Here is a 283,591-nt window from a genome sequence, read left to right as displayed (position 1 = left end):
AACAATATGGCTTGTGTTGAACACCAGCTTTCCTTCTGGGACTCTGGAAGTTTGGTGTGTGCTAGGTGGAGGGTGACTCCAATCAAAAGTCTGCGTACTAAGTCTCTGATGAGCTGCCATGGTTGACATGCTTCACATGCGCTGTCACAATTTGATGCTGGAGGAATTAAGGTAGCCTCTGTGACTCCACTTGGAGAGGACTCCTGGCTCATGCCTGGTTTCCTCTGGACTATGCCCTTTCCTTTTTTCTTTTGCTGATTCTGCTTTGTATCCTTTTGCTGTAATAAATCACAGCCTCGAGTACAACACTATGCTGAGCCCTGTGAGTCCTCCTAGTGAAACCCCAAACATGGGGGTGGTCTTGGGGAACCTGACACAGTAGGGTTATGAAAGTATGCTGGGAAACCCAAGTGTCACTGAGGTTGGAGCATTAGACTGGACTATAGGGTGGGTCAGTTTCAGGATGTCTCTCGTGACCGATGTCAAGAGGAATGGGATTTGCCGTATTTTTCTGCTTCTTAGTTCGTCTTGGCCGACCTCCAACTCTCAGGAGTAGTTCAGAGAAGAGTATTTCTACGGAGCGAAATGAATGCTCTCAGTTCATTCAGGTGGCAGGGGATGGGAGGGAGGGCGAGAACTTCATCAGTGCATGGTCCAGGCAGCTAAGTACAGATAAGAGTCTGGGTCAAGATAACCAGAGCACTTTGTTCTCAGGCAAAATGGTACTACAATGTTGGTGGGCATCTCGGAGGCTGCTCCCATCTGAACTGGTTGTCCTTTACATCAGATGCAGAGCTATTCATCCTGGGATCTCTTTTCACGTCTTCCTAGGGGCTTCTCATGTCTCTCCCCCAGCGTTAGGTCTCCTATTTCCCGTACTGTTTGCCTTTCTACGGTTACTCTCTTCTTTTGGTGGACATATCCTCTCGTTGCTTCCTGAGAGAGGGCACAGGGAGGGTAAATCCCATGTCCAAAAATGTCTTTATTCTGCTCTCATACTTGATTGATATTTGGCGTGGGTTTAGTTACAGGCTGGAAGAAGTATTTCCTCAGAATTTTGAAAGTATTTCTCCACTGTTCTCCTTCATTCAACACATTTATTTTCCCAAATATTTATTTATTTATCTAGGCTGCACTGGGTCTCAGTTGCAGCATGCAGGATCTTTTAGTTGTGGCATGTGGACTCTTAGTTGTGGCATGCATGCGCGATCTAGTTCCCCGACCAGGGATGAACCCAGGCCCCCTGCCTTGGGAGCGTAGAGTCTTAAGCACTGGACCACCAGGAAAGTCCCAAAACATTTTTTTTTTAATAAATTTATTTCTTTTATTTTTGGCTGCGTTGGGTCTTCATTTCAGGCTTCACTGCAGGCTTTCTCTAGTTGCAGCGAGCAGGGGCTACTCTTCGCTGTGGTGCGTGGGCTTCTCATCACGGTGGCTTCTCTTGTTGCGGAGCATGGGCTCTAGGCGCATGGGCTTCAGTAGTTGTGGCACGAGGATTCAGTAGTTGTGGCTCGCGGGCTCTAGAGCGCAGGCTCAGTCGTTGTGGTGCAAGGGCTTAGTTGCCCCGCGACATGTGGGATCTTAGTTCCCTGACCAAGCGTCTAACCCCCATGCCCTGCATTGCAAGGCAGATCCTTTACCATTGGACCACCAGGGAAGTCCCTTATTTTCTGAAGTTTCTTACAAAAAAAGGTCATCCTGGTTTTGATTCATGGATACAGTATCTATTTACCTAAGAATACTAGCATTTGTTTTCAAATTTCATCTCTTTGCATGACCTGTTTTCTCCAACAATGCTTCTTTTAGTTCATTTGTTTCTCGGATGTACGGATAATCCTTGGTGGTCTGTTTACGATTAAGAGACGGAGATTAAAAAGCTGGTAGGTCTGAGCACATGGTCTTTAGGACTTTCAGAGTTTGGGGTTCACTGCAGGATAATCGGCATGGGCCATTTCTTGGGGGAAGCTTTTATGCCTGTATCTCGGGAACTGCCAGGTTCTCCAGAAAAGAATCCTCTAAAATTTCTGTATTGAGAGTAAAGCCTTGGTGGCCCATATCCTGGGAGCCTAGTGGGGAGAAGGAGGGTTCAGCATCCTCAGTGGTCACACGCTCACTTAATCGTCATATTCAAGACACTACTTGGGACCTTAATTTGGCTTAGAATCCCCTGTACAGAAACTCTTTGTTTTGCCTTTTCCAGAGAATAAACTTTCAGATTTCTGCTAGGAGGGGGAATCTAGATTTGCAAGGGTATACGTAGGATAAACTCCAAGAAGTGGGATTGCTGGATTGAAGAGTACATAAGTTTTAGATTTGTATTAGTCATTGCCAAATTATTCTCTATTGAGCTTGTACCAATTTACACCACGACCAGCAAGATATGAGAGCATCTGTTTCTTCAGACCTTGTAAACAGCAAACTTTTTCACTTTGAAAACAGATGGAAAATATTTTATCTATTTATTTATTTTATTATTTTTTTGTGGTACGTGGGCCTCTCACTGCTGTGGCCTCTCCCGTTGTGGAGCACAGGCTCCGGATGCGCAGGCTCAGCGGCCATGGCCCACGGGCCCAGCCGCTCTGCGGCATGTGGGATCTTCCCGGACCGGGGCACGAACCCGTGTCCCCTGCATCGGCAGGCGGACTCTCAAACACTGCGCCACCAGGGAAGCCCTATCTATGCTATTTTAATTTACATTTTTCTTAAGTCTGAGATTATCTTTTCATGCTTGAGACGTACTTCCATTTTGTTTCCTCTTAAATGTTTGCTCACATCCTTTTGCCCACTGGATTGTTAGCCTTTCTTTGATTTCTAGGAGCTCTTTACTTTTTCCAGTTTCTTGTTTGTTGATTTTGCTTACAGTGGTTTATCAAAAGGAAAACTTTTTTTTTTAAATAAAGCAAACACTTTTCTCTGCAAAGGTGATTCAGAGAATTCATATAAAGGCAGGAGAGGGGCAGCTGACCAGGAAGTTTCTGGTGCAGCTTGCGTGATACAGCCGTGGGATCAGGCGCACCTGCTGGGCCTTCTGTTTTCCCTAGTGGGAGTGGCCGACTGGATGGGAACCTCAGTCTCCACCGTGCCTGCCCTTCCCTAGGTGCCCAGTTAGCAGGGCTTTGGGCCTAGCCTGAGCTCTATCTATCACATCTGAGTTTGGGGGTATTAGAGACAGGGGGAGCAGAAGAAAACTGCCTGTGCTGAATCATGTCTTTCCTTGTTTTTTTTTCCGTTTATTTTGTTTTGGAGGGAAAGGTCCCTGCAAGTCCCCTTCCTGGGCTGGTAAGGGACCAAAATGCCATAATAGCAGTAGGGATGACAGCGTCCACCACAGATGAACTTTAAAGAACGCAGGTCTGAATTGGGCCGGTCCACTTATGAGATTTTTTTTCAATAAATACCTACTATAGTACTACACAATCTGTGGTTGGTTGAATCCAAGGATGCAGATCTGGCAATACAGAGGGCCGACTGTAAAGTTATACTGAATTTTTGACTGTGCAGAGGGTCAGCAAACCCCTGAATTGTTTAAGCGTCAACTGTATTGAGGGGGAAAAGCATTTTTTAATGTGGTCAAATTTCTTCTATGGCTTCCAAGTCTTGTGTCATATTGAGAAAGATCTTCTACTTCTGAGATTAAAATTGCCTCCCCTCATTGCTTCTATTATTTTTTCTTTCTTTTGGCCACACCCTACGGCATGTGGGATCTTAGTCTCCCAACCAGGGATCGAACCTGCGCCCCCCGCATTGGAAGCATGGAGTCTTAACCCCTGGACCTCCAGGGAAGTCCCTATTTTTTCTTTTTTATATTTTAATTTTTCATCTATTTGGACTTTTTTCTCCCAGATGGCTACCCAGTTGTCCTAATTCTCTTTATCAAACATTCATCTTTTACTTACAGATTTTAAATATTTTTTAAAAAAACATACAAAATTTTTACGTGTATTTGTGTTTATTTCTGGAATTCTTGTTCTGCTCCATTGATCATGTGCCTTGCTACATTATTTTATTATAGTTTTATCAAACTTTTAATATTTGATAAGGCTGATTCCCCATTTATTCTTTCTTTTAGAACTCTCATGGGTCTCCTTGTTTGGTTTTTTACTTTTTCCACTTGAACGGTGAAATCATCTTGTCTAGTTTCCAAATACAGTTTGGAATTTTGGAATCACATTAAATTTATAGATTAATTTAGGAAGAACGAATACCCTTATCACGTCGAGCCTTTCTGTTCAAGAACATTGTGTGCCTTTCCACTTGTTCAATTGTTCTTTGGAGTCCTTCTGTAGCATTTTAAAGTTTCTACCATAAAGATCTTGCAGTTCTTATTAAGTATATTTCTAGGTGTTTTATCTTATTCATAACTATTGAAAATAAAGCCGTTTATATCTCTGCTAACTGGTGTGGCTTGCGTACATAATGACTTCTGCACAGTAATTTTGTACCTAGCTACCTTACTGAAATTGCTTACTGTTTGTAATGGTTTCTCCATTCATTTTCTTGCATTTTCCAAACAAATATCATTTGTAAATAATGATAACTTTACCTTTTTCCCTAATTTGTGAGTTTCTCATATCTGAAATTCACTTGTTTTTCGATACCCTGATTACCTCTAGCATCTGTATTCGTCTCTTACGGCTGCTGCAACAAAGTACCACCAACTGGGTGACTTAAACCATTTACTGCCTCACAGTTGTGGAAGCTAGAAGTTTCAAATCAAGGTACAGGCAGGGCCATGCTCTCTCTGAAACTTGCAGGGGAGAATCCTTCCTGCCTCTTCCAACCTTTTGGGGTTTGCTGGCAATCCTGGGGTTCCTTGAATTGCAGCTGCAGCACTTTGCTCACTGCCTGTCTCACGCGGTGTTCTCCCTCCCCTGACTCTGTCTCTTCTTCTCATGAGGACAGCAGTCATTTTGGATCTGGGCCCACCCTAACAGTGTCATCTTAATTTAAGTACATTTGCAAAGGCTGTATTTCCAAGAAAGATCATATCCACAAGCACCGAGGGCTAGAACTTTAACATCTCTTTAGGGAGGACACGAGTCAACCCATAACAGCATTGAAATGTTTTCCTCCTTTTTTTTTTTTTTTTATAAATGCATTTATCTTATTTATTTTGGGCTGCGTTGGGCTTCCTCTAGTTGCAGCGAGTGGGGCTACTCTTTGTTGCAGTGCACCAGCTTCTCATTGTGGTGGCTTCTCTTGTTGCGGAGCATGGGCTCCAGGCACGCAGGCTCAGTAATTGTGGTGCAAGGGCTTAGTTGCTCTGCAGCACGGGGGATCTTCCCGGACCAGGGCTCGAACCCGTGTCCCCTGAATCGGCAGGCGGATTCTTAACCACTGCGCCACAAGGGAAGTCCTATGTATTTGTTTTTTAACAGCTGCTATGTATGGCATTTCCATATTTTATTTATCTAATTCCTTACTGATGGCTATTTAGGGAATTTCCAATTTTTCACTATTAAGAACAATGCTTCAGTGAAAATCCTAATATAAACTTTGCACATTTGTGCAGGTAAATTCCTAAAATTGGAGTTGTTGAGTCAAATCACATAACTACAACAGATATTTTGATAGTGATTAACAATCTGTCCCCCAGATAATAGCAATCTACATTCCTACCAACGGGGACTGTAAGTGCCTTTTTCTTAATACTTTTGCCAACACAAAAATCTGTGGCAACACTATTATCAAGTTTTTATTGATAATTTATGTTTTCCAACGTGACAGTAAAGAAATTTTTGTTTTAATTTGCATTTCTTTCATTATTAGAAAAGTTGAGCATCTTGGAGCAGGGAAGTTCTTTCTAGGCATGACAGGAAACTCAGAAGTCATAAACAAAAAGTCTGATAAATGCAACTTTTGTGAATTGCTTACTTATGTCCCTTGCCTATTTTTTAAACTGTGTTATTTTTCCTTTCTCATTGACTTAAAGAAGCATTTTTATTTTTAGGGACATTGTCCCCTTGCCATATGTGTCACAAATATTTTTTCCCAAGTTTGTTATCTTTTTAAGCGGTGTTTTGCGCCATGCAAAATATAGAATAAAAATAGACTAAGACTTGTGAGTTTGGGGTGATGTTCAGACAAGACTCCCCTATTTCACGGTTACCAATATATTTATTGAAGTAGTTTCTTTTTGGACTCATGGTTAATTTTTATATTTAAATCTTTGATCCATCTGGAGCTTATTTTGGATTGAGGAAGGAATTAGGAATCCATATTTATTTCATTATAAATGGCTAGTTGGTTGTTCCAGTACCTTTTATTAAATTAACCCTGCCAACTCTATTATATGTCTTTTTTGTTGTTGTTGTTGTTGTGTTGGGTCTGCGTTGCTTCATGCGGGCTTTCTCTAGTTGCAGGAGCGGGGGCTACTCTTTGTTGTGGTGCGCGGGCTTCTTGTTGCAGTGGCTTCTCTTGTTGCGGAGCACAGGCTCTAGGCGTGTGGGCTTCAGTAGATGTGGCACATGGGCTCAGTAGTTGTAGCACGCAGGCTCAGTAGCTGTGGCTTGCGGGCTCTAGAGCACAGGCTCAGTATTTGTGGCGCACGGGCTTAGTTGCTCCGCAGCATGTGGGATCTTCCTGCACCAGGGCTCGAACTGGTGTCCCCTGCATTGGCAGGTGGATTCTTAACCACCGCACCACCAGGGTAAGCCCCAAAACAGATTTTTAACTTAACAAATGCATCTTACTTCCTATCACAGGCCCCCAACCACTATTCTACAGAAGCCTATGGCTAGAAATCACTCAACTTTACTGGCTGCTTCTCAACAGCCCAGTAATATTACCCCAGACAGTAGCTGAGAAGTTCTACTAATCACGTATAAGCAGCTTGTTAATTTTTTCTTTACATACAGCATACCAACTCTTTTGTTTTCAATCTCCTTCTCTCTCTTTCCTGTTTAAGGTTCTCAGACAACAAGTTAGAAATTGTTACTGAGGCTATTAAGCTTGAAGGTCCTCACTCTAATCTCTAAAGAGATAAAACCCACAAAGTTCATTGGGCTGCCTGGACAGGTTGTCATTGAATCTGTAACTGGAGGAGGTTCACAATGAAAAACAAAGCTAGCTCAAGTTCTAGCCATGAAAAGCGATGTCTTAATTTGGGTGCAGTTCTAAGAATACTCTAAGAAATAATTCAACTGGTTCTGTGTCTGTGAGTGACAGAATGTCACAGCCTTGTGATGACTGATTCTCTCATTCTCTTCCTATATTTTTTCCTTCATTACTATGGTTTGGAGCCCACATTTCTGTCTTCTCTCTAGAGTCTAAGATAATTAAAACAGCACACATGGAATTGTATTTATATGAGGTGGGGGAGACAGCTGTGAGTCTTTTAAGGCTGGGAGTAGAGAGACTGGGCAATAGATAGAGGTGTTTCGTTTTTAAGTGGAGAAAAAGAGCACTTCTGTTGACTAGCATTCCTTGCTTAGCACATTTGCACTGCATGGAAGGAAGCAGTGGAGCAGCAGTGTGGGAACTTGTCTAGGAGACAGGGAACATCACTGCTGAAGCATGCTGTCCTGGAATGCACAAGAGGGACTCACTACCAGAGCATGGTGGAGAAATTTGTTTTGAAAAGAAGAGATGCCTCTTCCCTTGATTCTTGAAGAAAAGAGTAAGAATGCGTTCAGAGAGAGATAAAAATGCAGGTACAACTTGGAAATTGAGGGAGGTTCATGCCTCATGGCAGATTCCCAAACTTTCTTGTTTCTCAGAGCCCTTAGCGTCTCAGTAATTTCTTCACCTCACCCCTAGACCAAAAGAACACCTAACAGTTCTGTTTATTGTTTATTAGGTGTGTCCAAACAACCCAATACGTATTTATTCCTAATAATTTAGTGGCTGTTCGAAAAATAAACAGGGCCCTGTGTAGTTTGCTCTAGTTTTGATTTAATAGCACATACAACCTACTCATTTAAAGTGTATAGGGACTTCCCTGGTGGCGCAGTGGTTAAGAATCCGCCTGCCAATGCAGGGGGCACAGGTTCGAGCCCTGGTCCGGGAAGATCCCACATGCTGTGGAGCAACTAAGCCTGTGCGCTACAACTACTGAGCCTGCGCTCTAGAGCCCGCAAGCCACAACTACCAAGCCTGCATGCCACAACTACTGAAGCCCGCGCACCTAGAGCCCATGCTCCGCAACAAGAGAAGCCACCGCAATGAGAAGCCTACACACCACAGCGAAGAGTAGCCCCCACTTGCTGCAACTATTGAAAGCCCGCGCACAGCAATGAAGATCCAATGCAGCCAAAAATAAAATAATTAAAGTGTATAAAATTCAGTGGTTTTTAGTATATTCAGAATTGTATGGGACTTCCCTGGTGGTCCATTGGTTAAGAATCCACCTTCCGATGCAGGGGACACAGGTTCGATCTCTGGTCAGGGAACTAAGATCCCACATGCCCTGGGGCAACTAAGCCCATGTGCCATAACTAATGAGCCCATGTGGCATAACTAGAGAGCCCACGCACTGCAACTAAGATCCCACGTGCAGCAACCAAGACCCGATGCAGCCAAATAAATAATTAAAAAAAAAAAGAATCGTGCAACGATTGCAATCAATGTTAGAACATTTCTGTCACTTTAAAAAGAAAGCCTGTACCCATTAACAGTCAGTCCTCCTTCCCCCTCACCCTTCCAGCTCTAGGCAACGACTAACCTATTTTCTGTCTCTATAGATTTGCCTGTTCCTGACATTTCATATAAATGGAATCACATGATATGCAGCCTTTTGTGTCAGCCTTCTTTCACTCGGCATGTTTTCAAGGTTTATCCATGTCGTAGCATGCATTGGTACTTCATTCCTTTTTATGGCTGAATAATATTCGACTGTGTGGATAGACCACATTTTGTTTATTAATTTATCAGTCAGTGGACATCTGGACTGTTTCTACTTTTTGGCTATTATGACTAATGCTGCTATGAACATTCGTGTACAAGTTTTTGTGTGGACATGTTTTTACCTCTCTTGGGTATAATATACCTAAGAGTGTAATTGCTAGGTCATTGGTAACTGTTTAAACTTTTGAGGAATACCAGACTATTTTCCAAAGTGGCTGCACTGTTTCACATTCCCACCAGCAGATATGAGGGTTTGAATTTCTCCACATATTCATCACTTGGTATTATCTTTTTTTTTTTTGCGGTATGTGGGCCTCTCACTGCTGTGGCCTCTCCCGTTGCGGAGCACAGGCTCCGGACGCGCAGGCCCAGTGGCTATGGCTCATGGGCCCAGCCGCTCTGCGGTATGTGGGATCCTCCCGGACTGGGACACGAACCCGTGTCCCCCGCATCGGCAGGCGGACCCTCAACCACTGCGCCACCAGGGAAGCCCTATCTGTCTTTTTGATTATAGCCATCCTAGTGGGTGTGAAGTGGGATCTCATTGTGGTTTTGATTTGCATTTCTCTGATGACAATGATGCTGAGCGTCTTTTCATGTGCTTACTGGCCATTTGTATATCTTCTTGGAGAAATGTCTATTCAAGTCCTTTGCCCGTTTAAAAGCTAGGTTGTTTTTCGAGTTGTAGGAGCTGTCTATACATTCTACATACAAGTATCTTATCAGATATATGATTCGCAAACATTTTCTCCCATTCTCTGGGTTGTGTTTTCTAGTTTTGAATTTTTTAAAAAGAAAACCTTTGAATTTAAAAAAATACGTTTGCTAGAGAACAGACTTGTGGTTGCCAAGGGGGAGAGGGGTGGGGGAGAGATGGAGTGGGAGGTTAGGGTTAGCAGATGTAAGCTACTATATATAGAATGGATAAACAACAACGTCCTACTGTATAGCACAGGGAACTATATTCACTATCCTGTGATAAACCATAATGGAAAAGAATATAAAAAAGAATGCATATAGATGTATAACTGAATCACTTTGCTGTACAGCAGAAATTAACACATTGTAAATAAACTATACTTCAAAAAAATTTTTTTAATTTAAAAATACATGTTTGAGGGGCTTCCCTGGTGGCGCAGTGGTTGAGAGTCCGCCTGCTGATGCAGGGGACACGGGTTCGTGCCCTGGTCTGGGAAGATCCTACATGCCGCGGAGTGGCTAGGCCCATGAGCCATGGCCACTGAGTCTGTGTGTCCGGAGCCTGTGCTCTGCAACGGGAGAGGCCACAACAGTGAGAGGCCCGCGTACTGCAAAAAAAAAACAAAAAAACGTGTTTGCTTCATCTGAATTGCTATTCTTCCCCTTTTAATAATGTATAGTTTAAAAATCAGCATATTGGAAAAAAGAAAAAGAGCATATTGGGACTTCCCTGGTGGCGCAGTGGTTAAGAATCCACCTGACAATGCACGGGACATGGGTTTGAGCCCTGGTCCGGGAAGATCCCACATGCCGCGGAGCAACTAAACCTGTGTGCCACAACTACTGAGCCTGCGCTCCAGAGCCCACGAGCCACAACTACTGAGACCTCATGCCACAACTACTGAAGCCCTCACGCCAACAGCCCGCGCACCACAACAGAGTGGCCCCCGCTCGCTGCAACTAGAGAATGCCCGGGCACAGCAACGAAGACCCAATGCAGCCAAATTAATTAATTAATTAATTTTAAAAAACAGTATATTTTGTTACTTTACTCCAACAAGTTTCTCTTTTGAGACCTGAATTCGAATTTTGTTTCTGCTAATAGCTAACTCTAGGGTAGTAACTTGGACAAGTCACTTCATCACTCTCTTTTCTCAAGTGTGGACAGGAGATAAGGGTACCTCCTTCACCAGCTTGTGCATGAAGACCAGAGGCTGCGTGAGCACTCGGCATAATGCCCATATAGTAGGCGCTCCCCAAACGAGCTGTATTGGAAAACCCTAAACGAGCTCTTTAAAAAGCACTTTTATTGCAAGACGTGTGAAATATTAAGTATTGCATCCACTTAATAATGATTAAGAAAGAATAAGATGCTTTATGCAAGATCATTTTGTACATACCATAACTGAACAATCCCAGTGGTGTGTCAGTTTAACCATTCTGCAAATCTGAAGCAGAAAGCTGGAGCGCTCTATTAAGGACACTATATTATGCGATGTTTTCCAAATTTGTTTTCAAGTCTCACAACGCTGTTATAAGGAAGTACCAAGTCATAATGACGTACTAATAGAATAAACTCATCCACCAAGATAAATCTGGGAGATTGGTTACTGTACATAATGAGTCAGTAAAGAAGTCGAATGTGGTTCCTAAAGACACCCGTCTATGCCCGTTTCTCTTTATAAGGTCACTGTGGCAAACACTATTTCTCTTCAAGGTTACAAAAAAAAAAGCTTTTCAGCATCTTAATGAATTAATCTCTGAATCAGAAAAACAGTAAGTTTGGTCTAAAGTGAATACTCCGTATGTACTAAGCTGCAAAAAAATCGTATTTTTTCATCAACAAATATTCCTCCTCTTCTCCTCCACCTCCTGGATTGTCCCACTGTTCCCACTTGCTCCCTTGGTGACCAGATCCAGGCTTTAGAGACCATCAGCTAAGGTCTGCCAAATACATGCCGGCGGGCCAGACTTCTCTCCAGACCCGAATATTCAACTGCCTCCCGGACATCTCCTGTAAATGCCTAATAGACACTCCACACCCAACACGCTCAACACTGAACTCCTGGTCCTCCTTTCAAGACCTACTCTTCTCCAGCCTTTTCATCTCAGTTCACGGCACTTCTATCCTCCAGCTGCTCATGCGTATTGTGGAGTCATTCTTGACTCCCCCATTTCTCCCACGAGGTCTGCTGGGAAATTCCATTGGCTTTGGCTTTACCTTCAGAAAACAATTCTCTAGCTCTTTTTCTGGGGGCGCGGGGGGCGCCCTGCACTGTGTGGCTTGTGAGATTTTAGTTCCCCGACCAGGGATCGAACCTGGCAGTGAAGCTCGGAGTCCTAACCACTGGACAGCCAGGGAATTCCTTCTTTAGACTTTCTTATCCTCAACTGCTACCACTCCCTGAGCAAGCCTCCATCCTCCTTGGCCTGGGTGAACACCGCTAACCTCTGAAGTGGATTCCCCATCCACTCTTGCCTCCTTTAGTCTACACTCAAGCCAGCAAACAAATGGATTCTTTTTTATTTATTTTATTTTTGGCTTCGTTGGGTCTCCGTTGCTGCGCGCGGGCCTTCTCTAGTTGCGGCGAGGGGGGGCTACTCTTCGTTGCGGTGCGCGGGCTTCTCATTGCTGTGGCTTCTCTTGTTGTGGAGCACGGGCTCTAGGTGTGTGGGCCTCAGTAGTTGTGGCACACGGGCTCAGTAGTTGTGGTGCACGGGCTTAGTTGCTCCGCGGCTTGTGGGATCTTCCCGGACCAGGGCTCGAACCCGTATTCCCTGGATTGGCAGGAGGATTCTTAACCACTGCGCCACCAGGGAAGTCCACAAATGGATTCTTAAACCCTGCAGTGGCTTCCCTGCTCACTCTGCTCTAGCCACACTGGCTGTCTCGCGATTCCTTAACATGCTATGCACACTCCTGCCTTGGGGGCCCTGGAGGGCTTTTTCCTCTGCTTGGTCAGCTCTTTCCCCAGATCTTCCCATGGCCCACTCCGTCACCTCTTTCAAGTCTTTGCTGAAATGTCACCTCTCAAGGAGACTTATCTTGGCCACCACATTTTAAACTGCGAGCTAGTCAGCACACTCCCAACCCCCTTATCTCGCTCTACTTCTTTTTCCTAGCACAATCATGGCATGATTTACTTATTCATGTTGATTGTTTATCTTCTGTCTTCTCCTTACAAGAATATAAACTCCATGAGTGAGGGATTTATGTTTTCTGATGTATCCCGAAGGCTACAACAGAGTGGCATGTGTAGGCGCTCAAATACATATTCGAGGAGACAAAGAATTTTAACAAGGTCCCTCATATATTTGAGTGTGCATAACAATCTTGCTGAAAGGCAGCAGTGCATCCTAAAAGATAAACATCAATACAAGACAATTAGCATATGTTGATAAGTACCAAAAGAAAATAACATTTCAGTATAGTACACAGGACAAATGAAAGCTCAGAGAAATGCCAAAGAAGTTTAGAGTGGTAATTTTTAAATTTGGGAGGAAGGTGGTCACACCTCTTTGAAAATCTGATGAAAGCTATAGACTCCGATGATATAATGAATATGTACACAAAATTTTGAATACTATTACAAGAGGTTCAAACACTCCCTGATGCTATGAATCCTGAATGGAGAACCCTTGGTTTCAAGGATTGTTTTATCACCCAGGGCTTGGGAAAGGCTTGGTGAAGATGGGACTCAAACTAGTTCTTAAAGAATAGGCTATGAAGAGGAAACAAGAGGAGGGTCTTTTCAAGCAAGAGAAAGGGCTAAGGGTGATGGCAGAACAGTCTGACTGGAATGGAGGATTCATGCAAAACGTAAGGACAGGCTGAGAATTGCTTGGTGTATGACTTAAATAACATGGATATTCAAAGTCTTTGAGAGTGTTTGGGCAAAAGAATGTAATGTCTAAAGCATTGTTTTAAGAAAATTAATTTGGTAGTTGTTTATAGGATGAAAGTTGAGAGAAAAAAGTGAAATTAAGGAAATACTCATGAAGCTATAATGATTCAACTTTGAAGATGTGGAAAGGGAACTGATAAGGTTTAGAGGCGGATGAATCTGAGGCACGAATCCACGTAGAAATGCCTGGTTTGAAACTGAAAATCAGGAATAAACTTTAGGTCAGGCCCGGTTATACAAATTTGGTGTTATTTATTGAATCTATGGGTGTGGGGGGGAAATGACAAGAGAAAAGTATTAAGAACAGAGATTATTCAAAGGCTTTGGATAGGACGAAGTGAACAGCCTATCATTACTGTGATCTCAGTAAAATGTTAAATTTATGTAGAATAAAACCTTAAGAGAAGACTAAGGTATACAGGTATTATGGGTAATTGAAAGTTGGTAGTTAATTTGAGGGCTGCTAATATAATTTTTATATTTTTGCGGTACGCGGGCCTCTCACTGTTGAGGCCTCTCCCGTTGCGGAGCCCAGGCTCCGGACGCGCAGGCTCAGCGGTCATGGCTCACAGGCCCAGCCGCTCCGCGGCATGTGGGATCTTCCCGGACCGGGGCACGAACCCGTGTACCCTGCGTCGGCAGGCGGACTCTCAACCACTGTGCCACCAGGGAAGCCCTAATTTTTATGTTTTAATTTTTGCTTGCTGAGTTTTTTTTTTCCCTCCAAAATGTATTATTACGCTTTTTTCTCCTTGATAACTAGGGAACACAGCTGACTTACTTTTAGATGATTCAGGATGTCACTATCCCTCAAGGAGAGTATACACATTTCCAAAGTAAAATAACATGGTTATAGGAAATTTGAATAAATCCATGGGACCGCAGAATACATCCTGGTCATTTTAAAAGGCTTCTGATATCTTTTTGACCTTTAGCAGAAGACAGATAACATCAAAACAACTGTAACACAAAATTTTAGGTGTTTTAGGTATCTATTCTTTTTTAAAAGTTTACTTATGTATTAATTTTGGCTGCGTTGGGTCTTCGTTGATGCGCACAGGCTTTCTGTAGTTGCGGGCGGGGCTCCTCTTCGTTGCGGTGAGCGGTCTGATTATTGCGGTGGTTTCCTTGTTGCGGAGCACAGGCTCTAGGCGCGCGGGCTCAGTAGTTGTGGGGCACAGGCTTAGCTGATCGCGGTGGTTTCCTTGTTGCAGAGCACAGGCTCTAGGCGCGCGGGCTCAGTAGTTGTGGTGCACAAGCTTAACTGCTCTGTGGCACGTGGGATCTTCCCAGACCAGGGCTTGAACCCGTATCCCCTGCACTGGCAGGCGGATTCTTAACAACTGCGCCACCAGGGAAGCCCATAGGTACCTATTCTTTAAGTAGGATTTACTCCACTGCTTTTTTGCCAGCATGTACAAAGGATACAGAATTTTACTGTCAAATGCATTATTACATCATTGGCACAGTTTCCACTGTCATTACCTGCTTATGTATATAAGATGTTTAGGATTCGGACTCCTCTTTAGAACCTACCGCCCTCTACTTCTTTTGTGACCCTCCAGCTATGATTTGTACTTAGAGGGATAAATCATTCTTGGTGTAACAGATGTTGGCTCCCCACCACCCCCACCTGAAATTCTATCAGGATGTTTCTGTCACTTTAGAAACTTTCGTATTCTACTGCAACATGCCAAGAAACCCAGCTACAAAACGGTGATTGTTTAATCTGCAACACGTGTGCCGGCCTTAAATTTGTTTTTCTGCCTTACAATCTAGACCTAGTACAGTATATCCACACAACTATGCCTAGTGAACAATTCTGCAGATTCCACTTGAGCCTTAAAAAAAAAAAATCAACAGCCTCAAACTTCACTAAGAACTCTTCATAAACTGTTGAGCAAGAGAAGTGAATCATGCTTAGATTCAGCCTCTGGTTCCCAAAGCCATTTCCCGACCTGACCCGACCCTCCCTTCTCTAAACACCTGGTGGAGACAAACTTAAGAAACAGAAGCGCCAACACAACCTGCTTTCCTTAAAATTAGCCAATGCTCACTACAGATAGGTATTCAGATATTTGACTTGCAAACACAGATGCTGTGTAATCTATACGCTCCTCTCCCCCTGCACCCTACCTTAAAAACAAAACAAAACAAAACATGGTGAAGCGGAAAACTGAGGTCCTTCAGTACCTTCTCGGAAAATGACTCGGGGAGGTGCACAGGGGTTTCCTGACCCGGGCATCCAGACGACTGTGCGGGGTGGCCGAGGGGAGACCCCAGAACAGGGGGACCGGCCCTCTCCCGGACTCGGGGCTCCCCCGCACCCTCCTGCGGGTGTAACACTGGGGCTTGAGCGCTCGGTTCACGGCACCCCACGTGCTGACCCAGAATCTGCGTTGTTAGAGGCGGCTCTCTCCTCCGCTCCTCGGGGTCCCGGGACCTTTCAGGACAGGGCACGAGGCAGCCGAAGAGGCCGCCGCGAGCTCCCTTCAGCGGCGCGGACCGCAGCCCGCTGCGGCTTCCCCTTGCCGGCTCAGCCCGCCGGGCGGCGGAGTAGGCGGCACCACTAAGCAGCCCTCGGACCCGGGACAGCAACACCTGCGCCGCAGCGGGGTGGCCCGGAGGCCCCGCCCGCGGGAGGAGCCTGCGGACACCCTGCAGCGTGGAGCGCGCCAGGTGAGCACGCCTGCGCAGTCGGGCCGTAAACAAGCCCGCCCCTTCTCCTCGCCGGCCTCCGCGGGGCCGGCTCACGGGTGGGAGGGGCCAGGAGGAAGGGGCGGGGGGAGGGCGAGAGCCCGGGACGGCGCCTGCGCGGTGGGCGTGATCCGGGCACTTAGGGCAGGATGAACGCTGCTTTCCAAGATGGCGACGGAGGGAGGAGGGAAGGAGATGAACGAGATTAAGACCCAATTCACCACCCGGGAAGGTCTGTACAAGCTGCTGCCGCACTCGGAGTACAGCCGGCCCAACCGGGTGCCCTTCAACTCGCAGGGATCCAACCCTGTCCGCGTCTCCTTCGTAAACCTCAACGACCAGTCTGGCAACGGCGACCGCCTCTGCTTCAATGTGGGCCGGGAGCTCTACTTCTATATCTACAAGGGGGTCCGCAAGGTACCGACCCGGGCGTCACCGGGGCTCGCCAGCGGCGTGAGCAGAGGCCAGGAGCAGGGCGGTGACAGCGGGGGCCAGGGTGACCGATGGGCTGGCCGTCGCTCTTACTTTTGAGTGGGCCGGTAACTCCACTGGAGTGCTCCTGAGGAAGGGGGATTCGGGAGTGAGGAGGGTGGTGGCGGTGGTGTTTCGGGGGGAGGCGGTGGAACGGGACCGCGGGGCGCGGGGCTCCGGCTGGGAGGCCCCAGAAAGGGCCGGCTGCCGCCCCTGCGGGTCCGTCAGGCTCTGACACGGCCCGGGAGCGGGCCTGCGAGTCCCCGGAAGAGGTGGGGTGGCCGTCTGGTCTGCTGAGACCGCCTCGCCTCCCAGGAGGGTGGAGAGTCTCGCTCTGGGTTAGAGACCAGGGGCGCGGGGCGGCTTGGGAAAATCTGTAAGGCGGAACCGGGTCTGGGAAGCGGAGGACTTGAGACTAGGTCAGAAAGGACCTGCTCGGCACGAAGGGCTACTCCACCTGCTGCCACACTGACACTTCCTAGGAGCCTCTCCTTCTGGTGTTAACACTTTGTTTCCGAAAACATCCGAGGGAGGACGGCTGTCACTGCCTCCTCGAAGGGAACCTTCTCCTGAGAGAATGTTAAAGAGGGTCCTTCTGTCCCTTATAGGTATGGGAAGGGCTGAGTACTACTACAGTTAAGAGGTCCAAACGATGTTTCCAGTGGACTGGGCTGGTTCATAGGGGTTGTGTGTGAGCGTGCCCAGATCAGTCTTGTCCAACAAGTCAGACTGTGTCACAAACAGGGAGGGATATGCCTTAAAAGCTACTTCACAAGAACCATTATTCTTGGCGGGCGATTTAACAGGAATGCTGTCAAGCATGTAATCATCCTTTAAAAATATCTCTTTAAAAGAAGCAGCTTATTAGAGCTGTTCTTTCATTGGCTACGTAACTTTGTTCTCATTGAGAACTGCTTACTTCTGAGATATGTGGTCTTTGAGTTGACTCTTGAAAGAGTGAGGAGATTAATGCCCTCCACAGTACTTGGACGTGGGAGAAGGTGATAACAGATTAATTTATAAATCGTTAGTTAGTGTGAAAATAAATTGTGTATATTGAAGAGTGGACATTTTCCAGGATTTACTGTATCCAGAAGCAGTAGGTTTTTGCTTGGTTACAAGAACTAGGGACGTGACGGTGGTATCTGAATGTAACAAGTTGTCTCATTTGTTCGAGGTGAGTCTTTTTGTTAGTGTTTATAAGTGTACTACTGTGTGTGAGGTATCTTGATATAAATTACTGAAAGTAAATCTCTTGACTTTACTTTTTCGGAATTGGAAAAGTGTGAAGTAATTAGTAGTCTAGGAGCTGAAGTTTTAGTCCTATCCCCAACTTTGTCACTGACTTGTTCTGTGACCTTGGAGGAGTTGCTTAACTTCTATCTGCAGCTCTTTAGAAAGAGAATATTGCGATGCACCCGTTGTGATTAATAGCATAATGACTGTAATGAACTTTAAAGCCCCGAAACACTCAGTAGATGTAAAATATAGTTAAAATAGTCATTAAGAGCATCTGTCAAACAGGAGCTGCTATCTTGACATTGATACAAGGACTGAAAGGATCAGCTTTTTCTCTGGTGACAAGTTTAAAATTTTAAGTTATTAAATGGATTTACATAAAAATTTAAAAGTGCATAAAAACTAAATATATTAATGATTACTAGTGTAGGTGTTACCTTTTTAAACAAGTTTTCTTTTAAAGTATATTATTTCTGAAGCATTCTAGTGGCAAACCTTATCTGGATCTGGTAGCTCTGGTTTGCATCATAAAAACACGTCTCTTGCCTGGAAGTATCATAATAGTGTCCTCTTTTAGTGGGATACTATTGAATGAAGAATAAACTAGGAGAGCTTTTCAAAGCTACAGCAAAAAATTATTTTAAACAAGACAAATCTTAAACATGTAGATTTGCCTTCAGCTGCATAATTTACTTGAGCACATTAACTTTTTTGTAAAGTTTCATGGTAGTATCTTGTAGATATATTTGCATTATATGGTGGACATTTCAACTGTCTCCTAGCCACTGTAATTTTTTAAAAAATTCGTTTTCCATGAATGAGTTTGCATTTATTTTTTGTTATTTCTGAATACAAGTGATTGTTTTTGTGACTTTTTTTCTGATTTTAAAACAGAGCAGATACTTTTCCTTAATCAAAAAACCAAATTTTACTTTTTGGGGTTAGGAGTTATAAATCCGTTTTTGACATTTGGTCGTTTTGACTCTTTAAAATTTTTTTTTCTTTGGGGCATATAAAGTTTTACAACAATTAATCAGATTATTTAGAACATTCAGAAGGTTTAAATTGGATGAATACATTCAACTTAAATCTGCATGTGAAATGAGTGGAAACTAGGTCTTTTTATTCTTTTATTAAAGTATAGTTGATTTACAATATGATATTAGTTTCAGGTGTACAGCATGATGATTCAGTATTTTTACAGATTATACTCCATTAAATGTATAAGATAATGGCTATAATTCCCCATTTTATGCAATATATCCTTGTTGCTTGTCTATCTTATACATAATAGTTTGTATCTCTTAATCCCAGATTTAGGAGATAGTCTAAAATCTAAGCTAAGGAGTGTAATCTTCGTCCCTTTAAAATACTTACAGGTCAGTTTCTAGAGCTAGAAGGCACCTTCAGTTTATGGAGTCTCACCCTTCAGAGAAAGCCAAGGCTAGAGAGCGTGTGCAAACCTGTGATGCAGTTTCTTTCTCATGGTAAAGAATTCATTGTAAAGAAGCACAACTGAATCTAAAGAACTGTCTTAGAAGAGACTGATCTAGCTTTTTGGTTACACAGATAACCGTATACTCCAAGCACTTCAGAATTTACCCCAGCGTTTTACCCTATGTTATCTCATTGAATCTTGCAATCCTGTGAGGTAGATGAAAGCATCTTCTTTTCTTTTTCTTTTCTTTTTTTAATTTAATTTTATTTATTTTTTTATACAGCAGGTTCTTATTAGTTATCCATTTTATACATATTAGTGTATATATGTCAATCCCAGTCTCCCAATTCATCACGCATCTTCTTTTCAAAACTGAAGTTCGGAGTAGGGTTTCTTGTGTGAGGACATCTAGTTTTGTGAATTTGTTTTGCTGAGCTAAAAATAATATGAACATTGATTTAATATGGAGGTGAACTCAGCATTTCAGCAAAGATTTGAGTGACTACCAAGGGGATGTGGGGTAACCAAAGATGAGTGAGACACTGCCCCTCCTCCCAAAGAACTTTCAGCTACTAGCTTTCAGATCTCTTTATAGCATACTTTGCTTTCCTCTTTTTAAAAAAGAGGTGGTTTTAGGATAAAGATGCCAAAGGTGCTGGGCTTATTGTACCAACCCTTTCATTTTATGGAGATCTGTTTTTACGTAAATGCAAATGGCTACCATTCAGATCGAAGTTTAAACATCACTTCCTCAGTATGTCCTTCTTTGAATTCGCAGGCTGGATCAGTTTTCCCTGTTACACGTTTTTATAGCATCCTGTACTTTGCCTTTCTAGCACTTTTCTCAATTTGTAATTCTCTGTCTCTTCTGTAAACAAAGCTCCCTTAGAATAGGATGTCTTTTCTGCTTTCTCTGTCTTCCTGGTGCCCAGCACAGCATCCAGCATAGAGTAGACCCCTACTGTTAATTTGTTGAGTGAATGACTGGATAAAGCATCTCTGTCCATCTATGTCTTACTTTAAAAAGATCTTTAGGAGCTAAAAATCTGTTCAATTTTGGGCCCAAAAGTAACAGGTATTTTTAGTAGCTCACATCTTTTAAAAGACATTTTTATTTAATTAAAAAAAATTTTTTTTTGGCTGCGCTGCATGGCTTGTGGGATCGTAGTTCCCCAACCAGGGATTGAACCTGGGCCCCTGGCAGTGGAAGCACCAAGTCCTAAGCACTGGACCGCCAGGGAATTCACAAAAGACATTTAAAATTATTGGTAACAAATTTAGCTTCTTATAACTGGGAAATTATGTAGCAAGAGACAGTGAAGTAGTGGAAAGTAGGCAAATGGTGCGGATTACTTTTGATCTACTTCTGTCAAACCATGTTACCTACCAGATCTATGTACTGTCAAACAACTTTTCAAATTAAAAGAAATTGTTTTATTGAAGTATAGTTGATTTATAATGCATTCGTTTCTGGTGTACAGCAAAGTAATTCAGTTATACATATATATATATATATACATATCCTTTTCATATTCTTTCCCATTATGGTTTATTACAGGATACTGAATACAGTTCTTGTGCTATACAGTAGGACCTTGTTGTTTATCTATTGTATATATAGTAGTTTGTATCTGCTAATCCCAAACTCCTAATTTAACCCTCCATGACCCCACCTTTTTTTTAATTGAATCAAGAAACTTTTTAAAGCTATACTCAGAATTACTTAACATTCAAATCAAAGAGCCTTTACTTTTTTCCCCCCCATCTTAACATTCTAGGCCACAAATACACTGTCCAGAGATTGAAGCAATTCCTACAATAGATGAAAGGTAGAATTGGATGGTGTCCAGGGCCTTTTCAACCCTTAAGGTTGTATAATTCTGTGCTCAGTAATTTTTAAATGAAAATGCATCTTTGTACTGGGGAGATGTCTTCATGTCTTGGATTCTTTGCCTACTTCTCTGAATGGGAATTGGGAAGAGTGAGGTGTGTTGTGAAAGCAAGTTGAACACATAGTGACTCTAGGTCTTTGTGCTGGAAAAAGCTTGGGTACTCACCAGGCTGAGATGAAGCTGGGGCCAGAAGTCCAGTTAAGAATAACAGCTAAAGGGCCTTCCCTGGCGGTCCAGTGGAAGCAGACTCCGTGCTTCCACTGCAGGGGGTGCGGGTTCAATCCCTGGTCCGGAAACTAAGATCCCACATGCCGCAAGATGCGGCCAAGAAGTAAATAAATAAAAATTAAAAAAAAAATAGCAGCTAGAATATTTTTAGAGCTGGAGTTATCCAGGAGGGTAATGGGTTGACTTGAGAGAGAATGAGCATTCCATATAGGAAATATTCTGTCTCTTTATCAAAGACTGCAGGACTACCTGTTGGTGACTGAGGGATTCATGCTTTGTGTGGGAGGGTGAACTTAAATGCCTTTTAAAGGTTTTTACCCACAGACTAGTTTTAGATACTGCATTGCTCCAGAGAGGATCGTGTTCGCACCCTTCTGCCCATTTGTTATTTTCACATCTCTCTGCTCTCCATTTATTATTTAGAAAAAGGCTTAGAAGTCTAGAATTTTTTATATCAAATTCACTTTAAGAAATTTTGTACCTAATTTAGTAGGGCATATGTGGAATTGGATGGGAATCTGTTTTGTTTTGGTTTTGTTTTCCCCATTAAGGGCCACTTAATGACTTCTGAAGTATTGATATAAAGATTTAGTTATTTGACTATAGCATCTTCTATACTGAGGGAAAAGCATGTTAATTTATCCCTTAAAGCAGGCTTGAGAAACTTTCATATGATACCTTGGTTCTCTTGACCTTGAAGAGGAGGATGGTGATGAGATTTTGAGACTCCATGGATGGATGTAAGCAATGGTAAACTCCCAGAGTGTGTCAGTGAGATCCATGAGCTAGTCATGAATGTCATTTTTTCAGCAAATATTTGTGGGGCACACCTACCAGATATGAGGTACTAGATATGTTTTAGATGCTTGGTATAGACAAAGTCTTGCCCTCAAGAGACTTGTCACCTATATTTATTAACATTCAGTTAATCATCTCGTGCCTTTATTTGTTTATTGTGCTCTGGTAGGAAACTTGAGCAAGAATCAAAACATAGTTAGTGGATTTTGTCACTGAGTACTTTGGCTATATGCCTAAAGAGCCTTATTTTAAAATTAATGTAGGGCTTCCCTGGTGGTGCAGTGATTAAGAATCCGCCTCCCAATGCAGGGGACACGGGTTCAAGCCCTGGTCCGGGAAGATCCCACATGCTGCAGGGCAACTAAGCCCTTGCACCACAGCTACTGAGCCTGCGCTCTGGAGTCCGCGTGCCACAACTACTGAAGCCCGCGTGCCTAGAGCCGGTGCTCCGCAACGAGAGAAGCCCGTGCACCGCAATGAAGAGTAGCCCCCAGTCGCTGCAACTACAGAAAGCCCGTGCGCAGCAACGAAGACCCAGTGTGGCCAAAAATATATAAATAAATTGAAAAACAAATTTTTTAATAAAAGTAAATGTAAAGATTTTTGTAGTTTGATATTTGATGTCTTAGAGAACAGTTTTATTTGTATTTCAGCTAGGTTAGTTTGTGCAGAAATATCAAGTGTCTTATTTGTTTATTCAGGAATAGATATCAAAAACAGAAATAAATTGGCAGACATTCTCAGTTTTAATTTTCAGGACATTTAAAATTCAGAATATCAATGACAAGTTATCCTCTGAACATTTGGCATCTACTTTTCATAATAGAGTGCAAGATGCGTCTTGCTTTGAAAAAAGTAATCCTCATTCATCAAGTGTTTATTGCTGAATTGTTACATGCAAGTTACTACTGTCTGCTGTGGGTGATGTGAGGGTAAATTAAGACACTCCTTGTCTGTAAGGAGCTTGTATTTTTGTCTTGATAATTGTAAGGTAAAGTAGGTGTGTGCTCAGCACATGGCATAAGCAGTATAGGCATCAGGTGGAATTAAGGAGTAAAGGTGAAATGAAGAGGTATTTCTCTGCCTAGTGGAAGAATTTTGGGTTGGATTTCAACTAGATGATTTGTCCCAAAATGTTGTGTACAGATCACATTTTTGTAAATTTCCAAATGGGTAGCCTTGTATTTTTCTTTTTTTTTAAAATAGATTTATTTATTTATTCAGTTAGTTAGTTAGTTTTGGCAGCGTTGGGTCTTCGTTGCTGCCCGTGGGCTTTCTCTAGTTGCAGCGAGTGGGGGTTGCTCTTTGTTGCGGTGCGCGGGCTTCTCATTGCGGTGGCCTCTCTTGTTGCCGAGTACGAGCTTTAGGCACACGGGCTTCAACAGTTGCAGCGCGTGGGCTCAGTAGTTGTGGCTCGTGGGCTCTAGAGCACAGGCTAAGTAGTTGTGGCACGTGGGCTTAGTTGCTCCACAGCACATGGGATCTTCCTGGACCAGGGCTCGAACCCGTGTCCCCTGCATTGGCAGGCGTATTCTTAACCACTGCACCACCAGGGAAGCCCAGCCTTGTATTTCTAATTTCAGAAATGTTTTATCTTCATTTCTGATTAAGCCTTACTTGGCAGTTACTCTTACCTTTCCCCACTTTCCATTTATTTATGTATTTATATTGGACTGTAGTTGATTTACAATGTTATGTTAGTTTCAGGTATGTAGCTAAGTGAGTCTGTTATACACATATCCACCTTTTTTAGATTCTTTTCCCATCTAGGCCATTACAGAGTATTGAGTAGAGTTCCCTGTGCTATACAGTACGTCCTTATTAGTTATCTTTTTTTAAAATTAATTAATTTATTTTTGGCTGTGTTGGGTCTTCATTGCTGCGCGCAGGCTTTCTCTAATTGCGGTGAGCCGGGGTTACCCTTCGTTGCAGTGCGCAGGCTGCTCATTGTGGTGGCTTCTCTTGTTGCGCAGCACGGGCTCTAGGTGCGCAGGCTTCGATAGTTGTGACTCGTGGGCTCGGTAGTTGTGGGTCATGGGCTCTAGAGCGCAGGCTCAGTAGTTGTGGCGCTTGGGCTTTGTTGCTCCGCAGCATGTGGGATCTTCCCGGACCAGGGCTCGAACCCATGTCCCCTGCATTGGCAGGCAGATTCTTAACCACTGTGCCAACAGGGAAGTCCTATTCTACGTATAGTAGTGTGGTATATGTCAGTCCCAATCTTCCAATTTATCCCTCCCCCCCACTCTTATAGCATTTTTCTCAACTTCACAGCTTCTCTTCCAATTGGTAATTTGTGAACTGAGTAATGTTTTGCATTGTCAATTCTATTTGGTAGTATGGAATTTTTAAAAGTAGGGTATATTGTACTAAAAACAGGCCAAATAAGTCTGTGCTACATTTTATCTTGTTTTGTAGCAGTAGGAAAATGTACTTGAAACTATAGAATTTATGAGAAAGAAGCAAGAACCATTCACGAGGAAGGAATTTTTAAGGTTTTTGTATTTTAAAGTAAGAATAGGAATATTTTAATATATTTTCAAGTAACTAAATTGTAGGTTATCCCTGTGACCTTAAGCTGTTTTTCCTTTGGTTGGTTCACAGCCAGCTCACTGTTGGGCTGTGTGTGTTTTTTGTTTTCCTGCTGCAGCAAAACTGGTACAGGTGCTCATTCTCTACTTACTTTGATCTTCGTTTCAGAGGCTCTGTCATGTCTTAATGCTTCATTTAATAGATATTTGAGTGATTTTATGTGAAAAGCAGTATACTAGACTATGGGAAATCAAAGAAGTATAAGACATCCCTGACCTTAAGAGGATATCTGCTAACCAAGGAGGCAAGATATCCACACACTCATTTATTCTACAAGATTCAAGATATCTGCTAACCAAGGAGGCAAGATATCCACACACTCATTTATTCTACAAGATTCAAGTGCCTGCTCTATATTGTTGTTGAGACAGAATCTCAGCCATCAGGGAGTTCACAGTCCAGTAGAATAATAAATGGCTCGTCCATCCACCTAACATTTATTGGACCTATAGGCCTAAAGACAAATAAGACAGTCCCTGGCCTAAGGTGACTACAATCTAGTGGGAAGATGGATGAGTAAATAGTGGTGAGATGTACGGTGTCTGCTATTTTAGACAGTATTCACTTCTTAGGGCTTTTTTTTTTTTTTTTTTTGCCACACCATGCGGCTTGTGGGATCTTAGTTCCTTGACCAGGGATTGAACCCGGGCCCTCCACAGTGAGAGCACCGAGTCCTAACCACTGGACTGCCGGGAATTCCCTAGGGCTTCTTAATCTGATTAGAGTTTAGGAGGTATGTCAACCTAGATGGAAAGAAATATTTTACATCCTTATTTTTAACTGAACTTCTAACTGAATTTTAACATGTTCTTCAATTATGAATATAGGCAACAAATCACAGTAGTAACAGACCTGTGACTTTATCACCAGTGAAAATCACAGATGTTTGCATATCACATTATGGTTGTTGCAGACATATCAAATATCATTTGTACTCATCACTGCTTTGAAATTACAGTAGTTAGTGGATCTGCTGCTAGAGCCTTTCAGTGTGAAATAAACTTTAAAAAATCCTAAATTTGTTTAATGTAGTACAACTGTATTTTAATATAATTGATCTCCTTTGTAATCTTTTGTATTTAAAAACATCATTTTGAGAAGGAGTCCACGCACAGAAAGTTTCAGCACCCTGGTTAGATGTCTTGGCTTACCTTCTTTAGTGTCATGTGTGTGATTGAATGCGAGGAGGGTAACTGGTTTCTTCTGTCAGGTGAAACTTTTAGCTCTGTGGAGAGGTCTTTGTGGTGCTTGTGGTGGTGTAATATTTTACAAAGCAGTTGAATATGTAGAATTCTGAGTTGGTTGTGCCATGTGCTTCCTTGCGTTTTCCTCCTCCTCATTCTTTGCCCATGCCGTGCTAAATAGAGGGAGAAACACAAGAACTGCTCTACCAGATTGACTCTGTGTTCCTTTTGGTTTAGATGATTGATTACATTGTAATGTTTGTTTGTCTCAAACGCAGTGGGAACTTAAGTTTTAACAAGGTGACCTTTGAACTGAATTCTTATGGGTGGGTGCACTGAAGGGGGAGAGGATTCTGAACTAGGGAACTAGAAGCCCAAGGCCTAAGGTTGTGGCATTTGATGGCTCCTCCTGAAAGTCGTGAGCCGCTCTGTGAGGGTTGAAGCTTGTGCAGGTCTTGGGAGGATAAGATTGTCTTCCTTGGGGCTTCCCTGGTGGCGCAGTGGTTGGGAGTCCGCCTGCCGATGCAGGGGACACGGGTTCGTGCCCTGGTCCGGGAGGATCCTACATGCCGCAGAGCGGCTGGGCCCGTGAGCCGTGGCCGCTGAGCCTGCGTGTCCGGAGCCTGTGCTCCGCAACGGGAGAGGCCACAACAGTGAGAGGCCTGCGTACCGCAAAAAAAAAAAAAAAGATTATCTTCGTTAGTGGTGATCGTTTAAGTATTGGCTATATCCTAGCTTCTAAAACTTTCAGTATGATTTTTTTAAAGATATTTTTAAATGTATTTTCTTTCTTTTGGTACTACTTCTGAGGTGATGTACTATGTTAGTGTATTATCCTCCTTCAGGATTCCTAGTGCATTATCCTCTTTCAGGACTCAGCCTATTAGACTGTGTCACCACCACCTGTCATTGGACCCTCATCACTTTCCTTCAGTTCTCCTGCCACCCACTGCTGTCTCCAGCACACTCCTGTCTTAAATGCTGTGGCTAATCACTTTAACTTCCTTTGCACACACTCTCTGTTCTAGCCCTGACTGAATCAGATTTTACAGCAATCATGTTGTTATTCCCTCCATCTTAAGAAAGGAAGGGAGAACCCTTTTCTGGCCCCCACCCACTCCCTACAGGTCCTTTGTCTGGGGCAGCTACTGCCCCATTTCTCAGCAGCTGCTTAGAGCAAAGCTCCTCTAGTTGTCTGGACCCTTCGAAGTGTGGTCCACAGACAAGCACCATCAGCGTCGTCACCTGGGAGCTTGTTGGAAGTTCAGAACTGGGCCCCACTCCAGACTTACTGAATCCAAATCCACCTTCTAGGAGGGTCCCCAGCTGACTCATGTGCTCACTAAAGTTGGAGAGGCGGTGGTCTTTACAGCTTTTTCTCTTTTACTGCCTCTTCAGACTTAATCCAGTCAAATTATTGTACCTTCCTGCCCTCTATTGTAAGTGTCCAATTCTTTTTTTTTTTTTTAGTAAATTTACCAAGTCGTGCAACTGTTACTGTAATCCAGTTTTAGTATGTGAGAGATCTTTTTAGAGTTTAATTTTGTGTAAGTTCAGTTATGCTAGATGCATGAATTCTAGAGATCTGCTGTATAGCATAGTGCCTGTAGTTAGCAGTACAGTATGTGTACATCACAATTTGTTAAGAGGGTAGATCTCATTAAGTGTTCTTACTACAAAAAACAAAAATGAAGGGACACAAGGGAACTTTGAGAGGTGTTAGGTATGTCTGTCACCTTGATTGTGGTTATGGTGTCATGGGTGCTTGCATATGTCCAGGCTCATCACATCGTACACATTCAACATGTGCAGTTCTTTGTATATCATTATACCTTTATAAAGCTGTCAAAAATACATTTTTTGTGTGTTTTAATTATGTAAAACATTTATGTGGCTCTAACATCGGAAATATAAAACAAGGTGATATTCAGAGACCTCAAGTTTCCATTTCTGTCCGACCCCTCACTCAGTTCCCTTCCTCTCCCTGTAGTCATTTTGTTTGTTTCTGACTCATCCTTCTCTTATTATAAGAATAAGATGATATTTGAGCACAGATTTGAAGGAATTGAAGGAGCATACTGTGTATGGTATTTTGCATCTTCTTTTCTTCTGCTTAATGGTATATACTGAAGATCTTTCCATATTAGTAAATAGAGAGCTTCTTCACTCTTCCTTATAATTGCTTTATACTCCATGCTGTGCATGTACCATAATTTATTTAACCAGATGACTCTCGACTTAGTATTTTTTAAATTACAAATAATGCTGCAGTGAATAGCTTTGCGTGTATATTATTTTGCACAGCAGCAGGTATGTCTGTAGTACGTATTTCCAGAGGAGATACTGCTGAGTCAAAGGGTAAATGTGTATATGTTTTCAATAGATATCACCAAACTGCCCTCCACAGGGAGGGGTTATACTAATTTGTGTTGCATCACAGCCACAGCCTCACCAACAGTGTGTCACCAGACTTTTGCATTTGATCTGGTAGGTGAGAAATTAGTGTAAGTTTGGTTTTTTCCTTGTACCAAATGAGGTTGCGCATCTTTCTATATATTAAGAGTGAAACGTACTTCTTTTTCTATGAACTCTTTCGTATCCCTTATCCATTTTTCTGTTGGGTTTTTGGACATCTTGGGTGGGTTTTTTTGTTTTTAAGGAGCTCTTTATACATTAGGGAGATGAGTCCTTTGTGACAATGAATGAACAGATTTTTTCCTTCTCAGTTTGTCCCCTGTCTTGTAACTGTGCTCAGGGCTGTGCACGTGTAGGTATGTTTGTGCTTGCTTGTTTTTGCTATGAAGAAGTTTCATATTTTTATAGTTAAGTTTATAAATTTGTAAATTTCCTTTTATAATTTTTTTATAATTTTGAGCCACAGTTTTATTATTTAGGTGTTAACCAGTTGCCCTTCTCCAAGGTTTAAATAAGAGGGAAAAGATTTACATTTTAAAATTTAGCCTTAACAGACTTTTCTGGAAGCAAGAGATGAACATTAGAATGTGCTATACAGCAGCTGGTGGGCAGTGATTCACTAGTGGTTTGGGGGTTTAGCACACCTTGAATATATTATAATGTTAGGTATGTTTTGGTTTGCAAGTAACAGGAAACCCAACTCAAACAAGTTTAAACTTTATAGGGGATGCGTTGACTTATGATATTGAAAATTCAGGTGAGCTTCAGATGTGGATTGATTGTGACACCAGCTCTGTTTTGCTGAGAGTCTCCGCGTTTTGCTTTCTACTGTGTATCAACCTGTCTTCGGTGGCAGAATAGTGGTGGGGTGCTAGGCTTCACATTTCTGTGCCACTGGACCACATTGAGAGCCAGTACCCAGGATGAGGATGAACAGTTCTTCTAATCAGTTTCTCAGAAGAATAAAGAAGATTGTTTCATAGAAGCCCCCAGCAAACCTCCTTTGACTCATTGCCCCAAACTGGATTACCAGCCCATTCTTGTGGCCAAGGAAATTTGCAGTGTTTGACCGGGAGTCTTGGCTAACCCACACCTTTAGCATGGGGATTGGATTATCTGATATCCTGATTGCTCTGGAGGTCATGCTGGAGCTGCAGTGTGGGTAGATACCAGCCAGGAGAATAGATCTGTAGATCAATACTGGGTGGGCAACCAAGAGATGCAAACTACACCGAAGGTCTTACACTGTGTTAGGTACTGGGGATCCAGACATAGTAGCCGCAGCTCTTTCCTCAAGAGAAGAGCTCATGGTGAGATGAATCAGTAAAGCAAGGAAGGAATACAACCCACTGCAGCTGCACACGGAGCACAGCTTGGGCTGTGTGGTGCTTCTGCGTGGTTTAGAAACCTCTCTTTCCCTTGCTCTTGCTGTTGGACTATTATGAATGTCCTCCCACCTTTTCACAGTGTTGGAATTTTTTGTTTGAATCTTTGTCTCCTCCACAAAACGGTGAATCTTGAGGGCAGAAATCATCTTATTCATGTTATATCCATTGCAGTGCCTGTGCATGGTAGGCATATTGTGTTTGATTTTAAATGAATGAGTTGGTTGCACTTAGAGTCCCCTAAGGATTTACTGGAGTAAATTCAGTAATCTCTCAAAATCCCTGTCACAAGACAAACATGGTTAGTGTTTGTTACTAAAGCTCATAGAGCTAGGCTTGCCAGCCCCTTTTCACTGGTTGAGAGGCTCTTAGAAGTTAGTCACAGCCTCGAATCTTGTGCTGTTAGAGTTCTTCTGGGCAACCCAGGAGGCAGCTTCATCTGGTGTCTTGATTGCCTGGTGCTAGCCTTGTTCAGAAGCGACATCTTCCTTTTCCTGGTGTCCTGGAAAAAAGTGCTCAAACTCTCCCTCCCAGTCCCTTCTTACTTCCCACTTAATTCTAGGAATTGTACAACTCCTTACATCTTTCCCCCCTCTGGATTTTGGAATAGGTGTACATGTAGCTAGCAAGACTGAGGGCGATATTAGCTCAGCTAATTAAAAATTGGTAGGTGTTACGCTCAGGACTTTACTTGTTTGCAGTCCCACAGTTTGCAGTCCCAGAGAGCTCAGAGGGCGGGGTGCGTGCAGGCTGCGCTGGAAAGGCTCCGCCAAGTCCTGACTACTACGCTGCACCGTGCACAACAGTAGACGAGGAGTAGGTCCGCTTGCCACTGCTCCTGGCGTCTCTCTGGAGCCTCTGCCCTTAGACTCGTGCCACCTTTCTCTTCCTTCCTCACGGCCATGAGCCGACTTCCTAGCCGCCTCTGCTCATTGAACACCTTGGTCCCTGCCTCACAGCCTTCCTTTCCACTCCAGTTCCTGCCACCGTCCTGGGTGGTTTCCTATCCACTGCATAACCCATCAGACACCTTGGCATCTCGATTTCTTGTCCTCCACGTCCACCCCAAGTGACCTCCTGTAGTCCACCTCTGGCGCTCTCTTCTCTGGTGACACTCTGGGTCTTGTCATCAGCTGACATGGCTTCAGCTCCACAATTACTAATTCAGATGGAAACAGTTGTCCCCCCGCTTCAGTGTGCCCTTGGCTCCCACTGCTCTAATTTCTTCAGGATACAGGTCACTCAGCGTCACCCTGCCGGATCCATTGGACACCATGCAGCCCACAGCTTCCTTGACCTCTCAGCAGCATTTGACACAGGTGATCATCTTCTCTTTATTGAAACCCTCCTTGTCGTGACACTTTAACCTTGACTTCCTTTCTCCCTCTCTGGTCCACGTGCCTCTGGCCACTCTCTACTTCATCTCTGTCCGTTCCTTCTGCTCTACCTAGTCTGTAACTGGATTTCCCTATGGCTCAGTCCTATTCCCTTTTCTTTTCTTACTCCCATTATATGGAGTACAGATACTCCTCTGTATCTGTATCTTTTGTACCTAAAATTGTTTGCTTGTGCCTTTTCTCACCGCCCCAAAGGAAAAAGTATTTATTGCAGCAAATTAATCCAGTGGGTATTCCCCTGAAAGCACACATCCGTTTGCTAGGGCAATTAAAACTCACACTACATGCGCTCCAGCAAAGCTCTGTCTCTGTCACTGTCAGCTCTAGAGCTTCCTTCTTGATAGTGCCTTTTGCCAGTTCCTTCTTCTGCTCCTGTTGTCTTTTGCTTTCTGGAGCATCTGTCAGCCATCATGTATGTGGCCATCTCTGGGTTGGAACTGTGGCCCCCTCTGCAGAGGGACCTGCTGTGGAGTCACTGGGACACTCATGTTTCTGCCATTCTTAGGCAGCTACTGGCCTCAGTCACCAGCTTGAGCTTCACCCCTCATTCATATTTTAATTTTTTCTTGAACAGACTTGTAAGAATTTGTCAATTAAAATTTTGTTTCACAGAATCAGCTGTTTCTTTGTTTTCTGTTTTGTAATATCTGTTATCTTTACTTCCTTTGTTTTCTTTAGATTTACTCTATTCTTTTAATAGCTTTCTGAATTGAAAACATAGGTTATTAGACTTTCTTGCTTTTTTTTTTTTTTTTTTTTTTTTTCTGTATGCGGGCCTCTCACTGTTGTGGCCTCTCCCGTTGCGGAGACGCGCAGGCTCAGCGGCCATGGCTCACGGGCCCAGCCGCTCAGCGGCATGTGGGATCTTCCCGGACCGGGGCACAAACCCATGTCCCCTGCATCGGCAGGCGGACTCTCAACCACTGCGCCACCAGGGAAGCCCGACTTTCTTGCTTTTTAATGCTGTGCTCAAGGCTGTAGAAATCCCTCTTATGTATTGCCTTAACAGTCACCCATATGTTACACATGTGGTAATATCATTGTCATGAAGATCTAAATATTTTGTAATTTCCATTTTTTCCCCTCTTTAACCCTGAATTTCTAAACAAGCATTTTTTTTGTTTGTTTCTATTCATGGTGTTTAGTTTTGTTATTAACTTATTCACATGGTATGGTCGTAGAGTATGTTTTTTTGATACCAGTTACTTGAAACATAATGATCTTTTTCCTTGTAACCTAGTTAAAATGTTCCATGTGTTTTTTTAAAAAAAATTTATTATTTATTTATTGAGCCACACTTTCATTTATTTATTTATTTTAATTAATTAATTAATTTTTGGCCACATTGGGTCTTTGTTGCTGAGTGCAGGCTTTCTCTAGGTGTTGTGATCAGGGGCTACTCTTCACTAAGTGTGCAGGCTTCTCATTGCGGTGGCTTCTCTTGTTGCGGAGAACGGGCTCTAGGTGCCAGGGCTTCAGTAGTTGAGGCACGCAGGTTCAGTAGTTGTGGCACGCAGGTTCAGTAGTTGTGGCACGCAGGCTTAGTAGTTGTGGTGCATGGGCTTAGTTGCTCCGTGGCATGTGGGATCTTCCTGGGCCGGGGCTTGAACTGGTGTTCCCTGCGTTGGCAGGTGGATTCTTAACCAGTGCGCCACCAGGGAAGTCCTATTTATTTAATTTTTGGCCACGTGGCATGTGGAATCTTAGTTCCCCGACCAGGGATCAAATCTGTGCTCCCTGCATTGGAAGAGCGCAGTCTTAACCACTGGACAGCCAGGGAACGCAACGGCGAGAGGCCCGCGTACCGCAAAAAAAAAAAAAGGTTTTCTTAGAAGGAGAGTCTGCCGATCATTCAAATTACTAAGCTTGCCCTGTAGGAATTTTTCCTCATTGGCAGCAGTAAAAAGGAGAGATTTTTTTCCTCCTTAAAGTTAAAAGTAAGTTATGTTTATGGTAGAAAATTTGGAAAATTCAAGGAAGAAAAAAAACCTGTATGCCACAGCTATTAATATTTTGGTGTTTTTCCTCCCAATCCTTTTATGGTGCTCAGTTATATAATTTAGGTCTCTAGTACCTAATACTGTGCCTGGCACAGTATAAATGCTCATTAAGTATTTAGAGAATGGACCCAGGTGTATGTTCTATTTAGTATGTAGATAAGCATTGCTTTTTGTTGATGGTATTTATAACCCATTTTAGAGTAGCTGAGCTTTGTATGAAGGTGTGACTTTTTTTTTTAAATGAACCTATTAGATCATTGTAAAAAGTTGCTTGGGTAAATACTTTGGAGTCACCTTTGACTTCTTTCTTTTTCTTAGTCTACTTGCAACCGTTCAGTAAAGCCTGTTGGCCCTGCCTTAAATTATATCCAGAACCTGATCACTTCCCACCTCCACCCACTACCTTGCTAGTTTGAGGAAGCACCATCCCTCACTTGGATTGTTACAGTGAGCTCCATGGGCTCCCTTCGTCTACCCTTGCCTCTTACGGTCTCTTCTCCTGATGGCAGCCAGAGGGATCTTTTAAATAATACAGGTCACAACACATTTCTCCACTGTTTAAAAACTTCTAGGGACTTCCCTGGTGGCACAGTGGTTAAGACTCCACACTCCCAATGCAGGGGACACGGGTTCAATCCCTGGCCAGGGAACTAGATCCCACATGCATGCCACAACTAAGAGTTTGCATGCCACAACTAAGGAGCCCACATGCCGCAACTAAAGGAGTCCGCCTGCTGCAACTAAGACCCGGTGCAACCAAATAAATAAATATTTTTTAAAAAATTTCTAATGCTTTTCCATATCACTTAGAATAAGACCTAAATTCCTTATTATGATCTGGTACCTCCCGCCCGCCCCCAATGAGATTTTCTGCCACGCTCTCTCTCACTCCCTCCATTCTCCTCCTTGAAGGGGAGTACATCCCACCCTCAGTGCCATTATGTGTGCTGTTGCGTGCATTATGCATTCCTTCTGACAAGAATCCTTTCCCTGGGCAGCCAACAGGTCTGGCTCCCTCACTGCTTCATATTTCTGCTGAAGTGTGTCCCTGTCAAAGAAGCTTTCCGACACCTCTACCCAGAAAGGCTCTATAATCACCCTTCCACCTCAGTCCCACAACTCCCTTTTCCTGACTGAATTTTCTTCATAGCCCTTTCCACTCTGATGCTCAGTTGATTATTTGTTTACTGGCTGCATCCCTCCTAAGTCCACGAGAGGAGGGTATATCTGTCTTCCCTGCTGGGATGCAGTGCCTACAACAGTGCTTGGCACACGTAGAACTCAATAAGTATTGAGTGAGTAGTGAAAGGAACTTATTATCTCAGGTAACCTAGTGAGAAAATCTTCATTTAGAACATAGGTATTATCACCCCAAAGTTCATAGCAGCACTATTCACAATAACCAAGACCTGGAAGCAACCTAAATGTCTGTCGACAGATGAATGGGTAAAGAAGATGTGGTACATATATACAATGGAATAGTACTCAGCCATAAAAAAGAATGAAATAATGCCATTTACAGCAACATGGATGGACCTAGAGATTATCATACTAAGTGAAGTAAGTCGGAAAGAGAAAGGCAAGTATCATATTATGATATCACTTATATGTGGAATCTAAAAAAATGATACAAATGAACTTATTTAAAAACCAGAAACAGACTCACAGACTTAGAAAACAAAGTTATGCTTACCAAAGGGGAAGGGGGGAGTGGGGGTGGATAAATTAGGGCTTTGGGGTTAACATATATACACTACTATATATAAAATAGATAATCAACAAGGACCTACTGTATGGCACAGGGAACTCTATTCAGTACTCTGTAATAACCTAAATGGGCAGAGAATCTGAAAAAGAGTAGATATATGTATATACATATAAACTGAATCTCTTTGCTGTACACGTGAAACTAACACAACATTGGAAATCAACTATACTCCACTATAAAGTAAAAATTTAAAAAAGAGCATAGGTATTCTGACTTCTCATAGGCATATTGTATTTTTTAAGTAGGTAATACATGCATGTGGTTCAAAGTTCAAATGGCATGCAGTGAAACGTCTCTCATACCCTGTCCCCTAGCCACCCTGTAACCAGGGTTATGTTCATGTGTATATTTCCAGAGACAGGCTATGGTTCTACACATAAAATCACAGATATATTCCTCCCTCCTTTAAAAAAAAATGTAAGTTTTAGCATCTGTACTGTTTTGTACCTTATTTCTGTTTTGTTTTATAAAATATATTTTGGAGATTATTCTTTGTCAGTGTGTAAAGAGCTCTTTATTTTGTGAATAGCTGCACAATATCCCATTGTATGACTGTACGATAGTTCCTTCTTTGATGAACATTGAAGTTGTTTCCAGTCTTTAGCTGTTACGGACTATGCTGCAGTAAATAACATTGTACATATATCACTTTGCCCTGTTGCTAGTATATCTGAGGAATAAATTCCTATGAGTGGAATTGCTGTGTCAAAGGAATGTGCATTTGTACTTTTGATAGACACAGTCAGATTATCTTACACGGGTTGTACCGATTTATACTTCTGGCACAGTGTGCTATTAGTTGATCTTTGCCAGTTTGATAAATGATAAGTGATATAAGCATCATTTCATATATTTAAGAGCCATTTATATTTTCTGTGAGTTGTCAATATCCTGTGCACATTTTTCTACTAGGATTTTGGTCTTTCTTTCTTTCTTTCTTTCTTTCTTTTTTTTACTTGTAGGAGCTCTCCTTTATGTAAATTAGCCCTTAATTTGTGATCTGAGTTGCAGACATTCGGTTCCATTTGTCATTTGTTTTCTGATTTTGCTCGTGGTGGTTTTTCCTAGGTAGAAATTTTATTTTTTAGAGGAAAACGTATTAGTCTTTTCCCTTTTGGCTGTGGGTTTGGGGTCATACTTATTAGCCCTTCTAATTTTTTTTTTAAAATCCTCATGGTTTCTTCTTGTACTTCTGAAGTTTCATTAGTTACATTTGACATCTCTTTGATACTGCTGAGATTTATTCGGGAATAAGATGTGAGATGGAGTTTCAACCCCCCCTTATTATTATTATTTTTTACAACAGTCTTAGCATTTTGTTATTTCTTATGTCTTACGTGGAAAATAATCTGTCAGCAGTTTTCTGCTGAACTCTGAGTAGATCATGATGTCCTGTGTATTTTTTCATTATAAGTTATAGTTATCTTTTTTTTCTTTTTTTTTTTTTTTGTGGCACTGCGTGGCTTACAGGATCTTAGTTCCCCAACCAGGGATTAAAGCTGGGCCATGGCAGTGAAAGCACCAAGTCCTAAGCACTGGACCACCAGGGAATTCCCAAGTTGTAGTTATCTTTATCTTACCAATGTTGACTTAAAAATAATGATTGAAGTATAGTCTATTGGTGAGCATTGTTTTGAGATAAATTTTGTAGGATTTTCAGTTGGTAAATTAAGATTAGTTGGACATATATACACTACCAAATGTAAAATAGCTAGCTAGTGGGAAGCAGCCGCATAGCACAGGGAGATCAGCTCGGTGCCTTGTGTTCCCCTAGAGGGTGGGATGGAGATGCAAGAGGGAGGAGATATGGGAATATATGTATATGTATAGCTGATTCACTTTGTTATGCAGCAGAAACTAACACACGATTGTAAAGCAGTTATACTCCAATAAAGATGTTTAAAAAAAAAGATTAGTAATAATAGGTATAATGATAGCTAATTAATATCATGTGCTACACTAAAGGAACACGTTTAGTAAATGATATAAAACTAAAGAAGTAAGAGTTTTACCCTCTCATTTGAGTGAGTCGTGGTTGAGGTCTCTTGGCTTCCTTGATTAATGCATGGCTGTGCTACGTTAATAAATAGGGTTTCCTGGGGCTTGATTCTCATGTCTAGTAGGCTCCCTTTATGGGTGATCATCTCGCAGACTGAAGGCTCTGAAGGTCCTGGCTGTAAGTGAAGGAGGATGCTTTGGGATCACCTGCATAGACTCAATGGTGGTCCTTCACTACTGTTGCTCTTTTCTTCCTATTTCTATGCCACCTTGCCTGGCCTTATCTATTGTTGCATCTCTGCTTGAAGTTGCCATTTTCACCATGTGGTTAACTTTTTCAAGGTTTGTAAATGGCTCACTTTACTAAACTATCAAAAATCCAAGCTGAGCCTAGTAAGAAATTTAGCCTACCAATGGCCTCTTCAAAATCTTTCTGACAGTTCTCGTAATGAGATACTTAACTGGCCAAGCTGACACCTTGTTGTCCCTGTACATTTGTTTTGTCTGTCTGTCTGTCTTGGTCTTTTCTCAAGTGCCATCCCACACCTTTTTGCTCAGCTATACCATTGCCTAAATATTTGACCTGTCACATTTTCAAAAACAGAAGGGTTCCTCTTCTCTCTTCCCTTACATCAGAGGTTCTCTTACATGTGGTCCTCAACTAGCATCAGCATCTCCTCAGAACTTGTGGAAATGCAGATCTCTGCCCTCCCCCTTGACCAACTGAATCAGATACTCTAGGGGTGGGGCCCAGCACTCTGTTTAACTAGCAGGTGATTCTGATGTGCTAGTTTTGTTTTTTAAAAAAATAATTAATTAACTTGGCTGCATCGGGTCTTAGTTACAGCATGCGGAAACTTCGTTGTGGCGCGCAGCTTCTCTCTAGTTGAGGTGCGCAGGCTCAGTAGTTGTGGTGCGTGGGCTTAGTTGCCCCAGGGCATGTGGGATCTTAGTTCCCCGACCTGGGATTGAACCCGCGTCCCCTGCATTGGAAGGTAGATAGATTCTTAACCACTGGACCACCAGGGAAGTCCCTGATGCACTAAAGTTTGAGAACCACTGCCTTATGGGATCTAATTCAGGGCTCTCCTCATAGCTTTAACACTCAGTTAAAGCTTATTGGCCATTTAATTTGTGGAGTATATTAATAGCCATTGATTAATTTGTTTATCATCACAGTTATCATTTATTGAACACCTACTCAGTGCTGGGCACTAAACTAGGTGCTTTCACATACATTGTCTCATCCTCACAAACACTTTGCAAAATAGGGAGTGGTGTTTCCCACTTTATATATAGATGAGAAAGGGGAGGCTCTGAGGAATGCAGTAACTTGCCAAGGCGGCTGGCTACACAGCTGGTAAGTGACAGTGTGAGATTTCAGTGGGTCTGTCAGACTCCTAAGCCTATGTCCTTTCTGGCACATCACACTGCCTTTCATATAAAACCTTGTTCCCAGAGAGTACATGTGAGTCTGTGGCTGTCATGTCATATAAAAAATGGTTGTAATGCACATGATTCTGGACTTCTCCCCTCACATTCTTTTTTTTTTTATATAACTTTATTTTATTTATTTATTTTTGGCTGCGTTGGGTCTTCGTTGCTGCATGCGGGCTTTCTCTAGTTGTGGAGAGCTTTCTCTAGTTGTGTTCGTTGCAGTGCGCAGGCTCCTCATTGCAGTGGCTTCTCTTGTTGCGGAGCACGGGCTCTAGGTGCGCAGGCTTCAGTAGTTGTGACACGGGTTCTACAGCGCAGGCTCAATAGTTGTGGCGCGTGGGCTTAGTTGCTCTGCAGCATGTGGGATCCTCCCGGACCAGGGCCCAAACCTGTGTCCCCTGCATTGGCAGGCGGACTCCCAACCACTGCGCCGCCAGGGAAGCCCTCCCCTCACATTCTTAACCTGATCTACTAAGCAACAACCTTCTAGCTTTTTTTTTTTTTTTTTTTTGCGGTATGCGGGCCTCTCACTGTTGTGGCCTCTCCCGTTGCGGAGCACAGGCTCCGGACGCGCAGGCTCAGCGGCCATGGCTCACGGGCCCAGCCGTTCCTTAGCATGTGGGATCTTCCCGGACCGGGGCACGAACCTGTGTCCCCTGAAGCGGCAGGCAGACTCTCAACCACTGCACCACCAGGGAAGCCCTAGCTTTTTTTTTTTTTTTTAATAGAAACACAGACTTCTATTTCCTTTTCTTAATATTCATTTACTTAACAGTATATCAGAGAATTGGGAGGTAAAAGAGACTTTGAGATCATAGTCCAGCCTCTATGTTTTCACACATCTAGTCATTACATTATATGTGCTACTCAGTATTTTTGTCTCAGAAATCAACTTGTATTTTTGTTGAGGTATAAATTGGTATACGACACAACTCTGGCCTGTGCACTTGTATTATTTTTGCAACTTAAATATGTTACATTGAACTTAGAAAAATTTTAATTGGTTGGGAAAAGTAATTTTGCTGGCTTTGCTTTAGTCCAGCTGTGTTATGAAAGTGAAGTGAACACGTGTTAGCAGATTGAGCACCTCTTTGACCCAGGAGACAGCTGCCGTCTCTGGTGAGGGGAGAGGCCTTGTTATTTAGGCTGTTTGCTCCTCTCACCTCTTTGACCTTCGCTCCCTCACTTCCAAACCCCCACCCCTCCAAACACATTTTTGGACAGGCAGTTGAATAGAAAAATACATTTATTTTTAAAATTCCTACAAGGAGTTAAGTGCTTATTTCCAAGCTTACTCACTGTACTTTTTGGTTTGAATGCATTTATCAAATGTGAATTGATATTATTTACTTAATAATGATAATAGCTAATACTTGGGTAGCTTTTTGAGTGAGCACTATTCCAGTCGTTTTACATATTTTAACTCCCTAATCCTCAAACATTGTATATAGTAGGAACTATTGTATTATCCCCATTTCCCCATTTTGTGGAAACAGTAGTGTGGAAAACTAAATAACTTGTCCAAGCTCACAGCGCTAGGAATGGCAGAACCCAAATCAAACCCAGGCATCCTAGCTCCACAGTCTGCGCTCCTAATCACTCCTCAAAGTGTAGTGTAGGTTTTCAGCCAGAGCTTTCTCAGTAACATGTCACTTTACATTTTTGAAATGGTACCCTATTCAGTGTTTTTGTTTTCCTGCATTAGGACCTGTGTGGAGGATGGGATTGATGTGTGAGCTTCCATAGAGAAATAATTTAGGCCCTTCAAAAATGTCAAATAATTGAGGTGTTTGCTAGGGACACAGGCTGTGCTGAAGACAGGTGGCCTTCTGGAGTGGGACACACCAGGCTTGAAAACAGTCTCCCAGTGCCTTTCTCAGCCTCGTCCTGCACCAGGACGGGCCCTGGCTGGCTCTCTGTGCTTTGCCATGCTCTCCCTCCTTTGGGGTCTTGAGTGTGCCATGGTTTTTCACCGCCCGACGAGCATGTATGTGCTTGAGGTCTGAGAATTTTGTGAGAACAGCACAAGTACTCAGACTTGCTGTGGACAACAAGAAAATTTGGGGATGTCATGTTACTGTGTGTCTCTTCTAATTTAAAGACAAATCTAGCGGCAGTACTCTACATGGAGGAGCGATGAGGTCTTTCCATACCACCCTGAAGACTGCCTTTTAGTTTATGGTCACTTATAAACTTATAAATGCTGCTTATTGGGCCTGCTGGTATTTGGAGCCTCAGCCTTTGTCATAACCATGGGTACCACCAAGCTGAGCTCCTGGCCTGCATTTCTTAGCTTTCAGTGTCTATGCAGCCTAGCTTAAAATTGCTGCCTATTTCTGCCATCCTTCTTGTATTTGCATACAAAATTTGGGTACATCCCTGCTGGCCAGAATTTTATTAGTGGGCATCTGACCTGGCTGCAGAGGGGAGATTTTCTGGAAGACAGTCAGGGGCTTTGGAAAGAGCTGTGGGAGTGGGTATTGGCCTTAGTTGCTCAGGACACAGCAGCTCCAGAGCTTTGACTTATCAAGAGGCAAGCAGCTCCCTTTCTCCCTCCTCCCTTCTCAGCCTGGAGAAGGCTCGCAGCAGTTGGAACTTGGTGCCAACTAAATGAGCGTCATTTGGTTATGCTAAGCTTAATGAGTTTTGAGAAGTCTTGTGTATTTCTTCACTCTATGTTATAAATAATGTAATTTCAAGTTCTGACAGCTAGTTATTACGTCTGATGTAGAAGCAAGAAGACCACAGGTGAAAGGAAAGGAGACGGAAATGAGGGCGTTGGGTTAGGCTTCTCTAGTGCTTTTCCTGAGTTATAGAGCTCCACGTTCAGCTGCGGTATGAATTGATTTTGTGATTTTAGACAATTTACTTCCTCGGTCTTAAGTTGTAACATCTTGAGAGCAAATGTGACTTTTTTAAAGCTCCGCTCCAGCTGTTTGTCTGTTTTCTGATTCCGTGAATGGGAGACTTAGGTTACCTATGTTCGCATAAGACCACTGTCTATAGAGATATGTTACAGAATTATGCATGCTGGGAAATAAATGAGTTGCTTCTTCAGTCCACTTCTTTGTGAATAGCTTCATATTTAACTTTTTAAGCTAGTAGTTGCAAGTTTTAAATTATGTATGTTTTATTATGTGAGATGATGAATGATAAGTGCTTAGAGTGAAGCAGATGTGCGATTGTCGCCAAGTGCTACCTTTTGGATTATGGTTGATTTCAGGCTTCAGTTTGAAACTGCTTATTCAGCTGGTTGGCCTGCTAACCTACATTTAAAATGCAGTACTGTCCCCATGGAGAGTACAAATACAATACTGTCCCTCTTGAGCCTAATATTTTTATTTCAGGCCTCCAGATTTTAAATGTTAAAATATTGCCGAATACCAAAGGAGAAATTCTACTGTGTAACCCTTTTAGCTATTTCTTCTGGATTGAGGATAATTTAGGGCCTAGAATCTCTAGAAAATCATGGGATTGATGATAAATTTGCAGCTCAATTCTTGTGAGAAAGATGGGGATTCAATTTTAGACCTACATTGGTGGCAAAATTGGGAAGTAAACTTGGAACAGATTGAATTTCCCAAACAGGACTCTGGGAAAAGTTATCTGTATTTGCCACTGTAGCAAATTAGGAGCACACAGTGAATGCTTCTCACACTGTAGTACTATTTGAAGAGTGAAACAATAGAACCAGCCACCGCCTCCTTATCTGTCCCCTGAATGGTTGGCTTCTTTAAAGAATTTTCCTGTCCTGTCTCATCTCATTGAGTGACATCACTGGTGCCACAGAAATATTATTAACAGACACCAGCAGTCGTAATTGGTGTGAAACTTATGATTTGGCCAGTTCAAAATATATCATCACCTCTTGGCGATATATCATCCCTGCTCATACATTTACTTCGTGTAACCGTAGGCTTCATTTTATGGTGAATTTTACTGTTTGTTCACAAGGCATGTATTTTCCTGTGACTCTCTGCTAGGCCATGACATGCTTTTAAACTACCAGAATAATTTTCAAATAGTTTCAGTTGGTTTTTTGGCCTGTGTTTTCTTCTTTTTCTATTTAAAAAATTACACAAGTAATATATAATTATTGAGGAAAAGTTAGAAATTAAGATAGGCAAAAAATGGTCATCTAAGTACTACCCTCCCCTTTAGTAACCACTTTTAATACTTTACTGAATATCTTTTCAAATTATTCTCTTTGCAAACATATACATCTCAAACGGAATGAAACTTTTTTAATTACGGAAAATTTACTTACACAGAAGTAGAGAGAATGTCTCCCGGCTTCACCAGTTGTCGACATATGGCTAGTCTCATTTCATCTATTATCTCACCCTTACTGCATTATTTTAAAGCAAACCCCAAACATCATCTGTTTTCTTCTGTACTTTTTCTACAATTCATAGACTGGAGAAATAAAACCATATTTTCACATGTAAAAAATTTACATTCGATCAAAGTCTGTTCTTTGACAGATTCATAAATATTTTTTACAGTTGGTTTCTTGATACATAAGGATCTTTTAATTATTTTATTTATTTTTTAATTTGAAATAAAGATTCATGGGAACTGGCAAAAAATGTGCAAGGAGGTCCCATGTACCCGTCACCTAGTTTCCCCCAGAAGGTAATAGTTTGCGTAACTGTAGTATAATAGCAAAACCAGGAAATTGACATTGGTGAAGTCTGCAGAGCGCATTTGGATTTCACTAGGATCGTGTGTGTGTGTGTGTGTGTGTGTGTGTGTGTCTGTATATTCCATGCGGTGTTATCCCACGTGTAGATTCATGTAACCACTGCCACAAATAAGTGTTGTTTCATAATCAGTTTATTCAAATTAATTTTGTAATTGGTTTGTTTAAATTTGTTTCCAAGCAAGGACCACACATTGCAGTTAGTGTCCATGCCTCTTAAATCTCTTTTTAATAAAAAATTAGTTGGTTGTAATTTCACTTACAGAAAATGACAATCATAGTACAAAGAACCCTCAGATGGACTAATTATTTAAAATTTGTCTATTTGTTTTATCATTTGTGTTTTCCCTCCCCCTCTTCTCCTCCATTCCTCCTCCCTTCCCTCCATGTGTATGTATGTACATATATAATACAAATCATTTGAGAGTAATTTGTAGACATCATGTCCATTTATTCATATAAACCTCAGTTTCTATTTCCCAAGAACAAGATTTTCTCTTACATAACCCCAGTCCTGTACATTTATCAGAATCTAAATATAACTGATCTGATCTGCAGTTCACATTAAAATTTCACTAGTTACCTCCATGCTGTCCTTTAAGAACCATTTTCCCCTGGTTTGGGAGCCAGTCCAGGTTCACAGACTACAGGTAGTTGCAGGCTCTTTAGTCTCATTCAGTGTTCAGTAGTTTCTTCTTTGTTTTCACGACCTTGATGTCTTGAAGAGTTCAGACCAGTTATTTTGTAGAATCTCTCAGTTTAGATTTGTCTGATATTTTTGTGATTAGATTCATAGTCTACAGTTGGGGGGGCACCACAGAACCACTGTTGTGTCTTTCTTGGAGCAGCAGGTCAGGAGACACAGGACGCTGCTTTGTTCTGGTCACAGTGGTGATGTGAACATTGACTAAGGTTGTGTTTGCTAAATTAATCCATGGTCAAGTTCCACTTTTCTCTTTGTAATTGGTATGTAATTTGTGAAGGGATACTTTGGGACTACATAAATACCGTTTTTCTCCTCAGACCTTTATCCACTAGTTTTAGCATCCATTGATGATTTTTGGCTGAATTGGTTATTACTGTATTACTGTGATGGTTATAAAATGGTGATTTTCAAACTCCATTATTTTTTCCTTCTACATTTATTAGGTGTTAGTCTACTGTAGGGGAAAGCTTTTTTTTCTCCCCATTTATTGATATTAGTGTGAACTCAGATTCTTATTTTATTCCATGATAATTCTGTAGTATTGTTTTTATGTGTAAATTGTCCCATCATTGACCAATGATAGTCCCTCTGCTTTGCCCCCTGAGTCTTTTTTTTTGGCCACACTGTGCGGCATGTGGGATCTTCCCCGACCAGGGATCGAACTAACGCCCCCTGCAGTAGAAGCGCAGAGTCTTAACCACTGCACCACCAGGGAAGTCCAGCCCCTGAATCTTTTGGACACAACTTCAGTAGTCTTTGATAGCTTTCTTGCTCAGCGGTACAGAAAGATGTTCCAGATTCATCTTGTGCACTTCCTGCCCCATACCTGGTATCAAGTATATAGGAGCCTTGATGGCTTTGGAAAATAGCACTCGTGACACAGTCTGGGCACTAGGATCTCCTCTTGTCATTTGCTCATTGCTTCTATACATTTAATACATCTTATGTGGAAAATCTGAATTCCTAATGACATTCACATAATTGATTTTTTGTTTTATTCTACAAGACATTGAGAATGACAATATACTGGGACTTCCCTGATGGTGCAGTGGTTAAGACTATGCTCCCAGCGTAGCGGGCACGGGTTCGATCCCTGGGCAGGGAACTGAGATCCTGCATGCTGCACGGCACAGCCAAAATAAAAGAGTAACAATGTACTCTTATTGCTAACAATATGATTACAGTATGAATACAGTTTTAAGATTTCTGTATAACTCTTTTAATCTTTTGAATCCTATTTTTTTATTGTGGCATTTTTCACTTAATGCTATACCATATAACATCCTTCTTTGCTGGTAAGTAAATGTCTTCATTTTAAATGGCTGCATGATATATTTACCCATTTCATTTTTCAAACACATAAGATGTTAATAATGTTTTGTTAGAAACAAAGCTGAGTTGACTGTCTTTGTATGTGTGTTTGATCATTAAAATTATTTATTTATTTATTTATTTTTTGCGGTACGCGGGCCTCTCACTGTTGTGGCCTCTCCCGTTGCGGAGCACAGGCTCCGGACGCGCAGGCTCAGCGGCCATGGCTCACGGGCCCAGCCGCTCCGCAGCCTGTGGGATTTTCCCGGACCGGGGCACGAACCCGTGTCCCCTACATCGGCAGGCGGACTCTCAACCACTGCGCCACCAGGGAAGCCCAAAATTATTTTTTAACTTAAGGATAGCATCCAAACAGAAATGTGTATAAATGTAAAGTTCCATTAGTTTTTCACAAAGTAGAACCAACCCCAGGTTAAGAAACAGCATTCCTAGCCACCTGGAGCCTCCCTGTGACCCCTTCCCACACTCCTGAAGGGGTAGCCACCGTCCTCACTTCCAGCATCACATGAGTTTTCCTTATTTTTGAACTTTATATAAGTACAATTATTTAGTATATGCTATGCTTCTTTTATATCTGGCTTCTTTCACTCAAGATTATTTTTTGAGGTTTGTCCATGTTTTTTCTCAGTGCATGTCTTCCATGGGTAGTATTCCATGTATAGCCTGCTATTCACCTAGCCTACTGTGGATGGGCGTTTGTGTTGGGCCAGCTCTGGGCTATTACAGATAGATTACACACTTGGAAAATATTTTCTAAGGACAGATTCCTAGGAGTTGAATTTGTGTTTAAAGGAAAGGAGGCTTTTGCTCCGTGCTGGCGAATTGCTCTGCATGAAGGCTGGCCAGTTCACACTCCCGTCACAGTTAGGTGAGGCCTGCCCCTCCACATCCGTGTGTGTGCTAGTCTTAACTGGCTGCTATTGCATTACTAGTGCTGTACCAGTGCATGGTACATTTCAGGTGCCTCAAAAGGCATTTTTAATCTGGTAGGGGAAGAAACATCAGAAATGTCTGAGTGGCTGTCATTGAGGTAGCCTATAAGACAGTTATGTCCCCCCAAAATTTAGCTGGGGAGATAAGACATGACAAACAGCAGAAGTGCCAAGTGAACAGTAGTTCCAGTGATACTATAAAACTTTAGATGAAGGAAAGAGCAAAGCTTTTCTGCATAGTAGTATTTAGAAATCGGTCAGCTCTCCGTAACTGTCATTGAATTGAGTCTGCTTTCTTCACCTGAGGCCTGGCTGGATCAGAAAATAACTATTTGAATTACAGAGGCCAAATCCAGTGTTTTGGCCGTCGATTTTAGTGGCTGGTCTCCTTTCATTGTAAGATAAGTTTGATGTGCTCTCTGGCTCTCTTGCTTCCTATTTGAAAACCCAGCAATGTACTGGTTCCAGAGTACTGTCATTTGGTGTAAAATTACTGGTACCCATCAGTGCCATGTTTTGAAATTTCATATGTTACAGATTCAGTAGTTCATTGTTCCACTTGAAGTTGGGTGATTGAAAAGGTAGCAACTTGATGTGACTGAAAGCACAGTTCTAAGGTCTGTGCAACCTTGGGCAGATCACCACCCCTCCCTGGGCCTCAGTTTCAATGTAGGGTAAGGAAATGAGTGTCAGAAAATTGCAGGGCCTCTACACAATTGGAGATTCAGGGCATTTCCCCCTTCGAACGGGATCTCCTCTGCAGAGCGCTGCTTGTGTTGCTCAGCACCTTGATTGAGAAAATTGAAAAATCATCTGTGTGCCGTGCCAAACATACGAAGCTCATGGGCATATAAATGCCAGGAAGGCAGTGGGATAGCAGCTAAGCAGCATACAGGAACTACTCACTGTCTTGGAGTGGTCTTTACTTTACCAGTGTTGTCACAGCACTTTTAGAAGGTCACAGAATTTCTCCCCACCCCCACCCCTTTTAGGGGAAACTTTAAAAATACCTATTTTCTAAGAATTTGAAATGAGTATCTTTTGCAGAAACGAAAGCCTCTTGCCTTTTCTTCCACTTGAGATGTTGGTATTCCCTTGGGAATAGGAATGCATATGTCTATGCATATTTAACAGAAGGGTTTAATAAAAATAGGTCATTTGAATATGTCAGCATTTTAATGGGGTGAGATCTGGTGTTAGAATGTGTGCAAATTGATTTTATCTAATTTTTATTCATAGTTTTTCTTTAATGAAGAAATCAGTATTTCATTAGCCTAAATGAAGCACCAGGACAACCATTTGTAGCGTTTCGCATTGTGATAAGAGCCTTAACCTGAATGTGGAGTGCAACATAAGAAAACGAAGAGATGACGAAGATGTTGCAGTTTAGTAGCTTATCAAGTTCATTTTTGAAAAATCACTCTGGGGGAAGAGGAGTAGAGTTTACATAGCTAACAGTTTTTAAGTGACAGACTGCCTTGGGAAAAAATGGCATGTGATAACAACAGAAGTTTATTATTTCAGCAGACACTTGACTGACAGTGCTGGGCCAGGGGAGAAGAAGACGCTTCACATAATCTCAGCCCTGCTTCCTCTGGGTGGCTGCTCCCACCCCGCCCCAAACAGAGTTCCAAAGGAGGAGCCTTCTCTGGCTCCTGTGAGAAGTATTTCTTTGGTGAACAGTACGCAATTCCACAGATCGTAGCTGTGAATGAACACATTTTATGCATTTTGTGACTATGCATCTCTTCCCATTTTGGAATGACCTAAAGGTGGCGCCCCTCGCATTTTACGTCTTGTTATTTGCCTGTATTCTGATGGTGGATGGCATTGTTCGTCCCTTCTCTCTCCTGGCATGGAGTTCCCTGCCCCACTTCTCCTGGCCTCGCTGCTGCTGTCGTGCACAGGAGAGGAGCTCTGGAATGTGAGCGCTGGGTGCTCATTCGGGGGTCAGGACTGGCAGAAGACTGCTGGCAGACGACTGACAGTTGTTTTCAGTAAAGGGAGTGGGTCTGGTGTGCCAGTGCAAGTGTGGGCGTGTGCTAGTATGTCTGACAATGAAGGAGGAATAGAGACTAAGGAAGGAAAGGTACTGTCTTGTTTTGGAAAATTATATTGGAAGGAAAACATGCTCTCAACTTGGCTTCTGCTGTTTTTCTCCAGGAAATTTAGGGCAGAAAGAAATATCCCTGTTTTTCCTTATTTAGATTTCTTTGAAAGTATTAACGAATGATGAGGATTTTCAAAGCCTCTCTGATAAGCAGCAAGTCCTTATGTATTCAAAAGGAGAAATGTGAGTTTTCACTAACTTTTCTAAAGTGCCTTTTAAGTGTCAGGTATTATGCTTGGGATTATCTCCATTTTAAGAAAACGGCCCTGCAAGGCAAATGCGTTGAGAAGGTGGGTCTGGAATCTGGGCCACACTGAGCAAGGCTGGAGTATTCGATTGCCACTTCAGCAAGCGTAGGAGCCTGGAGTCACACAGTAACAGAATTTTAGACCAAGTGCTACCTCTGGTGTTATCTTGTCAACTTCCTGTCATAGCACCATGATGCAGTAGAAGGAGCACAGGGGCTGGAATGTAGAGGCCTCAGCTCCACCACTTGCTGCTGCTTGACAGCTGATTCTGTTTCTCTTTTTATAAAATGGGAGTGGCCATAGTTCTTATGTGCACAGGTTCGTAATGATGGTCAGAAGAATTGATGCTTGAGGGTGCACCCTCTTGAGGGTGCTCTGTAAACCGTCAAGTCACTTTCCGGTATTTGCTAAGGGAGGTTGTTTTCTTTCATAGATGGGCGCCCAAGAAGGCATTAGTTGTTAGTTAGGCTTTTGGTCAGCAGAAGGATTATATATTTGCTTTTATATATATGTCTGGCTCTGAGTTTCTTCTGGTTCCCATCACTTTACTTTTCTTTCCTGTTTTCGGAATTGTTTCATTTCTACGGCAGATACTTAACAACGTCTTCTGTGTGTCGGGAGCTTTAGTAGGCATTGGAGGTAGAGTGGCGAGTAAGACAGACATGCTTCTGGCCTTTTTGAAACGCTGGAATGGTACAGTTGAGTGACCTTTTTTTTTCCTACTGGGATAAGTTATCCCAAACCTGACTTCCTAATACCCCTGATATCTCTTTTTTTAATGTGTTAGACTCTAAATACCATTAATGCCAATTATGCAGATATCTTGAATGTAACTATTGAACTGAAGAAACTCTGAGAAAGATGAGTTATGGGGCTATTTCACAAGATTAGCCTGGTTTTGTGTCTACTTCAAGGGCAGGTGGCTTGGACTGTGGAATCAGCATCTGTGCAGTGCCTTACAACTGACTCTTACCTGAGTTTTAAACTGCTCACCTGGGCAGTGAAGATGTTTGAAAATCACTGTTTGGTATTTTGGTCATGACAGCCCCAGGTTATTTTCCACTGTGCTGAAGAATATTTGTATTAAATAGTACATTGATCTTTGTTCACAAAGCAAATATAACAGCTCAGAGTGGTCTGAGTCTCATTTCATTCACTCTTGTGACCGGGAGGCGTTTCCCCAGGATGACCAGCTAGGTGTGGTCCAGCCCCAGGCTGTGGACAAATCCCTCACAGGCATTAGAAACCCCAAGCCTGACTAGGTTAAAAGTCTCCCCCAGGAAAAACTGTGGAACAGTCTTTATAATGTGGTTTGGTTTGGATCCCAGGTCTTGAGATAGGACTCCAGGTGTTCCTCCTCTTTCCAACTCGGTGATCTTCTGGGGCACTGGGAAGTAATCCCCTGTCCACTTCTGGCTCCTGTTTTGGTTGTCTGAGATGTGGTCAAAAGGAACGGTAATAGAAAGCACTACAGCAGTTCTCTTTTGATTTTCAAATGGCATAATGGAGACCTTTGATGCCACTGGAGCTGCTCCTGCTATTTTGGGTTAATCCATTCAGGCAGTCAGTGACTGAGCAGCCTCCTGACTTTTTTGTTGTTTCTGAAAGGCCTTTCACAATATATGGAGTACAGTTCACATATTACCGCTAATAAATGTGGCACATGGGGATAGGCACTCAGTGGAGGCCCAGTGAAAGCCTGCCTCCCAGGGTGAGATCAGGAGGAAATGACACTGGCGCTGCAGTGAGCAGCATTTGTGTGATGGAGGGGGGAGGGGGAAGGGAGTATTATAAGTGAAGGGGGAAATGAAAGGCAGGAAGGTGCAGAGGGCGCAGGCAGCGTGTGAACACGTGCTGCCCTTGCGGGTAGTGTGTGTGAAGGGGCAGGGGATGGTGAGGCCTGTAAGAGGAAGGCCTGTGGATGCCAACTAAGCAGTTTAGCCGTCGGTACGGCCGGCAGAGCCGAGGAGGCTTGGAGTGGGAGAGTGACCTGAGTCTCTATGAGGATTAATCTGGCAAGTGTGGGGGAAGAGCGGCAGGTGTGTAGAAATGGGTGGAAGGAGCCTGGTGCTAAACCCGTAATCTGCCCCTAGGCTAGGAGGGGGCCTGGAGGAGGACAGGCTGCTGGCAGGGCTCTGAGCTGGCATGGGGGGCGCCAGGCGGGGGACCCAGCCAAGGCGACAGGCTTAAAGCTCGGGAGAGGGGCTGCGGAGGGAAGAGAGTGATTTCTGGTGTAGACGGGGTGAGCTTCTGGTCTGGGTGGACATTGGGCAGCTTTTAGCTAGACCAGTAAAAGGAGTCTCTTCTGGCAAGTTCTGTGAGACGGTTCTCTCTGAGGTGATTCTCTAAAGGGGAGGGAGAATGTGACATTTAGGGAAAATAAAGCCCCCCTTTAGTACCTACATGCTTCCCACATACCATCATCTGGCATACATTTTTCAGAAGAGGTCTTTCTGAGATTATTTTCCACATCACATCAAATGCTTCTGGGCACTCAAGAGTATCAAGAAGCAGGTTCCCATGACAAGGGCTCGGCCCGGGCCCACCGTGTGCCTTCTCTGAGCTCCTGGAATGGCTGTGACAGGGCGCCTGTGGGAGCCCATTCCCTGCTGGTTCAGTCCCTCCTCCATGTTCCTGTCGGCTCCCCAGCATTCCCTGGGGCCGGGCAGGGATCTGGGGTGAAGGTGTGGGCTGCAGCAGCTTGGTTTCTTTTGCAGACCTTTGTGATAAATGTTCGTTAATTCCATGCTAAACCCACCGAGCTGACTTCATGTCTTGACAATATTGTCATGAAGAGAATTCCAGGGATTTTAAGGATCAAAAGTCCAAGGAAAAAAGAAACATGACTTTTTAAAGTTTGTACTTATTGACAGGATTTTGGTTAACCAGCTCTGTTTCTGTAGTAGGAATTTTTAAACCATCATTTAAATTTTTTCTGTTGAGAATGAGACACTGACAAATTAATTGTAATCATAACTCCTTATGCAGAAACTAATGAGCATAATGATGAAATTTAATTGAAAAATTGAAAAGTTTGGAACAATCGCAGTTTCATTTGTTAAACAGATATTGAGCATTTGTGACAAACTGGATACTCTGTTGGGGCTGAATAACCAGATATTCTTACCAGTTCTTAAAATTCTTGTCAATTCTTAAAATTGGTAAGACTTTTAAATAAATTGGTTCTGCTATAAATTCACATTTAAGAATTTAGATAATTGGCAATAATTAGGATGCAAAAGCACTAAAAAAATACCAAAGTATCTGTAGCCTGTCTATGCAGGATTTACCAGAAAGCTGAGAAACAGAAGTAGTTTTGTGGAATAACAATAGTAACTGCCTAATAAAGACGTTCTGCTTTTTAAGGAAGTTTCTGTTGTAATTTTAGTCGTAATTCTAATTGATGATAACAGACATAAAACAATACTGTGATCACGTAAGTGATTAAATACTAAATTTTGTGCAAGGAACTAAGTACTTGAGAATTGTGATAAAGGAGCCAGCTCAGGAAACGGTAGTTGGGAAAATGCTTGCTGGAGGTGGCGGGACTTGAACTGATGGGTAATACTCCTGGGAACAGGGGCAGAGGAGACTCTCCCAACCAAGGGGGCGACTTAATGAAGCCAGGAAGAGAGGACGTCTGCCTGCACCAGACTCAACACACCTGGTTGGGGGCGAGGACGGGTGGGACGGTAGAACAAGGTGGAGTGGTGGGACATGGCCCTCGACCCCTTAACTCCTTCCCAGGTTCCTCAGCCGTAAAACATGGATGGTATTAGTGCCGACTCTGAGGGGCGGACTGTGAGATTAAACGAGATGGTAAGTGTGAACGTCCTGGTGCATAGAAAGTGTTCAGCGGACAGAAGTTGCTGTTGCTGTTGCTGTTGGGGAGACGGATGGGGCCCAGCCACGAAGGGCAGGACTGCTTGGGAGTTGTCCTATTCTGATGTGATGGAAATTAGGAAGCCACTGAGACATTTGCCCCCAGGTAGGATGTGACAGGGATAAATTAATAATGGTAGCTCCCGTTAGAGTGCTGATGCGTGCTCTGTGCTTTATATCCATTACCTGCGGGCCTTTCCGTGACCCTGCAGTGGAGCTAGGGGACTTTGTTCTCTGCGGCTCTGGGAGAGGTGACAAGCACCTTGGCCAAGGCCACCTAGCTACCAAGAGGGAAGGCGAGGTTTGAACCCAGGCCTGCCTGGTTCCAAAGTCTGGGCTCTTTTTCCTCCTACCAGACTGCCTTGACCTGGGAAGCCATCTGTCAGGGGGCTGACGACCCCACGGGGAAGGAGTGGCTGGCTCAGGTCGTTGTTACAGCTACTGAAAGGGGGGTGGGTTCAGGATTCCCAGTGGCACACCCCCACCCCACCTCCTAGGAAAATAGGAGGAGGAGGAAGAGGAAAGAAGACAGCGGCACAGCAATGGAAAAAGAGACAGGACTCGGTGATTGGCTGTAAGAGGAAAGAGGACGAGATGAGCTGGAGGTGACGGTGCTGTTAGAAATGAAGGCAGGCACTGGTGGACCCACCTTTCCCTGCACCTGGGGTCGGGCTCCGAAAAGCCCAGGCACCGCTGGGGGAGTCCCCAGGCTTCTCGGAAGAATAACTTCCTGTGGGTACACCCCTCGCAGTCACTACAGGGCTCACAGTAGGTCTTGCTGGGTGCAAGTGGCATGTTGCTTGGCTAACGTTCTGCTCTTGTAGTGCCATCAGGGCCATTGGGGGTTTGTGGGGGAAGGAGTGACCTTAGGTAAGAGAGATTTTTGTGTTCCTTGGGCCTAGGTCTACTTTTATGCCTTCTAGGACAGTGTTTCTCCCACCAGTACTGAAAGACCAATTCTTAAAATTTCCAGTCTATCTGGGCTGATACTTTTGTAAAATAAAAGAAGGATTACTAGAAAACCTGAAAAAGACATGGAGAATGCAAACTTGAATTTTTTATTATTGGATTCAACAGGTATAAAATCACTCTGTCACATTGCCGTAAAAGTTTCTCAATGTGTGTTCTCAATCTGTGTACTTAGTGCGCATGTGTGCGTGTGTGTGCGTGTGTGCGTGTGTGTGCGTGCGCGTGTGCGTGTGTGTGCGTGTGTGTGTGTGTGTACTTAATTTTGACTGCAGGCTAGCAGACTGTTCATGGTCTGGTACACCTTGAGAGCAATGATCTAGGGAGAAACTTTGTTAAGCAAATTAGTAACAGGACGTTTTTGGAATAGATACATGATTCAAGAGTAAAAATTGTCTTTCAGTTGGCATTTAAAATACTTTAGATGTGTGTTCCTGTGTGATCCAGTGACATCTGTGACAAATGACGTCTTTTCAGTAAAGTTCCATATTAGGGGGCAGGAATGTGAGAGAAATATACCAAGAACTGAGGCTAACATTGTTATTGTAAGGGATCCATAAGTTTAAAACTAGTAGCAATACTTGGAAAAATTGGTGCTTTAAACTTTCTCTGTTGTTCTGAGAATCATTGTATTTCTTTTGCTCGTTTAAGTTATATTTGTTCTCTCTATTAATGTTTGGTTTGCCTTTGAATTGATTTTTATATTTTGGTGCATAATTTTATGTATATTCTTTCACAGGGTAGTTTCTTTTTTTTAATATAAATTTATTATTATTATTTTTGGCTGCGTTGGGTCTTTGTTGCTGCGCGTGGTCTTTCTCTAGTTGCGGTGAGCGGGGGCTACTCTTGGTTGCAGTGCGCGGGCTTCTCATAGCGGTGGCTTCTCTTGTTGTGGAGCACAGGCTCTAGGTGCATGGGCTTCAGTATTTGTGGCACACAGGCTCAGTAGTTGTGGCTCACGGGCTCTAGAGCGCAGGCTCAGTAGTTGTGGCGCCACATGTGGGATCTTCCTGGACCAGGGTTCGAACCCGTGTCCCCTGCATTGGCAGGTGGATTCTTAACCACTGCACCACCAGGGAAGTCCACGGGGTAGTTGCTTAAGCAAACTAAAAAGAAAAAGTCTCGAGTTAACATACGCCGATATAGAGATCATATAATGATTTAGTTGTTCATATTTCAAATTTGATTATTGACTCTATCTTATATTTTGAGCATTTTTACTTTTGCTGCTGTTTCCTTGCACTGAGATCATTTGCTGTGTTGTTCCCTTAGCCTAGACTTCTCTTTCCCTGCCCTTAGGGCCCAGCCCAGGAGCTGCTTCCCTCCAGGCAGACTGTGAGCAGTGAAGGGGCTCCTGTCTCTGGCATCCGACTTCTGCTGAGCACCCACTTCCTTGCCCACTGTCCCTTTTCTCCTTGCTCCAAAGTCAGGACTTCCTTTTGTTTTGCATCATACTATATATTACACTTTTCAAGGCTCTTTCGTGTATATGTTCTCTTATTTCATCCTCCAGACAGTACCATGAGGTTGGTAGAACGGATTCTCATCCCCATTTTAACTGAGGTGAGGCAGGGAGAGTGTCCACATGGCATGAATCTTCATTCCTTTGCCAGGGCTCCCAGGGTCACTTGTGCCACTCAGGTCCAGACTGCCAAATGCTCAGATTTTGAGCCTGTCATTTTGAGGTCCTCTTTTTTTTTTTTGCGGTACGCGGGCCTCTCACTGTTGTGGGCTCTCCCGTTGCGGAGCACAGGCTCCGGACGCGCAGGCTCAGCAGCCATGGCTCACAGGCCCAGCCGCTCCACGGCATGTCGTACCTTCCCTGACCGGGGCACGAACCCGTGTCCCCTGCATCGGCAGGTGGACTCGCAACCACTGCGCCACCAGGGAAGCCCTTGAGGTCCTCTTTTTTTACACAGTATTTGTTATCTGAAAAATCTAGAATTCTCAGTGCAGTGTCACAGGTCTCTTTGGAAGAAAAAAATCTTCAGAACCTAACCCTGGGGATGGTCCGTAGAGAACCAGAGCTGTGAACCCAGGAACTGCACGCAGGGCCAAAGTGGGTGTTTTAAAGGATGTGTTCAGTTGTCTCCACCTGTGATTTTCAAATGACAGTGGGAGGGGTTGGGTTTCCTTTATTTCAACAATAACAGCCCAGCATTTTGGATTGCACAGAAGGTTTCTCATGAAGAGAAGATCCTGCTTTAAAAGGGGTGAGGCACTTTGAAAAATCACATTTAGCCCAAGTCAGGAGTCAGAATTTGGAGTGTGTGTGGTGTGTTTCCTCCCCATCCCCTTTATGGTAAAACCGACCTGTGTTCCAAATGCAGTCCTTCCACTTACTAGGTAGGTATGGTGACCTCGGCTGAGTTATTTAACTTCCCTAAACTTGTTTTCTGATCTGTAAAATGGGGGAAATACTATCTATTTTGAAGGATCATTGTAAGGATTAAAGATGATGCATGTACCAGACTTGGGGTACGGGCTCGACGAGTGAGAGTTACTTGGAAGCTGATGCAGAAGAGAGAATGTGACCCAGTACAGGAGTCACTGCCTGTGTACAGCTGGCCATAGTAGTGGTTCTCAGCCTGGGTAGGTGTCAGAATCACCTGGAAGACTGTTTTAACTACAGTTTGCTGGGTCCACCCTGCCTGCCCCCTGTAGTTTGATTCATTTGGTGTGGTGTGGGCCTTGAGAATTTGCATCTCTTGAGTTTCCAGGTGATGCTGCTGCTGCTACCGCTGGTCTGGGGACCACGCTTTGAGAATGACTGGGCTACAGGTGAACTCACCGATGAGCATTTAGGTGCTGTAGCTGTATTTGAAAGCCGAGCTTTTATGTGGTTAAAGTTAACTTTGTTAGAAAGCGCTCGGAACGCATTTCGCAAATACTGAATTTGGTATCTCAAGGATTTTTCCTCCTGAAGTCCAGGAGTCTTTGTTAAATATACTTGAAGAAGAATAAGTTACGAGAGTAACAGTTATAAACATATTATGGGTAGTCAAACAATATCAGATTGGCTGAGGTATGTGAAAGTGCTTTTATAAAATTCTAAAAACCGCAAAAATATTTTAATACTTTTTATTTTTAAGATTGAACATCATAATGGAGTATAAAATAGTGTAACTTAGATTTCTCATCTCAATGTGCTGTTTACCGTGTGTATTTTTCTCTTTCTCCTCCAGGCTGCTGACTTGAGTAAACCAATAGATAAAAGGATATACAAAGGAACACAGCCTACTTGTCATGACTTCAACCACCTAACAGCCACAGCAGAAAGTGTCTCTCTCCTAGTGGGCTTTTCCGCAGGCCAAGTCCAGCTTATAGACCCAATCAAAAAAGAAACTAGCAAACTATTTAATGAGGAAGTAAGTAGCACCCTGTCTTAGCTGTTAAGAATCCCTTTAAGAATGTATACGTTCTTACCGAGGGTAGTGGGCCTTGTTTTACACTGTGAGCGAAGCCCGTTTTCCATTCTCAGATGTCCTACCTAGTATTACCCAAGTTTAAATGTGGTGCGTTGCCTCGTTGACTTTTACCTGTTCTTCCTTTGGGCTAACTGTTCTGTGCATTTTTTATGGAGATGCTCAGGTGTCTATAGCAGGTGCTTTAAAAATTTTTTTATAATGGAGATAGGGATGAGACTTGTAGCTTGATATTTATAATTTAAATAAGAAAATAAAGAATTTATTCACATCACCAGAAAATTTCATGCAGATCAAAGAACTTGATAATACTTCCTTAGGTTGCTTAAGTTGTAGCTAAAATTTGGTGTGTATGTTTGACAGGTGTTTGACTGAGAATTTGTTCTCTTGCTCTTGTAAATGTTTGCTATTAAATCACCTTTGACATGGTTAGAAATCCTGGCACTTAAAATTGGATCCTATGACATAGCTTTTGCCAGTGTTGTAGCATGTGCTGGGGTTTCTAGTGTCTTCAGTTTCATTCTGGCAGGAGCCTGAGATATCTGAGCTGTCCATTCAGGAACATGTCAACCATTAAACATAGTAGGTGTAAGTTGCCAAACAGATTGTATTTTTATAAGCGATTGAAGTGGCTTTTCAGCCCCAAGTATTGCCATTACATATTTGACGTACTTCCTCCTCTGTGTCTGTATGACTTTCCTAGTAAATGGAAAAGATGAGGCAGTCTTGCTGAGTTAGAAGCCCTGGGTTGCAGTCTGCTTGTGGCCTCAGCCCTGGTGTGACAGGGGCCGGGTCACGTGGATTCCTCTCAGGAAGGGCGAGTGGTTTTGATTGTTGCATGGTTTTAAAGTCATTAACTTGGAACAGAAGTGCATTATAAATTCTGATTTTTAAGAAATAATTTTGCTTGGGGAAGAATACTCCACAAATTGCAGTTAAAATTCTGACTCTTTTTGCAGTCCCCGTGGTATATGCTGTCCATGCATATCCAGTCTCCAGCCACGGTGCTCCTGGTTGGCATTGCCAGTGGATTTGGTGAAATCCTTTGAACCATGCCATCTCTTCTTCTAGTTTCATCTGGGTTGACTGGAAACAAAACTTGCCGTCTGGATTGACAGAAGTATTTAAACCCATTTTCTGTTAAAAAAAAAATCTTAAGCAGAAAATTATTCTATTTACCTAAACATTTTATTAACATCATTTGACGGAGTGACTTCTAAGTAGCTGGATGATCTTTTTGGGGGGTAGTGGTGGGGAGAGTGAGGGCACAAAACTAGACTGCTCTGCATTCTTAATAGAAATTGTGAATTTGGCGTCACTGTGGGGTTTTATTTGTGTTTAGGTAGGGGACGTGTTTTTGAGGGGGAAGGGATTGGAGCCATGTAAAGGGCTGTTGGTAAACAAGGTCGGGAGGCTGATCGGCTGAGGATGGCACAGAATGCCACTTAGAGAACAAGAAAGGTTTGTGTGTCATCGCTGGGGGAGGGTGCAGCAGAGACCACAGGGCCCTGAGAGCACTCGGACGCATCAGCTAGACCCATTCCTTACTCAGGACAGCTGGGAGTCACGGGCTGGAGAGCAGCTCCTCACTCTTAATGAGTGAAGCATGAGTTACCTCCTACTCTTTTTACATTTTATTTGAAAAATGGCTGTTCAAAGTTCTAGGATTGTGTATGGCTTAATACCAACTTGGCATTTACAACTTGAGGCAGACATTGATTGCCCTTCGCAGTAAGGACATTCTTTGGCTTGTATGGGTAGCATTCTCATCAGATTTTGCTCAGGATGTCTAAGAGAAAGAGTCATCAGGGGTCTGTTTCTCAGAGAGTGCCAGGGATGGTAGTCGAAGCTGTCGTAGGCTGTGCTTTGCATTGGTATGGGACGTGGAGGTTTCAAAGTGTTTTGTCTCTTTCCTCGGCTTGGGAGGGTGGGTTGCTGTCTCCATTGTGCGCAGATGAGGAAATAGTCAAAGAGAAGGTAAGTGAATTGTCCACATCAGGTAACAATTTGATGATAGAGCTGGATCCAGAAATTAATTCCACGAGCTCTTATTGGTCATAGATTGTAAGCCCCACCGTGTGTGGTTGCCAGATGGGCTCTTGCCTCCCCAGGAGCTCACAGTTTAGTGAGATGGACCAAAAGGATACTGGAACGTGTGTTATCCCAGTGTTATGAACAAAGTACCAAGGAATAATGTATTAATTGCATTCCTCAGTATGTATCAAATATCATAAAATAAAAACAAAAGTTAAGTTCAGTGGGGACAGTTCGAGAAAGCTTCCAGAAGGTGACATTTGACCTGGGTTTGAAAGATGCATAGGAGTTGGAGGAGGATGAGAAAGGCCTTCAAAGCTGGAGAAAACAGCTTAGCATGTGGAGGCCAAGGGTGGCCACACCACAGCATGTGGGTCTTGGAGTGGCAGAAGTTAAAGCCAGACAGATGAGCTGGAACCAGATTGTAAAAGCCCTTTGATCACATGCTGGGAGATTTGGATCTGACACTGGATGCTGTGGGGGACCTTTGGGCTTTTATTTAATCAAGGGAGTGACAGGATCAAATGTATTTTTTTAGAACTCTTGTCAGCACTTGTGGAAGGTGGATTGGAATGAAGAAAGAGAGAATGAAGGTAGCAAGACCAGTGAGGAGGCTCTAGTAACTGTCCAGGTGAGAGCTGAGGACTTGAACTAGGGTTGTGGCCATTTCCTCATCCATTTGACGGACCTTGATAGCCTACCACGTGCCCGGCACTGGGTCTGCAGCGGCAGATAACAGCTGCCCTGTGTTTCCCCTCCAGAGAGAGGGGAGAGAAGTGTGAACAGCACCACACACACACATACACACAATTACGGCAGATGGTGGTGACTTGTTGTGATGTCAGAGGAGATAGAGGGCCTGAAGGAGAGACAGACGTGGAGGCCTGCTTTACGGGGACGTGGGGAGCGTCCGTCTCTTGGAGGAAGTGAAGTGCTTTGAGCTGAGCCTCGCCTGAGGAGGCCCCCAGGTAAGGAGCTGGAGGTAGAGCGCCCCTGCAGAGGGAGAGCCGGTGAAGGCCCCTGTAGGGAAGAGCTTGGGGCCAAGAGACCTGAGAGAGGACGGTGGACCTGGGAGGGCGTTGTGAAGTGAGAGGGCATGAGTCTGGAGGCCCTGCCACTCAGGACCTGACCCGGGTTTGCTTCTTCGAGCTGTGGGAGCTCACAGACGGGAGCAAGAGGTGGTCAGATCGATGTTTTTGAAAATAACCCTGGCTGCTTCTTGGAGACGGAACTGGAGAGACGAGGGAACAGATCTTGAGATTGTGGCCCACTTACTGCACTGGGGAAGGCGGGGAAGGAGCAGGTGCTGGGAACAGAGTCCGTTCTGTGCTTGTTAAGCTCGAGAGGCCAGTAGGTGGTTGCATACCTGGATAGGAGCACAAAACTGGAGGTGAATGTTGGGGGCTGTCAGCATATAAATAGTAATCATGTCCCTGAGATTAGACGGCAGGCCTGTGGAGAAGGCACAGTAGAGCAAAGACGAGTCTTTGCTAAGTCCTAGACGTGTCTGGGGCTGAGCCCTGTTTATACTCCAAGATTCTGGTCATCTGCTCATGGCCCGCAAAGGAGCACTTACAACCGTCAGTGTATTACCATGAAATTTACAGACTCACAGCCCAGTGGCTAAGAACATAGACCCTTGAACCCGAATGCCTAGAGCTCAGACACCCTTCGGCCACTTACTGCCTGCAGGATGTGGGTCTTTACTTCATCTCTTCTCCTCAGCCAGAAAGTGGATAAGAGCGGTCCCCGCCTGGAGGTGTGGTGAGGATGAGATGTTAGCAGAGGGCCTGGAGAGCAAGCCCTGGGGAGAAAAGTTCCAGGTGGAGGGGAAACTCAGAGGGTTTCTTTCACTAGAGGTTGGAGGAAAGGCTTCTTGGGAGGTGAGATACCAGCAGTTTTGAAGGAGAAGCACAAATGATTTTCCAGGACAAGAAGGTAAGAGCAGGGCAACCCAGACAGAGAAGCAACATGAGTAAGGCAGACGATGGGGACTGTTTATCGTGACTGTTTGGCGTCTGTCTGTCTTACTCACCAGAGAGCTCCTCAGCCTCCCATTACACACATGCACGTGTGCGTGCACACACTCCACTATTGATTACTCTGACCTTTGCTCCTTTCTGGAGGTGTCTGGTGCATGAAAGTATAGTAAATGTTTGGATGGATGGATAGGTGGGTAGGTGAATGGAGAAGAAATTATAAGTTCCAGAAATCCACACTAGACCAAAGATAGGTGAAAATTTCTATCTGGGAATAGAGTGTATCTTAAAAGGTGATTTTTTCCCCCCATTGATTAAAAAACTTAAAATACTTGTTTATAGAAAAAATTGGGACATAGAGAAGTACAAAGAAGATGGGAAAACATCACCTAGAAATCCCATTGCTCACTGTTAACTTTATTGTCTTTGTAATTTTTTATGTTTTTAATGAGGCAGAACTGTCAGATTCACACCTTCCATTAGAGCTGCTGGCAACCTTCACCTCCTGGTCTGGCCCTCAGTCCATCCAGTTCATGTCAGATAGCAGAGGCAAGCCCTGCTCCCTGGGCCGTCCCAGTCGTACTGAGACCCTGGCTGCTGCACCAGTTCAGCCCCGGAGGAAGGCTGGTCCTTGCTAGCGTCCCTTGGGGAATGATAGCCTAGATCCCCTGAGACACTGCTTTCTCTCAAGCCTTAGAGTAGACTTGAGGTCTCTGTGTGTAGTGTTCTGTATGTTTTATGCCCTTGATGGTATCTAACGGCACATCTGATGAGCTCCCAGACCGTGGAGCCTACCTTCATGGTAAGGGTCACCAGGGAGGGAGAGGTACCCTGGGCAGCGCCCGGAAGGGGTGAGGGGTCCACTTTTCATCACTAGCGGTTACGATGTACTGGGGAGAAAGTCATAAAGGGGCAGTTTCTGTGTGGGAATGAGCTCAGCCTTGTGTGCCTTTGTAAAAATTCTGATTACATCTGGGTTGTACCCAGAGAACAGTGACGTCGAAGGATTTTTAAGTATGTTTGGTTATTGGGTGGATGTAAAATCTAGGAGAGCTTGTCATTCCGGCTTCTTCATCCCTGGCGTGTGATGAGCCCCCGTTCTTGACTTTCTCCTCTCTCGCAGGTTGTGAGGCCAGGGCAGCGCACTGGGCAGGCTTAGGCTCCTCGTGGACGCCTGTCCCTGCTGCTGCCTGAGGCTGCGTCTGCTCTTTCACCCCAGGCTGCAGGCTCCCTCTGCACGCAGCGCCCCCAGGAGTGGGGAGGAGAGGAGGCCCAGCTTCGCAATATTCTGTCTAGTCCTCTAACGAGAGAGTGGCTCTGGGCATCTTGTTAGTTTTGTTTTTGTTGTTGCTTTTTTTAATCAAAGGAAGGAAATGAGCACTTAATGATCTACTCCTTAAAGTTTTGACATTGATAAAAATGACATCTGATCCTCTTTCACAGGGCTTTGAAATACCTTTTCCTAATACTTCCTGAGGGAAGAAGCAGCTGTCTTTAAATGCCTTTACAGAATCAAAGCCCTTAGTCACCGTTTTTGCTTGTGGCTACATTGCGGCTTTTCCAGCAGCTGCTGTGGTTTTGGAATTGTTTGTTTTTAGTACTTCTGTTATAAATTAGTATCTGCATTGTAAAATGCAGACCCAGCAACCCCCCAAGAATTTTTTCCTGCTTATCATGTTGATAGCAGTGAAAAAAAGAAAATTAAAAAGTATGTGCTTTGGAAAGCTTCATTTTAGCAGTGGTGCTTTAATGTGGTTACGGATTTGTTTTTACTCTTGCTTCCTCTAAACTAGTTTAGTATAGTTAGGAAGTCTTGTTTGTGAATGCCATTAAGGACGGTAGTTTTGGTGTTTGTTGGACTTTGACTGGATTGATGTTAGAAATGAGGCAGTGTCTTCTGCATTCAGAAGGGGGAATGTGGGAGCCGTGGGTGATCACCAGGGAGAGAAGTGGGTGTGGGAGCCCGCTTCCTGGGTAGGTGGCTTGACGTACAGACCTGGCATAGTAATACCCAGATTTTGGTTTTGGTTTTTATGGAAGTGATTTTAAAAGTAGGCCTTTGAGCGTTGTGGAATTTCCCTCCTTAATGGAAAGCTCAGTGGTCCTGCCAGATGACCTGAGCGCCTGTCTTTCCCTGAGACCTGCCCCGCTCTCCTCTCCTTGCCCTTCCTGCCAGGGCGGCCTCACCTCAGCCTCGGAGCAAGGGGCTTTCTTCTCCTGGACCCCCGCCCAGCTCCCTCACTGCCTCCCCTCCTGGCCTGTAGCACAGAGCCGCCCCCAGAGACCCTGTGACGGGATGGAGGGAATCGTGATGCAGGGAGCAGAGCCCCTGGCCTGTCCGACATTCACTCAGTGTCAGTTCCTTCCTCTCCTCATGGGACTTCTGGCTGGTTTTCTCGGCTTTCCTTCTGCTTTCCTGACTTTTGTCCTGCTCCCTATAAGTAGTCTTTTCCCAAAGTTGCACACTCTCCTCCTCTTCCTTGTACACCTTCTGCCTTGGAGAGCTCAGGATGTCACAGATATGGCTCTTATAAGTTCACAGCCCATTTCCTCATCTTCCACAGTCATTCTCATCAGCTGCCTGCTCGATGAGGACACTTGAACTTCTCCCCAGCATGGTCACCCCTCCTCTCTGTTCTGTCACCCCCCTTCCCAGTCACTCAGGCTCAAAACCTAGGAGTCTGTTCACACGCCTCCTTCACCCCCACCCCACCTCCTAATACATCCAGCCTAGCCCACTGTTAAACAGTCCATCCTGCCACACCACCGCTGGTCAAGTTTAAGACCTTTTTGTCCACGGACAATTGTCATAGCTTCCTAACCGGTCTCTCTTCACCCGCACCATTCTGTACCTGCTGACGGGAGACTTCACTTCATTCTGGTGCTTCCCTTTTCAGAAATCTTCAGTGCCCCTACTGTCTGCAGCAGTACAGCCAGCAGAAATATATTGTGAGCCACAAATTCAATTTAAAATGTCTAATAGCCACATTACATCAATTTAAAAATAGGTGAAGTTAAGATACTTTATCTTGGGACTTCCCTGGTGGCGCAGTGGTTAAGAATCCGCCTGCCAGTGCAGGGGACATGGGTTCAATCCCTCGTCCAGGAAGATCCCACATGCCGCAGAGTAACTAAGCCCGAGCGCCACAACTACTGAGCCCTCATGCCACAACTCCTGAAGCCCATGCGCCGCAACTACTGAGCCTATGCGCTGTAACTGCTGAAGCCCACGTGCCTAGAGCCGATGCTCCGCAGCAAGAGAAGCCACCACAATGAGAAGCCCGCGCACCGCAACAAAGAGTAGCCCCCGCTCGCCGCAACTAGACAGAGCCCACGCGCAGCAACGAGGACCCAACGCAGCCAAAAAAAAAATGTATTACTTTATCTAATACATCCAAACATTATTTCAACATATAATCAATATAAAATTATGAATGAGATACTTTCCATAATTTTTCAAGTCTTCAGGATCTAGTGTGTAATTTACACTCACAGCATGTCTCACTTTGGACCAGTCACTTTCAAGTGCTTGGGGCTGTGGGATTGGTCAGCACAGGGATTCAAGGTCACAGCCCAGACCCCTTAGCCTGGTACTGCATGTCCTTGAGTCCCAGCTCGCGATTCCAGACCTAATTTCCTGCCCCTGCTCAGGTGCTCCAGCCAAAACGGTTACCGTACACATCCGCAGACCCAACTGCACTGTGCTGAGCCTTGATCTGGCCGCCCGCCCCCAGCACAGGCCCGGCCCCACCTGTACTCGGGAGCTCCTCAGGGGACCTGGGCTTTTGCCAAGGGTGTTTTTTCAACATACTCAAACGCATCATCCAGATCACGGCCCCACTGACACTGGAGAAGTCAAGCCCGGCGGGGAAATCCTGTTAGTTAGCTCTGAGAACTGACCAAGATGCCTTACTTTTTTTATTAGACATTTTCTGGAACAAAAATATACCCTTATGGTGCAGAAAGTGGGTTGCATTCTTTATATTTATTGAATAAGATGTTCTAGGTATTTGTTTTTTAATTTCTGTTCTCTAACTTTTTTGCTAAACCCAAACCAAGTGATAGCCCAGGGCAGTTTACTTCAGTGACTCCGAGCTAGCCCTGAAGTTGTGCCTCCCACTGCCCGGGGTCTGCAGGGGGGGCGCCCTGGTTTATTGACGTTTGTCAGTGGCACAGAAGGCGCCAGCCCCACTTTGGGGCTGACGGGCCTGTGCCGGGTGTCATCTTACCCGCTCCATCCCCCTTGCACCAGCGCCTTCCGTGTCTCTAGGATGAAGAGCGCTTGGTTTGCTCCCCCATCAGCGCCCCCACCATTGTCCCCTCTGTGAGGATGCTCTGACCTGCTTCCTCCCAGCCCGCTTCTTCTGCTGCCCCTTTACCTCTTTGCTCAGCGCGCCCTCATCCCAGAGATAGAGGCCTTTCTAGGCCTTCCTCCTTGAGACTGGAATCACTCTAATCCTCCTGCCCTTTGTCTTCTTTCCCTGGTTGGGTTTTGCTCACAGTACAGCACTCCTTACCGTCAGATCCTGTCAATTTCACTACCTTTTCATCCCACTTGAACATCAGTTCCACTCAGGAAGGGATGTCTGTCTGTTGGTGCTGTCAGTGCCTGGCGTGTAGTGTACATTCAGTAAAGGATGGAAGGAGGAATGAACGAAACATGAGTGAGTGGTGAGCGGGAGGGACCACAGGCGAGTTTGCGGACCTCTCTGATCCTGTTTCTTGGTGGGTAGCACGGCAATAGCACCTACCTTCCTATGGGGAAATGAGCACTCATACTTACACTGCTGGTGGGAATATAAATTGTTACATCCTGTATGGGAGGTAATTTGGTGATATCTGTAAAAAATTATAAATGTATGTACCTCCTGAACCAGCTATTCCAGTGGGAATTTATCCTGCAAGTATATTTATACATGTGAAAATTGCCATATGTGCAGGTTATTCTTTGCTATACAAATGTCCTTCAGTGGGGGACTTCTCAAATAAACCACAGTATATCCATGTAATTGAGTACTCTGCAGCTGTAGAAAAGAATGAGGAAGCTGTCTTCGTACCAGTACAGAGAGACGCACGTGTGTGACTGCATGAGAAAACAGAGGCGCAGACAGTGAAAAAAAGGAGTGTGGATAAACTTGTATCTGTGTTTGTCTTGTCCACACAGGAAGACACTTGCAGAGATAAACAAGAAGCTAATGACAGTAATTCTGGGGGCAAGGGATCTGGGATGGAGGAAAGGGGTGTGAGTGAGGCTTTCTACTGGATACTTTTATTAATATATATGAATTATGACTGTATTACCTATTAAAAAAATAAAAGCTTACGTTGCGGGGTTATTTTGAGGATGAAACAGCATGTGTGCAGAGCCACTGGTCAGTGCTTGGCCACAGAGTAGATCCTCAGGTTGGAAGCTAGCACGGCTGCCCTGATATGCCTGCCACGTACCCCACGATGAAGCAGACGTTTTCCCTGCACTTGAGCACACAATCTGGTAGGGAAAACTGATGGTGTAGAACAACTGAGAAAGCCTTCCCACGTTAGAGTTGGTATGTGGTCCGTTAATGGTTTTGGTTTGCAGTTGCTTAAGCTGCTGTGCCTGCTTCCCAAGTGCTGAGGTGTGGCGTGTCTACGTGGGTGCCCCAGCAGGGCCACAGAAGGTGGGCTCAGGTTTTTGTCCGTAAGTTACATCCACGTGTCTACTTACAGCAGGCTCAATGCACCTTTTTAACGTGGAGTAAAGTCTTTAAATGTGTCTTGTCACCCCAGTAACATGTATTTTAATAATGGTGCTATGATTATTTATCTCCATTCCTCACAGTTGCAGGGAAATACCGTTTTTACTTGACAGTATTCCAGTTTTGAGTTCTAATGGAATTATTTTTGTTTTGCCTTTTTAAGCCAAAAATAAAATTTTTCTCCTAACCATAGTGCTAGAAGTTTTTATGTCCATCCTTAAAATTTTCCACACATGATAGAGTAACGGTGGAGAGCTGTTGGGAAAATTGAGATTAGATTTGGTTGTGGTGAAATGTGAGGTGCAGGGGTTGAAAGCCACACACCGTGCCAGGGCACGGCCAGCAGCCTGGCTTCTCAGCCTGAGGTCGCTTCTGTAGCCGCCCAGTGAGGCCACCAATGGGGGTGAACCGGCACCACGCTTGGACACTGAGCCAGCAGACCAGTCCTGGTTAAGGGATCAGGAGTGCTGGGGCAGCCTGAGCCCGGTGGGTACAGCAAGGTCTGCTGGGTGGGGGTAGGCTCCCCCAAGACCAAAGCCCTGACCTGGCCTCGTAAGGTGCCTCTGACCTCTGTGGAAGAAATGGTGACGGTCTCGTGGAAACCCTGACAGAGCAGCACTGGGCTTCCAGGTTGTTGGCGTTAGCATAGGTCAGCGGCCGTATACAGGAAGGTCACCGGGCAGGAGAGGAAAGAGGCAGGGGGTGACAGTGCGGCTGTGACACTGCAGAGCGACAGCAGTGACCCCTGCTGCTCAGTAACCCTTGCCGGGCCTGCTAGCCCCGGGCCCTCATGCCAGGCAGGGTCAGGCCTCTCCACTCTTCCCTGGCTGGGACCATTGTTGGCCACCTTCCTTCCAGGGCCTAATTTTCTGCAGCAGTTTGCATGGTTCATTAGTCTTTTTGAAGAAACCAAGTGTTTTCATTTTCTGTGACTTTCTGTAAAGATGCAGCACACACAGCAGACACACAGTGCAAGGCCGACAAGGCAGGAGGCCCTGTGTCCCGGTGGGCTTCCCATCCCTGTGGCCCGTGGCCCTCTGAGGCTCGAGTCGGAGAACCCCAAGCACGTGAGGGAAGTGGGAGCGTGTAGCTCACCGAAGCCCGCCGGGCTCCCGAGGCACCCGGTTGCCAGGCTGGCAGTGGAGAGCGTCTGGCAGCAGGACTTGCTGAGAACTCAGGGGTCTTGGGAACTCCCAGATGGTTTCTGGTGCTGTGATTTGGGGACCAGGCAGCCTCATGGAAGCCGCTGTGCCAGTGAGCCCCACGAAAGGTCTGCAAGCAGGGAAGCGTACTCGGGGGGTGGTCGTCCCTTTTGAGGGGTTTCTCCTTTTGCCTTTTGTTCTTTTAAAGGCAAGACTCCCGACCTGTGCCTGTTAAAGAGACAGTTGGTCAGTGGATCAAAAATAAACGTGGAGTAGAGTGGCAGTGATTAGGCACATACTCCTGAGTGTTAATCATCTGTTTATTTTTTTAAACACCACCTTGTTCCAAAGAAGATGGAGGAATGGCTCCTAAAGATACACACATGACAGCGACTGTGAGTGAGGAAGTTGCGGTGCATCAGGGCCGAGGCAGAGCCCAGGGAGGTGTGCGTTGCTGTCCTGGGTGCTGCTGGCTGCACGTGGACTAACCACCCCCACCCCCGCCCCAGCACCCGGAAGAGGCAGGGGTAGTCAGCACGGGGCACGCGGGGCTGATGCAGTGCAGAGAGCCCCTGGGGGCCCAGGGCTCCCGGCCGTGGGGACTGCGAGACTTTCCCGGGGACATCGTAGTGAGGATCCTGTGCAGGTGCAGGAGTCACAGGCCCAGCCGCTCCTGGCGTGAGATGTGCGAAGTGCCCGGGGCTGTCCCTCTCCCCGGTGTGTCCCGGCGCCTGGTATAGTATCTGTCAGGCACATACTAGGCTCTCAACAGTGTTTGCTGAATGACTGACTCGGTGAAACCCAGTGGCCTGACACCCAGGTGCAGTTCTAGACGGTAATTCCACAAGGGGCCAAAATGCCTTCGCTGGCCTGACCGCGGTATAGGACGTGGAGTGCCTGGATGGACGCGTCCCTTCTCACCGAGAAGCAGACAAGTTTTCTTGCTGGAAAAGTAGACCTTTAAAACTTCTCCATTGTGATAACTTGTTCTCCTTTGTCTTCACAGAGACTAATAGACAAGTCACGAGTAACCTGTGTCAAATGGGTTCCTGGTTCGGAAAGCCTTTTCCTAGTAGCCCATTCAAGTGGGAACATGTACTTGTATAATGTGGAGCACGCTTGTGGCACCACAGCCCCCCACTACCAGCTTCTGAAGCAGGGAGAGAGCTTTGCCGTGCACACTTGCAAGAGCAAATCCACGAGGAACCCTCTCCTCAAGTGGACGGTGGGCGAGGGGGCCCTCAACGAGTTTGCTTTCTCCCCAGATGGCAAGTTCTTGGCGTGCGTGAGCCAGGACGGCTTCCTGCGGGTGTTCAACTTTGACTCAGTGGAGCTGCACGGCACCATGAAAAGCTACTTCGGAGGCTTGCTGTGTGCGTGCTGGAGCCCGGACGGCAAGTACGTCGTGACGGGCGGAGAGGACGACCTTGTGACCGTCTGGTCCTTTGGAGACTGCCGCGTGATCGCGCGGGGCCACGGGCACAAATCCTGGGTCAGCGTGGTGGCGTTTGACCCCTACACCACTAGTGTGGAAGAGAGCGACCCTATGGAGTTAAGTGGCAGCGACGAGGACTTCCAGGACCTTCTTCACTTTGGGAGAGACCGAGCAAACAGTACCCAGTCCCGGCTGTCCAAGCGGAACTCGACCGAGAGCCGCCCCGTCAGTGTCACGTATCGGTTCGGCTCCGTGGGCCAGGACACGCAGCTCTGCTTATGGGACCTCACGGAAGACATCCTTTTCCCCCACCAGCCCCTCTCCAGAGCAAGGACGCACACGAACGTCATGAACGCCACGAGTCCTCCTGCCGGAAGCACTGGCAACAGCGTCACGACCCCCGGCAACTCGGCACCCCCTCCCCTGCCGCGGTCCAACAGCCTCCCGCATTCCGCCGTCTCCAGCACCGGCAGCAAGGGCAGCATCGCGGACGGGGCCATCGCTTCCGGGGTCAGCAAATTCGCGACGCTCTCACTACACGACCGGAAGGACAGGCACCATGAGAAAGATCACAAACGAAACCATAGCATGGGACACATCTCTAGCAAGAGCAGCGACAAACTGAACCTAGTTACTAAAACCAAAACGGACCCAGCTAAAACTTTGGGGACGCCTCTGTGTCCTCGGATGGAAGACGTTCCCTTGTTAGAGCCGCTCATCTGTAAAAAGATAGCACATGAAAGACTGACTGTATTAATTTTTCTTGAAGACTGTATAGTCACTGCTTGTCAGGAGGGATTTATTTGCACATGGGGAAGGCCTGGTAAAGTGGTAAGTTTTAATCCTTAATGCTGCACCAGATCTAGAACTTGAATAGGTAGTGATTTTTTTCTTGCGGGAGGGGCGGGGTGTACAATGAATGTGAATGACACTTCTTCTTCTTAATGTAAATCTAAATGCATCAGAGCCATAATTTTGGATACTGCATGCCATGTAATTCTGAATCATTTGATAATTCACCTTAGAACGTTTAAAAACTATAATCAAACTAATGGCCAGCCAAGTCAGTCACCCTCCTGGGAGTATATAGAGTCCCAAGGTTAGCGCTCCTGTATTAGACTATTTCGATTTTAGGAAAATCATGACAGTGTGGGGAAACAATGACTTTAAAATGCTAAAATTAAAATTTCTGCTTTAACTGGAATATTTTTGCTTAACTACTCAATTAGAATATTGTACACCTGATCAGAGTGTGTATTCAATACGAACGGCCATTAATTGTCATTTATAGTCCAACTTTTTATCTTAATCATCAAATGTTTAGGAATCTATGAAATTTAACTTTAGGAACAAAGTGTTCAGCAGGGTTGATTGATATTATTTTTACATCGTTCTGGCAATCCACAGAAAGAGAAGAGCCTTAATTTTTAAAACCCATTTTAGTCATTTTATGACAATTAAAATTGTTTAATAAACATCTTTTTTCAAAGAAGCAGTTTGTAGCACTTTGATTGAGACTCTGTGCACTAAATAAAATACCCACGTTTCTCAGAGCCTGGACAGTTACCGCGAACTGCGGGCTGAGGGCGCCAGCAGTGTTGTCAGAAGTGCCTCTTGCCACACAAGCCAAGATCTTTTATGGTGGATGTGATTTGCTTACGTTTTTTCCAACAAGGGGAAGGAGCTTTTCTTTTCTTTTCCTTTTTTTTATTTTTTATTTTTTGGTGTGGGTTTTTGTTTTTTGGTCAAAAAGGCACATGACCTTAGGCCCTAGGCAGACTCCTCAGCCTTGTTTGTGAAGACTGATAGGCCCCCAAGGTTTCAGAGAACTTGAAATTTTTCCCTCGTTTGGGTTTTGTGTTCCCACCAGAGGGGAAGGGCAGGTGCAGGTTGCTCCTTCTCCTTGGAGGGCAGTCGTGGTCCCGGATCTTCCGGATCATTCTCGGGATGCCCTTGGCCTCTGTCTCAGGGACGCCATCCCCTACCCCAGCGCCTGCCCCTGGGGGCCTGTGGCTGCTGGGGGCAGGGCTGGCTCTCCCTCTGCCCAGACAGCTGCGACTCTAATTCCTTCAGCAGATCCTTATCAGCTGTCAGACGAGTTGCTTTTCAAATTCTAGTTTTCACAGTGGATGAGAGGGCTCTTTGACCCATATGTTTCGTGTCAAGATGATAATGATCTCATTTGTTAGCTCACTTTGGTCACTTAAGTTTGTTTTTCTGTTGTGCACGCCTTTGTAATTAAATATAGAGATACTGATAATTTATACTGGTTTGAGTAGTGAACGGGATTCAGCAAAGTGCCGACCGGGAGGCTCCAGTGTGTCGGGTGCGAGGCTCTGGTTGATGGGGCAGCTCCGTGCTCTTAAAGCCGCCCTCCTGGGAAGGCCAGGCCGGCTCCCCGCTGCACACGCGTCCGGGCCGAGCCGTTCACTCTGTGTCCCCCGTGCTCATTAGTGTGGTGGTTTCTGCGACCTGTGACAGCGGGGGTGTGACCTGTGACAGTTCATGCATCGCGGTCCATGGGGATGTTAGTGTCCTGTCTGCCTTTAAGATATGGTCCTTTGTTCCTAAATGTTAACTGATCTGAGGTAGCAAAGACAGCCGTGCTTGTGGACTCTTGCAGCTTTGGAGGCTAGGAAATTGGGCTGTCAGGTGGAGAGCAGGAACCAGCACTCCACGTGCAATTTTGTGTACCTGCATAGTTTTAGAAATTCAGTTTCAAATGCTTCTGAGGCATTGAGTATGCAGTTTCAAAATTCAGGACTTCGTAATTGGCCCAAGTGGCTGAATCCCAGGTAAGTAGCCTTTACGGGGGAGTGTGTCGCGCACAACCTTCCAATTCCGAGCGCTGTGCTCCTTCAGTGCGGGCAGGAAAGCCACGGGTGGGGCCCGTGTAGCTGATGCTTGTGCGACGGGGGCCCTTTCTGGTTCTTTCTGTCCTTCAGCGTCCGCTGGGGCAGCTTACCCAGGGCGCGGTCTGTGGGTGGGAGCGGGGGTGGGAGAGGCAAGAGGAGGGTGTTACTGGCCCCTTAAAAAACAAGCCCCGCAACGCGCTCGTAGAAGCCGGGCTCCATCTCCTCCACGCCGCCCCCACATTAAACCTCCGTGGTCCCTGCACAGTTTGGGGTTTGGGGCTTGGTCACAGTCTCGGTCTTCCAGCTGCTGCTGGTGAGTGTATCCTTGATGTCTGGCTGGGGCCCTGGCTGAGTGTCAGGTGCCGGGGAGGGGCTGCTCGGACACGGCAGGGCGACGCTGCTTCCGCCCACTCTGCCTCTCTGATGCCTCCGCCCTTCTGTGACAGCCAGCAGCACCGTTCTGCTGCAGTCAGGAGGGCAGAGCGCAAGGTCCTCTCCAAGACCAGGACTAAAGTCGCCGGCAGCTTGAGGAGAGGGGGCACGGGAGGGAGGGGGCGAGCGGGCCCCTCCCCTCCACCCTCGGGTTTGTTTCGGGGCGCCAGGGCTCCTGCAGACCGGGGTCAGGAGGGGGGGTTGCTTCGAGGGGTTCCAGGGTGCCAGTCGCAGGTATATAAGGCACCGTGGCCACTAAGGGAAATCTGGGGAGTGTTTTTTTGTAGTTTTCTCCCCACATTTTGAGCTTCCTCATTGAAACTTTTCAGTTTTTCAGCTTAAACGTTATCCTGAGCAAGAGTATCTTTTCTAACCTAACCTCTGGAATAAAACAGCTTGTGGCCACAAGAGGTTATTCCTACTCGCTCAGCACGATTTTTCCACCATGCACTGAGACGCATCGATGAAAAGCAGAGAAATAAAGTGCTCAGGGTAGCACGTGAGCCGAGCTGCTCCCCCCCCAACAAGAGGTGGCTCTGCCCGCCTGCGGCGACAGGACCCCTCGGAGGGCATTAGCCAGGCTGTGGGGTCTTCTCTGCCTGCCCTGCCCTGGCTCGCCCCTTAAAGCTTCTGGCAATTCCAGAGCTGGGTTTGTGTTGTGACCTGGGCGATGCAGGCTTCTGAATCCACTGGCTGCCCCAGCCCCAGCCCTTCTCTGTTTCTCCTCCGCTGGGAGAGCTGGGGTGGGAAGCCTTTGGAAAACCTGGCCTCTTAGTTTATTTTTATTTTTATTTTTGGCCTTCTTTTAAAGGCAAATGTGGAAAAGGGAGTAGGCAGACTCTTTAAAAATAACCGGTAGCTTTGGGTTCTAAATTGATTTAAATAGTGGTAAAGAATCTTAATTTTGTTTTTTGTGCTGACTGGACCTTCTCACATTTTTGAAGGGTTCTCCTGTGAGCCGTTGACTTGGGACTAAGGATAAATGCCTTAATGGAAGAAAAAGAGAGGAGTGGAAATACAGGGATAAGCTCTGACAGTGATTATTGCCTCAGACATCCAGAAACGATGAGGGACAAAAGGCCCTGAAGCTTTCTCAGTTTTTACAGGCGTGTAACACGCGTGCCCCCAGTATTCTGTTCCACCGCTGGGCTCCACAGCCACGTGCAAGTGCAGGCTGGCAGGTGGCCCGGCAGCCGCTTCTCCCCGATTCCTCCACTTCCTGTGGTACATCCTGAATTTTTAAGAAATTGTCAAGTATTGAACTTGTGCTGAAGTTGGTGAAGCAGCTTTATCGATGTCCGCACCCGTGTACAAGGTTCTCGTTACCTCCTGCTTGGGAGGGAGAGCTTTGATTTCCTGGTTGAGGAAGCTCAAAGTGTGAGGGGAGAGCCAAAGGGCCGGGGAGCACCGCGGAAGGAATCCTTTGAAAACCCAAAGGCCACGTTCGTGGACCTGTCTGTCCGAGGAGGAACTAGAAGCAGAGGTCGACCGTGGTTTCCCGGGAAAAACACACGGCGCGCCGCGTCCCGTTCTCCGCGGGAGGGCTTGGCCCAGGGTGACTGGCCGCGGCCCCTGCGCGTAGGGGAACGAGGGGCAGCGGTTGGCCTCCTGTGCGGGTCATCCCGCTGTGCCGGGCGTGTCCACTCCTGGGGCTTCCTTCCTCCGCATTCACGTGTAGGCCTGATAAGTGACCCGGAGGAGATGTCCCCCTCGGGCACCACGGCAGGGAACAATGGGCAAAGGCTCCCTCCTTGTCCAGAGCACACCTGTCGCGCTGGGCTGCTTGGGACTGTCACCTGTTCAGGTAGTCAGGGGGCTCAGCCCCACCACCCCAGTGCTGGCCAGTGAGAGGGGCGGTCTGGGAGGGTGGAGTCCAGGGCTCCTCTTGCAAGGCACTTGTATCCAGCTGTTCCCTTTGAAACTCAGAGCCAAGTTCAAAGCTGTGTGTAGAAGCGCCTCCGGGAGAGGGACGCTCTTCCACGGGTACTTTCTATTCATTGCTGCAGCTGTTACGTGGACTTTGTGTCATGGTCACATCGCTGTTGCTCGAGTTAAATATGTAAAAGAAAACTTCTCTGCATTTTTGATTTCTGTATACCTAAGTTTATTAAAGGTTACTGTTAGGTGACACTGTATAAAATTGTATGAATATTTACCCTTAATGAAAATCAAAACTCATATGTATTTCCTTTTTTACATTCTCATCTAATTTCTTGAAAACTTGAATAAATTTCATAAAGAGCCTTCCTAACATGAAATGTTGGTAAATTAAGTTCTTAACTGTTGCAATAATTAATGAAGCTTTAATACCAGTATTGTTACTTTATAATTTTAAGAAAATCGTGTTTCTGTTTCACCGCCTTGGTTTTTAGCTGTTCCCTTGTCACTGTCACAGCTAGAGACTTACTACATACTTGATATTCTGAAGAACTTTGGGGTTGTCCTCTGTATAATGACGTTAAATAAACGCGTGAATGAACCGTAAATGTAGATAAATTTTCCGTAGTCACTTTCACATCAGAGCTTCAAAAAAATTTCAGTGAACCGAAAAAGAAAAGCTTCTAAATGCTGTAAAATCAAGGGCCTTGTTAATGTTTATAGAACGAAGAGCCCCAGGAATTGCTACCTCTTATTACTAATGCTGAGTTTTTCCGAATTAGAAGCTTTCTAAGTGAGATGTTTGTTCTGAGCACGGGAGGTATTCCCTGTTTTCTGTGACCTTCCTCTGAGCCAAGTCCCATGTGGGGAAGGACCGTGGGTTGGCTTTGTGGCCGAGCTGGTGCCGGTTCTGTGTGGAGCGCGCGCTGAGTTCCCAGGCGGCGGGCAGGCGACGCTGTAGCAGCTCTTCTCCTGAGGAGGGTTTGTCATTTTCCGTTAGCCGGAGGCGTTGTCATCGCCGTGGAGGTGGTCCTGCCTCGCGCCCGGGCCCCGAGGCTCCGGTGCAGGACGAGCCCCGTGAGCGGGGCAGTGGGAGCCGGTCCTCCCGGGGCGGGAAGCAGGAGCGATGTGCACTGGCCTGCTCTGGACCGCCCCTCGCTCTCGGCAGCGCCGGCGCCTCCGGCCCCGAAAGAACCTTCATGGCAAGAGTTCCAGGCCTCGGCCCGCACGCTCAGCCCGGGGCTCGTGGGGGCAGCAGTGAGCTGCCCGGGACAGAGGCCTCGTCAGGCCCTGGGGCTCCCACTCAGCCGCCGCGTCCCTGCCGTTTCGTGAGACGCCTGGGCCTGGAGCTCGGGGCTGGCAAAGCCTCTGGAAGCCCCTCCTGGCCGCCTGTCCTTCTCGGTGGACTCCAGAATCTTCCTGGTCCTCCTGAGCCGCCCGTGCTGCAGGGTGTTGGGCTCTTGCCTTTGACTCGAAGCTGCCCGCGCAGAAGAGACGGTCCGATGCTCCGCCCTCAGAGGGGCCTGCTTGGACTTTACTACCACAGGAGCTGCACGTTTGCTCCTTAGCGCTCGAGGGGATTTTAAGCCCTGAACGCTAGTAGGTTGACAGGAAGTCTAAAAAGACGCACACAGGCACAGCATTTTGATCTTTTAAAGATAACTAGTTTGTACACCTTGAAAACATAAGTCCATTCTCCCACGTGTGGCTGCCTTTTGAAACAGTCGGTTCTGGACCAGCAGATCTCTTGAAAGGGACAGAACATCTAGGGGTGCTCAGCCCCACCCCCTCTGGTGTCGGTAACCTCTAAACCAGCCTTCACGTGGATGCCCCATGACGGGACTCAAGCTAGAAGACACTGGAGGTCCCAGCCTGCAGAGAGGATGTCAGAGCCTCAGCGGGTCACCCGGCGGGAGGGCCTGTAGGCCGTGGGCGAGGCTCTCTTCCCCAGCACGGTTCTCGCAGGAGCCCTTGACTGGTTGTGCCCTAAGAAAGCCTTTTCGCAGGTGTCTGAAAACACCACGATCGTTTTCCCTGGGCGACTTTTCCCAGGTTGAGTGGCCTCTTTGGGGAAATGTGTCACCGCCAGTGTGGCCAGTCACCGGGCAGGTCAGGGCCGGCCAAGGGGCAGCTGCCTAGTGGAGCCAAGGTCCCAGGCCGCCGTGAACAGTGGGTCTGGGGCAGGGAGGGGTCCAGATGCTCAGAGAATGGCTCAGAGGACACGCCGGTGGAGTGGGCCCCTCCCAGCCCGCACCCACTTCCTAAACTTGGCTCACTGAGTCCAGGCGTCACGCGCCTTGGAATGAAATGGGAGGTCCTCTGTCCAGCTCTTCTATGGTTCTTTTATGCAGCGGCCTGGGCAGTGTGAGTGGCGGGATTCTTGTGGATGAAATAAGGAGAATGTATCCATAGCTAGAAGCGGCCCTGAGGAAGTTAGCCGGGTGACGGTTCTCATCGTTTGTGTACCGTCTCTAAAAGGGCCTCACTTCGCAAATATTTACCTCTTAGTCTCCCAGTGAAGTGAGATAATTCGGGGGAGCTCCTGGCAGGTTGCCTGGAACCGGAGCCTCCAGGGTTAAGTGCTCTGTGGCAGGTGCAGGGCCACCCCTCCAGGTGAGGCTGACCTGGCCGAGGGCCGCAGCAGCGCTGAGCTCCTCCTGTAGCACTTCTCTGCCGGTCTCGAGAGGCTGCTAGTCTGCAGCAAGACCTGTCCCGGGGCCAGTGTGCACGTCACTTTCGTCTGGGGTGAAGAGGGTGATTCTGGGAGTCGACTGACCAGGCTTTGAACAGCGCCGGATGCCCATCCCACGACCACTCTCTCGAGGGTCTGCGGTCTCACACGTTTCCAGATGAGTCCATGGTAGCCGGAGTCGGATGGGGAGGCCTCCCGTGGGCCCAGCGGGACTTCAGGACGAGGCCGTTCTCTGACGAGGGCCTCTGAGACCCTCACGGTCTTTTCTTGCTGTCAGGGTCTCTGATCTCGGCAGCACCCACGAACAAAGACATGTTCCTTTGTTGTAAATTGTTTTTTAGCCGAAATATTACTTTTTCTATATATACATTCTTATGAAACAAGGTTTAATTCTGTTAGCTTAGTATTATAAATTATAATCAAACCCAAACTAAGAGCTGGGGTATTTTATCAATTTTCACATGAAATCTCTAGCAGGAATAAAATGGCAACTCTGGTGAGAACAGAACAACCTATTAAATATTAGATCCAAGAGCTGCCACTATTTCTGTGATAGGCTTCCTTCCTGGAGGGGTAACGGGACATTAAGCAGGTTCTTGGCTGGAGAAATCTTTTGCTTGAGTGATATATGTAAAGCCCTCGTTTGCCAGCTGTCCGGCGTCAGGTGGAGAGACCAGCAGCTACCATGCTGCCTGGACAGCTGGAAGCCAGCAGGGTCGCTGAGGCCAGGCGCTTGATCCTCCCTGAGGAAGTCATCAGGGAGGATGCGGTCAGAGGGCAGGCCGCCCTCACGGGCAGCCACAGCGGGGCAGACGGCGGCGGGTCCTCCTCGCTGAAAAACCTGCCCCAAACTGTGCCCTTAGGTTAACGTGTCCAGCCAGGCTTCCCCCTAAGAGTGTTCTGGAGTCTTCGATGGAGGCCTGCAAGTGTGTCTTCCATCTTTCTTATCATCACCCAGCAACTTCGAAACTAAAGCACAGGCTTCCAGAAATAAGGTTACTCTTCACATTTTCTTTTGAATAGTGGTGTTTCCCCCGATGCCTCCACGGTGTGTCTGTCCTGCAGAACAATTCCATCTCTGGGAAGAGGACAGGGGTCAGGCCTCGCCATCCGACAGGCTCCTGGCCTGCGTGCCGGGCACCGAGCAGATCCTGAGGCCTTGCTCTGCTCACCCCGGGGAGCTTAGTCCCGGGCCGCCCTCTCCTTGCCTGTGGCTGACCCGCGAAGGTCAGAGTCCCCTTGCTTCAGACACCTTAGACCGGATGAGGTCATCTGTGATGTTACAGGCTTCTTCCCTCCAGACTGTCCGCGATGGACGGGGATTTGGGCCTGGCGGCCTCACTGCAGCTCAGTTCAGACTCGGGGGGAGCGTTTCTCATCACTTGGCTGAAGGTTCCCTTCATCACCGAGGCGGTAAACCAGCCGTCCTCCGCTCTGTGGACTGGGCTGGGATGGGCACAGTGTCCAAAAGAGCTCCTCCCTCCCGTTGGGCCGGCCAGAGCTTTACCTCTTCTGTCAGGCTCCATCCACGCTGTCTTGAGGGGTTTGAGTGAGAAGCTGCCTGTCGCCGTGGAGATCAGACAGGGCTGTGTGCCTTTCCGGCAGTAACTCCAAGGTCAAGGAAAAGCACTCCTGTAGATTCTGAGCGGGGGCGAGTTGCTAAGTTCCATTCGCCCCTGCTTCCTGATCTTGCCTAGATGAACGGATTTCGGGTTTAAGGTGAGAAACGAGATAAAGTGACTTGGAGCGGGACCGCGTGCTTCCCGGCTTCCCTCCAACAAGGCGTGTGCGAAGCTGAGGGTCAGTTTCAGATCGTCACCCTTCATCTGTGCCAGCCCAAGGCCAGGTGTGAAAACGCATTCATGTTTGCTTAAAGGCGTGTCCTGTGTGCAGCATTTTGGGGGACAGCTTAAGGATGCTTGTGTTCACAGAACTGAAAATTTGTAGCTTCAGTGTTGCAATACTGTAACCTTAAAATTATTCTTAATAAATGAATGCCAGACTGTGCTGGAACTATGTGCATCCCAGCAAATGCAGGGAGATGTAAGTGCTCTTTGCTGTACAAGAGGTAGAAACCCTTTCAGGGTTACCTAAGCTCACGCCTGTACTGCAAGAGATCCGTGACAGCCTCCTGCCTCTCCGTAGGAGCCAGCCCAAAGGGACAGACACCACCCCTTCCTTACTGGTGCAGAGAGTCCCCAGATCCACCGCAGCCGAGCGGCAGCCTTTGTCCTGAGCCGCCCCACCCACGTGACTGGATCCTGCTTTCTCTACCTGCTGGGCCCGGTGGGCTGGCGCTAATGCCAGAGGGGCACCACCATCACACCACCCATCAGAGAGAGCAAAGAAAACGCCTCTTCAAAAATGCCGCTAGACTCTGTCCTTGGCGGCCACCCCGGCCCTTGGGGGACTGGGCATGCAGCTGTCTGGCCTCACTGGGCAAGCTGGCCTCGGAGCCGGGGGGACCCCTCTATGGCCCGGAGCTGCAGCCCTTGGGGAGGGCAGTGAACAGCCCCCCTGGGAGGTGCCCCTGGCCTTTGGGCAGTGATGCTGCAAGGAACCCTGGCCCTGAGAGACCACTCTCTCCCCCAGGCCAGCCCTGCCCAAAGCGTGCCACCCGAGGTGTGGGGGCGGGGCAGGCTCAGGATTCCGATGAGTTAGGAATTAAGTAGATGGACACGGAGGGGCTGTTAAAACCCTGGCTTCCAAACCGACAGAAAGCTAATTGTGCTCCTGTGAAACTGCTGGAAAGGATGAGTGACTTCTTCGCGGCCCCGTGTTTTGCTGGATTAATGTAAACTGCTTTGTTTGCAGGGTTTAATGTCAGCCCCAAACCAGGCCAGTTCTCCAGGTGGGACTATAGTGTAGCGAGCCCGCTCCCGCTCGGAGGTTCTCACCCCGGACCGGGTCTTGAGGGAGCGACGACGGAGCCCAGGGCCGCACGTGAGCCGCGTGGGCGTCAGGCCCCGCCGCAGGCAGGCATCGCCCGCGTGGAGAGCAGCGCGGAAGAGGAAAGCGGGGCTCGGCGCCGCTCACCCAAAGAAACTGGTTCCATTTTTAAATCGTTCTCTTGGGGCTGCAGTAAAAAATAAGAAATGAGATTTTCTTGCTTTTTACTCTAAAACTCAATGTAATAAAAATGTTATATATATTTATGTAATATATACATATATACATAGTGTGAAATAAAATGTTTCTTGGACAAGAAATCCCCTTAAATCCAACTGTTAAAAATAGTACTTCACTCTATTTTTGCTGATTTTCTTTTTAACACCTTAGGTGTCAGAAGACAACCTGGAATGCACTCATCAAGAAAGTTGTTACTTTCTGGCTTAAATATGTAATTCAGGAAGACGGATGCTGAGCGCATAGGTTTTTAAAAATTGTTTGCACTTGAAATAGTTTAATGCTGTTAAAAAATAACTTTGAGGGCTTCCCTGGTGGCTCAGTGGTTGAGAGTCCGCCTGCCGATGCAGGGGACACGGGTTTGTGCCCCGGTCCGGGAGGATCCCACATGCCGCGGAGCGGCTGGGCCCGTGAGCCATGGCCGCTGAGCCTGCGCGTCCGGAGCCTGTGCTCCACAACGGGAGAGGCCACAGCAGTGAGAGACCCGTGTACCGCAAAAAAAAATAAAAATAATAATAACTTTGAGTATGGGTGTAGTGGGCCTCCAAGGTGTGGCGTGAAGATGCCCTTTTTAATCTGTTAACATTAACACTCTTGTTCCAATGCAATCGGCTCTGTATTATATGTATAAATAATGTCATTCTGCAGTTGGGGAAATGGTTGCTTCAGTAGTACTTTTCATCTTCTAAGAGTGATATTTCTAATTCACAAAAAAATTAATATTAAAACTTGCTTGAATATACCATTTGTTTATCTTCTGTTAAATTGGCTCAACTTTTACTGTATTGTTTTTGTTGAATTAAATGTTTACACCGTGTCCCTTGCAGCCCTGATGTGAGGCAGGCTCTTCAAGACCGTGGCTCGTCCGGAGAGCCCTGCGGTTCTCTGGCCCCTTCTTGCTGTCTCCCCATCTTCAGCCTTTGTGGGCAGCTGCCCATGCATGCGGACTGCGGTCTCAGGGAACAGTTTTCTCCTTACAGCTTCAAGTCCACGAGTCCACCTTCTGTTGTTGGAAGATCACACACGACTCTGTACGGTGAGTGTGAAAGTGCTTTGTTAAGGATGCAGAGAAAAAAAGGCTGATGACAATTACATGGGATTTTTATCTGGCTGAAGCCAGCTGGTGAGCATCTTGGTCATGCCCACGCCTACCTGTAGGCACTACAGGGGACTAGAATCATGACAGTGTAGCTGCCAAGTACAGGAACTTTTCTCAGTTGAAAAAAAATCATACACAGTTGAACCCTTTGAAGGCCTTTTTATGTGGCCAGACTCTAAACCACGAAGTGCCTAAAACACATTTCTCTAAGTGATCCCAATGAACTGGGGGCGCGTCTAAGTGATTTTAGGCTAGAAGAGACGTGTCCACGCTCCATTGCCATCATTTCTGTGAACGTGGCAACAGGATAATGTTACCGTTGCAGAAAAATTCTCATCAGCCTGGGTCTTGGCTTCCTTCTCAGAGGAGAGGAGGGTCAGGGAGCCAGTTCTTCACCAGCCGCCGGGCCAGGAGGGCTGCACCACGGGGAGCCTCCGTCACAGGGCAGGGGAGCCTTCGCGAAAGGTGGAAACCACCACACACCAGGACACCCTCTCGCTGTAAGTGAAAGAAGCAGGATTTATATGTTGGACACATTCAGAATGCCCTTCCTATGAAAACATCAGCACGTTTTAGATAGTTTGGTATTTGTCATCCTAGTCAAAGCACTGGTCACTAAGTGCTGTCCATCACACTGAAGGCCTACGAGGAAGCCACGCGTATTTCTGGAGATCAGAAAAGACCGCCTTGGAACTCGAGTCCAGAATCCTGAGCCTTGCGGTTCTTCTGGGTCGACTCCTTTGCCTGTGAACTTCCTGCTTGTTTGTAGGAAGTGACGGGTGGGTACCTGGCGGCCCCAGGACAACAGCAGTGTGAAAAGTCCGAGGACCCAGGGCGCGGCCCAGCTCTCGGCGCCCCGAGGCTGACGTCGCTCCGGCCCTATTAGCTCCGCCCACCGCCCTCCGTGCGACTCTGCGGTGCAGTTTGCGAGATGCATCCGTGCTGGGAACGCATCTTTTTCTTTTTTCGGCTGGTCCCTGGCCAAGTGCTCCAAGATGGCTTCCAAAATCGGCCGGCCTCCTACCCGCCCCCGCCCGCCCCGCCAGCACGCGCCCCGCGGCCGCAGGCCCGGGGCAGAGGGTCCCCAGGCCGGCCCCCACCCCTCCTCTCGGAAGCCACGGAGGGTCGGCTTGGCGCACCCGGTACGCTTCGTCGGCTCTTACTGCTCGCCTGGAGCGCCCTCATCCCTCGGCAGCGTCGCCCCTGCTCTGTCTTCTCGGGAGCAGGTTTACATCAACAGCCGGCAGGGCCGGGCTCCTTGGACTGGGGTGTCCGCCTGCGGCCTCTGCCCCCAACGTCGGCCCCAACCGCGTCTCAAACGTGGACGAGGGCATCGGTCGAGGTGGTGATGAGGGAGCTCCCTTGCTCGGGTCTGTGGAGACGGGCCCTCCAGTGGCCCCGGGGAGGCTGAGATGGCCCAGCCGCCCGGCCTCGCAACCGGTCAGGTTTGGGGTGCACGGAGACCCACCAGCGCTCTGGCAGCAGGGCCCGGCGGCCTCCTGTGCCCCCAGAGCCTGGCCAGCGCCCGCCCGTCGCCAGGCCCACGGGACACAGAGATCTAGTGGACGCAGGGGCCCCTGGGGAAACCGGACCCACCCCCTGAAACCGAGGCGGAGGCCCACGGGGCCCAGGGCACCACGCCCGCAGGGAGGAGGGTTCCTTCACAAAAAGGTACAGCTCCGAAGAACTTTAGAGAGGCCCTTCGCGTTTATATACTTAAAGGGGGGGACGATTTCCCTAAATTGTCCTTGCACCTGCCCTCACTTGGAGCCGCGCTCAGAGCGCGGGCCTGTCCGTGGCCTCTCCCGAGTTCGCCGAGCCCGCAGCGCCCCCGGGACGCGGCGCTCCCAGCCCTCTGCCCGCCCCGCCCCGCCCCGACGCCACTTCCACCCGGGACGTCCCCGAAGCCCCCCAGGTCTCCCCACGTGAACCGGCTCTGCCCGCCCTGGGCCCGCCCGCGCCCGCGCCCATGGCTCCCCCTCTCCCGGGCACCGGGAAATGCTGGCCACGGCCTGCCCTCCCCCCCCGCCCGGGTCCACCTCCCCCAGCCCCTCGCCCTGTCCCTCCTGGCCCCTTGCCCTGCCCCTTCCGGCGCCACCAATGCTCTGCCACCTCCCCTCCCTCCCCCACGGGAAACAGGTTTCTTCTTGTGCCCGCTTATTGCTGGCACCCCAGAAACGAAGCTGGGCGCGCCCGCAGGCCATTGGGAAGCAGCGGCCTCTACTCACGGAGGAAGCTGGGCCTTGGGAGCTGGACCGGCGACCTGCCCGCGGCCCGCACCCGGGGGCTCCGAGGGCCGAGCGCCAGCCCGTGTCGTTCCTCAGTGGACGGTCAAGTGAACAGTGAAGCTGTACCGAAGTGTCCCAACAAAGTCAATGCCCCTGATACGCCCACGAAAGTCACAATAAAGGAATGGCTAATCAGGACACATGTTTAACTCAAGATATATTAAGATACAACACTGTAATGACAGCTTATTGTTTAATAAAAATCAGGGGTCTCCAATGGTGTAATCTGGAAGCCAAACGTGCTAGGACACTGCTGGTGACGGATGCACTAAGGAAGGCACCGTGTGCAGAGCCTCGGTGAAACCGGGCCTAAATAATCCATAACGAAGTATAATTTCTGTTTTGATTCATATAAAAAATTACAAAATATTCCCTGCCCCAAATTCTTATGTTACGGAAAGGAACCGAAAGCCTAGAATGAGGTCATTTTACAAAGGTCTGAGACTGGAACCTACAGTACGGCTGCCTTTAGGACGCAAGCAGCCTCGGGCCGGCAGGCTCCAAGCCGAGGTGCTGGTGCTGGTCTGGGGGCAGCTCTCCCGGGACGCTCGCTGGGGCCCGGCCGGGTGGGAGCCGCCCCGAGCAGGGGAGCCGCAGCGCCACTCAGTAGCCTCCACCTCTCCGCTCTACTGTGGGCCGGCGGTACTGTTTCAGGTTAGGCTGGATGTCCTTCTGTGTGTCTGTCTGTTAAAGAAAGTGACAGACACTCAGCAGAGGCCGGGATGGGCGCGAGCGCGGCGCCAGGGGAACCGGTGGGACGCCCACCTTCTGGTTCGGGCCAACACACTTCGGGGGTCTCAGCACCGGGACCTTCCGGGTCGCTCCGGGGGCAACCACTGACTGCAGCGCTGGGCTGTAGTACAAGGGCTGCTTGGTCACTCCCGATAGCTTGAGCTTGGGCAGTGCCATCACGTAGGCTGGTCCGTGTCTCCTGGGATGGTCCTCCTCTTGCTTTAGGGGCTGTTTCTAGAAATAAAGCAAAGGTCAGAGGAACATACAATGCTTTCCACTTTGTGGGAATTAGGAAAAGCAAAAGGGCTCTTTTGTACTACTTTTGCCTCATACAATTTCTTGACCGTGAGGTGTGACGGTGTGGTGACTGGACAACACGTACCGCGTCCCAGCCCCCTAGATGTGCGGTGGCCGCTCCCTGGGCCGGGGCCAGGGCAGACAGCGGGGGAGGCCGCGCTGACGCACGTGCAGCTCCAAGGGCCGAGGCCACGGTGACGCTTCCCGCTCGGATTCCCTGAGGTCGGCCAAAGCGGCCTGCAGCCAGCTTCTGTGTGGCCAGTGCGCTAAGAATGGATTTCACATCTTCTAATAGTTGGAGAAAATTTCACGGCACGTGATTATGAGACTCCAGTTTCAGGGTCCACAGTTTTATTGAAACCCATCCCCACCATTCGTTTTTTTTTTTTTGCGGTCCGCGGGCCTCTCACTGCTGTGGCCTCTCCCGTTGCGGAGCACAGGCTCCGGACGCTCAGGCTCAGCGGCCATGGCTCACGGGCCCAGCCGCTCCGCGGCATGTGGGATCTTCCCAGACCAGGGCACGAACCTGTGTCCCCTGCATCGGCAGGCGGACTCTCAACCACTGCGCCACCAGGGAAGCCCCCCCACCATTCGTTTACGTATGGTCCGCGGCGCCACCGGCCAGAAGAGTGGGCAGTCGCGCCAGACGTTATGGCCGGCACAGCCTGAACCCTCACTCCGGGGCCCTGGCAGACAGCGTGCGCCTCGGCTCTGCCGCGGGGGCGCCCGCGGCGGGTGCCAACAGCTGACCAAGAGGGAGAGGAGGCCCGGCAGGGAGGGCAGTTAGGGGCAAAGTGAGGGAGGCTCAGCGGGGGGGGCGGGGGGGCGCTTCGTCCCCGGTTGGCGGCCTGAGCAGCTGAAGGGGAGCCGCCTTCACCCGCCCTTGGAGGGAAGGCACGGGGACAGAGGCAGGTCTGGGGGGAGAGACAGGAGATCGGGTTCGAACAAGTCTGCCTTTTGGACATTCAGCTGGAGCCGTCAAGCAGGTGTCTGGACACGGGGGTCCGGATTTCTGGAAAGCAGCCTGGCTGCAGGTATACCTGCATCCTCGGCTCCCAGCGCAGAGTGACACTCAACAGATGCTGGGCTGAGTGAGAAACGATGGAAGGCCACGGTTACCACAGAGCTCGGTGCCAGCCCGCAACTGTAAAGTTGGGGGAGCCGAGCAAAGGGGGCCCCGCGGCACACGAGAGAAAGGGGAAGCTATCGTGGGATGCAGCTCTGCTTTCTACACCAAGAAGCGTGCAAGGCCACCTCTGTGCCAGGCGCAGTGCTCCTCTGGGGCTGCTGCTCTCGCAGGGGCTCAGCGGCCGAGTAGGGACGGTCTCCTGGGCCAGTGTTGGCTTCCTGTGCCCCGGCTAGGGTCCTCTGCGGGCACAACGTGCTTGGGCACCGGCCTGGCCCTGCGGCTGGGAGGATCCCAGCCCGCGACACTGGACCTTAGCCAGGGGCGCAGAGGTACCACCTGGCGTGGCGGCAGGTCGCTGACGGGCGCACTTTCCAGGCAGATGTGGCGCCTCCCCAGGTGGCATCTGCGTCAGAGAGACACGGGCCCCTGAGGGTGTCCAGTCCCAGCTCAGACGGCCTGATCGCTCAGTACCTGCTTGCTGCCCTCCTGTGCCGGCTGCCAGTTGTTACTGAGTAGTTCCGGTGCCACCGGCCGCTTGGGGCAGAGAGCGGAGGCCTTCCTCCTGGGCCTGGCTGGAGCCTGCTTCTCAGCTGCCCTACAGGACGGAAGGGGCAAGGGGCGCCTCTGCTGAGAACCTGGCCGCCACAGGGCTTGTCGGCCTCCTCTGTCCCCAGTGTGGGCTTGTGCCTGTCGCCCCTCCTCTCACCCGAGGAGCTTTTCTTTTCCTTTCCTGTCTCAGCCTGACAGCCTCTGGGCTCCGGAGCCATGGGCCCAGCCCTGCCCAGTGACTCGAGGTTCGGGTCAGACGTCACCCCCACGTCACACACGCACGAGGGGACAGAGGGGTGGAGTCCGAAGCCCTCAGGGCAGGTACTTCCAATGGTAGGTGTCGCCCAACACATGCGCCCTGGAACCTCACAGCGAGCGAGCTCAGCCCGCTCCCCCCGCTGTGTGCCACGTGACCCTCCAGGGCTCAACACCACAGCCTTGGCATCAACCGCAAAGCGGCCACAGGCCCTCCCTCCACCCTGCCGTGATGCCACTAATCGCCTCCTTTCGGGGGAAGATACCAGAAAGGAGCAAGGTGCGGGTTCCCAGAGGGACCGGCACTGTTCCCGGGAAGCAGCCACCCATCTGCGTGGCCCACGGGAACCCAGCAGGCGCCTACCTCTGTTCCTGGAAGTAGGGGTGCTGCAGGGCCTGGTGGGCAGTGATTCTCTCATCGGGATCATAGGCCACCATTGCGTGCAGGAGGGAGAGGCATTGCGGGGACAAACTGGCTGTCAGTAGAGGTATTCCTGATCCCTTTTTAAAAGTAAAATCAAAACTCATAGCTCTCGACCTGTATTGAAAGCCCAATGATAATAAACGATCACGCCGTCATTTAGGGCACGTGGCCAGTCCAGCATCACGACCCTACAGGGACCTGCACTGAAGGTAACAGCTTACAATCTAAAAAGGGCAGGGGGCAGGGGGGCATAAAGCCCATAGAATACAAGATCCTCGTGGAAACCGTGGACTTTGGGTGAGAATGACGTGTCAGCACAGGTTTGATGATAGCAGACATGCCACCCCGGGGCCGGTGCTCGTGGCCGGGAGGCTGTGCACTGCGTGGGGCCGGGCGGTAGATGGGAAATCTTTGTACCTTCCGCTCAGTTCTTCTGTGAACCTAAAACCGCTCTAAAAAAATTAAGTCTGTTTTTTTAAAAAGGGTGGGAGGTCGTGAAATCTGTTACGCTGTAAGTGTAAGAAAACTTTTTCTTGAGAAGACTAATACCACATTCCCACCAGAAAAGAATGAAATAAAGTTTTAAAAAAGAAAAAGAAGGGCTTCCCTGGTGGCTCAGTGGTTGAGAGTCCGCCTGCCGATGCAGGGGACACGGGTTCGTGCCCCGGTCCGGGAAGATCCCACATGCCGCGGAGTGGCTGGGCCCATGAGCCATGGCCACTGAGCCTGCGCGTCCGGAGCCTGTGCTCCACGACGGGAGAGGCCACAACAGTGAGAGGCCCGCGTACCGCAAAAAAAAAAAAAAGAAAAAGAAAAAGAAAAAAATCCAGCATGGCTGTCATCTCCTTACCTCCCTAGGGTTCTGGGAGCTGCTGGGTGCTGCCCACGCCCCCGAGTCCCCCTTGAGGGGTCAGGGTGGCCAAGCTGCCGGCTCTGCAGGGTGTGTGCGTGCAGCCTGTGCTGGGGAGCCTTTCCCACCCAAAGACCTCTGTGGCCTGAGTGAACATTCCCGGGACAAAACCCGCGTGCCGGGCTCGTGGGGCTGTGAAGAGGCCCCTGGGGGCGACAGAGGCAGGGCGGGTCCGCGGTGGTGGGGCGGCCTGTGGGCCGCACTTACCGTTTGAACTTGGTGATGGTCTTTCCAGTAGGTGTGCCAATGACGTCGTGGATCCTCGAGATCTGGTCCAACTCGTTGGCTCCGGGGAAGAGGGGCTGCAGGCTGGGCGGGCGGCCAGGGCTGTGGTCAGGGCGGCGGCCTCCCAGCAGAGGGACCTCCAGCCCCCCCGCCCATGCTTGGGCCTTCCTCCTCCTACTGTCCCTACGGGTCGGTGTCTTCCTAAGGGACAGGGCCACACTCCCGTAGAGGCACAGCAGGTGCCTCTGCCGGCTGAGAGATGAAAGCCCCCAGAGCCTCCTTACGGCCCGGGGAGTTTAATCGACAAAAATTCAGGCTGGGTCAGGTCGGGCTGTGTAGACAAATGAGGCCCAAGGAGCGTTTTGGTTTTGGAGCAGTCACGGATTTGGGGATTGTGGGTAAAAGATTTTAGACCCATACACATTACAGGCCACAAAGAAGAGTTTAAAAACGTAGCTCTGGGCGTCCCTGGTGGCGCAGTGGTTGAGAGTCCGCCTGCCGATGCAGGGGACACGGGTTCGTGCCCTGGTCCGGGAAGATCCCACATGCCGCGGAGCGGCTGGGCCCGTGAGCCATGGCCGCTGAGCCTGCGCGTCCGGAGCCTGTGCTCCGCAACGGGAGAGGCCACAGCGGTGAGAGGCCCGTGTACCGCAAAAAAAAAACAAACAAAAAAAACGTAGCTCTGACGGTAAGATGACTTCTATTCAGGGAAAACGGCAGGAGCTCAGGCCGCAGGGGAGAATAGGAAACGCAGAGGAGCTGGACGCCTCTGAGGTGCGGCAGGCCGGGCACAGAGTGCAGTCAGCGAGGCTCAGCGTAGGCTGCCCAATGCCCTGAGTGGATGCCGCCAGCACCAGCGCCTCTGACATCCCTCCAAACTGACTCAGGGATTTTAGCACGGGAGAAAAGATCATTTGTTGGTACTTTAGTATCAGTGAAATCACCACTCTCCTTTCCAAAAATAACAGTCACTTATCAATACGAATGATCTAGAATCGGAAGGCGTGTCCCGAAGGGCCCAAACGTCTGTATTTATCAAGGGGTCAGTTGAGCAGGCGGGACTGGACGACCCGGGTCCTGCCTGCGCTGGGCTGTACCATCCTGACGTGCATCACCCCAAGGTTAAACCCACCCACCCGTCCTGCATGACCCACTACGAGCAGGTGCCGCCCCACCTCCTCCCGGGGCTTCTTCCACCCAGTGCCCCCGCCGCCGGTGGACGGAACAGGCCCTCCTCCCTTCCCGGGCCTCTGCCCTGGCCCTGCTGCGCCCAGCGGTAAAGCACAAAGGCTGGGGGAGGGGAGGACGGTTAGGGCTGGGGCTTCCTGGACTCCATCCAGCTCGCCCTCACTCCCGGGGCCAGAGCACCCCACCCGAGCGACTGCACTCTGAGGGTAGACCGGGGAGCACCGCTCGCACCCCGCCCCCATGGCAGGCCCCACAAGGTGGCAGTAAGCACGCCTCAACTCTGTTCCTTCATTTGTCTTCATCAATCCTGTCGCTGATGGGGCCAATTGGAGAGGCCCACCGACCCAGGGCCGGGGCGGGCCAGTGGGAAAGAAGTAACTGACAGTGTTCTTTCCTCCACACCCAGAAAGCAAGGACAAGCGCTTGACACCTTTCCTGTCGAGTTAAAAAACCACCATGACACCAGGACTGTAAACTCGGCACCGCAGAGGGAGGGACTGGCACGAAGCCACTGGACGGCCGAGCCCCGCGTGGACCGGCCTCAGGACCCTGACGCAGCCCCCCAGCCCAGCAGCAGCTGCAACTCGGGCACCACCTGGCCATCTCATAGAGCACGCAGCCCGCGCTCCACAGGTCCATCTTGTAGGTATAGAAGCCATCAGTGAGGAGACACTCTGGGGCCCGGTACCAGCGGGTGGAGATGTATTCCGTGTACGGCTGCTTAGAATAGATACTCCGGCAGGACCCAAAGTCCCCTAATTTCAGGACATCCTGCTGCAAGGGGGGAGAGAAGCAGGGACAAATAACATCTCATCAAGCAGCGACTGTAATACAAACCATTTCAAATATTTATGCACCAACGGGAAAATTCCTAGCACATAAACTAGCTTGTAGAACATAAAGTACTGGCTTTATAAGCACTGAAGTAGCCTGTAGCAGGTGAGGAAGCGGTATTTCTCTTCAGCGGAACACATTTGCGAATATTCTGGCTATGTTTAACAGACCTTTCAAAACGCCTACAGGTTGTGGAAATTTTTAAGTCGCAGCGTAAGTCTACAGATGAACTCTACACCCTGGTCACATGCCCTGTTATGCCTCAAACTCCCCACCGCGTCCAGTGCTTCTGGAAGCTTGGTTCCCATTCGGGGGAGGCTGGGGGCCTGGCCTACACCACGTGGGATCCTTGAAGGAAGTCAGACAGCCCAGGGAAACAGGTTTCAAGGTGTTTCTTCCATCTTCTCTACCTCTCACATTCAAGTAATAAAATTCATGCCGTCGATAAATTTGAAGCCTCTGGCACCTACAGCCAGAGCAAACATTAAGCAGCAGTTCTCTTAGCCAGATTACCAAGAAACCTACCCTAACAGCCTTTTACCTCTGTTCCCATTCCCCAGTACGTTCAACAAAAATTACAAGGCATATTAAAAGGCAAGAAAAAACAGTCTGAAGAGACAAAGCATGCATCAAAACCAGACTCAGATACGGCGCAGGTTTTAGAATTTTAGAATTCCCAGACAGGAAATTTATAATAACTATGGTTAATTTGTTAAGGGCTCTAATGGAAAAAGAAGACAGCGTGAAAGTTCAGATGGGAAACGTAAGCAGAGAGATGGAAACCCTAAGAAAACATCAAAAGGAAACACTAGAAATAAAAAACACTGTAACAGGGACTTGCCTGGTGGCACAGCGGTTAAGAATCCACCTGCCAATGCAGGGGACATGGGTTCAAGCCCTGATCCAGGAAGATCCCACATGCCGTGGAGCAACTAAGCCCGTGAGCCACAACTGCTGAGCCCACGTGCCTAGAGCCCGTGCTCCGCAACAAGAGAAGCCACCGCAATGAGAAGCCCGCGCACCACAACGAAGAGTAGACCCCACTCGCCGCAGCTAGAGGAAGCCCGTGTACAGCAACAAAGACCCAACACAGCCAAAAATAAGTAAATTAATTTATTTAAAAAAAAAGAAGACACCACAATGAGAAGCCCGCGCACCACAACGAAGAGTAGCCCCCGCTCGCCACAACTGGAAAAAGCTGGCATGCAGCAACAAAGACCCAACGCAGCAACAAATTTAAAAAATTAAAAACAAACAAACAAAAAACACTGTAACAAAAATTTTAAAAGACTTTGATAGACTCAACACAGCCAAGGAAAGAATCAGTGAGCTTGAAGATATGCCAATAGAAACTTCCCAAACCGAAATGCCAAGCAATAGAGGAACGTCAAAAACAAAACCGAACATCCAAGAACTGTGGGACAATTTCAAAAGGCGTGGCACACACACGACAATGTGGTTGAACCTCAACATAACGATGCTGAGTGAAACAGACCAAGGAAGGGTATATGCTATGTAATTCCACTTCTAGAACGTTCTAGCTCGTCTTTGCCTGGGGACAAGGGACAGGGGGCAAGGATGAGGGCTTTCAGGGGTTTTGGGTTTGTTTGTGAAGTTGACTGGGATGATGGATTCGTGGGTGTACGCATATGCCCAAACGGAGCAAATTGTACACAGGCATAGTTGAAGGGCTTTCAAGTGAGACGTATCAGAGCTCAAATCCTGCCTCTCCCACTTTTATCTTTAGAGTGTTTAGCATGATGATTTGAGCGGAGTTTATTTTGTATATAGTATAAGGAGGGCGCCTTCTTCCAGATGCACAGTTATGCTGATGGCATTTACTAAATTAACCATTTGTTCCCAAACTGGAAGGAAAGAACCAAACATGTTATAACAAACATGGTATCCACTGGGATTGAAAACATATCCAGGGAAAAGTTTTTATATTCTACCTTTCTTCTGATATCAATTTTTCATATAAAAGTTCTTACCTTTATTAATATATTTTCTGGTTTTACATCTCTGTGAAATATTCCATTTCTGCATTCAATATAAAAGGAAGGATAGAATTAATTGTGCCTCGTTCATTCCAATTCTTTTATACTACATTCTTAATGAACGGTAATACATTTTATTAACTTGAAAGCTGCCAGGTCTCCAAGTGCCTACCTGTGCATGTGATCAAGGGATTTACACAACTGGTACATATAGTGCATAATTTTTTTTTCCGATAACGGGTGTCTTCTCCCTGTGCAGTCAAGGAAATAGCCAGATATGGTTACCAATGATCCGTATCCGCTTTTTCGAAACGAAAGATGGAATCCATTTTTATTTAGCAATGTGTGAAAATCTAACTTCCTCAGTGAAAATAACCCGGAGTAGTTCTAGGAAGTATGGAGTCTACCTACAAAATATGCCATTTAGAATCCTACATGCTGGCATGATTTCATTTAAAATCACAGAGCGCCAGGCCTTCTGACTGCAGTCAGGACAGTGCTGAGCGGATCACCGCAAGGGCAGCTCGGTATGGAGGTCCTAACACAGCCTCGGGTGGGCCTCCCGGGCACCCTCCTTCACGCTGATTATGAGCTCAAATCCAGGGTTTTCCTCGGCTTCCTGGCTACGTGGAGATCTCCGTCTTTAAGGGGATGGATTACGTTTTCTTAACCCAAGAAGACCAATGGCTGCTCTCACTTGCACAGCCGCACGTTCCTCTCTCACAGAAGGAAGCAGTCACTGGGCGCCGGCTGACAGCGCCCTGCAGCAGCCTGTAATCTACACCTTCTCCCCTCCTGCAGCTTTCAGGATGCTCCAAAGCTCTTAATACCACACTCCAGCGTCAGAGCTGCCCTTGCTCTCGAAGGTGTCACATTTTACTTGATTTTAACATCAGAGGTATGTGTTTCTGAGCCATTAGGTTTTAAATCTGCAAAATACCCACTCTCACCTAACAACTCAGAAAACCACTTTCCCCTCCCTCCGTGAGCACATACCCCTCTAGACATCTTTCATCCTAAGCTTGCAATTTCTGTCGGAAAATTAATGTATTCTTTTTCTCGCATAACAAGACTGTTTATGTTAATAATAGAAAGTAATTTAAATTACAAAGCGTCTAAGTGCAATGAACTTTTTCCATGACATACTATAATCCTTTTATTCTGTTTCACATAATTTATCATCAGTTTTCCAGAATTTAAATTGAAAGAATTAAAACTAAGACTTTGTCAGCTTCCCCCCACTTGAGGAATTTTGTCAAATTATTATCTACATAAAGGTGAAAAGAAAGTAAAATTTCTACTCTCTGTCACATGCGAGGCTGGACGAACCTTCGTGAGGCTCGGCCCTCTTCGGGCAGGGGGTCTCGCTGCCCACTGACTAGCCCGGCTCTCCAGACACCCCTTGGCAGACTCCCTCCCAGCACAGGGCTCTCAGGACCCAGGAGCCCCCGAGTCCCCGGGGCTTGTGAAGATACAGAATGCCCCATCATCAGCCCCGGCACTCCTGGTTCAGTAGGTCTGCGGCGGGGCCCCAGAAGCTGCCTTTCCAGCAAGTTCTCAGAATGGGCCGCCAGGCCTGGTCCCTCCCCTTAGGAACTGCACCCCATCACATCCTGCTTGTTTACAGAAGGCTCCAGCCACATTCACTCAGGGACATTTCTGCGCGCCCCCAAAGCTCTCCTGCTGCATCCTGTACTCACGCTGCTCTGTTCCTAGAAGCACCCTTCCCAGCCATGTCCACACGTCCACATCTTATAGCGTACAACTGCCGTTACAGTCATCTGAACTTGAACTCAGAAAAGGTGGACTCTTTTAGGAAAGGTCTAATCCATCCAACCTTCATAAGCACCTAGGGAGCTTTGAAAAAGTAGATTCCAAGGCCCAAACCTAGACCCAGTGAATCACAAATCCAGGCAGGTGGGCCAGGAATCTGCATTTTTGGCTGCCTTCAGTCCCCAGTGGCGGAGGACTCTTGGGATGCCTGTCCTTCCTTTCCTCCTGGGCCTCCCCTGCTCCCCCCATTCACAGCCGTGGGACAAGGCCACGACTCCCTCCCCTGTCCTCCGTGAGAGCGCCTGCCTGCACACGGGGGCTCCAGGTGGACAGAGGGGCCCTCATGAGCCATGTGGGCCACTGGTCTGAACCATCGGAGTCCACACCCTTGACAAGGAGGGGACTGACCGCGGACTTTCACACTATTTTCCCAAAACAAGATCCTAACTTGCCAGGTTCCCACCAGATGCTTGCTCACAAACATCTTGAAACAAACACACATAGTGCAATTAATAAACCACTCTGAAGCTCCTGGTATGACCCTTTACTGAATGCCAGCTGACTGCAAACAGTATTTCTCTCTTTTGGCTCTCCCGACCAAATTAATTCTCCCAAGTTAATTTTTACCCAATATTCTCATTAAGAAGGTACTAAAAAATGTCATATACAATATCAGCAATGTAAAAAGTCTGAAGTGAACACAGTGATCAACTATGGCATTGGCTGTCAGTACTAACAGAAGGAAGAGGGCCTCCAGTGTAGCCAGCACTGCAATAGAATATCCAGCACACTGCCTTCTCCCAAGAGACCCCGTACCCAGGCCTGCGCCTGGCTTTCCTGGTCAGGCTTGGGGGTGCATTCTGGGTCCACCATGGCACAGCCAAATGCCCACAGTCTACACTTGGGCCCAGAGGCTATGCCCTGCGGCACTGTGTGAGCACGTGTTTGCCATCGGTGTTTTCCAAAGGAGAGCCTTGCCTGCTGGCACATTGTTCTGAGAGAAGTTACAGGGTAGCAGGTGGGGTGTCAGGCGCAGCATGGAGCTGGAGCCGTCACCAGCACCCCTCTCTCAACAAGACAAAATTCCAGGAGGGGGCCTCCCAGTTCTGCTCTTTGAAGCTGGCTCGTCTCAGGCAAGTGCTCTAAGTTCTTGGAAGTTCAATTGCCTCACCTCTATAATGGAGTTGAGCTCACAGAAATGGGAAGAGCAAATGCAGGAACACAGAGCAAGCACACTATAAACTGTAAAGTCATAACGATGATGATGGTAATGACAGCAGCTGACCTTGACTGAAGGCTACACAAGCCAGCACTGTGCCAAACACCTCACATATTATTACTCCTCACAACAACCCTAAGAGTCAGACACTATGATTATCCCCATTTGATAGACAAGGACTAAGGCTCAAAGAGCCTAACCAGGACCGACCATCATGAAGTGCACACGGCACTGCGCATGCTCTACCCAGTGTGTTGACGTGGGACATCCAAGCCGCGTCAACACAGCCAAACTGGAGCGGCCCTTCCCAGAAGCACCTGCATTAAAAGTAACAGGATGGGCTTCCCTGGTAGCGCAGCGGTTAAGAATCCTCCTGCCAAGGCAGGGGACACGGGTTCGAGCCCTGGTCTGGGAAGATCCCACATGCCGCGGAGCAACTAAGCCCATGAGCCACAACTACTGAGCCTGCGCGTTGCAACTACTGAAGCCCGCACGCCTAGAGCTCATGCTCCGCAACAAGAGAAGCCACCGCAGTGAGAAGCCCGCACACCGCAGCGAAGAGCAGCCCCCGCTCGCCTCAATTAGAGAAAGCCCGTGCGCAGCAATGGAGACCCAGCGCAGCCAAAAATAAATAAATAAAATAAATTTATTTTTTAAAAAAAAAGAGAGAAAGGAAATGAATGAGCACTCTGCAATACAGGGGACTTCATAAGAATGTGAACAGAAGGAAGTTCCCTCTCAGAGGGATTATCTGAGCAGGGAGCCCTGCCTCATTCTGAAGCATAGAGTAGAATGTCGAGCAGCAGAGCCGGGAAAGATGCTAGAAGGGGACAGGCTTGAGGAAGGGCTGAGCCGCCGCCGCCCTCTGCGCCCTCCTCACCACGTCACCCAGCCGGCCTGAACGCCTCGTGGCTTTGCTCGTTTGCAGCTGAGTTCTGAGCAGACAAGACTGCCAGAAAAACACCTCCCATGAGTACGGTACGTGTACAGCCCAGTACCGTATATTTAGATGAAACTACTGCACAAATGATTTTGAGAACTGAAACAAATATATGGGAACTACAAGCTCTAAAAGACCTTAGATTAGCTTTGAAATTATTCTACGTACCTCGTATTAGTTCATAAATATTCATGTCCATAAGTTCACATATTAGTGCAAGAGAACCAGATTTTCTGTCACTGAAGAAAAAAGCAGGTTTTTAAAATGTTTTCTTTTTCTTGTCTTCATCAGAAAGAATAACCAAATATTTAATTCATTTGTAAACACTTCTGATAAACACAAAGCACTCCTATATCAGACAAAGATTAAAGTGTAATGATTGAAACAGCAGAAGTTTTGATTTTTAATCAATGTTTCAGGCAAAAATAATTTAAATAATAGTAAAACTCTACTTCAGGCAAAAATTCTAAAAGCCCCCCTCCCCACAATTTTTAAAGAGAAGTGTCTTGAAAATCGAAAAGTTAACTATCAGCAGAAAGAAGAAATGAGGTTTGAGGAGTTGTAGAAGCAAAACAAAGAAAGCAGGATTTGATTCATGCTCTGTGGCTGCAAATGTAGTTTTAATTTACCTAAATTACTTCCATGTGATTGGGATACATCCCAGTGCAGGGAGCAAAACCAAAAATCCAGCCGAGGCAAAAAGGAGGAAGATGAGTCACATCACACCCCTGCAGTGTCACCCCCGGACCCTGCTCCAGGCGCCTCTGGTGGGGCTGGAAGGGGTCCCCACTGTCACTCAGGACTGTCAGGAGGCCCACGTGCAACCGTGCACAGAAGTGCTTTGCAAAGTGCACACAAAGCACCCACAGCACAGGCAGTGCTGTGACCGTCACACGCAGACTGCAGTCTCTGGATCTGGCCCCAACTAATGGCTCAGAGCACGCGGGCCAGGACGCCACACAGCCATGACAAGACATTGCATTTTGAGTTTAGAACTGTTCAGCCTCCTGAACAGTTAAAATCTCCTGCACTTTAAGGGTCAGAGGCTGCGGTTTCTCGGCTGGCTGTACAGGCCAGGCTTCCTGCTGAGGGGTGCCTTCTCAGAGCTCCAGGCCAGGACCCCAGCCCCAGCCCCTGGCAGACAAGCCCCTCCAGACAAGCTGTGCTCTGCCTTCTTGATCAACAGGTAAACCTTACGGAAGCTACTCTATAATTAGAAGAGAAATTAAAAGTCCCCTGAAATTATGTCAATTGTAGTAAGAAAGGCTGCATGAGACCACACAGAGATGGCAAGTGGCAGCAGTAAAGTGCAGCTCCTGAAAGGGGACAACAGGGCCTTTCCCAGTAGGTCACAACTCACACTCGGATGCCCAGGGCCACCACCGTCTACACAGAAGCCCAACTGCTACAGGAGAGGAACATTTGAATGTTGTTTGCTTTTATGAGGCGGAGTCACTGAAATGAAGGCCTTTCCATGTTAGGACTCAGATACAGACACTGGTCCAAATAAGTAAGTGACTTAAGATAAAATAAAAATTATTATTCTCTGAGCTACAAAGCAAATATTTAAAATGCCTACCATGGTTTTCTTTCTTAAAAAGAGATTTAATAATTATCATCAATTTTAGATAATGTTTAAAGCCCCATATATACTTACAAAACCACTTCGTGCAAGGTAAGAATGTTTGGGTGTGGATTCAGGTGCCTCAGTGCTTGTATCTCTCGTAGATTGTTCACTTGCTCAATACTATGGTGTAGGTAAAAATAAAAAACTAATTTATAATTCAGGTCAACTTCAGGTCAACTTCAAGCCCCCCTGGTGAATTATTTTAAACATTTAAGAAAGAAACACTCAGGCTTCCCTGGTGGCGCAGTGGTTAGGAATCCACCTGCCAATGCAAGGGACACGGGTTCGAGCCCTGGTCCGGGAAGATCCCACATGCCATGGAGCAACTAAGCCCGTGAGCCACAACTACTGAAGCCACGCGCCTAGAGCCCGTGCTCCACAATGAGAGAAGCCACCACAATGAGAAGCCCATGCACCACAATGAAGAGTAGCCCCTGCTCGCCGCAACTACAGAAAGCCCGTGTGCAGCAACAAAGACCCAACACAGCCAAAAATAAAGAAAATTAATTTTAAAAAATGAAAACATATAACCACAAGAAGTCTAGTGTAAAGTTATACAGCAGATTTATTCAGAGCAGTCCAAAACCAGAAACCCAAAAGTTCCTCAACAGGAGACCAGATAAACAAGTTGTTTTGTAGTCATAGATTGGAATGAATACTACTCAGCAGTAAAAAGGTATGAACTACTGGTACGACAGTATGGATGAATCTCAAGGACTTTATGCTGTGCTGAAGGAGGTGGACACAAGAGCACAGACTGTGAGATTCCATTTAATATGAATTTCTAGGGACTTCTCTGGTGGTACAGTGGGTAAGACCCCGCGCTCCCAGTGCAAGTGGCCTGGGTTCGATCCTGGTCAGAGAACTAGATCCCACATGCATGCCGCAACTAAGAGTCTGCATGCTGCAATGAAGATCCCGTGTGCCGCAACAAAGATCCGGTGCAGCCAAAATAAAAAAAATAAATATATATTTTTAAAATGTAGACATTTGAATTTCTAGAAGAGGATACAGGGAAACAAAACAAAACCCAGAACAGTGGCTACCTGCGATGGGGATGGAGAACTGAGTAAAAAGGAATATGAAGGAATTTTTGAGGGTGACAGAAATGTTCTATGTCTTGATTACATGGAGATATCTACTTGGCAAAATTATACAGTTAAAAAACTTGCATCTCCAGGCTTCCCCGGTGGTACAGTGGTTGAAAGTCCGCCTGCCGATGCAGGGGACACGGGTTCGTGCCCCGGTCCGGGAGGATCCCACATGCTGTGGAGTGGCTGGGCCCGTGAGCCATGGCTGCTGAGCCTGCGCGTCCGGAGCCTGTGCTCCGCAACGGGAGAGGCCACAGCAGTGAGAGGCCCGCTTAACGCAAAAAAAAAAAAAAAAAAAAAAAAATGTGCATCTCAACATATGCAAATTTTGCCTTTAAAAAAAAAAAAAAAATTTGGGACTTCCCTGGTGGTCCAGTGGCTAAGACTCTGCACTCCCAATGCAGGGGGCCTGGGGTTTGATTCCTCGGCAGGGAGCTAGATCCCACATGCCACAACTAAAAAATCCTGCACACTGCAACGAAGATCCTGCGTGCCGCCAACTAAGACCCGGTGCAGCCAAATACATAAATAAATATTTTAAAAAAAGAATTGTATAATAATAACCAAGTGGGGAAGGAGACTGGGTGGAGGTATAGATTAAATAAAAATCACAGGGGCTTCCCTGGTGGCGCAGTGGTTAAGAATCCACCTGCCAATGCAGGGGACACGGGTTCAATCCCTGGTCCAGGAAGATCCCACATGCCGCGGAGCAACTAAGCCCGTGAGCCACAACTACTGAGCCTGCGCTCTAGAGCCCGCAAGCCACAGCTAGTGGAGCCCACATGCCACAACTACTGAAGCCCATGCGCCTAGAGCCAGTGCTGTGCAACAAGAGAAGCCACCGCAATGAGAAGCCCGCCCACTGCAACGATGAGTAGCCCCCACTCACTGCAACTAGACAAAGCCTGCACATAGCAATGAAGACCCAACGCAGCCAAAATATAAAGAAAGAAAAAGAGAAATTTATTAAAAAAAACAAACAAACAAGAAAAACAACTTGGTCATGTTGCAGACCTTACACAAGTAACTAACTTCATTATCTCCAAACTAAGACTTTGAGCCACTGAGGAAAACGGTCCTCAGGAGCTGAAAGCACGCCTCCTGACACAGTACTAATGCACTGGTTTATTATACCTTACCCGGACTTCATATGAGCAAAGATTACTGCAAAAGCCATCAATTTCTGGGAGGAGGTGGGGTCAGAGGCTCCAAAACCAAGCTCCTCCGGCCTGTGTGACTCAGCGTGCTTTTCCCGTTACTGACTCTTGTTTCTCACATCACCCACACAGCGGCACGAGGTGACTGAGGGTTCAGTTAGGCAACGATAAGCAGAGCAGAAATGGATTTTTAAAGGAACCTAAAATTATTCTTCAAGTGAATAAGATTAAACTGTTTTATAATGATGATAGATACTCTGGAACTCTAAAAGCTAGAGATATTATTTTCACAGTTGAAAAACAAAAATAAAACCAAAGAACAGCATAAAACTTGTGGATCAAGGATCAGTGACACTGGACCATCCAATAAATTATTAGCAATAATATTCCTAGAAATGACACCAAAAGCAGTTGTCTTTCTTCTAGAAACTATAAAGTCATTTCTTCCTGTAAATCAGAAATAACAGAAATACCCTTTTCAACATTAGAAGCTATGTGCAATATGACTCATTCCGGACCCTCTGGTCATTTTCCGTTTGTTTTTTTTATATAAGTTTATTTATTTATTTTTGGCTGCGTTGGGTCTTCGTTGCTGTGTGCCGGCTTTCTCTAGTTGCGGCGAGTGGGGCTATTCTTTGTTGTGGTGCGCGGGCTTGTCATTGTAGTGGCTTCTCTTGTTGCGGAGCACGGGCTCTAGGCACGCGGGCTCAGTAGTTGTGGTTCACGGGCTCAAGAGCGCAGGCTCAGTAGTTGTGGCGCACGGGCTTAGTTGCTCCGCGGCATGTGGGATCTTCCCAGACCAGGGCTCGAACCCGTGTCCCCTGAATTAGCAGGGCTCAAACCCATGTCCCCTGAATTAGCAGATTCTTAACCACTGTGCCACCAGGGAAGTCCTGTTTTGATTTGTTTTTTACTTTTAATTTTGAAATTATTTTAGACTAACAGAAGAGTTGCAACAATAGGAAAGGAAGTCCCCTTCACCTAGCTTCCCCTAATGTTAACATCTTACATAACATTTATCAAAACTAAAAATTAACATTGGTACAAATCTATTAACTACACTAGACACTTTATTTGGATTTCCCCGGTTCTTCCATTAATGTCTTTTTCTCTTCCAGGATCCAGGAGACCACACTGCAATTAAGATGTCATGCCCCCTCAGTCACCTCCACTCTGCGACAGCTCCACAGTCTGTCTTTGCTTTTCGTCATCTTCACAGTTTTGAGGAGTACTGGGCAGGTATTTTGTAGAATGCCCCTCAGTTTGGTCTCTTCTGATGTATTCTCATAATTCAGCCGAGATTATGGATCCGTGGGAAAGAACGCCACGGAGGCGACATGCTCTTCCCGTGCTGCTTTATCAGAAGGCACATGATATCCATATGTCTTATTACTGATGATGTTAATCTTAATCATTTAGTTAAGCTGGTATCTACCAGGTCTCTCATTGTAAAGCTACTATCTTTCCCTTTCTATTTTCTATTCTTTATCAGCAAGTTAGCAAGTCCAGCCCACAGTCAAATGGAAGGAAATTAAGCCCCACCTCCTGGAAGAAGGAATATCAAACAATTTGTGGATGTAAGTTAAAACCACCACAGTGATTAATAAATATTTGGGAGGAGATCACTCGAGGCTGTGCAGAAATTCCGTTCTATTTATTTATTTAAACTTTTTTGGCCATACCACAGGGCATGCAGGATCTCAGCTCCCTGACCAGGGATCGAACCCGTGGCCCCTGCAGTGGAAGATCGGAGTCTTAACCACCGGACCACCAGGGAAGTCCCAGAAATCCTGTTCTCTTTAAAGTTTCACCTTACTAATTTTAGCATTCATCAGTTTATCTTGCCTGCAGAAATTATTACTATGTATTCTAATGATGATTTTCCATTTCCCTCATTCCTCTGTATTTATGAATTAGAATTCTTCTGTAAGGAAGAATTTTCCCCTCATCCCAATTTGTTTATTCATTCGGCCATTTATTTACATCAGTATGCACTCATGGTTATTTGAATGAAGAGGGAGAGAGAGAGGTGCACACATGGGTTAGTATACATACACACTAGCTCTGTCTGCTCAGAGGACCCAGACGTGCTGACATTGCAGGAGCAATGAGCATACCTGGTGCCAAGGTCTGGTTTTCTGAATACCTTTCTCTGATAAAAGGGACCAAAACTCCTTTGAGAAATGGAGGATTCTAGGGGCAGGGAAAATACAAGATGAGCTTAGAGAATCTTGTAGTACCAAAAAGTAAAGAAGTGTTAAAAAAAAAAAAAAGAAAATGCTGGGTGATGTCAAAGGAACATAGGAGCCAACGTGAAAGTGCTCCCCACGGCCAGAGCGGAACAATTCTCAAATAATGATGGCACTGGATTATAATCGCCTACAGTTTTGGACATGTGTATCAAGAGCAAGTGAGAACTCACAAGAGGAAACCCAAGATCCAGTTCCCCGTGGGTTTAGATTACACAGGCTAGCAGACACCTATCAGAACCAAGCTGGAGACTCTGTCCCTGATTCTGGACATCAAAGGGCCACAGGCCACCACCAGCTCAAAGTGCATTTCCTTTTAAGTAAAGGAAATACGTGACAATGGTTGACAATAACTCCCCCCCCCAACACACACACACACAAACTTTGAAAAAAAAAAGTAAAGTATCACTGATACTTATCAGTGATTCTGTCTGCTCTGTGGATATGGGATCATCAGAACACTGTGCATCGAACTCTCTACCACGAGTAGTTTAAAGGTAAAGACGGAGTGTGGGTGGGGGGAGGCGGGAGATAAAGAAATACAAAGAATTCAGAATACACAGAGGAAGCCACGATAGAAGAGAGGAAAAGCAGAAGCCCCAGTGACTTCAGAGTCTTGGCAGTGGTAGGTAAACACCATATGCTTTGGCCTGGCTCTGCCCACCTAGTGACCTAGAGTGACAACTCTCTAGTAACTTCACATCACTAACCACCTTTCCTCACGTGATTACGCCTACCGTCTGGGGATGTCACGAGGTTGACATTACTGTTCTCCATACTCCCTGACACGGTTAACTGGCCTATACTCCTTCCTGATCTGAAAAACTATCTTTCATACTAAGAGTTTGAAATCAAGGTCTATACCCCAAAACACTTCGGAAGGCTCTACATCAATGTAGGGCAATTACTGTGTTTTTTAAAAACTTTGCTTTAGATATTTAGAGGCTTCAATTCCTTTGAGATTAAAAAAAAAAACCATGAAACCAGAGTTTCAAATCTTTTTTTTTTTTCCCCATTTTTTTTTTTTTTTTTACGGTACGCAGGCCTCTCACTGTTGTGGCCTCTCCCGTTGCGGAGCACAGGCTGCGGACGCGCAGGCCCAGCAGCCATGGCTCACGGGCCCAGCCGCTCCGCGGCATGTGGGATCTTCCCGGACCGGGGCATGAACCCGTGTCACCTGCCTCGGCAGGCGGACTCTCAACCACTGCGCCACCAGGGAAGCCCCAAACCTTTTTATTGAAAAGTTTAACAGTTGCAGTGAAGCCATTGTTTACTTCATTATTCTGACAGAGTTTCCTAAACACATCTGGTCTTGGACTCCTTAGTGTAACACATGTGAAGCTGTAAGCTCAAGCACGTTAGGAGGCTGCTCTCTGGGAGAAGCCCCAGCAGTCTCCAAGGGGCTGATCTAGAACCGGGGAGTTGCCCTCTCCACAAACTGCAACTGGTCACTCCCAGGGAATACATTTCTCTAACCCTATCTGAAACTTATTTTTCAATATATTCAATAGTAACTGATTTACAACTAATTAAATCACAAGGACCTCTAATATCTTTCTTTTTAACTTTTTTTTTTTTTTTTTGACCACATGGCATGTGGGATCCTAGTTCCCCGACCAGGGATCGAACCCGCGCCCCATGCATTGGAAGGGCAGAGTCCTAACCACTGGGCTACCAGGGAAGTCCCTGGACCTCCAATGTCTGAAATCTAAGGTTTCAATTATAAAAATCCAACATATACACAACTCTTAGGGACATATAAACTGTTTAAAGTGAGGCATGCTTCTACCACTTAAATTCTTTGTGAACATCAATCACTGATATTGCAGTAAACTTGGACATGAACAAACTCCAGTACGATAATATGAAATTAGCCTATAATCCTCACTGCCCAAAGAACTTTGATATGACATGTTATCACATGAATACAATTTCACCATTAAGTTGCTCTCATCGATTTAAACCTGTGTCTGCAGATGTAGAGAACAAACGTATGGACGCCAAGGGGGGAAAGTGGCAGGGGTGGTGGTGGTGGTGGGATGAACTGGGAGATTGGGATTGATATGTATAAAATGGATAACTAATAAGAACCTGCTGTATAAAAAAATAAATAAAATAAAATTCAAAAAAAACGAAAACCAAAACCTGTGTCTGTATTTAGTCTCAAATAGGTCTCACGTTGCCTACCTTCCAAAGTGCTGTTTCATTTGTTTACATGCATAATAGTTTCCATCTCTCAGGTTCTGCATCTTCACAACTTCAGAAAACGTTCCCTCTCCTATTTTGCCAATTGCTTTATAGTCTATAAATGAAAACAATTATAAAAATAAAAGTTTATTTATGCATCTGTTTTGTACTCACTTCCAGATAGCAGACGTCTTTATCTGTAAAATAATCCAATGGCAATATATTGAGGATACTTCGCCTATGTTTTCTAAGGTTCAGTGTTTCCCTCATTTCAAGAGAGACTGGGTTGTATGTTGGCAACACGCAGTCTCTGCTCCCTCTCGTGCAGCGGGGAACCACATGACTTGAATCCTGACCAGCGAGGAAAGGCTCAGCTCCCCTACGAGATGCTCGCAGACCAAGCATCCACTGAGCCTGTCGGCCCAGGGAAAGTGGCGGGAAGAGTCAGAATGACAATGCGTTGAACACTACTGACTGCCTGGGCAAGAGATCTCAGGACAAAAGTGAGCTCAGGAGAAAACAGCTACTTTCCAAGCAGAAATGGAAGCAATGAGAGAAGTCCAGAAAGCAAAAGTCTCTTTGGGTTGGAAAAGCTTCCGCAGCACAAATAATAGGAGGATAAAACCAAAAAAATCTTGACAGAAAGCAGCTGTGAGACTTGACAAACAACCTAGTCAGCCTTGCACCAAGGTCACGGGAAGGCAGCCACTCCCCACCCAACCCAGGCGCTTGCCTCAGAGAGGAAGGAGGCTCCTGCAGATTGAGACAGAGAAGCAAAGCAGCAAGGCCCCAAAGAAATAAGACAGCTTGAGAAGAATGTTTAGAAAAGAACCTTGAGTGTGGAACTGACCAGAAGCAAACAGATCAGAAACCTATTAAACAAACTTGGACCAAAAGGAGCCCATCACCTTTGGGTCCCAAACCGACATCAACACAGAGCAGGCTTTTAAAACTGTCCCCGCTCCAAAGGAGGGCCTCCCCTTCAACACCTCTTTTAGACAGAGCACATTTTTAACACCTTGTGTGAATTCTGATGTGAACAAACCAACAGAAAAAAGGCACAACTGTTTTTAGAATAACGTTTTTTAGAAATGATATGTTTAAAGATTTTTAAAGTCCTTTTCTGTTAGCAAGAAGTACTAAACTGTTTTAGGATGAAATGATATTATGTTTAGATTTGCTTTAAAAGTCTATACATTCCCATTCACTTCTGCTGGAAGTATAAACTGGTATAGTCATTTTGGAGGGCAGTTTGACAATATCTATTAAATATTTTAGATGTGTATATCCTTTGACCCAGCAATTCGAATTCTACAACTTATCCTGCAAAACATACTTGCTCAAGTATATGTGAGATGAGAATGTTAGCGTAACATTACTTAATAGGGAAAAACTAATGCCCCCAAACAGAAAACTGTATAAATTAAATACGGTTTATCTATATAATGGGATGTATTGAACATATTTGAAAGAATGACACAGATACACAGATCCTTAAAAATAATGTCCTTAAAGGCCACACACACACGCACACGCACGCACGCACGCACGCACGCGCACGCACGCACCAGTTTGTGGCTGCTCTGAGGGATAAGGTTGCAGGTATTTCACTGTCTAGGTCAGGTATATTCCATAACGAAAGTACTATTTTATTTAAAAAACAACAATAAAAAATAAAGACTCCAGGAAAAAAAAGTGATGGGGGTAAAAATGACAAAATGTTGATCACTGTTGAAACTAGGTAACAGATACACAAGAGCATTCACTCTACTAATTTCTCTACTTCTGGCATGCTTGGAAGTTTCCATGATGAAAAGTTAAAAGAAAAGGGCAAAACCTCCTCCAGGATCCTCCCTGTCAATGCCCCCTTGTGACTAGCCAGAATAGAAATGACCTCCAGGAGACCTTGGGAGCCATGACATAAAGATGGTGGAAAAGCCACCAGGAAAGACTCTCAACCAGGAATACCCACGTAGGACATTCATACGAACAAGAGAAATACCTTTCTGGCATAAAGGCCATGAGAATTGTGGGTTTAACCATTACAGCACCTAGTAAGCATTATCCTAACATACTAATATATAAATAAATGTCATAATTTACAAAACATATAGAACAGTAGACTTCTCAGAATTTGTATTTGCAAGATTTCACTTGTTTATATTTGTCTGAGATTTTATCCCACTTGTAAGTTACTATCTTAGCCTGCCACTGTTTCATGGATGCTGGCAGAAGACACAGCCTCTTGGGTCAGAGACAAAGGACTTCATTTCTCATGGTACAGCAACATATATGAGCATCAGCATATTAGCATTGGTTCCCGTTGCCCCGAAGTCCCACAGGGGTGACAGGATGGGCCCAGGTGACACCTGCACACGCAGTGGATTGCTTTACAGGAGAGGAATCTAGGGCCAATAGCCCAGCACTTTTTCAACAAGCAGTAAACAAGATGAATAGCCCTTGCCATCTGGCACACCCAGCAAGAACACGCAGGGAAGCTCAGGGCCTGAGGCAAATTGTTTTCCCAATGGTTCATTACAGTTTAATACCAACATTAACCAGCTTTGCTGATACAGGGTACTTGGTATGGTATTACTCTTATAAAAATTCATATATAGGTAATATTGATTTTAATGCTGCTTTTTTTTTTTTTCTTCTTTTTTGGCTGTGTTGGGTCTTCGTTGCTGCGTGCAGGCTTTCTCTAGTTGCGGCGAGCAGGGGCTACTCTTTGTTGTAGTGCGCGGGCTTCTCATTGCGGTGGTTTCTCTTGTTGCACAGCACGGGCTCTAGAGCGCAGGCTCAGTAGTTGTGGCGCACGGCCTTAGTTGCTCCGCGGTATGTGGGATCTTCCCGGACCAGGGCTCGAACCCGTGTCCCCTGCATTGGCAGGCAGATTCTTAACCACTGAGCCACCAGGGAAGTCCCTAATGCCAATTTTTTTTTCTTTTTTTTTAGCAGATATTCATTTTTAATTATTATTTATTTATTTATTTTTGGCTGTGTTGGGTCTTCGTTTCTGTGCAAGGGCTTTCTCCAGTTGTGGCAAGCGGGGGCCACTCTTCATTGCGGTGCGCGGGCCTCTCACTATCGTGGCCTCTCTTGTTGTGGAGCACAGGCTCTGGACGCGCAGGCTTAGTAGTTGTGGCCCATGGGCCCAGTCGCTCCACGGCATGTGGGATCTTCCCAGACCAGGGCTTGAACCTGTGTCCCCTGCATCAGCAGGCAGACTCTCAACCACTGCGCCACCAGGGAAGCCCCCTAATGCCGCTTTTTAATCTTACTAAAAAATAACAATTTCAGTGTACATTTTCATATATACTAGCTTCAGGCCATGCAAAATAAGAAAATCCTATTTGTAATCACATATTTGTAGAAATTGGAAAAACTACTTTTCCCCAAAAACAGCATCTAACCATGTTATTACCATTCAAAATACCGTATACCACTACCAGTCTGTAGTAACTGTCACAGGAAGAAAGAAGAACCTGTAACTGCTGTGCATATGGTAGATGCCCAACAACTCCTGAAGAGAAGGTTTGAAGAAAATAATTCTTAAAGCTTTACACAGGGCTTCCCTGGTTGCACAGTGGTTGAGAGTCCGCCTGCCGATGCAGGGGACACGGGTTCGTGCCCCGGTCCGGGAAGATCCCACATGCCGCAGAGCGGCTGGGCCCGTGAGCCATGGCCGCTGAGCCTGCGCGTCCGGAGCCTGTGCTCCGCAACGGGAGAGGCCACAGAGGTGAGAGGCCTGCGTACCACAAAAAAAAAAAAAAAAAAAAAAAAAAAAAGCTTTACACAAAAATTTATTTTCCAAAGATGATTTCTAGGGAGGAAAATAAAAGCACTGAGAGTGTGAAGTGTGTTGAATGGTGGTCCCCAAAACGACATGTCCTCGTCCTAAGCCCCAGTACCTGTGAATGTGACCTTATTTGGAAATAAGGTCTTTGCAGGTGTGATTAAGTTAAGGCGCTTGAAACGAGAACGTCCTAGACTCTCTGGGTGGGTCCTAAGTCCAATGGCAAGGGTCCTTATAAGAGACACACAGAGAAAGTAGAACAGTGGCTCCAGGGGCTGGTGGGAGGGGGAAATGGGGAGTTGTTACTGAATGGGTACCGAGTTTCAGTCATGCAAGATAAAAAAGTTGTAGAGATCTGTAGTACAACAATGTGCACACAGTTAACGATACTATACACTTAAAAATTTATTAAGAGGGTAGATCTCACGTTATGTGATTTTTACGACAACAAAATAAGAGAGACACACACATGCAGACATAGAAGGGGCGCCTGTGTGAACACAGGGGCAGAGACTGGAGGGACGCGGCCACAAGCCAAGGGACGCCCGGAGCCACGGGGGGTGGGGGTGGGGGGTGGGAGGAGGGGTCCTGCCCTGGCGGCCTCGGAGGGCGCGGGGCCCCGCCCACACCTTGATTTCAGGCTTCTGCCTCCAGAACTGGAGAGAAGAAATTTCTGTGGTATTAAGCCACCAAACTTGTGACAAAGTGTTGCAGCAGCCCCAGAAATTTAACATAGAATGTAACGGATATCTTTTTTAATCTAAGGAAAACATTCATTTTTTTCACTAAAGGAAAAAGCCTTTCTAAGCATAACGAGGTAGGAAGTCACTCGGAAGAGGCTGATTTATTTGACTACGTAAAATTAAAAAGTCTAGCACCTCAAGAAACACCCGAAAAATGGTTAACTCAATTATGAAAAAGCCATACAAAGGACTATTATATGGCAGATAAAGAGGGGTAAGGCAGCTCTTCAGCTTCTGACAGGGAACATCCTTTCAAGATATAGTATTAAATGAAAAAGACAAACGAAAGAACGGTGTGTAAACCGTGTTAACATTGCTTTCAAAACAGTTTACACACTGTGTCAGGCAGTATGACGGCGCCCAACAATGTCCATGTTCTAATCCCTGGAGCCTGTGAATGTCAGGCTGCACAGCAAGAGAGAGTTAACGGCTAAGCCTGCTGAGGAGCCGGCCTTAAAACAAGGGTATGATCTTGGATTTACTGGGTGGGCGCAATGCGTCAGCCACAGGGAGCTCATCAGTGGCAGAAGGAGGCAGAGGAAACAGAATCAGAGACAGATGGGAAGACATGACGCTTTGCAGACGGAGGACAGACGGGAAGATGTGACGCTTTGCAGACAGAGGAGAGGCTACAAGTCAAGAAGCACAGGTGGCCTCTGGAAGCTGGACAAGACCAGGAAACAGATTCTCCCCTGGAGCCCCCAGAAGGGACGCCACCTGCCAGCAACTTGATCTCAGTCCAGGGAGAGTCGTTTAAGCTGTGTGGTTCTAAGCTGCTGAGTTTGTGACAATTTGTTATAGCAGCAATAAAAAACTTATACACACAACACTCACACATTTCTGCTAACCTATACACAGAAGGAACACAAGGAAGTGCCACAGTGGTTACCTTGCGGGGGAGGGTCTAGATGGGTGGGAGGGCAGGAACGGAAGAGAGACTCACTTTTCACTGTATATAAATCTGTGCTTCTTTTTGTGTTATACTTTGTATATGGATTAATTTTTTATTTTTTTAATTTTTATTTTATTTTCTTTTATTTTTTTTGCGGTACGCGGGTCTCTCACTGTTGTGGCCTCTCCCATTGCAGAGCACAGGCTCCGGACGCGCAGGCTCAGCGGCCATGGCTCACGGGCCCAGCCGCTCCGCGGCATGTGGGATCTTCCCGGACTGGGGCACGAACCCACGTCCCCTGCATCGGCAGGCGGACTCTCAACCACTGCGTCACCAGGGAAGCCCATGTATTAATTTTTTAAAGTAATTAAAAACAATTTTTAAAGGGTGATTTTCTTTGTGATTCCTTTAAGGAAAATGGCATTTGAGATTAAAAGCTAAGTATATTTATTTTTATATAATATCATCGTAAAGAAAGTGGCAATTTATGAAATATAAAATAATTGACAAGAAAATTAAAAACAACAAAAACATAAGACACCACTTCACACCCACTAGAATGGCTAGACTCAAAAAGATAGATAATAACAAGTATTGCTGAGGATATGGATAAGTGAGAACTCTCATACATTGCTGGTGGAAATGCAAAATGGTGCAGCCACTGTGGAAAACAGTTTAGCAGTTCAAGATATTAAATGGAGTCCCACATGACTCAGAATTCCACTCCTAGGTATATACTCAAGAAAAATGAAAACATATGTCCAAACAATAACCTGTACACATATGTTCACGGAAGCATTATTCATAATAGCCAAAGGTGGAAACAACACAAATGTCCATCAGCTAATGAACGGAAAACAAAATATGGTCTATCCATACAACGGACTGTTATTCAGCCACAGACCCATGGATGAACCCTGAAAACGTTACGCTAAGTAAAAGAAGCCAAGCGCAAAAGGCCATTTACATGAAATGTCCAGAATAGGCAAATCCCCGGACATGGAAGTAGATTAGTGGTTGCCTAGGGTGGGTGGGGTCTGGGGGAAACGGGGAATCAGTGCTAATTTCTTTTGGGGATGATGAAAGTGTTTTAACAGACGATGATGATGGTTGCACCACTCAGTAAAAATACCTAAAATCACTGCATTGTATACTTTAACTGGGTGAACTTTACAGTATGTAAACTGTATCTCAATAAAGCTGTTAAAACAAACAAATCCGTGGTGCCTGAGTCAGCGCAGCGGTTACCCTGGGGATTTCCAGGACACGGGTAACGCTCTGTTCCTTGATCTTGGAGCAGGTTACACAAGCAGGTTCACTTTCTGAAAATTCACCAACCTGTACTTGTAATTCGTGCAGTTTTCTGGATGTATGTTATACTCCAATATTTAAAAATAGGAAGAAAAAAAGCAAGCCAAAGTTAGGAATAAGCAGGAAGTATGAGGAACAGAAAAGATATACAATAAAGAATATATTCAAGGAAAGGCCCAAAGAAAAACAGATTCAGATCATATTAGTGTCGGAATAACCACATCCACAAATTCCCACTGCTGAGACCCAACAAGGAGGTGCTTTCACCACGGTTCTGGTTCCCAGGAGGGCCAGGCCTTCCTGCTCTAGAGTGTTCCTGTTCTCAAGCTCACCCTTAATTGACTGTTATAATTATAATACGCTTCCATATTGGGAACTGTAGTCTGACTTACTGGTCTTCACAACTGAAGCAGACTAAAACAACCTCTTGAATGAGAACAAAGTTTAGGGGCCACGTATATTCTTCAACAGACCCCCCCCCAACAGGGAGACTGGTTATCCTCTGCCATGGTTAGCTTCAGAGAGCCTCTTCTGGTTCCCTGCAACAGGTCTCCATCCTATTTCCCAGGTGGCTCCTTTGTCCTAAGTGAAAACCCTCTGCGAAGGACTGCCAGCCCCAGCACTAACATCTCTTAGTCCTGGCAACTAACAAGAGTTGGAGATAAACTACATTGCACCAAGACAAAGAAACACATAAAAACAACAGCAGAAACAAAGAATGCTTGGGGCAATGGAATATGATTTTAGTACTAAGACCATTCCATTCATAACTAAGGAAATCTGTACACTACAAGCCACAGCCCTCAGCAAACACTGCGATGGAAGCCAAGCCTCGTGATGGAAGCCAAGCCTGTGCTTTGTGTGAGAAGAGGGTGGGCCATCACGCCCGGAGGGGCCTCCCTGCACGTCATCAGCAGGGAAAACCACCTGAGGGTGCTGAATCTCTAGACTAGCATTTTCTGAATTGAGTTCCTCAAAACACTAGTACCCCCCAAACACTAATGGGTATTCCACAAAAGGGGGTCCTATGAGCAACTAGATCTAGGAAATGCAGGGCTAAATAAAGAGAAACACGTTTGACTACAGACCTCAGTACTTCTCTCTGAAAAGGCAGTGTGTCTCCAGGGCACCAAGCAGCACACAGGAGGGGTGTGCTGTGTGCAAGCAGACATGTCTCCCAAGAATACCAGTTAGTACCCCAGCGCCGCTCTATGCCCGCAAACTGAAGACCTTTAAACTAAGCTAGCAGAATCCCTCTTAACCACGTCTTCCCTGAATAAAAAATTAACTGGTCTAGTTCCCAGCAAGGCAGGATTTCAGAGCTATTCTGCCAGTTTTACAGTCCTCCCCGCTCGCCCTCTAAGAGAAGTTGGCTAGAGCAAGGCAGGGCTCAGCCCTGGTGGAGTCTTCAGGACTGAAGTGTCAGATCCCTGCTGATAAAACTCAGAAGCTGTAACTTGCTTGACAACCACAGCTTAAACTGAATCCCAGAGCCTCTCTAAAACAGGTAACCTGCGCAGTAAGTCCTGGAAACAAGACATGTAAGATTCTTGGGTGAATCTCCCGAAAAGCTTCTTCAAAACAAACTGAACAAAATACAGGCTCTGTGGCTTACCACTAATCTGTCCAGTTTGGAACTTTATAAAACAACTTTGACCAATTTCTCAAGGAGCCTCCAAACTTGAAATTCTGTGGGAAAATTCAACCAGCTGGACCCTCCTGCCCTCGAGAAGACCCACCCTGAGCTGCCTGCTTGCTCACTCGTCAAGCAATAGCCAGGAATAGCTGCTGCTTGTTAAAACAACACCAACCCTTTCCCTTCTCTTGGATGGACTAGACTAGAATGCCCAGAAATTTCCCTGAAAGGAGACACAGTCTATTACTGTGCAGAAAAGAGCTCACATGGCAGGCCTAAGACCGCTCTCCGTCTGCTTGCAAGGTTGGCCCTTGGGCAGGGTTTCCACCAGCCCCTACACAATAAGAGTGACTCACTCCGACTCACACCGTCGGAGCGAGCAATGGGGTTTACGCTGAATCTGCTTTCCTCCTGGGAGCTGGGATTTGCTATGTTCTGGGCAGAGGGTGCCTACGTTATCAGCGTCCAATAAAAATCCTGGGCACTGGGGCTCTAATGAGCTTCCCTTATAGAAAATATTTCACACGTGTTGTCAGTTTGCTGTTGGAAGAACTAAGCGCGTCCGTCCTGTGTGACTCTGCTGGGAGAGGACTCTTGGCAGCTTGCGATGCGCTTCCTCCAGACTTTGCCCCATGTCCCTTTCTCTGCGCATCTCGCTCTGTACCCTCTCACTGGAGTACGTCGCAGCCATGAGTATGAGCATATCCTGAGTCCTGTGAGTCCTCCGAGCAAATCATGGAACCAACGGGTCATCTTGGGACCCGCTCCCCCCCCAACGCAATTTATGCTGTACTTCAGCCTAAATGAATTAAACATCCCTGGTGGTATGACTACATCACTGTGGGTGTCAATAAAGATTTATTAGCATCAGCTATGCACTGTGCCATGCACTGAAGACACAAAGATCAGTAAGACACAATCCCTCACACTGAGGACTTAGAGTGTGTTCCCAGGCCCCCAGAGAGGCAGCGGAGGGGCTTCCCTGGTGGCGCAGTGGTTGAGAATCCGCCTGCCAATGCAGGGGACACGGGTTCGAGCCCTGGTCTGGGAAGATCCCATATGCCGCGGAGCAACTAGGCCCGTGAGCCACAACTACTGAGCCTGCGCGTCTGGAGCCTGTGCTCCGCAACAAGAGAGGCCGTGATAGTGAGAGGCCCGCGCACCACAATGAAGAGTGGCCCCCGCTTGCCGCAAGTAGAGAAAGCCCTTGCACAGAAACGAAGACCCAACACAGCCAAAAATAAGTAAATAAATAAATAAATATTTTTTAAAAAAAGAGAGAGGCAGGGGAGAGAGCCACGCTCCTGTTTAGATAATATTAAAGGCCAAATTAATGAGTACACGGTGTCCAAAATTGAGTACCTGGTGCTGTAGATTCTAATCCCCCAGGACCAACCCGGTAGGTAGGCGTTAGAGCAGATGTTTTTCCACCTTCTGTACGTACCCTGTCCTCTGTCACAGACCTGCTCGTGGTCCGCTTTGCACCTTCTCTCCATAGGGCCATAAGCCTCTTAAAGGCAAAGCCTACTATCTATTCTCTTTCGTGCCCTGTACATACTCAACAAATGAATCAAAGAGGAAATGTCAGGTCACATGCCCCATAATCTAATATTCCTATAATACCCCGTACATATACTGCAGGGGGAACTTTGCTGATAACTGAATCACAAAATTATTACTATTGACTAATTGGCAACCAACACTTTTTTATTCATCTGTCTTTAAATATTGGGTATTTCTGATCACAGTGAGAGAGAACTCTTGTTCCTTAGGTTACCTCCTTTCCCAGGTCAGACCAGCCACATAAATGCAACAGTGAGATTAGAAGGGTAAGAAGAATAAAATGACTGGAAGGATGCCATTTAAATTAACTTCATAGTCCTGCAATCAAACTGTCTTTTATAAATTTATTTATTTATTTTTGGCTGCGTTGGATCTTCGTTGCTGCGCGCGGGCTTTTCTCTAGTTGCGGCGAGCGGGGGCTACTCTTTCGTTGCGGTGCGCAGGCTTCTCACTGCGGTGGCTTCTCTTGCTGTGGAGCACGGGCTCTAGAGCGCAGGCTCAGTAGTTGTGGTGCATGGGCTTAGTTGTTACGCGGCATGTGGGATCTTCCTGGACCAGGGCTCGAACCCGTGTCCCCTGCATTGGCAGGCGGATTCTTAACCACTGCGCCACGAGGGAAGTCTCCAAACTGTCTTTAGGATATGTTTTCATTAATATTAGTATGGCTCCCTGGATATTTATTTTATCCTTCGGGATAATCTAATACTACTTTATCTTGTTGCTTCAAATTGTTCCAGCTTTGGCCTTAGGGAGCTCTTTCAGTTGGCTCCTTTGTCCCTTTGACATGCTCCCATCAATAAGGGGTTTGTTTCTTTTTCAGTACTTTCTTACTTTCTAGCACTACAAAATCTTATGCATTTCCTGCTTCCGTCCTAGGATAAGCCGCTTCACCAAGGAGCCCTGGCTCCTTCTATCGGAAAAAGATGTTTATTAAACACCAAGATCTGAACACTAGGTACCAGGCACCATTTTTCACTTAATCATCTCAAAAATCCCATGCAGTAGGTATCCCATTAATCCATCTTACAAATGAGGAACTAAGGCACTGAGAGGTTAGGTAGCCTGCCCAAGGTCACCTCAATAAGCCGTAGGCTTTAAACACAGGGAGTCTGACCCCAGAAGCATTTCCCAACCACGCTGCCACTGCTGTCTTCCCTGAGCAGAACACTGCCCAGGAGACACAGATAAAGTCACACAAATGTACTTATAAGAGCAGTGACCACGGTAACAGATCCTTTCCAAAGTAACTGGCTCAGCTGACAAGGTCCATGACAAAAGCAGAATCTGGGAACCCCAACTGCCAATGGCATAGGGACACATTCTTCGGTGTGAGGAGCAGAGAAAGCACAGCTCCAGCTGGGAGTGGAATAATGATCTCTGGAGTCAGGAGTAGGGAAAGGGGGCTGACTGCAAAGGAGCACAAGACAACTTCTGGGGGTGACAGAAAGGTTCTATATCTTGTTTTTGTTTTTCTGGGTTTTTTTTTTTTGGCCACACCATGCAGCTTGGTAGATCTCAGGTTCCTGATCAGGATTTGAACCTGGGCCCTCGGCAGTGAAAGCACAGAGCCCTAACCACTGGACCGCCAGGGAATTCCCAAAGGTTCTATATCTTGACTGTGGAGACACTACTGTCTATATTTGCCAAATTTCATCAAACTATACTCTTAAAATAGGTGAATTTTATTGGGTGCAAATTATACCTCAATAAAGCTGATTAATCTGGAGATTTCACATTTAAAAATTCAAGTTAGATCCTTATTCCACAATACACTTAAAAATTGGTAAATGAGAATTCCCTGGTGGTCCAGTGGTTAAGACTCCACGCTCCCAATGCAGGGGGCCCAGGTTCGATCCCTGGTCAGGGATGCTGCCTGCCGCAACTAAAAGATCCCGCATGCCGCAACTAAGACTCGGAGCAGCCAAATAAATAAACTAAATAAATAAATATTTAAAATAATAATAATAATAAATGCTGGGGAGGGTGTGGAGAAAAAGGAACCCTCCAACACTGCTGGTGGGAATGTAAGTTGGTGCAGCCACCATGGAGAACAGTTTGGAGGTTCCTCAAAGAACTAAAAATAGAGTTACCATGTGATCCAGCAATCCCACTCCCATGCATATATCTGGGGAAAAGGTTAACTCGAAAATATACATGCACTCCTATGTTCATAGCAGCACTATTCACAATAGCCAAGACATGGAAACAACCTAAATGTCCATCGACAGATGAATGGATAAAGAAGACGTGGTACCTATAAACAATGGAATACTACTCAGACATAAAAAAGAATGAAATAATGCCATTTGCAGCAACATGGATGGACCTAGAGATTATCATACTAAGTGAAGTAAGTCAGAAAGGGAAATACAAATACCATATGATTTCACTTATATGTGGAATCTAAAATATGACACAATGACATTATCTATAAAAAAAAAAGGCTCGGGCTTCCCTGGTGGCGCAGTGGTTGAGAATCTGCCTGCTAATGCAGGGGACGCGGGTTCAAGCCCTGGTCTGGGAGGATCCCACGTGCTGCAGAGCAACTGGGCCCGTGAGGCACAACTACTGAGCCTGCGCGTCTGGAGCCTATGCTCCGCAACAAGAAAGGCCGCGATAGTGAGAGGCCCGCGCACCGCAATGAAGAGTGGCCCCCACTTGCCACAACTAGAGAAAGCCCTCGCACAGAAACGAAGACCCAACACAGCCAAAAAAAATAAATAAGTAAATTAATAAATTCCTACCCCCAACATCTTAAAAAAAAAAAAAAAACCTGCAGCTACTCTAACAAATTCTCCATACTCTCTAAAAAAAAAGGCTCACAGACATAGGAAACAGATTTGTGGTTACCAAGGGGAGGGGGTGGGGGAGAGATGGATGGGGAATTTGGGATTAGCAAGGTCCTACTGTATAGCACAGGGAACTATATTCAATATCCTGTGATAAACCATAATGGTAAAGAATATGAAAAAGAATATACATGTGGGCTTCCCTGGTGGCGCAGCGGTTGAGAGTCCGCCTGCCGATGCAGGGGACACGGGTTCGTGCCCCGGTCCGGGAAGATCCCACATGCTGCGGAGCGGCTGGGCCCGTGAGCCATGGCCGCTGAGCCTGCGCGTCCGGAGCCTGTGCTCCGCAATGGGAGAGGCCGCAACAGTGAGAGGCCTGCGCACCCCCACAACCAAAAAAAAAAAGAATATACATGTATAACTGAATCACTTTGCTGTACAGTAAAAATTAACACAACATTGTAAATCAACTATACTTCAATAAAATAAATTTTTTTAATGATGCTTTCAAATAACATTTAACAATATAAGAAATTGTTCATCCATAATTTAATACTAAGTGAAAAAAGGACGGCGGTGATCATACGAATACATATACATGCAGACTTGCTTTAAAAAAAAAAGTCAACTCTGCACTTTATTTATTTATTTAGGCCAAGCCCCACAGCTTGCAGGATCTTAGTCACCGACCAGGGATTGAACCCGGGCCACAGCAGTGAAAGTGCCGAGTCCTGACCACTGGACCACCAGGGAATTCCCAACTCTGCATTTTAAAGTGGTTTAAGTACAAACTCCACGTGTGTGCCAGCATTCCAAGCTGGCTCCAGACCCTCATGACCAGCCAGCAATAAATGGAACCCATGGCCCTGGAGATAGCCGCGGGGGATAAAGAATTACTTGTTTCCTCCATGGCTCTTCCAATAGACAAAGGGTCTGGGTGTAACAAGGATGAAAGGCAGGGGAGAGAAAAAGAGAAACACCCCTATGAGAAAACACTTACTTAGGAAAAGTATCTTCCTATTCTCTCCAACAGGATGTCGCATGTTTTCACAGGCCTTTACTGTTAGATAAGAAACGTTAAGATGAACACAAAGCACAACACAAAGCTGTGAAGGATACAGAGCTATGCTAGCAAAAAAAACCCTGCCCCACATTAATGGGAATAGAGAGAGTAAACAATCACTAAAAAACAAACCAACCAAAAAAGCACCCAGACTCAAGGACAAAGAAAAGTGTAAATAACATAGCTATATGACAAGGGTAGAGAGGGACTTCCCTTGTGGTCCAGTGGTTAAGACTCCGTGCTCCCAATGCAAGGCGCCCAGGTTCAATCTCTGGTCAGGGAACTAGATCCCGCGTGCCGCAACTAAGACCCGGTGTGGCCAAACAAGTAAATATTAAAAAACTAATAATAAAAGACAAACTCAAGGGTCAAGACTTAATAAAATTAATACTTTTTAAAACAGGGTAGATAGAACAAGGAGGATAAATAAGTCCGTTCATATTAATTAAGATTCTATTCATTTTTACCAAACCAAGGCTTGTTTAAGTGGAATTTAAGCCTTATTTAAAGCGTGAAAATGGAGTTCAGATTCATTTTTTGTGAAATTCTAAACCTGTCACACCCAAATCCAAATATTTGTATTCAAACACTGCTTCTAAAGATTTGAATCAAGGCAGGTGATAAGCATCAGAACGATGGGGCTTCACCAGCGGAGGGGTGAAAAGAATTGAGGGAGGTTAATTAGTGAGTATAACCCTCAACTAGAGTTTAAAAGGAAGAGGATTCAGCTTGTAATTCCCACTCTCCCTGAGAGATTAAGTAATTCAAACCAAATCACTAAAACAAGGTCAGGACCCTTCAATAAAGAAGGCTGTGCCCAATTAATGACTTGCTGTAGTGTGGAAAATTGTGACCTGAACTACCAAACATAGTGAAAACACAAAAGGACGTAAAAGTATTCATAAATTCATAAAAATGGTGATCATTTTGTAATGTGCAGAAACACTGAATCACTGTGCTGTGCATCTGGAACTAGCATAGTGTTGTAGGTCAATTATACTTAAAAAAAAAAAAACTTAGACTTTAAAATTTAAACTGCACCCTTTAACCCAATCAATGTATGCCACTGATAAACATGAATTACTCAAAGATCTATGTTCAAACATCTTCATTGAAGCATCATCCTAACAGGCTACAGTACAACATATTTAATATAATCACATCTAATTTTAGAACAAATACCTACATACACACACACACACACACACACACACAATATGCACAGAAAATTTATGGACGTATCTAAGAAAATGTTAACCAGGACGGACTCTGCCCAGTAGGGAAGGGTCCTGAGACTAACTGAAAACCTTTCACTGCTTGAATTTATCACAAAGCTACGATTATTTTTCCTTAATTTTGTTTTATTTAAAGAGAAAAAGTTGCTAGTTGATGCATCTATTTATAAAACAGAAGGTGATATGCACACTAGGAAGGAGAGCATGGAACAACATTATGTGAAGTACCTTGCAACTTTGATTCTATAAAAATACTGACATAAATTGTTACCGAACCAAACTTGGGTCCGCTCGCCAGTTCGCAGTAAAGCCAGTCTATTGACACCAGGTTGTGGTGAAGGAAAGCACAGCATTTATTGTAGGGCGCTAGATAAGGAGCCCAGGAGAGCTAGTGCTTAAAATACCTGAACTCCCCAATGGGTTTAAATGCATAGCAAAGCATTTTAAAAAAAATTTTTTTTAAATTTCTATATATATATTATTTATTTATTTTGATTTGTCTGCACTGGGTCTTAGTTGCAGCATGCGGGATCTTCCTTGCCATGTGTGGTATTTTTAGTTGCGGCATGCAGGCTCTTAGTTGCAGCATGTGGGATCTAGTTCCCTTCAGGGATAAAACCCGAGTCCCCTGCATTGGGAACGTGGAGTCCCAATCACTGGACCACCAGGGAAGTCCCTCAGCAAAGCATTTTTAAAGGCCCAGTTAGGGAGAGGCGTCCCAGGGTATGTGATCAGCTCATGCACAATTCTCTGATTGGTTGATGGTGATGTAACAGGGTGATGTCACAGGGGTTAACATTATCAATCCTTAGGCGCCAGTAGGTCTGGGAGCTATTTGTTTATGGTCATCAAGTAGGTAATTTCTCCCATTTGGTGGTGGTTTTAGCACCTGTAAAACAACTCAGGAAATGTGCATCAGATACTATTATCTGGGTACTTCAGAGCGGAGCTACAGCAGAGGACATGGGGGAGGGGTCTGTTCTGGGAAGGCCCCATAGGGTCCTGCTCAGTTACATTATGAGGGACAGAAAGCTTAAACCTCACTGCAATTACAACAGATGATTTTTTAAACTCTCTCTGTGATATAATAGCAAACGGTTACTGCCTTCAGAATATGTAGTTTTTTCTCTTTTTATAGATACGTTTTGAATAATCCATTAAAAAGTACAGACAGGAAAAAAATTGATACTCGCATTAGATTAGGTAAGGGTAAATTTTTTCAAAGTAAGGATCTGACTGATGTTTGCCATTCTTTCCCCTTTTACATCCTTGCCTGCCATCCACTGTGATAGCAAATGATAACTCATTCACATTTTACCATGTACCAGACACTATGCTGTAAGTTTTACGTAGATTATCTCATTTAACTTTGAAACAATCCTATAAAATAAGTATTATTATGCCTGTTTAAAGATGAGTGTGGAAGGTTTTATTTTCCAAAGATGGCAGCCTCTAGATATCCCATCCCACATGCTCATCTTACTATGTGTCTTTGTCACTCCTCCATCAAGAGGTGGGATCTATGTTCTCTCCTCTCAAATCTGAGGGATGCAGAAGTAACATTATGCCACTTCTGAGGCTAGATCAGAGAACGTAATGCTGCTTCCACCTCAAACTCTCGGGATGCTCATTCTCAGAACCTAGCTGCCATATTGTGAGGAGGCCCAAGACACGTGGAGATTCTGAGTGTTATGTTCTGGCTGACAGCCCATGCTGAGGTCCCAGCTGACAGCTGGCATCAACCACCAGACACTTGAGTGAGGAAACTTTTGAGATGACTCCAGCTCCAGCCACCATCTAACTGCAACCACATGAGAGACTCCAAGTGAAACCTGCCTCGTTGGGTCCAGGCAACTCACAGAACCATAGGAGAGAATAATGATTGTTATTGTAAGCCACCAAGTTGGGGTAATTTGTTACACAGCAGCAGAAAACCGGAATGATGAAGAAAAACCAGCATAAGAAAAGAAAGGTCGGGGGCTTCCCTGGTGGCGCAGTGGTTGAGAGTCCGCCTGCCAATGCAGGGGACACGGGTTCGTGCCCCAGTCTGGGAAGATCCCACATGCCGCGGAGCGGCTGGGCCCATGAGCCATGGCCGCTGATCCTGCGCGTCCGGAGCCTGTGCTCCGCGGCGGGAGAGGCCACAGCAGTGAGAGGCCCATGTACCATTGAAAAAAAAAAAAAAAAGAAAAGAAAAGAAAGGTCGGTAACCTGCCAGAGGATACCTTGTCTGCCTGGCTCCAAAGCCCACACTCTTAGCAACTAAGCTGTGTTACTCCTTGGTCCCTACTACTGAAAATGATGCAAAGCAAAAAGGAGGTGGTCAGGAATAATCCACAGAATGATCAATATATCCCCAAGCACTTGGTCATTGTCTGGAAAACAAATAAGAAAATACATCTAGGGGCTTCACTGGTGATGCAGTGGTTAAGAATCCACCTGCCAATGCAGGGGACACCGGTTTGAACCATGGTCTGGGAAGATCCCACATGCCGTGGGGCAACTAAGCCCACGCAGCACAACTACTGAGCCTGTGCTCTAGAGCCCACAAACCCCAACTACTGAGCCCATGTGCCACAACTACTGAAGCCCGTGCGCCTACAGCCTATGCTCCACAACAAGAGAAGCCACTTCAATGAGAAGCCCGTGGAACACAACGAAGAGTAGCCCCTGCTCTCCACAACTAGAGAAAAACCTGTGTGCAGCAACAAAGACCCAACACAGTAAAAAAAATAAATAAAATTAAAATAAAAAAAAAAGAAAATACATCTAGAAAACTGCAAAATAAAGACGAGCATGATAATCGAGCACTCCCAGTCCCACTCAATGACCTCAAGCTACAAGTCCAATTTCACCATTACACACTCTTCCTGTTCATTCTAATTCCAAGACTCTGTGTCTGTGACGTTCTTTTCTGGAATATTCTCTCCACTGTTGACTATTTGTTCAGTATTTAATGATCAGGACTTAAACCTGAAGGACAATAGGTTACACCAGTTCTCAGACTGGATTTTAAGGTAGAAAGAAGGGAGAATAAGGATGCACCACTAAACCAAGTAATTAAAGCCACCAAAATGGCCACATCTCAAATAACATATCAAATAACACGTAATATAGATTTGTAAAACCCCAGAAGTTTAAAGGATATAAATCATAAAATGCAAATGTTAACATATATATCAATGTGTATATATACGTGTGTGTATATATATAAATGCTAACATCAGTATTTTTAAAAGAGGCTAGATACACAATAATTTACGCATACATACATATATATAGACGCACAGGAAACTGGTAAGAGTGGTTGACTCTAGGAAGAGAAGCACGAAGGGTCTAAGAGGCAAAGGTGAATAAACGAACAATCAAATGATCAAACCTAGCTTCAACAAAACTAAGACACTCTGACATCAGACACTCTAGATGAGACACAGTGACAGGGACACGACTTCATCTCTGACATATTCCTGACAAAAATATTTAAGCTAAAGCTAATCATGAGGTTTAGAACACTGGAAGTGCCCATGGCTGTCGTGCAAACCTTGTCCTCTGAGCCTAGCACGAGTCACAACCACTAGCTGTTTGCTTCCTAGGGCACAAGGACCGTCGCTGCTACCTTCAAACCTTATTAACATATTAATATGTGTTATATATGCCTTATTAACATGCTTGTGAGATCCTGGTTCCCAGGCCAGACATCAGGCCTGAGCTCCTGTGGTGGGACCTCCAAGTCCAAACCGCTGGACTAACAGAGAACCTCAGACCCCAGGGACTATTAAACAGAGTGAGGCCTCCCGGAGGTCCTCATCTCAGCACCAAGACCTGGCTCTAACCAACTGCCTGCAAACTCCAGTGCTGGACGACTCAGGGCAAACAACCAGTAAGACAGGAAGAGAGTGCCACCCATCAAAAAGAGAAGAAAAATAAAATGAAATGACAAAAAAATGTGTTACAAACGAAGGAGCAAGACCAAATAAATGAAAATGAAATAGGCAGCCTGCCTGAAAAAGAGTTCAGAGTACTGATAGTAAAGATGATCCAAAAGCTCAGAAACAGAATGGAGAGAACACGAGAGACATTGAACAAGGACCTGGAGGAACTAAAGCGCAAACAGTGATGAACAGCACAGTCACTGAAATTAAAAATACTCCAGAAGGAACCAACAGCAGAATAACTCAGGCAGAAGAACGGGTAAGTGAGCTGGAAGACAGAACAGTGGGATTCACTGCTGTGGAACAGAAAAAAGAAAAAAGAATGAAAAGACATGAAGACAGCCTAAGGGACCTCTGGGACAACATTAAATGCACCAATATTTGAATTATAGGGGTCCCAGAAGAAGAAAAGAAAAAGAAAGGGACTGAGAAACTATTTGAAGAGATTATAGTTGAAAACTTCCCTAACATGGAAAAGGAAATAGTCAATCAAGTCCACGATGCACAGAGAGTACCATACAGGATAAGCCCAAAGAGAAACACACCGAGACACATATTAATAAAACTATCAAAAATTAAATGCAAAGAAAAAATATTAAAAGCAGCAAGGGAAAAGCAAAAAATAACATACAAGGGAAGCCCCATAAGGTTAACAGCTGATTTTTCAGCAGACACTCTGCAAGCCAGAAGGGAGTGGCAGGACATATTTAAAGTGATGAAAGGGAAAAACGTACAACCAAGATTACTCTACGCAGCAAGGATCTTATTCAGATTCAATGGAGAAATTAAAACCTTTACAGATAAGCAAAAGTTAAGAGAACTTGGCACCACCAAACCAGCTTTACAACAATGCTAAAGGAACTTCTCTAGGCAGGAAACACAAGAGAAGGAAAAGACCTACAATAACAAACCCAAAACAAGTAAGAAAGTGGTAATAGGAACATACATATCGATAATTACCTTAAATGTAAATGCTCCAACCAAAAGACAGACTGGCTGAATGCATACAAAAACAAGACCCGTACATATGCTGTCTACAAGAGACTCACTTCAGACCTAGGGCACATACAGACTGAAAGTGAGGGGATGGAAAAAGATATTTCATGCAAATGGAAATCAAAAGAAAGCTGGAGTAGCAAGCCTCGTATCAGACAAAATAGACTTTAAAACAAAGACTAGGGCTTCCCTGGTGGCGCAGTGGTTGAGAGTCTGCCTGCCAATGCAGGGGACACGGGTTCGTGCCCCAGTCTGGGAAGATCCCACATGCCACGGATCGGCTAGGCCCGTGAGCCATGGCCACTGAGTCTGTGCGTCCGGAGCCTGTGCTCTGCAATGGGAGAGGCCACAACAGTGAGAGGCCCGTGTACCACAAAAAACAAACAAACAAACAAACAAAAAAAGACTATTACAAGAGACAAAGAAGAACACTACATAATGATCAAGGGATCAATCCAAGAAAAAGATATAACAATTGTAAATATTTATGCACCCAACACAGGAGCACCTCAACACATAAAGCAAATGCTAATAGCCATAAAAGGGGAAAGCGACAGTAACACAATAATAGTAGGGGACTTTAACACCCCACTTTCACCAACGGACAGATCATCCAAAATGAAAGTAAATAAGGAAACAAAAACTTTAAATGACACATTGAACAAGATGGACTTAATTGATAGTTATAGGACATTCCATCCAAAAACAACAGAGTACACCTTCTTCTCAAGTGCTCATGGAACATTCTCCAGGATAGACCATATTTTGGGTCACAAAGCAAGCCTTCATAAATTTAAGAAAATTGAAATCATATCAAGTATCTTTTCTGACCACAACACTATGAGACTAGATATCACTTACAGAAGAAAAACTGTAAAAAATACAAACACATGGAAGCTAAATAATATGCTACTAAATAATCAAGAGATCACTGCGGGAATAAAAAAATACCTAGAAACAAATGACAATGAAACCACAACGACCCAAAACCTATGGGATGCAGCAAAAGCAGTTCTAAGAGGGAAGTTTATAGCAATACAATCCTACCTCAAGAAACAAGAAAAATCTCACATAAACAACACCTAAAGCACCTAAAGCAATTAGAGAAAGAAGACCAAAAACACCCAAGGTTAGCAGAAGAAAAGAAATTATAAAGATCAGATCAGAAATAAATGAAAAAGAAATGAAGGAAAAAATAGCAAAGATCAATAAAACTAAAAGCTGGTTCTTTGAGAAGATAAACAAAATTGATAAACCATTAGCCAGACTCATCAAGAAAAAGAGGGAGAAGACTCAAATCAACAGAATTAGAAATAAAAAAGGAGAAGTAACAACTGACACTGAAGAAATACAAAGGGTCATGAGAGATTACTACAAGCAACTCTATGTCAATAAAATGGACAACCTGGAAGAAATGGACAAATTCTTAGAAAAGCACAACCTTCCGAGACTGAACCAGGAAGAAATAGAAAATATAAACAGACCAATCACAAGCACTGAAATTGAAAATGTGATTAAAAATCTTCCAACAGGGCTTCCCTGGTGGCGCAGTGGTTGAGAGTCCTCCTGCCGATGCAGGAGACACGGGTTCGTGCCCCAGTCCGGGAAGACCCCACATGCCGTGGAGTGGCTATGCCCATGAGCCATGGCCGCTGAGCCTGCGCGTCCGGAGCCTGTGCTCTGCAACAGGAGAGGCCACAACAGTGAGAGGCCCGCGTACCACAAAAAAAAAAAAAAAAAAAAAATCTTCCAACAAACAAAAGCCCAGGACCAGATGGCTTCACAGGCGAATTCTATCAAACATTTAGAGAAGAGTTAACACCTATCCTTCTCAAACTCTTCCAAAATATAGCACAGGGAGGAACACTCCTAAACTCATTCTAGGAGGCCACCATCACCCTGATACCAAAACCAGACAAAGACGTCGCAAAAAAAGAAAACTACAGGCCAATATCTCTGATGAACACAGATGCAAAAATCCTCAACAAAATACTAGCAAACAGAATCCAACAGCACATTAAAAGGATCATACACCATGATCAAGTGGGGTTTATCCCAGAAATGCAAGGATTCTTCAATATATGCAAATCAATCAATGTGATACACCATATTAACAAAATGAAGGATAAAAACCATACCATCATCTCAATAGATGCAGAAAAAGCTTTTGACAAAATTCAACACCCATTTATGATGAAAACTCTCCAGGGACTTCCCTGGTGGCACAGTGGTGAAGAATCTGCCTGCCAACACACGGGACACAGGTTCGAGCCCTGGTCCAGGAAGATCCCACATGCAGTGGAGCAACTAAGCCCATGTGCCAGAACTATTGAGCCTGCACTCTAGAGCCCATGAGCCAAACTACTGAGTCTGTGTGCCACAACTACTGAAGCCTGTGCACCTAGATCCCGTGCTCTGCAATAATAGAAGCCACTGCAGTGAGAAGTCCGTGCACTGTGATGAAGAGTCACCCCCACCTGCCACAACTAGAGAAAGTCCATGCCCAGCAACGAAGACCCAATGCAGCCATAAATAAATAAATAAATGTATTAAAAAAAAAAAAAAACTCTCCAGAAAGTAGGCATAGAGGGAACCTACTTCAACATAATAAAGACCATATATGACAAACCCACAACCAACATCATTCTCAATGGTGAAAAACGGAAGCCATTTCCTCTAAGATCAGGAACAAGACAAGGTTGCCCACTCTCACCACTATTACTCAACATAGTTTTGGAAGTTTTAGCCACAGCAGTCAGAGAAGAAAAAGGAATAAAAGGAATCCAAATCAGAAAAGAAGAAGTAAAGCTGTCACTGTTTGCAGATGGTATGATACTATACATAGAGAATCCTGAAGATGCTACCAGAAAACTACTAGAGCTAATCAATGAATCTGGTAGAGTAGCAGGATACAAAATTAATGCATAGAAATCTCTTGCATTCCTATACATTAACGAGGAAAAATCTGAAAGAGAAATTAAGGAAACACTCCCATTTACCTCTGCAACAAGAATAAAATACCTAGGAATAAACCACCTAAGGAGATAAAAGACCTGTTAGCAGAAAACTATAAGACACTGATGAAAGAAATTAAAGATGATACAAACAGATGGAGAGATATACCATGTTCTTGGATTGGAAGAATCAGCATTGTGAAAATGACTATACTACCCAAAGCAATCTACACAATCCCTATCAAACTACCAATGGCATTTTTCACAGAACTAGAACAAAAAATTTCACAATTTGTATGGAAATACAAAAGACCCCGAATAGCCAAAGCAGTCTTGAGAAAGAAAGACGGAGCTGGAGGAATCACGCTCCTGGACTTCAGACTACACTACAAAGCTACAGTAATCAAGACAGTATGGTATTGGCACAAAAACAGAAATATAGATCAGTGGAACAGGATAGAAAGCCCAGAGATAAACCCATACACAGATGGTCACCTTATCTTTGATAAAGGATGCAAGAGTATACAATGGAGGAAAGACTGCCTTTTCAATACGTGGTGCTGGGAAAACTGGACAGCTACATGTAAAAGAATGAAATTAGAACACTTCCTAACACCATACACAAAAATAAACTCAAAATAGATTAAAGACCTAAATGTAGGGCCAGACACTATAAAACTCTTAGAGGAAAACGTAGGCAGAACACTCTATGACATAAATCACAGCAAGATCCTTTTTGAACCACCTCCTAGAGAAATGGAAATAAAAACAAACAAATGGGACCTAATGAAACTTAAAAGCTTTTGCACAGCAAAGGAAACCATAAACAGGACAAAAAGAAAACCTCAGAATAGGAGAAAATATTTGCAAATGAAGCAATTGACAAAGGATTAATCTCCAAAATATACAAGCAGCTCATGCAGGTCAATATCAAACAAACAAACAAGCAAACAACCCAATCCAAAAATGGGCAGAAGACCTAAATAGACATTTCTCCAAAGAAGATATACAGACTGCCAACAAACACATGAAAGGATGCTCAACATCAATAATCATTAGAGAAATGCAAATCAAAACTACAATGAGATATCACCTCATTCCAGTCAGAATGGCCATCATCAAAAAATCTAGAAACAATAAATGCTGGAGAGGGTGTGGAGAAAAGGGAACCCTCTTGCACTGTTGGTGGGAATGCAAATTGATACAGCCACTATGGAGAACAGTATGGAGGTTCCTTAAAAAACTAAAAATAGGACTACCATATGACCCAGAAAACCATAATTCAAAAAGAGTCATGTACCACAATGTTCACTGCAGCTCTATTTACAATAGGCAGGACATGGAAGCAACCCAAGTGTCCATCAACAGATGAATGGATAAAGAAGATGTGGCACATATATACAATGGAATATTACTCAGCCATAAAAGGAAATGAAATTGATTTATTTGTAGTGAGGTGGATGTACCTAGAGTTTGTTATACAGAGTGAAGTAAGTCAGAAAGAGAAAAACAAATACCGTATGCTAACACATACATATGGAATCTGAAAAAAAAAACAAAAGGGGGCTTCCCTGGTGGCGCAGTGGTTGAGAGTCCGCCTGCCGATGCAGGGGACATGGGTTCGTGCCCCGGTCCGGGAAGATCCCACATGCTGCGGAGCGGCTGCGCCCGTGCGCCCGTGAGCCATGGCCCGGAGGGGCCACAGCAGTGAGAGGCCCGCCTACCGCAAAAAAAAAAAAAAAAAAAAAAAAAAAAAGTTCTGAAGAACCTAGGGGCAGGACAGGAATAAAGACGCAGACGTAGAGAATGGGACATGGGGAGGGGGAAGGGTAAGCTGGGACGAAGTGAGAGAGTAACACTGACGTATATACACTACCAAATGCAAAACAGATAGCTAGCGGGAAGCAGCTGCATAGCACAGGGTGATCAGCTCGGTGCTTTGCGACCACCTAGAGGAGTGGGATAAGGAGGGTGGGATGGAGACGCAAGAGGGAGGGGATATGGGGATATACGTATGCATATAGCTGATTCACTTTGTTATACAGCAGAAACTAACACAACATTGTAAAGCAATTATACTCCAATAAAGATGTTAAAGGAAAAAAGAAAAAAAAATAAAGCTAATCATGAGGAAATTATCAGACAAATCCAAATTGTGGGACATTCTGCAAAACACATGGCCTGGATTCTGGAAAAATGTTGTCATCAAAGACACAAAAGGCAAGACACTGTGCCAGCTAAAGGACACCAAAAAGATGGCAACAAAGTGCAATTTGTGATTTTTGACTGGGATCCTGGAAAAAATAAAAACACCTGTAAAGGATATTATTGGGATAACTGGGAAAATGTGAGATATAGACTGCATATTACATAACAGCATTGTATCAACGTGTTATTTGGACTGTGATTATGTAGGAGAATGTTCTTCTTCTTCGGGGATACTTGCTGAATTATTAGTGGTGAAATGAAATGATGTCTACAACTATTCTCAACAGGTTCAGCGAAAATAAATAAACACATAATTGAGAGAGACAGAGAGAAAGAAAATGCCAGAGCACAAGTGAGATGGCACACAAACATAAGGCAAAATGGTGCATCTAGGTGAAGGGTGTATGAATATGCAGTGTACTCTTCTTGCATCTTTTCTGTAGATTCGAAATTTTTCAAAATAAATAGTTGGGAAGGAAAAAAGGAATACCGTAAAAAATATGTGTATATAAGCCCACACTTTATGTTGGTATATGCCATATACCAACTACCAACTGACAATTAGAATACTATGCAAATTAAACATTATAACTACACCAAACATAATTTAATCTTTTCACAGCAAGAGAGGTCGGAATTTTTCTGCACCTCTGGCTCACAAGCGTAAATGACAATTATATCTGTAAAGTAATGTAAAAAAAAAAGAAGACCATTCTAGTTGTTACACTTGGGATTGTCCATAATCCACAAATCGAAGCACAGGTAAATGTCTTACCCCTACCTCATTTCACAACTTCCCAGTACACTCTTTCACTAAAGAGTTGTTTCAAAATTTCTATAAGGAAGTTCCGATAAAAACACTACTGCTCGACCCAAAAATAATAATAAAAGAAAATACACAGCCCAGCTTTCCTCTCAATTGTCCACTAAACCAATGTCAATAAAAGGCAGGAAGCCACACAGTAACCGCTCACTACATTACTGCCGAATGTTCAAGAAAAGAATCTCGGGTTCAATCCAGTCTTTTAAAAAATTTAAAAAAAATTTTTTTTCAGTCAGCTCCCCAAACTCTAACATAACCTCGCATCAAAATAAGTCTCATCTGGACTCGGGTCGGCGCTGTGGGACCCCTCACGGCCCCCAGAGCAGCCCCGAACCCCTCGGGCTACCCCAGCAGGCTGGGGTTTCGAACAGCCCAGGGAGGTTTGGGGTCCCCACCCTCGGTGCCTCCCACCGCCCTCTGAGCGGCTGCGGAAGCCGGCCCCCGTCCCGCCGCCACTCTCCCTCTCGTCCCGCCCCTCCCCAGCCCCACTCAACTCTTCATCATGGATGCGCAAGCCGGCGACAACCCCTTGCCGATAGTGGAAGGAGAAGAAAGGGACAGAAAGGGTGGCCCCTGGCTTCCACTCCTTTGGGGCAGGGTCCCGAACTAGGACCTCCGCCGTGGTCCCTAGATGGAGAGCGTTAGGATCCGGCCGCCATGTTGTATTCCTGTCACCCTAGCAACCGTCTGGCCCTGAACTCCTCGAGTCCGTTAGCCCGCGCGTGCGCAAAACGCCCTGTCCGCGCCCGCCAGCCCTACGTGTACGCGTGCGCACTGCGGCCCGCCTCCTCACTCTAGTTGCTAAGCAATCTCCGGCAGCTTCAGGCGGTTCCCTGCCTGAATTATTGTGTAGACGGCCTTCCCCGGGATCGCTCACCCCAGCGGTCCTGAGAATTTAGCGATTTGGGACCTAACGCCTGGACAACAGCCTTGAGCTTTAACTGGGCTGGGACACACTAAATAATTTTCAGCTGATACCTGTTCTTTGCAGGTATTGTTCTCATCTTAGTATTGAACATCCACTAACTTTAATATATTAATATAAAATAGGTAATACATTCACATGATTCAAGATTCAAAAATAACAAAAACAGAGCCAACAAAGTGGAAATCCTCCCTCCCACCCCTCTGTCCGAAGTTCCTCTCCCCATAGGGTAGATCTCCCCAAAGATCTCATGTTATATGAGATCTTTTATTCTTTTATTCCCTTTTTCTTACACCAACGGTAGCATAGTATAGACTCTGCTCTGTTTTGTATTTTTTACTTGACCCTTTAACTTGGAGATTTTCCCCTACCAGTACCCAAAGAGCTTTATTATTTTATTTAATGGCTATATTAGTTCATGATTGTACCATCCCTTATTTAACTTGTCCCCTACTGATGGTCATCTAGATTGCTTCTTCTTTTTAAATTTATTAATTTAAATTTTATTTATCTTTGGCTGTGTTGGGTCTTTGTTGCTGCGCGCGGGCTTTCTCTAGTTGCGGAGAATGGGGGCTACTCTTCCTTGTGGTGCACGGGCTTCTCATTGCAGTGGCTTCTCCGGTTGCGGAGCATGGGCTCTAGGCGCGCGGGCTTCAGTAGATGTGGCATCCAGGCTCAGTAGTTGTGGCTCGCTGGCTTAGCTGCTCCGTGGCATGTGGGATCTTCCCTGACCAGGGCTCGAACCCGTATCCCCTGCATTGGCAGGCAGATTCTTAACCACTGCGCCACCAGGGAAGCCCTAGGTTGTTTCTAATAGCCTGATCTTTCAAACACTGCTGCAGTGACCAGCCCTGAATATGCATCATTTCCTATACGTTTATGTGTACCCATAAGAGAAATTCCTAAAGTGGAGCTGCTGAGTCAATGCATATCTACCTTGGTTTTTTTTTTTTTTTTACTTCTTGTGAGTCAAGGGCTTCCCTGGTGGCGCAGTGGATAAGAATCTGCCCGCCAATGCAGGGCATACGGGTTCAATCCCTGGTCCGGGAAGATCCCACATGCTGTGGAGCAACTAAGCCGTGCTCCACAACTACTGAGCTTGTGCTCTGGAGCCAGCAAGCCACAACTACTGAGCCCGTGTGCCACAACTACTGAAGCTCGCGTGCCTAGGGCCCGTGCTCCGCAACAAGAGAAGCCACCAGAATGAGAACCCCATGCACCACAACAAAGAGTAGCCCCCGCTCGCCGCAACTAGAGAAAGCCTGTGTGCAGCAACGAAGACCCAACACAGCCAAAAATAAATAAATAAAAATAAAAATTATAAAAAAAAAATGTGAGTCAAAATTCACATAATGTAGAATCAACCATTTTAAAGTGTGACATTTAGTACATCCACAATGTTGTGGAATGATCACCTTTATCTAGCTCCAAAACACTTTCATCACCCCAAAATGAAACCCTAAACCCATTAATCAGCCTCAAAAACATGATGCTAAGTGAAAGAAGCCAGACACTAAAGGCCACCCTATTGTATGATTTCATTTACAGGATATTCTCAGACTAGACAAATCCATAGAGACAGAAAGTAGATTAATGGCTGCCAGGGGCTGGGGGGAATGGGTGTGAATGCTAACAGGTGCGGGGTTTCTTTTTGTGGTGTTGACAATGTTCTGGAATTAGATAGTGGTGATAGTTGCACAACTTTGTAAGTCTACTAAAAGCCGCTGAATTGTACATATCAAATAGAATGGTATGTTATGTGAATTTTATCAAGTAAATTGAAAAAAACAAAGGGTGGTTATTGCTGGTATTATTATTGTTGATGGTACTGTCTTTGTTGGCTCTGAAAAGCCACATCTAATCTCTCCAGATCACTGCAATTTGATTTCTCTCTTCTTACCTCCTTGTGGTCTTTCCCCTTATGTGGGGACTTGTCTTTAAGTCACATTTATCTTTCTCTCACTGTCTCTTTCATGTTCCTTTCTGCCACCCAGGTAGGTTCTAAGCTCCTTGGGCAGCCCACCCAAGGAGGGCTGTCTTTCATCTTTCATCTCTTTCATCTCTTCTGTCTTTCATCTCTTCTGGAGGCAGAGCCAGTTTCTGGATATTCATTGACTACCTGTTAAACAGGCGAATGCAGTTAGCAGGTGAGCCCCTGCCTCATCGATTCCAACGTGCATTTTCTGTTCACCTTCACTGTGGACAAGTAGTAGTGAAATCCTAAAGAAGACCAGGTGGGTCCTGATCCTGAGGAGGTGTTAGAGCAAGGCGCCCCCTGTAAGTAGACGCAGCATTGGTGTGCCTCCCCAGGTGAGCAGGGGCTAGTGGACTTCAGCCCTCAAGGGCCACGCAGACTGCACCCAGGTCCACAACCTGCACTTCGTACCTGGAGGCCCTGGGAGAGGGAGCGTGGAAGGGCCTCCAGAATGGAAGATCAAAGGATACAAACAGGGACCTTAGCAGGAAGACAAAAAGGGAATTGGTGTGAGATTTTGCCCAGAGCAGTGGTTTTCAATCTTTAGCCTGCACCGAAATCACCTGCCTTCAGGGGACTCTGGATTCTGCAGGGCCCCACACCCAAAGCTTCTGAGTCTGTCATTCTGGGGTGGGGTTTGAAATTTCCCGTCTCTAACAGAATCCCAGGTGATGCTGCTGCTGCACTTTTTTTTTTTTGCCGCACTGAGTGGCTTGTGGGATCTTAGTTCCTCGACCAGGGATTGAACCTGGGCCACGGCAGTGAAAGTGCTGAGTCCTAATCCCTGGACCACCAAGGAATTCCCAGCCTTATTCTTTCTTTAATTCTAAATAGACTAGGAAATGTTACTTCGAAAAGCAATTGCTGAAGAAGGTCTCTCCCTATAGTTCATAGACAGAGGGGTCAGCCTTCTCGGGTTTCAGCTGTGTGGCCTGGTTAACCTGCTTCCTTAGACCACTCATGCCCTAAATGACAAAAGAAAAAGTGACAGATGAGAAATAACAGGCTGTGAGCTCCTCCAGGGAGGGCCCCGCCCTGAGCCCCTTGCCCGCCCAGCGCACACAGTGCCAGCAGCCAGGCATATATTACGTGCTCAAAAGATGCTTGTGAAATGGAGCCAGCCTGCATCCTAGGAGCTCTGCTTTTAAAACTCTGCCTGAACACTACCTAATTATAGCCACTTGCACTTTTGACTCATTCTAAAACTGTTCCTCAGACAGTTCATCCTGTATCCTAGCATTAGCTTTTCCCTAATTTCCGATGTCAAGAGATTCAGCCATTAGGCTATGTTCAGCAGACAATCTGTTTCTGCTGAGCATCTTAATTACGTTCAAACCAGGAAATGGGCAGAAGTTAGAAAGAAAAATTAGGAAGGACAGAAATTTCAAACATGTTAACCTTGGTAAGGTGGGTAAAATGCAAATCTACCTATAGATATTAGAAATGAGATTCATTTTAGAAAATAATAGGGGGTTCTCTGGTGGCCTACTGGTTAGGATTCTGGGCTTTCACTGATGAGGCCCGGGTTCAATCCCTGGTCGGGGAACTGAGATCCCCCAAGCCACGCCACACAGCCAAAATAATAGTAATAATAATAATAAATGTATCTCAGAGGAAACTAAGCATGAGCAGGAATATGAAATAAGAGCAAGAAGAACATTAAACATTCAAATTAACACGAAGAATCGTGGTCAACCAAACACTATGAATGAGATTGTGGTCTAGTGTGGATGCAAAAGAGGCCCAATGTCAGGCTAGAGAGACGTCTACGCACTTTTCTTACCAAAAGGCACATGGAACAATAGATTTTTTTTTTAATGCAAGAAAAGTTTTCCTAGAAGGAGAATAGAAAAGTTCTTAAAATGTGGACTTTCCTGGTGGTACAATGGTTAAGGCTCAGCCCTTCCACTGCTGGGGCGCAGGTTCTATCCCTGGGCAGGGACGTTCTGCATGCTGCAGGGTGCAGCCAAAGAAAAGAAAAGTTCTTAAAGTGCTGGGGGAGTGAGGATCGCACTGGGTAACCCCAGCCAAGTGACAGGACCACTGTTTCTTCATTCCATGTACAATGAGGATGAAAATACAGTCTCCACACAGTGGTGGTGAAGATTAAATACCATGTCCGTGGTGCACTATACAATACTGTTTGATTTTTGCCCATAGTCTGAAACTGACTAGGACCCTGTGGGGCTCCGTGGCACAAAAGTCTTTCTGTGTACCCCATTTCTTGTTTGCAGGAAATACGCTTCACTCAGCCTCCACGACCTTCCCTGAATTACAAAGGGGAGGTTCAAACAGTTGCTAATCAGGAAGGGAGGGGACTCGGAGAAAAGGGAGGAACAGTCAAGCCAAGGGGCAGATGGTGCGGGGTGGTCTGGGAGTTTGGGACTAGCAGGTGCAAACCGGTACATATAGGATGGATAAACAAGGTCCTACTGTACAGCACAGGGAACTATATTCAATATCCTGTGATAAGCCATAATGGAAAAGAATATGAAAAATAATGTGTATATGTGTATAACTGAGTCACTTTGCTGTACAGCAGTAATTAACACAACATTGTAATTCAACTATACTTCAATAAAAAATAAATTAAAAAAAAGAAACAATAGTGCAGCCTTGGGGCGGAGTCCTGGTTCCCCCTCAAGGGACACACATAACAATATCTTGAGCCGTTTTGCAGATACTGAAACCCCCACCAGCCGGGAGAAGTTAAATGTCTGCTGCCCGCAAGCACGGAGACCCCAGACCAGTTGGAACCAGAAGGTTGATGATGCCGACACCCACTTACCTCACCACCAACCAATCAGAAGATTGTCCACTAGCTGATCACGCCCTCTGTGAACCGTTACTAGAAAACTCCCCTCTCCAGGTTGGGACACACAGTTTTGAGGGCATTAGCCTACTGTGGCTCCCTTTGCCTGGCAAAGCAATAAAGCTATTCTTTTCTACTTCACCCAAAACTCTGTCTACGAGGTTTAATTTGGTATCGGTGTACAGAGGCCAGATTCGACAGCACGTCTAACACAGGCCTGGCACAGAGCAAATGTTCAATAGATGTTGTTGACTAATCAAGAAACATCATCAGCTGTCACGTGCTCTGTCATTCCTCTATGACAGGGGCAAGGGGATTTTCACTGATAATTGAGCATCTAGGACAAACTTTAATCATTGATAGGGAAGAATGAAACAGGCAGACTGACGGGGTGCAGAAGCCATGTGGCCTGTTGTTGGGGACCCAGAGAGGGGAAGGGCTTTGCCAAGATCACCCACTTGCTGGTGGCCACCCGGGGCTCTGACCCGAGTCTGCGGCTTCCAGCTCCCTGTGTCTCTATAGCTGTCTCTTGTGTCTAAAAGAGACCTTTGTAAAAGCTTTGCAATGACTGTACATACTCTAAGGAAGTACATTTTTAAAAATTAATTTATTTTATTTATCCTTTTTTTTTTTTTGGTTGCGTTGGCCATTGCTGCACGCGGGCTTTCTCTAGTTGAGGTGAGCAGGGGCTACTCTTCGTTGTGGTGCACGGGCTTCTCATTGTGGTGGCTTCTCTTATTGCGGAGCATGGGCTCTAGGCGTGCGGGATTCAGTAGTTGCAGCATGCTGGTTCAGTAGTTGTGGTGCACGGGCTTAGTTGCTCCACAGGGTGTGGGATCTTCCCAAACCAGGGATTGAACTGGTGTCCCCTGCATTGGCAGGTGGGTTCCTAACCACTGTGCCACCAGGGAAGTCCCAGAAGTGCATTTTTTAAAGTCCCCGGAACCAACTGATTTGTTGTAGCAAATTAGAAGCAACATCTGAAAAACCCTTCTATTTTTTGTCTATTTTTGTTTTGTATTGTATAACAGCTTTGACATAGTACATATTGTACAATGAAGCATTTCATTTCTCTTCCCCCCCTTTCTTTCCTTTTTTTCCAGAATCAACTGGCAGGAAGTGAGCTTCAATAATGAAAGTGTTTTGCTTTCTCCTTGTCTGTGTATACCAGGGCCCCGAGTCAAAATAAAAATGTAAAAAGAAGGTTGAAAAAAAATTCAAGGAAATTGTCCAGGAGACAGACAAAAGAGAGAAGAAAATTAGAGAATCAACCCAGAAGGTCTGACCTCTGAAGAATGGTGTTCCAGAAAAAGAAAAGAGAGCATATGAAGTGAAGGAGATGGTCAAATCTCCTTCAGGAACATTCTTCATCAGAAATGTTGCCAGGATGAAAGGACATGTTTCCAACTTGAAAAGTCCCGTGGGATGCTCAGCACAATGAATTTAACATTCATTCAACAAATACTTATTGAACACGTCCTACGTGCCTGGCACTGTTGTAGGAAGTTGGGATCCATGAATGGAGGCAGAGATCAGACTGATACTTCTACAAGCGGAGGGACATCAAAGATTGCCAGCAAACCACCAGAAGCTGGGGAAGGGGCATGGACCAGATGCTTCCTCAGAACCTTCAGAGGGAACCAACCCCGAGGACACCTTGATCTTGGACTTCTGGCCTCCAAAACCGTGAGAGAATAATTCTGTTGTTTAAGTCACCCAGTTCGTGGTATTTTACTATGGTTAGCTCTAGGAAACGACTACAGTGTGCCTTTATTTTCATACCAAAGGATCCAACTTATAAGCAGAATGACAAGTTTTATAAGTTGAATTTAAAGCAAATGACTATTTAAAATCCAAGGTCGCGGCATGAGCCAAAGTCCCCCACCCCGGACATTTAAAAACCCGAGTAATGATACTCAATACCGTTTAATTCTGATCATGTATGTTTGCGTTTTCCTAACTCAAAGAATGAAAATTAGGGCTTGTTTGTCTTGGAAGTCCTGTAAGATGGAGTGAGAATAGCCGGACAAGTTCAGAGACTTTTGGAGAACAGCGGTGGGTTAAGGCCCAGCCCTCCGTCAGCACTGGGCTCCGAGGAGCCCGGGCGCCCAGGTGCGGAGCTGACTACGTAGATCTACGGTGCCCCCTGCCGTCTATATTCAGTCACTGTGTCTCCCCAACCTCGGGTCTTGGCCTTGGAATATAGACTTGGCCAGGAGCGCCCCGCCTACTCAGGACACGCGGCTGGAACACCAGGAAGGAGGGTGATGGTGGCAGAGGGAGTGGGGGAAAGGAGCTGGTTAGGTGGGGACTTTCAAACGGCTGTTACCGTGGCTGCGGGATGGACAGATACGGTACAGGATGCCCAGTTGAAGTTGAATTCCTGATCAACAACTAACAAGTATGTCCCAAATATTGCATGGGACATACTTACTATGCTAAATTAGTTGCTAAATCTGGCAACCCTATCGGGGCTGGGCCAGAAGGGGAAGGTGTGAACAGAATACGATAACTTTATCTGACTTGCTTTTTTGTTGTCGTTTTTGATGTGGACCATTTTAAAAGTCTTTATTGAATTTGTTACACTATTGCTTTTGTTTTATGTTTTGCTTTTTGGCCCCAAGGCATGTGGGTTCTTAGCTCCCTGAACCTGCACCCACTGCACTGGAGGGTGAAGTCTTAACCACTGGACCACCAGGGGAAGTCCCTATCTGACCTTGCTTTAAAGTGTAAGGTAATTTTGGAATTAGCTATTTCATCCATTTTGTAACTGAGCACAACCCTATGGGGCCTTCCCGGAACAGACCCCTCCCCCATATCTTCTGCTCCAGCTCCTCTCAGAAGTACCTAGATAATAGTATCCGATGCACATTTCCTGAGTTGTTTTACAGATGCTAAAAACCACCACCAAATGGAAGAAATTAATTACTTGATGACCATGAGCATGAAGCCCCCAGACCTACTGGTGCCTAAGGATGGATAATGTTAAGCCCTGTGACACCATCCTGTTACCACCATCCACCAACCAGAGAATTGTGCACAAGCTGATCACGTACCCTGGGACGCCTCTCCCTCACCTGGCCTTTAAAAAGGCTTTGCTGAAACCCATCGGGGAGTTGGGGTATTTTGAGCACTCGCACTCCTGAATTCCTTGCTCGGTGCCCTACAATAAACGCTGCGCTTTCCTTCACCACAACTGGGGGTCAGTAGATGGGCTTTACAGTGAACGGGCGAGGGGACCCAAGTTTGGTTCGGTAACAATCTGATTCCTATTTATTAAGCACATATTATTGCAGACAGAGTGCTAGGCTCTGGGCATTCAGCTATAAGCAAAATGGACAGGATGGCTTCCGTCACGGGCATCTCACTCTACCACCTTGGCCTACATTTATCTGTCCCAGTCAAGTGTCCCAGTCTCCAGGACCCTCCACCACCAGCACAGTTTACTTACAGCACAGCACCTAAACCTCTCCACTCACTCTAACACCTGTCTTTGCTAAACTGAGCTCCGTGAGGACAGGATTCGGCCTGTTCTGCTCACAGCTGATTCCCTGGGGTTAGGGCATTGCCAGGGTGAATGAGTATATTTTGACCGAGTGGCTCTTTGTCTGCACTTGGTTCTCCAGCCTTCCTGGTGGTGGGGTGAGCTACTTCACATCTTTTCAGTTAAATCTCTTCTGTTAAGATTAGCTAGAGTCGGCTTCTGCTGCTCGCAACAGGGAACCTTGATGAGACATCTGCCATGGGAGATGGTTACAGTTTTTTGGAGTAATCAGACCAGAGCCGTGGACAGTGTGAAAAGCTGGTGTTTCTCTCCTGTACTCCTGGAGCATCTGCCCCGGCAGCACAGGCGGCTAGGGCCTCTCAGAGGCCAAGAGATCCCTGGGACATACAAGTGGGGGAATGGACATCTTTGAGTTTTGTCTTTCCAGCATTTTTTCTCCTTTCTTTTTGCGTACAGACCCTATCCCTTTGCAGTGGCTGTCATATTGCCCATTCTGCCCCTATTTTATGATTTATTCATGTGCTGTATAGCAAGAGAGAACAAAATGACAAGAATTTCCAGACATTCCAGGAGGAGGGGGAAGGAAGAACTATGCCTTACCTAGTTGAAGAAACACTGAGGAACCATTTAAAATGACATTTTCAATTACTGAACGATATGCTTGTAATAGAATATTAAGTACAAAAAGCAACATAAAAATTATATTCTCAGGGTTTCCCTGGTGGTGCAGTGGTTGAGAGTCCGCCTGCCGATGAAGGGCGCACGGGTTCGTTCCCCGTTCCGCGAAGATCCCACATGCCGCGGAGCGGCTGGGCCCGTGAGCCATGGCCGCTGAGCCTGCGCGTCCGGAGCCTGTGCTCCGCAACGGGAGAGGCCACAACAGTGGGAGGCCCGCGTACCGCAAAAAAAAAAAATCATATTCTTTTGAACAAGGTTGAATTGAATCATATATATATATATATATAATTTTTTTTAATGCACCGTACAGTGAAAAAAGATTGGCCAGAAGGATGCCAAGTCTCCAGTAGCCGTTGTTTCGGGGCGGTGGGGAATTCGGTGGTTCTTTTGTCCTTTCTCTGGTTTTCTGCATTTTCCAAGCTGTATTTAGCCTCGCCAAATGCTCTTGATACACGAAGTTTCCATGCTGCAAGGATTCTCAGAGATGAATAAAAATTGCACTGAGTTGCAGTATTGGAAAATCCTGCTCCCGAGTTAAGTTTTAAGATCAGCTTGCATTTCCCCTGCGAAAGCCTCCGATTCGCTGTAAGAAGTCACTTCCCTTCTCCTTAAAGGCCCCGGGTCTCAGTTGTTTCATCTGGCCAATGGGGATGACAACAGCCCTTCGCGGGAGCCGGCTGGGAGTCAGCACGGCTGACTCCGCCTAGAGGCGCTTGGCCAGCTCACGGCCTGGAGCAGGCGGAGAAATCTCATAGGTATGCCGGCGGCGCTGGTGCGCTCAGTGGCCGGTTAGCTCAGTTGGTTAGAGCGTGGTGCTAATAACGCCAAGGTCGCGGGTTCGATCCCCGTACGGGCCACAGGTGTCGGTTTCGTTTTCCCTCCGCCACGTTATGGGTTTGTTTTACAACTGTAACTGGCTTTGAAAAGTATGCCTTTTGAGTGCTATGAGCCGCGTGCAAACAGGAGGGAGTCGCGGAATCATTCTGGACTCGGCCCGGAAGTTGGGGCAGGCTGCCGGGTAGGGAGGGAGGGAGGGCAGGATCCCGCGCGGGCTCGGGCTTTGACTGGTTACCCGAAGTCCCCGCGCGTTGCAAGCCTGCAGCCCACTTTGGGTCTTTTTTTAGGATGCTCTCAGTTGCCACCGCCGGTTGCTACCTAATGCAGAGCTTCTGAGGGCCCTCGCGGGGAGACCTCAGTTTTCTGGAGTTCTTAAAATTGAAAATCCAGGGTTGGAATTCATTCATTCCACACATCTTTTTTTTTTTTTTTTTTTACTGTTGTTTTGTTTTTTGTTTTTTGAATATGGAACGCTTCAAGAATTTGAGTGTCATGCTTGCGCGAGGGCCATGCTAATCTTCTCTGTATCCTTCCTATTTTAGTATATGTGCTGCCAAAGAGAGCACCATTCCACACATGTTAATGGAGAGCCTTCTGCATGTCCAGCACCTAGTCTAGGCAGGGAGCAGTAAATGAGAGACACAAATTCCAACCCACATGGAGACAGTGACCAGCCAATGACTGCCATGTTTTTAGTGAGGCCCTTCTGGTTGTGGAAGTGTAAGCAGATTGGGCAGCAGGCGTGAGGAAGAGAACTGGGCATGGCTTTCTTGACATGAGAGAAGCCCTTTCAGGCCTAAGTCATTTTGTGATCTAAGCCTGGCCACAATGCTTGCCCTTGAACAGGTCTCAGTAACAACGATCTTAAGGGAACGAAAAAACAAACTGTTATTGGGCTAGAGAAGTAAAAATACCAAAGATAATAAATCAGTTGTAAAGATTCCCAGTTCTGTTTCAGTGGTAAAGATTAGCCGGAAGCACTTTCTTGAGCTGTTTTGCAGAATTTAAACTTTCTTCACCAGATCTACTGGAACCTAAAGATTCATGATGTTGACCTTTTCTGACCCTCGTGATTTCAATCAACAACTCTGCCCCAATTCTAGGCAGAATTCTCCTCTGCTCAAGCCCCTTCATGAATATGCATATACCACCCAAGACCCTTCATGAATATACATATACCACCCAAGCCCCTTCCGCAACTTTGCTGTTTGGATTGACACCGCTTTGAGAGAGCTCCCTGGTGTTCTCCATACTCTCTGCAAGTAATACATCCTTCCTTCTCTCAATTTTTGGCTTGGTTGTCTTTTGGCTCCACACCCACCAAGAGGCGAACCCAGTTTTTGGGTAACAGAAGCATCTGGAAACCTCTTGCTGCTTTTTTGTTTTTCAGAGAGCTCTAAGACTTCACGTTTCTTCTTCCCGGTTCTGCAGTGTGTAGCCAGAGGGGCAGCTGGATGAATTTCTCACTCATAGTCCAAGTCAGGCATTTTTAGTTTAACAAAGTCTAGCTTTTAAGGGTGAATGCAATATTATATGAGGGTCCAGCTGTAACCGAAAGTGGGGTCTGGCTGCTCGCTGCTCAAAAGCCAATAAAGAGGCAAGGTTGGTGGAGAGGAAAGTTTGCTTTATTTCAGATGCCGACGGTGAGGGGAGGGGTGTGGCGGGGAGTGAGGCTGGAGTCCTGTCCAAAGGCCAACTCCCCACCACTGACAGCCAGTGGGCAAGAGCTTTTATAGACAGAGGGAGGGGGCTACATGCAGAAACAGCACAGTCAGCTCTGACAGTCATCTTGAAATTTGTTGTGCGGTGCTCTGATAGCATCATCTTGATTGTTTTCAGTACAGTTAATCTTCAGTTCCAGGGTCGGTTTTTTCCCATTTCTTTGAGGCCGATTCTCGGAGTTGTGGCAGCTTATGTCATGGCTACGGTCTGGTCATCATGGAGTTACTTTCTTCCACCTGGTGGGGATTTCAGTACCTACAAGACAGCTCCCAGGATACGGCTCAGAATACTATGTATAGCCCTTGAGGAGGAACTAAATCTCCTTGACTTTGCTTTCTGACTAAACTATTATTGTTTTGTCCTGTTTGACTGTTTTCCTTTCTTCTGTATTTTCTCACTTCTCTGGTTACTCTCATTCTTTGGCTAAAGTTTTTCTACAGACAAAAGGCAGGTGGAGGACATGGCGGGGAAAGACCATACAGTCCTGCTCCATTTCACAACCATGCTTGAAAAATCTCCAGTGAGAACATCTACTAGATCATTCATTCTTTTTTTTCTTTTTCCCAAGCCCTGCAGCTTGCTCGATCTTAGTTCTCAGACGAGGGATTGAACCCCGCCCAGCAGTGAGAACACCGAGTCCTAACCACTGGACCCTGAGGGCGCTGTTCTCAGCTTGTCATGGGGCCATGGGGGCAATCATTCATTCTTTTCTCAAATAGGTCTTAAGTTCTGACTTAAATCTGTAACGGCTCAAGGCTTAAAGCCACAGACCACAGGCTTAAAGCCATTGGCAAGTGCTCAGTGTGTACTAAAAGTGCCCACTAAATGCCAGCTATGGGACCGTTGTTATTATGAACAGTTAGAAGGAGAACCTAGGGCTGCTGACCTCTAGAATAGACACCTGTACACTGGTTGCATTTCACACCTTGGATGTGTGTTACAGGCACCCTGTTAGATGCGGGGACCTTGCAGAGGAGGAGCCAGCCGAGGTTGCTGCCCTCAGAGCCCATACTTTCCTAAACAAGGGCTTGAAGGGGTCCAGAATACACCTCTGTGGCATAAAAATTATTTTGAGCAGAAGCCATTTGAGTTCCTGGAAAGCCTCATCTGCCTAAAGCAGAGCCTTCCAAAAGGACTCAGAGGAATTCAATTGTCATAAAACCCCAGGAAACAAGCAGGCAAGACTGACTTTTATCACTGGAGAGGAGAGGCTGGCATCACCTAAACAGGCATTGTCATAAAACTATCTTATCTCCCATCTACTCTAGGTAAGAGCCTATTTCTCTTTCCTAAGTTGTTTGTTGTCCGGTAAGTGCCCTCTCCACCCATCCCCTCCCCTGTTAAGATAATGCTATATAAGCCCCACATTCTAACTGCCTCTTGGAGTCACATTTTTCCATGAATTCCTGTAGGTACATGAATAAAAATACATTATTAAAAATGGTCTTTTTTCTTGTTAATCTGTCTTTTGTCAGTTTAATTCACACTCCCCCAGAGACTGAACCTGAGAGGATAGAGGAAAAGTTTTTTCTCCCTTCCAGGCTCAGAAAGATAAATGGGATACTGTGTTCTAGATGAGGGGCACTTGGCTTAGGGATCAGAGAGGATCTTTCTGACATCTGAGGATGGAAGGATGAAAAGATCTTTCTTTCAAAAGTTTAAAAAAAAAAGAAGGAAGGAAGAAAAGAAAAGAGAAAGACAGACAGAAAGAAAGAAAACAGAAGGATTAAGAAATTGAAACAGGGACTTCCCTGGTGGTCCAGGGGCTAAGACTCTGCGCTCCAAATGCAGGGGACCCCCGGTTCGATCCCTGGTAGGGGAAATAGATCCCACTTGCTGCAACTTAAAGATCCCGCATGCCTCAAGGAAGATCCTGCACGCTGCAACAAAGATCCTAGATCCTGAGTGCCGCAACTAAGACCCGGCGCAGCCAAATACATAAATATTGAGGGGGAAAAAAAAAAAGAAAGAAAGAAATTGAAACAAATTCCACAAATCTAATCTCCCCTCTGGCCAATCCTTAGTGAGGCCACTAATGATAGACACTGCAGGGAGCATAGCGAACGCAAGATTGACTATGATGACGATGCGATGGTGGTCCTGTGGAGAGAAAAATGATCAGCAAGTTCACTGGAAACTTCTCAGACACCAGCCTGGCCCCCAGCTGCCCCCACCATGAGCATCATGGCATTCATCATATCATACAGCAAATGCTGGTTTTGTCTTCCTTCTTCCAGCCTAGACTCTATACAGAGGGCAGCGATGATGACTCACCCAACAAGCTCTTAGTGTTTGTTGACCAATGGCTCTACTGCCCCCTTGAGACAGGTGCACGCACTAGCGGCTACAAGACACGCGGAATCAGGAGAGTAAAAGGAGGGGAGATTGGGAAAGGATGGGCCGAAGAAGTGGGGGCGGTAGAGCTGCGGACTGAGCTGTGAAGAGGGGTGGGGCTGTTCATTCGCTCGTTTGTTCATTCATTCATATTCGTCCATCATTCATTGCCTGAGCGTGCACCGCTGGACACTGAATGAGTAAAACTACACCCTCGAGGTGCGCCCCGCCTGGGTGAGTGGGTAGGAGGAGGGGGCCGGCATGGAAACAATTTCGGGGTTGGGGAGCACACTTGTTAAAAATGCACACTTTGAGGGACTTCCCTGGTGGAGCAGTGGTTAAGAATCCTCCTGCCAAGGCAGGGGACACGGGTTCCAGCTCTGGTCCGGGAAGATCCCACATGCCGCGGAGCAACTAAGCCCGTGCGCCACAACTACTGAGGCCGCGAGCCACAACTACTGAAGTCCGTGCGCCTAGACCTCGTGCTCTGCAACAAGAGAAGCCACCGCAATGAGAAGCCCGCGCACGGCAACGAAGAATAGCCCCCCCACACACCACAACTAGAGAAAGCCTGCGTGCAGCAAAGAATACCCAACGCAGTCAAAAATAAATAAATAAAATAAAATAAATTTATAAAAAAAATTCACACTTTGAACCACCTCTCGGGTATATTAAATCGGAAGGTCTGGAGGTGGGGCCTAGGAGTCTACGTCCAGGCAGGGTCTTCACGTGACGTTGAGAACATTTGGCCAGGGTGATGTTAGGGCCGGGGCTCTGGAACCTCGAGGACCTTTGCCTGAGAGTTCCCGGACAGCTCCTGGAGGAGGTGATATGTGAACGATAGATACGTCTACGACAAGCCATAAGAAAATTCGGCCGGGTCCTGTTGTTGGTGAAGCGGTGGCAGAGCCGGGCCGGCTCAGGCCCCGCCTACCGATCTGCTCGGTCAGGTGCATTCGCCTTCCGAGGTGTCTTGGCCTGCGGGGCACTCGTAGCTGCCCCCCTTTCCCAGGTGACGCACATTTGAGCGGTCGGCGCTCGGTGACCGGGGTTCGAGTCCCCGCGTCGGCCGTTATGGCGGACGCGGAGCCTGAGGCTGAGGACGGCAGTGAGGATGGCGGCGGCGGCGGCGGCCGCCGGGCTCCCGCAGGCCAGAGAGGCAGCGCCGCGCGCGTGGCCCCGCTGGGCCCCGAGCAGCTGCGGCGGGTCCTGGAGCAGGTGACGAAGGCGCAGCCACCCGCGAAGCCGCCGCCGCCGCCCTTCGTGCTGCAGGACGCGGCGCGGCGGCTGCGGGACGCGGCCCAGCAGGCCGCCCTGCAGCGGGGCCCCGGGGCCGAGCCCCCGCGCCCGCGGCGCCTGCTACCGCCGCAGGTGAGGCGCCGGGAGGGACCTCCGGGGAAACTGAGGCCCGGAGTGGGACGAGGTCTCGCGGCGGGCAGGCCGGAGCCCGCGCCTGCGCTTCCCCCCTTAGGCCTTAGAGCTGCCCAGCCCGAGAGACCGGTGTCCGCCCGCGTTACAATTCAGGGCGTCCCCACACTCAGCTCCATGGGGACCGCAGGCCACCCGCACCTGTCACCGCCCCAGCGTTTTCAACTCCTCCCCCGCTCCGGGCTCTCGGAGCCTGTGCCCATGGCGGCCCCTGCCTGGGACCCAGCCCTGCTCAGGGCTCCCCCGTGCCGCCTGGCTCCTCTCCCAGGCCTTCGTCCGTTCATTCCGCCTCGATCACTCACGGTGTTCCGGGCCCTGCCCGAGGCGCAGCGTCGACCACAGCCCTGGAGGATGTGAGGCATGTTGTGGGCCTGACACGGGGGCTGCTGGAGAGTGAGCAGTCCTTAGGCCTGACACCGGAGTGGAGACCAGAATGGGTTAGAAGGACATTAAGAGGAGAATTTTCCATGTGGAAGGTGCTGCAAGTGGCACGGACGAGACTCGGGACAGAATTAAGTACATTACACTAACTTGGTGCAGGGCTTGTGGCAGTGCCTGTGTTTGTAACCCCAGTTACAAATGGCCCAGCACGTGCCCGACATTCGCTTAATGAATGAGACACGTGAAAGCACTCTGTATACTAGCCAACATCCCTTCTCAGCGGCGCTATTTTCCCGTCACACAGCTCTTGGCTGCTAGGGAAGCTGGATCTAGAACATGGTCTTCCGAGCCCAGAGGGACTCGGGCTTCTCAATGCTTCTCACTTCAAAATTGCCATAGATTTTTCTTCCACTATAATAAATAGGTAGAGAACAGAATCAGCGATCTTCACGGGGTTTCACTTAACGGTTTTTTTTTTTTTTTTTTTTTGCGGTACGCGGGCCTCTCACTGTTGTGGCCTCTACAGTTAGGAATACAGGCTCCGGACGCGCAGGCCTAGCGGCCATGGCTCACGGGCCCAGCCGCTCCGCGGCATGTGGGATCTTCCCGGACCAGGGCACGAACCCGTGTCCCTTGCATCGGCAGGCGGACGCTCAACCACTGCGCCACCAGGGAAGCCCCGGTTTTGTTTTTGACTGAGTGATTTTGACAGTTTAGGGTCATATCCAGTTGGTCATCAAGACTGGAAAGGTTGTCTCACTAAAGTTTGGGAAGACAAGTATGATCCTGCTCAAATGCCATACTTCTTAGAGGTGTGACCTTGGGTAACGCGACCTCTTTGGGCTTTAGTTTCCTTATTTGTGGGAGGTTTTGGCTTTCCAGCTCGTACTCTGCTGTTGAAACAGATGCCTCTCACATAAGCCCGGCACAGCAGGTCTGTGGAGTCAGAAGGGTGCCAGTGGCTCACTTGCTGGCCTCTGCTCCGTGCCTGGCACTGTGCTGAGCCGCTTGGTTCTCAGCAGCCACACAGAAGTGCTTTTATCAGCGTTTTACAGATGAAGAACTAGCTCAGAGGGGTTGAGTGATTTTTGCCCGGGGTCCCCTAGGTGTGGCTACTCTCCAGGGCCTGTTGAATGTGGCTACAGCTTTTTGGGTTTGGTAGCTTAGGAAAGAGTCCAAAAATGACGTATTCCAGAAAATGAAAGCAAACTTAGGTAGCATGATCGTGTTCGGTAGCTAATCTAGTTGGAATGCTATAAATTCTACCTGCATTCACGACGATGTAATTTTGCAGTCTGTTCAGCTAATATTCTTTGCCCGCGCGCCCCCCCCCCACCCCAAGCTGTGCCATGGAGGCCACAAAGACAAATCAGATGTGTACCTTGCCCCTAGGGAGGTTATGATGTTATGAGGCAGGTAGAACATGACTCAGGATAACTTCTGATCAAGGCCAGAAAGCTAGAGGTACGATAAAGAACTAAATGCATTGAGAGAAAGGGAGAGGTTATTTCTGGCTGAGGGGGTCAGAAGAGGTGGCATTTGAACTAGATCTGCAGGGTGGGTCAAAGTTGAAAATACAGGAGAGGAGAGGCAGTGCTGGAGGTGGGGCAGGGTGTGCCTTTGGAGATCCCAGGCCTTGTGGTTCTCTGTCGGGGGTGGTGTGGATTAGAAGGCACAGACCAAGTGAACACACTCCCACAGGTCAGCCCCTATCCCTCCCATCCTTCCCGTTCCTGCCCCACAGAAACATTTCCAGTTTCCTACCACACAACGTGCCCTTTTTCATGCATCCCTGCGTTCACACGTTTTTCCTTACACCTAGAATATGTGTTCCATCTGGCAAAAATTCTACTCAGCTTTCAAGGCCCCCCGCGGAGGTCACCGCTTCTGGGAAGCCTACCAGGCCTGAACTGTTCCTGCCCCTCTTACTGCACCCGTTGCACCTTGGTGTTGCTTTCCTATCGGTGTTCCTTAGGAAACCTACTCTGCCTTCAGAATCATCAGTGGCGTTTTGAAAGTACAGATTTTGAGGCAGGATATCCTGAGTCAGCAAGTTTGTAGGTGACTGAGGTGGGGCAGGGGAAACACCCCCTCCGCAAGGGTGAGGCTGGGACTTAACTTTTGTTTGTGTATTGGCACCCAGAGATACTTAGTAAAACTCTGTTGAATGAAATAGACATATAACAAAGTATCAAGTATAGTACCCACTTGGTAAACTGGTCTGGAAAGCAGATGAAAGAATTAGACCACCTTGGCCACTTGTGGTAATTCTAAAACAATAGGATTTGGCCTGGGGGGTGGGGGGGTTCTGTCTGTCTTTAATGGCATTATCTGGTAATACCCCAAGAGCTTAGAGACACTTTCGAAGTGATTGGTAGTAAAGTGAAACAAATGTGATTCTTAAAAGATGTGCAAGTAAATCTAGTTGTCATTGGATTCACAGTAGCCCAGGACCAGCTCTGTACCCTTCCTCAAAAACCAATATGTTGACTTGTCTCTGCTGTTTGTAGTAAGTGTATAACATGCACTCAGACAGATACACCCCAGCTTGATTTCAAGGGTTTCCATTCTGTCCTGTGTGATATTTTTGTTGACCCTCTACTTGGTAGAGGGTTGAGTCCAAAGAGGGCCTGTTGGTGACCCCAAATTGGTGGCTCTCAACTGGGGGCAGTTTTGCCCCAGGGGGGGCGTTTGGCGCTGTCTGGAGACATTTTTGATTGTCACAGCTTGGGGAGTGCTACTGGCATCTGGTGGGTAGAGGCTGGGATGGTGCTCAACAGTGCATAGCACACCTGCCACGACACACTTACTGGTCCGAAATGTCAGTTGTGCTGCAGTTGAGAAAGCCGGCTCTGGGTGATGAGGTTTGTCTGTCTTTTCTCCCTGGAGAAAGATGCTCATTGTTTCTGCTTGGTGAGGGCAGGAGCCTTGTTTTGCTGCCCCTCCCCCGAGCCCATGACAGCATTTAGTCTCCGTAAAGCGCTGTGTCGGGCATCCGGTCACTGCTCAGTATTTGTGGAACCTTGTTGGCAGCATTCCTTCCCTTTGGTGGGTGTTTTGCTGTTACAGACAGTGCTGCCTTGAACCTCCCAGACATACATCTTTGTGCCTGTGCCAGTGTTTCTTCTGGGATCCAAGAAGCAGGATTGCTGGGGATCAAAAAGCACATGCGGGGCTTCCCTGGTGGCGCAGTGGTTGAGAGTCCGCTTGCTGATGCAGGGGACACGGGTTTGTGCCCTGGTCCTGGAGGATCCCACATGCCGCGGAGCAGCTGGGCCCGTGAGCCGTGGCCGCTGAGCCTGTGCGGCCGGAGCCTGTGCTCTGCAACGGGAGAGGCCACAGCAGTGAGAGGCCCGCGTATCGCAAAAAAAAAAAAAAAAAAAGCACATGCATTTAAAACTTCATTAGATGTCAAAAAAAAAAGTTGGTGAAGAAATGCAGCCCCGCTTCTAGGTGTGTGCCCTGGAGGAACTCACACGTGTATACACACACGTACATCACAGCGCAGAGCAGACCAGAGAGCGCAGGGTTGGTGACCACCTGTCCTCTGACAAGAGAACATTGATCTCATGCTGCAGAGCAAATGAACGCCTGAGAGCTGCACACCTCAATATGGATGAATTTCACAAACAAGATAGGGAGGAAAAAGCCCCAACAAGATACCGGAGATGATATTCACTTACCTATAGCTTAAAAACACATCAAAACAGAACTGCATATCTTTAGGGATATCTACAAGTGTAATATAAAGAATGCATGAGAATGGTAAAGAGCAGATTCAGGACAGGGTGAAGAAAAAGGCATGCGGCTTGGGGGCATAGCAGAGGGCTTTCCCCGGGTAGTAATGTTGCATGTTGTAAGGTAGGTGGTAGCGACCTGAATACATAGTTCTTTATGGCATTTTTGGTTTCCAGAATTTCACTGAAAACTTTTAAAAAAGAGGCCACATATTGAATTGAGTCCAATTTAGAGTACTAAGAACTCCAGGTTAACACACATATGGTAAAACTATAAAGAAGGATATTCATGAGCTCATTACTGGATCTTGACTGGTATTTTTTTTTTAAAGTGATGTAGAGTAGATGCTGTCAGAGGCCTTTCTGTAGGAGTGGTAAGGGCGTGAACGTTTTATTTTGTTATGTATATGCAAATGTTTCTGTAAGCACGAGGGGTGTGACGTAAAATGGATTACTGTGGACTGGGCAGAAGGGTTGAGAAGCACCACTGTAAACACTACAGATACATTATATAGACTCTTTTCTATGTAAGATGTATAAGTTAGAAAAAAATCTCAACAGTGGATTTAAGATGAGAGTAAAATTGTAGAAATGTTGGTAAGCATAGTCCTTCTTTTCTTTTTCTGTGTTTAAGCAATTGGAAGCCATCTGTGTCAAGGTTACATCTGGAGGGACGAAAGGTCAGGAAAAGCCGATGCCTGCACTGGCCACCATCCAGCCCAAGACAGCCAGGCCGAGCCAGCCGCTCGGGAGACACTGCAGCGCGCTGGGGCTCAGCGTCACCAGCTCGCAGCTGCTCGGGGCGCAGCCCCTCCTGAGCACCGGGCCACAGCCGCGTTTCCTGAGTCACTCACCTCAGCCTCCTGTTCAGGTGTTCGTCCAGAGGCCACTGCTCGCCCTCCGACCAGACCCTGCGAAGAGAGTCTTGGCCTCTGAGGCCCTGAGTGGACAAGGCACCACGTTGTCCCCTCTGTCAGCCTCTGACCCACCAGCAGGAACATCTGTTTCATCCAGTCCAGCAAATTTATTTATTTCCAACTCGCAAACAAAATGCACCAAGAAACTAAAAAAATCTTTAAAAGTGAAAACACGTTCTGGACGGATATCTCGACCTCCCAAGTATAAAGCTAAAGATTATAAATTCATAAAAACAGAGGATTTGGCCGGTGGGCACCCCTCAGACTCTGACGACTATTCAGAACTGAGCGTGGAGGAAGATGAAGACCACAGCGGAAGGCAGGCGCTCTTTGATTTATCGAGCTGCTCTCTGAGGCCCAAAACTTTTAAGTGTCAGACCTGTGAAAAGTCATATATAGGAAAGGGGGGGCTCGCCCGGCACTTTAAGCTGAATCCAGGCCATGGCCACCTGGAGCCTGAGACGTTGCTGTCTAAGAAAGCCAATGGGAGCATGATCCTGGGCCCCACGGAGGGCAGGACCACCAGCCTGGCATCCCGGGAGCTGTCCACGCCAGCGCTTCTAAGTGAGGAAGGGGCCCGCTCAGCACGGGGTGGCCTGCAGGTAACGTTTCTGTCTGGTGATAGCGTCCGGATTCCTGCCCATCCTTTTTTTTTTTTTTTTTTTTAAATCTTTTTTTGGCCATGCCGCACGGCATGTGGGATCTTAGTTCCCCGACCAGGGATCGAACCCACGCCCCCTGTATTGGCAGCATGGAGCCTTAACCACTGGACCGCCAGGGAAGTCCCCTGCCCATCATCCTTAAATTAACTTTACGTTGTCTGCGCTGCTGCCAGATAATCGAGGAGAAGTGTGTCTTCCGTCCAGTGCCGACGGTTTACTGACGGGAACGCAGGCACCAGTCCTGTAGATCCGGTCAGTAAAACTAATCGCAACCACTCTCGGCTCATGCTGACATGACTGTGGGCCTGGGAAAGGTCCAAGTGGGGGGCGCCAGTCCACAGGGCTGCTGCCTGGGGCGTCCGCAGTAAGACGTCTGCTTGCCGTGTTCTCTCCTTGCTTTGCCCCTTCCGAAACTCAATCGGACAAAGCAGATACGAGTCACCATGAGTTTGCATCACCACGTCAACGTTTATTTACTGAAATTTTAACTTACCCAACATGTGTGGTGAGCATTTGTGTGCCATGTACAGTAGGTCAGTTATTTAAAAAACAGCAGGTGGATCACGTTAACAAGTGGCAGGCCTCTGTGGTCGCCCTCATCCCTCTTTGTCTTAAGCTTCCTTCCTTTTCCTTTGACTTGTGTTAGCTGTTGTTCGTTATTTGTAGTTTTCAGACATTAAATAGAGAAACCGGCGTTGGAATTGATGTGACTACTTGATGGGAGTTTGTGACTTTAGGGACCTGGAAGCTGTTGAAAATGCATGTTTGCCTGCTCGTGGCGACCTCATTCCCAGCAGCGGACAGGGTTCCTGCGGGAGGGCTGAGGCCGGTGGCTGCTTCCGCTTTCACATCCGCTCCTTGGGGCCTGAACAGACACCTCCTGGGCCCAGGAGATCTGTACTGAGTGAGGCCTAGTGGTAGAACCATGGGACAGCCCTGTGTTAGGATTCAAAAATATTGTCTCACCTTGCAGCCTCAGTAATAATAGTAATAACAGTAATACCGTTTATTGCTCGCCTGCTTTGGGCAGGAACATCACATACGTTTTCTCATCCTGTGAGAGCCCTAAAGGCAGGTGCAGGAGTCCCTACTGGAGACGAGGCGCATGGGGCTCAGAGGGGATGACGGGCTCCCCGTCGAGGCACGCCTAGGACTCTGTCCAGGCTGGGGTTAGACCCAGGTCTTTTGACCTCAAAGCCTGCACTCTAGGCCCGGCTGCCTCTGCTAGGAGTTTCTACGCATCTCACAGCTGGCAAGAGCGCGACTTTTGAGAGACCTCTAACTTTTCTTAAGTTGTAGTAGGACCAGCATGACCATGTAGTTTGTCACCCAAACCTGGACATTCTGAGAATGAAAGGGGCACTATTAATCATTCCAAGGGACAGCAGGCACAGCCAGGACTGCCTCAGACAAACTGGAGGACCAGGTCGGCTGGCACTTCCATTTCCTTCAGTAATGAAATCTTACACCACAGCAAAAGCAGCTTTTGGATATCTGACTTCTGGAATTGAGGCACCTAGCCTTGCTCCAGACGGCTTTGAGGCCGTGGGGTCCCAGAGCGGCTCCCTCCAGCCAGAACTATGTCTCGTCTCCTCTCCTGAGTCGGCCGTGGATGGCCACGTGGTGCTTAAAGCCACAGGCGGACCTGGCGTTCCTCCTGAGGCTCCATTTTAATGAAGATTTGGAGGGAAAATTCTTTAAGAGGACACACTTTGTACTACCTTTCCTTGTATTTAACCTTCCACCAGTCCTGGGAGATGTAGGTGTATTATTCCTATTTTCAGAGGAGGAGGGAATTGGCACAGAATGAGGAAATAGCTAGATAGTGTTAGATCCCGATTCTTTTCACAAAGCTGTGCAAATCCATGGAGACAGAAAGTAGATTAGTGGCTGCTGGGTCTGGGGGGAGGGAGGAATGTGTGATAATGTGTAGGGTTTCTTTGGGGGATGATGAAACTGTTTTGGGATTAGATAGTGGTGATGGTTACACAACCTTGTGAATATCCTAAAATCCACCTAATTGTATATTTCCAAAGGATGAACTTTATGGTATTTGAAATATATCCAATAAAAAATAATTTAAAAAAATCTAAAAGTCATGGGTAAATTATGAATTAACAAAATTCAGGTCAATTTTTAAGATGGTAGTGACATCAGAAAAGTCTTTTGTTTCATTTTGGGCAACACCCCAGGGTTAGGGTTTGTCAGCCCTGACCTGCAGGGTAGTATTCGTCTGGTGTCTTAAAGGGATACGTGGTTTACCTGTAAGATGCATTGATTATAGTTTATGTGTCTTAATTATGCAAAGAAGAAGAATTTAGCAAGTTCCTTGCTTTTGACTTGACGTTTTTCTGCTTTAAGGTTTTCATCATGGTGTATAAAGCATGATTATTTTATTTTTGTTTGGGTGTGCAACCCTATCTAGAATGGTCAGTCTGTAGACGTTGAAGAGGCGCTGGTGTCTGAACCAAAAAATGGAAGTTTTTCAGCCCTTTTGGGATCAGAGAGACACCCCGGACCTAGAAGAAGCGGCTACTCCGTGGCCCTCCCAGAGCCCAGCGCAGCCGTCCTGGAGCAGAGTGGAGCGGTTGGCCCGCAGGTGGGCGTTGGGGCAGCGTGTGCACAGGGCCCGGCAAGGAGCAGAGCCAGGCTCCTGGAGGTGCGTCGCTCTTAGAACCCTGTTCTTGAAACCTGTGTCTCTGGCATGGTACGTGGCAGTTCACTATTAGGTTTCTGAATTTAGAAGTAAAATACCCAGTTTAGGTCAACTAAGCAGTTCACCTGATGTGTAATTAGACGAAGTGTGTAATAAATTCAAAGACAGCATTATCTGAAATAACTCCTAGGTGTACCTGTTTGAAATGACCAGAGGGCCTTAAATATAGAGCGGCTTGCCTTTTTCAGTTTTAGAATAATTATAAGCTGTGTTTTCATGGAAGCAGTTTAGAAAACAACAGAAATGGTTTTCTATCTTTTTGTAAAACGTTTCAAGGTATAAAAGCATGTTTCAGGTTTTGAACTCTAGAATCTCCATTCCACCCCCTTGAAAGTAAGTTTATCGAATTTAGTTGGATTGGCTTAGAAAAGCGGAAACCCAAACTTACCCGAATTGTCTTTGACTAGGATGTATTTATTTGCCTGCTAATGGCTGGATGAGTATCTTAAAGAAAAGAAGTGAAAAACAGCAAGAGAGAGCACGAGATAGTTAGTGAGACAACTGGCCCCAGAAGGAGTGGCTTGCTGGCAGCAGCCCCGCCTCCCAGCTCCGACCACGGGCTTCCCGCAGGCACCGCAGCGGCGCAGCTGCTGTGCCTCGTTTCACTGAGTCCCTGACCATAGTAGCTCCACTTAGGTGAGAAACCTGAACCTCACAGGGGCTGTTAACTTGTACCAGGTCCCCCCGCAGGTCGGTGGCGGATCCAGAATTTGGATCTGAGACCAGTGAGGTGACCCTAACACGCCACCTTGACTGGCAGTGCCACACCTCTCATACTGAGAGTCGAGGACTGCTCCGAACAGCACCGCTCTTGATCTTACAGATGGGAGTCTCCCCAGAAACGGGCATTCATTTATACAGGAACTGGGTGTCCGTCCAGTAACGGGCCCTGTCCTGGCTGGGCGGGAACGCTGTGCAAGGGGAGAGCTGGCGGCCAGAGCAGTCAGCGGCAGCACGGCCAGGTGCGCGTGGCTGGGAAGCGGGGAACTAGGAGGTGCCCTCTCTGCTGCTGTGATGCGCGTCCTGGACGTCCGGACGTGGGCCAGACCGCAGAGGGGCCATGCCCCACACGCCCACCTTCTCACGCCTCCTGAGTGCTGGAAACCAGCTGGTCGTTTTGCTCTAAGGGCTCTTGAAAGTCACGATTAGACATTTTTATCTTGCAAATGAAAAGGTTTTCCTTTTGCTTTTTGACTGTTTTATGACCATCTGTGGCTTCCTTGGAACCCCTGCCAGTTTGCAGCTCTCAATTGATGGCCCTTCCTAAGCCCTGAGCCCGTGACCTCCCTGAGCCTTGTATGACTGTTTCTAGGAAGTGTCGGTTTCGCCCTGACATTCTTGCCTCCCTGGGTGATCTCACTCATCCTCCTGGTTTCTCAAACCACCTTCCATCTGCTGACTCTCACGCCTGTACTTCTGTCCAGACCGCTCCCGAGCTTCAGAGCTGATTTCAGGCATCCCCACCTGCTGTCCTGTAGAGCCCTCCACATCCTGCCGGAGCCCACAGGCTGGCTTCCTGCCCCACCCCCTATTATCAGGGGGCTGCCTGGGTGCTCAGCTGGGTGCCCAGAGGCACCCATGACTCCTCTTTTCCCCCTTCACTCACCCCTCCCCCATCCTGAGGACTGAGGATGGTGCCCTCCCTGCATCCTCTCCCCCTCCCCCCCACCTTGGGTCCTAGTCTCCTCGTCTGTCCTGCCTGTACATGTGCTTTGGTGGTGGTCTCCTGGCGGAGGGTGAGCCCTGGAGAGCAGGAAGCACATTTCCCCACCGCTGTGTCCTTCTCCAGGGCCTGGCGCCCACCACTCGTTCAGTGCTGTCGCGCGGGAGCCAGACTCTGAACCCACCGTTGACCACGGGGCTTTGTCAGCGGGTGAGCAAGTGCGATGCTTAACAAGGCAGAACGTTTACAGTTGAGAGGCGCGTAATCACTGAGAATTTAGGGAACTTTCTGCCTTCTGTGTTCTCTGCTACAACAACTCGTTGGCTGCTGGGAAATTCTTTCCATACTGTCAAAGATGTCAAATGCTTTCTTCTGGTAGTTTCTCCACCAGTGTGACCGGGAGGATCTAGTGGAGTTGGCTCTGCCTCTGCTGGCTCAGGTCGTGACCGTGTCTGAATTTCTTCTGATGAAGGTGAGTCTCCTTAGTGTTTCTAAGTGATTGAGGGGATGATTTGAAGTTATTTAGAAAGGCATCCTTCATATTTACTTAGAAGGAGCCAGGCCCTTGGAAATCCTCTCCCTGCCCCAGGACAGAGCTAAAGTGAGCCTGCCGGTCCTGCCCGGATGCCCAGCACACGGCTCTCAGGCAGGCCGCTCGTGGACCCGTGACTGTTTTCACTTTGTGTGGGAGGAGCGACAGTCACCTTTCTCCTGGCTCCCACCCACCTGCCAGCCTCCTCCACTGCAGCTCTGCCCCCGATAGGCCCGCTCTGAGATGCGGCCTCACCACCGGCACCCACGCTCCCCGGAGGCGCCCCGCGGAGCAGAGGCCTGGCCCTCCCTGGCCTGCAGGCCCTGGACTGTGCCCATTTTCGTCCTCAGGGCCTCTCTGCCTTCCCATACCGCTCCCCTGGCCACCATCCTCTTGTGGCCCTCATCTGGGCTGGTTTGTTTCCTGGGCTGCTTCTCCCAGGCCCGTTCTGGTGCCCTGCCGAGCACAGTGCTGGGCACATAGGCTCTCGCTGGGGAGCGAAGGCAGTGCCTGTGTTCATGGCTGCTGAGGGCTGAGGAGCTTGAGTCCTTCCTCTTTCAGATTTCTCTCTGTATTTTCCATTTCATTGCCTCGGGTTTAAACATTTTTTTTGTCATCTTTATCTTCACTAAGGTTGAAAAAGGTCATCTAGCAAAACCTTTCTTCCCAGCTGTGTACAAGGAATTTGAAGAGTTGCATAAAATGGTTAAGAAAATGTGTCAAGATTACCTCCATAGCTCTGGTCCCTGTTCTCTGGAAATAAACAACAGTAAGGTAACAAGCTCACAAGAGAGACTCGCTCTTATAGCCAAAAGAAGGCTGTCCATTAAAAAGGAGGATGTTTATTTTAGTAGTGACATCTTCCCAGTCAGCTTCTTCTAGCTTTTTCTACTGTCAAGTGCAGGTTTTTTTTCTTCATGTAAAAGCGATACATGCTTTTTTCAGAAAACTCGGAAATGCAGATAAGCTAAAAGAAAATTGCAAACACCCATAATCCTCCCACTCACCGATGATCACAGTGAATAGACTGTGTTTGCAAAGGGCTGAGTTGCACAGGGACCAGTAGTTATTTTTTGCGGTTGTGTCGACAGAATTCTCATTTCAGTGTCATTGCCTTTAGCTATATTGGGTACTTGACCAAAAGATGTCGTGAGCTGATGAGGATTTACTTGTCTCGGATCAAACCCTTTGCTGGGCAGAGTGTGGCCCGTGGTCAGGTCACCAGGGGCCTCTCACTGTGTCCAGCACGGAGACTCAGGTCTGTGCCTCCACTGAGCAGCTCACTGACTCCCGGCAAGTCCCTGCACCCTCCACCCCTCTGCCAAAGGGCAGCACTGAGCTCACGGGCTTTTCCGGCTCTCACGTGCCGGGGCTGTAATAGTCTGGTTTCGCCAGACTGTTGAACAACACGGATGGGCTTGGAGGGCATTATGCTGAGGGAGGTAAGTCAGAGGAAGACAAATGCGGTATAGCATCAATTATATGCGGGATCTAAGAAATACAACCAGCTAGTGAATACAGGTACGTAAGTAAGTAGGTCAGAAGGTAAATAAGTGGTGTCGGGTTTACTAAAAAATCACTCACACAACAATGAAGACTGCTTAGGCCATGTTGGCTTTAACTGCTCCTAACATGTGATTACACTGACGATGGAGCTGCCTGTCTGTGATTGGAAAGGTGAGTGTTTTCTCAGTACAGAGCAGTTAGTTGCTTCTGTAGCAAGAAGTCTTAATCTACACTGTAATATAATGCATGGGTTTTTTGGGTTTTGCTTTTTGTTTTTTTTTTGGCCATGATCATTAGTTTTATACAAATTCAATATTTAATATAACCTAATAAACTCTTGTGTTTTATTTTCTTAAATCGTACATTTTTAAAATGCAGTGGATTCTTTGCTAGGCCTCCCATAGATGCCCCAGTTGGCAGTGGTCACCTACCTGTTTGTAAACTGTCGGTTAAGCCGGTGTGGGTACCACCCTTACGGAGCAGACAGGACGTGCACGAACGCTGTGCACGCTCACCGGGACCCTTTGTGGGCAGTTCGGGATGTGACGCAGCCTCTTTGGAGCGAACACAGTGGCTCTGTTGGCAGGGGACACTGTCAGGTTGTTGGGCACTAAGCTTGCCGACCCCTGTTCTCTAGCTTAACCTTGACCTGCTGCCCTTCCTTCCTTCCCCACCCCTTGCCTGCTCTGTGGTGTTCTCTTTATGCTGTCCAGGTATCAGTGATGATAGCTGTTGGTTATTACCTTAACATCCAGTGCTTTACGTAGGTTTTGCATAGGGAGTCTAATCTAATCTTTACAAAGTCCCTTCAGGGCAACTGTGGTCTCCCTCATAAGATAAGGAGACTTAGCAGGTAGGTGGTTTCCAAGGTCACCCAGGTTCTGAGCAGAGGTGCTGGGGTCCAGCTCTGGCTCTCAAACCCACATCCTTTCCACCAACTGGTAAAGGAGATCTGGTCCCAGAATAGGCAGGATTATCTTTCTGAAGATACCAGTGAGAATTCAGCAAAGGAGGAATAATGGGCAAGAAAGTTACCATGGTGTCAGACTAACATTATGAAGCTTGTGATGACAATTTATCTTCATTTTTCCCACTGTTTAGGTGGTACCTTGCTGTACAAAGGGACTTCATAGATTTAAACTCAGCCCTTTGTTCTTAAGTGTTGACACGATTCCGAATCTTGTGTTTTGAGTGGAGCGTCTCTATGGGCCCCTTTCTGCTCAGGTTGCCGAGTCCTTAGGAATCACAGAAGAATTCCTGAGGAAAAAAGAAGTACACACGGACTGCACTCCTCCCAAGCGCAGCAGCCGAGAGGACCACCCGGAGGACCTGGAGGGCGCTGGCCCGCAGAAGAGGGAGAATGAGGTGGGCGTGGCCGTGAGGGGCGCCCGGCTACTGTCTGCTCCACATTGCACTGTTGGGGCTGGATCTCTTCAACTCACAACACTGTTTTCCAGGAAGAAAAGGTGCAAGGTGGCCTGTTTCTCCCTAGTCTTAGCTGGTTGCATCTTCTCTTCCTAGACCGCAGAGGACAGGCTGGCTTCGGTGAAAAGGACCAGAAGAGAAACTGTGCCCCAGGACACCACAGAGTATTCTGCCGACGGTGGAGGCCTGCAGAGGCTGGCCTCGTGTGCCCCAGCTGCCAGTGCGGGTAAAACACTCTTTGCGGGGTGCACCCTGGGGCTCAGAGGCCTGCTGCTTGGGTGGGTGCCCCTATGGCCACATCTCAGAGAACCCTCTGGTTTCTCAAGAGTTTTACCCCAACCTCCCAGTGTGCTGTGGTTCCATGTTTATTCCCCATGAGTCTTGGGGTCTTTGGGCTTTTCTTGGGTGCTTTCTTGAAACGAAGACCTGCCTCGTGGTACTGAGTCGGTTGTACCTGGCGGGGGTCCCAAGAAGTTAGGCAGACCTGAGACCAGGGACAGGTCCCAAGGACACACCAAGTCCACGGCTTGGCTTTCGTGAGACTTGGCTCTAAGTGCCAGCTGAGAGTTAACGTTCGAAAATGGGACGTGTTCCGGCTTTATTTCGCCAGAACTGATCAATGAGACAGCTCGAATGTACGGCAGGCATGCTGAGAATGGTTATACAACTTTCTAAAATCTCATCAGGGCCGCCTGATACCTCGCCTGATCCTAAAGTCTCTAATTTAAAGAGGCATTCTCCCTTCTAGAACTTATTACTTAATTCTTCCGGAGGGGAGGGCAGATTTATTCATTGAGAACCATGAAAACCCTCTGGCACCTGCTTGGAACACAGCTCCTCTCCCCTAACTAGTCTGAGTTTCCTCTTTTAATTTCATCCATTCTTGGAAGCTACCAAGTAACAAGGAGGGTTTATGTTTTCATTTTTTGGGCAAGAAAATTACTTTGGACTAGCTTGTTTTGCATAGTGAGTACAGTGACCGGCCATAGCAGTACACAAATGATTGTCTGTTTTTCCCAACTGTTTAGGTTTTGCCCCTGGAGTGAATGGGGGAGCGTCTCACCTACCTGAAGAAAGTCCCACGATGCCGGTTTCTGAGCTCGACAGCAGCACAGCACAGGCAGGCCAGCAGCTGAAAGCATTTGCTGACTCAGCCGCTGGGAGTGGGTCTGCAGACCCTGCTCTCTTGTTTCGAGAAGCCCGTGGGCTGGGGGTTTATACTCAGTTAGGAGAACCAGGGTCTCTGGCCCAAGACCAGGTGGCAGCGTCCTCTGGGGAGAAGGCCCAGGAACACTCGTCAGAACAGGATGCTGGGGACGGCCAGGGAAGCCGGGCTCTCTGCAGCACCTCGATGGCCCTGCTGCCTGGCCGGCCTGGAAATGCAGAGGGGGGAAGCCTCCGCGAGGTGCGCGGCTCCCACCTGAGCAGCCCGCGGTCCGGCCCCGGCGAGGTCCTGCTTCTGGAGGCCGCGGCCCCGCCGCAGGAGAAAGCATGGTCCGTGGACGTCGTGCCAGCTGGCTATGCCTACGGCACCACGTCTGAGCCGGGGCCTCAACCCAGCCAGGGCGGATTGCTGGGTCCTGAAGGGGGCCTCACAGGCCACGCGGGGGACTTGGACCCATCGCCCTGCGGGACCGAGACACATGCTGACCGGAGGGAGCTGGAGGGCATCACTGCCGTCAGGGAAGCCATGGTTTTCGAAAATGCCAGTGGGGGTCCCACGTTGCCATCCCAGCGACAGGAGCAGATATTTATCCAGACTTCTGATGGGCGTATCTTGTCCCATCCAGGCTCCATAGTGTCTGGGGAGGGGGACATTGTCATAGTGACCGACACAGAGGGGCCTGCCCTGCAGCCGGGGCCCCCGGAAGGAGTTCCTCTGGAAACCATGGAGACGGAGCCCTCTCATGAAATGGAGGCAGAACCGCAGTCCTAGATTTGTATGTATTTTACCTGGAGGTCTACTTCAAGGAATGTTTATTTTTCTAATGTGAGTACTGACACAAGTGAACATTTTATTTATAAAGAATAATGTCTTTCTACCCCACTGTCTACCTTTTTCTACATCTTTCTCATTGTAATAATGGCAGATACGTTACCTGATAACAAATTCCCGATACGTCTAACTGGTAGGAGCTTTTGACCACTATTGCAGTTAATACCAGTACACTGTTTCTTGAATCTCCCCTGCTCCCCAGTTCCAAAAAACTACGCCCCCTTTCTCTTCGGTGATATGCTGCTCTTTCACCAGACTTGGTCCATACTAGAAGCTTCTTTTGGGCTCAATAAAAAAATAAATATGTAAGCTTGCCATCTGGGCAGCATTTTATTGGGAAGTAGGAAAGAAAGTTGTTTCTACTGACACTTTATGGATGAGGAAAGTGAGGCATAGGGATGGGACCCCCAGTCCTTTGATGTCCCACGTGTAAAGTCACTTATCAAGATCTCTCTCTTTTTGGAATGTTTTCCTTGGCTCTATTACAAGGGGAGAAAGGGAGGGCCCTTTGCCCACACACAGCTGACAGCATCAAGAGGGCACAGCTGTCCTCTGCCTCCGCTGGCAGAGACTGTCCGCAGAGGCCCCGGGCAGGCAGAGCTACGGGTTGTGGGCTGCACCCCCTGGTGCTGTGCTCCCGTCAGGCCCGCTGTGGAGGGGCAGGCCTTATTCTTGGGGGGCCACATTGCCTACAGCCCTCTCAAGTGACTGGGGGCGTCTTCCTGTCCTCTAACTTGATATCAAAGCGGGTCCAACAGGACCAGAAGGGTGGGCGTCCCTGCAGGATGGAATGAGTAAACCACAGCTGCTCAGGAGAGTCGGGCTCGAGGGTCAGGCCATGGCATTGATGCCGAGAGCTCAGCTTCTCTGTACACTGGTGACCAGTCGAATCTCAGAGACAGAGTTTTGGGTGAAGTAGAAAAGGACAGCTTTATTACTCTGCCAGACAAAGGGGGACACAGTGGGCTCCTGCCTTGGAAAAACTATGTGTCCCAGCCCGGGAGGATCTGATAAGGAGTTTTATAACAATACCTCCCAAGGGCAGGGTTGCTGACAAGATGAGGGGCCGCGGGGTCTCAGGCGCGGCCCTCCTAGCCTTGATGAGCTTCTCGAGGCCTTGCTGAGCTTCTCGGGTCCCTGTGATCTCGCCTCCTAGCCTTGGCCGCTCCTCCCTTGATTAGCAGCTGTTCAAACCTGCCCTTTGGCACTCAGGGGAGGTCACGGAGGCTGCAGTCTTGCCTACAAGAAACGGGGGACAAGAAGGCCTCCATGCCCAGGAGCCCCACAGGGCCCCGCTTGGTTTCAGCACATCCTGTGGACCCGGGCACTTCTCAGGAACCCAGAGCCGCGCGAAACCACTGGGGGTCCAGTCCTGGGGGCCTGGAGCGTGGGGGTTAGGACTTCAACACGCGAACCTGGGGGGACACATCCAGAGCACAGCACCTCTCAAGTAAAAATGTGAGCCGGTGGGCATTCAGGAAGTTGAGTGGCTCTGCTCCAGAGGTGGTCCAGACCCAGGTCGCTTCCGCACCTAGGGTGGCCCTCTTCCCAGAGGTCTCAGAAGGCTTGCTGCCCCGTGTGTCTGCTCCATCCCCCGGAGAGAGGAGCCTGTGAGGGTGGCGATCTGGGAGATGCACACAAGGCCTCTGCTCACATCTCGTTGGTCCTTGGCCACACCTTGCTGCAAAAAAGGCTCTGAAACCTCCTCCTAAACTGGTAGCCATAGCCAGGTAACACTTAAATGAAGCAGAGAATCAACACCAAAGGAGGACCCGCCAATCGCCTCCCCCTAGAGTGGTTAAAATTGCTTCGGGTCAGTCTGGAGAGGTGGTAGTAGCAGCTCTGATAAAACAACAAAGGGGTGTGCGTCTCCTGCTCACAAGTCATGTCACTCAGAGGTCGCAGGGGACCCAGCAGGGGCAGCCACATCTCAAGCACTGCTGGTGACGCCACCAGAGGGAGAGAGCTTCGGGGGAGGTTAGACCCACCACGAGAGGCACTTCGGTGGCCACATGGTCTCACCCAAGCCCAAGGGCACTGAAGTGCAGGCTTTCCATGGGCCGGGAAGGCAGGAGTCTGGGAATATTTGGTGAATGGCGTGAGTGGTTGATCAACAGAGGTCACATTATCACTGTTGTTCACAGCTGTGCTGTGTTCGGTACCTTGTGATTCCTTTCATGGTTTGTCTAAGCTTTTGTGTTTCCTGGAAAGAGAGAGGGAGGGAATTTTTTTTTTAGTTTTCATTAAATGTACTTATCGTGAATTCATCTTGAACTGCTTCCCCATCCCAGTTCTGTTTTTGTGGCTTCTACCTGTTAATATTTCTTTACTGTCTATTTCGCAAGATTTCCAGAGGCAGAGGAGATATCTGGTGATCAATCCACTATGCTTAGAAGTCTAATATGGGTTCTCCAATGGCTTCATTGTTCCTTTCAGATAGAAATTGTCCTATAGTTGTGTAATGACTTTGGAACTCAGCAAACTCAACAGCCGAGAGCTCTTCCATCAATCTGATGCCTCTTCTGCTGTGTGAGGGACCCCTGGGCTAATGCCACTGGACACCTGGCTCATTCACTTGTTTGTCCTTTGCAGTGAAACGGAGCAGGACCCTGTGGGACTCCTGGGCACAAGTCCTTCCATGTCACCCATTTCTTGTTTGTAGGAGATTGGTTTCATTCAGCTTCCATGGCCTTCCCCGAGTTCCAAAGGGCAGGTTCAAACAGCCGAACGGAGGGGATGCAGAGACAAGAGGAGTAGTCAAGAAACAATAGTGCAGCCTTAGGGCAGGGTCCTGGTTCCTCCTCAAGGGATACACAGAACAATACCTTGGAGCTCTTCTGCAGAGCTAAAACCCCCAACAAATAGAAGACGTTAACTACCTGACGAAGCACTTTATTCCAGAGAGGCCACAGCTCGAGGATGCCAGATACTTGGACTGAAGGAACGGGGGCCTGCACACACTCTCATCCTTACCAGCAGCCCACCCCAGGTTGGGACACACAGTTTTGAGGGCATTAGCCCGCTGTTGCCCCCTTTGCCTGGCAAAGCAATAAAGCTATTCTTTTCTTCTTCACCCCAAACTCTGTCTCTGAGATTCAGTTCAGTGCTAGTGCACAGAGGTGGGGTTTTGGCATCAGCAGCACTGATCGTTTCCATTAGTTCTTCTGGGCAACCTGGGTGTCCGAGGACGAGGCATCACGAACACAGGAAATGTCCTAGAAAGGGCTAGAAATTCTTCAGGGTCTCCTCTGAAGAGCATTTGTTCTTTAAGTAACCACACCCCACCCCAAACATAAAACTGACCTCGTGCCTCGGAGGGCCCCGTCCTGCCTGTCTGGCTCAGGACTGCAGCCTGCTGTCTAAGCCGTAGGACGCAGGGGGCAGGGTGCCACTTTTGCCGAATGCTGACCAGGCGGTTTCCAGACAGCAGGACATCTGACAGGCTGCTTTTCTGATGGTTAGATTTTAATAAATACTGCAAAGGAAAGAGAAATTCTAAGACATGTTGCCTTTAAATGCTTTGGCTATGCCAACTTACACAGTGAGATATCCTTTCGCTCAAAATACATTCCCATCATATATAAAGTCTTTTATTTTGGGAGTATTTTCTTTCTTTGCCTGGGATGCTAGAAGTTCAGTTTCATGAGGCTACAACCTGTATCACACAGCATGAAGTTTCTTAGATTTCTGTTTCTGGGGAGCAATGGCAGGACTGACCCTGGATATCTGGTTGCAAATATTGCCAAACTATAGGATTTATGCCCAGAGAATGACATGGAAGACACTTCACTTGGCCTGTCGCAGCCTCAGTACAAAAATAGGGGTAATGTTTTGGTAGCCAGTTTTCATTTCCATGATGCTGGTCTTTGCTCAGTGACTCTACGGTACTTTAAAGGTTAGTTGTGATTACAAAACTAATACGGTCCCACAGTTTAAACAATACGCAAAAATATTAAACCAGGGATTTTCTAAGTAAATGTAATCTATGTAAAATACACCTAATTTACAAAAACAAGATCACTTAGTCATTCTGTTGAGGAATTCATTTATTTCGGGCAGAAGTCTTCATAGTGACAAATTCACAGTAGGTGCAGATGACGCTGAGTGGTGGACGGCAGGCAGCAGCGATAACCGCAGAGAGCTGGTGAAATGATCAGGTCTGGAAGATCCTAAGGTCAGTGGGTGGCTGAGCCAGAGCACAGGTGAGATCCCAGGTTGCGACAGGGGCCGTGACCCCGGGGTGCAGCAGGGGCCGTGATTGGGGTGAGGCAGGGGCCATGATCCCGGGGTGCGGCAGGGGCGTGATCCCGGGGTGCGGCAGGGGCCGTGACCCTGGCGTAAGGCAGGGGCCGTGATCCCGGGGTGCGGCAGGGGCCGTGATCCCGGGGTGCGGCAGGGGCCGTGACCCCGGCATAAGGCAGGGGCCGTGATTGGGGTGAGGCAGGGGCCATGATCCCGGGGTGTGGCAGGGGCGTGATCCCGGGGTGCGGCAGGGGCCGTGATTGGGGTGAGGCAGGGGCGTGATCCCGGGGTGCGGCAGGGGCCGTGACCCCGGCATAAGGCAGGGGCCGTGATTGGGGTGAGGCAGGGGCCGTGATCCCGGGGTGTGGCAGGGGCCGTGATCCCGGGGTGCGGCAGGGGCCGTGACCCCGGCGTAAGGCAGGGGCCGTGATCCCGGGGTGCGGCAGGGGCGTGATCAGGGTGCGGCACAGGGCCCACCCGAAAGACCGTCCGCCGTGGGAGCTGCAGAAGCTGAGGTCCAGAGCCCGGAGGAGCGCGGAGCCGCACTGGGAGGTCACAGCGCTCGGTGCCCGGTTTCAAGCAGCATGCTTTCCAGAAGCAGCCTGCTGTCGCCCTCCACGTAGGGCTGGTGCAGCCACATGGACAGGTAGCTCAGGGCCAGGTCACGGTCGGCCGTGTGCGCCAGGTGCTCCACGACGGTGCGCTTCAGGCGGAGCTCCCGGCCGTACATGTCAGAGAGCTTGCGGGAGACCTCGTCTGAAAGGAACGCGAGCCGTCCTTGAACAGTGGCATTCAAGGGGGTACCCTTGACTAGGGACGACCTGCCACTTTTTTTTTTGGCCACACCGCACAGCTTGCGGGACCTTAATTCCCAGACCAGGGATGGAACCCGCACCCTCTGAAGTGAAAGCACTGAGTCTTAACCACTGGACAGCCAGGGACTTTGCAAAGCTCCTCCTTAAAAGCTAGAGTCAGCGACAGCACAAGAGGAAGAAGGGCTCCAGCCAGTGCAGATTAGAATCAGATAACATGGTAAATAAGTGTCATGAAATTAAAAAGTACCTGTTACCTTTCCACTCGACTCTTAGGAACTGGCAATCATTATACATAGCAGATTGACCTCAAACTGACAATGTTCAATAAACACGTTACGTGAGGTGATTTTCTCCCTTATTTAAGCCTCAAAGCAACATCAAATAGCTTAGTCCTTCTTTTAAACTAATAAAGCAAAAACACAGCCCTTACCTCACAGCTTAGTTATGTAATGGAGTTTGTTTTCCCAGCGGTCCTCTTCCATGGGGTGGGCTGAAGTGACCCCCACCCCCCCGCCATGTACTTTTTAAATAAAACAAAGCAAAACCCACCCTTCTTGAAAAACAAAAACGCGATTTCTGCCTCTACAGAGGAGGCAGAGTGCATTCTACCCGTTGGCCTCAAAGGGCTAATAATGGCAACTTGCTTCATGGGTCTCTAATTACAGTTAATATTCTTTGCTGATTAGCGGGTAATTAAAGGCAAGAAGAAACACTCCTCTAGGATGTCCTCATCTCCTTCCTTCCCAATGGATCCTCTTCAATTGAATTTCAAAGCCTGTCAGCTTCTTAGAGGGCCAGATCTAAATGACACCAAATGCTCTCCTAACCTACCCTTGAAAATCAACGCAGGAAGAACTACTTACAAAAGTAGGCTGTGGGCCACGTGTGGAACAGGGGGGGCCGTTTTCTCTCCTCCCCATAATGGTAATCTTCTAGTTCACAAATCCCCTTGGTAGTGGAAGACAGCTTTTCCATTTTCATCTGTATTTTGGTCTGAAAAGATATTAATTTAGAATATGAGATTATTATTTGAAATCCTCTCTTAGATTCAATAACTCTAAGATTTCAAAGCTAAGAAGTGTAAGTCTGCTGAGATTGTAAGTCCAGTGATCAACAACATTAACTCCATGTGCAGCAAATTTCCAGGGAGAAGGAGACTGACAGTTGCTACGATTTCACTAATTTGGAGGACTTCAGTAATAAAGCCCACATCTCCAGTGCTGGAGAAGAGGAAGCTTGCTGGGTCCCGCTTCATTAAGTTTTCCGAACATCACTAATTTTTTAGCACCAAAGACCTGGAGGGGTGGCAAGGCAGGCTCTCGCTTTTATGGAATGAGAGGAGAAGGGGCATTAAATGAGCTCATTTCTGACTCTTTTTTAAAAAATTAATTAATTAATTAATCTTTGGCTGCACTGGGTCTTCGTGGCTGCGCGTGGGGGCTACTCTTCATTGCCGTGCGCGGACTGCTCATTGCAGTTGCTTCTCTTGTTGTGGAGCACGGGCTCTAGGTGCACCGGCTCTGTAGTTGTGGCTCGCGGGCTCTACAGCGCAGGCTCAGTAGTTGTGGCTCACGGGCTTAGTTGCTCCGTGGCATGTGGGATCTTCCTGGACACCAGGGATCAAACCCGTGTCCCCTGCCTTGGCAGGCGGATTCTTAACCACTGCACCAACCAGGGAAGTCCCTCATTTCTGACTCTTATGAACTGCCTTTGAGTTTAATGCCAAAAGCTCGGCCTCTGTGCACCAGTGTCGAGTCAAATCTTGGAGACAGAGTTTTGGGTGAAGCAGAAAAGAATAGCTTTATTGCTTTGCCAGGCAAAGGGGGACACAGCGGGCTCCTGCCCTGAAAAACTATGTGTCCCCAACCCGGGAGGATCTGATGAGGGGTTTTATAGCAACAGTTCAAGGGTGGGGTTGCTGATAAGATTCGAGTGTGTGTGGGGCCTGCACTCCTTTAATCTGGTCTCACCAATGGTCCTCTCCTAATCTTTTTTTTTTTTTCCCTCCGGTACGCGGGCCTCTCACTGTTGTGGCCTCTCCTGTTGCGGAGCACAGGCTCCGGACGCGCAGGCTCAGTGGCCATGGCTCACGGGCCCAGCCGCTCCGCGGCATGTGGGATTTTCCCGGACCAGGGCATGAACCCACGTCCCCTGCATTGGCAGGCGGACTCTCAACCACTGCGCCACCAGGGAAGCCCCTCTCCTAATCTTGATGAGCTTCTCGGGTCCCTTTAATCTCGCCTCAGGTGGTTTCTTGGCTGCTCTTGCTTTGCTCAGCAACTGTCTGAACCTGCCCTTTGGAACTCAGGGAAGGTCATGGAGGCTGGAGTCTTGTCTACAAACAAGAAACGGGGGACGGAAAGGCTTCCGTGCCCAGGAGCCCCACAGGGTCCTGCTCTGTTTCCAGTTTACTGAAACCTCTTTGAGGCTTGTTTCCTTGTTTATAAAATGGTAATAACGAAAGGCAGCCCTACACACTTCACACAGGAAGGAAGTGGTGAGGACGTGACGTGGACGGTGCCTCAGCGTACGCCAGGCTCTGTGCTGCGGCACAAAGTGGCTGCTTCCACGGGGTGTCGGGGGACTAAGTTAGTACTTGTGGAGCACCTGGTCAGAGCTACGTAAGGGTTTGTTAAGTAAAACAAATGGGTGAAGTAACAGAGATTCCAGATATCAGTAGCATGGGTCTACTAAGACCACAAGTCTAGGTCCTAAGTATGGAGTTAGCTTTATGTACCCAGGGGGTATAAGCAAAGATATATAAATCGTCAAAATCTTAATTCCTTGCACTTAGTCCTTCAACCACCCTCCAATTACATCTGAAGAGGCGTGCACTAAATTTAGCGAACATTAATTTTTAAAGGACTAGACTCCTTTTCCCAAATCTTTCCAGGTTCGATATGTCACTTGACCCAACCCCAAGAGGCAGGACTCATCATTTCCGTACCACAGGTGGGAAAATTCTCTAGGTTGCTGAGCTAGGGAAGCACGAGGCCAGGACTTGATAACACGCTTTCCGACCCCAAGTCTCTTGACACCCAATCCTGAGCTCTCTCCTCTGTCCTGCAGCAGCTCCACCTAATGCTAAGAAAAGCTGATAAAGGTCAGGAGAGCCAAGAAGATCCTGGAGGCTTGACACCACCGGGCCAGAGGTGCCAGCCGCATTCTGGGGCTCATTCATCAATGACGATACCAAAGTCTCACGCACGTGCAGCCCTAAAGTGACAGCAGCTGGACACGCTCTCAGCTCCACGTCCCCTCCCAAAGCCAACAGCCCACGCCTCGAGATGTTCGTCCAACTTAGGGACAAGGGTGCCTCCACCCTCTACCAATTTCAGATTCAAGACAAAGTCAAGTTCGGGAAACCATTCTCTCTAAAGGATGGAGGAAAATAGGAAAAATAATATCAGTATCCTTAAGGATCAACATTGGTTTTGAACCTAAGAATGTGAACTAATTCTCAAATCACTTTATTTTACTTTATATTTTGGCCGCGCTGTACGGCTTGCGGGATCTTAGTTCCCTGACCAGGGATCGAACCCAGACCCCCGGCAGTGAAAGTGCAGAGTCTTAACCACTGGACTGCCAGGGAAGTCCCTCAAACCACTTTAAAATAGAATAAATTCACTGGAGCAGAACTTTGGGGCCTGACAACTAGCACCCGTGGTCAGCCCAGGCTTTGTCTGAAGACCTTGGGAACGCAGGTCACTATGGGCACGCAGTCACCTAAAACCTTGCAGCCACTTTCAGCTGCCCTGCCAGGCCACACCCCCTCACCCTGGACCCGTGCTGTGGGTAGAGGGACCAGGGCCAGGACGTGTCACCTGTTACTGCTCAGTCCATCAAGCCACTGGCTGGATGTTCTGGACCTTGACTCTACCTCCTAACATCCTCCCAGGCCGTCCCTCCTCCGTGCGGGTCAGCGGGACTGAGGAAGGGGTCCCGTGGTACCAGACAGCCACTTAAGAATGGGGAGAGCCAAGGATGGCCAAGTAAAACCAGTCAGTCATTCCTGACATGCCTGAAATGGAAGGCAAAATACCTCTTCCCCCTCGTCCCGCGCAGGCGCTCTTCCCTAACGAGGTGTGCATAGGTACAGAGTTATAAATGAGGACTTGTGAACTAAAGAAAGCCAAATGGCATTTAGAAACAAAATCCTTCCCAGGGTTTTCACATTTTATAAAAGTCACATTAGTATATGTCAAAAGTGTTTCTCATTTTAACCCAGTTTGGGGATTCTGTGAAATTTTTTTTTTTTTTTTTGCGGTACGCGGGCCTTTCACTGTTGTGGCCTCTCCCGTTGCAGAGCACAGGCTCCGGACGCACAGGCTCCAGACGCGCAGGCTCAGCGGCCATGGCTCACGGGCCCAGCCGCTCCGCGTCATGTGGGATCCTCCCGGACTGGGGCACGAACCCGTGTCCCCTGCAACGGCAGGCACACTCTCAACCACTGTGCCACCGGGGAAGCCCTCTGTGAAGTGTTTTATGCCAGAAAGGAAGATGGAAGGTCAAGGATGAAGAGGTTCTGGTGGGAGTGTTGCCACATCTAACAACAAATGACCGAGCCCAGCATCGTGTGTTTAACTTTGTTGGCTATTTAAAGTATTTCAGTATACACAGGGAACTATATTCAATATCCCGTAACAAACCATAATGGAAAAGGATATGAGAAAGAATATGTATTTATATGTCTAACTGAATCACTTTGCTGTGCACCAGAAACACAACATTGGAAATCAACTATACTTCAGTGAAACAACAACAACAAAAACTGACAATTAAAAGCTAAGTGTGGGACTTCCCTGGTGGCGCAGTTGTTAAGAATCTGCCTGCCAATGCAGGGGACATGGGTTCGAGCCCTGGTCCAGAAAGATCCCACATGCCATGGAGCAACTAAGCCCATGTGCCACAACTATTGAGCCTGCGCTCTAGAGCCCACGAGCCACAACTACTGAAGCCCACGCGCCTAGAGCCCGTGCTCTGCAACAAGAGAAGCCACTGCAATGAGAGGCCCACGCACCACAAGGAAGAGTAGCCCCCACTCGCCGCAACTAGAGAAAGCCTGTGCGCAGCAACAAAGACCCAAAGCAGCCAAAAATAAATAAATTAATTAATTTTAAAAAAAGCTAAGTGTGACCAGGAAATAAATAAATAAAATATTTCAATATAGGAACTTAGCCATTCAGTTTCTTCTCTTTCAAACAATATGTGTGCCCATGCTTGGTCCAAACAAAACCACTTGCCATAATCAAATGGGTTAATTTGGGGAAAAAACATACATGTGGTCAGTTTTCAATTGGGTCATTCTGGAAATTTCGATTGATTACTCTGCCTGTGTTAATTCTCTACTGGTCCAGAAGTCTAGGTCTAGAACTCAACTACTGGAGGCACAGCTGTGAACCTGGAGATAAAACAAAGAAAACACCAAGCTCACACACCTTATCCTCCAGCCTTCCCGTGAGTGGGGCTTAAAACAAAGTGACTGATGACCCAGGCCTGTCTTGTTCCTGCCTGAGCACCAGGTGGAGAGCCTGGGCAGGGGGGGCAAGTGTTCCTTATCACAGCACAACCCACAGGCAGCATCACAAAACAGACGGGACAACTACAAAAACCTAATCATTTATTTAGAGGAGACAAATAGCCCCATACAGGGCAAGATATCTTGAAGACAATATTGCATTTCAAGCAAACAAAAGGCTAAATCACCAAAATGTTCTCAATGCACTATTTATTTTTCTCATTTTAATGTTTCAGAAACCATTACATCTTACAATGGATGTGATGTTTAAAAGGGCAGTGCTTCTTTCCTGAAAAGCTCTTAAACCTATCGTCTGCCTCATAATACGTGGAACCCTAACTTTGAATAAGTGGTATCTTGAAGAAATACAATTATATTTGACATATTCTGTTTAAAAAGGCAAGGAAGCATGTAAAACATTAGAAACATTTCCATCAAGAAAGGTTAAACTATACAGACTTTCTATGTTTGTGGGAAGCTTTAGTTAGTTAGTTCAAAGATGTGCAAAACCTTATCCCTGTGTCTGGTTGAGATGAGGTGTTTCGTGCACATGTGGTGGCCAGCATGGTGGGTACTGACATCCAGACTTTAAACAAACATATAAGAGCATCTCTTATGTGCGAGATCAAGGCTCACAGGCCCAAGGCAGCTCAAAGCCTATTTCTGTGTGTCCCTTGAGCTAAGAATGGGTTTTACATTTTTAAGTGGTTGAAAAAAAAATATCAAAAGCAGAATATTTTGTGACACGTGAAAATTATCTGAAATGCAAAGTTCAGCATCCATAAATAGAGTTTTATGGGAACACAGCCGCACCCACTCGCCTCTGTACTGTCGATGAGTAGAGGTGAGAGTGCCTGCCGGGTCCCCAAAGCCTGACACACTTCCTGTGGAGCCTGGGAGTGGGTGAAATTGCCCTGGCAACATGCAGAACCAAAAGAACCAAGGTCTAGGACAGCCTCTTGGGAAACAAGATTTATGGGACACGTAGAGCGAGAGAGACAAATGGAGGAGGTTGAGGAAGGAAAAACGAAAGCTTGGTGAAGGAAAGCACGACCAACCACGTGGAATGCTGCACAGTGCTTGTGCACACGCGACACCCGAGGATCCCTGCACCTTACCAAAGCATCCAGGGTGGTCTGCAGCCCCTCGCACAGCATCTCGAGCTCCCTGCTGTATTCTGGGTGCTCCTTTTCTGCATTTTCATCAGAAGCCAGGCTGCTGCTCTCTAATCCTATCGTGTCTTTGCTCCTGGACAAGATGGAAAAGAGTGGGAACAAAATACACTCCACAGGCTCGCTTCATTTCGTTGTGATGAACCCTCGAAAACTCAATATCCATGTACTTAGGTCATCATCGACTTTTTCCATTGGCGTTGTTTCACGTCATCACATTTACATGTTATTTACATATACAACGAATATGTCCATCCGCTACTCAATTCTGCCCTAGAACAAGTCAATTCAATCCAGCCCTGTGGCATCCTAAGGGGGTAAGACACGGATCATTTCCTCAGAGTCCACCAGCTAGGAATGCGTTTTGTAAACGGAAGGCTGTGACCCACAGCACCTGAAATAAATCTAGCGGGGCCACAATCAACAATTAAGGAACAAAATTAGGGACTTCCCTGGTGGTTCAGTGGTTAAAACTCTGCACTTCCACTGCAGGGGACATGGGTTGGATCCCTGGTTGGGGAACTAAGATCCCACATGCCGTGCAGCATGGCCAAAAAAAAAGAAATTTAAGGAAAAAAATTAAACATTAGAATAGAAAATATCAGAGAGCATCTTATGCAGTAAGGTAAGAACTGTTTCATAGAACTTGCTAAGCAGGAAAAGGCGGCAGAGGGCCAACGTGTGTGATATGTTTGAAAGAACTGGAAAGAGCCAGGGACCCAGGCCAGAAAGTTAAGACTCTAGACTCTGGCCAGTAGACAAAGATATACAAATATATAATTACAACTTTGAGAAATTAAAACTACACATATATAGATCCATACTCATGCTTCTCTTCAGATCATATAAATCTTTCGCATTTTGCTAAAGATTCTCGTGGGTAGGAACAAGCTTGAGTCTTGCTTAAATTTTTTGAGGCCTTGCATAAGCAAAGCTGATTAAAAAAACCAAAAACATATATATAGGAAAGTGCAAGAACAGTAAAGCAAATCTTCCAATTAGAATTGGCAACTGTCAACAGTTTTTTTCCATAACCCCTTTCTTTTTTTTTTAACATCTTTATTGGAGTAATTGCTTTACAATGGTGTGTTAGTTTCTGCTTTACAACAAAGTGAATCAGTTATACATATACATATGTTCCCATATCTCTTCCCTCTTGCGTCTCCCTCCCTCCCACCCTCCCTATCCCACCCCTCTAGGTGGTCACAAACCACCTAGCTGATCTCCCTGTGCCATGCAGCTGCTTCCCACTAGCTATCCACCCTACGTTTGGTAGTGTATATATGTCCATGCCACTCTCTTACTTTATCACAGCTTACCCTTCCCCCTCCCCATATCCTCAAGTCCATGCTCTAGTAGGTCTGTGTCTTTATTCCCGTCCTACCCCTAGGCTCTTCATGACATTTTTTTTCCCTTAGATTCCATGTATGTGTTAGCATACGGTATTTGTCTTTCTCTTTCTGACTTACTTCACTCTGTATGAGTCTCTAGGTCCATCCACCTCACTACAATTAACTCAATTTCGTTTCTTTTTATGGCTGAGTAATATTCCATTGTATATATGTGCCACATCTTCTTTATCCATTCATCTGTTGATGGACACTTAGGTTGCTTCCATGTCCTGGCTATTGTAAATAGAGCTGCAGTGAACATTGTGGTACATGACTCTTTTTGAATTATGGTTTTCTCAGGGTATATGCCCAGTAGTGGGATTGCTGGGTCGTATGGTAGTTCTATTTGTAGTTTTTTAAGGAACCTCCATACTGTTCTCCATAGTGGCTGTATCAATTTACATTCCTGCCAACAGTGCAAGAGGGTTCCCTTTTCTCCACACCTTCTCCAGCATTTATTGTTTCTAGATTTTTTGATGATGGCCATTCTGACCGGTGTGAGATGATATCTCATTGTAGTTTTGATTTGCATTTCTCTAATGATTGATGATGTTGAGCATCCTTTCATGTGTTTGTTGGCCATCTGTACTCCTTTGTCTTTTTAGAAGAACTTGCTAAGGGAAAACATGCTCTTGTGTGTCTCCTCTGCTCTGAATACCCCTCTCTACTTCCGACACCTGGTCATCAAAGGGAGGGGGGCGCCTCTCCACACCAAGCAATTCTCAGGTTCTCCAGACACCAGCTGGGTGTCTTACAGTGTAATGCAATCCTGATGCTATCTATCAGAGACAGCATCAGATCCCACAGGTTAAGGGCTCTGTCCCACAAGACTGCCCCCGTCTTAACTTCAGACACCAATCACAAGTTCAGGTTGTTACCTGTGCTTAGGACGGACCAGCTGTCAATTGGAAGTTCCCACGACCCCCTCCTTGGGTTCAATTAATTTGCTAGACCAGCTCACAGGACTCAGGAAAACAGTTTACTTTCTGGACTACTGGTTTATTACAGAGGATATTAAAGGAGACCAATATCCTTTATTCGTGTCCTTTATTCATATACCTGTAGACAAGAGGTACTCAAGGCAAGGTCTGGAAGGTTGAGCAAAGGAGCTCCTGTCCCTGAGGAGTCTGGGGTACATTTCCCTTCAGGCACATGGAAGCGTTCTGGTTCCCCAACCCAGAAGCTCTCCAAACCCCCGTCCTTTTAGGTTTTTACGGAGGCTTCGTTATGAAGGCATGATTGATTAAATGATTGGCCATCGGTGATTAATTCAACTTCTAGCCCTTCTCACCTCCCTAGAGGTGAGGTAAGGGGGTGGGGCTGATAGTGCCAACTCTAGTCACGTGGTTACTGCCTCCCTCCTTAGGGTTTTCCAGAAGCCCCCTCATTAACACGAACTCAGGTGTGGTAGAAAGGGGTTTGTTATGGTAACAAGAGACTCCTTTCCCCTTTACCACTCTGGAGCTAGTCCAGGAACTGGAGAACAAAAGAAAAAATCTCAGCCTAACTAAAGATTCTCCCACTGCTCATGTCCCTAAGGAAATTATAAGGGTTTTAAGAGCCGTGTGTCAGGAAGGGACAAAGACGAAACATATATTTTTTTTTACTATAAATCATAATACCACAGAAATAAAATGCAGCATTATGAAGTGATACTTCTTCCTAGAAGATACCAGTGTCATGAATTGAGTCTGTATCCTTCTAATCCGTTTTTATAATTTTATATACAGATGTAACCATGGACAATTTATAGTATAATTTTGCATTTAAAATGTACACACACAGTTCATAGTTGCATGCATTATTTTATCACTTGCTTTTTCGCTTTATATAATTTATCCATGTTCCTAGAGACTACCCTTCCCATTCTAAAAGACTGCCATGAAATTTCTGCCCAATCATTAAGGGTGAAGCACACAGAGCACACTTTGTAGGTACTTACAATAAACTGATTTTCAGGTTGGCAATATTATTTGCAGTAGCAAAACCTCCATCATTGAGGGTTTCCCATTTCAGGATTAAATTATGCCAATCAGCTGCATTGTCCTTAATTTTCCTTGCACTGACAGATAAGACAGGTTTTCTGGGCGTTGCACTTCCAAGAGTCTTTGCTGATAGGGAGCAAAAGAAACATAATATTATGAAATTCATGATCACGGTTGGGGGGAAAACCCAAACTGTTCTAATTTGCAATCGTAAAACTATCGGCAACACTACATCCACTGAACAAAACACGTAGTGTTAATGAAGACATGTGGATGAATGTGAAAGTCGCTGCAACAAGACAAAACAGAATTGTTTTTACGTTTTTAGGTCTCACCAGATATACAAATCCTCTCGAAGCTTAACGGCTCCACAAAGTTTTACCCCGAACACTCTGACCACTTTCAAAGGTTGGGAAGGAGGTGGAACTGTGACTTTCCGCCGCGAGGCTCCGATGCCCCTGCCTTACCGCGCCCGTTCTCCAGTCTCTGGAACTTTGATACCTGACGTTTGCTCAGAGCTTTGTGGGTCACCAGAGCTCACCACTCCAACACACTGACAAGCTGAACCCCGGAGATGCGGTGATGATCTCCACGCTAGGAATGCAGGAGGAGGTCCAAAGTCCTTCAGGACCCGGCTACTTCTCTGCCTCAACACTCACCTCAACCCCGACCTTGAAGCCCCTCGATCTCTAGCTAAAGTCAACTACTGGCAGCTCTTGAAAAGTCCTTTGCATGTGCAGTTCTCTCTGCTAGAAAGCTCTTTCCTTCCTCGGGCTAACGCTGCCCATACCCCAGGATTCACCCAGATCCCAGCTCCTGTGGGAAGCAACACCCAGACCACTCAGGCTGTTTGGGCCCTCCCAGCCCTCCTATGCCCTCTCTTCTTCTCTACTCAGAATCCTTCAAAGGCGTCTCATGGCCCACAGGATAAGGTCCAAATTCTGAGAGAGGCCCCTTAAGGAATCCAGGACGCACAATGGCAGTATAGTTTGGAGTCTAGACTCTGAAGACCAGAATGACTGGGTTTGAATCCCAGCTCTGTCACTGCCAGTTGTACAATCTTGGGTTAAGTTAGTTAACCTCTCAGAGCCTCAAAGTGCCTATCTGTAAAATGGGGATAAAATATATCTACTACAAAGAGTTGATGTGAAGATCAGATAATATATATGAAGCTAGGAGTTCCTTGGCAGTTCAGTGGTTAGGACTCCACGCTTCCACTGCAGGGGGAGCGGGTTCGATCCTTGGTCGGGAAACTAAGATCCCACACGCCACACAGCGCGGCCAAAAAAATCCCCAAATAAAACATATACATATGTGTAAAGCTGTGAGGGTGTGAGGGCCTGGCACATGGCAAGTATCCAGCATAGGATGTATTACCACAAGGGCCTCTCCAACGTGTTTTTCCCACTGCCACCAAGCAGTAAATTCAATTCTGACGCTATCTATCTGGAGACAGCATCAGATTCCACAAGTTAATGACTCAGTCCTGTTAAGACTCCTCCCCCGCCTCCACTTTAGACACCTGTCTCAAGTCCAGGTTGTCACCTGTGCTCCTGACCTACCAGCTATAGGTCGGAGGTTCCAAAGACCCCCCCTCCCTAGGGTTTGATTAATTTGCTAGAGTGGCTCACAGAAAACTCAGGAAAACATTTTACTTACTAGATTACTAGAAAGAGCCAGATGGAAGAGATGCATAGGGTAACGTACGTGGGCAGGGGTACAGAGCTGACAAGCTCTCTCCAAGTGCCACTCTCCCTGCGTCTCCACCTGTTCACCAACCTGGAAGCTCTCACAACCCTTTGCTTTTGTTTTTTTATGGAGGCTTCATTACATGGGCAGGATTGATTAAATGACTGACCATTGGTGACTGATTTAACCTCCAGCCTCTCTTGCCTTGTTGGAGATGGGGCTTTGGTGGGGTGGGACTGAAAGTTCCAACTCTCTAATCACATGGTTGGTTCCCCTGACAACCAGCCCCCATCCTTACGTTACCTAGGAGCTCCTCTTTTAAATATCATATTGATTTTTCATTCACTCTTTACTTATACAACTAACCAATATTCGCCAAGTGCCTACATTATGCCAGCTGTGGGGGCTGAAGTGACTAAATTAGATAGACCAGGACCATTTTCATTGAACTTACTTTCCAAAGATGAGGTGGATAACAGACAATTAGATGATCGTCAGTTTAGATCATAAGTGCCACAAAATAAAACAGGGTCTTGTGTTAGCGTGAACCCCTGAGACGTTGTCATTTAGGCTGAAACCTGAATGATGAGAAGTCAACAGCAGAGGCCCTAAGGTGAGAATGAGCTTGGTGAGTGTGAAGAAAGAACAAGACCAGTGTGGCTAGAATGAAATGGAGAGAGAGGAGACAGTCAGACAGCTAGAAACTTATAGTCCAAGATAATAAGTTTGGATTTATTCCAAGTCAATGGAAAGCAAACAGTAAGCTTTGAGTTGGGAAGTGACATGATCTGATGTAGGTTTTTAGAAAGTCACTTCCACAAAGAAGTCCTCCTAGATCCACAGGTTGGGTAAGGACTCACTGCACTATATATCTGGAACACGCTGTACTTCATTCAGCTTCATTCATGACACTCACCAGTGTAGTGTATTTGCATGTTTAATGTCTAGTACATTCCTTGATAGACTGTTAAGTTCCACCAGAGTAGGAACTAAGACTGTCTTGGTCCCTCTCATAATCTCAGCACGTAGTAGGTGCTGACTAGAATGTGTTAAACGGAAGAAAAGCTCTTACCACCTGTACTATAATCTTCTAAGGGTTTCCCTCCGCCAGTAGGGGCTCCTTGCGGGCGAGGACCACGTGTGATTCATCGTGTCTGACCCATACCCAGCACATATTTAGGAACCAAAACCAATATTCTGACTTCAAGAAACTCACAGTCTAGCTGGGAAAGAGATCAGCTATCAATCACAGGGCAGGGCAGTAGCATAGTGACTACGTTACCTATCCCCTCCGAGCCTCGACTCCCCACCTGTTGACGTTACTTCATGGGATCGCTGTGCGCCTCAAACGAGCTGATCCACTGAAAGTACTTAGAACACGACTTGGCGCACAGTGAGTGCTCGCTGAATGATAGCTTTTATTACAAGCAGAAAGCTCTGTAGCCGGGAATTCTGAGGGGAGTTCAGGGAAAGTGCTCCGCTGGTGCTAACTTATAACGACAATTACAATTTGAGTGTCAGGATCTGCTAACACTCCTTTGCATCATCTCGTTCTACACATGAAAAAATCGAGGCTCGGCAAAACTGACTCCCGGGCTGACCGCAGAGCCTGATCGGGGCCAGCGGGCTGGGCTGGGGCAAGGGACGGACCGCCATTCAGCCCGAAGATCAAACTATAACAATGGTACCCTCCCTGCCTGGGGGAGCTTGCCCTTCTCACGCACCTTCCATGCTGGCTGCAGAGATCCCAGGAAAGAGACCCGGAGCCCCGCCCACGCACGCCGGAAGTCCTATACGTCACTTCCGTCCCGCCCACCGCCTCCTGAGGCTCTGCCGCTCTAGCCGCCCGCGGAGCCAGCTGCCGCTCGTCGGTGCCGGCCCCGTTGCCCAGGGAACGGGTTCCCGGCAGTCCCCGCGGCTCGGAGTTCATCCCCGCCTCCTCCGGCCCGGCCGGGCCGAAGAGTCCGGAGGGGCTGCAGCGGGAGGTGAGTCCCGCGACGCCGCCCGCGACGCCGCCCGCCCCACCGCCCGGCCCCGCGCCCCTCCCTCGGCCTTCCCGCCGCCGCTCACGCAGCCCCTGGGCCACTCTCCCTCGCCTCAGGGTCTCATTGCCCATTTCCCTCCCTTTCCCGGACTCCGTCTCGCCCGTGCCGGACCGCCGAGGCCGAATGCCATGGCACACGAAGCGCCGGGCTCCGTGCCCGGCAGAAGCTGTCAGTCCGCCGAGGGAGTGGTCGTCGCCCACCTCTCCTGGGCGCCGCGGGTCGGCCGACGCCTCCCGCGGGCCCTCCGCCCCAAGTGACCCGGCTCGCTCGCCCCTCCCCTTCGGCGCTTTCCCTCCCCTGTGCCGCACCCTGGCATCCCTTTTGCGCCGCGGGCCCGAGGCGCCGAGCTCCGTGGTCTTACGATTGACGCTGCGTCTTATCCCCCGACCCTCTCAGTCCCCGTCCCTTCATCCGCCCACCAGCGCCTGGCACCACGCCTTGGCATGTACCCAGTAGGTGCTCAGTAAGTGTTCGTTAAATGGATAAATGAACGACTCGTCTCCCAGTCCTGCCTTAAGGCCTCAGAGGCAGAATAGTGAGTGCAGGTTGAAGAGTGGGGTACCCTCGAGTCAGACCCGGCTCACAGCGCTGCCCCTTCCTAGCTGTGTGCTCAGGGCAAGTGATGTCTCACTAAACTTCAGGTTCATCATCAGTAAAGAAGGGATGGTAATAGTTTCTAGCTCTGGCTTGGTGGAAGGATTAAATGGGTCAGTGCGTGTGAATTGCTCAGCACGGTGCCTGGCACGCGGTCCATTTCAATAAAGGCTAGCCCCTGCTCTCCTTACCCACATACCCTACTTCCTTTTCTCTTCCCTTCCCTTTGTTCTTCCTCACTTTCTCGCTGAGATTCAGGAATTTTATTCTGTTCTGTTGCTTCTGTTAACATTTGTAGGCAGAGTGTGGGGTACCAGCATGCATGCACCTTTGCCTTACCTGCTGGAGTGATAAGTTGCCCTTGGGGTTAACTTCCTCCTTGTAGCCAAGGTCTTGAGAACTTTAAGGAAAGGAGTTCTGGAAATCCCCAAACCCAGATCCCAGCATGGGCAGAATCTGGGAATAAAGCCACTGCAGCCTTTGTGGTCACCAGTGACTCCTGCAAGGAGCTGCAAGGCGTTTTGTACTTTCTCTCACCCAGCTACAATGTACCTTGACAAAGCTCTGACCTTGCTTTTTTTTTTTTCCCCCAACATCTCTTGTTGGCATTCAGCAGATAGTTATTTGGGGCCTGTTGTAGGCCAGCCACATACCAGCTTCTAGGGATGCTGTGGTGGACCAGACAGACCCAGTCCCTGCCCTCAGGGAGCTTTCAAACTTGAGAACCAGCAGGCATAGATACAGGGGATGCTCTATTTGAGTTTTCAGGACTGGCTTGGAGACTGGTGGTGGGATAAGGAAAGTCCTCTCCTGAAGGAGTGACTAGTAAGCAGCTTTTGTTAGGTTTAAGTTATTTTGTTGTCACATTGTCTTTTTCAATAGAAGATTGGCTCCTACTGGATTTGTTTTCAGTTTTCTCTTAGAGAAATTACACTTCAAGTTTGAGGAAGGTCTCATTTCTTATTAGCTTGTATGTAGTTTGAACAAAATAGCTCCTAGAACTTAATGAGGAAAAAGGGAAGGAAACAGGCGTCAGGCAGAGCAGTTAATTAAACTTAGAATAAGTGAAGAACAGATGAGGAAACTGTTGCACACATAATGAAGACAAGCTTCGGAGTCAAGCATGGAGAGATTTCTAGATATAGTGGAGCTCAAGGAGCTTGATAGAATCCAGAGGGAGTAGTTGATGGCTCTGTGAACTGCTGAGGTGGAAGTGAGCTGTTGTTCCAAGTGTGTGTCAATTTTAAATGAACGTATTCTTTGGATCCAGACATAAGAGACCAGTGAATTTTTGCATAATCATGGACATAACTGAGGTAGAGTGGCTTTATATTTTGTTCTGTCATACTTGGGGAATTCTGGCACAGTGTTTTGAGGGAGATTAATTCAACAAATATGTGTTGAGCGTTGATTGTACCACACTCCCTATTGGTCTTTTGAAGCCACTGCAAATTTGTGGATGAACAGGATGTAGATGAAGACTAGAAAGAAGCCATTGAGGAAGATAGAGAACAAATCATGATGGTGCCCTGTGATAACTGCCCTCATAGCGTTCTGTGAAAGAGGGAGGCTGAAGGCTTCCTGTGGAGAACTTGTTCTTACAAGATGCGTATGGGGGACGGGGAAGGAATGAAAGGGACTTTGCAAAGACACACAGGTCATGGTGTGTTCAGGGACTGTGGTGGGAAGCTCACTGTGGCTGCAGTGTGGAGTATGTGGCTGGAAGAGTGGCCTGAGATGAAGCTGGATGCGGACTGGTTTGTTGAACTGCTCAACTTCATGCTGTCATCAGGCTTTAGACTCTGAGCACTGGCTAGCCAGCGGGCTTGGGATCAGAAAAGTGACAAAACCTCATCTGGAAGATAAATGACTGCCTCCATCTCATTATGTTCAGCCATAAGATTTTAACATTTAAAAGAACAGTGGATGTTGTAGCCAGACTTTAAAAATAGACTGTATGGGAGGGAGACGCAAGAGGGAGGAGGTATAGGGACATATGTATATGTATAGCTGATTCACTTTGTTGTACAGCAGAAACTAACACACCATTGTAAAGCAATTATACTCCAATAAAGATGTTAAAAAAAAAAAAGACCCTGCAACAGGGAGTGGCTGTCACTTCCTAGCGATTTTGGAGAGACCCCTTAAACCATTAGAGCTGTCAGGGGGCTCTGGCAACTTCTGATCGTTGTACTAAGTGGATGATTTAGACTGTGTGTTACTAGTCCTAGCTCCAGTTTATAAAACTGCCCATCAGGCATTTGGGTGCTATCAGTCAGCGTGAAGGTCAGCTCCCACCTTCCAGGTGTATGGGATTGTGGGGTTAATGGGGGAGAGAATTATCCTGCCTCAAAGAAGAATGTTTTGATGTTTTATATTTTTAATGGAAATATTCAGAACCACGGAAGCATTATTGATTTTAAAGATTGGATTGAGAATATTTTTTTGCAGTAAGACCTGAAGTTAACATTTTACTTATTCATTCAACAAATCTTTACTGAACATCTACTCCGTGCCAAAGATATTGTTAACGTACGAGGCTTTTCATTGGTAAACAAGAGAGGGTTTATGTTGCTTACATTCTCATGAGAGAGATGATCATTAAACTGTTTATCAAATAAAGTAATTAAAGGTTGTGATGAGAATTATGAAGGACATAAACAAGATGATATGTTAGAAGGAGGAGGGGACTGATGGATACTGTAAGTGATCTGATCAGGGAAGGCCTTTCTGAAGCCTGGTGTGTGGAGAGAGATGAACGATCGTAGGGGGAGTAGTCAGTTCTGAAGCCTGAGGAGGGCAGAGTGGACCAGTGGAGCTAGAGCTTGGGGGATGAGTGGAGAGAGGTGGAGATGTGATGGGGGAGCCAGGAAGGGGTCAGACCACACAGCCTGTAGGCCACAGAAGGGTATTTGCTTATTCTCAGAGCACTGGGGAACCACTGTAGAATGTTGAATAGGGTGAGTGGTATGAGATCCACCCATTTCTCTTTCAAAGAACTTCTTTTTTTTAGACACTTTTTTTCAGAGCAGTTTTAGGTTCACAGCAAAACTGAGGGGAAGCTACAGAGATTTCCCGTTTACTCCCTGCCCCACCCGTGTGCATAGCCTCCCCTTTTATCAGCATCTCCCACCAGAGTGGGGCATTTGTTACAACTGATGAACCTGCACTGATACAGCATAATCACCCAGAGTCCATCGTTCACCTTAGGATTGGTGGTGTGCGTTCTGTAGCATTGGGCAAATGTATAGTGACATGTATCCATCTTTATGGTGTCAGTATTTTTATTGCCCTAAAAATCCTCTGTGCTCTGCCTACTTATCCCTTTCCCTCCCCCACACAAACCCTGGCAACCACTGATCTTTTTACTGTCTCCATAGCTTTGCCTTTTCCAGAAGGTTACAGAGTTGAAATTATACAGCGTGCAGCCTTTTCAGATTGCCTTCTTTCACTTAGTAATGTGCACTTCAAGTTCCTCCACGTCTTTTCATGGTTTGATAGCCCATTTCTTTGTAGTGCTGAATAATATTCTAGTGCCTGGATGTACCAACGTTTATTTATTCATTCACTTACTAATGTGCTAGTTGCTTCCAGACTTTTACAATTATGAATAAAGATATTGTAAACATTCTGGTGAAGGTTTTGTGTGGGCATAAGTTTTGAACTCGTTTAGATAAATACCAAGGGCTGCAACTGCTGGATCATATGGTAAGATTATGTTTAGTTTTGTAAGAAACCTTCAAATTGTCTTCCTAAGCGGCTGTACCATTTTGCATCCCCACCAGCAATGAAAGAGAGTTCCTGTTGCTCCACATTCTCACCAGCATTTGGTGTTGTCAGTGTTCCAGATTTTGACCATTCTACTAGGTGTGTGGTGGTATCTCGTTTTAATTTGCATTCTCCTGATATATGATGTGGAGCATCTTTTCATAGACTTATTTGACATCTGTATGTCTTCTTTGGTGAGGTGTTTATTAAGATCTTTGGCTTGTATTTTTTTTTTTGCAGTACGCGGGCCTCTCACTGCCGTGGCCTCTCCCGTTGCGGAGCACAGGCTCCAGACGCGCAGGCTCAGCGGCCATGGCTCACGGGCCCAGCCGCTCCGCGGCATGTGGGATCCTCCCGGACCGGGGCACGAACCCGTGTCCCCTGCATCGGCAGGCGGACTCTCAACCACTGCACCACCACCAGGGAAGCCCTGGCCTGTATGTTAATTGGGTTGTTGAGTTTTAAAAGTTCTTTGTATATTTTGGATAACAGCCCTTTATCAGATAGGTCCGTTCTGCAGTTTTTCTCCTAATCTGTGGCTTGGCTTCTCCTTCATTTGACGCTGTCTTTTGTAAAGCCGAAGTTAATGCAGTGCAGCTTGTCAGTCGCTGCTCTCCGGGCCGTGCCTCTGGTGGTGCTGTTTGCAGTGGCGCCTGCGCCCAGGCTCGTCTGGCTTCTCCCCTGTGTCGCCGTCTGGAAGCTTTATATGTCAGTCGCTGCTCTCCGGGCCGTGCCTCTGGTGGTACTGTTTGCAGTGGCGCCTGCGCCCAGGCTCGTCTGGCTTCTCCCCTGTGTCGCCGTCTGGAAGCTTCATAGCTGTTGTGCTGTACATCTAGGCCTGTGGTCCTTTTTGGGGCCGCGTTGGGTCTTCGTTGCTGTGCGCGGGCTTTCTCTAGTTTCCGAGTGGGGCTACTCTTCATTGCGGCGCCTGGGCTTCTCATTGTGGTGGCTTCTCCTGTTGTGGAGGACGGGCTCTAGGCACGCGGGCTCAGTAGTTGTGGCGCACGGGCTTAGTTACTCCGCGGCATGTGGGATCTTCCCGGACCAGGGATGGAGCCCATGTCCCCTGCATTGGCTGGTGGATTCTTAACCACTGCGCCACCAGGGAAGCCCCTGTGATCCATTTTGAGTTAATTTTTGTGAAAGTCTATGCCTACATTCACTTTTTTACATGTGGATGTCCAGTTGTTCTAGCACCATTTGTTGAAAAGGCTGCCTTTGCTCCATTGTATTGCCTTTGCTCCATTGTCAGAGATCAGCTGGCTGTATTTATGTGGGTCTATATCTGGGCTTTCTCTTCTGTTCTCTTGATCCATTTGTTCTTTTGCCAGTACCACTGTCTTGATAACTGATGCTTTATAATAAGTTTTGCAGTTGGGTAGTATCAGTCCTCTAACTTTGTTTTTCTCCTTCAATATTGTGTTGGCTATTTTGGGTCTTTTGTCTTTCTATACAAACTTTAGAATTATTTTGTTGGTATCCACAAAATAACTTATTGGGATTACACTGAATCTGTACATTCAGTTGGGAAGAATTGACATCTTAACAATATTGAATTTTCTTATCTGTGAACATGGGATATCTCTCTATTTATTTAGTTGTTCTTTGATTTTGTTCATGTGAGTTTTATACTTTTCCTTGTATAGCTCTTTACATATTTTGTTAGATTTATACCTAAGTGTTTTGTTTGGGGGGATGCAAATGTAAATGATACTGTGTTTTTAATTTCAAATTCCACTTGTTCATAGCTGGTATATAGGGAAGTGATTGACTTTTGTATATTAATCTTGTATCCTGAAACCTTGCTATAATTGCCTATTAGTTTCAGGAGTTTTTTTATTGATTCTTTCAGATTTTCCACATAAATAAACATGTCATCCACAAACATAGTTTTATTTCTTCCTTCCCAATCTGTATACCTTTTATTTCCTTGTCTTATTGCATTAGCTGGAACTTCCAGTAAATGTTGAAAAGGAGTGGTGAGAGGGGGACATCCTTGCTTTGTACTTGATCTCAGTTGGGGAAGCTTTTTTTTTTAAATTTATTTACATATTTATTTTTTATTTTTGGCTGCATTGGGTCTTCGTTGCTGCGCACGCGCTTTCTCTAGTTGCGTTGAGCGGGGGCTACTCTTCGTTGCGGTGCACGGGCTTCTCATTGCAGTGCCTTCTCGTTGCGGAGCACGGGTTCTAGGCACATGGACTTCAGTAGTTGTGGCACGTGGGCTCTAGAGCGCAGGTTCAGCAGTTTTGGCGCATGGGCTTAGTTGCTCTGCGGCATGTGGGATCTTCCTGGACCAAGGCTTGAACCCGTGTCCCCTGCATTGGCAGGTGGATTCTTAACCACTGCGCCACCAGGGAAGCCCAGTTGGGGAAGCCCTGGGTTTCTCAACATTAAGTGTAATGTTAGTTGTTAGGGTTTTTTTGTGGATATTCCTTATCAGGTTGAGGAAGTTCCCCTCTGTTTCTGGTTTACTGAAATTTTTGTCATGAATGCATGTTGGAGAGCTGATTCTTCTTTTTCTTGTTTGTTTTGTTTTTTGGGTTTTTTTGGTGTGTTTTTTTGGGGTAATAGCTTCATTGAGATTTCACATACCATATATATTAACCATTCAAGGTGTACAATTCCGTGTTTTTTAGTATATTCACAGAGTTATGCAACAATCAGTTTTAGGACATACCACCCTAAAAAGAAACACCATGTCCTTTAGCAGTCATGCCCACCCCCACTCTCTTCTCTCAGCTTCAGGCAGTCATTGCTTTCTGTCTGTAGATTTGCTTATTCTGGCCATTTGCTATTTCATATAAATGGAATCATGCAAATGTGTGGTCTTTTGTGTCTGGCTTCTTTCACTTAGCATAATGTTTTCAAGGTTCATCATATTGTAGCATATATCAGTACTTCATTCCTTTTTATTACTGAATAATAGTCAGTTACATGGATATACAATGTTTTGTTTATCCATTCATCAGTCGATGGACAGTTGGGTTGTTTTACTTTTTGGCTTTTATGAATAGTAATATGAAATTCTGTATACAAGTTTTTGTGTAGACATACGTTTTCATTTCTCTTAGGTATATAACTAGGAGTAGAATTGCTGGGTCATATGGTAACTGTACGTTTAACCTTTTGAGGAACTGCCAGTGACTGCCGCATTTTATTTTCTACCAACAATGTATGAGGGTTCCAGCAATGTTCCAACAATGTATGCGTTTCTCCACATCCTTGTTAACACTTATCTGTCTTTTTGATTATAGCCATCCTAGTGAGTGTGAAGTGATATCTCGTGGTTTTGTTTTGCATTTTCCCTGATGATTAATGATATTGAGCATCTTTTCATGTGCTTATTGGCCATTTGTATGTCTTCCGGGGAGAAATGTCTATTCAGATCTGTTGCCCACTTAAAAATTACCTTTTGGACTTCCCTGGTGGCGCAGTGGTTGAGAGTCCGCCTGCCGATGCAGGGGACACGGGTTTGTGCCCTGGTCTGGGAAGATCCCACATGCCGTGGAGCGGCTGGACCCATGAGCCATGGCCGCTGAGCCTGCGTGTCCGGAGCCTGTGCTCCGCAACGGGAGAGGCCACAACAGTGAGAGGCCCGCGTACCACAAAAAAAAAAAACAACAAAACAACAACAACAACAAAAAAACCTTTTAATTATTAAGTTTTAAGCATTTCTCATATATTCTGGATACAAGTCCTTTGTCAGATGTATGATTAACAAGTATTTTCTCTCATTCTGTGGGTTGTCTTTTTACTTTTCTTGATGATATCCTTCAGAGCACAAAAGTTTTTAATTTTGTTGAAGTCAGAGAGCTTATTCTGACTGCTCTGTATGAATCCGGATTCCAGGGACAGGTGTAGAAGCAGGAGAGCAGTTGTTACAAGAACAATGCGGTGGTCCACGTGAGAAGTGTACTGGATTTGTCTCAGGCATGGCCACAGAGTTGGTGAGAAGGGGCCAGCTGTGAGGTAGGTTAGGACATAGAGCTGATGGAACAAGGTGAGGGATTACTGTAGGGGTGAGGGAGAGGGAGAAATCATGGATGAATGATAGGGTTTCAGCTTAAATAATTTTGATCCAAAATTTGATTATGCTGTCTGTTACCTGCTACAGAATTATGATAGTTTTTAATGGAGTTTGGCCAGCGAGCCCGGCACTCCCTTCTTACACATTTGAAATTGCTTTTGGTTGTATGATCACTGATTGTGCCAAGGAGATGGTTCCAGAGACTCTGACCTTCCATATTTTCCTCTAATACTGCCTACGCCACCTCAAATAAACATATTTTCTAAGTGAGACTAGTGTGCCTGCTTTACCAGTGCAGTTTCAAGGCAAGTCCTCTGCCCCCTTCTAACCAGACTGCAACCTCAAAGCCCCCTCTGTGTAGAGATTATGGAACTCTCAGTGAATAGTATCAGTTCAAGGGAATGAGTTTTTGAAATCTAAATGTCATAATTTGACAGGGCTACTTTGAGGAAAAAGACTTTTAAAGGAGGAACTAATATCAGCTGACATTTGTGAAGTGCTTCTCTCCTCTGCTTGCTTCCTAGGAGATCTCATCAGCTAAAGTGGAAATTAAAACACTTTGAGAAAATCTTGGTTTATGAATATAGCGTGTTCTCTTGGTTTATGACTATAGTGTGTTCTCTGCAGTTTTTTTATATGGTCACTAAAAATCTTATTCTAGGGAAGTATTTAATGACATGGCAAGTGCTCATGATTTATTAAGTGAAAAACCCTGTGTGTGTTTACACACATGTAGCTATACCCTATCTATATATGTAACATGTCTCTATGATGGGATTATGAGTGGCATTTATTTCATTCTTTGTACTTTTCTATATTGCTATGTTTTTGATAGCGAACGTTTATAACTTTTATAAAAATAAAATTTTATTTTAAAAACATCACGTAAATTGTGGCACATCAGTGTTTGTGTGCACACACCCATCAAGGAAATACATCTTTTCCTGCTCCTGTGATGCCCTTCTGCTTGAAGGTGGAGAGGAACTGTTGAAATGAGAACATTTCTCGCCTGTAAAGTGGAGATAACAGTGGTGCCAACCTCCTGAGGTTTTTTGTGAGGATTTAATGAGTTCGTGTGTAAAACAGTTTCTGTTAAGTAATAGTGTTTACTGTTACCACTGTTGCTACTTTCATTGTTATTTTGGCTTTAGTGTCCTCCTTAAAATGATCTACGTGCTTTCCCAAGGTGTCTGACTGTGGCTGTCCTCGCTTGTGTTTGCCTGATAGCCGTTTCATTTTCATTTGATTTCGGGGTCATGTGGGTTTTGCCCACCTCTCTGGAGTACTTGTACAAACCAAAGATTGGGGAGCATGGATATCTTTTAGCCAAGGCAGTCTTGACCTTACAAAGTTGTAAATTTATGAAGTATGCTGCTGTATGGACAGGATCAATATTCACCGTCAAAATTTCACTTAAAATTATATGACCCTGGGCAAATTTCTGAACCTCCCAGAGCTTCAACTTCTGCTAAAAGAGGGTATATTAATGTTCTTAACCATCGCAGAGGGACTTATTACTGTTTACTTACCTTTAGGAAAGGTGTTTGTAAGTTACCCTGCCTGCTTCACTGTATGTTTTGTCTATCATGACTGTCAAATGAAATAGGAGTCTGAAAATGATCTAGAGGATTTTTATTCCAGCATTGAACTGGGGCCATATTGGAGAAAAGAAGAAATTTTGTTTCTTTTCCATTCTTGAACTCACTCCTTCCTTGCAGATTTTCCTTTTTTTATAACTCATTCATTTATTCAATAAATACTTAGTGTGGGACTTCCCTGGTGGCGCAGTGGTTGAGAGTCCGCCTGCCAACGTAGGGGACACGGGTTTGAGCCCTGGTCCGGGAGGATTCCACATGCTGCGGAGCAACTAGGCCCATCCCATGCGCCACAATTGCTGAGCCTGTGCTCTAGAACCCGCGAGCTACAACTACTGAGCCCGCACATTGCAACTACTGAAGCCCGCACACCTAGAGCCGTGCTCCACAACAAAAGAAGCCACCTCAGTGAGAAGCCCGCAATGAAGAAGCTGCAATGAAGAGTAGCCCCCGCTCGCCGCAGTTAGAGAAAGACCGTGCACAGCAACGAAGTCCCAATGCAGCTGAAAATACATAAATAAATAAAATAAATAAATTTATAAAAAAACTAATTAATTAATACTTAGTGCCTCCGATGTGCCTGACCCTTTTCTAGGTTCCAGGGGCTAGACAGGTAAGTGAGGTGGATGTGGCCTCTGCTCTTGGGCATACAGACCAGTGGTGGAGGGGACCAGGCAGAGATGGCCATCAACAGGAGAGGAAGAGGATGCGTGGAGAAAGAGAAGCAGGGGGTGGGGATGTGATAGAGAGTCCTTTGGAAAGGGCTGAGGACTTGAAGGGCAACGGCCTAGATTCAGGTCTTGCCCGTGTGGTCTTGAGCAAGTCTTGTGACCCTCTGGCCCTCAGTAGCTTATGTAAAAGTTTTTTTTTTATTAGAATATAATTGCTTTACAACGTTGTGTTAGTTTCTGCTGTACAATGAAGTGAATCAGCTGTATGTATACATATATCCCCTCCCTCTTGGACCTCCCTCCCACCCATCTAGGTCATCACAGAGCACCGAGCTGAGCTTCCTGTGCTTTATAGCAAGTTCCCACTAGCTATCTGTTTTATGCTTGTTAGTGTATTTATGTCAATTCTCACCTCCCAGTTCGTCCCACCCACCCCTTCCCCTCCTGTGTCCACATGTCCATTCTCTATGTCTACGTCTCTGTTCCTGCCCTGCAAATAGGTTCATCTGTACCATTTTTCTAGATTCCACGTATATGCGTTAATAAACAATATTTGTTTTTCTCTTTCTGGCTTACTTCACTCTGTATAACAGACTCTAGGTCCATCCACATCTCTACAAATGACCCAACTTCATTCCTTTTTATGGCTGAGTGATATTCCATTGTATGTATGTACCACATCTTCTTTATTCATTTATCTGTCTTTGGACATTTAGGTTGTTTCCATATCCTGGCTATTGTAAACAGTGCTGCAATGAACCAGCTGGGGTACTTGTGTCCTTTTGAGTTATGGTTTTCTCAGGGTATATGCTCAGTAGTGGGATTGCTGGATCATATGGTAATTCTATTTCTAGCTTTTTAGGGAATCTCCATACTGTTATCCACAGTGGCTGTATCAATTTACATTCCCGCCAACAGTGCAAGAGGGTTCCCTTTGCTCCACACCCTCTCCAGCATTTATTGTTTGTAGACTTTTTAAAAATAAATTTATTTATTTTATTTATTTATTTTTGGCTGAGTTGGGTCTTTGCTGCTGCCCACGGGCTCTCTCTGTTTGCGGCGAGCGGGGCTGCTCTTCGTTGCGGTGCGCGGGCTTCTCATTGTGGTGGCTTCTCTTGTGGAGCACGGGCTCTAGGTGCGCGGGCTTCAGTAGTTGTGGCTTGCAGGCTCTAGAGCGCAGGCTCAGTAGTTGTGGCGCATGGGCTTAGTTGCTCTGCAGCATGTGAGATCTTCCTGGACCAAGGATCGAACCCGTGTCCCCTGCATTGGCAGGCAGACTCTTAACCACTGTGCCACTAGGGAAGCCCAGTAGATTTTTTGATGACGGCCATTCTGACCGGTGTGAGGTGATACCTCATTGTAGTTGTTTTTTGTTTGGTTGGGTTTTTTTTGGCTGAGTTGGGTCTTCGTTGCTGCAAACAGGCTTTCTCTAGTTGCCGAGCGGGGGCTACTCTTTGTTGTGGTGCGCGGGCTTCTCATTGCAGTGGTTTCTCTTGCTGTGGAGCACGGGCTCAAGGCACACCGGCTCAGTAGTTGCAGTGCGTGGGCTCTAGGGCGTGCAGGCTTCAGTAGTTGTGGCACATGGGCTCTAGAGTGCAGTGCTCAACTAAGTACATGGGCTTAGTTGCTCCGTGGCATGTGGGATCTTCCAGGACCAGGGATCGAGCCTGTGTCCCCTGCATTGGCAGGTGGATTCTTAGCCACTATGTCACCACGGAAGTCCCCTCATTGTAGTTTTGATTTGCATTTCACTAATAATTAGTGACGTTGAGCATCCTTACATGTGCCCCTTGGCCATCTGTATGTCCTCCTTGGAGAGATGTCTGTTTAGTTCTGCCCATTTTTCAATTGGGTTGTTTGTTTTTTTGATATTGAGCTCCATGAGCTGTTTGTCTATTTTGGAGATTAATCTTTTGTCTGTTCCTTTGTTTGCAAATATTTTCTCCCACTCGGAGGGTTTTCTTTTCGTCTTGTTTATGGTTTCCTTTGCTGGGCAAAAGCTTTTAAATTTAATTAAGTCCCATTTCATTTGTTTATTTTTGTTTTTATTTCCTTTACTCTAGGAGGTGGGTCAAAAAAGATCTTGCTGTGGTTTATGTCAAAGTGTGTTTTTCCTATGTTTTCCTCTAAGAGTTTTATAGTGTCTGGTCTTACATTTAGGTCTTTAATCCATTTGGAGTTTATTTTTGTATATGGTGTTAGGTAGTGTTCCAATTTCATTCTTTTACATGTAGCTATGCAGTTTTCCCAGCACCACTTATTGAAGAGGCTGTCTTTTCTCCACTGTATGTTCTTGCCTCCTTTGTCCTAAATTAGGTGACCATATGTGCGTGGGTTTATCTCTGGGCTTTCTATCCTGTACCATTGATCTATATTTCTGTTTTTGTGCCAGTACCATACTTGTCCTGATTACTGTAGCTTTGTAGTATAGTTTGAAGTTGGAGAGCCTGATTCCTCCAGCTCTGCTTTTCTTTCTCAAGATTGCTTTGCTGGGACTTCCCTGGTGGCACAGTGGTTGGGAATCCGCCTGCCAGTGCAGGGGACATGGGTTCGAGCCCTGGTCTGGGAAGACCCCACATGCCACGGAGCAACTAAGCCCGTGCGCCACAACTACTGAGCCTGTGCTCTAGGGCCAATGAGCCACAACTATTGAAGCCCGCGTACCACAACTACTGAAACCCCAGCGCCTAGAGCCCGTGCTCCACAAAGAGAGAAGCCACAGCAATGAGGAGCCCGCACACCACCATGTAGAGTAGCCCCCACTCACCCCAACTAGAGAAAGCCCACGTGCAGCAACAAAGACCCAACACAACCAAAAATAAAATAATAAATAAATTTATTTAAAAAAAAAAAGATTGCTTTGCTATTCCGGGTCTTTTTTGTTTCCGTACAAATTGTAAAATTTTTTGTTCTAGTTCTGTGAAGAATGCCATTGGTAATTTGATAGGGACTGCATTGAATCTGTAGATTGCTTTGGGTGGTAGAGTCGTTATCACAATGTTGATTCTTCCCATCCAAGAACATGGTGTATTTCTCCATCTGTTTACGTCATCTTTGATTTCTTTCATCAGTGTTTTATAGTTTTCTGAGTACAGGTCTTTTGTCTCCTTAGGTAGGTTTATTCCCAGGTATATTATTCTTTTTGTTGCGATGGTAAATGGGATTCTTCCCTCAATTTCTCTTTCTGATCTTTCATTGTTAGTGCATAGGAATGAAAGAGATTTCTGAGCATTAATTTTGTATCCTGCAACCTTACCAAATTCATTGATTAGTTCTAGTAGTTTTCTGGTGTCATCTTTAGGATTTTCTATGTATAGTCTCATGTCATCTGCAGACAGTGACAGTTTTACTTCTTTTCCGATTTGTATTCCTTTTTCTTCTCTGATTGCTGTGGCTGGGACTTCCAAACCCATGTAAAAGTCTGTAGGGTAAGGATTAAATGGGTGAATGAACACTTCATAAAGTATAACACGCTGTGTGATGATATATAACACGCTTCCCTTTATTGAGGGAAGCTTTGAATCCAAATTTTCAAGAGGTGTGGGTGTCAGTGCAGAACAGATAGGAGGTGTTGTGTAGCTGGTGTTCTGAGTGCTGTGGAGGCTGTGGCTATCCAGCCAGGGGACACGTTTCTCCACCACCTCGACACAGTGAGCTTATTCCTACGTCTGGATTGGTCCACTGTTCTTCTAGTACAGTGTCTTTACTGTTTCTTTTCCACACACTTTTTTTTTTGGCCATGCAGCTTGCGGGATCATAGTTCCCTGACCAGGGATCAAATCCGTGCACCGTGCAGTGGAAGGGCGGACTGCCAGGGAATTCCTCTTCTCCACATTCTGTCCTTCCTGGTGGGCTTCAGAATTTTGGATGTTTCCAGTGAAGCTTTCTCCACTCTCTAGTCCACACTGCTCTCTCCCTCTTCTGATAGAGACCCACAGATTAGCACCTAATCACATCTGGTTTTATGTCTCTTCATAGTTTCTTTTGCCTCCCTAACTAGATCATAAGCTACTTGAGATTAAGAACTGTTTTTAATATTTTTTCCACCCCTTTCCCTCCATAGCATTTATCACAATATAAATTACAGGGGCCAGCACATATTGAAGTGAGTTTTGAATTAAAATGCTCAAAAGTGATCTTAATGGCACTTGGTTACTTTCTCTGTTTAATTCAGCTCTGACTATAATTCATACCCACCTGAAAGTTCCTCGTTCCCGCTATTATACCTGACTTATCTTTGCATGACTAGATGTTGAAAGCATTATGATGCCTTGTTCTTCAGCCCCCAGGTTTCCCTTGATGCCCGTTAAAATTCCTGTCCTGCTTGAAGATCATCTGTGGAAACGTTGGCCATGGCATCCGTATCAGAGTCTGTTACATTCAGAGAGTTCTGCCCTTTGTACTATCTCCTCAATGCCATTCCCACAAAGATCCAGAAGGGGTTCCGCTCCATAGTGGTCTACCTCACGGCCCTGGACGCCAACGGGGACTACATTGCCGTGGGCAGCAGCATTGGCATGCTCTACTTGTACTGCCGGCACTTGAACCAGATGAAGAAGTACAACTTCGAGGTGAGTCTTGCTTGTCCTCACCTGAGCATGTGTGAGCCCTGGCTAATGTTTAACATGCTTGTGAGTTCCAGGATGGGGTAATTTACTTCTGATTTGCTAGAATATGGCCTGAGTGCCCTTCCCAAACAATACTTTATGACCATTTTTTTTTTGCCGTACGCGGGCCTCTCACTGCTGTGGCCTCTCCCTTTGTGGAGCACAGGCTCCGGACGCACAGGCTCAGCGGCCATGGCTCACGGGCCCAGCCGCTCCGCGGCATGTGGGATCTTCCTGGACCGGGGCACGAACCCATGTCCCCTGCATCGGCAGGCGGACTCAACCACTGCGCCACCAGGGAAACCCTCTTCATTCCTTTTTATTGCTGAATGCTATTCCATTGTATGGATAAGACCACATTAGCTATCGATTCCTCATGGACGCTTTTTATTTCTGTTTATTTCTATCCTAGTTTTCTGAGAGTTTTTATCATGAATGAGTATTGAAATTTGTCAGATATTCACTTGAATCTGTTGTGATGATATGATTTACTTCTTTATTTCCTTCTTTATTTATGTGTTATGTTACATGAATTGAGTTTTGGTTATTATTCCAACCATGCATTAATCTTTTAAACCCCATTTTGTCATGATATATTATCCTTTTCTTTTTGGCCTCGTGGCATGGCTTGTGGGATCTTAGTTCCCTGAACAGGGATTGAACCCAGGCCCTGGCAGTGAAAGCACCAAGTCCTAACCACTGGACCACCAGGGAATTCCATATTATCCTTTTTTTTTTTTAATCTTGCTGTATTCCTTTTAGTAATATTTTGTTCAGATTTTTTGTGTCTGTATTCATGGAAGAATATTGGTCTGTAGCTTTCTTATGATGTTTCTGTCTGGCCTTTCTTATTATACACATATCTAGTGTTTTCATTCTATATTTAACTACTCAAGTTGGACATTATTATTATTATATTTTATAGTCACTGTTTAGATTCCCTCACACTTTTGCCAACGTCTTTACTCACCATCCCTTGTTACATCTCAGTTCTTCCCTTTGCAGCCATTCTCCTTCTTGCTGGAGTACATCCTTTATTTTTTAAATTTTTGGCTGCATTGGGTCTTCGTTGCTGTGCGTGGGCTTTCTCTAGTTGCGGTGAGCGGGGGCTACTCTTCATTGCGGTGTGCAGGCTTCTCATTGTGGTGGCTCCTCTGGTTGCGGAGCACGGGCTCTAGGTGTGCGGGCTTCAGTAGTTGTGGCTCACGGGCTCTAGAGCGCAGGCTCAGTAGTTGTGGTGCACGGGATTAGCTGCTCCACCACATGTGGGATCTTCCCGGACCAGGGCTTGAACCCGTGTCCCCTGCATTGGCAGGCGGATTCTTAACCACTGCGCCACGAGGGAAGCCCTGGAGGACATCCTTTAGTAGTTCTTGTGTTGAAGTCTTTTGGTGGTAAGTACTCTTGATTTTTTTGTTTGTCTGAATGTCTCTCTGTCTTCGAATTGTTTAGAGGTATACTATTCAAGGCTAACAGTTTTTTCCTCTTAGCACTTTGAGGATGATACATCTCAACATCCATTGTTGAGATGTCTTTTGTTAATAATTGTTCATATTTAGTTATTTCCCTTTTTTCTCTGACATATTAATATCTTCTTATTGCCTTTGAGGTTTTACTGTTTCACTACAAAATGTGTATGTGTGTATTTCTTTTCGTGAGTCTTGTTCAAGGCTTGTGCTCCTGAGGATATAGGTCTTTCATCAGTTTTGGATAATTTTTAGCCCTTATCTCTGAAGATGTTTCCTTCTCCTATCCTCTGTTTTCTTTCCTTCTGGAATCCCAATTAGATGTAGGTAGGACCTTCATATTCTATTCTCTATGACTTTTAACTTATCTGTCATATATATATATATATATATTTTAGATTAGGGGTGGAAGTCATTTACAATTTCTTTTTTTTTTTGGAAAGAGACTCCACCTCTATTTTTTAATTTTAATTTTATTTTATTTTACATGTTGGGGGTAGGAGTTTATTAATTAATTAATTTATTTTTGCTGTGTTGGGTCTTCGTTTCTGTGAGAGGGCTTTCTCTAGTTGTGGCAAGCGGGGGCCACTTTTCACTGCGGTGCACGGGCCTCACTGTGGCGGCCTCTCTTGTTGCGGAGCACAGGCTCCAGACGCACAGGCTCAGTAGTTGTGGCTCACGGGCCTAGTTGCTCCGCGGCATATGGGATCTTCCCAGACCGGGGCTCGAACCCATGTCCCCTGCATTAGCAGACAGATTCTCAACCACTGCGCCACCAGGGAAGCCCATCTGTCATATTTTTTATCTTTCCTTTGCCGCACAGATCTGTCATCTAGTTCAATAATTTTCTTTCATCTGTGACTAGGCTGCTATTTAGTCTACCCCTGAGATTTTATATTCTTTTGATTCTTTTTCATTTCTGTTATTTCTGATAATAGTTTGGTCTTATGTTTCAATTTCTTTTTACATTTCTTTAACATTTTTAAGCATATTTCTTTTTTATTACTGAAGCATAGTTGATTTATAATGTTTCAGGTGTATAGCAAAGTGATTCAGTTATATATTCTTTTTCACATTCTTTTCCATCATGGGTTATTACAATATTGAATATAGTTCCCTGTGCTATATAGTAGGTCTTTGTTGTTTATTTTATGTATAGTAGTATCTGTTAATCCCCAATTCCCAATCCTTCCCTCCCCTTAAGCATATTTCTTTTATGTTCCTGGGTCTCCTCACTCGACATGAAATGCTTGAGTCAGGATGAGGAGTTGTCCAATTCTGTTATTGCTTTCTTTAGTTGGTTCTTCTTGAGGGGACCTGTCTCCCTGTGGTCATGTCTAATTGTGAGGTATGTGGCTGATCCTAATATGTGGGAGTGCTGAGGGGCCTGGGTTGAGACTGTTCCACAGATGGGGTTGATGGTCACTCTGCCAGCCGCCTTGGAGTGCTACAAACACGGAAGCATGTCAGGTGAAGTGCCTGGCCTGAAGGTTCTTTTCAGTGGGAAGGGAGAATAAATTCAAACTCTGGTGCTGGATACGGCAGCTTTGTGATTACAGAATCTTTTTTATTCACTCCAGTCAATGCCTGAGATAAGACAAAGGTCCTTGTCAGCTTCGTTTCCCAGCAAATTGATTTTCCCCTAGTTTACACTTTCACTGAGAGTTAGGTCTTCAGGGATTCTGGCTTTAGCAGGGGATGTCAGTTCCAGCTCCCCACGTCACCTGGCCTGAAGCCTTGTCCTCATTAACCGTCCTCACCTCAGAAAATCAAGGGTCTAGGCGTTGGCCAGATTGCCCTATGTAGCCTGTAGCTTCAGGGCTGGCTTCCGTTCTAGTTTGACAGCATTCTTTTTGTTTTCGGCTCTTGTAGATTTTCTTTACTTTTCTAGAGATCAGCTATGCGTTTAAAAGAATGTTTTATGTATCTTATTCAACATTTCTAGGTGTTTGGAGAGGAATGTTTTCAGAATAGCTAGAGTGTTATACTGTGAGAAGTTGAAACTTCTTATTTTGTTTCTGTCTGAAGTATAGTTAGATATTGATAATCTGATTCTTCGGATGTTTTGGTTCTTAAGTCAAGAACCAAATCTATTTAATAATCATATTAAATAACCTTAAGTCAAGTTTAGTACATTGGTTTATTAAAAAGCACGTGTACAAGCATTGCATATAGATATTCAGGCTTCCAGCCCATCTGAGCAATGATTTTGAAACCATTCATTCAGGAAAATTACACAACCGTTTTGATTTTGTGCTATGATGTGGCAAGATCTCCAATAAGTGATTTTGATTCCTGTTGTAGTAGCAGTTTTTATAATTACAAATTCCCAGGAAAAATATTCTCTTTTTAACATTCTGTTGCCATGTCAGACGATACACATCTAAAGCATGTTATGTTACTTTGTTCCCTCAAAGCAGAGATGGAACCATCACTCACATTCCTGCACTCCTTTCATTCTCCTCCTTTCCCACAGCCGACCACACCTTCCATCTCCATGGCCGTGGATCTGCTCAGAAGGCATAGGGCAGCGAGGCAGAGCAGGGCCTCTGTAGGGTCACACTTGGGTGTGAGTCCTGACTATTGATTCTCTCTAGCTTTGTGACCTGAGACAAACCACTTCACCTTTGTAAAATGAGGATAACTCCAGCACCTGCCCTCTTGGTGGTTTGAGGACCCCAGGAGATGATGCCTGTGAAGTGCTGAACAGGGTGCCCAGCACAGGACACGCGCGACTGGCAGAGCGTCCCTTACAGAGAGAGTCGATGTGCTCTGTCATCACTGCTGCCCTCCTTCTGACCGGGTCTTCATACTCTTCTTTCCTCGTCAGGGTTTACTGCCCTTGCACCTGTTCAGTTTGCCACATCCCTTGACCGGGCGCATACTACCTCCACCTGAACTATCGCAGGAGGCTCCCAGCTGGTCCTCCTGCCTGGTCCCACGCCTTCCTCCTTCCATCCTGTTCCTAATGGGGTTACCAGAAACACCTCTGACTGATACACCTGCAAAAGCAGGCATCTTCAAGGGTCCCCCTTTTCCTTCCTGTAGCTTAGGATCCAGGTCCCTTACCCTGTATCACGACGTGGCACCAAGTGTAGTTATAGCCCATGAACATCCGCTGCAAGCTGTAAAGTGGCAGGTGAAAGTGAGCTCAGTCGCTGCCACCCCCGCTCGTGGGGGGCAGCTCTTCATGTGCACGTCTCATTGCTACAGCTCAGCTGTGAGCGGGCGGGCCTGCGCCCTACTGTGTATTACCACTCAGTCCCCTGAATGCACAGATTGATTACCATCTAAATTACTGCATCAGGGATCAAAATGGCTTATGGAAGATCTTGCCATATGTCTTAGCGAGGTCGAAATGGTTGTGTAATTTTTCTGAATGAGTGGTTTCAAAATGAAAAATGATCATTCAGATGCTCTGGAAGCCCGAATATCTGTACTCAGTGCTTGACATTGCTTTTTAATAAACCAATGTATTAAGCTTGAGTTAGTGTTATTTAATGTGATTATTGATATGAGAACCAAAACACGCCAGGAATCAGTTTATAAAGCACTCCCAAATGTATTGTCTCGCTGATCCTCAAGCAAGCCTGTGTGGCAGGTACACACCATGGACTACAGTCGGTGGATGACTTGTCCACGTTGAGAGAGAAGAAAGGAGAGCTTGCGTCTGGGATAGCTCTTCTGACTCCAGACTCCAGTTTTGAGGGGAACTACCTCTCCTATCCAAGTTCCTTAGTACTCTCTTGATAAGAGCTCAATGTAGTCATACTTGATTGAACAGTATTTCCTTTCTCAGAAATGCAGTTTTAAAATTTTGTCATTTCAGGGACTTCTTTGGTGGTCCAGTGGTTAAGACTCTGCACTTCCAGTGCAGGGGATACAGGTTCAAATCCTGGTCAGGGAACTAAGATCCCACATGCTGTGTGGCACAGCCAGAAAAAAACACAAAAACAATTGTCATTTCAAAGATAAAAAACCTAGAAAGAAAAAGAGATTAATTATCTTTCTGAATTGTATACATTTTCAATCAGGAATATATATAGGCTGCAGTCCAATGAGGTTTTCCATTCCATTGGTAGGTAACGTTTCATAGTTTGAAAGCTGGCCTGGTGACAGGCCCATTTGTTTTGTTTTTTTGTTTGTTTGTTTTTAACATCTTTATTGGAGTATAATTGCTTTACAACTTTGTGTTAGTTTCTGCTGTATAACAAAGTGCATCAGCTATGTGTACACATATATCCCCATATCCCCTCCCTCTTGCGTCTCCCTCCCACCCTCCCTATCCCACCCCTCTAGGGGAACACAAGGCACCGAGCTGATCTGCCTGTGCTCTGCGGCTGCTTCCCACTAGCTATCTGTTTTACATTTGGTAGTGTATATATGTCCATGCCACTCTCTCACTTCGTCCCAGCTTACCCTTCCCCCCCCCCCGTGTCCTCAAGTCCATTCTCTACGTCTGCGTCTTTATTCCTGTCCTGTCCCTAGGTTCTTCAGAACCTTTTTTTTTTTTTTTTTGGATTCCATACATATGTGTTAGCATACGGTATTTGTTTTTCTCTTTCTAACTTACTTCACTCTGCATGACAGACTCAAGTTTCATCTACCTCACTACAGATAACTCAATTTCGTTTATTTTTATGGCTGGGTAATATTCCATTGTATATACGTGCCACATCGTGTTTGCATCTTTTTTTAATTAATTTATTTATTTTTGGCTGCATTGGGTCTTTGCTGTGCTCTGGCTTTCTCTAGTTGTGGCGAGCAAGGGTTGCTCTTCATTGCGGTGCGCGGGCTTCTCATTGTGGTGGCTTCTCTTGTTGTGGAACGTGGGCTCTAGGCGCATGGGCTTCAGTAGTTGTGGCATATGGGCTCAGTAGTTGTGGCTCGCAAGCTCTAGAGCACAGGCTCAGTAGTTGTGGCGCATGGGCTTAGTTGCTCTGCGGCATGTGGGATCTTCCCGGACCAGAGCTTGAACCCGTGTCCCCTGCACTGGCAGGCGGATTCTTAACCACTGCGCCACCAGGGAAGCCCGTGCCACGTCTTCTTTATTCATTCATCTATTGATGGACATTTAGGTTGCTTCCATGTCCTGGCTATTGCAAATAGTGCTGCAATGAACATTGTGGTACATGACTCTTTGAATTATGGCCCATTTGTTTTTGAATGTTTCCTCTTTCAGGGGAAAATGGAATCCATCACGGTGGTGAAACTGCTGAGCTGCTTTGATGACCTGGTGGCTGCAGGCACAGCCTCTGGGAGGGTTGCAGTCTTTCAACTTGTATCCTCGTTGCCAGGAAGAAATAGACAGGTAAGTACTAATCATTTTAGCATTTCTTAACTTCTTGGCAAATTCCTCATGTCTTTTAAAATGAGGAGTCCTCACGTGCCAAGAAAACACTTGCTCAGAAAAGCCTCGCTCTGTGCTCTTTATAATCAGGTGACATTTTTGTTCCTGGTAGGACACTTGGCAAAGAGCATATATGGGTAATTTTGCTTAATATTCTCTGGCTCTTCTCTGTCAGTTTTAAAGGTGGACCCTTGTGCAGGTTTTTGCATGGAAACAACTTGGGAACACCAGCTTTTCCATAAACGGGAGGGATTGTGTACCACCTTGTTCACATCTCACAGTGTTTATCCTTGTCTTTTTCTTGTGTGTATTTTATCGTTTATTCACAGCTTCGGAGGTTTGACGTCACTGGTATTCACAAGAATAGCATAACAGCTCTGGCTTGGAGCCCCAATGGAATGAAATTGTTCTCTGGAGATGACAAAGGGAAAATAGTCTATTCTTCTCTGGATCTAGATCAGGTAAAATTATTTTCAGAAATATTGGTTGTCTTATATTTGGAGAAGTTGGTCAACTTGAATTTTTGGTTATTGTCCCTTTTTAAAATTTTTATTTATTTATTTATTTATTTATTTTTTGTCTGCTGTGCCGGTTGGCTTGTGGGATCTCAGTTTCCCAAACAGGGACTGAACCCAGGCCACAGCAGTGAAAGTGTGGAATCCTAACCTCTAGGGCACCAGGAACTCCGCATTGTCCCTTTCTAATCTCAACTGTTGTTTGTAACATTTTCTTTCAAGGGCTTTTCTAATGCTTTATAAGCTTCTACTTCTGTATATGAAGAATTGGCCTTTGTTTCTTCTGGAACATACACTTTTTTTATTCTCCTGTTTTCTATTGCTACCAATTAGAAAAGTAGCCACTATCAAACGTATTTCCTTGGAGAGTTTGTAGGAGGATGTGAAGCGTTTACAGTCATGACTATTGTCGACTGAAAAAAAAAAAAAAAAGCACAACCTAAAAGTCGAGAATTTTTATTCCGCGGACTTACTGAGGACTTAAGCCCGATAGACAGTCTCTCACATGACTCTGAGGGACTGCTCCAAAGAGATAAGGGAAGAGCCAGGATATATAGGAGTTTTGCACAAACCAGGTAGTTGAACATCAAGATTTCTGCTAATTAAAGAAAAAACAAACATCTCAAGTTAATGACTTTAGCGCTTTTCTATGTATGGGAAGATACCAGAGTCTGGGCTCATTGAAATCATTCCTTTGATATACACCTTAACTGTCTAGGGCCAGTAAGTATCCTGTTCTTTTCCGTCTTGAACCCCTTCAGCTGCACTGTTGGGGGAGGCTGCAGTGGCTGATAGCTGCAACATCCTTTGTTCGTCTGTATGGCGGGCAGCATTCTTTGTCCACACTGTGGACAGAGGTCAGTGCTTCCAGTGGGTGGTGAGCTCACCCCCAGCCAAGCTCTGGTTGTGTGGGATAGAGTGGTGGGAAAGGAGGAGGGTTGGTGGCAGCAGGGAACCTAGCCCCACCCTCGTATTTGTCCTTTTATTTAAGCCTAACGACAGAGCCCTAAGCTGTGTGTGCTGATCTTCAGTCAGTAGAGAAGGAACCCAGGCTCCAGGGGATCCAGTCATGAGCTGATGCCTGGCAGAGCTCAACTTCAAACCTAGGGTGTGCTCCCATCGCGCATGTGGCTTTCTGCCTGCCTGTGCTTTGTCTTGTCATACCTCTGCTCAGTTAGAATGAACCCCTTGGGGGCACGGTCCTTTCGTTTTCTTATTTGTAGCCATCATTCCTAGTGTGTCTAGGAATTCAGCAGTTACTAGCTGGATGACTTTTAGTCCCTCTGATCCAAGACTGACCTGTCTTCTACGAATATTCTCTAGCAGTAGTTCTCAAACATTTTGGTCCCAAGACCCCTTTACACTTTACACTCTTAAAAAGAGGATTCCAAAGAGGTTTTGTTTGTATGGGTTTTATATCTACTGAGTGTACTATGTTAGAAGTTAAAACTGAGAAATTAAAAAATTTTTATTAATTTTATTTTGAAACAATGAACTCATTATATGTTAACATAAATAACATACTTTTGTGAAAGTAACTATTTTCAAAACTACTGCTGAGAATTCCCTGGTGGTCCAGTGGTTAGGACTCAGCACTCTTACTACCGAGGGCCTGGGTTCAGTCCCTCGTTGGGGAACTAAGATCCCACAAGCCGTACGGCGCGGCTGAAAAAAACAAAACAAAGCAAAACAAAACTTCTACTGCTGTTTGCAAGAGTAGCATGGGTTTACATTTTTGCAAATCTCTTTAATGTCTGCCTTGATAGAAGACAGCTGGATTCTGCATTTAGTCTGTCACACACAATACATTGTTTTGGTTAGAGTACGTAAAGAAAATCTGGCCTCACACAGACATGTAGTGGGAAACAGGAGGAGTATTTTAATAGCCCTTCCAGAGAATTGTGGACATTCTTTAACCACATCCCCAAATTGACTAATGGTAGTTTCTTTAAAGGTTGGTTACAACGTGGAATCTGAAAGCATATAGATAAATTTTTCTTGCTCTGTTACAGTGAAATCTATTGGTCTGTCTCGCACTTAGAATGGCTCCTTGACCCACGTGTGATTTTGTAACATCTTGCATTGATCACTTGGAAAATACTGACCTACTGAGTGATGCACATCTTCCAAATGTTGAAACATTTAATTATATAATATCAAAGAAAGCACCTTTGTTAATATCGCCATCATTCTGATGAGAAAAGTCTTTAGCTGTTGGGAATCTGTCAGGTTCACAAGGGTGGATACAAGTTTTCAAATTCTAATCTTCACTTGTAAACTTGCATTTTGTTATCAGCAACAAATACTGTCACTTATTTTCCCTGAATTGACAGGCTTACTTTGTTCTTTCTGAGAAAATGCCTGCCAAATACCCAAGTTTGAATAATTATAGTATTTCAAGTAAAAATGTATTTTGTGAAAAAAAGCAGCTGGTTGAGCTCACAGCTCATACGACCGCACAAGTGCTTCCTCCTTGAGAATCGAAGTGCTTCAGCATCAGCAGGAGGGCTGCGTGCGTGCCGTTTTGTCACACAGAATCCAAAGATAGGCGTACACAAGAGTCAAGATGAGATGGAATTATCATTTTCCTGCGTCAAAGACCTTCTGAAGTGAAATTCATGTTTTTGCTGCAAGTGCACAGTGGCTAAGGGCACCGTGGCAGCTACCGGATTTTGGTGCCCTGCTCATCTTGGGCCCGTTTGAGCTTTCAGTAGCTCTACCAACCATCAGTACAAACCACAGCTTGGTGGAAAAGGCAGATAAAACCTAGTATTATAATGAAAATGGTTTTGACCTCGCCTGGGGACCCTCAGGGACTGTGGACCACACTTTGAGAACTGCTACTCTCCAGGGAAACATTTTGTTAAGGTTTTAAGGGTCCCCATATTTGTACTTTCCTGCTGTCACTCCCCCAGCCTGAGTTGCACAGAGGGGACACTGCTCATGCATGATGTCAGGAAAGGGAGAGAAAAATCACATGCAGAAAGCACTATCCTTAGCGTGCTGATCATTCTTTTCCCAGCTTTATTGAGGTTCTGATCATTGTTTTTTGGAGACACAGGTATTTCATGAGATTTGCAAAAAAGACGTGTTTTTGCACAATACGGTACAATAAATGTAATTCCATTACAAGCTAAGTGAAAAATTGAAAAGCTACAGCCTGCATAACTGCAAAGGTGGGAGGGAAATCTGGCTTGATGTCCTTGATGTTTGCGGGGTAGTGGGGATTTCCGTCTTGATTGTGCTGGTGGTTACATAACTGAATGCATTGGTCAAAATGCATAGAATTGTATATTGAAAAAGTGAATTTTACTGTATGTACATCTTGCCAGTGGATCTGATTGCTGCTCCCTCTTTCCCTGCAAAGGTCTATGACATTGCATCAGTATTTCTAAACAATTAAAGAAACAGGTTCAGGAGAAGAGGGCTTATAGCAGCAGATATTTGACACCAAGAAATATAGTTTGTGTTAGCAGTAAAATGCCTTCTAGAACTTTACTTTGTTCTTCAATATACTTAATACCATTTTAATTTCTTTCTAACCTGTTTCTTCTGACCCTTTCAGTAGGCAAGGATATAATGTCCCCACGATTGCTTTGAACCCTTTGTGGAGGAGGAGTGCGATATGGACTTTGACCGTTGTCACAGTAATATTATAGAAAGCCCCAGTGTGTTCTGTTGGAATTAATAATACACATGGTGCAACATATTTCTGCTTAATCTTTATGGATTCTTCTTTGAACCGTGTACTGAGAACATTTTTAAAAAATTATACAGAATTTGTAAATGTTTCTTGGCCAACTTGATATAGCCTGACATAGATGGTAACCCTGACTGTTTTCTCATTAGTGAGGACTTTTGCAACTAATTTCATTGCAGTGGGTTGACATTGAATCCAGTGAGAATTAAAGCATTCGTTTTAAGGTAGACATTGACCAAAGTCAATGTCAGGCACAGGAGGGACACGGGCCAGTCCTCTCAGACTGACATGGGGTCACTGTAGCCTGCTGCGCCGTGTGCCTCACCTGTGAGCCTCACCTGGCGTCTCTCCGCAGGGCATCTGTCACTCCCACCTGGTACTGGAGGAGCCGGCTTCCATCGTGCAACTGGACTACAGCCAGAAGGTGCTGCTGGTCTCGACTTTACAGAGAAGTCTGCTTTTCTACACCGAGGAGAAGTCTGTCAAGCAAATCGGAACACAGCCAAGGAAAAGGTGAGCATCGCTGGTGTCGAGGCTCGTGGTGACGCGGCTCCAGGCAGGTCCCCAGCCTGCCCGCCACATGTGGCTGCTGCAGTCTGCTCCCTGCGGGCCCCCTCCTCCACAGCCCGGGTAGGAGGTCAGGGGTCAGGCTCAGGGTCGGGTGGGAGCTCGCCCCTCACTCCCTCCGCGTGCCGCGCCATCGTGAAAATGGAGTGACCTCGGCAGGGGAGGTGCTACCAGTTGTGTCACCTGCTGTGGAGCTGAGCGGGGGGCGCGGGAAGAGTTCACATGGGCTGTAGCCCAGCCTGGGGCCGGGAGGCATCCTGAGGGAGGGGGCGGGTCTGGAAGGCGTCAGGGCTCCTGGCCGGGAGAGGGCCCCTCCCTTGACCTGCTCCCTGGACGAACAGCGGCGAGCAGGGTCGGTCCAGTCCCAGCCTGCCCGGGGGAGAGGCGGAGGGGCAGGACGGCATGTGGGCCGGGGGCACGCGGGGGCCTGGGTGGCGTGGTGCTGGAGAGTGGGCAGGAGGTGGGCGGGCGTCAGTGAGGGCCAGCTGGTGGTGCTGGGGGTGCCAGCCTCCGGTCCTCTCAGCGTCTGTTGTGCTGTGTCCCGGGCTTTGCAGCAGCACAGTGCAAGTTTATTCTTTTTCTGCGTGGCGGTCCATGGCTATTAAAAGACACTCGCGCTTCCCCTTTGGCTTCTACTTTCCACGCTGAATACCCCCCTAATTCCACCAACAATCTGGTGTCTCTGTAACAGTAATCTCCCTGTCGGCCCCTGGAACGCTCAGCAGAATCTGTAGCTTGGGCTTAGTGGTGTGCAGAGCTTGGTCGTGACTTTCCCTCTGCCAGGGTCCCACTCTTCTGCTTGACGTCTCGTCCTGGCTTGTCTGTCAGTGTCTTACTGCCTTGTGTCTTTTTGGAAGGAAGGTGGGGTGTAAAAAGAGAGATTTAAAAACCAGTTACCTCCACGGGGATCGTATACCCAACAGTCTTTCTCTTCAAACCTGGCCTTGTAACCTCCCGTGTGAAACCTGAGCACCTTGGCATGAACCTCTCCTGGTGCGTTGTGTAGCCAAGTCTTTCGGCAGCTTGCGTTAGAAGCACACTCTTGCCAGGCACTGTTTCAGGATATAGAAACAGATAAACGGGTCCTGTTTCTCCTAGGGAGCTGTATTGGAGAAGTGAGGGATGACAGAATGAACGGAAACATTTTTAACCTCTGTGTCCTGAAGGCTTGTGTCTGTCGTGTGCTGTGTTAGGCTGTGGTTAGAAAAGGACGTCGGCCATGTCTGCCTCCTGGAAGTGGTGCCCCATGCAACAGTGTCCCTCTGGGTGGCACACGGTGGGACAGCGGTGGGCCAGGGGACGGGCCTCTGCCCTCAAGTAAGATAAAGGTCTAGGCTGCGGTCAGTGCTATAGAGGCAACATCAGGGTGAGGTGTCAGCTGGGGGCAGGGCCTCTCTTAGAATGGTCAGGAAAGGCCTCTGGGTAAGAGATCTGTGGGCTGAAGCATAAAGCATGGGAAGAGCGTTCTGGTCTCAGGGGACAGCAGATGCCAAGGCCCTGGATCGGGCCAGGGCCTAGAATGTTTGAGGAGCCAGGAGGGGGCTGGGGTGGCTGCAGACCAGTGGGCCGGGTGCTGAAAAGGAGGGCCTGAGCCTGCGTGAGGCGAGAGATGCTGTCAACCGCGTTATTCTAGGTGAGACGGAAAGCCAGTGGGGGGCTTCAGGCAGGAGAAGGACTATCTGGGCTACCCTGGATCTGCCTGGAGACTTGGAGACGGTCAGGCAGGGAACAGTGAGAAGGCTGCTGCAGGAGCCCAGGAGTAGCACGGAGACCTCGCCTGGGTACCCGGCATGGAGAGGAGAGGGGAGGAGGATGGAGGGTAATGGGGTGAATCGGATGTAGGGGAAAACGGAGAGAAAGGAACAATAAGAAAGGGTTTCCGTGCCCTTGGCTAAAGCAACTAGACAGATGGTGAAGCCATTTAACTGAGATGGGAAGACCAGGGTTAAGGTCTAGGCTTCAGGAATTCTGTCTTGGGGCTGTTGCATCTGAGATGCCTGTTAGGTAACTAAGCAGGAATCACAGTCCAGCGTAACATACACAGGTTGGAAATTCAGGGAAGGGGTTTTGGCCAGAAATGAAAATGAGGTCATCAGATGCAGGTGACATTGAGACCCCTAGCCTTGGATGAGGTCACCCAGGGAGAGTGTTTATTCATTCAACATTGGAAAATCCTTACTAAGTCTCTGCTGTGTGCCAGGCGCCCTTCTCAGTCTGGGGAGACAGCTGTGAACAAGGGGGACAAGAGCTCTGATCTTAAGGAGCTCATGTCCTGTGAGGGAGACAGACATTAAATGTGTTCTAGAATGTTCAGTAGTAACGAATGGGTATGGAGCTAGCGAGGATGCCTGCCTTAGCGGGTGTGTGTTTTAGGGCAGGCCGGTGGGTGGAGCCTGAGCAGATTCCTGAGGGAGGATGGGAGGGGCGGCAGAAGCCCTGCCTGTACGGAGGGTCTAGGAGCACAGACCAGGCGCTGGGAGCAGGGGCGCTGGGGGCGGCCCATCCTGTGGGCCCTGCTCAGGGGCTGCTTTACGCCACTGCCATCAAGAGTCATGAGCGGCCTTGACCCGGGGAGTCAGTCCTGCTGCTGTGTGAGGGGGGTGAGGGCAGCTGCTCAGGGAGGCTGGCGGGGGCTCCCGGGCGATTCAGGTGAGAGCAGGGCCTCACGCCAGGCCGGGGTGGTGGGGGCGCTTTGAAGGCAGAGCCAACGGGTGTGTTGACTCCGGGGTGTGAGAGAGATGATCCCTTGGAGATGGTGGCTTGAGCACTTGGCTAGGCGGGGCTGCCGGCTACTGGTGTCGAGGAGGCTGGCGGAGGAGCCGCGGCTGATCTCAGGAAGCAGGTGGGGCCGCAGCTGTGCATGCGGGGGGGGGGGCCCGTTAGCCGATAGACAGTGTTCAAAGCTCTGGGACGGAGGAGCTCACCTGGGGAGTGAGTGTCACTAGGGAACGGGGAGGCCTCGCATTCTGGGGCACTCCATTGCTTCCGTGTCAGAGAGAGCCGTGTCGGAGCCGCTGATCGGCCCCGAGAGGTGGGCTGAGCCGGGCCTTTGTCTCTGGCAACGTGGCGGCCGCACGTGCCCACCCTCGTGGGGCACAGGCCGTGGCATTGGAAGGGCTGAGGGAGGGGGAGTGGGCAGTGAGTGTAGGCAGGACTCTTTCTGTGTAGATGGGAACGCAGAACTAGCGGGTGCCTGGAGGGGACCATGCGGGCTGGCGAGACATTGGATGGAGCGTGTGGCGGCATGTTGGGCGGCTGCTGTGGGCCAGCGGGGAAGCCGGGCTCGGGGACAGGCGCAGGGAGTGCCGGAAGACAAGGTTGTCCTCTCCTGACCCAGTCTGCGAACGTCCTCAGGTTGACAGAACAGCGTGTATGTTTCTCCTAGAAAAATCTCAAAGTCCCCAGCCATCCCCCGACGTGTGTTCCGTCTCGGTTCTCCTCTGTGTGTATGCTGGCGCCCTCCCTGTGCCTATCGCTGTGTCCTGCAGTCCAGTCAGGAGGACTGTCCTGGGTCGGCAGCGCCTGCGTGTTGCAGTCCAGGCCAGGTGTGGGGTGTGGAGCCTGCGCCCCCGCCAGAGCCACCTCGTGCCCGTCTGGTGGCCTTTGGGCATTCGGCTGTGGAGACGATTGTCCCGGCTTTGACTCGTTCTCCCGTTTCAGGCTCTCTGTCTGTGCTCAGCATTATTATACATAAGTTAGAAATCACCATTTGCTGGTTAGAATTTGATCACCGGCAACACTTCTTTCATATTAATGTGGCTCATAAAGGGAATTAAGGTGTCTTGTAAAGTCATCAATGGTCTTCCTAGAAATCAGCTCCACCAAAATTAAGAAACTAAGTTAATGTGTTTATGATTTTAGAATCCTGCAGTGCTTAGACCTTAGAAGTTGGAGTTGTTGTGTCTGATTCAGACTGACATCAGCAAGTGCTGCAGAATCGCCCTGCAGGCAGGTGGTGGCCGAGTCTGGGGTAGAGGACGGTTTGCATCCGGCTGCAGCTAGTTATCCCCAACTTAACTGCCTTCTCCCAACCCGCTCCCGACACATTTCCACAGCGCCTCAGAGGCAGCCCCACGCCAGGCCCCCGCTCAGCCTGCCCTTCCCTGGAGTGCCCGTTCCCCTTTCTCAGTCTGGTCATTGTCCACTCAGTAACCGAGGTGTAGCCTTTGATGCCCAGGTCAGAACGTGTCCCCCTTGTCTGTAGTCCTCGAGCAGCCCTCTGAGCCTCAGAGATGGCACCTTGCAGACGCCCGTCTGCTGCAGGGCGTTCTGAGACAGGGCCAAGACCTTCCTCTTATGCATCTTTCACGTTGCCTGCAGCGCAGAGTCTCTTACATGGTTCAGGAGCTCACTAAATGTTTGTTAAAATGAACGCTTTAGTCACCTAAGGTGAAGTGACAGGAGCTTTTTTAAAAAAAATAAATTTATTTATTTATTTATTTATTTTTGGCTGTGTTGGGTCTTCATTGCTGCACGCATGCTTTCTCTAGTTGCGGCGAGCGGGGGCTACTCTTTGTTGCAGTGCGTGGGCTTCTCATTGCAGTGGCTTCTCTTGTTGCAGAGCGTGGGCTCTAGGCGCGCGGGCTTCAGTAGCTGTGGCTCACAGGCTCTAGAACGCAGGCTCAGTAGTTGTGGTGCACGGGTTTATTTGCTCCGCGGCATGTGGGATCTTCCCGGACTGGAGCTCGAACCCGTGTCCCCTGTGTTGGCAGGTGGATTCTTTACCACTGCGCCATCAGGGAAGTCCAGCAGGCGGATTCTTAACCACTGAGCCACCAGGGAAGTCCGATAAGAGATTTTTAAGAGGACTTTATTAGTAGGAAAAATATAGATTTGAAAATTGGATCACCAAATAGAAATTGATTTGATAGGAAAGGCAGGAGGAAGAGGTTATAGGCTACCGTGCCAGAGTTCTTTGGGTGTCTCTATTTAGAGAAGCTTTGCAGAACAGATCACTAAAGAAAATCATCAGAACATGATGCTGATTATGGAGCTGTCCATGAACGATCTACAGTGTTAGGTTAGTAACGATCTTGATTCTTGGTTAGTCTAACAGTTTTCAGTTCAAAGCTGAATTCGATATTTGGTGTCCTCCTTAGACCCTGTCTGGAAGGATTTAGTTACTGAGGTGCCAAAGGGGTGTAGTGAGATGCTGAAGTGCAGAGAAACACCCAGATAACTTTATCTACGTGCCTTTGTGAGATGGGCCCTGTGGATGCCTCCCTGGGGGTCGGGTGTGCTGTGTGTGCAGTGAGGGTGAGGAGAGGGCCCAGCACCCACAGGAGCACACGATGGTAACAGGGGTGGAATTAGAGGCAGTTGAGCGTTTGTGGGGACTTACGGTGTCACAAGCATTGCTTTCTTTTGTCTTCATAGATTGTCATTCAATCCTCACATCAGCTTTTGAGATGGGAATTATTATCCCTGGTTTATAGACGAGGAAACTGAGATCCATACCACGTAGCTATTAAATGTCAGGGCTGGAAATTGAGCCCAGGTGTCGACCTAAAGCCAGTCCTCTTTCTACCATTCAAAATCAGAGAAATACTTCGGAGAGAGAATCAGCAGGACTTAGGGTTAAACTGAAACTCTTCTTTAAATCAATTAATTAATTTATTTATTTTTGGCTGCATTGGGTCTTCGTTGCTGTGTGGGCTTTCTCTAGTTGTGGTGAGCGGGGGCTACTCTTCGTTGCGGTGCGCGGGCTTCTCATTGTTGTGGCTTCTCTTGTTGCAGAGCACAGGCTCTAGAGCACAGGCTCAGTAGTTGTGGCACACGGGCTCAGTAGTTGTGGCACACGAGCTCAGTAGTTGTGGCACACAGGCTCAGTAGTTGTGGCTCACGGGCTCTAGAGTGCAGGCTCAGTAGTTGTGGCACATGGGCTTAGTTGCTCCACGGTGTGTGGGGTCTTCCTGGGCCAGGGCTCGAACCCATGTCCCCTGCATTGGCAGGCGGATTCTTAACCATTGCGCCGCCAGGGAAGCCCCCAAACTGAAACTCTTAATATTTGAATTCTGGTGGACGTCTGAGATTTGACAAAGATGTGGAGCAATGAGAACTCATAGATTGCTGATGAGAGTATAGGCTGGTGTAAACACATTGGAAAAAGTTTGAAGTTGTCTTCCAAACTTGAATCTGCTTTTACTCAGCAGCCCAGCAGTTACCCAGCAATCCAACAGTTCCACTTCTGAAGTATCCTTGACAAACTCTTAGACCTGAATACTAGGAGGTTATTTGCAGAAATGTTCATAATGAGCACTACTCAAAACGAAGAAGTGGAAATAATTCAAATGCCCTTCAACAAGAGGGAGAATAAATTGTGGAACACTTTATAGCAGTGGAAATGAATAAGCTACAGCTTTTTTTTTTTTATCAACAAGGATAAATCTTAGAAATATTATGTTAAGTTAAAAGCAAGTTGCAAAAGGATGCAAATAGCATCATACTATTTTTTTTTTTTTTTTTTTTTTGGTACGTGGGCCTCTCACTGTCGTGGCCTCTCCCGTTGCGGAGCACAGGCTCCGGACGCGCAGGCTCAGTGGCCATGGCTCACGGGCCCAGCCGCTCCGCGGCCTGTGGGATCTTCCCGGACTGGGGCATAAACCCGCGTCCCCTGCATCGGCAGGTGGACTCCCAACCACTGCGCCACCAGGGAAGCCCCGTACTATTATTTTTATACAAATGGAAGGCAAACAATACTAAATTATGTGGTGTTTAGGAGTACGTAGGTATGTGGTTAAACTATCGATAATCGCAAGGGAATAATGAACACAAAATTCAGGGCTCACACATGAGAACAGAGTGGGCAGGGACTCTTGGAGCCAGAGAGCATCAGCGATGTGACTACCGATTTATTTCCAAAGTTGAGGGATAGGTTCCTGGGTGTATATTTCATTATTAGGCTTCAAAGCATATATATTCTTTTGTTTGTGTTAGATATTTCATGATACTAAAAATAGAAGGAAAAAAACCCCAAGCCGGAGGATCAGAATGGAGATTGGTCCCTGTGATGGGTTTAAGAGAAATTCTGAAAGTGCTGCCCCAATTCTGGACATAAAGCTCATTCACTGGCATGTTGGGATGAGCACAGCAGTCAGATGTTAGAAGGAACAGAATTTCAGAGCAGGGAGAGGATGGTCAGTCCTGGGTCTGTCACCTCTGCCTCCGTTTCCTCTTCTCTGAAACGGGAGTCGCGATACTTGCCTCACAGGGCTGTGTTGAGGGTTAAAGGAGAGTGGAGATAAAGCACTGCGTGCAGGGTAGAGGCACAGAGTTGGTGGGGTGGGATGAGCCGTGCTACAGGTGGGGCCGGGGAGCTGAGCGGGAGCCACGGCCAGTACAGCGGTAGCGGTTGGACTGACCATTGCTGCTGCGGGATTTGCAGGGGGTTATGCTTCGCAGGCCATGAAGCATATGGAGCCTCAAGTAAAACAAGTTGTTCAAAGTCTACCGAAATCTGCCTTTAGTAGTGGCTATTACAGAGGTGGGTTTGAACCCAAAATGACAAAACGGGAAGCATCGTTAATACTAGGTGTAAGCCCTGCTGCCAGTAAGGGAAACATAAGAGATGCTCATCGATGAATTATGCTTTTAAATCACCCAGACGAGGGAGGATCTCCTTATATAGCAGCCAAAATCAATGAGGCTAAAGATTTACTAGAAGGCCAAGCTAAAAAGTGAAGTAAATGTATGATAAATGTTAAGTTCTTACTCATTGATGTATATGAGTACCAGCTTTTATAATAAAACGCCTCAAAGCTACACGTTTTAAAAATTAGCATAAGCTAAATCAAAGCCTTGGTATAAATTGGAGGATTTAAAATCGGATTCTAGAATATTTGTAGGTTAATACTCAATAATTATGGATAAATGCATGCCATTTGAAGTGTTGTTCATTACTCATTTGTCAAATAATTTGGTACCTATTTCAAGACAAAGTGAACAAGGTAGTCTCTCCCTGAAGGAATCCCCAATCTGATGGGAGACTGATAAAGTGATAATTAAAATACAATGTGATAAATATGAAGGAATTAGCACAGGTTGTTATAGTAGGGGCTCATCTCATCGGGACAGAAGGCTGTTCAAGGTACAGAGGACTCCCCCAGTCACTTAGAACCTTGAACTTAAAAGTCAATTTAGCCACAACTTAACCTAAGAAACTGATCTAGGTATGTACTTATCACTTTGTCAGTGATAAATCTAAATTGTTTCAGATTTCATACATTAAAAACTATAACAGCATGATTTAAAAAAAAAAGCACTGTGCGCAGTAACTGTTGCGTGTGCTTAGCGGGGTGCACACTTCTGAGGATGCTGTAGGGAGTGCAAGACAGAGACTGGCTCCTCTGTGGCCTCAGTGTTGGCCAGGCGGTTCAGTTAACCAAAAAATACACTGTAGAAAAGGGTTCGAAAAAGAATCAATCTTGTTTTGGCTTAGTCCAGAAATTCTTGTTAGAGTTAATATCGGGGGTTGACAGCTAGCACTTTAAATCAGTCCATTCTCTTTCTTTCTTTCCTCCTTTTTTTCTTGTAATTTCAGCACTGGGAAATTTGGTGCTTGTTTTATACCAGGACTTTGTAAGCAAAGTGATCTAACCTTGTACGCATCACGGCCTGGGCTCCGGCTGTGGAAGGCTGACATCCATGGGACCGTTCAGGCCACATTTATCTTAAAAGATGTCTTTGCTGGAGGAGTCAAGCCTTTCGAGCTTTACCCGCGCCTGGAATCCTCTGACAGGGGAAGTTGCAGCTCACCCGAGAAACACCTGGGGCTTGTTTCATGTTTCTTTCAAGAAGGCTGGGTGTTGAGTTGGAATGAATATAGTATTTACCTTCTAGACACCGTCAACCAGGTAAGTAAAGTGATTGTACCACGTCTTTGGTGTCTAGAGGCAAGAGAATGTTTATGGACTGTTCTGCTTCATTTCTCAGACAGTAGAAGGAACAGTGTTGATTCAGATGCTTTGCTTTTTCCACTGGGCCAGTCAAGGAATCCAAATGAAGGCTTGGTTGTTTTTGTAGATTTGAAAAAATATTTGGTTTAAATATTCATAGTCCTGTCCCCTGCTAAGAAAGTGTGTGTGTGTGTGTGTGTGTTTTTTTTTGCGGCACGCGGGCCTCTCACTGTTGTGGCCTCTCCCGTTGAGGAGCACAGGCTCTGGACGCGCAGGCTCAGCGGCCATGGCTCACGGGCCTAGCCGCTTCGCGCCACGTGGGATCTTCCCAGACCGGGGCACGAACCTGCGTCCCCTGCGTCGGCAGGCGGACTCCCAACCACTGCGCCACCAGGGAAGCCCTGTGTGTGTTTTATTTAAGCACAAAATTAAACTTGTTCTTTATAATTTCTTTGAATCACGTGTTTTCTGACTACCAAATTACTGTGAGGGTATTAAATGAAAACTCAAACATGACGGAAACAGTAAGATAGGGACTCATTCCCCAAGGCCTCCGCAGGGCAACACTGAGTTGGGCAGGGGGCTCTTTCTCTAGCTTTCTTTCCACCCTGTTCTTTTACCCTTATTTCTCCTACCCAAATGGAGCCACACTGTTTTGCCATTTTTTTCCCCACTTTACTTAATGATGTATTTGGACAACTTTCCAGCGTTATTTTTTTCCCCAGCATTATTAAATCATGGTAGGAAACAATTTCTGTTTAAATCAGGATGGTAAGAGGTTATTGCCAACAGAGGTGGAATTAGGAATTAAAAAAAAACAAAGCTGTGTAGTTTCAGTTTATTCTTAAGAGCAGAGCTTTTACTGTTTTGTACGTCATCTCCTCACCCCACCCCCCACCCCCATCCTGCTCCCGTTCTTCCTTCTTGAAGTCAGCAGGCCTCTAACAGACGCCCTTTTCTTTATAAGCAGCACTTCACGGTAGAAATCAAAGGGTTTTCTTAGTTGTGTGAACAGAAAATGAAATTCGTCTGCAAGGCTTCTTAATGATTGTTATCAGCCATGCCTGGTACTACTGGTTTAGTAGAAAGAAAAACTGACCTTTTTCTTCTTCCTGGGAGATTCTGGTCTGGTTCTACCTATAACCAGGAGTCTCTCGTCTGCCTGGCTTGGTTTCCCTACCTGGAACATGGGGAGGGGACTGGTGAGTTGGGTTAGGGAATCACCAAGATGCCTTTTAGCCCTGAGTTTGTTTCTTTTCTTAAGGAACGTTTTGAAAGACATTTTTGTATTCTTCCTCAGGTGTAGAGAACACAGCTTTTCTTCTTTTTCTGGGTACTATTTGAACTTAATGTGCACTTGTTAATTGGCGGGGTCAAGATGTGGTATAATTGTACATCAGTTCCTCTCTTCTGAGCACTTACCCAGGGCTTTCCCCAGTAGGTATAATTAACTTCATCTTATAGATGGAGAAGTGGAGACAGAGGACCTGGTCATGAGCAGAGAGTCTTTACATGGCAACATGATTAAAAGCTTTCAAACTACTGTCAGGATTATTAAGAATTTACAAAGGACTGAGACTCATTTTCTCTTCTATAATGAGCTAGTCTCTTATTTGCACTGTTGACTGAGAAGCAAGAATTTTTTTTAAGTCAGGGATGTCCTGTGTTTTGTTTGCTGTCTGCTTTCAGGTGATGTTAGGGGAATCCTCCCTCACTCACTTATTCATTCAAAACCAAGGGTTGCAATGCCTATTAGTCTCTCCCACAGGACTCCGCACAGTAGGGGACCTAGACCTGCCAGCACACATTCCAGCCCAGGAGAGACGTGCCAGGTGGGGGTTTGTGTAAAGTGCTGTGAGCTCTGAAGAGTCCTGGGCATTGCTGAGGAGGGTGAGCTTGTCAGGGACGCTTCCCAAGGAGGCGGCCTCTGAATCAAGTTGGAACTCTCCCAGTGAGCAAGGGTCAGGAAAAGAATTCAAGCAGAGCGCATGACGTCGTGGAGGAACAGGGCTGGGGTTTGGACTGGCCAGTTGAGGCACCTGAAGCCAGAAAAGGGCGATCAGAGAGCGGGGAGCAAGGCGGGGACCGGTTCAGAGGGTGGCCGAGAGGCGGGGAGAGACTGCTCGCTCAGTCTCATAAATTTACTGGCAGGGGTTGTGACTCAGTCACACATCCGTCAGGTATTACCTGACTTTGACTGAATTTCCCTGAGTTTCAGAATCATGACAACGAAGAGCAGTTGTCTGACTTATTCGGATTGCTACACATGCTTGTACGATTTGAACTATTACTATTGCCTGGTTTTGTGATTTTTTTTTTTTTTTTGGACAGGCCACAATTGCTGGTTTGGAAGGATCAGGTGATATCGTGTCTGTTTCCTGCACAGAAAATGAAATATTTTTCTTAAAGGGAGACAGGAACATTATAAGAATTTCAAGCAGGCCTGAAGGACTAGCATCAATAGGTTTGTATTTCTTGTAAAATGTTATAAAATGTATTTGTTACAAAATTTGTTATAAAATGTATGTAATTACAGTTTGTGATGTATAAAACGTACCATTTTTTTGCTCGTTAAATGATTGTAGCTTTTTCGAAACGAGGTGTTCAGAGGGTTTCCTTTGATTCTGAAAAGACGGTTTGTGATACTTTTCTTGAAGGTTACCTGCTTTCAGGCTTACATCAGCCAGGGTCTCACATTTGGTGGAGTTGCTTCTGCGGGTCTGGAGGTCAGGGAGGTTGGGTGAGTAGGAAGGAGAACTTGGCACCCACCTGACTGATCTCCGTCCGACACTCTGAGACAGCCTGTGGGATTGATGCGTAAGATTTTAGAACATTTCAGTCTGTCACCTGGGACACGGTTTTTTACCTTTAACATAGTTCTTCCTTGTAGTATTGATTATTCTCTGTGCTTTTGACTTTTTTTGGGTAATTCATATTTAAGCCCAAATTCTAATGAGTAAAGAACCTTACTCTGTGTTGTCGTGCATGCACACGACCATGGTACTTTATGTATTTGTTCCTGGTGGTCGCAACAACAGCTGTGTGGCCCCTGCCCCACTGCCCCTCCCCGCCTTGTCATCACTGCGTTGTGCTCACCACCTTCCAGACTCTGCTAAGCACTTAACGTTCACGATCTCGTCCAGTCCTCCGAACAGCCTCATGCGGGAGGGCCCGATGCCCGAGGTGAGGGCAGTGCCCACAGATGCCAGCGCCTCGTGGGGCCTCTGAAGTTCACTGGGCAGTTGCACAGGCGTCCTGCCCCCGCCTTTCCCTAACCAGGCCACCTTCCTCCCTGGGGCTGGAGCGGCCTTGGCCCTTCCTCGCTTGCTGTGCGCCTGTCCTGACACTGCTGCCTGGGTCTCCCCGACGAGGCCTGCCCTCCTCGGGTGCTGCTCTGTGCACCCCTCCCCCTTATCATTCAAGACTCGGTCGGTATCGCCGCACTTTTGATAACTTCTTCCAATCGCCTTAGTTGAGTCAGTCTCTCCTCACTGCGTTCCTGGGGCCCTTTTCCTGCTGCTCCTTGACTTCGGAGTCGTTGCCTCACCACTTACCTTACGCAAGAATAGATTTTTGATTGCAAGGCTCTCGTGACTCACCTCGTGGCCCTAACACAGCACGTGGTTTGAAGAAGACCCTAGCGTGTTAGTCAATGGTGTCCTCCTTTCACAGATTAGAAAATTGAGGATTGGGGTAGTACGTGACAAGCCCCAAGTCACCGTCCAGATTTCCGCTTCAGCCGCTGTTTCCCCTGCCTCGCCAGGTTAGTCAGGAGGGCCCGCCCTGTGCCATGGCTGTGGGCACGCCACTGCTTTCCTCGGGTCTCTTGGCCACAGGGCCATCCTTGGTGTTTCTACTCTGACCAGTGTCAGCTAATGTCTGAGTGACCTCAAGAGAGGCAGCGGAGATCCTGGGCAGGAAGTGGGGCTCCCTCCCTCCAGCACGGGAGGGAGCGGCCTGCCTGGGACATGGCTATAGCGTTTGTCTTTTAAACCTTAGAATACAAGGTTTGGCTGCTGGGAGAATATAAAAAACAGCCTCACTTTAGCCAGATATTTAGCCTCAAAAAGACAAAAATGAAGTACTAGCTGTCACTGTCCTGAATTTATAATCTCCCAAGAGATGGCAAGAAGAGAGTGAATTACCTCTTAAGTCACAGAGGGCAGGTTGGGGCGAACATCATTCCAGGGTTGTAACTTTCATAGAAACGGAGAGAGCTCTGCTCTTGAGCCTGTGAGCTGGGGGCCTTAACAGTGTCACCAAGTGGCAGTGCCACTTACAGGGGAGAAGTGACCAGGAGCCACGAGGCCAGTAGACTTCCTGCAGGCGTGAAGATGCTCTGTAACTACACTGCCCACACGTGGCTGCCAAGTACTCGAAATGTGCTGAGTGCAACTGAGGAACTGGATTTTAAGTTTTGTTTCATGTCTATGAATCTGAATTTCAATAGCTACATGGCTGCTGGCTACTGTACTGGACGGTGCAGCTCCAGACCAAGATCTGCCTGTGTAATCTTGTGTGACCTTCTGCAAGTCACTTCCCTGCCCTGCTCGTCCCCACTTGTGGCCCCCGGTCGAGGCAGGAATGCCCACCTGTCTGGGTAAGGGCCGTGTCTCCATGCCTAGAACGCATCTGGCATGCGGTAGGTACTCGGTAACAGAAGGATGGCTGGATGGATCAAAATGGACCCCCAGTCCTGTGTTGAGGGTCCTGTGGCTGGAACCTCCTACTGTCGTGTTGAGAGGAGGACGTGTCCATGGAGGTGGGGACAGAGCGCCAGGCCCACCAGCCCACTGCCAGTCCTGCTCTGCTCTCTCTCCTCTTCGCACGTGGACTCCTTTAATGAACTCCTCTGTTTTGAGTTTGCGCTGGTGAAAAATGACCTTTCCCTCCTTGAACTTTGAGAATTTTTATTATAGGTACATGTGTGTTTTTCAGAGGTCCCTGGAGGAGTAGTGTTTTGGCTGCACCACGGGGGCCCCAGCAGTGAAAGCACCGACTCCTAACCACCGCACCACCGGGGAATTCCCTCTAAGCCCTTTTTTCTTTTTTATTATTATTTTTTTTCCAAGCCCTTTTTTAATAGGCATCTCACCTTTATCTATTATTTTGTGAGTTGAAGTGAGAAATGCTCTACCTTATGATAGTCCCTTACTTTGAGTTATTTACAGAAGACAGCTGCTGTGAGTTATTTGACTGATTTTGACACATGAACTTCCTGGAGAACAAAAACCACGTGTTGGAACCTGTTGTACAATTCTTTTAGTTTCGCTGGTTTCTCTGAATTTAGCAGGCTGGTATTTAGGGCTGGCAAACCTTAATAAGAGCACTCCATCTTTCCCTCCAGTAACCATGGTAAAACTGACTCTTCTTTCTCAGTGCGGGACGGTCTGGAGCCGTCAGGATGCCCAGAGCAAGTCCAAGGGCAGCGTGCGGAGAAGCCGCCGGGGGCCACGCCTTCTGAGACGAGGCTCAGAGGCTCTTCCGTGGCCAGCGAGCCCAGAAGCAGGAGCAGCTCACTCAACTCCACAGACAGCAGCTCCGGGCCGCAGGCGGCTCCCGAGCTGGGCAGGAGCGGCCAGCTCACCTCGAAGAGGTTCAGTGTGATCAGCTCGGAGGACTTCGACCAAGAGCTCATTGTGAAGCCTCTCAAAGTGAAAAAGAAGAAGAGGAAGAAGAAGACAGGTACCATCCACGGCAGAGCACACACGACCTCCTTCCGCCCCCGTGGGGCCTTTTACCAAACTCTCTGGGAAGGCTGCTGCTTGCTGAGTGAGCACTGCCCGTTCGCTGGAAAGCACAGAAAGCGAATGTCTTTCCTCCTCGAAGGAGTTTTACTGTGAAATACGTATACATTATACACACACATAAAGCATTAAACTATAATGTAACATACCACCCTGCTTAACAGGTCTGGGTGTTATACTTTTCAATATTTAAGTAAAAATTTCTGTTTATTCATGTACATCATTTATTAGACCAGAGATTCTGTAAACCTGTAAGGAAGGTCATGGAAATCTTTAGATGGATCGATTTATGTTTAATGTAGGGTATGTCATCAGATATGGGCTTTTTTTTCTCTTTTCTTTTCTTTTCTTTTTTTGGCTGCGCTGCAGGGCTTGCAGGATCGTAGTTCCCCAACCAGGGATTGAACCTGGGCCCTTGGCAGTGGAAGCACCGAGTCCTAAGCACTGGACCGCCAGGGAATTCCCAGATACGGGATTTAACACTGAGTTTAAAAAAATTTTTCACTTCTTGGTGCCTGTTGAGCCTCTCTAGCTAAAGATCACTGCGATATTGAAGGAAAATGTTACCAGATCCCTTAGCATTTTAATAATTAAAAGAAATTGGTCTGTGATCCATTTGTTCCTTTGTTTTTCTTAGTTAACATTTCTTGAAGGCCTCAGAGCCCATCAGTGTGTACAGTATTTGCATCCATTTAAAACATCCCTGCGTTGGGATAATTTGTACTTTAGAGATTTATTCTTCACCATTTAGATATCCTTCATTTAAAACGCTTTTATCTTAAGCCCAAATTTTGTTTTTTAGTGTCTTACTAGATTCATACCTAATCTTAAACGTTCTTCTTTTAAACAGAAGGTGGAAGCGGGACTACCTGCCCCAGTTCCCTTGAATCGACTCCCTGCTGGGAGTGTCCTGGTGATAGCCCCCAGTCCTTGAGCACAGACTTGCTGTCCACGACCTCGAGTTTGGGCAGCACCGTGGATCAGTCCAGCACAGGGTCTCCTGACCAGGAGTGCAGTCTCAGTGGTGAGGCCAGCAGTGTCCTGCCAGAATACAGCGACCCCGAAACGTTCAGTGTCTTGGAGGCGCCCTTCCCCGCCCCTGACTCACTGAATGAGGAAGGTGACGGAAGAACCGAAATCCCACTATGTGACGGCGCAGGCGAGACGCAGCCGCCTAGCGGGGGGTTGAGTTCACCCTGGCATCCGAGGGAGGACGCGGAAGGGAGTGATGACATCGCGGAGCTCGAAGAGGAGCCCTGTCCCGTGAGCGGTGGGCCAAGGAGCACACAGTCACCCTGCCGAGAGCGGGGCAGCTCAGCAGAGGCCCAGGAGGTGGGGGGCATGGAGCCTGCTGAACCCCAGAGCACTTTTCCGGAGGCCCCCCTCCAGGGCTCCCCCCTGGTGCCTTCCAGCCTCAGCTGGACTCCCAGTGCTGAGCGGTGGCTTCCAGGGACCAGCGCTGAGGAGCCCAGTGAAGAGCAGGGCTTCCGGAGGCACCTGGGGGCCCCAGGCCACCTCGGCTCGAGTCCCCGGCACGCTGCTGCTGACGATGACACAGGCCAGAAAGCAATGGCTGCTTCCGAATGTGACTTGGGGAGTGCAGGAGGACGACAGCCTCGCTGGGTCTCTGCCTCGGTGGCCAGCGCCCATGAGCAGCCCTCACGGGACCAGGCGTTGACGTCCAGTGACGAGGAGGACATCTATGCCCACGGGCTGCCCTCTTCATCCTCGGAGACGAGCGTGACAGAGCTGGCAGGGAGCCGCTCCCTGCAGGACCTGCACCCGCCGGGCACAGACGAGCCCGGGCTGCTGAAGTCAGAGGAGGTATGTGCGCTCCTTTCTTAAGGGAAATCATTGGCGAACTGATTATATTTTTCTGTTTATGCAAAGAAATTATATTCCTACTGTAAAACCCGTATGCCAGAGGTGTTTGGAAGTCTGCCTTTGGGGGATTTCCAGCGCAGGGATCTAGAATGGCTTGGACTCCTGCTGACCTGTCACCCCTGCTCAGTTACCCACTTTACCAACAAAAGCAGCCTCTCCTTGTTGATTCCGGCGGGGCCGGCCCAGCATGGGCAGCTAGTGCTAGTCATCCCAGAGGATGGCTGGATTGGCCTGGGGGCCACTCCCAGAAACCAGTGGCGAGAGGCCCGTCCACTTGTGGAGGGGAAGGCGCTGCCCCGCAGACAAGCGTCTCGAGGAGCCGTGTCTCCCTGACGTCCAAGCAGCGGCGCCAGGGCTCCCCTGCAGGCTGTACAGAAACCAGGTTTCGAGCGTCCAGTTTCCTGGGTCGGGTTCTACCTAGCCTGTGCAATTAAAAGACGATTATTAGCTGTTCTTGGTCATTTTATTTAAAAAAGTGGCTTTTAAAAAGTGCTTGTTTCCTTAGCAAGTAATTATTATGTAGATGTATTTGGGTTCAGAACTAACTGTGTACTGTAACCCTTTCTGCTAAGTGGATGAGGTGTGGATCGTGCGTGTGAACTTATGCAGCCACATGTGCTTTCCCCAGATGTGCCTCTGGATTCTCTGCGTCCTAATGACGTGTGACATTGGGGCGGCTCTCACCGTGTGCCAGGTGCCGTGCTAAGCACTTTACAAGTTTAACTCATATACTGCTCGAAGAACAAAACCCACAAACTAGGTGCTCCCGTTTCACAGGAGGAAGTGGAGACTCAGACAGATAAATGGCTTTCACCAGGTCGCATGGCAAGTGGGGCCAGGGCCCTCTCTCTCGAACCGCTGTGCTGTCTGTCCTACCTCGAAAGTGAAACGTCCTGCTTATTTGTTTTAAGACAGAATGCCCTTTCACTCAGTCTTCCGCGCATTCACCCTTTCGTGAGTGCCTTCGGCTGCCAGGCTCTGCGTCGGGCGCTGGGGACGCTGCAGTGCCTGTGACAGGCAGTCGTGGATCTCAAGAGTCCTGGACACGTGTGCAGATCCTCCCAGTTGAGTGGAACTCGGGCGATGGTGATGAGCAAAGTGCAGGAGGGGCGCGGCGCCCACCAACCATGGCAGGAGCCAAGCAGCTGAGCCGAGGGCGTGGGCAGTTGGCATTCTAGACCAGAACTTTAGAAAAGTCCTAGGTGAGAGAGCACCTGGTACTTTGAGGACCTCCCCCAGCCTTCACTGCTCCCCGCCTTGTCCCCCTCCAGAGAGCTGGAAAGCCACATTTTGTTGCGTTGGGGGGTGGGTAAGGTGTGTCCTGGTGAGTCAGGGCCAGATCGAGAGGGGTTGGGTGCCAAACTCTGTGAAGCAGTGAACGTCCATGTGTGGGTGATTGTGCAAATACATGGGTTTCTTTTGCAGTTTTGGAAAGCTGTTAAAGTACACACTTTGTTTAGCTTTGATTTTTAAAAGAACCCTAACATCTAAACCTTAGTCTACAAGATTCAGTCAGGCAGTGTCTTGGCCAGATTTCCATCAACCACATAATGTGCCACGTGTCCGATGATTGGATCAGCGCTTAAAACAATATGGTGAAAAAAACAAAGATAGTGGTAGTGCCATTTCTCCTAACACATCTCTAATGATTAGCTGTACAAAAAATCAGTTTGCATACAAGTGGGAAGTGAGGTATCCCTGTAGAATAAAACCAGATCCTTTGAATGTAAGCGCTAGGTGAGGGAAGAGGTTGTAGTATCTGTGACAGACTGTTTTCCAGGAACGTTATGGGGTCTTTGTAGGGGACAGCCGCTCCCACTTCACAATGTTTCTGTTAGAGCTGGTCGAGAGATAGAGGGCCGACTTAAGTGATTGCACACTTTTCTTATTGACGACAGTACGACACATGCAGCTGTGTCCTCTGCCGCAGAACTCAGCAGGCTCTGTCCTTGTTAGTTTGCAGAAAGCTGGATGGGTTACTCCGGGCCGGGCTACGGCATTCTCAGCTTGGCGGTCTCCGAGAAGTACATTTGGTGCCTGGACTACAAAGGCGGCCTGTTCTGCAGCGCGTTGCCGGGCGCTGGGCTGCGCTGGCAGAAGTTTGAAGATGCCGTCCAGCAGGTGGCAGTCTCGCCCTCAGGTTCGCCTCCCAGCTCCCTGCTTCTTGCCCCAGGTGTAGAGGCCCGAGCACACAGGGACCAGTCCATTTAGCAGACTTGCCTTTTCCCCTGCAGGTTTGAGGCGTTTTCTCCAAAGAACGCGGATTGCTGCATTTGACATCAACTGAAAATAGTGTAATTGCAGTTCAGTTTTTGGTTTTTTATTAATTGCAGTGGTAACACATGAACATGTTTTGTAAGTTAGACAAATAGCTTCCATTTTTGAGGTTTTTTTTTTTAGAAATATTAACATAAAATGCCTTATAAAAATAAATCTGTTTCTATTTCTTAGTGTTGTTGTTTTATAACTTATTTATTTATTTATTTTTGGCTACGTTGGGTCTTCGTTGCAGTGCACGGGCTTCTTGCAATGGCTTCTCTTGTTGGGGAGCACAGGCTCTAGGTGCGCGGGCCTCAGTAGTTGTGGCACGTGGGCTCAGTAGTTGTGGCTCGTGCGCTCTAGAGCACAGGCTTAGTAGTTGTGGCGCACAGGCTTAGTTGCTCCGCGGCATGTGGGATCTTCCCAGGCCAGGGCTCGAACCCGTGTCCCCTGCACTGGCAGGCGGATTCTGAACCACTGCGCCACCAGGGAAGTCCCTTAGTGTTGCTTTAAAACAGCTGAACTAATGAAGATGGGCCCGCGGTTGTGTTGGATAAGTTTGGATCGTTTGGTTTCTTTCTTAGAAATTACTCTGTAATGAGCTATATATATGCTTTGGGTGAATAATCTACTCCCTGACTGTGAAAAGAAAATGCCTTCCTTCCTTCATGCCATGATCAGGCCATTTTCAGTGAGCTGGAGCAGATGCTTCCTGGATGAGGTTCTACCCCCTCATCTATACAGAATAATTTGCTTGTTTGTCACAATGTTGGCCACTTTACCTATTTGTGGGATGGCGAGTGGAACAGAAGTGTGTATGTGTATCGTAGCTGGTTTACTGTTAGGACATTGGAATGCAAGGCAGACAACACTGAGCCTGTGACCTCCCCTCGCCCTCTGTGCTTTGAGATGGATTTCCTCTAACTCTCCTGGTCTTTGTCACTACGTAAAATACCAGTTTGTTCAGGGTTGTTTTGTTCTATCTCTTTATCTCTTTGAAAAATATTTTTCCTTAGAGACTAAGATAATAGCCTGTCCCATTAGCTGGCTTTATATAATTATGGGTTTTAATTCTTTTCCTCTCATTTACCTTTGGGTCCATCTCCCCAGCCATTTATAAACTTCGGTTTTTTCCTGATTATGTGAATTACTGTGTGTTTCCAAACGATTCAGTCTCGCGCTACTCTAGCAGGAGCTCTGTCTCCACCAGGGTTGGTGCTGTGGCTGAGGGCCCCGTCCAGCGTGGGCACCCCGGGGGCCGCGGGCTTGGCCGCCGCCTCGCTTCCCACACCTCCCTTGGCACCTCGTGCCAGACCCTCTAGTCCAGCCGTCTGTGCTCTTGGTGACTCTGATGGTTTCTTAGACGCCACCTGCATCTGCATAGACCACCTTCCTGTCTGCCCTTCTCCTTCCCTCCCCTTCTTCTTTGTCCCTTTCTAAGTGAAAAAAGGGACAGCCCAGCTCAAGTGCTTCCTTTCCATCTGCACCTTATCCATTTGGCTGGTCCAGAATTGACCCACTCCCTTTGAATCCCTGTAGGACTTTCAGACTTTCTCAGGACACTAACTGTGCCTCCCGAAGGTCGTTTAGGGCCCTCACCTGGCACACCTAGCAGTGCTGGTGGTGCCTCTCTGCCGTGTGATGAGTGCCTCTCATGCGCCCGCTCTGTGTGCTGTGTCCTTGATACAGCCTCACCTGCAGCCTTCCTAGCAGCCTGTACGGGGCAGATGATCCCATTTCACAGATGAGGAAATGAGGCTTGGAGACATGAGCCCCAAGCCACACGGTGGGGGGTGGTGGCAGGGGTTCAGACCTCGGCGCCGCAGGCTCTTTCCCCATTCGGGGTAGAAGCAAAGGGGGGGGGCGTGTTGTAGAAATCTCTCTTCCCCACAGCACCCAGAATGGACTTTTGGGGGTGAAAGTTCTCAGTATTTATTGGACAGTGAATATAATTTTTATTTCCACAGGAGCCCTTCTCTGGAAGATTGAACAGAAATCTAACCGAGCCTTTGCTTGTGGAAAAGTGACCATCAAGGGGAAGCGTCACTGGTACGAAGCTCTGCCCCAGGCGGTGTTTGTGGCCCTGAGCGATGACACGGCCTGGATCATCAGGACAAATGGGGACCTGTACCTACAGACAGGTAGCTGCAGCCGGCGCCCCAGCACCCGTGGGATCTGGTGTGATTGCGCTTTGGTAGCGACGTGCTTAGAGACAGTGACCAAGAAGCTAGAAGTCAATTTAAATGAAAACACTTCTGGAAAGAGAGTATTTGCTGTTGGAATCTATTAGCAGTTTTCTGCTACTGACTCACATTCAACCCAGGACAAATTTAGGGCAGGAATTAATAGAATTATTTGGCGAGGCACAGAAACAGAATCTTATTCTCCTTACAGCTCACCATTGCGTATCCCTTATCCTGCAGTATCAGATCTGAAGAGGAAAGAAGAACAGAGAAATGGCATTAGAATCATTTTTCCCTTTAACTTATGGCTGGATTTTTTCAGCCAGGTCAAAGCCCTGCTTCTATACGCTTATTTACACGTGGGTCAGGAAAAAACAATGAGAGATAATTTGCTCTGAATAGGAGTTTATCTCATCCTAGGAAACTGCCCTGAGAGGGGGGACCTTTAGCAGCTGGAAGAGACACAGTGGGACTTGTTTTTTAAAAATAAACTGTAATGAGAGTCAGTGTTTACGTACTGTCAGCAAAATGAGATATGGGTTTCCAAAAGCAATGTGATTCACCAGTACCTGGAAACGATTACGGGGCAGGAGCTCTTTTTCGGATGTCAAGAGGCCATAATAGATTTATGTAAATATCAATCTTTTAACCATTTAATATTGCTGATTCCAAGAAAAGGTTTGTTTTTTTTAAAATAGATTTATTTTATTTATTTATTTATTGGCTGCATTGGGTCTTCATTGCTGTACGCAGGTTTTCTCTAGTTGTGGCGAGTGGGGTCTACTCTTGGTTGGGATGTGAGGGCTTCTCATTGTTGCAGAGTACAGGCTCTAGGCGTGCAGGCTTCAGTCAGTTGTGGCTCATGGGCTCTAGAGCGCAGGCTCAGTAGTTGCGGTGCACGGGCTTAGTTGCCCCGTGGCATGTGGGATCTTCCCGAACCAGGGCTCGAACCCGTGTCCCCTGTGTTGGCAGGTGGATTCTTAACCACTGCACCACCAGGGAAGCCCCCCAAGAGAAGGTTTTAATCTCTGTTATGAACTGTCAGCCAGGGACGATTCTGCGATTTTTTTTTAACATCTTTTATTAGAGTATAATTGCTTTACAATGGTGTGTTAATTTCTGCTTTATAACAAAGTGACTCAGCTATACATATACACACGTCCCCATATCTCCTCCCTCTTGTGTCTCCCTCCCACCTTCCCTATCCCACCCCTATAGGTGGTCACCAAGCACTGAGCTGATCTCCCTGTGCCATGCGGCTGCTTCCCACTAGCTATCTGTATTACATTTGGTTGTGTATATATGTCCATGCCACTCTCACTTTGTCCCAGCTTATGCTTCCCCCTCCTCACATCCTCAGGTCCATTCTCTGTGTCTGCGTCTTTATTCTTGTCTTGCCCCTAGGTTCTTCAGAACCTTTTGGGGGTTTTTTTAGATTCCGTGTATATGTGTTAGCATACGGTATTTGTCTTTCTCCTTCTGACTTACTTCACTCTGTATGACAGACTCTAGGTCCATCCACCTCACTACAAATAAATCAATTTCATTTCCTTTTATGGCTGAGTAATATTCCACTGTATACATGTGCCACATCTTCTTTATCCATTCATCTGTTGATGGACACTCAGGTTGTTTCCATCTCCTGGCTATTGTAAACAGAGCTGCAATGAACATTTTGGTACATGACTGTTTTTGAGTTATGGTTTTCTCAGGGTATATGCCCAGTAGTGGGATTGCTGGGTCGTATGGTAGTTCTATTTGTAGTTCTTTAAGGAACCTCCATACTGTTCTCCATAGTGGCTGTACCAGTTCACATTCCCACCAGCAGTGCAAGAGGGCTCCCTTTTCTCCACACCCTCTCCAGCATTTATTGTTTGTAGATTTTTTGATGATGGCCATTCTGACTGGTGTGAGGTGATACCTCATTGTAGCTTTGATTTGCATTTCTCTAATGATTAGTGATGTTGAGCATCCTTTCATGTGTTTGTTGGCAGTCTGTATATCTTCTTTGGAGAAATGTCTGTTTAGGTCTTCTGCCCATTTTTGGATTGGGTTGTTTGTTTTTTTGGTATTGAGCTGCATGAGCTGCTTGTAGATTTTGGAGATTAATCCTTTGTCGGTTGCTTCGTTTGCAAATATTCGATTCTCTGAGATTGAAAGCCCTTGAACATCTGGCTCGCTCTCAGATGTGGGAGAGCCGGCATCCTAGCAGCTCCTGCTTGAGCCCAGAGGGCAGCCTGGCCAGCTCTGGGCCACATGCCGGCCCTGGTCTCTCCAGCCTGGTTCCTATGTCTCCCTTGGAAGTGAAAAATAGCTGGAAAAGCATACGCATGTCCAACTTCCAGTGGCATCTGAGTTTCGTTCCTGCTGGGGAAACAGGGTGCTTCTGGCCTGGGGGTGAGGAGGGCCTTAGGAGTCACCTGGGCAGTGGTTGCAGACAAGCTCAAACCACCCAGAGCTACTGGCTTAGAGTCTCCAGGGTTGTCCTGGAGGTTTGCAGTGTAAGAAGTCCAGGAGGTGATTCCTACCTAGCTGAGTTTGAGGAAATGCAGCCCAAGGGCTGTGATACCGTAGGGTGCTGTTGTGATCGGGCAGGGAGCATGCTGAGTTCCGAGCCCTGACCGCAGGCTGAGGCTGCGGAATAATATGGGGCTTTAGGTAACAGCTGTTGTGCCAGCTCCCTTACGAGTGGCCTTGAAGCTCATTAGACAGAGATTGCAAAGAGGCGGGGGAAGAGCCCTGGATGGGGAGTCGGGGACCCTGAGCTCTGGCCCTCACCTTCCATCTAGGAATTTCGGGGTTTTCATTTTAGTAGTGGAAACACCGCGTACCACGTACAAAGCAGGCGGAGGGGAACCACCCTGTTGGAGGTGCTCTGCAGAGGTTGCCTGGAGCCCTCAGATCCCTGTGGGTCCAGTGGCAGCTGAGGCTCCGAGGGGCGTGGCCACAGGAGACGTCCCTTGGTGCTGGCTCCTCTGGGCCTGGGCCCTCCTGGCTCCGGAGCTGGCTGCGCTCCTGCACTGGGCTTTCACGTTCTTTCGGAACATTCTTAGCTACTTTGGGACACCAGAGGATTCGGAATTGTTATTCCTCCAGTTTTCAAAGAGCATCTGAAAACAGTTCAGATGGATATTATATTTAAGCACAATCTATTTTATGTTGACTAGACCTTGAAAAGAGAAAGTACTTATTATGAAAGGATATAGCAAAATACCAAAAAAGAAAAATAAGCAAACAGAATGAAAATGAGGTGTGAAGTCCTGACTGTGTGTCTTTGGGGGCTTCCTGTCCTTCTCCCCGGCAGGTCTCAGCGTGGATCGCCCCTGTGCCAGAGCCGTAAAGGTTGACTGTCCATACCCACTGTCCCAGGTCGCAGCCCGAAACAGCGTGGTGTGGGTGCTGACGGAGCAGAGGGTACTGCTGTACCGGGAGGGTGTGAGCAGCTTCTGTCCCGAAGGGGAGTGCTGGAAATGTGACATCGTCAGGTATCGGGGGAGGAGCAGACACATTTTCAGCGTCCTGTCTGTCCCACTGTCTGTTCTTTGTCAACTTGACTCTTCTTAAGGGACCCATGTGAGCCTCTCCTGGGCAGAGCTGGTTCCCTGAAGGTTTCCACGGTCGTGGTGTTCTTTGGGATTGCCAGAGCCAGTTTCAGCAGCCTGACCTTGAAGACACTCTGTGCCTCCTTCTGACTGGCAGACTGGGCATTGGGTCAGAGCTCAGTTTTAAAAATGTTACTGCCCTCATGTGTAATCTCAAGCCCCACACGGTCACGAGTCTCTCGTGATGGTCTTTCTAGAGAACTGCCCATTGTCAGATAGTTTCTGTTTAGAGTCTCAGATGACGTAAGGCCAAATATTTTTCTTTATTATCCTCCTAGTCAGTTGAAGTTAATCTCTGAATTGCAATTTATTTGGTTACTTTCTACCCGTCAAAATTTTAATTAAAGAGTTACTGTCAGATCATTTTGCTGGTGTGAAATTATCAGTAGTCTTTAGAAAAATTAGATTAGGATATTCTCGGTTTGAATTGAGCAACCCAGTAAATTTGAGTGAGCACCTGTTGTGAGCACTGAGTGAACGTGACCCTGCCCAGCCCTCGAAGAGCTCCCCATCTGGGGCAACCAACGCCAGTTAGTGTAGATGGTCCCGAGCTGGAGAGGGATGAGCAGCACCGAGGACGCCTCGGCTCCCCCTGCAGAGGTCAGGTAGGCACCGTGCAGAGTGGACCCGCAGCTCACCCTCGAAGCTGGTGGGGACGTCACCGGCTGGGTGGGAGGAGGGCGTTGCCCGCAGAGTGGGCAGCGTCTGCCAGGCTGCAGCTGCCCAACACAGCCTGGCACGCTGCAGAGTTTCTGTTCGCTTAATTGGTGAAGGCAGGGGTGGGGAGATGGGCCACTCGGGGCCTGAAATCCCTCATGAGCCTGCTCTCTTCTTCCCTGGGTTAGTTTCCCTTAAGAGCTCCCCCTACCGTCCTGGGCCTTCAGGAATTCTTCAGACGCCCCCTCGCTTCGGAACAGTGTATATCGCACAGTCGTTTAACTCGAAACTCAAGCTTCCTTCCTCGGAACTTGTCTCTTGTCCCACACCGAGCCCCCCAGGACGCTGGATGCCGGCATCCTAGGCGCGCTGGGGGCCATGAATGAGGGTGCTGACTCCACGCTCTCTTCCTCGTTTCCAGTGAAAGGCAGGCTTTGGAACCTGTCTGTATCACTCTTGGGGACCAACAGACCCTGTGGGCCTTGGACGTCCGAGGACACCTGTGGTTCAGAACTGGCGTCGTTTCCAAGAAGCCCCAAGGGGATGACGACCACTGGTGGCAAGTAGGTGTTGAGCTCTCGGGCCACGTGCCTGGGTGCCTCCCTGAGTCGGGGGCTCTGTTCTCCCTCTTACAGCCCCTCTCTTTTCCCTGAAGAGATTGGGGGCTTGGAGTAAATGAACGGTGTTCGCTTTTACTGTTGGATGAGTTAGACTTTGCTGTATTTGAGCTCACTAGACACATCAGGGCACAGCAAGGCTCTGCTGTATTCAATACCCTATGATGAACCATAATGGAAAAGAATATTAAAAGAGAAAGAATGTGTACATATGTATACCTGAATCCCTTTGCTGTACAGCAGTAACTAACACAGCATTGTAAATCAACTATACTTCAATGTAAAAAAAAGAATTGTCAGGAATTTCATCACAGGACATAACTTGTGAAGCTCTTTTTGCTTAAATATGTAGGCTTTGTTTATTTATTTTTTAATTTTGGTGTTATTTAGAAATTTGTCATTATTTGCCAAATAAATCCACTGATAGCCATTTGAAGACCTAGATAATAATAATGATTAATTCTGGAGGAATGTACTAAGAAGAAGAGAGATTAGACAATAGATGTGAAAAACCCAACCCACAATTAAAATTCACTATCTCTGCTTGTACAAAAGCCCTCGTAAGTAAATGGTATTTCAACGAAGAAAGGGGAATTTTCCTACATGCCCCCAGAAAAGTAAACACTTTGAGAAATAGTAAGGTAGGGGCTTCCCTGGTGGCACAGTGGTTAAGAATCCACCTTCCAATACAGGGGACATGGGTTCGAGCCCCGGTCCGGGAAGATCCCACATGTCGCCGAACAGCTAAGCCCATGCGCCACAACTACTGAGCCTGCGCTCTAGAGCCTGCGACCCACAACTGCTGAAGCCCGCATGCCTAGAGCCCGTGTTCCACAACAAGAGAAGCCACTGCAGTGAGAAGCCCGCACACCGCAACCAAGAGTAGCCCTTTGCAGCCAGTTAAGCCGCCTGTGCTCTTTTCCCCATGGGGGCCCGGTGCGCAGTGGCTGCAAACAGCAGCCTCCTTGGTAGTGTGTGCGGCCTGTTGCCTGTGTGGGCTGCCCTAAGGGACCCTGGAGACAGCCCTTTCCAGTGGACATTCATGACTGGCGTGCTGTCCCCAATCCAGGCTCCAGACAGGTATGCATGGTGCCTTTGGAAAGCCCCAGGGCACAGTGGCCAGGGTCCACATTGGCCAGGTCATAATGTCCATCCGCACCAAGCTGCAGAACAAGGAGCATGTGATTGAGGCCCTCCACAGGGCCAAGTTCAAGTTCCCTGGCCGCCAGAAGATCCACATCTCCAAGAAGTGGGGATTTACTAAGTTTAATGCAGATTAATTTGAAAACATGGTGGCAGAAAAGTGGCTCATCCCATATGGCTGTGGGGTCAAGTACATCCCTAATCGTGGCCCCCTGGACAAATGGCGGGCCCTGCACTCGTGAGAGGCTTGGCGCTGCCCCCTCCCTACCCATGCCCACCAATAAACCCTACTTCCTTTGTCAAAAAAAAAAGAATAGCCCTGCTCGCCGCAACTAGAGAAAGCCCGCGCGCAGCAACGAAGACCCAGTGCAGCCGAAAATAAATAAATAAAATAAACAAAAAGAAATTAAAAAAAAAAAAGAAAGAAGTAGTAAGGTATAATCAAGCTAACTTTTGCCCTTTTGGTACCATTCAGTGTAAACGTAGCGCCCGTGGTTCCCCAGCGTGGCAGGTAAGGCTGTGCTGGCATCGGCGGCTGTGGGGTACACAGCAGCTCTCGAGTGTTCTGTCTCCATTGATTGGTTCAGGTGTTATTGTCGCCTTAGACTTGCCTCATCGAGGGCAGGTCTTCCAGTGGCCGCTCTCAGGTCTTTCACATGAGGATATGGAAAAGTAAGTTGTGTTTGCTCTTTGATGAGTATGTGTGTATATACACAGTCTCTAATTTAATATGCCAGGTACTATTTGAAAAGTTATACAATTGATTCAAAAGTATCCTCCCTGTATTTGTAACCGTATTATATGGTTTTACACACACACACACACACACACACACACACACTCACACTCACACACACTCAAGTGTAGCGTATGTACTAAATTCTGTCTTTAAGTAACCTAAAGAAAACTAGTTATCATTTTATCATAATATTTAGAACATTGTCTTCAGAGAAATTTGACAGAATCATCTCTGAGGTGTTTGGAAACAGAGTTATTTTATTTACTATAAGATTGATTTCTCTGTAGTGCTAGAGCCAGCATTATGTTTGGCTGTTAAACCTTTCTTTTCTTTTTGTTAATTTGCATCCTGCTTATCTGCCAGTGCTGGGTGCTGGGACTGAGCCTGTCACAGACTTTCTGTGTGGCCTGGCATCATACACCCCGAGGAAGGGCAGAGCTCCTGGGCCATCACACGGCAGCGTGGCACTGGTCCCCAGGTACCTGCCCAGCGTCCTGTGGGCTCTGATGGAGTCCGCCTAGCCAGGTTGGCACGTGCTCTGCTCTTCAAGAGAAGCAGGGCCGCGGGCTCCGCAGCAGGGCCGCGGGGTTGACGTGCTGACACCGTTTGCTTAAGCCTCAGTGCAGGCAGAAGCTCACAGTCAGTGCGAGCCCTTTCACAGAAAAGAAGGGCCGCATCGCACATGCACTACAGTGCTGGGTTTTATGATAGTTTCCTTTCTGTGTGTTTTGTTTATTATATGTTAAGTTCCCTATCCTAGGTGGTGTCACTTTCACTCAGCACTTCGCTGTGCGTGACCTGGGAGTGTGGCCTGCACGGGGCTGTCCTAGGCGGAGGGCGGTGACGTTCTCTGTAACCCAACCCGGCAGGGCAGAAGTGCGTGGAAAGTCCCGCAGAGTCAGAGCTTTCTAACAGCCGGAGCTGGCGGCAAGGGAGAGGCTTCCTTAGAGGGCGGCACCCTGGAGAAAGACCTCTTGCAGGAACGTGAGAGAAGCGTGTCTCGAGTCTGAGCCCAGGTGCACTCTGCACGTCCAGGACAGCTCCTGTCTGTGCTGTCCTTCTGGCCTGATTAGTAACAGGCCCAGTTAGGGCATGAATTGCTTCTTTTTAAACCCGTATTATGATCCTAAGTATTGTACACTTGTCCATTAGAAATTCCTAAATTTTAAAAACAAAATAATCGTTTCTCACTGATTAGAATAAAAGACTTATAGGGTGCGAGGGGGTGATAATCATAAAAATAATACATGCTCTTTGTAACAGGTCCATGTAATAGAAAAGTGTATAAAATAAAAGGTGAACATTTTCTTACATCCCTCTGAGTCCACCCCTCGGAAGTAATCACAGTCAGCAGCGGGGGGTGTCCTGCCACACTCCTCTCCAGTCCTCACACAAATGTGCACGTGGGTATCTGGGTGTTTGACGGGTGGGGTCGGGCCCTTACCTCTCAGACAGGGAGCATACAGAAGGCGCTTGTAGCTGCGCTGAGACAGGGTGTCTGCCCGTCTCCCCTGCAGGCGAGCATCACAGACTATGTGGTGTTTGACCAGTGCAGCTTGTTCCAGACCATAATCCACGCCACACACTCGGTGGCCACAGCAGCCCAGGTGCCTGTGGAGAAGGTGGCGGATAAACTGCGCATGGCGTTGTGGTCTCAGCAGCTCCAGTGCCAGCCGAGCCTCCTAGGGGTCAACAGCAGCGGCGTCTGGATCTCCTCGGGCAAGAATGAAATCCACGTCTCTAGAGGAAGCCTCATCGGTGGGTGAATCACTTCATTTCCACGCCTGCTTGATAGGCAGCTCCTCTTAGAGGCAGCATTTAAGGAAAAGCCTTATGAGCTCAAGTGGAAAAGATAATTTAGTGCCAGTGGTATGAAGTGTCTGGAATGGAGGCATTCCCTCTGCTTTCTATCAGTTCCCTCCTTTTGGTCTGTCATTCCTACGACTTGGATACCAGTGTCTGGATGGTGTGCGATCAGTTTCCATTAGGAACCGATTAGGCTACAAGAAGAGCACATGGAGCTCATTTTTATGTTAATAACTTCCAGCTAAATGAAAAAATCCTCCCATTCCTAAAGAGCCTAGTAGAAAAAATGACCACACTGTTGAAGATGCAAGGCTCTGGCCGGATCGGTAAACGTAGGTGTAGATCCGCATTTACCCACTGGGGCTTCACCTCTGTGAGCGAGCCCTGCTTCGTGAATTTTCTCCAGCTCTTCCCCCCTGCGTGGCCTCCCCCGACCCTGGGCTAGATGGTGCTCTGCTTGTCGGGCTGGCTCTTGCAGTGCTGGCTTGGGTCTCCTACTTTGAGGACAGTCTAGAACCAGCTGTAAGGGGTTTTGAAGACCAGTTGGTCTAGAACTAAAGTTCTGAAGTATGTATGGTTTTTCTTTCTTCTTTCTTTAACGTACTCTTCCCATTATTCTTTCTAGGCACTTACTGGAATAATGTTGTTCCCCGGGGGACAGCTTCTGCCACAAAGTGGGCCTTTGTGTTGGCTTCCACTGCTCCCACAAAGGAAGGTTGGTTGGGGAGTGCAGTGCACAGGTTGGCAGCTGAACAGTTAAAACTGTGGTCTGACGTGGCCTAGTTGGGGCGGGAGCATGGCCGTGGGGCCCTCAGGGACTGGATGCGGTGGTGTCACAGGCCAGCAGCCCTTGTTGGCTGAGCTGAGGGCCCCCGAAGCTGGATAGGCCTGCCCAGGAGAGAAGGGTCTGGTGTGGTGATCTGAGTGGGTCTGGAGGCGAGCTGTCCTTCCAAAGGAGGGGAGTGTACAGTGTGACCTCTGAGGCCAGCAGCTGCTGACTTCAGTGACACGTCTCAGGGCCATAGCACAGGGCCAGTAGGCACCAGGCTTCTCTGGGTGCCTGGCCATTTCCCCTGTGAATTCTGTCACCTCCTCACAGGCTGGTTTACAGCCTCTGGCTGGCCTAAGTCCCACTGTCATGCCCCTGGTAGGGCAGACCTCCCAAAGCCCTGACCACAGCTCGGGGTTTGGAGCCAGGAGAGGCAGTGCAGCTACCCCAGGAGATGAGAGCTGGGGCAGTCAGGCGGCCCCAGCGGAGGCCGAAGCCGCCTCCCAGGATCACGCTGAGAGTCAGATGAGAAGATGTCGGGGGTCTCTGCAGTTGGTGAGTTCGAGCTCGTAGTCCCACTAGGATGTGCAGAACTTGGTCAGTACAATAAAATGCTTCCTCCCCAGATCGTTCTGACCGCAGTTGTGCAATAAGTAAGCTCTGCAAACCATAGGTTCTTTCCCAAGCTTGGCACAAATCATTCGGCAGCAAAACCTGACCTGAGCTGATGGGAGGCTCCTTATTGCCTCCATCTGTCCTGCTGACTGCGACTGTGACGTGTTTTGTTGCAGGAACGTTGCTGCACTTCTTGCGGGGGCAGGTGGGGGGCGGGTATTGCCTGGCTCCCAGGCTGTTTCGTAAACGTATGGCATACCCATTACCTTATGTTTTCAAGGTCCAGGGTAATTTTGAATTCCAGACCATAACTGGTCCCAAGTTTTTGATATACTTTAGATAATATATTCTGACTGAGGTTTTAATTTCCCCAAGTGTGGTTTGCATTTTAAAGTGAATTAAACCTGAAGGACTCTAAAAACAGGGGAGAGAATGAAAGCATGCAATTTTGAGGTGAGGATGGGAGGAAAAGGCTTTCCAGCTTTCCGGGCCTTTTCCAGCAGCCTCCACCCCGCCAGACCTCCCCTCATCCTGCCCCCAGGACAGGGGAGGGTCCTCGGTGCTGTCCTTCTGAGGCATTGCTGACCTTGCTCCCTCTAGGACACTAGTTAACACACCAAGGTGAACGCTTCCCAGTCCATTATACAACGTCCAAGGTCCGGGCCTCTGAGGCAACGTTGTGGGCCTCCTAAGGTCTCGTTAGCCCAGCTTCCTTTCATTTCTTTAAATGTGTCGGACTTGTTTCCTACGAACTGGCTGGTCCCGGTGTGTCCCCCTGAGTCCTGGCTGCTCCTTCCCCGAGGTGGGGAGTGAGGGTGGGAGCTGGGCAGCCAGCCTCTGAAGGCAAAGGCTGCCCCGAGAGGCTCGCCGGTGACGCCATGCCCTCTCCGCAGGAAGCTCCCTGTGGCTCTGCCAGAGCAGCAAGGACCTGTGCCGCGTCAGCGCCCAGCACGCCCAGTCACGCCCGTCCACCGTGCAGCTGCCCCCCGACGCCGAGATGAGGGCCTACGCCGCCTGCCAAGACGCCCTGTGGGCCCTGGACAGCCTCGGCCAGGTGTTCATCCGGACGCTGTCCGCGAGCTGCCCCACGGGCATGCACTGGACGAGGCTGGACCTCTCGCAGCTAGGTATGCCCACGCCCGCCGCCGGGCCCTGCCTTCCGGCCTCATCAGGAGGGGTGTCTCACCTGCTTCCCGGGGCCCTGTGTCCAACCCTCGTGAATTCTTGTAGGCTGCTTGGTCGGTTGCTGGATTTCAGGAGGTCGACTAGCCGCTCTTGCAGGGTAATGGGCCTCTTAAGAATCTTGTGAGGAGCTTTTCTTTCCCACACTTTACACGTCACAGGGTTTTCAGAACCCAGGAGGAGCATGAACTCAGAGAAGGCTGCTGTAAGACACGCTCGAGATGATACTGTGGATGCAGCTGCCTCTGCTGGTCTGTCTGAATGTGGCAGTTGCTTTGTGCCCTTTCCGACGCAGGGTCCGCGGCCCGCAGCCTGGAGAGGGCCCAGTTCTCCCTCTGCTGGAGGGGTGTGTGCCGCCTCCCGCTGCCGCCCTTCCCTGAGTCTCCCCTACAGGGCTGCAGGGCAGCCAAGCAGCATGAGGCCATTTATAAATAATTCATTCCTGTTCCAAGGAATACGATGATGGAATGAGCCCACGCCCTTAGGTTATCCTCTGGGCAGATGGGCAGGTGTGGCTGTCAGAAGGTGCAGGCTGCGCCAGGCAGCTCCGGAGTCCATGCGAGCCTTAGGAATACTTCCATGCCCAGCAGTTTCCCGTTCTGGTGAACTGATAACCAGTGTTTTGTTTGTTAGGTGGTAGAATTGAATTTTACAAGCAGTTAACATTTGAGAATTCAACCACATGTACTCGTTTGAAAAAAAAAGGACAAAGAAGGCAGAAGGGAAGGGAGGACGCCTTGTCCACCTCCCACCCTGGCAGCCCCCGGCTGCGTCTCCAGCTGACGGCCTCTCACCATCCCATGACGTGCAGAGGTATCGTCATTCTTTTGTCCCACAAGGCCCCCAAATACAACCCAGCTTAGCTAAAGAAGCAGGTTGGTTCTCCACTAAAGAAGTAAGCTTTGTTCCAAAGCTAGGAATTTTCCAGGGTCATTTTGATCATGCTTTTGGCCTCACTCGCACCGTGTTTTGAACCTAATCCCAGCCCCAAGGCCGGTCACAGTCCAGCTTCTGAGAGTGCCTGCCAGCCGCCATCGTCAACGGTGATGGACCAGAGAGGCTGCAGCTGGCCATGGCTCTGCCTGCCAGTGCGGGGCCGTCTTCCCGCCTGCCCCGGGGAGCCTTTCCTTGGTTCAGAGATCCTGTGGGCCTGAGCCATCCTCCTTTGGCCCCCAAGCAGAGCAGTTTGGGAGTTTCTGGAGGTAAAAAGGCCAGGGCGAGGTTGGTGTCCTCCTTGCTACAGGATCCTGGGAGCGCTGGGGGCCCTGCCCTTGCCCCCTCTGGGGCAGAAGCAGAGCTCTGCCCGGTACCACCGCCCAGAGGAGGCCTCTGTGCTGCAGCACGTGCCGAGAGAACGGCCTCGAGCGCGGCTTGGCCTCCGGGCTCCGGCGCACAGCTCACGCCTCCCTTCCGTTCAGTCCAGTCCTCCCGCGCTGGCGCGCTAGCCAGAGTGTTACAGGCCTCTGAGGCGGCTGGCTGGGTTTCCCTGGGGTCGGTGGCCGTTCTTTCAAGGGGAGTGACTGGGCTTCGGTGGGATTGAGTCTCCCTTTCAGAGTGGGAGGGGCCAGGCAGAGCCACCCTGAGTCCAGGTTGTGCTTTGGCTTCCCCTGCGTGCTGGGGGCAGGGCTGCAGGAGCCGAGAACGGCAGGCTTTCACAGAGCTGCCCTGCCTCTTGCCTGCAGAATCGTCCGCAGTCCAGCCAGGCCTGGAGTGGCTCACACAGACCGCAGGTGAGGTGGTTGGGCCCTCACCACCTCACTGGGGCTCCCGGCAGAGGCAGGGCGGCAGCGGGAGCAGTGCTAGCCAGGTTACCTTGAAACATCAGTCCTCACCTTTCTGATGGTAACGGCAATCCCCGCCCCAGAGAGGTGATGCAAGTAAGCATCATGTGCAAACGGAACCTGTCTCAGGCAGGTGTGACGGCCTGAAAGCTGCCCAGCTCCTCAAGCTGCTGGGGAAGGGGTGGTGCTCGCTCGGGTCTGGCGCCGTGCATGACGGGGGCCGAGTCCAGGAAGCTCTGCCTCGCTTAGTCTTTTTCCTGCCCTGAGCTCTGGATTTTGTTTATCCGGGTTACTGGCCGTTGCTGAGAGGATGGATAAAGACTTCTTTTACGATATTCTGAACGTCCTGGGAGAACGAAGCAAGTCCAGAGTTGGTAGGCCGGGGAGGCGTGCAGGGAACAGCAGGAGGGGTGCTGGCCTTCCACGTGCCAGGGTGGGGGGGCGGCGGAAGGCAGGTCAGGGCCACCAGCTACTCTGTTGTTTGGCTCTTTCCAGGGATGGTCTGTGTAGCCTGTGGGACAAACCGGTGAATCAAGGTTTCTTAAAAAAGTATTATTTATATTAGGGGATGCAGATTTTGAGTTCAGGTGTGTGCTCCCTGCCAGTGTCCATGGCAGGCTGTCATCTGGCAGCACTCACTGGGGAGTAGTGAACAGAGTGTAGTAACGCAGGTAACGTTAATGCTGCCTTGCTTACTTGCCTGGGGTTACCTGGGGTGCTGCATTGTTCTTTTAAAAGTTGGCCATGGTGGTGCTCACAGCAGTGAAAGGAAGCACAGCCTTTTCAAGACTGTGGTTCTACATGTGAGGGTTCTGTGCAGTAGCAAACTTCTCTTTCCCAGATGCACTTTTTTTTTTGGAAGTATAGTTGACATACAATATTATATTAGCTTCAGGTGTACAATATAGTGATTTGATATTTTTATAGATTACACACCATACAAAGTTATTATTATTGTTTATATTCCCTGTGCTGTATGTTACATCTTTGTAATTAATTTGCTTTTTATTTTATTTTATTTAAATTAAAAAAAAAATTTTATAAATCTATTTATTCATTTTTGGCTGCGTTGGGTCTTCGTTGCTGTGCGCGGGCTCTCTCTAGTTGCGACGAGCAGGGGCTACTCTTCATTGCGGTGTGTGGGCTTCTCATTGCGGTGGCTTCTCTTGTTGCGAAGCATGAGCTCTAGGCGCGCAGGCTTCAGTAGTTGTGGCGTGTGGGCTTCAGTAGTTGTGGCACACGGGCTCAGTAGTTGTGGCTTGTGGGCTCTAGAGCACAGGCTCAGTAGTTGTGGCGCACAGGCTTAGTTGCTCCGCAGCATGTGGGATCTTCCTGGACTGGGGCTCGAATCCATGGCCCCTGCATTGGCAGGTGGGTTCTTAACCACTGCGCCACCAGGGAAGTCCTTATTTGCTTTTTAAATGGTAGTTTGTATCCCTTAATCCCCTTCATCTGTTTTGCCCCTCCCCCGCTTCCTACTCCCCTCTGGTAACCACTAGTTTGTTTTCTGAATCTGTGAGTCTATTTCTGTTTTGTTGTATTTGTTCATTTATTTTGATTTTTTAGATTCCACATATAAGTGAAACATACAGTATTTGTCTTTCTCTGTCTGACATTTCACTAGGTGTAACACTCTTCAGATCAATCCACATTGTTGCAGATGGCAGGATTTCATTCTTTTTTTAAGGCTGAGTAATATTCCATTGTGTGTGTGTGTACACACACACACACATACACCCCACATCTTCTTTATCCATTCATTTGTTGATGGACACTTGTGTTTCTTGCATATCTTGCCTGTTGTAAATAATGCTGCAGTGAACAGCATGCTGGGGGGCATGTATCTTTCCAAATTAGTGTTTTCGTTTTTTTCAGATGAATACCCAAGAGTGGAATTGCTGGATCAGATGATAGTCCTATTTTTAATTTTTTGAGGAACCTCCATAATGTTTTCTGTAGTGGCTGTACCAGTTTACATTCCTACCAGCAGGGTTCCCTTTCCTCCACATTCTTGTCAACACTTGTTATTTGTTGTCTTTTTAAATCTTTTTTTTTTTTGGCTGCACCAGGTTTTAGTTGCAGCATGCAGGATCTTTGTTGCCACGTGTGGGACCTTCGTTGTGGCATGCAGGATCTTTAGTTGGTGCAATGCTTGTGGGATCTAGTTCCCTGACCAGGATCGAACCTGGGCCCCCAGCATTGGGAGCTCGGAGTCTTAGCCACTGGACCACCAGGGAAGTCCCTTGTTGTCTTTTTGATGATGGACACGGGGCTCGAACCTGTGTCCCCTGCATTGGCAGGTGGATTCTTAAGCACTGCACCACCAGGGAAGCCCTACGTTCTTCTTTTAAATATTCTTTTCCATTACGGTTTATCACAGGATATTGAATATAGTTCTCTGTGCTATCCAGTAGGACCTTGTTGTCCATCCAGTCTATATATAATAGTTTACATCTGCTAGCCCAACCTCCCACTCCATCCATCTGTTCTCTACGTCCGTGATTCTGTTTCTATTTCATAGATAGGTTCATTTGTGTCATATTTTAGATTCCACGTATAAGTGATATCATATGGTATTTGTCTTTCTCTTTCTAACTTCACTTAGTATGATAATCTCTAGTTGCATCCATGTTGCTGCAAATGGCATTATTTTGTCTTTTTATGGCTGGGTAGTAGTCCATTATATATATGTACCGCATCTTCTTTATCCATTCATCTGTCGATGGACATTTAGGTTGTTTCCATGTCTTGGCTATTGTGAATAGTGCTGCTGTGAACATAGAGGTGCATGTGTCTTTTTGAATTATAATTTTGTCCAGATATATGCCCAGAAGTGGGATTGCTGGATCATATGAGCTCTATTTTTAGTTTTCTGAGGAACCTCCATACTGTTCTCCATAGTGGCTGCACCAACTTACATTCCCACCGGCAGTGTAGGAGGGTTCCCTTTTCTCTACATCCTTTCCAGTATTTGTTATTTGTGGGGTTTTTTTGTAGATTTTTAAAAATCATGGCCATTCTGACTGGTGGGAGGTGGTATCTCATTGTAGTTTTGATTTCCATTTCTTAGATTAAGAGAATTCTTCAATTAAATGTTTAGCTACTGAACCCAGTTATAGAGACTGAATATGGAATTTTATGATTTATGACCATCCTAGTTTTTGGAAGAAAATTTGTGTCATTTAGCAGATACTTAATATGCTCATAACGTTTGATTTCCCAGTACGCATAAATATGCATACGTCAGGCATTGGAATGTTTAGCAAACTAATGCAATTTGTAATTGAATACATCCGGTCACAGCATTTAATGAAGAAATGCTCAGTGTCGGTTCGTGCCTTTAGATAACAAATAGGCTTATATAGTAATTTATGCAGAGAAGTGTCTTATAAATAGTAAAACACCAAATAAATGCCACTTTTTGTCTAAAATATATGTTTAAAAAGTAATCCTAAAGGGAAAAGGTCTCATCTGTTGAATAAAGTAATTAAAACTTTTCTTTTTAATGGGAGGGAAGAACAAAATAGGGGGAAGACAGGAAAATCGCAGTATGTCTGTGTTAGTCAGACTAATACTGTTACAGTAACGAGTCCCAAATACCAGCCATGTAACACAGTGAAGGTTGCTTTCTGCTCCCGCGAAGTTGACTCTCGACCTGTCAGTCTTTCGATGGTTGTGGTAGTGGTTCCCAGGTGGTGGCTTACTGACCCCCTGCGGTGCTCTGTGGCTCTGCCCCTCTGGTCACTGTGGCAGGAGACAGCCGAAAGGCAAGGCCCTCTTGCCAGCTCTTTTATGGTTCAATTCAGAAGTGACAGATCCCTTCTGCCCACAGCCCATCGTCCAGAACCAGTGATAGGGCCCCGCTTAACTCCAAGGGACACTCCAGCCAGGGGGTGCTGGGGGGGCCAGTGTTCTCTGCCACCTGCCCTGACCTCATACACCTGCACCCAGGCAGCCTGGGAGACCCTCTGTGAAGTAGGAGACTACGGAAAAGCCCTCGATTAAACGTTTTCTTCTTTGACCTGTCTCTTCAATTCCGAATAAGCTGATTTATACACTGAAGTGTATATTCTAGCAACCTTTTATGTTTGTTTTAAAAGAACGCTTGCCTTGTAATATGAACTCCGTGTTTCACTGGTGGTGGTGTTACTCGCTGCTAATTCTGAGATGCTGACCCAGTGTGTTTTTGTCACCATGTAACTCTCTTCACGTGAGCAGCTACCACCTGTAGTTCCTGTTAGGGCAGGTTGACGACTCCAACATAACATTATTTTTAATTAGCATTTTAAAATTAGAATTTGTTTCTCGGCCGTTTCTGGAATTTACTGCTGAAAGTCCTTTATTTGGATCGCTACAAATCTTTTCATGGGTAATGTTAGAGCTCTAGGATGTCTATTTTAACTCCCCGGTAAGACATTCTGTAAAAGATTTTAAAAATACAGCTAATTTCAGTATAAGAGAAATCATCATCTTCAGGAAATGTACAAAGGGATACTAAGAATTTTTTCAGTAGTAGTGGGTTGATACTTTTAAGCTAAACACATGTGACGAGATTTCCCCATAGCAGGATCCGTGCCTGTACGTTTTGGTGTAGACACATGGGCTGTCATCTGATACCGGTGACAACTGTGTGAGGTGGCCAAGAGCAGCACTGCCAGTGAATGTAGCCGCACCGCCTTTTTCCCCTGCTTTACAGTCAAAATGAGTCATCCTCTAACTTAGTCATCAGAAGACAAACCGTTCACCTTGAAAAAACAGGCAAAAGACTTGACAGATGCTTCACAAAAGAAGGTATACAGATGCCCTCCATAAGCACATTAAAAGATTCTCAGCATCACTAGTTACCAGGGAAATGCAAATAAAACCATGATGCCACTTTACACCTGCTAGAATGGCTGACAGAGGTGCCAGAAGTGGATGCTCGTGAGGGTGTGAGCCACCAGCACACACCGCTGGTGGGCGTGTAAAATGGGAAGGCTGGTGGTCTCTTTCCACGTTAAACAGATATCTACCTATAGCCCAGAGCTCCACTCTTAGGTGTTATTCAAGAAAAACAACACATGTTCACAAAAAAAAGTCTTCTGCAGGAATGATGATAGCGGCTTTACTCCTAATAGCAAAAAGTGGAAATGGCCCAAATGCCCATCAGCAGGATACACCAGTAACTGTGGCGTTTACATGCAGTGGACTCAGCAGTAAAAAGGAGTGACTGGATGAATGTCATGAACAGAACATCACGCTGAGTGAAAGAAGCCAGGCCCAGGGAGTGCATACCTGTGATTCTGTTTTTACAGTCATCTAGACCAGACTGAACAGATACATGGCGATAGAAGTCAGAAGAGTGGCTGCCTTGGGGCAGAGGGGCAGAACTTTCTTGAGGAAGGGGCTTGAGGGAACTTTCTGGGGCAATGAAAACATTCCATAACTTGATAAGCCATGGGTTGCCCAGGCATGTTCATCTGTCAAAAGCGAGGGAACTGACCGTGTAAGATCTGTGTGTTCACGGGATGTGGGGCCCTGGAGGTCAGAGGTGGCTGGCGGGGAGGGTCAGGCAGGCCTGGGTTCAAGCCGCGGCCTGCCCTTTGCCTCCCGGCTTCTCCACATTCTTTTCCGGGGTCTGCGTCCTGACGGCCTCACACATGAGCTGGGGCGGCAAGAGCCGTGCATCACTGTCGCACAGGTCAGTAACTATGGGCTGTTGCTCTTTCTGCCAGATGAACTATTAATCAAGTTTCTCTTTGAAGACTCCTCCCATTTCCTTTCCTCTTAAAATTGGTTTAATAAACAAGGAGAAATGTAAAAAGAAAAATGAAGATCCTGGGAGGCTTAGTTAATTTTAATTCTAATTAGGATCAAGATTACCTGAAAGAGGGACTTCCCAGGTGGTCCAGGGGTAAAGAATCCGCCTGCCACTGCAGGGGACACGGGTTTGATCCCTGGTTGGGGAACTAAGATCTCACATGCCGCGGGGCAACTAAGCCCGCGTGCCACAACTATTGATCTCTCGCGCCTCAGCGAGAGACCCTGCGTGCCCTGGAGCCTGCACGCCACAGCCAAAGAGAAAACCCACACGCTGCAACTAGAGAGAAGCCCACGCACCACAATGAAGATACCGCGTGTTGCCACTAAGATCCTACGCAGCCAAAGAAAAAAAAGATTACCTAAAAGATGAATTCCCTTGCCCCAAATCCAGAATTTGCTGGTAATAGTCACATATCTGATGAAGCTAATGACGGGGCCCATACTGAGATATTAATTGCCGGGCTTGGTGGCTCAGGGCACTGTCCGGATGGCATCTTGATTATTTTGCCCGTGGTGTGCAAGGGCTGCTCTGTGGCGCGGGGCAGGTGCCGGGGCAGCCAGAGGCGTTGGTGACTCCCGTGCACTGTAATGTTCTCAAGCAACAGAGTTCACCTGCAAAGGCAGCATCATCTCTTTCTTTGAAGTATAAAATCAAAGTTCATAGATTAAATGAAACGTGAGTCATCTTACAAGAGTAATTAACGTGTGTACTTTTTCTCTATTTGTCTATAGGAGCTGTAAAACTGATGAGCCTGGCATGTGGAAATCAGCACGTCTGGGCCTGTGATTCCAGGGGTGGAGTTTACTTCCGCGTGGGTACCCAGCCTCTGAATCCCAGTCTGATGCTTCCAGCCTGGATAACGATTGAACCGCCTGTCCAGGTAAGCAAAAGTTAACTGATACCAACTTGCTCGTCAGTAAGTTGGTCGGGTGCTGGTGTTGGGGAGAGGACCGTGCCTGCTAGGGTGGCCTCCCAGCAACTGGGGGAGGAGGGGCGTGTCAGGGAGCCTGGGGACTAAGGTGTGCCCCAGGTCAACACACGCTCATTCACTGGCAACCCACACCCGGAATTTGATATTTGTGAAGTTTAGGGCTGAACAGATTAACAATTATCTGAGCCAATGCTGCTTTTTTTCTTTCTCAAAGTGTTTCGTTTCTAACTTTTTACAGAATGAACATTATTTTTGAAAACATCAAACAATATCCAAAAGTATAGAGAAGAAAGTAAAAGTCATTTTAAAATCTTGTCATAGAGATAATGTATTATTATTTTGTGAGTGCCTTTCCTGGTTTGTTGAAGAAATTCTTCTCCTCGTGCGCCCCGTCCCCTCGCCCGACCCCGGCCATATTTCAGTTTACCATGTATCCTAAATGTTTTTCCTTTTCTTTTGACTGTTCCACCACTCGAATCAGAAGCGGGAGTGTGATTTTAGTGTACTATTTAGTTACCCTTAAATACCTGATGGGCCTGGTTGCTATGTTAAATATATTTCTGCTAAAATTTATAAATGGGGGGCTGTGATTTAGTGAGAGTTATTTGCTCTAACTGTTGCTAGTCCCCACTTTGTGACTTTGTTGGGGAAAAAAATGAAGTTACCATATGCAGAGGTGGCAGTGTGGCAGGAGTGGATAGTCCTTGAACAAAAAGTGCTCAGCGGGGACAAGAAGAAAATCAGGTGTTTGGGTGAATGCCTGTGTTCATGACTGTCTACATTTTGAGCATCATGAACCCTCAGGGATGGGGCAGCTGAGGTCAAGGTGCAGGGCTGGTCATGAGGACCACCAGTCCTGCCCACGGGACACGGGGCCTGTGCTGGGAGACCCTACAGTTGGGCAGGAGTCCGGTCCCGAGTTCTTTGGGGTCATCGGTCAGCGCTCACGGCCACGGGGAGGCTGGCTGCACGTGGATCCTCCTCCTCACAGGGTCCCGCGAAGAGCGAGTAGAATCGCGTCTGTGAGTTAGAAAGCGCTGTGCAGACGCCCGCTCCGCATTCGTCTGCACACGGCGGTGCGCTGACAGCCACGGTCAGGCGACGGGGGCAGGCGTTGTCGCGGGCACTGTGGGCTGTGCTGGTGCGCAGCGAGGGTGAAGGCAAGCCGACCTCTAGCTGGTTTCATTGCTGATGTGAAGCCCCCTCAGACGAGGCGCCCTCTTGTTGCCTGCTCCTGTGGTATGGCGCTGTCAACCTCGGACGGCTTTATGTTATTTCTTAAAGAGTTGTAATTCACCATTTTACAGCAATACAACTCAGTGGTTTTTAGTGTATTCGAAAAGTTGTGCAACCATCACTGCTATCCAATTCTAGAACTTCTTCACCACCCCGAAAAGAAGCCCCCTACCCATTGGTAGACACTCCCTTTTCTTCCGGAACCCCTGTCTCCTCAGCCCCTGGCAGCCACTAATCTACTTTGTGTTTCTGTGCACTTGCCTATTCTGGATTTTCCTTTTTCATATAAATGGAATCATATAATATGTGGCCTTTTCATCTGCCATCTTTCACTTGGCTTCATGTTTTCAAAGTTCATCCATGTTGTAACGTGTGTCAGTACTTTATTCCTTTTTATGACTCAATAGTATTCCATTGCATGCATAGACCACATTTTGCTTATCCACTCATCAGTTGATTGACATTTGGGTTGTTCCTACTTTTTGGCTACTATGAATAATGCTGCTGTGAACATTCGTGTACAAGACTATGTGGACATGCGTTTTCAATTCTGCTGGGTGTATAACTTTAAGTGGAATTGTGGGGTCATATGGTGATCGTATGTTTAACTTCTTAAGGAACCGCCAGACACTGTTTGCCACAGTGGCTGCACCATTCTACATTCTACCAGCAATGTATGAGGATTCCAATTTCTCTACATCCTCACTGCAAAATTTCTCTTGCCCAGTTTTTAAATTCTAGCCACCTTAATAGTTGTAAAATAGTATCTCATTGTGGGCTTCTTTTAAAAAACAGGGTAAAAAAGTTTATTGAAACAGGAAAAATTAATTTTTATATTGTGTGGGTTACTGAATGTTCTGATTTATATTAGAACAGACCTGTAGAGAAAGGAAAGCTGATCTGATCCAACTTGGCACTTTTTGTTATAATTCATTTGGTTTTTATGGTTTGTTTGTTTTTTTAAGATTTTTTTGATGTGGACCATTTTTGAAGTCTTTATTGAATTTGTTACAATACTGCTTCTGTTTTATGTTTTGGTTTTTTGGCCACAGGGGATGTGGGATCTTAGGTCCCTGACCAGGGCTCGAACCCGCGTCCCCTGCATTGGAAGGAGGATTCTTAACCATTGGACCGCCAGGGAGGTCCCTCAATAGGGTTTTAAAAAATTTAGATATAATTGACGTATGGCACTGTATTAGTTTCACATGTACAACATAATGATTCAGTATTTGTATATCTTGCAAAATAATCACCACAATAAGTCTAGTAAACATCTGTCATGATACGTAGTTACGAATTTTTTTTTTCTTGTGATGAGAACTTTGACGATCTACTCTCTTAGCAGCTTTCAAATATGCAATACAGTACTAACTATAGTCACCATACTGTACATTACATCCCCATGTCCTTGTGATTTTGATTTGCATTTCCCTAATGACTAATGAGCATCTTTTCATGTGCTTATTGGTCATTTGTATATCTTATTTGGAGAACTAAAATATTCACATACTTTGCTCATTTTGTAATTGGATTGTCTTTTTATTATTGAGTTGTAAGACTTCTTTATGTATTCTGGATACTAGACCCTTTTAAGAATTATGATTTACAAATGTTTTCTCCCATTCTCTGGATTGTCTTTTCACTTTCTTTATGGTGTCCTTTGATGCACAAAAGTTTTTTATTTTGATGAAGTCCATTTTATCTATGTTTTCCTTTAGTTGTTTATGCTTTTGGTGTCACATCAAGGACTGCATGAAACTGCGAATTCCTCTTCCTTTCAACATTTAGATTCTAGAACAACCTCTAGGAAGCAAAGCTAAAACTGGGGGAAGAAAGCTTTACTTGCAGTACTCTATTGACTGTGGTGATCTACAGCTTTGCCCAGGAAAATGGCCAAAATAGAACAAATTCACATGAAAGGGCCTCAAAGCTGTGCTTTGAATAAAGTACTGATTGCTAAATAGGCTGTTAAACATTAACTATTTCAGGTAGTTCCACTAAATGAGACCACATTTTCTTATTCAGTAGCTTCAGTGCGCTGTAGAAGAAATGCACTTGGCCGTGGAATTTGTAGATAGAGAGTTGGTTCCTGTGGGGACAAAAAACAGGCCTTACATTTGCACAGGCCCTTTGCTGCACTTTTCCAAGCCCTGCTGAGGACCAAGGCCTGGGCCAGCCACTGTCTGCTGGAGCTGCGATGGAACGCTGTGTCCAGGCAGCGTGTCACATGCTCGGTGGCCTCACACTCAGTGTTTTAGGACAAAGCCTACCTTTAAATTGAATTTCAAATTAACCTTAAAGTTGCAGAGGGTCCTGAGAAGACTAGTTCAGTGGCGGGGTGAGAGTGGGGTGGGTTGAGGCCTTGTTAAAAGATTTAGAAAGGGGCTTCCCTGGTGGCGCAGTGGTTAAGAATCCGCCTGCCAATGCAGGGGACACGGGTTCGAGCCCTGGTCCGGGAAGATCCCACATGCCGCGGAGCAACTAAGCCCGTGTGTTACAACTACTGAGCCTGTGCTCTAGAACCCGCCAGCCACAACTGCTGAGCCCGTGTGCCACAACTACTGAAGCCTGTGCGCCTAGAGCCCGTGCTCTGCAACAAGGGAAGCCACCGCAATGGGAAGCCCACGCACCACAACAAAGAGTAGCTCCTGCTAGCCGCAACTAGAGAAAGCCCATGTGAAGCAACGAAGACCCGACGCAGCCAAAAGTAAATAAATTTATTTTTAAAAAAAGATTTAGAAAATCAGGACAGTTTGGTTGAATTCAAGTATCAGAATGTAAATGGGGTTTCCATGTTTTGATCATAATCGACTTCTTTTTTTTTTAATTTATTTATTAATTGTTTTTGGCTGCTTCAGGTCTTCGTCGCTATGCACGGGCTTTCTCTAGTTGCGGCGAGTGGGGGGCTACTCTTCGTTGCAGTGCGCAGGTTTCTCATTGCGGTGGCTTCTCTTGTTGAGGAGCGCGGGCTTCAGTAGTTGTGGCGCATGGGCTTAGTTGCTCTGCGGCATGTGGGATCTTCCCGGACCAGGGCTCGAACCCGTGTCTGCTGTATTGGCAGGTGGATTCTTCACCACTGCGCCGCCAGGGAAGTCCTCGACCTCTTTCTAGTTTGTTTTATTTCTTCTTGGGCACGCACATCCTGGTCTACAGGTAGGATGTGTGCAGCTGAAGCGGTAACAGATGCTAAAGGGCACAGAGAAGTGAAGTCACAGGGATCTTCTGAAATTAGCAGCGGTTTCTCAATTTCTGTGTCCCTTTCTCTTCTCTGGTAAAACATCCCTCCTGTAGGAGTTTTGGGGTGAAGTTTTAACAAAGTACTCAAAACGAATGACTCAGTTTTCAGACTTGCCAACATTTGGAAGGATTTGGAGAAAATATTTATAGTTATGTTTAGCATCTTTTCTTTGGAGTTTGCTGCTTCAGTGGGAGAATTTTCTGTCCATAGTAGAGGTGTGTGTAAAGCGAGCACAGTTGATGCTGTGATTTCGCTGCACTGGGGGCACTGTATGCCCGAGGGGAAGAGGATCGTCCAGCTAGCCCCACCCGCACTGGTCCCACCTCTTCCTTCAGAGGACCCTCTCTGCCCTCCCTCTGCCCCCTCCGCCTCCAGAGCAGCCCCTGCTCTTCCCTAGCCCGCCCAGTGTCCTGGCCTCCCCTATGGGAGCCTCCAGCTGATTCTTCCTGTGTGGACTGGCCCATCTGGTCTCCGTGGTCGTTTACTCTGCCTGGATTATAGCTTTTCCTGGAAAAGAGAGAAACTAGGAAAACTAAGACTAATATGACTGGTAAGTGGCCAAACGAACACTTAAAAACTTACTTTAAACTCAGCTGCTTTGGGTATTTTTAGCTATATGAACAGAAAAAACCCAAAATAAATATGCAAACATGGTAACAGGTAATCCCATGAGAATGCCGTGCTCGCAGATGCTGCCAGCGGGCACAGAACTTGATGCTGCTTTACACGTCCAGATCTTTAGAGAAGTTCACAGCTAGCGTCAGGAAGGCTTGCGTTGGAGAGGCGTTAGGGTTAGAGCAGTCCCCCACCCCTGCTGGGCCTTCCACTGACTTGTCTTGGGGCACCGGGAGCGCACGGGGCGCAGGGAGAGTGGCTCTCACTCTCTGCTCCCGTCCAGGGCGGCTCTGGGCAACACTGGATGCTGCTCATACTTCCTCCGCAGCTGGCATAGGTCACAAACAGAGGGGATGGGGATGGCAGAAGGAGCGGGGCACCCACACCCCAAAGCCCAGCTCTGCAGGTCCAACCAGCTGCCTGCTTCTAAGAATTTTGGGGTGTTCTGAAGACTCGTGTTCCCTCCTGACATAAAAGTACAAGACCTTGGGGGTAATTAAACCAGATTCCTCTCACTGCATTTGGGGCACCATGGGTTAAATCCCTCCTCACATCCCAGTGAGCGAGATACCACACGGAGACACGACACGGCATCCTGGGACAGGGAGCTCAGAGCTCCGCGTGCCAAACATGAGACACAGTTGCATCTGACAGTACCGGTCTTTTAATAAGAGAAAGAGAGCAGCGTTGCTAGTTACATGCTTAGTGTCTAGGAGGTCCCTGCTCCTGAGGATGCTGCCAGGGGTTCATGCTGAGGCCCAAGTTGAGTTCTGCAGGATGCGTGCAGCATGGGCAGCGACATCCCCTGAACTGTGCTTCCCAGAGGAGGTTTTCTTCCCATGGAGAATAAAAATGTCAGTTACCAAGTATGTCTGATGATTCTGTTTTTGTTTAAAAAAAAATAAAATTATGTGCGGGACTTCCGTGGTGGTCCAATGGTTAAGAATCTGCCTTCCAGTGCAGGGGACGTGGGTTTGATCCCTGGTCAGGGAACTAAGATCCCACATGCCGTGGGGCAACTGGGCCTGTGTGCCACAACTATGGAGCCTGCAGGCCACAACTAGAGAGCCCGTGTGCTGCAACTACAGAGCCCACGTGCTCTGGATCCTGCATGCTGCAACAAAGAGCCTATGCTCCACAACAGAAGATCCCATGTGCCGCAAGTAAGACCCAACACAGCCAAAAATAAGTAAATAAATATTTTTTTAAAATTGTGTGTACATTGAAAAAAATCTATAAAGATATACAGCAAAATGATAGCAGTGGTTATAGCTGTGTGGTGCTGTTGTGCCTGATTGCTTTTCTTCCTTTAATTCACTTCTATTTTGTGAATATCTTGCAATGAACTTATATTACTTATGGAGTAAGTTCATAACTGAATAATCTAATAAGAATCAGTCTTGGGAAATAATCAGAAATGTTTCCAAAGCTCTTTGTTTTGATGCTGTTTATGACAGTGGAAGCTTGACTCTGTGCAGTGCAGACAGCGAGGCTGCATAGGGCAGTAAGGCAGGGGTGGCACCCGCCCTTGTGAAGAGTCTGCTTAGCAGATTATTACAATGACAGTTATTATAATAATTACGGATGGGGGCTTCCCTGGCGGTCCAGGGGTTAAGACTTGGTGCTTTCATTGCCGAGGGCCCGGATTCAGTCCCTGGTTGGGGAGCTAAGATCCTGCAAGCCACGCAGAGCAGCCAAAAAATAAATAAATAAAATGCATAGGCAGGGCATTATAACAGTTGTTATGGCTTTATCCTTTATGTTCTAGAAGCTGGGGAAAGATTGCACGCGGTAGGTAGAAAAACGGGAGCCGTAAAAAAGACCCAGATCAAACTTTCAGGGGTAAAAATTGTAAAATCCCTGAGAGGCAAATCCCTGGGTGGTGAGCGGCGTGCAGACATCGCAGGAGAAAAGAGTGGTGAGCTCGAAGACACAGTGATTAAAAGCTTCCGAACTGAAACAGAGAGAGGAGACTGGGAACAAAATGCAGGGCATGAGTGAGCACAGGACAGCTTCCCGTGGCCTAATAGAAGTATAGTCAGAGTTCCAAAGGGGAAGAGAGAGGGGGAGGTGACAGGAAGAACACTTGAGGAAATACGGCTGAAAATAACCCGAACTTGATGAGAGTATTATGTTGAGTGAAGAAGTCAGGTGGAAAAATAATACATATCATAATGATTAATTTACATGACATTTAGAGAATGCTGACTCATCTGTAGTTCCAGAGAGCAGTGGTTGCTTGGGGACCTGTGAGGGCAGCAGGATTGGAAGGGGTCATGAAGGAGGGGTGCGGGGTGGTGTCAGCAGTGTAGGCATATGGAAACAGGGATCAAATTGTACCCCTTTTTCCTTTTTGGCTGTGCCACGCGGTTTATAGGACCTTAGTTCCCCAGCCAGGGACTGAACCCAGGCCCCAGCAGTGAAAATGCGGAGTCCTAACCCCTGGACCGCCAGGGAGTTCCCACAAATCATACGCTTTAAATGTGTGCGTTTTATTATATGTGAGTCACACCCCTGCAGAGCTGTTTAAAATGTATCAGACAGTAAAAAATTGTAAAGGAATGCGAGAGTGCGCGGGGCTGTGCTGGGCGCTGCCGGGGAGCGGGGGTGAGGGAGGCCGCCCCTGGAGGGCGATGAAAGCTCGGTGACCAAAGGCAGAGGGGGCAGTAGGTCAGGGGAGCAGCCAGGAAGGAGACCCAGGTCACCAAGGGTTGCCAGCTCTGGCTCCTGTGGACGATGTAGTCCTTGAACTGGGCCTGGCAGACCCAGTGGGCACTTCCAGTGACCAGCAGATAATTCATTTGGCCCAGTGTTTCTGAGTAGGGAAAAGTGCTGCTCCGTGGTGCTTTGGGCAGGACAGTTCGTTGTTGGGGTCCATTCTTGGGGACCATCCTCAGCCTGGTGAGACATCAGTTTCTTGTGCCTCTCGGCTCTAAATCCTAGTCGTACCCAGCAAGACCCTCTGGGAGGGTAGGATGCAGGAAGGGCATCGTGTGACAGGAGACTCAAGAGGTCCTCGGGCTCAGGTTCTGGGGGAGTTGGCCCTTGGCCTGGAGAGTTTGCCGTTGACCCCAGGGGCAGTGGGCGTCCCCGACGGCTGGGACCCGACAGGCTCTAGGCGAGGAAGGCCTGCAGTGAGCCGTGAAACTCTTCGGCCTGGCTCCCTGAATCCAGAGTGCACATCTGTGAGACGCAGGGCTGGGGTGGCAGGTGAGTGGGGACCCTGACGCCGAATGTTTGGGGCACAGGAAGCCAGTGTGTGTTGGGGTCCAGGCCTTCTCTCGGTGACGAGACTGGCTGCCCTCGTCGTGCCTGCCAGCTCTGTTGCTGATGCATCAGGTCTCGCTGACATGGCGGGAGGGTGTGGCGGCATTTCCCCCTCAGCAGCAGGGGACACAGCGGCCCCTGGGGCTCTGCCAGCCAGGACCTTCAGTGTCAGAGTCTGCTATTTGAAGTCAAAAGAACCTGAACTGGGCTTCCCTGGTGGCGCAGTGGTTGAGAGTCCGCCTGCTGATGCAGGGGACGCGGGTTCGTGCCCCGGTCCGGGAGGATCCCACATGCCGCGGAGCAGCTGGACCCGTGAGCCATGGCCGCTGGGCCTGCGCGTCCAGAGCCTGTGCTCCACAACAGGAGAGGCCACAACAACAGTGAGAGGCCTGCGTACCGCAAAAAAAAAAAAAAGAACCTGAACTAAAAGTTATTTTTTTCCATATGAGACCAAATGACCTTGGGCACGTTGTCCAAACTCACTGGCCCTTCATCTCCTGACCAGTAAAGTGAAGAATCACATCCACCTGGGGACCGGCTGAGGTACTTGCTGAGAATGTCCAGGCCGGGGTCCCTCCCCTGGAGATCAGCTCAGCGGGATGGGGCTCAGGCATCTTGGTTGGTTGGTTCTTATTTTTATCAGAGTCACACACGTAACTATAGAGGCTACATGTCAGCTGGTTCTACAGGTGTGCTACAGGAAACGCGTCTACCCGCCCGTCATCCCCCGTCTAGAGAACTCCTTTCTTTTGGCGTCATCTCCCTGAGTAACTTCATAGGGAGCTGCGTCTCTGTCCTTCTAGCTCTAGAGGTTTTCGGTTGACTCCTGCTGGAAGGGAAGGGTGCCTGTCCCCCCAGCCATGCGCCCGTCTCCCTGCTTCCATCCTCGGGAGCTGCGGTGCTGTGATGGGGCGCACACCCTTCAGAGCTGAGCCGGGCAGTAAACTGCACTCCGTTTGCTTGTCCACACGACTCTCTGTTTTCCCTGGGCTCGATCGTAGTCTTTTTTCCCATCTGGTTTTCTGTGTTTTACACATTCAACCCCAGGCTCTCCCTGCCAGCTGTGTCCGTTTCCCTTCCGTACACTTGGGCGTGTGGGCTCCATCCCATTCTTGTGGGCTCCATCCCATTCTTGGAGTCATCTGTCCTGGATGCTCTGGCCGGCCCTCTGGCCTGATCACTCTGTCCTCCGGGGCCCCCTTTGCCTTGCTCGTGCTTTGGATCCCTTCTCTCCTGGATCCTGTGTCTTCCTCTTTCTGTCTCTTTTTTTTGGTGGAGTTTATCCTCCAGTCGGTTCCTGAGAAGGGTCTGTAGAGGTAACTTTTGGACGCGTTGTGTGTCTGAAAGTCTTTGCCCACGTTTATCCGTGACCTTGTATGAGTATAGCAGTCTAGGTTGGAAATAGACTTCCTTTAGAATTTTAAGGTCTTCTTCCGTCATCTCCTGGTGTCCAGTATTGCTGTTGAGAAGTTTGAAGCCATTCTGATACCTGATCCTTGATATTTGACCTGCTTTTTCTCTCTGGAAGTTTGTAAGATCTGTTTGTTCCCAGCGTTCTGAGAGCAGAGTGATATGTGCCTGGGGGAGCCTGTTTTATCCTTCGTGCCAGGAGCCCTTTCAGCCTGGAGCTCACGGTGTTTGTTCTGGGATGTGTCCTGTTCCCATGCTGGCAGTCACCTTCTGGCCTCTGCCCCTCCCATTTCTGTGTCCTCTTTCTGGGCGTCCTGCTTTCGTACTGTGGACTTCCTAAAGTGGCCTCTACTTTTCTTACCTTTTCTCTATTTTCTTTATGTTTTTATCTTTCTTCTTTATCCTGCAACCCCTCTATTGGGTTATTTCTATAAAAATATACACACACACACATACATACACACACACACACAAACATACACTTTTTTTTTTTTTTGGACCACACTGTGAGGCTTGTGGGATCTTAGTTCCCTGACCAGGGTTGAACCCAGGCCCTCGGGAGTGAGAGCATGGAGTCCTAATCACTGGACCGCCAGGGAATTCCTCTGTGATTATATTTTAAATTTCTGGACACTCCTTTTGCTGTTTCACAGTGGTCGAGTCTTCTCTTGCCCTCAAGGACGTTTGTGAAGTTTCTTCCCATGCGTGGTCTCCGTGTCCCTTGAGTTGCCTGCTTTCTGTCTCTCCGCTGTCTTCTCCACGCAGGGGCTTTCTGTAGACGTCGGTGACCTTGGTGTAAGCGGGGGGCCCACAAGCCTGGCTGGGGCCCCTGAGCGTGCATGAGACGTGCTGGCTGCAGTCTCTGCGCGGCGATCGGGCTGTGTGGTTTGCTGGGGGGGGGGGGGGTCCCTGCTCTCAGCTGCTGAGTCCTTTCCTGCTCATTCTCCACTTTCCAGCCTCCAAAATTGTGTGGCAGTTTTCTCCTCTTGTCATTATCCTTGTGAGATCTGAACTTAAACAACAACAAAAAAACCTCTTCCACTCTCGCTGTAGTGTTGTTTCTTTCAGAAGGGACTGCAAGGATAGATGCGTGTGTTCCTTCTGTTATGATTGCCCAGGAGGCTGTGGACTTTTCAAAGCTCTGCAGGTGATTCGGACACACACCCAGTGCTGAGAGCCATGGTGTAGGTCCTCCCTTCCAACTCCGCACTCGTGGTGGTAGGGCTCCTCAGAGGATGCCCCCTCCCTCCTGTCCATTTTCCTTTAATCCTCTGAGCATCTCTGAGTGGTGTCGAGGTATCGGTGGAGCTCTCTGTTACACACTGAGTCGCTGACGAACACAGTGGTGCTGCCTGCAGGTGAGGGAGAAGACCTCCAGAAATGGAGTCTAACGCTGTTGGACGGAGCGGCCCCACTCTGAGGGCAATTGGTTTCTGCCACTTCTTTACTTTTTTCCCCACGTCGCCATTTTTCCCATGGCTCCATTTGAACACCTGTTGTTTTGAGCTTTCATCCCTTCAAGCCCTGTTCCTAAGAAACATTAGCCTTCCCTGGGGTATTTGTCCCTAAACCTTTCTTCTCATTCCGGAAGGCTGTGACCCCCAGTCCAGGGCCGCCAGGGTACGGACGGCCCTCCCCAGCCCTGCAGCAGTCCGCTCACCAGTCTCTAACACCCGATGACCCAGAGATTAAAACAAACACCCAGGGATCTGTCCCAGGGGACAGGTGTGTGCGAGTACCAGGAAGGGTCTGCATGCGGTCCCAGGGGAGCAAACCATAGGGTCACCTCCAGGGACCTTTCCCTTCTGGGCTTTGCTGCTCTGGACGGCCAGCCCCAGGCTGCCTGGGCAGCAGCCGGTGAACAGGGCCCCAGCACCAGGCATTCAGTTGAGCAGCTGAATGTGAGAAGCTCTTGGAGGCACCTGCACCCTGGGATAGAGTTTCTGCAGACCTCGTATCACAGCAACGCTGGAGCCCTGCTGCTGACCACGGGCACAGTCATCCGGGCTGGGGTCCACTCCCCAGTGGTGAACAGAAAGAGTGATCACGGCCGACCTCACTAGCCCCTGCTCAGGAAGAACGGAACGTAACAGCTGCCCAGAAAACCTGTTTCTGAGTGTTTTTCTTTAGCACATCCCCCTGCAATTAGCAGATGCTGTGTCTTGCTGGATTCAGACCAGATGCAGGGGCCAAGGAGACTGCAGGAGCCGGCGCAGGAATCCCCAGGGGGGAGGTCCTCTGGCTTTGCAGTCGGCCAGCTAGAGGAAGAAAGAAGCAGAGGAACTTTGCTCCCATCCAGAGCCTGGCATCTGGTGGCCTCGCTCAGCTGGGTCAGCAGTTTTAGCAGTGCAACTCATTCTCCAGATAAAATCCTATACTTCAGCCAAACGTGTTCCACCAGTACTGGCAGAGCTGCCCCCGTGCACCTGCCCTGGGTGCCTGCCACAGGGGTCCAAGGCAGCTCGCAGAGCGGGGCTCGCAGGTCTCGGGGGAGACCACTGGGCGGCACAGCAGGCCCAGGGCAGCCAGAACTGCCATGTCCCAGACTCAGAGCGTGAAAACCTGGTAGGGGAGCCTCGCAGGTCACCTGCTCATCCTCCAGCTGAGGACACAGAGCCCGAGGAGGAGGGGGTGTGCCCCGGGTCACGTGCTGAGTTGAAGGCCAGAGTGTCTGAGAGCCTGCTGGTACTTTAGATACAGGCTGTTAACACTGGTATCCAGGTTTGAAGCTTTTGTGAAATGAGAAGGAATAGACCAGAGGCAGCACAAGGATCCCCTACAGGAGAAAACGCGGAAGAACTAAAATGACCCGACAGACCTCAGAAAGTGCAACAACTTTGGGGCCACGTGCCCAGGGACAGCCTGAGGGCTTCCCTACAGCGGCCTCGGGGTGCTCGGTCCAGACCCCAAATCCTCAAGGAAAGGCAAAGTTCACCGTGTGTCACAAATGTTAGGTGGATTCAAGCTTCATTAGGACAGAGGGAGGGCACAACTTGGAGGGGAAGGAAGTGGGACTGGCCACCGTGAGGGGTTAGGGTTTCTCTACAGAAGGCGTCTTTTGTGGTGTGGTCTGTGCTGCTCTGCAGGCTCTCCGATTCATCCGCCTTGGTGTTCCTGAAACATTCCTGCTGCATTTTATCCAAGGTCACATAAAGTCCATACCAGAAGGATCTGTCTAGATAAACATTACCTTTGGTTGCAAAATTTTCAATTTTTTTTCTTTTCTCCTGGATTTATTCACATTCTGGCTGAGGGAGGGGTGTGTGTGTGTGTGTGTGTGTGTGTGTGTGTGTGTGTGTGTGTGTGTGTGTGTGTGTGTGTGTGTGTGTGTGTGTTTCTTGGGACAAAGGCTCAGTCTGCTACAAGTCTGGAGAACTCTGGTCTGAGCCCCAGAGCCATGGGCAGGACCCTCACTTCTCAGCCTTAGTTTTGTCAGTTTTCTCACCCAGGATATGAAGGGGTTGGGCTCAGCCGGTCTCCTGCATCCTTTCCAGCCCCAAATCGGTTTTGGTGAGACCTTGATTCAGAAAAGCCAGAGCTTTTTAGTAAGAGGCTGTGTTTTCTTTTGAGCTGGAGTTGCTTGTGCTGCCTTCCCTCTCCTCACGTGGGGTTCCTGAGCCTTGCTGCCCCCCGATATGCCAGTTGCATGAGGGTTTCTTGAGCAGAGGCTCTGTGAGACCAGGCACGCTTGGAGCTCTGCGGGCTGTGAAAATGGAAAAGCGTGACGGATTCCGAGTCTGCCCAGCCCCTAGGGGAGTGGGGTATGGGGGGCACACTGGGAAAGGCCTGGTGGGATGAGCCTGGATGGGGCCCCTTTGGGCTGGGAGATGGGGCAGGGGGTCCTTCAGGAGGCCAGCGAAGCAGGCAGTTTGTGAGCAGGGAGGGTTTTCGCAGCAGTCTTGCAAAGGGGAATCCAGAGGTGGGGTGCAAAGTCCTGTTTGCTTAGAGCCAAAGCCCAGCACGGTTGGGCCTGGCCAACCGTGAGGCCAGAAAGGGGGTGCTGCTGGGAGAGGGTGCAGGGCTGTGGGGGGGTGGGGGTTACCCTGCAGGTAGCAGGGACCGTGGCCAACAGTGCAAGACAGTTAGATGCCCAGTGCAGACTATCCTGCAGCCCCAGGTAGGATGGAGACCAGTTCGGAGGCCCCTGAAGCAACTGAGGCCACACACCACAGGGGCCAAGCTTGCAGTCTCACGAAATTGGGTAGAAAACCAATGTTAGTGAAAATAGCTGAGGGAGGGCTGGACAACTTCTGGGTTGCACACTTCTGCCTGCCTCAGCTGCCACCAGCGGAGGGCAGGTGACCGGTGACCAGAGCCATCAGCTGTATCTCTCCATTGTCTGTGATTACCAGAGTCATTTATCCTATGAGTGTGTGGTCTTTTTTTTTTTTTATTGGAGTATAGTTGATTTACAAATGCTGTGTTAGTTTCTTCTGTACAGCAAAGTGAATCAGTTATACATATACATATATCCACTCTTTTTTAGATTCTGTTCCCATACAGGCCATTAGAGAGCACTGAGTAGAGTTCCCTGGGCTATACAGTAGGTTCTTATTAGTTATCTATTTTATATATAGTAGTGTGTATATGTCAATCCCAATCTCCCAATTTATCTCTCCCCCCCATCCCCTGGTAACCACAGGTTTGTTTTCTACATCTGTGACTCTATTTCTGTTTTGTAATTAAGTTCATGTGCATCCTTTTTTTAGATTCCACATATAAGCGATATCATATGATATTTGTCTTTCTATGTCTGACATACTTCACTCAGTATGACAATCTCTAGGTCCATCCATGTTGCTGCAAATGACATTATTTTGTTCTTTTTTATGGCCGAGTAACATTCCATTGTATATATGCACCACATCTTCTTTATCCATTCCTCTGTCAATGGACATTTAGGTTGCTTCCCATGTCCTGGCTATTATAAATAGTGCTGCAGTGAACACCGGGGTGCATGCATCCTTTCAAATTATGGTTTTCTCCAGATATGCCTAGGAGTGGGATTGCTGGGTCATATGGTAGTTCTGCTTTTAGTTTTCTGAGGAAACTCCATACTGTTCTCCATAGTGGCTGCACCAATTTACATTCCCACCAACAGTGCAAGAGGGCTCCCTTTTCTCCACACCCTCTCCAGCATTTATTGTTTGTAGACTTTTTGATGATGGCCATTCTGACCGGTGTGAGGTGATACCTCATTGTCGTTTTGATTTGCATTTCTCTAATAATTAGTGATTTTGAGCATCTTTTCATGTGCTTTTTGGCCATCTGTATGTGTGGTCTTCAGAGTGTGTGGTCTTACCACAACTAACTTAGTGACTGTAGTCCGAATTCTTGGGGGAATATACAAGACGAGAAGCTTGGAGTCAGAGTTAACAAGTACTGTATGTAACTCGAAAACAAGCTTGTCTTGATTCCAGGAAACACGGAACCTGCCACATTTCCAGCTCACGTTATCTAAACTCAGCTGTATTTTTGCTGCATCTGGCAGCTAAGATGAATCCCTTAACCTGAGAACGGTCACTCTGGGCCCCCAGGCCGGTGTGCACAGCAGCAGAACCTTTGGAGTCCCAGTTTGGGAACAGTCCATCACGTGAAAACTTCACCCCTTAACTTCAACATCATGTCTAGTCAAGATCTCAGTTTATAAATTGTGGAGAGTCTCTCAGTTAATGGGAGAGAGTAATGGTATATCCTGTAACACTGGTGTTACTTGTTCATAGTAATGAGTAACTGAGTGCTTATCTTTTGAGAACATGGGGTGTTTATAGTCACGAACAGCCCCTTTGATTTGTAAATATCAAAGCAGGTTGGTGGCTGTGATCTGGGTGCTTCCAGAAAGGGGGTGTGGCTCCCTCCCCATCACCCGCACTGCAGCTTATCTTTAAAGGACACTTAAAAATAAGCAGGAATAGGCACACACACTCACACACTTGCACACGTGTACACACACACACACACACACACACAGACACATACTGTCTACAGACTTTGGAAGCACACCAAGATTATACATAATTTTTTTAGCATTTCCAAATGATGTTAAATCTTAAATTCCTTATTTATTCCATTTTACAAATTGCATCCTTCTTTCTTTTTTTCATTTTTATGAAGTTTTGAATATGAATAAACCAAAATTCTAGCCTGCTTGCTTCTTTTTCTCATTGAGATTTTTATTGTGAAAACTGCAGATTCACTTGCATTTGTAGGAAATAATAGAAACCCTGTGTACCTTTTACCCAGTCTCCCCCAGTGATGACATCTTGCAAAACAATAGTACATTGTCACAACCAAGCCTGTCTACTTTTTGTTTTTTAAAAAATTGTGGTAGGGGCTTCCCTGGTGGCGCAGTGGTTAAGAATCCACCTGCCAACGCAGGGGACACGGGTTCAAGCCCTGGTCTGGGAAGATCCCACATGCCGTGGAGCAACTAAGCCCGTGTACCACAACTACTGAGCCTGCGCTCTAGAGCCTGCGAGCCACAACTACTGAGCCCGCATGCCACAACTACTGAGCCCACATGCCACAACTACTGAGCCCACGCGCCTAGAGCCCGTGCTCCGCAATAAGAGAAGCCACCGCAGTGAGAAGCCCGCACACCACAACAAAGAGTAGTCCCCGCTTGCGGCAACTAGAGAAAGTCCAGCACAGCAACGAAGACCCAACGCAGCCAAAAATAAATAAGTAAATAAATTTATTTAAAAGAAAAAAAAATTGTGGTAAAATACGCACACATAAAATTTACCATCAGTGGCACTCAGTGCATTCACAGCGTTGTGTACCTTTTATCACTGTGTGATTGCAGAGCAGTTTCATCATCCCAGAAGGAAGCCCTGCACCCAGTAGCGTCCCTCTCCGTTCCTCCCGCCCCGCAACCCCTGGCAACCACTAATCTGCCTTCTCTCTGTATGGATTTTTCTCTCCTGGATGTTTCATATAAGTGGAGTCATACAATATGTGGTCTTTTGTGATTGGCTTCGTTCACTGAGCATCATTTTTTTAAAAACTATTTATTTATTTATTGGCTGCGTCGGGTCTTAGTTGCAGCACGTGGGATCTTTCGTTGGCTCTCTAGTTGAGAGGCGTGGGCTTAGTTGCCTCACGGCATGTGGGATCTTAGTTCCCCAACCGGGGATTGAACCGGCGTCCCCTGTATTGCAAGACATTCTTAACCACTAGACCACCAGGGAAGCCCTGAGCATCATGTTTTTGAGGTTCATCCATGTTGTATCAGTATCAGTACTTCATTCCTTTTTTTTTTCTTTTTTGCGGTACGCGGGCCTCTCAGTGCTGTGGCCTCTCCCATTGCGGAGCACAGGCTCCGGACGCGCAGGCTCAGCGGCCATGGCTCACGGGCCCAGCCGCTCCGCGGCATGTGGGACCTTCCCGGACCGGGGCACGAACCCATGTCCCCTGCATCGGCAGGCGGACTCTCAACCACTGCGCCACCAGGAAGCCCTCTTCATTCCTTTTTATTGCTGAATGCTATTCCATTGTATGGATAAGACCACATTTTGTTTACCCACTCATCAGTTGGTGGACATGTGGATTGTTTCCACTTTTTGGCTATTGTTAAGGGTGTTGTCATGAACATTCGTGTAGCTTCTGTTTGGACATCTGTTCCAATTCCTTAGGTATATATCTAGGAGTGGAATTTCTGGGTCGTATGGTAATTCTATGTTTAACCTTGGAGGAACTGCCGAACTGTTTTCCACAACAGCTGCACCATTTGACGTCCCCAGCAGCATATGTGAGAATTCCTGTTTCTCCATTTCCTTACCAATACTTGTTTCCCATTTTCTTTTTTTAGCCATCCTAGTGGGTGTGAAATGATGCCTCACTGTGGTTTTCATTTATATTTCCCTAATGACTAATGACATTGAACATCTTTCCATATGTTTGTTGGCCATGTGTACGTCTTCAGAGAAATGTCCATTCAAGTCCTTTGACATTTTTAAAGTTCAGTTGTCTTTTTGTTATTGGATTTTATTTTATTTTTGTTGTTGTTTTTGTTGGATTTTTAAAGAGTTTTTAATTCTGGATACTAGACCTTTATCAGATATATGATTTGGAGATATTTTCTCCTATTCTATGGGTTTTTTCACTTTCTTTATGGTGTCCTTTGATGTACAAAAGTTTTTAATTTTGATGAGGTCCAATTTATCTTTTTTGTTATTGGTGCCATATCTAAGAAACCATTGCCAGATTTAGCTCTTACATTTATTTATTATTTATTTATTTATTTATTGGCTGTGTTTTTGTTTTTCGTTGCTGCGCGTGAGCTTTCTCTAGTTGTGGCGAGCGGGAGCTATTCTTCGTTGCGGTGCGCGGACTTCTCATTGTGGTGGCTTCTCTTGTTGCAGAGCATGGGCTCTAGGCACTTGGGCTTCAGTAGTTGTGGCATGTGGGCTCAGTAGTTGTGCCTTGTGGTCTCTAGAGTGCAGGCTCGGTAGTCGTGGCACACAGGCTTAGTTGCTCTGCGGCATGTCGATCTTCCCGGACCAGGGCTTGAACCCATGTCCCCTGCATTGGCAGGCAGATTCTTAACCACTGTGCCACCAGGGAAGCCCTTACATTTATTTTTGATCCATTTCAGGTTAATTTTATATACCATGTGAGTTAAGGGTCCAGCCTCATTCCCTTATGTGTGTGCCGTCCAGTTTTCCTAGCACCATTTGTTGAAGACTACTCTTTTCTCATTGAATGATCTTGGCAACCTTGTCAACAATTACTTGGCTGTACAGATTTATTTCTGAACTCGCAGTTCTACCCCACTGATTTCTATGTCTGTCCTTATGTCAGCATCGCACTGTTTGGTTACTGTAGCTTTGTAACAGTTCTGAAATCAGGCAGTGGGAGTCTTCCAACTGTGTTTTTTATTTCAGGATTGTTTTGGCTGTTCGGGGTCCCTTGTAATTCCATACGAATTTTAGGATCAGCTCTTCCATTTCTGTAAGAATACCAGCTGGGATTTTGGTAGGGATTTCATTGAAATCTGCAGATCGCTTTGGGTAGTATTGCCTTGTCTACTTCACAGTGTAGAGCACTGTCTTACAGAAAGGAGCGCACAGAAGGAGGGCTTGTTTAGTCACTTCTGGGCTCCAGCCCCGAAGTCTGATGTGGAAGGTCTGGCCCCAAGCCCAGGAATGTGCCAGTTTAACAAGGTCCCCCACGAGTCCCAGGGACTCCAAGGTTTGAGAACCACTCTGGCCTTACCCACCTTCCCTAGGGAGGGGTCTGGGGTTCAGCAAGAGCGAGTTTCCCAGTTTGAAAATGGCCAGTTCGTGGGCAGGAGCAGTCTTCACAGCTACTTCCTGTTCAGCCCCCTCTTGGCATTTTGGCCCTGCTTGACCTCTGGGAGTAAGGTCACTGGAATGTGTTCCAGTCGACTTTCGTGAAGCAGCATTTCTTGGGCCGAGTTCAGGAGCTCTCGGGGTGGCAGAGGGTGGGTGACATTTATGGAATCTCCCTGTCTTTTCCATACTGCCTCTTCTCCCGGAGGCCAGGGTGGTGTGCCTGTCTGCCCTGCACTGAGTCCTCGACTCGGCTGGGAGGTCCTCTTGTTCATTGCGTCTTGTTTCTTGCCATCAGACCTCGGATACATTTCCAAACCTCTCTCTGTCTGAGCACCTCTGATCTCAGAGCCCTTGCTGGGATCTGCTGAGGAGACAGACCTTGCAGGTGGCGACCGGCCCTGCCCTGCCCGCTCCAGCCTCGGCCCTTCAGGCCGCGCTCCCTCCTGTGCATATGCTCTTGCCCCCCGGCACACGCCTCCCTGCCCTTCTCTCCTGGTTCTTTCCTGATCATCCTTCAGTCTCACCTCGCCGACAGCTCCTAGGGCAGCTCTGCCTGACCGCCTGTCTGACCCCAGGTACGTGCTCAGAGCACCACGTTCTTCACCGCTGTAGCTCCCCTTACCTGTGGCAGCCTTACATGTCCTCGTGTGACTGTCTGATTAACGACGTGTCTCTCACCAGACTTGAAAATCCAGGAGTCAAGAAGACTGATCCCCAGCACCCAGCACCGTGCCCGGCACGGGGCAGGCGCTCAGCCTAACGCCTGCTGGGTGGTTGGGGCTGGTGGGAGGGCGGTGGAGGCGCGGATGGGCGGGTGCGGTGATGGGTGGGCGGGGTGGGCAGTGACAGGTAGATGGATGATGGCTGAGTGGCGGGCTGGCTGGCTGGCTGGCTGGCGGGGAAGCACCAGTCAGTGAGTTTCCAGAACCTCCTTCCTCTCCACTTTATCAGACAAACACTCCTTGGGACCTGTTGTGTGACTGTCCTTCAGGACACACAGGTGACTGAGACACCTGGAAAAGACACAGAACATCGCCAGGGCTGGGACCCAGTGTCCCAGAGGATGGTGGCAGCATGTGGGGCTGGCGGGGGCGCCTGACAACTCTTCTGTGCCGCCTCTCCCCTCCCGGGACAAGACCTTCTCTGAGGAAGAAGTCCTCTGCTCCTCTCCCTGCCTCCCACCCCCCAGCGACTCCAGGACTTCACCGGCCCCTCCTCCCCTCCTGGAACCTTAACAGCCCGCCTCCCTGCGTCCCTCCCTCTCCCACGAGCTGACTTGTTCAGGTAGGCCCCAGCAGCCTTGTTCTGCCCTGTGGCCTCTTCTCCTCTTAACCCTTAGCAGTCTGGTTCAACGGCCCTGGCTGTGCCCTCCACCGCCCCTCTGCAGACTTCCAGGGGCTGCTAATGGGCTCATTTTGTGTTCCTCCTGACCTCTGAGTAACACCTGCTACCACTGCCCAGCCCTTCCCGCCGCTTCTTTATTATCCTGTTAGTTAAAGTGTTTTCAAAGAGCCCCGCCCCCACCTGCCCACCACCACTGGACGCCAGAGTGACCAGTGGGGCATCTCAAATGCCGAGGCCTGGGCCCTCCGGGTGGTTGGCGTGAGCAGCCCGTGCTGAGAATCAGAGTGGGGACAGCGTCTCCTGGGTCCTGCCCAGCGCCCCCAGCCGAGCTGTCTCTCACCTGGATTATTCCACCGGCTTCCAGCACGGGACTCCGCTCCTTCCAGCTTCCCTGAGGGCGGTCCTCGCAGCAGCGGTGTCCGCTCACATCACTTCTCTCTCCACACCTCCCTTAGCACGTCTGCTGCCTTCTCGCCTCCGCCTCCTCACTCACCGGCCTCCAGGCTGGCGTGCCCCTGCTGGGGCGGCAGGGTCAAGGACCCCCACCCCCACCCCATTGCCGTGGTGTTCCCCTGGCCCCTCTCTCCCCGTCACGTGACGCAGCCCTGGTGTGTTTGCCTGGCCCACCCCCGGTGAAATGGAGGCTCTGTGAGGACAGAGGCGCGTGGTTTGTCTGCGGGGAGGTTTCCCCGGCACCCAGCATCTGAGGTGCTCGGCGTTTGCTGAGCAAATGACCGCGTGGCTTCACGGGGAGGTGTGTGTCCAGGAAGCAGCCGACCCGAGAGCTGCGGGGGTGGCATGGTGTCCCGCGGAACCCAGCCTGGGAAATGCTGCAGGATGACACCCCTCGTAGGATGTGTCCATACGGGTGCCTTGCTCATCCTCGTAATGTGCAGTCAGCAACGTCCCTGCTTGTATGCCAGCTGCTTCTGCTCTCCTGTCCTTTGAGAACTGGCTTATGTCCTTGCCCCTCCTGCTGCCTCCCCTGGGAGTGAGGTTCAAGTCCCGTCCTGACATCATCGAGTTCGGGGGTGGGGGGCAGTGGCTGCCCTCATGCCCTGAAAGCCCGCCGAGCTGTACACTTGGGGTTTGTGTTTTTTAAAGGTGTGACCCTTCAGTAAAAAGCTCTCTTTTTATTGGATGAGAGTAAGTGAAGGGCTGGGCTTCCCTCAGAGGGAAGCAGGGAGCCTCGTGTCCGTGCCCCCCTCAGCCCGGGCAGGTGTAGCTCCCCCGGCCAGGAGCTGTGTGGGGTTGTGCAGGGTGGGTTGCAGCCTGCCCTGTGCACGAGGGCGTGTGGGGGGAGGGCAGGCCGGCCGAGGCCCCGAGGAGGCAGGGGCGTCACGCCGAGGAGTTCCCGCTGTACTCTGGGCAGTCGGGAGACGTGGCAGCGAGGCAGGCGGACAGGCAGGAGGGGTCCCACAGTGTCTGGGCACCCTGGTGACTGGCGGGTGGCAGGCAGGACCGTGCCCAAACCGGGCAGTGGGGCCGGGGGACCGAGGGGGTCCAGGTTCAGAGCTGTCCAGGAGATGACGGGCGCCCAAGGAGGGCGAGGAGAGAGAAGGGGCGCCGACCCGCCCTGGCCGCCCAGTGGCGGTTCTCCTCCCGGCCCTCCTCCTCCTCCGAGGGCTTCTCCCCGCCCGCCGGCTCTTCCCTGCCTCCGCATCACAGTGTCTTCTCTGTCTTCCCACTGCACCACTGCCCGGAAACTTCGTGGCTTCGAGCAGCGCTTTACTACTCGTACCTCTCAGGACTCTGGGGCTGGGATGCGGGCGGAGTCCAGCATGGACGGCTCCTCCCTGCTTCACCACGGCCGGGCCTTTGGGCCCCGCACACCTCTCTCCCCTCCGCGGGGCCTCCGCACCGCAGACTTCTCCATGCCGGCTGAGTTCTGAGAGGAGAAGCTGACGCTGCCTGCTCCTCGAGACCAGGCTCGGCCCTGCCAGCGGGATGCTTCCGCCATGTTGTTTTGGTCAAAGTGAGAGGGCGGATTCCAGGGGAGGGGCCCAGACCCCCGTCTCCGTCTCCGTAGAGCGGAAGTCACAGGCGCACCAGCCATGGGAAAGCAGAGAGCGCTTTCAGAACCTGTGTTCTTGCCTGGAAAGCATTTAGGATGCTCCTCAGCTGAGAGCGCCCATGAGTTCTGATCGCATCTCCCACAGGCACACAGGGCGTGTCAGCCGCGTCTGTGCCCAGCGTGGTGTGCCGATCCATCGCAGGGCCGTCCATCCGCTCCCCGCAGCCCCTCATCCTCTCCGGAGCGGTGGGGGGGGGGGGATGCTGGGCCTAGGGCACCCCTCCCCGCACGCGAGGCCGAGCGGGCTCACTGGCCGCCTTGCCTGCCGGTTCCTTTTTCCTGCGAAGCTCGTGGCAGCTGTGCACAGTCGGCCTGGCTCTCGGCCTGGCCCTGTCTGTATGCCAAGCAGAGCAGAAGAGGGGGGCTCGGGGGCGTGAGTGGGGAGACCCATGTCCACAGACACCCACCTCGACCCCTCCCCAGGCTGCCCAGCCACCCTTGATCGAGCTCCCGGGCCGGTCCACACACCTTCTCCCCGCGGACCCTCTGTCCCAACACTCTCAATGGCAACTGCGTTTTTTGGTGTCTTTTACCTTCATAACTTATAAAATTTAACTTTTCATTTTGAAAAACTTCAGACCAACGGAAAACTTGCAGATTTCAGTAACTCCCATAGCCTCAGGTCCACCCAGAGTCACCCACTGCCAACACTGGGCCACGTTTGCCTTCTCTCCGAGCATGAAGCTGTGAACAGGGGCTTGTGAGGACCCTCAGGCCAGGCCCCCGGCCACCTCCCCTTCCCCTGTGGCACCTGCCGTCTGTCGCTGCCCGTTAACGCAGCCCGCCGCTCCTGGCCCGGCATCCCGCAGGTCTCCCCATGTCCTTTCCTTCTCCTGTCACCTGGCCTATCTTTGTTCCCCAGGACATGCAGCACTGAAGAGTTGGGGCTCCCTGCTTGGTGGGAGGTCCCTCAGTCTGGGTCTTCGGGGCGTTTCTATCCCTGTGAGGCTGTGCTCTGGGGACAGGCCTGGTCCCCCCACCCCTTTGCCCGCCGCTCCTGCCGTGCCGGGCTGCCCTGGGCTGTGTGGGAACTGCCCTCCCCAATCATGTGCGCCCACCTCCTTCCCTGAGGAAAGGCCCTTCCTGCTTCCAGCCCGCCGGGGTCGCCCTGGTCAGCGTCCACTCCAGCCCCAGCGACCAGATGCTGTGGGCCCTGGACAGCAGGTGGAACGTGCACGTCCGAGTTGGGATCACCGAGGAGATGCCGGTGGGGACCGACTGGGAGCACGTGCCAGGTAGAGGCGCTGGGTGGGCGGTGGCCACTGCGGCCACACTGGGGCCTGGTTTGTTTCTGAGGCTCTGCTGAGGCAGGTGACAGCAAGCGTCTACCTCAGTGTTCCCCAGCGTGGGCACCCCACAAGCAGAGCGCCAGCCCCGTGTCCTTGGGGTTCCTTGTCGGATGACCGTTTCCGGACCGCCTGGGCTCTGGTCCTCGGGTCTTGGGCTCTTGCAGCCTTGCCGGCCCTGCAGACAGGGCGTCCTTTCCCTGGGCTCCCACTCGGTGCCCAGCCAGGGGGAGAGCAGGCTTGCGGGGAGGGTCGGTCCGTCCCTTCCGCGGCCGGGGCTGAGGGCAGACAGACGCTCCGTTTGCCTGCAGGGTTGCAAGCCTGCCAGCTGGCCCTGAGCGCCAGGACCGTGTGGGCCCGCTGCCCCAACGGGGATCTCGCCCGACGGTACGGCGTCACCGACAGAAACCCTGCCGGAGACTACTGGAAGAAGATTCCCGGGCACGTGACGTGTTTCACAGGCAGGTGCCAGGGCGCTGGCGCTCCCGTGGATGGCGTCGGTGGGGCTCTGGCCGTGGGGTGGGGCTCTGGCCGGGGGCTGGGGCGGTGCTGCTCCCACAGGGCTGGTTCACCCACACGGGAGCCCATCCCAGGGTCACACCTGCCGGGGGCCACGCAGCACCCGGACTCTGCCAGGGTCTCCCGGGAAGAGGACGGGGCGCCGGGCCGCTCCCTTGAAGGCCAGGGAAGCCGAGGTGCCGGTCGGGGCGTGCCCGGGGCCCCACCGCTAGGCAGCGCGCGTGCAGACGTGGAGCCGGGCTGGGGAGTAACGGGCGTGCGGCTGGCTCTTGTCCCTGCAGTGACCTTGTCAGACGAGCTGTGGGCAGTGGGCCCCGCCGGCTCCCTCCTGCAGCGGCTGACTAGGACTTTCAGCCGCTCCCACGGCGCCCCGAGCAGCCAGGCCACCGCCCCCCACCCCGAGGACCTGGACGACGAGTGGGAGGTCATCTGAAGGAGCTCTCGGCAGGGGGGCCACCGAGACCCGTGTGGCGGACACGGGCGGTTTTGAGTCGCTTGCCCTTGGACGTGCCTCGCCCGCTCTTGTCGGGCACGTCTAGCCAGGTGGGACGCTCCGCTCTTGCTTTCCTCCGTATTTGTTTCCGTCTCATTCCAGAACCCACAGCCTTGGCCGAGAGGTGCGGAGCCGTTGCTGCAGCAGCAGGGCCTCTGACTCGCGCTGAGACCGTCCCCAGGTGGGACGGCGGCTGCTCCAGTTGCATGCACTGTGGTACCGCCGTCTGCTGTGGTCACCTTCCCCTCGCTGACCGCTCCCGGGCCCGTGGAGCCCAAGGTCAGTGCCGTCCATCCGCCGAATGTGTTCCTGGGATGGCTTCGTCTCCACCACAGGGTCCCCCCACCTCCTCTCTGAGACGCAGGCCCCAGCGCCCATTCCCTGCTGGCCACACCAGATGGGAAGCCAGCTGTGCCAGGACGAGGACACACGCATAGCGACATGCACACGCCACACACACCCTCCCCGCCCGCTCCCAGGGGGCCGGGCTCGCCTCCAGCAGAACAGGAAAGGCCAGTGGGTGACCCGGAATACGGAAGTGTGCGTGTGTATCCGAGGCAGGTGTGGTGGGGCGTGGGAACCTTAGCCATGTTAGTGACATAGGAATGTCATAGGGTGACACTCAGCCCTGCTGCTGGCGACGTCGTGAAAACCAGAAGCACCTTCAGAGGATGAATCTACTAATTCTTGCCTTTTTTGTTTGTTGTATTACAAACCTACATGAGATACCTCACTTGAAATCAGATCTTACAAATTTAGAAGAGAAATGTATTTTCTGAAACCAGGGGAAGGCCTTTGATTCCTTCCCCTGGTTTATCCTGAGCCTGCACTGTTCTTGGCTGCAGCTTCAGAGGATGGACGCCGCCCTGCGTGTCCTCGATGTGTGGGGCAGCCACGGGACCTGCCTGCTGGCTGCGAGTGGCAGCCAGACATTGTCAGCGGGCATCTGGGTGGGTGCCCAGCGAGGTTGAAACTGGGGCCTGCTGTGGCCACGTCAGACTTCAGTCCATGGGCTCGGCCTGCAGTGCCTACCCTTGTCGCTGGCATCTGAGCTGTAGGACTCTGCAGCCCAGCCAGGCATCCGCCCTGAGCCCGCCACCCCTCCCTCTTGGAGGCAGCCCCACGGAAGGACTCCAGCCTGGCTGCTTTTTTTAGCCTGCCCTTGGCCCGGGGCCCAGTTACTCAATGCCTGTTTGCTACTAAGCAGGTGTGTCCGGGAGCCCCCAGGCCACAGGTGAAGAGCGATAAGATTTGTTCTCTGACAGGACCCAGGTAGCCATGAGGATGGAGGTTTTCCAGGTCTAAATGAGGACAAGATGCTGAAATCCCAGACCTTACTTACTACTTCACTTTTATAGAATGCGTTTTTTCAGAAGTCTGGTGACAGCAGAGGGAGCGCAGGCGGCTGAGGCTCCTCTTCTGCGTATGTTGTGCCTTTTGCCGGGCTCCTCAGATGGCAGAGCTCTCCTGAACCCACGGGACTTTAGTGCAATTAACCCAGTCTAGTTAGTTTGATACTTTTAAACTACTTGTAGCCTCAGTGCTTTGTACAGTTTTTTTTTTTCTTTTTTCTTTTTTAAGTTGTGCTTTGAGACAGTGCAATAAACTAGACTTTTCCGAGCCTAGTCGAGTCTGATGTCTGAGTGGTGAGAAGGTGCCCTGAGTGGGCACTCAGGAAGGCTGTTCCCACTGGTGCTGCAAAGAATCTGCTGCTGGTGTTGCCAGCCCAGCCCCACGGCCAGGAGGGTGTGGGCAGACGTCATTTCGTGACCAGTTTGCCCGGGGGCTGTCCTGGGGGAGTGCCACTGCAGAGGTGGCCCTGGGGAGGACACTGTACCGTGAGGCAGAGCACAGGGCCGCTGTGGGCAGGCTCTGGGGGCTCGAGACCCTGGGCCTGAGTCTTCATCCAGGACACAAAACCAGACACCAGAAGTGCCCTAGTGGAAACCAGCACGTGGAAAAAAGATCACGTTCACGACAGCGGCGGGATGCGTCACCTGCCGGGAAACAGCCTGAACAAGAAATGTCAGACTCGGTCGAGAGCTGGCCAAGCTCTCCTGAAGGCTTCCAAGAGAGCCCGAATTGGGAGGCAGTTGGCGCTCCTGATGGAAGACCACAGCCGCTGTGCAAGGAAACACACCAGTCCTTTCCAAAGGCATTTATGGCTTTCACTCAATTTGTCAAAATCCCCACTGGGATTTTCTTTGTTGGGGGTAGGCAGAGAAGAACCCATAAAATAATGTTCATACCCACAGACACCCCCCTTGACTGTGCCAGATATGCTGTGAGGGTCTCACGCGTGCAGCTTCACGTCCTCAGTAGGGCCCTGAGAGGTCAATACCATTAGCCCCAGTGAGACCCAGAGAGGAGAAGTAACTTGCTTAAGTCAGCACAAGGAGCGCTGGGGTTGGAGCCCAGCTCGGTGGGACTCCAGACCTGCGCTGTCTGATGCCACCTCACTGTCTTGAGAAGAAGAAACAGATGAGGATTGCCAGGAGCGATGACAGGGGCCAGCAAACGAAGTGGGATGTGGATGGAAGGGCCAGTGACGTCAGGCAGCCCAGCGAGGTCCACGGGGAGTTAACAAGGTGAAGGCGGCACGCAGGTGAGAGGACGGGACAGTGACTTCACAGTTAACTGATGCGGCCCGCTACTTAACCATTCAGACAAACATTAAGTGGATTAAAGAGTCTTAAAACTAGGGGGCAAAAAACTATCTGATTTCTGGATGGCAAGCACTTTCTAAACTCAAAAGTAGTGGGAAAAGTCAGAGGAAAATACTATATAGATTTGATTTCTTCAAAATATAAAGATGCCGTGAATTAAAAACCCCGCATAAAACTAGAAGGGGAAATAGTTGCAACAAGTCGGAGGAACACCGAAGACACACATATGGACAAAGGAGATGAAAGGGCACTGCTTAGTGCACACCCAGGGCAGGCGTGCACATGGAGCAAGCGGGGAGCCCCCGTTGGCACGGCCCTTCTGGGAAAGCCACTGGGTCCAGCAGCAGCCTTAAAACCCTCAAGTCCCGGAACTCCTACTTCTGGAAGCCTGTCCTCAAGAACAAATCCTAAGTCAGGGTTAAACATACGGCGCAGCATCGTTTGTAATTGTGAAACACTAAAAACAACTGACATTCGGGAGCATTCCTCTCATGAAACAATATGCAGATGTTAGAAAGCACGTGTCTTCCCGGGGGATGTACGTTCTGAGCAGTCTGTCATGCAGTTTCATCATAGCAGCGTTAAGTCTCTTGGGCGTGGTAATGATCACGTGAGTTTGTAGGCGATCATACCTACAGGGAGAGGTAGATGATGCCAGTGGACACGGTGTACTCTAACTTTTGGTGGGTTTGCAATCTTTTTCGTAATTCCAGGGCACAGAGGAGGGGCAGAAAGACACTACCCAAGCAGCTGGTCATGGTGGTCCCCTGTAGTGTGCACCTTTTTGTATCTTTTGAATTTGAGCCATGTAAATGTGTTATTTATTCCAAAAAGAAATAAAGTTCACATTTTAAAGCCTCAGTTCTCTCTAACGTCAGCTCTATCGTATCAGCGCCAGCTGAATCAGATATCACAGAGTAAACACCAGAGGCTTCCCAAAAATCGTATTTACACAATGTTTTACAGTGAACGGAAATGCTTACTCTACAGTAAGTTTTTAAATACTAGATTTGATCTGATGTCATGTGAAAAAGTATGCATAGAAAAAGAATTTGAACATATGTATATATGTGCATAGAGAAAAACAGAAGAAAATACACCAAATGCTAGTAGCAGTGGTTGTCTGGGTGGTGGGATGCCGCCAGGCAGGCGGGCAGCCTCTTTACCTGGGAGCTGCATGGAGGGGCCCCTGCCACATCCTGCCCTGGATTTCTCTGCACAGTCCGAGCGTTCTACCATGAGCATGCATTCTATCAGCAGAAATTCTTTATAAAAGTCACTGAAGATGTGGGAATTCCCTGGCGGTCCAGCGGTTAGGACTCCTCGCTTTCACTGCCTGGGCCCCGGATTCAGTCCCTGGTCGGGGAACTAAGATCCCGCAAGCCGCACGGTGTGGCTTAAAAAAAAAAAAATCACTGAGTGGCTTCCCTGGTGGCACAGTGGTTGAGAGTCCGCCTGCCGATGCAGGGGACGTGGGTTCGTGCCCCGGTCCGGGAGGATCCCACATGCCGCGGAGCGGCTGGGCCCGTGAGCCATGGCCGCTGAGCCTGCGCGTCCGGAGCCTGTGTTCCGCAACAGGAGAGGCCACAGCAGTGAGAGGCCCGCGTACCGCAAAAAAAAAAAAAAAAAAAAAAAAATCACTGAGGATAGAAATCTCTTCTCTTCAGCCTCTGCCTTGGCTGGGATGCTCACACGCGTGTGGACATGGTCACGACCCTCAAACCACACGCTCAAAGGCTGTGCATTTGTTATGTCAAGTACGCCTCAATGTTAAACCGTAGCAGGACAAAACCAGTCACCGTGGAGCAGGGCTGCTTCACACCCACACACTTCTGGAGCAGAAGCCTTCCCCAGCCGTGCCTGTTTCCCCTCCATCCCGACTTCAGGAAGCACCCTTGTTCTGAACAGGATTTCAGGTAACTTAGGAAACTGCTCTCAATACAGTATTTTAAAGTTGAAGAAACTGACAGGAAAGGAAATCAGTGGGAATATCGAGGTAGTGGGGTAAGTTAGCACACAACACGGCCAAAGTGGGGGCAGAGCAGGGGCCTTGTGGCCACAGGCCGTCACAGGGCTGTGTGTCCCTTTTGGGCTCCAGGCACGGGGTCACAGTACCTTGGGGACGAGCGGCCCAGCCTTCTCTGTCCTCCCCGACAGGTGTCTGGGGTGCAGGGATTCTGGCCCCCGAGCTCTCCAGAGTTGGAAGTTCACTGGGCCCCTGGGTGGGCATGGCAGGGGCAGTACTGGCAGGAGTGGGGCTTTCCTTAGACAAGGTTCATGGAATGAAGGAAGTGAACAAACGAACCAAGGCGCTTTGCCCCAGACACGTGGGCCTTGTCCCAGGCAGAGCCACTGCCTTTGAGGAGCCATCAAGGCCGCCTGCCAGCAGCCAAGAGCTGAGTCTCCGGGCGGACTCGCCCTCCCCAGGCCTCCCTGCTCATCGCCAGGGCGACAGTGGTGACGGGGTGCTGGAGGGCCCGGGGGAGCGATAAGGCCAGTGCTGAGGCCCGCCTGCCCGCCCTCGCTCGGCCGGCCGGCAGCAGCGGCCAGATAACCCTGAGGCTTCTCGCCCTGCACTGTTGCCCTGGGTTCTGTGCTCCCACGGACGCCTGGGGTGCCCTGGGCCAGGGGTCCCCAGTGGGACTCAGGCCCCGCTCTGCTGCCACAGGGCTTCCTCAGCCTTCCCTGTGGCTCCCTGTCCCACCCGGCTGCGGCCAGGACACCCGGGGCTGACGCCCCCCGCTGCCGTCCTGCCCTGCACCCCTCCAAGCTATGAGCTGTGCTCCGGGGCTGGGCCCCCTGCTGTGGTGCCCACAACAACTCCTGCCCGGATCCTGCCCTGCGTGCCAGGACCAGCCCAGGGGCTGCCTCCTGCTCCCCGGACAATGGGTTCTGTGGGGTCCCCGCCAGGGAGCCCCCCCAACCTTGCATCACCCCATCCCCAGCCCAGGGGGCTCAAAGGAGTTCATCACCAAAGGGGCAGCTGTATGTCTAGCAGGGAAGCGGATGGGGGCCTAGCCCTGGGCCTTGGGCCAGGAGGGCTGACCCCACAGAGGACAGAGCTGGGACCTGGGAGACATGAGGGGAAGTCCGCATGCCCAGGTCCCCCGTCGGGTGCCCAGGTTCTTTCCAGGCAGAAGCTGCTTGGGCACGAGGGCACCAAGAGTTCCCAACATCTCCCTAAGCCCAGAGCCCAGAAGCCACGGAGACCTGCTGCTCTGGTCTGCCCTTTCCACCTCCTCCAAAGGAATGCACCCTCCCCCAGCAACGCATCCCCGGTTAAGAACCGGGGGACTCCTGATGTCCCAAGTTTTAAGCTAGAGATGCTAGTATCCACTGCCCCCAAGTGTCAAGGTTCAGAAAGGCTGTTTAACTGGGCCGGGACACACAGCAGGAGGGGAGAAGCCCTCGCTGCCACCCAGAATCTAGGATCAGCACCGGGCCGTACACCCCTCCATCCCCCCCTCCTCCCCACCAGGGCTGTGTGCCCACCCACCCCACGCTTCCCAGCAACGGGGGTCACATCCTTGCCAGGGCAGGTAGGGAGCTTGGAGATGCTCCAAAGCCCCTTTGTAAGCAGTTGGGGACACTGAAGCCCAAGGCAGGGGTTTCTCCAAGGTCACCCTCAGAGTGGGTGGCAGGTGCAGACCAGAACCAGGCCCCCTGGCAGAGCTTCCCGCTGCCCAGGCCCCTTCCACAGCCCCCCTCTGACGGCCCATCACCCTGGACTCTGCCACCACCACCCAAAGCCCCTTCGGCCCCCAGGCATGCCCCCCTCGGGGACACAGGGGGCAGGGTGGGCAGTGGGTGCCCCCAGCCAGGCGGTCACTGTTCATCGGGCAGATCGTTAGCCCTCTGCTCCTGGCAGAACATCGTGGCCCTCCAGCCCATGCCGGCGCGGGTTGAATTTCACGGCCCAGCAGAATTCCCGGGCAGGACAGCCTGGCCATCCCTGATCCCACGGCTCCTCGGGGCACGGACCCAGCTTCTCAGCCAGGGTCCCTCTGTCCTGAAGGGTCAACCAGTCTCCATCTTCAAAGCCTTCCTGCGGAAACCAGGTCTACTGGCTGAGGCTGGAGGGCCCACCCACGGGATGACGCAGCCACCCCCGTCAGGAGCCCCAGGATTAGGTACCTGCTAGTCGCCAGAGAGAGCCAATGGGGCGACTGCGACAAGTCCAGGCCTGGGCTTCTTTGGGGAGGGGGCGGTCCCAGTGACAGCCGAGGAGGAGGCAGGTGGCCAGTACGGGACGGGGGCAAACAGGAGGCACAGCCTGGGTCCTGCCCTCCACACCTCGGGACCTGAGGCCCAGCCCCACAGGGGAGTGGTCGAGGCCCCACCTGCTGACGGGGCAGAGAACCTCCACCCAGCGCCCACGGGCGGTTCCCTCGGCCTCCAGGCCTTTGCACCCGCCGTCCCCCTGCCTGGACACGTCAGTCCACCCCCCTGCACCTGCCCAGCTCAGCTGTCTCTCCCTCTGGGACACCTTCCCAGAGGCTCTAAATCAAGATGGGAGGCCGCTCCTCAGGGTCTGGGTAGTGAGCTGAGGGCAGGGCCCGGCTCTCAGGCGTCGTCTGACCCCGTAGCCCAGCTCCATCTACACAGGGAGGTGGGGAGCTGAGCACCTCCGGATCCAGAAGACCTGCAGCTCCGGGTCCGCCTGCCCGTCCTAGCCCAGCCCCCAAAGCACGCTACAGACAAAGCAGAGATTCCGCTGTCCAGAGAACAATATATGTAAAGTGCCGGGTACAACGCTCTGAAAAATAGTATTCTCCAAAAATCCAGCACACGGGGTGCCCCCGCGGTCTAGCCCTTGCCCGTGAGGTCCAGTGGCTGTAGGAAGGGCGGCAGCGGCAGCTCGTCCAGGGCCTCGGGGAAGCGGCCGGGCGAGATGGCGGTGACCAGCACCTGCATGGCACGCGCGAAGAGCGAGGGTGGCGCCAGGCCCGCCAGCCACTGGAACTTGTCCTCGCCCAGCAGCCGCTGCCAGCGCGGCCGGTCGCCCAGCAGCTCGCGGCGGGCCGGGCCGGCTGCGTCCGCCGGCGTGTACAGCGCCAGTAAGTCAAGCAGCAGCAGGCGGCGCTGGCGTGGCTCCCCGGGCGCTGGCGCCCCGACAGCGGGGGCGGCCCCGGCATCACGGCCCAGCTGACGCAGCAGCAGCTCGAGCGGCGTGAGGCCGCCGCCGTCGCGCAGGCCGGGCGAGGCGCCGTGCCCGAGCAGCAGGAAGAGGCACTCGGGGCGCGCCAGCTCGCAGGCCACGTGCAGCGACGTGCCGCCGCCCTCCACGCGGCTACAGCCTCGCCGGTCGAGCAGGCGCGCGCGCTCCTCGGCCGGGAAGTCGCGCACGGTGCGCAGAATGCGGCGCAGGATGCCCACACGGTTGTAGCGCACGGCCAGCGCCACGTGCGGCCCGGGCGCCGCGCAGCAGCGGAAGCCGGCGCTGGGCGGCGCGAGCGCGCACCGCGGGAACGTGGCCAGCAGGTAGTGCGCATACGCCTGGTGGTCGTGCACGAGGGCGTAGAGCAGCGCCTCCGACGGCGAGTAGGCGGCGGCGCGCCCGCGCTCGTCCCAGTGGAAGGCCTCGCTAGCGCGCATGTCCTCCAGCAGCCACACGGGCAGCAGGTCGCGAACGGCCTGGTAGAAAGCGAACGACGACTTGCGACACTGCTTCTGCGCCCGCGAGCGCGCTGCGCCCGCGCCCTCGGGCCCGCCGTTCGCGCCGCCCCCAGGCCGCCGCGTGTCCCACGGCATGCTGGCGGCGCCTCCCGGTCTCACGGCATGGGCCTGGGGCCGACCACCTGCGGGCAGAGGGAAGCGCGGTGAGGGTTGAGGGTTGAAGTTCCGGGCGGAGAGGGGTCTCCCGTCCAATCTTCACACAGCCCCACCTGTCCGGCCCTCTCTCGTACCTGCCCCCAGCCTCCGACCGGCCCTCCCAGTCACTCCTCACAGCTTCCCTTCTCTCCCAGGCCCTGAACCACCTCCCACATCCTTGATCTAGCTGCGCCTGGTCGCCCTCCCCAAAACTGTCTTGTTCTCCGGTACCTCTGCTAAAGATGCCCTTCCCTGTCCCTGCCCTCACAGCCCCAGCTACCGTCAAGGCCACACAGAAACCCCACACCCCGTCCAGCCCAGGGACCCACTGGAAGAGTTCCTGCTCCCACCTGTGAGAGCTGCATCCAACTCCAATCAAGGGGAAAGCCAGGTAGGGGACTAGGAAAGCTGCATCCCACATCTCAAGCTGAGGCAAATCTTTTCTGTAGCCCAAGCTCCCTATCCCCAGCCCCATCTAACCTTGACTCTGTCATCTGACCCCCGACTGCGGTCGAGGGCCCTACCCCAGGCGAGGCAGGGTCAGAGCTCTAGACTCAGACCTACCTGGCTAGCGCACCGCGATTACCTAGTTCTGTGTAGGTGGGTGTATTACTGTTGCCTGAGCCTCAGCTTCCTCATCTGTAAGAAAGAGGGAAGGCAGTCTGTGAGCCATAGCAGGAAGTGGGGGCCTCTAGCCTTCCACCCAAACATGGTGTTTACTGGATGTCACCGCCCCTAGCTCCTGGGAGGAGGCAAGAGGATGAAATCAACCTAGAAACTGGCGTGTACACTCTTCACAGTCTGTAAATCCCCTCCAGGTCTGCTAGTTCCCTGAGTCTTCCCAATGACTAGAAGAAGCAGGTACTGTCATCCCATTTTCCAGTAAGGGACAAACTTGTCCAAGGTCAGTCGGCAAGTCATGGTAGAGACAGGCCTGGAACCCAGATCTCCTAACTCCTATATCGGGCTCATTCCAGAAGTGGGGGGACCCCCAACCCACAGGGAACCCAGATTGAGCCCTAACCTTGCCCTCTGAGCCCCCTGCGCCAACCTGAGCCCTGACCTCCAACCCCTGGCCCTGGCCCAAGCTCCCCACTGCGTTTTCTCAAGGGTAAGCCCTTGGTCACAAGGGACCTGGGTCAGCGGATAAGCTGCGTCCACACACACTGGGTAACTAAGTTACAGAGACGGGCACAGGGGTTGGGGGCTGGAGCCACAGCACCCTTTTGGGGACACCGTAACTGGAGCACCACGCCTGGGTCTCCGCGCCCCGGGTGCACCCTGTGTGGACACTGGGAGCGGGGCAGGTTACGTAAAGTTGAGCCGCCCCACGTCACCGGGCAGCGAGTCACGGTCGCGGCTCAGTGAATGGGGGGTTGGGCCACCGAGGGCAAGGCCGCGCGCCCAGGGCCGCCCGCCAGTTTCTCCCCGTCCCCTACTGGCGGCACGGCCGGACCCCGGGTGGCCGCGGGTCGCGGGTCGAGGCCAGAGTGTCTGCGGGCCGGTGGCCGGCGCAGCGAGGGCTGCACCTGCGTGCGCGTGTGTCTGGGGGGGATGAGGGGGGCGGCGGCTACACGCCGAGCCGGCCGAGGAAGGGGGACTCACCGTGGGGGTCGGAGGGGCCGCTGGCCTGGCGTCCCCGCCCCCGCTGCGGGCCGGAAAGCTTGCTGGCCCCCCGCGGGTCGGCGCGCAGGCGAAGCTCCCAGGACAGACGGACGGGAGGGTGCCGCCGGCGCCCGCGCCCGCCGCAGCCGCACTCTGAGCCGCCGCGGCCAGACCGCTGGGCGGCGGTGCCGGCGCCGGCGGCGGGCGGGCGAGCGGCGGGCGGCGCAGTGCGGCCCCGGCCGGGCAGGACCGCGGGGCCGCCCGCCGCCGCCATTGGCCCGCGCTGCCGGCCCCCGCCACCACCCATTGGCCGCCGCGCTGCACCATTGTTACGTCACCGGTCGGCGGGCGGGGCGCCCAGGGGGACCCGCGGAAAAGTTGGGAGAAACTTGAGGGCGCGCGGGGGGCGGGGCCGCGATGCGGAGTGAACGGGGCGGGGCTCCCGGAAACCCGAGTGGCCGGCGAGAAAAGGCTCCGGGTTTCGAGCTCCCGGCGACGGGAGACCCGCGCCGGGAAGGGCCCCTGGGCCCCGCCTGCTGTGC

The 283,591-nt window shown here is 48.0% G+C and overlaps 6 protein-coding genes, 1 long non-coding RNA gene, 5 other non-coding genes and 1 pseudogene across 46 annotated transcripts; 8 read left to right on the top strand and 5 right to left on the bottom strand.

Annotated features, from left to right (window-relative positions):
- The first annotated feature begins 16,247 nt into the window (after positions 1-16,247).
- Positions 16,248-80,737, top strand: WDR20 (WD repeat domain 20). Of its 16 annotated transcripts, XM_067725231.1 has the most exons (5): positions 16,261-16,562; positions 56,448-56,630; positions 59,260-59,352; positions 68,584-69,843; positions 79,684-80,068. In XM_067725231.1, exons 1-5 carry the CDS (start codon positions 16,314-16,316, stop codon positions 79,735-79,737), a joined length of 1,839 nt encoding a protein of 612 aa, XP_067581332.1. In that variant the 5' UTR covers positions 16,261-16,313; the 3' UTR covers positions 79,738-80,068. The 16 variants fall into 16 exon arrangements, 15 of the variants coding, with proteins under 15 accessions (XP_067581289.1, XP_067581252.1, XP_067581332.1 ...); XM_067725240.1 differs by lacking the exon at positions 59,260-59,352 and having other exon boundaries at positions 16,262-16,562; positions 72,314-80,100; XM_067725249.1 differs by lacking the exon at positions 59,260-59,352 and having other exon boundaries at positions 16,262-16,562; positions 79,684-80,062.
- Positions 80,738-83,522: 2,785 nt separating this feature from the next.
- Positions 83,523-130,821, bottom strand: MOK (MOK protein kinase). 8 transcript variants are annotated; one of them, XM_067725036.1, is made up of 12 exons: positions 130,601-130,821; positions 104,166-104,280; positions 97,512-97,601; positions 96,023-96,093; positions 92,095-92,173; positions 91,917-91,965; positions 89,687-89,865; positions 87,886-87,987; positions 86,709-86,882; positions 86,012-86,135; positions 84,148-84,348; positions 83,523-84,066 (listed from the first exon to the last, which is right to left on the bottom strand). In XM_067725036.1, the coding sequence occupies exons 1-12, from the start codon at positions 130,608-130,610 to the stop codon at positions 83,986-83,988; spliced, it is 1,275 nt and encodes a 424-aa protein (XP_067581137.1). In that variant the 5' UTR covers positions 130,611-130,821; the 3' UTR covers positions 83,523-83,985. The 8 variants fall into 8 exon arrangements, with proteins under 8 accessions (XP_067581137.1, XP_067581206.1, XP_067581148.1 ...); XM_067725105.1 differs by lacking the exon at positions 104,166-104,280 and having other exon boundaries at positions 130,601-130,771; XM_067725047.1 differs by lacking the exons at positions 104,166-104,280; positions 130,601-130,821 and adding an exon at positions 119,938-120,860.
- TRNAW-CCA (transfer RNA tryptophan (anticodon CCA)) lies at positions 115,902-115,974 on the top strand. The gene has a single exon. It is a non-coding gene; the product is annotated as a tRNA-Trp (tRNA).
- A 9,963-nt stretch (positions 130,822-140,784) lies between the features above and the next one.
- Positions 140,785-140,858, top strand: TRNAI-AAU (transfer RNA isoleucine (anticodon AAU)). Its single transcript has one exon. It is a non-coding gene; the product is annotated as a tRNA-Ile (tRNA).
- A 439-nt stretch (positions 140,859-141,297) lies between these two features.
- Positions 141,298-141,404, bottom strand: LOC137207232 (U6 spliceosomal RNA). The gene has a single exon (XR_010934994.1). It is a non-coding gene; the product is annotated as a U6 spliceosomal RNA (small nuclear RNA).
- A 4,464-nt stretch (positions 141,405-145,868) lies between these two features.
- On the top strand, positions 145,869-161,903 carry ZNF839 (zinc finger protein 839). 5 transcript variants are annotated; one of them, XM_067724916.1, is made up of 8 exons: positions 145,869-146,265; positions 151,075-151,959; positions 154,445-154,618; positions 156,778-156,870; positions 157,564-157,704; positions 159,661-159,801; positions 159,958-160,087; positions 160,890-161,903. In XM_067724916.1, exons 1-8 carry the CDS (start codon positions 145,969-145,971, stop codon positions 161,795-161,797), a joined length of 2,769 nt encoding a protein of 922 aa, XP_067581017.1. In that variant the 5' UTR covers positions 145,869-145,968; the 3' UTR covers positions 161,798-161,903. The 5 variants fall into 5 exon arrangements, with proteins under 5 accessions (XP_067581017.1, XP_067581067.1, XP_067581027.1 ...); XM_067724966.1 differs by having other exon boundaries at positions 145,870-146,265; positions 154,445-154,678; XM_067724926.1 differs by lacking the exon at positions 157,564-157,704 and having other exon boundaries at positions 145,870-146,265; positions 154,445-154,678.
- A 148-nt stretch (positions 161,904-162,051) lies between these two features.
- On the bottom strand, positions 162,052-165,319 carry LOC137218379 (uncharacterized). The gene is made up of 3 exons (XR_010940685.1): positions 165,161-165,319; positions 164,170-165,072; positions 162,052-164,060 (listed from the first exon to the last, which is right to left on the bottom strand). It is a non-coding gene; the product is annotated as an uncharacterized lncRNA (long non-coding RNA).
- Positions 165,320-165,885: 566 nt separating this feature from the next.
- On the bottom strand, positions 165,886-180,506 carry CINP (cyclin dependent kinase 2 interacting protein). The gene is made up of 5 exons (XM_067725005.1): positions 180,394-180,506; positions 176,938-177,106; positions 173,551-173,680; positions 167,778-167,907; positions 165,886-166,855 (listed from the first exon to the last, which is right to left on the bottom strand). The coding sequence occupies exons 1-5, from the start codon at positions 180,398-180,400 to the stop codon at positions 166,653-166,655; spliced, it is 639 nt and encodes a 212-aa protein (XP_067581106.1). The 5' UTR covers positions 180,401-180,506; the 3' UTR covers positions 165,886-166,652.
- On the top strand, positions 174,425-174,540 carry LOC137207919 (U5 spliceosomal RNA). Its single transcript, XR_010935371.1, has one exon. It is a non-coding gene; the product is annotated as a U5 spliceosomal RNA (small nuclear RNA).
- TECPR2 (tectonin beta-propeller repeat containing 2) lies at positions 180,498-276,494 on the top strand. Of its 8 annotated transcripts, none has more exons than XM_067724684.1 (20): positions 180,498-180,654; positions 195,655-195,943; positions 202,628-202,756; positions 203,125-203,256; positions 207,366-207,523; positions 216,117-216,429; positions 218,803-218,935; positions 221,851-222,156; positions 223,069-224,042; positions 226,059-226,242; positions 228,329-228,502; positions 231,849-232,029; positions 233,225-233,366; positions 236,853-237,060; positions 237,734-237,823; positions 239,386-239,619; positions 247,990-248,138; positions 271,763-271,904; positions 272,267-272,416; positions 272,756-276,494. In XM_067724684.1, exons 2-20 carry the CDS (start codon positions 195,725-195,727, stop codon positions 272,905-272,907), a joined length of 4,170 nt encoding a protein of 1,389 aa, XP_067580785.1. In that variant the 5' UTR covers positions 180,498-180,654; positions 195,655-195,724; the 3' UTR covers positions 272,908-276,494. The 8 variants fall into 8 exon arrangements, with proteins under 8 accessions (XP_067580785.1, XP_067580552.1, XP_067580842.1 ...); XM_067724451.1 differs by having other exon boundaries at positions 236,820-237,060; XM_067724606.1 differs by lacking the exon at positions 180,498-180,654 and adding an exon at positions 181,023-181,166 and having other exon boundaries at positions 236,820-237,060.
- Positions 210,438-216,103, top strand: LOC137218374 (mitochondrial import inner membrane translocase subunit TIM14 pseudogene; annotated as a pseudogene).
- LOC137207683 (small nucleolar RNA SNORA70) lies at positions 234,311-234,445 on the top strand. Its single transcript, XR_010935208.1, has one exon. It is a non-coding gene; the product is annotated as a small nucleolar RNA SNORA70 (small nucleolar RNA).
- Positions 276,495-277,365: 871 nt separating the features above from the next.
- On the bottom strand, positions 277,366-283,269 carry ANKRD9 (ankyrin repeat domain 9). Of its 2 annotated transcripts, none has more exons than XM_067724983.1 (3): positions 283,050-283,269; positions 282,009-282,083; positions 277,366-281,431 (listed from the first exon to the last, which is right to left on the bottom strand). In XM_067724983.1, exon 3 carries the CDS (start codon positions 281,382-281,384, stop codon positions 280,440-280,442), a length of 945 nt encoding a protein of 314 aa, XP_067581084.1. In that variant the 5' UTR covers positions 281,385-281,431; positions 282,009-282,083; positions 283,050-283,269; the 3' UTR covers positions 277,366-280,439. The 2 variants fall into 2 exon arrangements, with proteins under 2 accessions (XP_067581084.1, XP_067581093.1); XM_067724992.1 differs by having other exon boundaries at positions 282,031-282,083.
- Positions 283,270-283,591: the final 322 nt, after the last annotated feature.

This window comes from Pseudorca crassidens, chromosome 1 (genome assembly GCF_039906515.1).
Source record: "Pseudorca crassidens isolate mPseCra1 chromosome 1, mPseCra1.hap1, whole genome shotgun sequence".
NCBI classification, from domain to species: Eukaryota; Metazoa; Chordata; class Mammalia; order Artiodactyla; family Delphinidae; genus Pseudorca; species Pseudorca crassidens.
Note: the sequence above shows the minus strand (reverse complement) of the source record. Positions and strands in the feature narration are given on the sequence as shown.

What these genes read in the sequence shown, in the direction of transcription:
- ANKRD9 (XM_067724983.1), bottom strand. Translation starts at nt 281,384, where the DNA reads ATGCCGTGGGACACGCGGCGGCCTGGGGGCGGCGCGAACGGCGGGCCC.
- MOK (XM_067725036.1), bottom strand. An exon ending in ATGAAACAGCACTTTGGAAG is followed by an intron (nt 97,602 to 104,165) that starts GTAGGCAACGTG and finishes CCTACACCATAG; the next exon opens with TATTGAGCAAGTGAACAATC. An exon ending in CCCTACTTCCAGGAACAGAG is followed by an intron (nt 86,136 to 86,708) that starts GTAGGCGCCTGC and finishes TCCGTCCTGTAG; the next exon opens with GGCAGCTGAGAAGCAGGCTC.
- TECPR2 (XM_067724451.1), top strand. Translation starts at nt 195,725, where the DNA reads ATGGCATCCGTATCAGAGTCTGTTACATTCAGAGAGTTCTGCCCTTTG. An exon ending in TGAAGAAGTACAACTTCGAG is followed by an intron (nt 195,944 to 202,627) that starts GTGAGTCTTGCT and finishes TTCCTCTTTCAG; the next exon opens with GGGAAAATGGAATCCATCAC. An exon ending in GGAACACAGCCAAGGAAAAG is followed by an intron (nt 207,524 to 216,116) that starts GTGAGCATCGCT and finishes TTGTAATTTCAG; the next exon opens with CACTGGGAAATTTGGTGCTT.
- WDR20 (XM_067725231.1), top strand. Translation starts at nt 16,314, where the DNA reads ATGGCGACGGAGGGAGGAGGGAAGGAGATGAACGAGATTAAGACCCAA. An exon ending in TCTACAAGGGGGTCCGCAAG is followed by an intron (nt 16,563 to 56,447) that starts GTACCGACCCGG and finishes TTTCTCCTCCAG; the next exon opens with GCTGCTGACTTGAGTAAACC. An exon ending in GGGGAAGGCCTGGTAAAGTG is followed by an intron (nt 69,844 to 79,683) that starts GTAAGTTTTAAT and finishes CTTTGTTTGCAG; the next exon opens with GGTTTAATGTCAGCCCCAAA.
- CINP (XM_067725005.1), bottom strand. An exon ending in AACCTGAAAATCAGTTTATT is followed by an intron (nt 173,681 to 176,937) that starts GTAAGTACCTAC and finishes CATCTTGTCCAG; the next exon opens with GAGCAAAGACACGATAGGAT. An exon ending in AGACCACCCTGGATGCTTTG is followed by an intron (nt 167,908 to 173,550) that starts GTAAGGTGCAGG and finishes ATATCTTTTCAG; the next exon opens with ACCAAAATACAGATGAAAAT.
- ZNF839 (XM_067724966.1), top strand. Translation starts at nt 145,969, where the DNA reads ATGGCGGACGCGGAGCCTGAGGCTGAGGACGGCAGTGAGGATGGCGGC. An exon ending in TGGAAATAAACAACAGTAAG is followed by an intron (nt 157,705 to 159,660) that starts GTAACAAGCTCA and finishes CTTTCTGCTCAG; the next exon opens with GTTGCCGAGTCCTTAGGAAT. An exon ending in CGCAGAAGAGGGAGAATGAG is followed by an intron (nt 159,802 to 159,957) that starts GTGGGCGTGGCC and finishes TTCTCTTCCTAG; the next exon opens with ACCGCAGAGGACAGGCTGGC.